General features: G+C 42.2%; 8 protein-coding genes and 1 non-coding gene across 18 annotated transcripts in view; 4 read left to right on the forward strand and 5 right to left on the reverse strand.

Annotated features, from left to right (window-relative positions):
- LOC112248975 (transcription factor E2F8) overlaps nucleotides 1-6,586 on the forward strand; it is a 10,388-nt gene extending 3,802 nt beyond the window's left edge. For both annotated transcript variants that reach the window (XM_024418473.2, XM_042320870.1), the window contains exons 8-14: nucleotides 143-337; nucleotides 435-522; nucleotides 841-1,348; nucleotides 1,534-1,809; nucleotides 5,160-5,286; nucleotides 5,474-5,826; nucleotides 6,104-6,586. In XM_024418473.2, the coding sequence (XP_024274241.1) occupies nucleotides 143-337; nucleotides 435-522; nucleotides 841-1,348; nucleotides 1,534-1,809; nucleotides 5,160-5,286; nucleotides 5,474-5,826; nucleotides 6,104-6,262 (1,706 nt within the window). In that variant the 3' untranslated portion in view covers nucleotides 6,263-6,586. The remainder of the gene's footprint in view (nucleotides 1-142; nucleotides 338-434; nucleotides 523-840; nucleotides 1,349-1,533; nucleotides 1,810-5,159; nucleotides 5,287-5,473; nucleotides 5,827-6,103) is intronic.
- A 20,698-nt stretch (nucleotides 6,587-27,284) lies between these two features.
- Nucleotides 27,285-46,731, reverse strand: LOC112248976 (putative palmitoyltransferase ZDHHC13). The gene is made up of 17 exons (XM_042320871.1): nucleotides 46,491-46,731; nucleotides 42,933-43,153; nucleotides 36,216-36,338; nucleotides 35,944-36,021; nucleotides 34,900-35,044; nucleotides 34,674-34,738; nucleotides 34,337-34,499; nucleotides 33,702-33,827; nucleotides 33,282-33,415; nucleotides 32,768-32,868; nucleotides 32,019-32,137; nucleotides 31,758-31,820; nucleotides 31,485-31,578; nucleotides 31,121-31,204; nucleotides 30,847-31,004; nucleotides 28,882-28,979; nucleotides 27,285-28,738 (listed from the first exon to the last, which is right to left on the reverse strand). The coding sequence occupies exons 1-17, from the start codon at nucleotides 46,635-46,637 to the stop codon at nucleotides 28,600-28,602; spliced, it is 2,058 nt and encodes a 685-aa protein (XP_042176805.1). The 5' UTR covers nucleotides 46,638-46,731; the 3' UTR covers nucleotides 27,285-28,599.
- Nucleotides 46,732-58,912: 12,181 nt separating this feature from the next.
- LOC112249735 lies at nucleotides 58,913-60,635 on the reverse strand. Its single transcript, XM_024419513.2, has 2 exons — nucleotides 60,298-60,635; nucleotides 58,913-59,564 (listed from the first exon to the last, which is right to left on the reverse strand). Exons 1-2 carry the CDS (start codon nucleotides 60,495-60,497, stop codon nucleotides 59,114-59,116), a joined length of 651 nt encoding a protein of 216 aa, XP_024275281.1. The 5' UTR covers nucleotides 60,498-60,635; the 3' UTR covers nucleotides 58,913-59,113.
- Nucleotides 60,636-64,548: 3,913 nt separating this feature from the next.
- On the forward strand, nucleotides 64,549-74,839 carry LOC112248978. Of its 3 annotated transcripts, none has more exons than XM_042320873.1 (5): nucleotides 64,549-68,500; nucleotides 68,612-68,755; nucleotides 71,624-71,785; nucleotides 72,165-72,244; nucleotides 74,111-74,839. In XM_042320873.1, exon 1 carries the CDS (start codon nucleotides 65,325-65,327, stop codon nucleotides 67,551-67,553), a length of 2,229 nt encoding a protein of 742 aa, XP_042176807.1. In that variant the 5' UTR covers nucleotides 64,549-65,324; the 3' UTR covers nucleotides 67,554-68,500; nucleotides 68,612-68,755; nucleotides 71,624-71,785; nucleotides 72,165-72,244; nucleotides 74,111-74,839. The 3 variants fall into 3 exon arrangements, with proteins under 3 accessions (XP_042176807.1, XP_042176806.1, XP_042176808.1); XM_042320872.1 differs by having other exon boundaries at nucleotides 72,165-72,239; XM_042320874.1 differs by having other exon boundaries at nucleotides 68,612-68,623; nucleotides 72,165-72,239.
- A 3,143-nt stretch (nucleotides 74,840-77,982) lies between these two features.
- Nucleotides 77,983-91,384, forward strand: LOC112248979. Of its 4 annotated transcripts, none has more exons than XR_006083248.1 (6): nucleotides 77,983-78,136; nucleotides 83,603-83,664; nucleotides 83,749-83,849; nucleotides 89,167-89,339; nucleotides 89,453-89,588; nucleotides 89,696-91,384. XR_006083248.1 is itself a non-coding variant. In XM_042320875.1 (6 exons), exon 1 carries the CDS (start codon nucleotides 79,364-79,366, stop codon nucleotides 81,206-81,208), a length of 1,845 nt encoding a protein of 614 aa, XP_042176809.1. In that variant the 5' UTR covers nucleotides 78,149-79,363; the 3' UTR covers nucleotides 81,209-83,497; nucleotides 83,603-83,664; nucleotides 83,749-83,849; nucleotides 89,167-89,339; nucleotides 89,453-89,588; nucleotides 89,696-91,384. The 4 variants fall into 4 exon arrangements, 2 of the variants coding, with proteins under 2 accessions (XP_042176809.1, XP_042176810.1); XM_042320875.1 differs by lacking the exon at nucleotides 77,983-78,136 and adding an exon at nucleotides 78,149-83,497; XR_006083249.1 differs by lacking the exon at nucleotides 83,749-83,849 and having other exon boundaries at nucleotides 77,984-78,136.
- Nucleotides 91,385-104,280: 12,896 nt separating this feature from the next.
- LOC112248980 (zinc finger protein 501) lies at nucleotides 104,281-115,261 on the reverse strand. Its single transcript, XM_024418475.2, has 2 exons — nucleotides 114,989-115,261; nucleotides 104,281-106,061 (listed from the first exon to the last, which is right to left on the reverse strand). Exons 1-2 carry the CDS (start codon nucleotides 115,179-115,181, stop codon nucleotides 104,917-104,919), a joined length of 1,338 nt encoding a protein of 445 aa, XP_024274243.2. The 5' UTR covers nucleotides 115,182-115,261; the 3' UTR covers nucleotides 104,281-104,916.
- A 6,226-nt stretch (nucleotides 115,262-121,487) lies between these two features.
- LOC112248981 (tetraspanin-4) lies at nucleotides 121,488-243,299 on the forward strand. Of its 3 annotated transcripts, XM_024418478.2 has the most exons (8): nucleotides 121,488-121,755; nucleotides 139,380-139,459; nucleotides 211,841-212,032; nucleotides 225,400-225,474; nucleotides 233,316-233,417; nucleotides 235,970-236,101; nucleotides 240,730-240,813; nucleotides 242,686-243,299. In XM_024418478.2, the coding sequence occupies exons 2-8, from the start codon at nucleotides 139,397-139,399 to the stop codon at nucleotides 242,752-242,754; spliced, it is 717 nt and encodes a 238-aa protein (XP_024274246.1). In that variant the 5' UTR covers nucleotides 121,488-121,755; nucleotides 139,380-139,396; the 3' UTR covers nucleotides 242,755-243,299. The 3 variants fall into 3 exon arrangements, with proteins under 3 accessions (XP_024274246.1, XP_042176811.1, XP_024274244.1); XM_024418476.2 differs by lacking the exon at nucleotides 121,488-121,755 and having other exon boundaries at nucleotides 137,777-139,459; XM_042320877.1 differs by lacking the exons at nucleotides 121,488-121,755; nucleotides 225,400-225,474 and having other exon boundaries at nucleotides 137,773-139,459.
- A 20,609-nt stretch (nucleotides 243,300-263,908) lies between these two features.
- Nucleotides 263,909-288,358, reverse strand: part of LOC112248982 (DNA damage-binding protein 1) — a 29,236-nt gene continuing 4,786 nt past the window's right edge. For both annotated transcript variants that reach the window (XM_042320878.1, XM_024418479.2), the window contains exons 8-27: nucleotides 285,455-285,538; nucleotides 284,935-285,154; nucleotides 280,252-280,327; nucleotides 276,978-277,086; nucleotides 275,573-275,751; nucleotides 273,485-273,645; nucleotides 272,482-272,589; nucleotides 271,495-271,702; nucleotides 271,106-271,201; nucleotides 270,785-270,896; nucleotides 270,158-270,281; nucleotides 269,807-269,971; nucleotides 269,203-269,297; nucleotides 268,368-268,538; nucleotides 267,815-267,924; nucleotides 267,011-267,180; nucleotides 265,962-266,064; nucleotides 264,654-264,777; nucleotides 264,362-264,474; nucleotides 263,909-264,220 (exon numbers count right to left, since the gene is read on the reverse strand). In XM_042320878.1, the coding sequence (XP_042176812.1) occupies nucleotides 264,391-264,474; nucleotides 264,654-264,777; nucleotides 265,962-266,064; nucleotides 267,011-267,180; nucleotides 267,815-267,924; nucleotides 268,368-268,538; nucleotides 269,203-269,297; nucleotides 269,807-269,971; nucleotides 270,158-270,281; nucleotides 270,785-270,896; nucleotides 271,106-271,201; nucleotides 271,495-271,702; nucleotides 272,482-272,589; nucleotides 273,485-273,645; nucleotides 275,573-275,751; nucleotides 276,978-277,086; nucleotides 280,252-280,327; nucleotides 284,935-285,154; nucleotides 285,455-285,538 (2,499 nt within the window). In that variant the 3' untranslated portion in view covers nucleotides 263,909-264,220; nucleotides 264,362-264,390. The remainder of the gene's footprint in view (nucleotides 264,221-264,361; nucleotides 264,475-264,653; nucleotides 264,778-265,961; nucleotides 266,065-267,010; nucleotides 267,181-267,814; nucleotides 267,925-268,367; nucleotides 268,539-269,202; nucleotides 269,298-269,806; nucleotides 269,972-270,157; nucleotides 270,282-270,784; nucleotides 270,897-271,105; nucleotides 271,202-271,494; nucleotides 271,703-272,481; nucleotides 272,590-273,484; nucleotides 273,646-275,572; nucleotides 275,752-276,977; nucleotides 277,087-280,251; nucleotides 280,328-284,934; nucleotides 285,155-285,454; nucleotides 285,539-288,358) is intronic.
- On the reverse strand, nucleotides 268,750-268,885 carry LOC112232512. The gene has a single exon (XR_002950663.1). It is a non-coding gene; the product is annotated as a small nucleolar RNA SNORA5 (small nucleolar RNA).

The following is a 288,358-nucleotide window of genomic DNA, read 5'->3' on the forward strand; positions in this document are numbered from 1 at the left end:
CTATGCTGAACTTTTGCTATACAAGTTAGTGGTTTATATGAACTTTGTGAGTCAGACACTATGTTACCATTTAACCTGTAATGGTGTCCAACCTGCCTCTCCCATTCACCAGACGAAATCTTGTGTTTCATTTCACACATAGAGACCACTGCCACTACAGCGACTGCCAAGAGAAAACTTGAGTCTCGTACCTCCGTAGACAACTGTGCCAAAAATCTCTTCTCCTCTCCGGGGAGTAAACGCAGCTTCACCCGCCACCCCTCCCTCATCAAACTGGCCAAGAGCATCCAGGAAGACCGGCGCAAGATCAACTCAGCCCCCACCAGCCCTGTCAAGAGTAAGTCCTGGGAGATATTTAGATAGAGTCTGGGATATTATTCAGATGTTTTTACTGAGAGTTGGGTGTGTAAATTAGCTTCTGTTTTTCTTTTCAGATGATTCCTCGAGCAGTGAGTTCTTTCCCACCAAAATGGCCCAACTAGCGGCCATCTGTAAGTTCCAGCTTGACCAGCAATCAAACAAGTAAGTGCTGCCTGATTCTCATTGGTGGCAGGGGTAGCCTAGTGGTTAGAGAGTTGGTCTAGTAACCGAAAGGTTGCAAGTTCAAATCCCCGAGCTGACAAGGTACAAATCTGTCGTTCTGCCCCTGAACAGGCAGTTCCTAGGCCGTCGTTGAAAATAAGAATTTGTTCTTAACTGACTTGCCTGGTTAAATTAAATAAGGGTTAAGATAAAAGATTGCGCTATCGTATCCTTTGTTCTTCTAAATTAACCAGAAATGTTGTACGTTTCCTTGTTAACCTCAACTCAGATGTTACAATGAGTCTTTTCCCATTCCAGGGTTGTTGACAGGACACCGAAGTCTGCCGTTACTGTGACTGAGGCACTGCCAGCTCATCAACAGAAAGCTGCTAAAAAGCCAGGAGCTCCACAGCCCCCAGTATTAACACCCACAGAAGCCCGTGCCAGCACTGTCCACCTCACCCCACGGGCACAGTTCACCCTCCAACCTACTGGGGCAATGTCCTTCCACCCTGCCCAGTGTTCACCCCTCATCCCTATGCTGCTGCCCCAACACCAGGAAGGCAGTCCCTATGCCATCTACATGCACCCCTCCTCCTTAAGGCCACACCCCCTAACCAGGCCTCAGCCAACCAGCCTCGCAGTGCGCTCTATGACCTTCGAGGATAAGACGGGGCGGAGCCCGAGTGATGTCACAGTGCAAGGCCACTCGTCTGCTACGAACAAGCTGCCAACCAGCAGCCCCTCGGCATTAAAACGTGTGTGTTCAGAGAGAACTTCAGAGGAAAGCCCCTCCAAGGCCAAGAGGATTGACCCTAGCACCCGGGTAAGACCTGTTCTTAACACGCTACTTCTGCCTCTACGCAGCTCAGTTGTACCTACTTTGACCAGAATGTGAGGTGACTTGTCACTAGTAGAGAACTTTGGCAATGACATACAAATAAAGAAGCCTGATAAATAGTTATAGCAACAGTCATACCAAGCTAACCCACCTCTCTTTCTCTCCTCCAGGACACGTCTCCTAAGCTGTGTGAGATCCTCCAGGCTCGTCTAAAGGCGCGTCGCGGGGGTCTCGTCTCCAGCCGTCCCTCACCCCGAGCCCTCCACCTGGACCCAGAGTTCGTCAACACCCCTGGGAGCTCAGTGGCCGTCGCAGCCAATCAGACACTGGAGCAGAACCTGGAGACCTTCCTGGAGAAGGAGGAGAAGGTCGCAACCTCAGACAGCGAGGCAGGGCTCACGCCGGTCAGAGCTGTTCCACTGAACCCTCAACACCTACACACAGAGGTAAACACACACACACACACACACACACACATATAGCTAAAATACCGATACTGGTAATAACAGAAAACACTTGGCTTTAGATGTTATGTGTGTACAATATCTTTGGATGATGTATAGGGATGTGCATCTTTCCCTTTCAACAATATTCGATACACGGGCTCCAATACGATACAGGAACAATACGTTTTCGTTTGAAACGATTAGAGAACGAATCAATGCGATACGATTCAATGCAAACATTTGTTGCATAAACACATTCATTAAAAAAAAAAGTTTGTCACCTGCTCCAAATACAACGGGTGTAGTCTTTACCGTGAAATGCTTGCTTACGAGCCCTTCCCAACAATGCTAAGTTTAAAAATAGTAACACAAGGAATAAAATACAGAAAAATGGGGCAATACAGAGAGTACCGGTACCAGATCAATATGCAGGGGTACGGGGTAGATATTTACATGAAGGCAGGGTAAAGTGACTCGGCGTCAGGATAGATAAGAGTCAAATAAGAATGGAGAATCAGCAGAATATAAACGCGTGTTTGTATTGTCGGTGTGCGCGTGTGTGTTATGTACAGTATGTGAATGTGTGTGGGCTTTGTGCGAGTGTCAGTGCAGTGTGAGTGTGTACCGTAATTTCCGGACTATAAGCCGCTACTTTATTCCCACACTTTGAACCTCGCGGTTTATACAATGACGCGGCTAATTTATGGATTTTTCCCGCTTTCACAAGATTCATGCCACCAAAAAACTGAGCACCGTCACATAATGTGCGCTCAAACCTCCCATCATTCTGATTACGGTAGTAATTTTGTCACCCTCATCATGGCAAAGACACGGAGAAATGCATATGATGCAGCTTTCAAGTTGAAGGCGATAAATCTGGCTGTTGGAAAAGGAAATAGAGCTGCTGTATGGGAGCTTGGCCTTAATGAGTCGATGATAAGACGTTGGAAATAGCAGCGTGAGGAACTGACTCAGTGCAGAAAGACAACAAAAGCTTTCAGAGGGAAGAAAAGCAGATGGCCCAAAGTATTTGCAGCCACTCGACATCAGTGTAAATCGTGCATTTAAGGTGGCGCTCCTTGTTCAGTGGGAGGCTTGGATGACAAGTGGGGAGAAATCCTTCACTAAAACGGGCCGCAGGCAAAGAGCATCTTATGGTCAAGTCTGCCAGTGGGTCCTGACAGCGTGGAGCATTGTCAAAAAATCCACTATCATCAACGGGTTTCGAAAGGCTGGACTGCTGCGTGTTGAAGGGGCAGCATGAGCTCAGCGGGGTATTTGCCTCCGGATGAAAGTGACGAGAGCAACAATGAAAACGATCCAACATCGGATGAAGCAATTCTGAGGCTATTCAACTCCGACACCGAAGGAGATAACTTCAGTGGTTTCCCCCCCCCCCACACACACACACTTTGGTTCTGAAATTACCATCACCCACTAATTCCCTTTTTGAACTAATTTATCAATATTTATTGTTTACAAATTAGCTAGGACATAGCCAATGAATATATTTCACAACTTTGGAATATATATCACCCGGCGCACAATTGGCCCAGCGTCGTTAGGGTTTGGCCGGGGTAGGCCGTCATTGTAAATAAGAATTTGTTCAACTGACTTGCCTAGTTAAATAAGGGTTAAATAAATACAAAACTTTAAGGACACCTGCTCTTTCCATGACATAGACTGATCAGGTGAAAGCTATGATCCCTTATTAATGTCACTTGTTAAATCCACTTCAATCAGTGTAGATGAACAGGAGGAGACAGGTTAAAGAAGGATATTGAAGCCTTGAGACATGGATTGTGTATGTGTGCCACTCAGAGGGTGAATGGGCAAGACAAAAGATTTAAGTGCCTTCGAACGGGTTATGGTAGTTAGGTGCCAAGCGCACCTGTTTGTGTCAAGAACTGCAATGCTGCTGAGTTTAAGCTCAACAGTCTCCCGTGTGTATCACCCAAAGGACATCCAGCCAACTTGACACAACTGTGGGATGCATTGGAGTCAACATGGGCCAGCATCCCTGTGGAATGCTTTCAACACCTTGTAGAGTCCATGCCCTGATGAATTGAGGCTGTTCAAATGGTGGAGGTGCAACTCTATTAGGAAGGGGTTCCTAATGTTTGGTATGCTGATCGTTTAAAGCAAAAAATATTGCTGATGGTGAACCTGAATAATCAAAATTATAAGCCCCTTCATCAGGTATAGCCAGATGAGTTGTTTCTGATAGCTTACTTTAATTCCGGTAAAACAGCATTTTCAACAGCGCATACAGTTGAAGTTGGAAGTTTACATTAGAGGTCGACCGATTAATTATGTGGATATATTGAAGCAACATCTCAAGACATCAGTCAGGAAGTTTAAGCTTGGTCGCAAATGGGTCTTCCAAATGGACAATGACCCCAAGCATACTTCCAAAGTTGTGGCAAAATGGCTTAAGGACAAAGTCATGGTATTGGAGTGGCCATCACAAAGCCCTGACCTCTTATAGAACAATTTGTGGGCAGAACTGAAAAAGTGTGTGCGAGCAAGGAGGCCTACAAACCTGACTCGGTTAAACCAGCTCTGTCAGGAGGAATGGGCCAAAATTCACCCAACTTATTGTGGAAGCTTGTGGAAAGCTACCTGACACGTTTGACCCAAGTTAAACAATTTAAAAGCAATACTACCGAATACTAATTGAGTGTATGTAAACTTCTGACCCACTGGGAATGTGATGAAATTAATAATAGCTGAAATAAATCCCTCAACTATTATTTTGACATTTCACATTCTTTAAGTAAAGTGGTGATCGTAACTGACCTGAGACAGGGAATTTTTACTAGGAAAAAACTGAGTTAAATGTATTTGGCCAAGATTTATGTAAACTTCCAACTTCAACTGTATATAACAAAAATCTAGCAAATCACAAAGGTTGTCACTATCTTAATATCATGCAAGCAATTTTAGTATTTGAATGCTGAATGTGCCACACAGATTTGCAAGACCAGCTCGCGTTGGTCAGCACGTGAAGCTGGGCACAGTGCGCAGTTTGACTAGGCTACTGATATTGCCTGGAGTTGTTCGGTATGCAAAATTACTTGTAGAGCAATGACTGTCAAAAGAGTTACGTGCAGTTCAACACAAAAGATAAGCTGTGTTTTCGGATGTAGAAAGAATGTATTAAACTTATGAACCAGTGACTCGTAACGTTTGAATCGATTTTCTGACAAATACATGCTACATTTGGTCTGAGTCTGAAGACCAACGCACTTGCATCTTCAACATTTGAATCTGGGACCGATGCGTATCGGTGAATCGTTGCGTCCATAATACTGTCTTAATGACTCTTTTCTCTGTCTGTCGGGTTCCAGACTCTGATCCCCACTGGCTACCTGATCCCCATCTCCCAGCAGTCACTCTTCAGCTACAAAGACCACAACACAGAGAGCAGCAAAGCCTTCACACCCACCTACAACATCTACCACACACCCACCGCAGGTATACACACCTTTAACATTTTTTCAGTCAGTACACACACGAATGCAAATTTGAACTGTCTTTTCGTTTATTTTTTTCTTGAGTAAAGCATACAAGCATTCGGTATCAGATGACTTAAACTCAATTCAAATTGGAAATCTGTATCTTATGACTGTAATTAACTATGTCTTCCCTCTCTCCTTCCCAGGCTCTAGACCTCCCCCGCTCCAGGATTTCACCCCCACTAGCCTCCCCCTCCACAGGCCTCCCCCCTCCTCGCCCTTCTCTGCCCAGGGACACCGCTTCCCCAGCCCTGCCATCCTCAACTTTACCCTGCAGAACCTGGGCCTCATCCCTGGGCCTGGCTCTGTGCCCACTTACAGCCCTGGCACTGGCCACACCCCGGAGCACCCCAGCTCTTTGCCCAGCCCCCTGCCTCCCCACCTGGGCCTGCATCAGAGGGGCGGCATGGTGTTCGTTAAGCCCATGTCCCCCGTGCCAGTCCAACATCAGATGACCGGCCCAGGCGGGCAACCACTCACGCTAATCAGCCTACAGCAGGTGAGATACATGCTTGCATACATACATCCACACAAACACTGTTACACACACAAACACTTGGTCACACATACAGACAGCATACTTACACACACAGCCTCACACCCCAATAATCTTGTCACACACACAAACAGTCAAAGGCAAACCCTTCCTCCCTAATTGCTAATGGTGTGCTGCTGGTTCAGTGCTTGTGTAACTAGCTTCACTGATTATATAAATGAGGTGTGATGTTGATTGTAAACAGCTAACTTCTGTGTCGTTTTCTTGCTCTCCTCTTCAGATGACCACGCCCAAAGGGACGGCCCTCCCCCAGCACAGTTTCTTCCACACCCCGCTGGCTACCGTGGTAACCACCAGCCATGGACACACGGCGCCGGCGGGCACCAAAACCGTTTACATCCCTCAGCGGAAGCTGGACGTCACCGCTGAGGACACCTAAAGACTATGCTGCTACACAAACTTTGTGTGTGTGTGCGCGCGCGCGCGTCAGCCCTTCAACATGTGTGTGTCTGTGCATGGCTTTCTATGGTCCGACTGTCGTATTTTTTAAGGCGTACTGTAGGTTGAGTGGTTTTGTGTTTTAGGGTATTTGATGTCGCCATATGAGTTCATCCAAAACTGGTCCATAGATTATTCCAGCGTTTCCCACACTTATTGCAAGTTTTTTTTTTTTTTTGTGCTACTACTACACAACTGATTCCAATTATTAAAGCTGGATGATTAGTTGATTATTTAAATCAGCTGTGTAGTGCTAGGGCAAAAACCAAAACGTGCAGCCCTTGGGGTCCTGAGGACTGAGTTTCGGGTTTCGGAAGCCCTGGTTTATTCCATTTCTACAGGGGAAGATAAAGTATGTCAACATGGTGTGGAAACTCCATACAGAAACAGCTGCGAGTCACCATCATCACAGCTAGCTCCAAATATAACTGATGGCGAGACCAGCCTTGGTAAATACTCTTAACCCTGGGGCTTGATACACGATATGCTGGATATTACTGTGTAATACTATAATACTACAACATACTTTTGATACTGGTGTATATGTATGGAAATATGATTAGGGCTCACCAGTAGGTATTAAACTGGCGAGGGGTGCTTTCTGTGTCTGAATACTAAATAGTGAAACGGTCTGTCTTTAGGTTTTAAGGGGTTGTTTGCCAAAATGTAATACGCTGGCTGAGTATTTCAACATTTCTCAACGAGAAGTTGTATTGAAGTCCCATTACATCATCAACGTGCCATAGAGAAGAACACCAACCTAACCCCAGTTCACTGGGAGGACATTAATACATGACAGCGGAACTTTAATGACTGAAATAGAAACATTTGATTGAAAAGTATTGTAGATGAACTGTTTTTGTATGTGTCAAATTGGTAAGACTACAATTTTGCACATTGTACATGCTAACTGTTACCCTTCAAAAGCTGAACTGTATGTGATTCAAATGGAAGGGGTGAATGTTTTTTGATGGGATTCCTACCTTAGGCTAATCAGGTAATTGAAATCAGATCTTAATGCATAAGGAATGGACTTTAAGCATCCTTGTATATAAAATGGTAAACTATTAATATTGTTAAGCCGGTGTCAGTCCTGTTCAGGTATGCTTTACTGTCTCCCTCGGTTGATGAATACATGGTCGATGATATGGTGGTGTCCTACAGCATTAGTCTAGATACGATAAAGGTGGTTTCATATCAACATAAGTCCTTCCCCTTGGCTACTGTCACCCAGAAGTTTCAGGAAATCTCTAGCAATCATGCTTGTGTAAGAAGACCAGGACAAATGGTTGGTGAAAGCTCCAGGTCCCAGCTTAGGGCCAGGGGTCTCTGTGGCTTGTGTTGTCAGAGGTGGGGGGCTACTGTAGGTCTTGAGTGTCAGAAGTTATTTTAGGAGTATGTTTTAATTTGAGCGTCACCATTAACTGGGTGATGAGAGAGATGGGCTGTATTTAAGGACTCCCCTCTGGGGTTTGGGGCGGTCGCACTCACTGATTTGAGACTGAACTGTGGGGGGAGAGAATGATACGGATTCGTCCACAGACCTGTGCAGGTACTGTAGTAAAACATTTGTGAGTGATATGTTTGATACATGTAAACGCACACTGATTCAATCAACGTTGTTTCCACATCATTTCAATGAAATTACATTGATCCAACACGGAATAGACGTTGAATTGACTGAGACCGGCTGTATTTTCAGTAAAACCGATATCATACTGGCCAGTGTCCAATCAGTGCCATATTTTTTTGAATATTTGGTCCAAGGGTCCATGGATCTGACTGATGATGAACTTGAGCTCTCTAATTAAGTTGGAATGCATGAACATAATTTGAATTGATCAATCATGAAATTTCCATGTGAGTTAAGTGTTATTGACCAGGCTGCTTCAAGCGGTCCAGGCTGAACCAATCCCAATGCATGCATAGCCATGGGAATTAGAGCTGCTGAGGGTTCTGCAGCACCTCCTGTTAAATCAGTATTGAAATAATGTAAAAAAATATATATATATATACAGTATCAGTTAAAGTTGACACCTACTCATTCGAGGGTTTTATTTATTTTTTCTACATTGTAGAATAGTAGTGAGGAGAGCAAAGCTATGACATAAGACATATGGAAACTGCAAAAAAAAAAGAAAGAAACGTCCCTTTTTCAGGACCCTGACTTTCAAAGATATTTGTAAAAATCCAAATAGCTTCACAGGTCTTCATTGTAAAGGGTTTAAACACTGTTTCCCATGTTTGTTCAATGAACCATAAACAATTAATGAACTTGCACATGTGGACCGGTCGTTAAGACACTAACAGCTTACAGACAGTAGGCAATTAAGGTCACAGTTATGAAAATTTAGGACACTAAAGAGGCCTTTCTACTGACTGAAAAACACCAAGAGAAAGATGCCCAGGGTCCCTGCTCATCTGCGTGAACGTGCCTTAGGCATGCTGCAAGGAGGCATGAGGCCTGCAGATGTGGCCAGGGCAATAAATTGGAATGTCTGTACTGTGAGAAGCCTAAGACAGCACTAAAGGGAGACAGGATGGACAGCTGATCATCCTCACAGTGGCAGACCACGTGTAACAACACCTACACAGGATCGGTACATCCGAACATCACACCTGTGATACAGGTACAGGATGGCAACAACAACTGCCCGAGTTACACCAGGAACGCACAAACCCTCCATCAGTGCTCAGACTGTCCGCAATAGGCTGAGAGAGGCTGGACTGAGGGGTTGTAGGCCTGTTGTAAGGCAGGTCCTCACCAGACATCACCGGCAACAACGTCGCCTATGGGCATAAACCCACCGTCGCTGGTCCAGACAGGACTGGCAAAAAGTGCTCTTCACTGACGAGTCGCGGTTTTGTCTCACCAAGGGTGATGGTCGGAATCACGTTTATTGACGAAGGAATGAGTGTTACACCGAGGCCTGTACTCTGAAGCGGGATCGATTTGGAGGTGGAGGGTCAGTCATGGTCTGGGGCGTGTGTCACAGCATCATCGGACTGAGCTTGTTGTCATTGCAGGTAATCTCAACGCTGTGCGTTACAGGGAAGACATCCTCCTCCCTCATGTGATACCCTTCCTGCAGGCTCATCCTGACATGACAATGCCACCAGCCATACTACTCGTTCTGTGCGGGATTTCCTGCAAGACAGGAATGTCAGTGTTCTGCAATGGCCAGCGAAGAGCCAGGATCTCAATCCCATTGAGCATGTCTGGGACCTGTTGGATTGGAGGGTGAGGGCTAGGGCCATTCCCCCCAGAAATGTCTGGGAACTTGCAGGTGCCTTGGTGGAAGAGTGGGGTAACATTTCACAGCAAGAACTGGCAAATCTGGTGCAGTCCATGCGGAGGAGATGCATTGCAGTAATTAACTTAGGGCTAGGCCCCTTTTTTCTCCACTCACTGTCTGAATGACGTGCCCAAAGTAAACTGCCTGTAGCTCAAGGCCCTGAAGACAGGATATGCATATAATTGGTACCATTGGAAAGAAAACACTTAGAATTTTGTAGAAATGTTAAAATAATGTAGAATATAACAATAGATCCAAAGAAAAACCAACCAGAATTTTTTTTGAGGGAGACCATCCTCTTAGAAATGCAAGAGAACGGTCATATTGAAAATTAGCTCCCTGGATGCAATTCCCATGTCTTCCATAGAGTGTCAGCAGTCTTTGTTCAAGGTTTCAGGCTTGTACATTCAAAAACGAATAATAAATATCAGTTTTAATAGAGGGACACAGTCTTGGAAATGTGTGTTTGTGCATGCTATGATGATATTACACACCTGCTAAAACCGGTTTTCCGATTGAACATACTTCTTTCCGAAAAAAATATAATAGTTTGATTACATTTTAGGGTATCTGAGGAGTAAACAGAAATGTATTTTGACTTGTTGAAACAAAGTTTAGGGGTAGATTTTTAGATTCCTTTCTCTGCAAATTGAAGTGGATTATTCAAATCGATGGCGCCAACTAAACTGACTTTTTGGGATATAAAGAAGGATATGATCTAACAAAAAGACACTACATGTTATAGCTGGGACCCTTTGGATGACAAATCAGAGGAAGATTTTCAAAAAGTGAATATTTGATCGTTATATGTGAATGTATGAAACCTGTGCTGGTGGAAAAATATTTTGATCTGGGGCGCCGTCCTCAAACAATCGCATGGCATGTTTTCCTTGTAATAGCTACTGTAAATCGGACAGTGCAGTTAGATTAACAAGAATTTAAGCTTTTAGTTGATATAAGACACTTATGTACATAAATGTTTAAAATCCTTAATATTTATGATTTTTTATTTGAATGGTGCGCCCTCCAGTTTCACTAGCGGGACACCTAGCCCTAAGTTAATGCAGCTGGTGGCCACACCAGATACTGACTGTTACCTTTGATTTTGACACCCCCTTTCTTCAGGGACACATTATTCCATTTCTGTTAGTCACATCTTTGGAACTTGTTCAGTTTATGTCTCGGTTGTTGGTTTTGTAGTTACCGTTAGACCACTCCTGGTGAACAAGCAAGCCATTAGGCTACATAACTTTTAATGTTATGGTCTCTAATGGTCTTCAATGGTAAAAGTCCAATAAACACACTGTATAGTGTTTGCAATTGTAATCGTATAGGTTTGGGTTTAATGATAAATATCACTAATCACAATACATTTTGAGCTGTTTCCTGATAATTGTACTGAAAAACATGCAATTCGTTTTTTTATTATGGTTGTTTTGGAAATATTGAAACAAATATTTCTCAGATACCGGAGCTTGTGAATTCAAATAGACTATTACAAAAAGTAATGAAGCCAAGCAATTCCATGGAACAACTAAATTCTCTTGCCATAGACCTCAGGCCTTATAGGTTTCCACCTTCAGATAACACAGTCACTCCCCTCTATGTAGATAATTAACACCCCTTGGCCTCTCGCCACCATTATCTTTCTGTCTCAATTCTGGCTTGTTTACAGATTCTATTGGTGGCATATCCATAGCAATGATACAAAAAAATAAGACGCACATAATGCAGGTGTCTGTCCAATGATACTCATAAGACTACACAATGGCTCTCCCCAAGCCTGTAATGGCACAGACATGCATATACAATACAACTACATGCCCTAAAACCAGTCACGGGACCAGGCAATGACTTCCTTCAGGCCTACAACAGCAAAAGCATACATACATAATGCAATTGCATGTCTCAATGCTAGTCACAGGACCAGGTAATGACTTCCCTCAAGCCTATAACAGTACAGGCATACATTTTCTGCTTACGTTCTGTTTTTACATGTCTAGTGATTAACTCCATGTTGACCCAGCTCTGTTCATTCATCTGAGCTCAGCCTTTATTCTGCTTGCACATGTCTATTAATTAACCTTATGTTGATACTGCTTACTACTTCTTAAGTGCATAATATATTTACTGGAAAATCACCCAGTCATGAATTTTCTCCTATATTGTCACAACATTTGAGATCCTAGCCCAAGTGGTGCAGCTGTCTAAGTCACTGCATCGCATTGCTTGGGGCGTCAATACAGACCCGGGTTGGATCCCAGGCTGTGTCATAACCGGCCGTGTGGTGGGCCAGGCAGACTTCGGTCATCAGTTGAATGGGCGTTTCCTCCGACACAGTGCAGCTGGCTTCCGGGTTAAGCAGGCGGGTGTTAAGGACATATGACTCAACCTTTGAATCTCCCGAGCCCGTTGGGGAGAAAAAGGGGGTAAAAAGCAAAAAGGTTAAAACCACACTATTAATTTTCCTAATGAGACAATGTTGGTAATGTTAATCACAGTTAACTTTTAAAAAGCTAGGGGCATGGATCAGAAAACCAGTCAGTATCTGGTGTGACCACCATTTACCTCATGCAGTGCGACGCATCTCCTTCCGCATAGAGTTGATCAGGCAGTTGATTGTGGCCTTGTCCCACTCCTCAATGGCTGTGCGAAGTTGCTGGATATTGGCAGGAACCAGAACACGCCGTCGTTGACGTTGGTCCAGAGCATCCCAAATATGCTCAATGGAGCATGCAGGCCATGGAAGAACTGGGACATTTTCAGCTTCCAGGAATTGTGTACATATCCTTGCGACATGGGCCCGTGCATTATCATGCTTAAACATGAGGTGATGGTAGCAGATGAATGGCACAACAATGGGTCTCAGGATCTCATAACGGTATCTCTGTGCATTCAAATTGACAAAATGCAAATTGTGTTCTTTGTCCGTAGGTTATGCCTGCCCATTTCATAACCAAACTGCCCCCATGGGGCACTCTGTTCACAACGTTGACAAGCTGGCTTCTGTTTACAGTTCTACAGTGGCCATTGAATATAAGAATCTTATTGAAGTTCAGAAGAATAGCCCTGTCCCAACCTTCTTTAACAGTCCAGTCACTCCATGACACTCAAACAGTAATCCTCTTATTTTGTTTGGCTTTGAGGTTGTCTGTTTTATTCTGCCTGGTCAACCAAACAACCAGCAAATCCTTCACTCCATAGGCAAAGGTCATTATGGCCAGCCAATCAGTGTTGGGGTGTTTTTAAGATACATTTTTATCCTTAGATTTGAGCCCTGAATCCAGCTGCCTCTTACACAGAGAACCTCTTAGCTTATGCCGGTTGTAGCTTAGTGGTCACTGGACCTTGAGAGATCACAGCAGCAGCAGAGAGGGGAGAGGTGGATCCCCTAAAATGTCCTTACTCCTCCTAATGCCAGTCTCAAATAATATGTTTCAATCTCACCTAATTACCCATGAATGGCTGGGGGCTGCCAATAGGTAGATAGTACCACTGGGAGCACTAAAAGGCCTTTGTAATTATCTGCATTGAGGTGGGATCTGCTTCTCCATCTGCTGGTGCTGGCAAATGGGAGAGTCTGTCCACTACAAGCCTTAGTCGTACACAGTGGTGGAAAAAGTACCCAATTGTCATACTTGAGTAAAAGTAAAGATACCTTAATAGAAAAAAGTCACCCAGTAAAATTCTACTTCAGAAAAGTTTAAAAGTAGTTGGTTTAAAATACACTTAAGTATTAAAAGTAAAGTAACATATACTTAAATATCAACAGTAAAAATAATTTCAAATTCCATATATTAGTGGTCTAAGGCACTGCATCTCAGTGCTAGAGGCATCACTAAATCAAATAAAATTGTATTGGTCACATGATTAGCAGCTGTTATTGTGTGTGTAGCAAAATGCTTGTGCTTCTAGTTCTGAAACTGCAGCAATATCTAACAAGTAATCTAACAATTCCACAACAACTACCTATACACACAAATATAAGTTAAAGAATGGAATAAGAATATACACAAATAAATAATATGGATGAGCAATGACAGAGGCATAAGCAAAATGCAATAGATGGTATAAAATACAGTATATACATATGTGATGAGTGATGTAAGATGTGTAAACATTATTAAAGTGGCATTATTAAAGTGACTAGTGTTCCATTTATTAAAGTGGCCCAATAATTACAAGTCTGTATGTTGGCAGCAGCCTCTCTGTGCTACTGATGGCTGTTTAACAGTCTGATGGCCTCTATCTCGAGGCTGTTTTTCAGTCTCTCGGTCCCAGCTTTGATGCACCTGTACTGACCTCACCTTCTGGATGGTAGCAAGGTGAACAGGCAGTGGCTCGGGTGGTTGTCCTTGATGATCTTTTTGGCCTTCCTGTGACATCAGGTGCTGTAGGTATTGTATCTGCCAAAGCAGCAGCTACTCTTCCTGGGGTCCAGCAAAATTAAGGCAGTTTGTACAATTTTAAAACATTACAATACATTCACAGATTTCACAACACACTGTGTGCCCTCAGGCCCCTACTCCACCACTACAACATATCTACAGAAGGAAATCCATGTGTATGTATAGTGTGTATGTTATCGGGTGTGTGTGCGAGCGTTCGTCTGTGCCAATGTTTGTGTTGCGTCACAGTCCCTACTGTTCCAAAAGGTGTTTTTATTATCGGTTTTAAAAAAATATGTAATTTTACTGCTTGCTTCAGTTACATGATGTGGAATAGAGTTCCATGTATGTCTCTTCGTAGTACTGTGTGCCTCCCATAGTCTGTTCTGGACTTGGGGACTGTGACGAGACCTCGTGGCATTTCTTGTGGGGTATGCATGGGTGTCTGAGCTGTGTGCCAGTAGTTCAGACAGACAGCTCGGTGCATTCAATATGTCAATACTTCTCATAAATAAAAGTAGTGATGAAGTCAATCTCTCCTACACTTTAAGCCAAGAGAGATTGACATGTATATGATTATTAGCTCTCTGTGTACATCCAAGGGCCAGCCGTCCTACCCTGTTCTGAGCCAATTGCAATTCCAATTGCAAAGTCCTTTTTTGTGGCACCTGACCACACGACTGAACAGTAGTCAAGGTGCGACAAAACTAGGGCTTGTAGGACCTTCCTTGTTAAGTGTTGTTAAGAAGGCAGAGCATCGCTTTATTATAGAAAGACTTCTCCCAATCTTAGCTACTACTGCATCAATATGTTTTGACCATGACAGTCTACAACCTACAATTTACATTGCTTTTAGTTTTAGAAATATTTAGGGCTCTTATTCCTTGCCACCCACTGAAACTAACTGCAGCTCTTTGTTGAGTGTTGCAGCTCTTTGTTGAGTGTTGCAGCTCTTTGTTGAGTGTTGCAGTCATTTCAGTTGCTGTAGTAGCTGACATGTATAGTGTTGAGTCATCCACATACATAGAAACTCTGGCTTTATTCAAATTCAGTGGCATGTTGTTAGTAAAACAAATAATAAAAGCAAGGGGCCTAAACAGCTACCCTGGGGAATTCCTGATTCTAACTGGATTATATTTGATAGGCTTCCATTAAAGAACACCCTCTGTGTTCTGCTACTTGTCTAACTCTTTATCCACATTATAGCAGGGAGTGTAAAGCCATAACACATACATGTTTCCAGCAGCAGACTATGATCAATAATGTCTAAAGCTGCACTGAAGTCTAACAAGCCAGCACCCAATAATTTTATCAATTTCTCTCAGCAATCAGTAATGTGTGTAAGTGCTGTGCTTGTTGAGTGTCCTTCCCTATAAGTATGCTGAAATTCTGTTGTCAATTTGTTTACTGTAAAGTGGCATTGTATCTGGTCAAACAATTTTTTCCAGAAGTTTACTAAGGGTTGGTAACAGGCTGATTGGTCAGCTATTTGAGCCAGTTAAGGGGGCTTTACCATTTTCTTTTTTCACCTTTATTTAACCAGGTAGGCTAGTTGAGAACAAGTTCTCATTTACAACTGCGACCTGGCCAAGATAAAGCATAGCAGTGTGAACAGACAACACAGAGTTACACAGTAAACAATTAACAAGTCAATAACACAGTAGGAAAAAAATAATTAGAGTCTATATACATTGTGTGCAAAAGGCATGAGGAGGTAGGCGAATAATTACAATTTAGCAGATTAACACTGGAGTGATAAATGATCAGATGGTCATGTGCAGGTAGAGATACTGGTGTGCAAAAGAGCAGAAAAGTAAATAAATAAAAACAGTATGGGAATGAGGTAGGTAAAATGGGTGGGCTATTTACCGATGGACTATGTACAGCTGCAGCGATCGGTTAGCTGCTCAGATAGCAGATGTTTAAAGTTGGTGAGGGAGGTAAGTCTCCAACTTCAGTGATTTTTGCAATTCGTTCCAGTCACAGGCAGCAGAGAACTGGAAGGAAAGGCAGCAAAATGAGGTGTTGGCTTTAGGGATGATCAGTGAGATACACCTGCTGGAGCGCGTGCTACGGGTGGGTGTTGCCATCGTGACCAGTGAACTGAGATAAGGCGGAGCTTTACATAGCATGGACTTGTAGATGACCTGGAGCCAGTGGGTTTGGCGACGAATATTTAGCGAGGGCCAGCCGACTAGAGCATACAGGTCGCAGTGGTGGGTGGTATAAGGTGTTTTAGTAACAAAACAGATGGCACTGTGATAAACTGCATCCAGTTTGCTGAGTAGAGTATTGGAAGCTATTTTGTAGATGACAGCGCCGAAGTCGTGGATCGGTAGGATAGTCAGTTTTACTAGGGTAAGTTTGGCATTGTGAGTGAAGGAGGCTATGTTGCGGAATAGAAAGCCGACTCTAGATTTGATTTTAGATTGGAGATGTTTGATATGAGTCTGGAAGGAGAGTTTACAGTCTAGCCGACACCTAGGTACTTATAGATGTCCACATATTCTACGTCGGAACCATCCAGGCTGGTGATGCTAGTTGGGCGTGCGGGTGCACGCGAACGGTTGAAAAGCATGCATTTGGTTTTACTAGCGTTTAAAAGCAGTTGGAGACCACGGAAGGAGTGTTGTATGGCATTGAAGCTCGTTTGGAGGTTAGATAGCACAGTGTCCAAGGAAGGACCAGAAGTATACAGAATGGAGTCGTCTGCGTAGGAGGTGGATCAGGGAATCGCCCGCAGCAAGAGCAACATCATTGATATATACAGAGAAAAGAGTCGGCCCGAGAATTGAACCCTGTGGCACCCCCATAGAGACTGCCAGAGGACCGGACAACATGCCCTCCGATTTGACACACTGAACTCTGTCTGCAAAGTAGTTGGTGAACCAGGCAAGGCAGTCATTAGAAAAACCGAGGCTACTGAGTCTGTCGATAAGAATATGGTGATTGACAGAGTCGAAAGCCTTGGCCAGGTCGATGAAGACGGCTGCACAGTACTGTCTTTTATCGATGGCGGTTATGATATCGTTTAGTACAATGAGCGTGGCTGAGGTGCACCCGTGACCGGCTCGGAAACCTAATTGCACAGTGGAGAAGGTACGGTGGGATTCGAGATGGTCAGTGATCTGTTTGTTGACTTGGCTTTCGAAGACCTTAGATAGGCAGGGCAGGATGGATATACAGTGGGGCAAAAAAGTATTTAGTCAGCCACCAATTGTGCAAGTTCTCCCACTTAAAAAGATGAGAGAGGCCTGTAATTTTCATCATAGGTACACTTCAACTATGACAGACAAAATTAGAAAGCAAATCCAGAAAATCACATGGGAGGATTTTTAATGAATTTATTTGCTAATTATGGTGTAAAATAAGTATTTGGTCAATAACAAAAGTTTATCTCAATACTTTGTTAAATACCCTTTGTTGGCAATGACAGAGGCCAAACGTTTTCTGTAAGTCTTCACAAGGTTTTCCACACACTGTTGCTGGTATTTTGGCCCATTCCTCCATGCAGATCTCCTCTAGAGCAGTGATGTTTTGGGGCTGTTGCTGGGCAACACGGACTTTCAACTTCCCCCAAAGATGTTCTATGGGGTTGAGATCTGGAGACTGGCTAGGCCACTCCAGGACCTTGAAATGCTTCTTACGAAGCCAGTCCTTCGTTGCCCGGGCGTTGTGTTTGGAATCATTGTCATGCTGAAAGACCCAGCCACGTTTCATCTTCAATGCCCTTGCTGATGGAAGGAGGTTTTCACTCAAAATCTCACGATACATGGCCCCATTCATTATTTACACGGATCAGTCGTCCTGGTCCCTTTGCAGAAAAACACCCCCAAAGCATGATGTTTCCACCACCATGCTTCACAGTAGGTATGGTGTTCTTGGGATGCAACTCAGCATTCTATTTTAGTTTCATCTGACCATGACATTCTCCCAATCTTCTTCTGGATCATCCAAATGCCATCTAGCAAACTTCAGACGGGCCTGGACATGTACTGGCTTAAGCAGGGGGACACGTCTGGCACTGCAGGATTTGAGTCCCTGGCGGCGTAGTGTGTTACTGATGGTAGGCTTTGTTACTTTGGTCCCAGCTCTCTGCAGGTCATTCACTAGGTCCCCCCGTGTGGTTCTGGGATTTTTGCTCACCGTTCTTGTGATCATTTTGACCCCACGGGGTGAGATCTTGCATGGATCCCCAGATCGAGGGAGATTATCAGTGGTCTTGCATGTCTTCCATTTCCTAATAATTGCTCCCACAGTTGATTTCTTCAAACCAAGCTGCTTACCTATTGCAGATTCAGTCTTCCCAGCCTGGTGCAGGTCTACAATTTTGTTTCTGGTGTCCTTTGACAGCTCTTTGGTCTTGGCCATAGTGGAGTTTGGAGTGTGACTGAGGTTGTGGACAGGTGTCTTTTATACTGATAACAAGTTCAAACAGGTGGCATTAATACAGGTAACGAGTGGAGGACAGAGGAGCCTCTTAAAGAAGAAGTTACAGGTCTGTGAGAGCCAGAAATCTTGCTTGTTTGTTGGTGACCAAATAGTCATTTTCCACCATAATTTGCAAATAAATTAATAAAAAATCCTACCATGTGATTTTCTGGATTTCTTTTCTCATTTTGTCTGTCATAGTTGAAGTGTACCTATGATGAAAATTACAGGCCTCTCTCAGCTTTTTAAGTGGGAGAACTTGCACAATTGGTGGCTGACTAAATACTTTTTTGCCCCACTGTAGGTCTGTAACAGTTTGGGTCCAGGGTGTCTCCCCCTTTGAAGAGGGGGGTGACTGTGGCAGCTTTCCAATCCTTGGGGATCTCAGACAATATGAAAGAGAGGTTGAACAGGCTGGTAATAGGGGTTGCGACAATGGCGGAGGATAGTTTCAGAAATAGAGGGTCCAGATTGTCAAGACCAGCTGATTTGTACGGGTCCAGGTTTTGCAGCTCTTTCAGAACATCTGCTATCTGGATTTGGGTAAAGGAGAAGCTGGGGAGGCTTGAGTGAGTAGCTGCGGGGGGGTGGGCGGAGCTGTTGGCCGAGGTTGGAGTAGCCAGGAGGAAGGCAATGCCAGCCGTTGAGAAATGCTTGTTGAAGTTTTCGATTATCATGGATTTATTGGTGGTGGCCGTGTTACCTAGCCTCAGTCGAGTGGGCAGCTGGGAGGAGGTGCTCTTGTTCTCCATGGACTTTACAGTGTCCCAGAACCTTTTTGAGTTTGTGCTACAGGCTGCAAATTTCTGCTTGAAAAAGCTGGCCTTTGCTCTACTGACTTCCCTGAACAGTTGCATATCGCGGGGACTATTTGATGCTATTGCAGTCCGCCACAGGATGTTTTTGTGCTGGTCGAGGGCAGTCAAGTGTGGAGTGAACCAAGGGCTATATCTGTTCTTAGTTCTGCATTTTTTGAACGGAGCACGCTTATCTAAGATGGTGAGGAAGTTACTTTTAAAGAATGACCAGGCATCCTCAACTGACGGGATGAGGTCAATATCCTTCCAGCATACCCGGGCCAGGTTGATTAGAAAGGCCTCCTCGCAGAAGTGTTTTAGGGAGCATTTGACAGTGATGAGGGGTGGTCGTTTGACTGCGGACCCGTAGCGGATACAGGCAATGAGGCAGTGATCGCTGAGATCCTGATTGAAGACAGCGGAGGTGTATTTGGAGGGCCAGTTTGTCAGGATAACGTCTATGAGGGTGCCCTCGTTTACAGATTTAGGGTTGTACCTGGTGGGTTCCTTGATGATTTGTGTGAGATTGAGGGCATCTAGCTTAGATGGTAGGACTGCCGGGGTGTTAAGCATATCCCAGTTTAGGTCACCTAACAGAACAAACTCTGAAATTAGATGGGGGGCGATCAATTCACAAATGATGTCCAGGGCACAGCTGGGAGCTGAGGGAGGGGGGGGCCGGTAAGCAGGCGGAAACAGTGAGACTTATTTCTGGAGAGTGTCATTTTTCAAATTAGTAGTTCGAACTGTTTGGATATGGACCTGGAAAGTATGACATTACTTTGCAGGCTACCTCTGCAGTAGACTGCAACTCCTCCCCCTTTGGCAGTTCTATCTTGACGGAAGATGTTATAGTTGGGTATGGAAATCTCTGAATTTTTGGTGGCCTTCCTGAGCCAGGATTCAGACACAGCAAGGACATCAGGGTTAGCAGAGTGTGCTAGAGCAGTGAGTAAAACAAACTTAGGGAGGAGGCTTCTGATGTTGACATGCATGAAACCAAGGCTTTTTCGATCACAGAAGTCAACAAATGAGGGTGCCTGGGGACATGCAGGGCCTGGGTTTACCTCCACATCACCTGCGGTACAAAGGAGGAGTAGTATGAGGGTGCGGCTAAAGGCTATCAAAACTGGTCGCCTAGAGCGTTGGGGACAAAGAATAAAAGTAGCAGATTTCTGGGCATGGTAGAATATATTCAGGGCATAATGCGCAGACAGGGGTATGGTGGGGTGCGGGTACAGCGGAAGTAAGCCCAGGCACTGGGTGATAAGAGAGGTTGTATCTCTGGACATGCTGGTTGTAATGGGTGAGGTTACCGCATGTGTGGGAGGTGGTACAAAGGAGGTATCAGAGGTATGAAGAGTGGAACTAGAGGCTCCATTGTAAACTAAAACAATGATAACTAACCGGAACAGTATACAAGGCATAAAGTAATCGCAGGTGTTGATTGGGAGAGCTAGCTAAAACAAGGTGAGACAACAACAGCTAATCAGCTAACACAACAACAGCAGGTAAAATGGCGATGACTAGGCAGAGAGGGTCGGATTAACTACACAGAATCTGAGTTTGCGGCTGGGGCCGACAGATTAAAAAAAATTATAAACAGAATGGAGTACCGTGATTAATGGACAGTCCAGCAGGCATCAGCTATGTAGCCAAGTGATCATAGTGTCCAGAGGGCAGCAGTAGATGGAACAGGGAAGCCGCCACTACGCTAGCACTCGGGTGACACAGCGTTTAAAGTTAGTAGCCCTCCGACAGAGGCCGGTTGAAGGCACAGCGGATGGAGTATTCGTCGGCAGACCAGTCGTGGTGGTGCGGTGGGGGGGCCGTGTCGACAGAGAATCCAAGCCAGATGGCGAAAGAGGTATTGTAGAATTTAGTTTGCTAGCCGGGAGATGCGCCTGGCTCACAGCTAACTGGTGCTAGCTTCGTGGCAGTGGGGTTAGCCACTATAGCCAATCGGTAGCAGCGGTGAACCGGTGCCAAGGTCCAGAGTTTACAGCAAGGATCCGGTGGAGTATTGGGCTCTATGAGTGGGGTTCGGGAGAACAGCTGAGTAGGCCGGGAGGTGGGCCTCAGGGATAGCTTCAGTACTGGATGACACGGTGAGTGAGCTAGCTAGCTGCAAGCTAGCTGTGAAGATCAGAAGTAGTGGTCCAGGGATTACGGCAGGAATCCGGCGTTGTTGTGGAGAGACAGTCCGATACTGGTAGACTGGCGAGTATTATCCAGGCTAAGAACAGGGCTGGTATCTGTGCAGAAGGTAAAAGCCGCTAGCAGTGGCTAACAATGACTAAATAAGCTTGTAGCTAATTAGCTGGTTAGCTTCTGGAGGTTCTTGAATGTGTTCTAAAATTAAAAAATTAAAAATAATTGCGATACCGTATCACATTGGGTGAAGCAGGTTACCGGAAGGTATAATCGAATTAAAAATCGAAAAGTGATTGAAAATAAAGTTGAAATATACATACAAAACATACGAAAAATACAAAAGTACACGAGACAAACAAAACACATCTTCACTGCTACGCCATCTTGGAATCTCTTGGGTAGCGGAATGACTTTAGCTTCCCTCCAGGCCTGAGGGCACACGCTCTCTAGTAGGCTTAAATTGAGAATATGACAAATAGGAGTGGCAATATCGTCTGCTATTATCCTCAGTAATTTTTCATCTAGATTGTCAGACCCCAGTGCTGTCATTGTTGATAGACAATTTTTTCACCTCTTCCACACTCACTTTACGGAATTCATAATTTGGATGTGTAGCGTCAGCGTTTGTTGCTGTCATCAGTAAGTTTTTAATGCTTTACCGGGAAGCTTAGAGGTAGAATTAATCATGTTATTTACATTGGAGCTGATAGTGCAGCTCAACCTGCACTAAGTGGTCTTCCTACTATTGCACACCACCTCAGTGCTAACAGTGTAACTCTGGTTTATAGACTCATGATTACTGCTTACAATAGCTGTAGGATAAACAGATGTATTCGGTGCAATTAGGGGTACATAAATTAAATTACTTACATTGTGTTTGCCAATGCCCCTAAGATAATGTACATTTGATGCATCCTTATGATGACTCATTGTCACAATGGTAGGAATTAACTGAGCTGGTCTTGGATCATTTACCAGTCATTGTTTCAACCCAGCCTTGAAATGCGTGGACAGAGTCCAGGAACCAAGATGATTTGGATGGACTCAGTCATTCCTGTAGAGCATCTTCTGTTTCCAAAAGGTGTCAAATGTATCAATAAAAGTGACTCCAGCAGAGCTACAGTAGTATTTTAGTCAGATGTGTAATGCCAGCAGTCTGCTGAATCTTTCACACCTGCGGCCCAACAATGGTACTGGACCTGAAATTATTGGCTGTTTTTTGGAGTCTTAATGCTAAAATCAGTTCTTTAAAATCCATTTTCAAATGTTCCAAGCTAGCCCTCCTGATGTCGTTTGACCCCACATGGACTACTACTAGTGTCAGCTCCCGGCATCTGTGGTAGAACAGTCGGAAGCAGCCTTGTTATGCCCTATGCTCCTGGGTAAGCACAGGGTTTTTGCCTTGGGGACCTAGATGTTTCTCACCATAGAGCTTCCTATGATGACAGCTGGTGATGTTGAATGGGCCGGTCTCTCAGGCATCCTCACGGACTGGTGAGGCTGGGAGCTCCGAGGATCTGAACCCGAGGTAGGTAGAAGCCACCGGAGAATGAGACCGAGCAGAGGATGAAGACGCAGGTACCTCCGGATCTGATCTTGATTGGGAAGCCACCACGGACGAAGGCGCTGGAACCTCTGGATCCAGGGCGACAAAGCTGTTTCTGGTCTGTTTCAGTTCCGGGCTCAACATCTCCATGGAGACCCCCATTGCCAGAGGACGCCTTCCCTGACTTCCACGGAGAGTGGACGTACCCCCATGGCTGGTTGGTTGGGTCGAGATCAGCTCCATTCTCCACGGAAGGGGGAGACCCCGTCGGGGATGGAACCCTGCCTAGCACCGGCCAGTGAGCTGTGGAGAGCCGACACAGCGGCAAAAGTTCCACCAGACCAGAGCCGCATCCGGCTACTGCGGTGGAAGAAAAATACAAAGTTTGCTACTTGCTTGCTAAGAGTAGCTACTTCACTCCTGTAGTCCTCCTCAAGCAAGCAATTGCAACACTGAAAGTCAACGCAGTCCACATTGTCCCGGAGCAAAGCAAAGTAAACGCAGCTTCTACAACATTGGAAACGTTCAATAGCTGCCTCCATTTGAGACCGCTGAGCCAGCTAGGCTATCTGGGCTTTCACATCTCTCCCCCTATACGGAATCTGGCAGGATCCCGAGACAGATAGTAGCGCTCACAGCAATTTAGCCCAACCAAGCCGTAGGATTCAAAATAAAAGTATATAAAAACACTGTCAGCTTTTAAACAGAGGTCTTTAGTTCAGGTTCCACTGTTCGACAGGGTTCAAACAAACATACGTCGCGCTCTGATGACATCAGTGTTGATGCAGCTCTGTAGGTGTCCTGGCGGGCAGGTAGTTTGCTTCCGGTGATACGTTGTGCAGATCACGCCACCCTCTGGGGAGCCTTGCAGTTGTGGGCGGTGCGGTGTAGTTGCCGTACCAGGCTGTGATATAGCACGACATGATGCTTTTATTTTTTTTATTTTGTTATTTTACCTTTATTTTACTAGGCAAGTCAGTTAAGAACAAATTCTTATTTTCAATGACGGCCTAGGAACAGTGGGTTAACTGCCTGTTCAGGGGCAGAACGACAGATTTGTACCTTGTCAGCTCTGGGATTTGAACTTGCAACCTTTCGGTTACTAGTACAACACTCTAACCACTAGGCTACCCTGCCGCTTTCAATTGTGCATCTGTAAAAGTTTGTGAGGGTTTTAGGTGAAGTTCGAATCCAGGCTGTATCACAACCGACCACGATTGGGAGTCCCATAGGGCAGCGCACAATTGGCCCAGAGTCGTCCGGGTTTGGCCGGTGTAGGCAGTCATTGTAAATAAGAATTTGTTCTTAACTGACTTGCCTAGTTAAATAAAGATTAAAATAAAAAATAAAATATATTGTTACAATTTAGAATGAGGCAAACCAGACAACATTTTCTTGTTTTTTTTTAATGTATGGATTAAGTGAGTCCACCAGATCAGAGGCAGTACGGATGACCAGTGATTTTCTGCCGATAAGTGTGATTTAGACAATTTATGTAAAAAGTATTTAAAAAATCTTTAGGAATGTAGTGGAGTAAAAGTAGTCAAAAATATAAATAGTAAAGTACAGATACCCCAAAAAACTACAAATAGTATTTTAAAGTGTTTTTACACCACTGGTCCTAAACAACCTCTCCAGACTGTAGTCTTCAGAAATAGACTGACCAGGGACAGCTGAAAGGCTACTACATGATACTCACATTTTCCCTATACCCATCATGAAGTTGTTATAACCTAGCCTTTGAATGAAAGGTTTGACAACTTAAAGAATTTTGAGTAATCAAGGTGACAGACAGTGACACATTCAATACTGCCTTGCATCTAGCTGATCTAGGGAGTAAACGTTAGTCCAACAGTTGCAAATGATAATTTCTATTGGACAAATTCAGGTATTTTCATCCATGTTTCGTTCCATTTACTTCCGTTTAAGAAACAGTCAGTGGAATGAATACACCCTGATCAAACGTAAACACAGCTCACTTTCATAGAAGCCACATACAAACAGCATGATCACTTTGCTTGTTGTAATTCCTTCTTGCATCTACGCGCTCTCCTCCTCTCACCTTTTCCCTTCGCTTGTGGACTTCAGTGCACAAACCATCAGTGACCATGCGAAAAAAAACTTTCCAAGCCACACCTTCATATGATAACCGCTAACCACAGCCTATATTGTTGTCGCCATATTAATGTCATAGTTCTAGTAGATATGTTGATTAACACATTAGTAAACCTGCTCCAATCATGCAGTACAGTGTACAGCAAGCCGTTAAGCAGTTACACCGGGGGAAATAAATTAAGCTTACCTTAACTTGGAAGAGTTCCAGTGTTGGATAGCCATAGCTAGGTAACTAACATAGCATCCCTCTGTTTGAGCCGGGTGTTTGAGTAGGCTAAAATAGCTAGCTGCATCCGCTAGCTAAGTGAAAAAAATACAACCAAATATAGCTCTCTCATGCTTCTTAATTTTTAAATACATTTGTTCAAAACTGTTCAACTATCGTCTTTCTCCGAGTAAACTACTCTGTAGCTTATGCTTTCAGTACTAGATTCATTCTCTGATCCTTTGACTGGGTGGACAACAAGTCAGTTCATGCTGCAAGAGCTCTGATAGGTTGGAGGACGTCCTCCAGAAGTTGTTATAATTACTGTGAATGTCCATGGAAGGGGTTGAGAACCATGAGCCTCCTTGGTTTTGTATTAAAGTCAATGTACCCAGAGGACGACGGGAACTAGCGGTCCTCCGGCTACACCACAGCGCTACCATACAGTGTGCTGTTGAGGTTACTGCAGCCCTTCCTTGCAATTAATCAATTATTTGGTGATGTGAATATATTTTAGTATAGATTTATCTAAAAATAACTTTGTTTCACTACTCACTGAGGATGATGGTCCCCCCCTTCCTACTCCGGGGAGCCTCCACTGCTAGAAAATCAATGACTCTCAGGCACTAGGAACTCAGTACTCTTTCGGTGTTTCATTATTTCTTAGTTGGTTTCTTCCCTCTTTCTTTGTCTTTGCTACGCCAAAAACTTTGGGCCGAAAGGAAAAGGGCTGGGGAACATGGGAATGGTGGAAGATGGCGAATGAATTCCTTGTAATGGTTTGCGTGCTAGATTTAAATAGAGATTCTTCAAATAGAGCATTTTGAGCACTTAGTAAAAATGTGTTTATTTTTTCACCATTAGCGTGTGTACTACATTTCTTAAAACCTTGCCTTACCATTGTCGAGTCTCAGCTGGATTTGTACCCATAGGATTTTGCGTCACAGCATTTACCAACACACCAAACAATGCCGAGAGAAGCGATGTCTAGCTTGTATAAACTGCACATTCCTTTCTTGTGTTCAAGGCAATGGAAGAAACAGCACTGCTGCATTTGCATAAAAATGACATTGTTGATCTAAGAGTCATCATATCAAAGCGAGCTGTACGTCAAATAACCTGGACCAGCAAACACACCTGGTTACAATACAGACGGTCACCTATGGACGGTGTATAGGATGGGTAGACCTCAAATGGCATGAATCAATTATAACCAGATGCTCTTCAAAATATATTGAAAGTGCAACACAATAGAGAATATAAGCACACCTCAAAAGAAATCGGAAACTTTCGAGGCAAAAACATAAAGCGCCAAACAAAAGCCAACAAGCCGTTTAGCTAATAATCTCTCTCCACATTAAAAACAAATTAACATGAAAACAAGAGAGAGAAGGAAACATAATTAAGCCATATTTCTGTTATGTGTTAATGTGCTGCCTGGTGAAGACAGCTACACTAATATGCCTCCAAGCTGTTTTTTTAATTCATTATTAATAGATTTCATCTGCGCTCATAAATATGCCTGTGTAATTTAAATAAACACGGCAACGCTAATTACCAAACACATTTGCGTTAATCTATCCAAATTTATGTCTGGGTGTCCACGCGCAAGCTGTTTCTAATTAAAAGTACATAAACTGCAGGAGGCTGATGAGGGTGTGTGTACATGGATAAAAAATAAAAGTTTACCTGCAATGAGATGGTGTGAAGTAAAATAATGACGTCTTTCTTTGGCTTCAATTAAAGATGTCTTGGTATGCATAATTCGTTTAATTAAAACGGTCTCCTGTGGTGTGGATAACATAAGCAAATTGTGAGCCTGACTTAGTAGGGGCGTAGCCAAATATGACAATTAATTGCAACATATCAATTATAAATAAAAATAAAAAAGGTAAATTAAAGTTTTACTTACCATGTCTTCACAAGATCGATTGGAACATGAAGATACCAAATCTCTCTATAAGCAGTCATGGGGACAGAAATCAAAGCTCACATACAGTATCGAACTCAAAAGGCTTTCTGACACCATAGTAAAAACCAACTTGCTATGCTTTATTCCAATATCCAGTGCAGCAGGTTACAATGGCACATTACTTCATGTGGTTATGCAGAAAAAAAAGCAACATAGCTTGGATGCTAATATTATCACATGACATTTCAGGTCAAACATAATTTTAAAAAACTGTCCAGTCTCATCAAAGCCACACCCTGTAAGACGTGCATACCATCAGTGTGACTTCAACACAAAAATGTAAACAGTGAATCAAATGTATCCCATGACATTTACACATGGAAATATCACTTGATTTCTATCTGTCGGAATGATATTCCACGAGAACATTTCTTAGCATGACTTGAAGCTATACATTAGCATATAAAGTCCTAATATGATAATAAAAACATAACTAATGGAGTAATGGGTCTTTCGTTTTGGTTACGATAACATAAGACAGTTTGTCATTAATCGAAATGACTGGAAATCTCAGACGGTTGCTTTAAGGCTGAAAGAGAAGAGCATAGTTCGTAGGATGGTGGTTGGATATTGGATTGTTGAGATATGGGTTGAGTTCTGATTCCTTGCCTTCTCCCAATAGTGGGCACTAGTTCACCCTTAATGGATGTAAAAGCACTGCCTGTAACAGTACACTGTCAACCATATTTCTTCCACCCGTTCATTCCTTCTAAACACACAAGGGGGAGTGAACGAGCACAAACACCTCTGGGAGAGGGAATCGGAAACAGCAATGGTTTGTGTGTCCACTGTCGAGAGATGCTGGATAGAAAATGAGCATACTTAGGAGGTACAGTACCAGTATTAGAAAAACTGCTCTAGAGAAACTGTATGCACTGCATGCTCCAATCAAAAGAGTTCAGTGACTGACAAAGCAATGCTTTGCTTAAACTGTCTACGGTGTTGGTCCTTCAATCTAAAAACACTCACAGCCTCTTGCGAACACTGTAAAACAGACATTTAAAAGATCATTCTTCATAAAAAACACATGGATCAAAATATAACTATATTTATATTCATAAAAACACTGACTAACTTAATATACAATTTAAGCCATATTAAGGCTAATTTGACTTCACACAAATTATATTTCAAATGTTTCTTTTTCCCCCTCATTAATATATACCAGCATAAGGCAGCAGTAGTCTGTACAAAAAGCAAACACAAAAAAAAATGTAAAAGTCAGTACAACTTCCTCCATGCTATTTCCCTTTATAGTGGTGTTTCTTCACAGGCTGTCCAAAATTTACAAAAGATTCAAAAATAAATAAGCTTAATCCGTTTGGTCCAGAACGACCGTGGACCCAGCCCTAGCTGCCCTCTGACCCTGTGGGGTCAGACGATGTCGGGGTGGCCGAACATCATGTGGTCTCGGCCAGGTGGGTATTGCTGGGTCCAGTCGACCATGGCGGGCTTGAACAGCCCACAGCAACGCAGCTGGAAGAATGACACCAGGTTACGCACCACACCCAAACTATGGAGGGAGAGGGAGAGAAAAGAGAAGAATGGAGAAAGTGAAAGTGGGCTACAAACCTAAATAGTGTGAGGGAACACTGCTTATTGCTTTCGTCACCAAGTAAACAGAATCGGCAGGTTAGCCTGATGAAGACCACTTACTTGTAAGGGTTCTGTCTGAGGGAGATGGATTGTGGGAGTTTCCTCTGGCGAAGCATCAGGTTTGCCCTCTCTGCGGTGGTCAGGCCGTAGAACGCAATCTATTCAGACAGACACACAGACACACGTCTAACTAAAATAGAAATGTTACTATGCCTCCAAATTGTTACTTCGGCTTACAAGTCGTAAAAAAATTATGACAAAACAACGATAAATAATGCAGTCGTTTAAATATTTTCTAAAAAAAGACTAAAGCAAATAGCAGTTCAGCGCTCCTCCCAGCCCGGCATCATTAAGGCAGTGAGAGACATCTCAGTGTGAGTGGGGCCCCAGCAGGGGGGACTGCCCTGGGGAAGGCGCAGCAGCAAGACGGCTTCAACACATCAATCATGAATAATACACGCAGCGTTTGATTCTGAGTAAATCAAAAGAAATACACAGGAAAAACAATGGCAGCTCGAGCAAAACGAGAGTGCACATAGTAATGCAGTAGTTCTTTAACAGCTCTGAGACAACAGCGTTTCAAGACGTTATTCAAATACAACATACTTACAGTTGTAGCAGTGGAGGTTTTATTGTAGCATCATTTAGCTACTACATACACACACACACTAGAGGTCGACCGATTACCTTGGCAAGGAGCCACAGTAAGGTGCTAGCTAGCATTAAACTTATCTTATAAAAAAACAATCTTAACATAATCACTAGTTAACTACAAATGGTTGATGATATGACTAGTTTAACTAGCTTGTCCTGCGTTGCATATAATCAATGCAGTGCCTGTTCATTTATCATCGAATCACAGCCTACTTCATCTTCGCCAAACGGGTGATTTAACAAAAGCGCATTCGTGAAAAAAGCACAATCATTACACCAGTGTACCTAACCATAAACATCAATGCCTTTCTTAAAATCAATACACAAGTATATATTTTTAAACCTGCATATTTAGTGAAAATAAATTAATGTTAGCAGGCAATATTACATACCCTGACTCTGTGCAAGCAGAGTCAGGGTATATGCAGCAGTTTGGGCTGCCTGGCTCATTGCAAACTGTGTGAAGACCATTCCTTCCTAACAAACACCGTAATTAATTTGCCAGAATTTTACATAATTATGACATAACATTGAAGGTTGTGCAATGTAACAGCAATATTTAGAATTAGGGATGCCACCCGTTCGATAAAATACGGAACGGTTCCATATTTCACTGAAAGAATAAACGTTTTGTTTTCGAAATTATAGTTCCCATATTTTTTACCATATTAATGACATAAGGCTCATATTTCTGTGTTTATATTATATTATATCATAATTAAGTCTATGATTTGATATTTGATAGAGCAGTCTAAGCAGTGGTAGGCAGCAGCAGGCTCGTAAGCATTCATTCAAACAGCAAGTTTCCTGCGTTTGCGAGCAGCTTTAAGCAATGCTTGAAGCACAGCCCTGTTCATGACTTCAAGCCTATCAACTCCCGAGATTAGGCTGGCAATACTATAGTGCCTATAAGAACATCCAATAGTCAAAAGGTATATGAAATACAAATAGTATAGAGAGAAATAGTCCTATAATTCCTATAACTACAACCTAAAACGTATTAACTGGGAACATTGAAGACTCATGTTAAAAGGACCCACCAGCTTTCATACATTCATGTTCTGAGCAAGGAACTTAAACGTTAGCTTTTTTTACATGGCACATATTGCACTTTTACTTTCTTCTCCAACACTGTGTTTTTACATTATGTCAACCAAATTGAACACGTTTCATTATTTATTTGAGACTAAATAGATTTTATTTATGTATTATATCAAGTTAAAATAAAAGTGTTCATTCAGTATTGTTGTAATTGTTATTATTACAAATAAATAAATATATATAAAAATTGGCAGATTAATCGGTATCGGCATTTTTTTGGTCCTCCAATAATCGCTATCGGTCGACCTCTAAAAACACACACACAGTTACCTGGTAGAGCTGTATGACCAGTAGTATGGAAGCCCAGGCGGTATGGAAGAAAGCTAGACAGAAGATGCCCAGTACCCAGGAAGAACAGCCCACCAGGGCAGAGATAACACCCCACACACCCTCCTCCTGGTAGTGCAGCGGACAGTGCTTTGACCAGTCTGGCAACACACACGAGAATGTCAGGCAAGAAGATAATGCATTTACTTAAGAATGTACACAAATAAAGTGCAATAAAGTACTATTGTCTACGTGACTAATTGAGACTGTCACTCACACATGAGACATCCGTAGAACATCCACGCTCCCATCAGGCAGAGAGAGAGCAGGAAGAGAACAAAGAAGTGGTGATTCCTGGCACCTGAAGGAAGTAAGGATGGGTGGAAAGAAGACCGAAACTTGGTCATTAAAACGTATAACTCTGGTGCTGACAAAGTGGCTAATGCTGGCTGTGTATTTGAGTCAGCTAATCTTAGAATACTATATTTCCAAGTGTTCAAATACTAGTTGATTGCCACTACAATGATTGTATTCCACTACACAAACCTATTAGTGCCTATTGAGGCTTAGGGTAGATTATCCTAAAAACTATATCTATAATATACGGTAGACAAATATATAAGCTCTGTGGTTTTAGTTACCTATGCAGCCATTGATCCAGATGGAGTGATGATCCTGTTTTGCCACGCAGGCGTCACAGGAGAAGCAGTGATTTGCCCTCATTGGCTTCTTCATCTGCATAACCGAAAAACAACAACCAATCAGCAGTTCTTCATATCACCACATTTCCTAACATGTGAAAGCTTCAGCAAAAACATATTTGTTAATTGGAAGTCTTCAGTATCCCGCTAATATCTATGGTTTGAGTAAATGTGTTGGAATGTGACCGGCCTACTTTGGTCCTTGTGGCTTACCATACAGGAAGTGCAGAAGATCCTGGGGTCTAAGCAGCCCGCCTCTGCCAGTAACACCACATTCTGTTGGAGACACGGAAGACCAACAAGATCAAAATCACATCCATGTCATTGAAGTAGATAGGCAGCTATGTCACATGCCAACTACCCCTCGAGCCTGACCCGGGTAAATGTTGTGACCTGTCCATAATGTTTTTCTAGCAGTCTTTTTTTTAAACAATAGTGATGGAACAACGCCTCTCCCGATGTCCTGCTCCTTACCATCTTTTTCTCTTCCTCGGTTGCCTTGACGATGCCGGGGTCAGTCCTACAGGAGCGGAGGTAGTAGTAGAGCAGAGCTGTGGCGTTGAAAGTGAACAACACCTGTACCGTGGCACAATGTAGGGAGACGGGTTAAGGACATAACGTCACACCAAATACAGTAGGTGTATTCCAACCTACCCTGGAAGTCATGTTCTACCTGATAATTCAATTGCACCCACCTAGTGTCCCAGGACTAAATAAGTCCCTGATTAGAAGGGAAGAACAAAGAAAACACAACTGACAGGTCCAGATTTGAATTTTATGGGTATGAAACACAGTATATTGCATTAACTACTTTAACACTTAAACCATGACACTGGACCGAGATGTACTTGGCGCAAAAGCGCAGCGATAGTGCTGCAGCCTCTCAAGCACATATTGCCCATAGCAGCATGGGTAGAAAATACCACCCGAACCCTATACTTTCATGCTGTCTCCCCTGTAAACACTGTACCCCGCCTACCTGCCATCTGATAAAATATGCAAGGAGGAAGGAGCTCCGGCTCTCCGTAAAGAGATGGGTTTGGTTAGGCTGGACTAGAATGGGCTGGATTGAACTAGACCGAGATGGACTAGGACAGTCAATGACAGGGGAGCTTTTTGAGTGTTTATTTAGTACAGTGTTACATCCCAGGCAAATACAGAATGTAGAGTGCTGTGCTGGGTTGGAGTGCGAGTGTCAGTAGAGGCCCTGTGTTAAAGGATATCAGGCAGGAACCACAGGCACCAGGTGACCAGCATCCAGAAGACTGACGCCATGAGAGCTGTAGCAGGAACCAGCGACTGCAGGGCCTGGCTCGCCAACTGCCTACAAGTGCACACACACACTTATTGTATACGTTATAACATTGTTTCAACTAATAGAAGTCTTGAGTGAAAATTAAAAATGAGTTGTGCCATAACTGCTCCTAGAGAGTACATTTTCTACTTAATGAGCAGTCGTGTCAGCAAACGACTGCCCAGGGAGATTTGACAGAACCAAGCACGGACAGTATGAATAAAAGCAGGCTACTACTAGTCAGCATGTGAGCGCCATCTTGCAGGAGGTCCCTAGTAATACCAGCAGAGCTCTCGACATGGGGTGCACTGCGGATCTCTCAATGCATCTCAGTTAACTAGCAGTTGAAGAACACTCATAACAGCTGATCAACCCTAACCGCTGTGATGGTGTGTGGTCTCGTCTACTGGATTGACCACGGGCAGACCAATGTGCGTTCTCACCGTTGGGCCAGGTTGACCACAGCCATCACACAGGCCAGCAGAACCCCTTTTAGCAGCCAGGATTCTGAGCTCAAGTCAGCGATCGCTCCCAAACTGCCCAGCACAGCAACGCTGAACATAAACTGAAGACACACCTAAACAGAGACCAGGACACAGAGAGATAATCACGTAAATTATCATTAAAAAGAGAAATATTAGTATTAATTTCAACCACAATGCGAGGAAAACTGCAGCGTTGGGATCTCTATTTTAAGCAAGAGGTTAATTACTGTTCTCCCGTATGCTGTCGCACACACAATACTGGAAATATGGGTTAACATCTCTCAGACATTTGTTGAGGATACAAAAGTGTAGTGCCCCACACACCATGTGTGTTGAAGTAACATAGGCAGAGGAAAAGTGTGTTTGTGGTGTCCATACCCTGTATCGGTTAACTAGGCGCAGGCAGCGGGAGCTGGAACGTATCCTCTCCTGCTTGATGTGGTTGAGCATGTGGATAAGCAGGGGGCTGTGCACCTGGTGGGCCAGGTCTATGGGAGTGTGACCCTGAGGAGACAAACGCAACACAGTCACACCGTCACACTCGCAATCCTTAGTTAACCTCACACACTATAGTCACTAGGGCCATCGCTCATCCATATATTTATATGTACATATTCTTATTCATCCCTTTACATTTGTGTGTATAAGGTAGTCATTGTGAATGTTAGATTACTTGTTAGATATTACTGCACTGTCGGAACTAGAAGCACAAGCATTTCTCTACACTCACATTAACATCTGCTAACCATGTGTATATGACCAATAAAATTGGATTTACGATAGCAAATAAATATGCACATGTTCAACTTTTAAAATAGGCCAACACATGTATCTCAGAGCCTTATATGTTAGTAACATCCTGAGTATGATGCATGTATCGATTTAGTCTACTAATTTATAACCCCCCCCCCCAACCAGAGGTGTGTAACTGTGTGTGAAGACAACCCATCGCTATATGGCAGCCAGTGTCCTCCAGTATGATAGGATTAATTAGTGTGTGATCAGGTTCTCACGTTGGCGTTCTCGGCATCCACGCTAGCCCCGGCCTCCAACAGGACGTGTGCAGCGTCCACGTTTCCCGCCAGCACGGCACAGTGCAGCGGAGAGTTCCTGTTCACTTTGTCCACCGCACTCACCGACGCATTGCATTTCATCAGGAAGTTAGTGGGCTCGGGCCTGCATTCAATTATTAGTTTATTGACTTCAGATATCCCCACCCCAACACTAACCATGACCTTTTTAAGTAGTACATTACCAAAACAGCCTAATAGGCCAGTTATTGAGGACATATGTTATTGTAAGAATACATGGAAAAGAAACAAATAATCATTGGGTTGCAGGGAAACGTACCCAATGATTTTCTGTGCTGCCAACATCAGGGGTGTCTGCCCATTTGAGTCAGGAAGGTCAACTTCCTACAACAGAAAAAATAGAAAATAAACTAATTGGAGAAAAAAAGGGCATGTTAGACTGAACGGAGAATAAAAGAGAAAGTAAGGATGAGAAAGCACAAGAATAAAAGTGAGAATGAGTGTGGCTGAGAGAGGAAAAGAGAGCAAGCGAGAAAGAGTCTCACCTGTCCCTTGGCCATGAGGTAGGCTGCTATGGGCATGTGTTGGAAGAGGATTGCCAGATGCAGGCTGCGGTAGCCCTCCCCGTCTGCCATAGATGGGTCTGCTCCGTACCGCAGCAGCTGGATCACCATGGAGAGGTGGCCCTGCCTGTCCACAGACAACCAAACATAAAATCACCAAACCATATTGATATGTACCCCATAACACAATTCATATCTCGGATCTCGTGCTTCTACACCTGCATTGCTTGGTGCTTACCCTGGCGTGACGTTTTGATAACCATGTAAATCCCTCTAGGATAAGGTGACTTATCAATATATTTTACCTTTATTTTACCCCCCCCTTCCAAAAAAATGAACCCCTAATTTGTTGCTAATGTGGCTACCATAAAGGACTATAAATGCAATGATCTGGACGAGACTGCCGAATTGAGGCAAAAGTAAGAATCTCTGGATTAACAATCTAATGTTAGCTAAATGTAGTAACGAATAAAATGGACAATTCTGTGAACTGTCTTGTGCAAGTTTTAAATTGACAATACCTGTTAGCAAAGGTGTCAGCTAGAGATGACGTGCAGGAGCTTGCACGGAATTGTAGTCTTGCATGAGGTCTACTTTGATGCTAATTAGCATTTTTGAATCAGAGTAAATATAATGATAAAAGTCCCCTTGTCCGAGAGAGATTTCCCTGGTTATCAAAACGTCACGCCAGGGTAAGCGTACACGAAACACAGCCCTTATTTTAAGCACTTCTTTTTTTTTTTTATCCCTTATGGAAAAAATGAGTGGAACCATTTCCCTGTTTGGCTCTATGACACAGTAAATAAGAACTTGCCTCCAACCAAATTCAATTGAATAATTTAGCCCAGGACATTTTTTTTTTAAGTGGATCAAACAAATACACTTGTGAACAATGCAAGTTTTCCAATGAAACTTATCTGAGAAGAAATAGTAAATCATGTAAGGGTGCCAATATATTTGACCGAAACTGTAAGGGTGGATAGAGAGGGAGAGAGGGGTGATCTTGCCTACCAGCAAAGCAATTACCTTATGGCCCAATGCAGGGGTGTGGAGTTCAGGTCACCACCTAGCTGGTCTATGGCGGCCCCTTTGGATATATAATACCTACGAAAGAGCATTGAACGGACATCTTAAAAATACACCTACCTATGTCTTTGCACAGGAATCTTCCGCTTAGCATGGGTTCCTCTTTGGGAATGACGTTGGCTTGTTGTTTGTAAGAAAAAAACTCCACATTCAAAATCTAAATGTAAAACTACATTCCTAAATCAGACACGTGTTTGATGTAGAGCCCTTACTTGACCACCTCTGCGCGGTTGTTAATGGCTGCCCAGTGTAAGAGGGAGACATTCTCCTTGTCAGGCTGCCTCACATCGTAACCAGCCTCCACCAGTTCCTTACATCGGTCCAGGATACCAAACCTAGAATCCAAACACAGGGGACAAGATATTGAAAATCGATCCACTCGCACATAGAATACAACTTTCTATCCATCGATCTATCCCTGGTAAAATATTGTGGAAGGTGTACTGGAATAAGCATGAATCAAAAGGAAAATCTGGTACACTAAATGAGGTTACCATTTTTACAACTAGTGGTAAGCTACAAGATTCTGTCATGTCATATCTATGTACTGACACTAGGGGTAAGTATTTAGTCATGTTCATGAATTAATGCCATGGCTTTTCTGCATTTGGTCAGAAAAGTTATGCTAGTTATTAGCATGCTTGACTACAATGACATTTACATGGTCTGGTTGGAGAACAGAAATGTTGAGTTTGAGAGAGAAGTTGACCGGAAGGATGCAGGATTTTCACAGGAACAAAACCAAACACATGGTCTCATGTGGGACCAGTGTGGGGAAATAAAAGTATGAAAATGTATGCAGTCACCCCTGTAAGTCGCTCTGGTTAAAAGCATCTAATAAATGACTAAAATGTTGGCACAAAACAGAATTTAAGGAACACCAGAAATATTGACAGATTTGATTCTGATATGTAGCTTAGAATTATATTAATAAGGCATATGCACATCACTGAGTAAGCTATCTATCAATTTCCCTGTGCCATCCAAATGTGTGCATAGCCAAGGTAACATGACTAAAGAAAGTAGTTTATCAAACCAGAAATTCGCAGCTCGCTAGTAGTTTAAAACGGCCCCGCAACATGGTTTATAAAATTATATCAAATGTGCACCAACTCGCATAGAAAGGGACGAAAGTACAGTAGCTCCGGTAATATAGAGCTTAACTTTTGAGTGGCTTGGGCTAGAAACGCACGGTTTTAAGTGATGTAAAAGCTCAAGCACGGCTGTCACGGTGCTCCGGTTTCCTCTTTGGCAGTGGAACTCAAGAGACAGCGTGAAAGCGAAGTCAGACTGGCCCGTTTGGTCTTACAAGCAAAATAAAAAGTATCCACTTTGCGCAACCGCTAAGAACTAAGAAAACCCATCACTCTCTGCACAGCTCACTCATCATCACAGCTAAATAACATTTTAAAAACTGATGGAGATGCGCAGAAACAACGGACGGATTAAAGCAGCTGAGTAGCCAGTGTGGTTAAGGGATGAATCTGGCTGCTCACAGCTGTCACCTGTGATAATTTATGGAAAACTCATTCTGAACGACATCACTCTGAACTCGGTTTGATATTCTATTTGTAGAACGCATAAGGTTGCATTCTGTGCTCAGTCATTAATTTTGATATGAGAAACACCATTATTTGTTGGTATCAAGGAGGGGATTTGTTAAAGCCGGCCCGGGCAGGCGTAGCGGGCAGCCTGCCATGAGCCAGGTGCCCTATTCTGGCTAACAGCAATGTCGGCTTAAAACAAAAGTGATGTAGGTTAAACACTAGTATTCGGTATTTTCACATGCAAAAGTGATACGTTTTTTAAATCAAAAGCAATCTGCCTTCCCAATAAAAACTATACTGAACATAAAGATAAATGCATCATGTAAAGTGTTGGTCCCATGTTTCAGGCATTGAAATAAAATATCTCAGAAATGTTCCAAATGTTCCATAAAACACACAAATCCCGGTTCGTGAGAATTTCTCCTTTGCCTAGATAATCCATTCACCTGACAAGTGTGGCATATCAAGAAGCTGCTTAAACAATGTGATTATTATACAGGTGCACCTTGTGCTGGGGACAAAAGGCCACTCTAAAATGTTCAGTTTTATCACACACAAAAGTTATGAGGGAGTGCGCAATGAGGGAGTGCGCAACTGGCATGCTGACTGCAGGAATGTCCACCAGAGCTGTTGCCAGATAATTTCATTTAATGTTAATTACTCTACCATAAGCCGCCGCCAACGACATTTTAGAGAATTTTGTAGTACGTCCAACCGGCCTCACAACCCGGCAACCACGTGTACCGTGTCTTGTGGGCGAGCGGTTTGCTGATGTCAATGTTGTGAACAGAGTGCCCCAAGGTGAAAGTGGCGTTTTATTTATGTTTAATACTGTTTATGCATCGAATAAGGTTACTCAGTACTCTCTCATCTGTGTCTGTGGGACTGAGTTGGGCCTCTGGGGCTTGGTGCTGGCAATTGATTTATGATGGCTTGGAGAGAAAACCTACAGCCTGCATTCCATAGAATGAGTTGGTGTTTGTATACTGTGACCTAGCAGGGAGGAAATGTCTCTGGTGTGGACGGCTGATGGGAGGAACCTCGTCTTAGGGGCCAAACCCTGGTTTCCACACAATTGGAAAAGTCTTCACAGTAAACGCCATCTGGCTGGGGGATACTCCTTTCTCACATACTAATCCTAACCTTTGACCTATTTCAGACATCTGCAGTTTGTCACGTATTCAGGAGGATGTCTCTTAACTATAAAATACTGTGGCTCAGTTCTGCTCGTTGGGCTCTCGGCAAACACTTAAACGTTGTCTATGACCAGCTTCATTATTGCAATAATTCAAAAGATATTTAAAAAATGATTGTTTGAAGAAATAAAGTCTCTCTCGCTTGGTTAGAATTTCCACCACAGGTTATGGTATGGGCAGGCATACTCTACGGACAACAAACGCAATTGCATTTTAAAAATTAATGGTCATTTGAATACACAGACAACGAGATCCTGAGGCCTGAGATCACTGTGACGAGATCCTGAGGCCTATTGTCGTGCCATTCACCAAAGATTAAGATAGGCAAAAGAACACAGATACAGATACTGGACAGAGGAACTCTGCCTAGAAGGCCAGCATCCCAGAGTCACCTCTTCACTGTTGACGTTGAGACTGGTGTGTTGCGGGTAATATTTAATGAAGCTTCCCAGTTGAGGACTTGTGAGGCATCAGTTTCTCAAACTAGACACTGTTAATGGGCCTCTGGAATATCTACGTACAGCCATCACGAGCACATTAGAGGCAGCTGCCTATAGACATAGATTAGGGATCACTAGCCACTTTAACAATGTTCAGTATCTAGCATTACCCGTCTCATATGTATAAACCACACTCCACACTATTCTACGGTATCCGTCACTTTTAAATTGTGTTTACATATTGCATCACCCATTTCATATGTATATACTGTATTGTATTCTCTACTACACGACTGAATGTTAAAACAGCCATCTCCAGCACAACAGAGGCTGCTGCCTATAGACAGATTAGGAATCACTAGGAAATGAAACACTAGCCACTTTAATAAATGTCTTCGTATCTTGCATTACTCTATACTATTCTACAGTATTGTAGTCACTTTAATTGTTTGTAAATATTACATCACCCATCTCATATGTAAACTCAGCAAAAAAAGAAACGTCCCCTTTTCAGGACCCTGTCTTTCAAAGATCATTCATGAAAATCCAAATAACTTCACATATCTTCATTGTAAAGAGTCTAAACACTGTTTCCCATGCTTGCTCAATGAACCATAAACAATGAACAGTCACCTTTGGAACAATCATTAAGACACAAACAGCTTACAGACGGTAGGCAATTGAGGTCACAGTTATGAAAACTTAGGACACTAAAGGGGCCTTTCTACTGACTCTGAAAAACACAAAAAGAAAGATGCCCAGGGTCCCTGCTCATCTGCGTGAATGTGACTTAGGCATGCTGCAAGGAGGCGTGAGGACTGCAGATGTGGCCAGGGCCAGAAATTACAATGTCAGTACTGTGAGACGCCTAAGACAGCGTTACAGGGAGACAGGACAGACAGCTGATTGTCCTCGCAGTGGCAGACCACGTGTAATAACACCTACACAGGATCGGTACATCCGAACATCACACCTGCGGGACAGGTACAGGACGGCAACAACTACTAACAAAGATTTACACCAGGAACGCACAATCCCTCCATCAGTGCTCAGACAGTCCGCAATAAGCAGAGAGAGGCTGGACTGGGGGCTTGTAGGCCTGTTGTAAGGCAGGTCCTCACCAGAAACAACGTCACCTATCGGCACAAACCCACCGTCGCTGGCCCAGACAGGACTGGCAAAAAGTGCTCTTCACTGACGAGTCTGGGTTTTGTCTCACCACGGGTGATGGTCGGAGTCACGTTTATTGACAAAGGAATGAGCGTTACACCGAGGCCTGTACTCTGGAGCGGGATCGTTTTGTGGGTGGAGGGTCCATCATGGCCTGGGGCGGTGTGTCACAGCATCATCGGACTGAGCTTGTCGTCATTGCAGGCAATCTCAACGCTGTGCGTTACAGGGAAGACATCCTTCTCCCTCATGTGGTACCCTTCCTGCAGGCTCATCCTGACATGACCCTCCAGCATGACAATGCCACCAGCCATACTGCTTGTTCTGTGCGTGATTTCCTGCAAGACAGGAATGTAAGTGTTCTGCCATGGCCAGGGAAGAGCCCGGATCTCAATCCCATTGAGCACGCCTGGGACCTGTTGGATCGAGGGTGAGGGCTACAGCCATTCCCCCTCAGAAATGGCACCTGCAAGTTCCTGGACTTGGTGGATTTGTGGGGTAACATCTCACGGCAAGAACTGGCAAATCTGGTGTAGTCCATTTAATCCACTCCAAAAATGTCTTGTTATCAAACTATAGTTTTGGCAAGTCGGTTAGGACATCTACTTTGTGTATGACAGAAATAATTTTTTCAACAATTGTTTACAGACAGATTATTTCACTGTGTCACAATTCCAGTGGGTACGAAGTTTACATACACTAAGTTGACTGTGCCTTTAAACAGCTTGGAAAATTGCAGAAGATTATAGAAGGCTTTAGAAGCTTCTGATAGGCTAACTGACATCATTTTAGTCAATTAGTGGTGTACCTGTGGATGTATTTCAAGGCCTACCTTCAAACTCAGTGCCTCCACTTGACCTCCTGGGAAAATCAAAAGAAATCAGCTAAGACCTCAGAAAAATGTGTAGACCTCGTTCATCCTTGGGAGCAATTTCCAAATGCCTGAAGGTACCACGTTCATCTGTACAAAAAAATAGTACTCAAGTATAAACACCATGGGACCACGCAGCTATCATACCACTCAGGAAGGAGACACGTTCTGTCTCCTAGAGATGAACGTACTTTGATGCAAAAAGTGCAAATCAAATCACAGAACAGCAAAGGACCTTGTGAAGATGCTGGAAGAAATAGGTACAAAAGTATAAATATCCACAGTAAAGCGAGTCCTATATCAACATAACCTGAAAGGCCGCTCAACAAGACAGACACCACCGCTCCAAAACCGCCATAAAAAGCCAGACTACGGTTTGCAACTGCACATGGGGACAAAGACTGTACTTTTTGGAGAAATGTCCTCTGGTCTGATGAAACAAAAATAGAACTGTTTGGCCATAACCACCATCGTTGTTTGGAGGAAAAAGGGGGAGGCTTGCAAGCCAAAGAACACCATCCCAACTTTGAAGCTCAGGCGTTGCAGCTTCATGTGGTGGGGGTGCTTTGCTGCAGGAGGGACTAGTGTACTTCACAAAATAGATGGCATCATGAGGTAGGAAAATTATGTAGTTATATTGAAGCGAACTCTCAAGACATCAGCTTGTAAGTAAGCATTTCACAGTAAGATCTACACTGGTTGTTTTCGGCGCATGTGACTAATAACATTTCATTTTATTTGTTAATAAGCACATATTTACTCCTGTGCTTAAGGTTGAATACTTATTGAAACAAGACATTTCAGATGTTCCTTTTTATTCTAAAAACATAATTCCACTTTGAAATGATAGGGTATTGTGTGTAGGCCAGTTACAAAAAAAATCTCAATGCAATCAAATTTTAGATTCAGGATGTAACCCAAAAACATGTGGAAAAAGTCCAGGGGTATGAATACTTTCTGAAGGCAATGTTGATGGGAGGGCATACAGGCTGTCGACTATTAACGTGTAATTTGTCTAAATGAGTAATGGAAACACTTCAAACACTACATTTTTATTCAACACTAGGTTTTGCAAAATAGTGTTTGAGCACTGCACAAGTTAATGGAAACCGCTAATGATTGAAATGACACCGACCCTGTATTCAAGAGCATGTGTCTCAAACAATAGCTAGCTAAAGTCAGCTGGCTTTAGTTAATAACTTCCGTGTGTAATCATTTGGGCTATAGAAAACATACAAGCAACTATAATTTGCATCTATCAACTATAATTACAGCACAATTTTAAATACAGATTGCACTCCAAAATTCCCAGTAAGGAAACAAGTTTGTTGCGTGGAGTGCATGCGGACAGTCTCCAGAGAAGGTAGTGATCACACAGGGAGAGGATCTGTTTGCGAGAGTCACCCGCAATGTTTTTTTTTTTTTTTTTTTTTACAGATCTACACGATTCACGTAGATGAATATCGCCAAAGAGTGACAAGTTTGCAATCCCTGAAAGCTATTCAGTCCTCAGTATTGCCATTTGGCAATTCTTACTGCTCTGATCACTACTGCTTTGTGGATCTCAAGGGATGATTTCAAATGACAATATATTACCCATATAGTGCACTACTTTTGACCTGAGCTATGGGGCTGGGATCAGAACAATTGCATTGAGTGGGCATTTATAAGGTTTAATATGAGACACAACAGTGGTGAATCTTACTGTGTTGCTTTGACAATGTCCCAGCTGCTGCTGTCATCCATATGCGACCGTTTCTTGGGCTGCTGAGTGGGGTCTATCATCTGGTCAGCTCGTGGGCCAAATTGGCCATGGAAAGCAGGCATGAACCCGTGCGCCAAACCACCGCCGTGACCCCCGAATCCATGCACCGCAGGCCCATGCGAGTGACCCCCGTGGCCTTGGCAACTGTCATGGTTGTGAACCTGTCAAATACACAAAAAGAGAGAATGGGTACATTATCAACTGTAGATGGAAATTCTCGATTTTGGTAAGTTTGCCTAACTTGCAAATAGATGGTACGCAGTGATTGACATTAAGGGTTGGCCTACTGCCTGGGGCATTTGAACGGAGCAGTCATGCAAGTTGAGCGTGCTCGGAGGTTGACCCATTGGGCAGGTGATAAAAAAAGACAAAATCATGAAAACAACCAAACTGCAAAGAATTCCAGTAGCCTGATCTTTCTGGTTCCTCCCCATTGTTTAAGAAAAAGACAGACAATTTATGGCATTTAGGCAATTCTATGGTAATGGAATTGCACTGAGACTCAAATGTATGCCAAACAAAAAAACATTGATTTCAAAGTTTAACAAACCATTAAAACTCCATGTACAAGGACTACTTTGAACAACTTACACTGAAGATTTTACAAAAAAAACATTTACTGCAAGAACTGTGCAGCTGCAAAATGTGCTAACAGAATTTCGGTAAAATCTCCCTCAGTTTAAAAAAAGAAAATCTGTCTAAGTTTTCCAAACATTCAGTTAAATCCCCGAATTAAGATTCAACAATGTTTGCAGAATGAAATGGGGCACCAGCTATGACTAATCTATTATTTTGGTTAACTACAGTAAGTGAAGTGGATTTACACCCAGTAACAGAATTGCGATAACAGAATTTAATCATGGGTCCCTGATCTGTACTCCACAGAAATGCATAATTATGGATATGAATGTCATTCTCTTCATGGTAATGCATCCTAAATAGGTATACAAAAGGTATAAATATGCAATATCCTCCTTTGCATATGTGGGTATTATTCTACACACTGGCAATTAGGTTAATGAGCTTTTCCCCCAAACAAGACCAAATAGGTTGGTCCAGCCAAATCTGAACCAATTATAGATGTTTATTTTTCACACGTTTGGACATCAAAGTACAGCACAGTTTAGCGCAGTACAGTAAAGCACACTATAGTTCAGTAGTAGAGTATAGTACATTAATTTACTCAACTCATGTGCTCTACTGTGTACTGTAGTATACTTTTCTTTAAAAAGGTGACTACGGGTCCTGGCAGCCAGTAAAAAGGCTATCACTAGGAAATGGCTACAAAAAGACCCTCCCACAGTGACAATGGATAGACATTGTAGAAGAAATACACCACATGGAGCATATGACCTTTGCTTTAAGAACTCAGCAGGAGAGAGGTCAAGAATACTGGGAAAAATGGGTTTTGTACTTGGAAAAGGTCTATTTCAAAGATGTCAATGTAACTAACATGATGATATGATGATGAAGGTATGAAGTGCACTGTAACTGACAGATCTTTATTTGTTGTTCTTTTATTTTACTTTATTTGTACTTTCTTTGTGTTCCTACAATAAAAAAGTATAAAAAAATCAATTTAAAAAAGGTGACTAAGAAGCACTCATCATTTTAAATATAACATGTCATATTATACAGCATATAAACACTAAATAGGTCAGGAACCAGATAGGTAGCCTAAGAATTACTAAGGCTATATTTTAAATTATTTCAAGGCTATAGCCTACAGAGTGCGACACACTAGGCTGGCAGGAACATGATATTTTGGTAGGCAATTTATTTTTGTAATCATTTACTTATTAAACTTGCATTTGGAATTTCTTGTAAAAAATAATTCTTACATAATCATAATATGTTGTAGACAAAATAATGAAAAGGGCTTTGTGGTAGCTTCAATAATGACACAGACTTGAAGTTGAACAAGTCATTGCATGAATAGATTTTTTTAATGCACGACTTGGCCTTAACTCGACCCATTCTTCCTGGGACTCGACTTGAGAGACGGACCTAGTGACTGGAAAAATAATTACAATGGCTGGGTATAATTTGTGTTGCGTTCCAACAGGAATTTGTTGCCAACAAACAATGGTTGCCAACAAACAATGTATAAAAGGTTGTATAGCAGCATAATAAAATACCAGGTAGGGAGTGGGCTATTTAATTACGTTTTTCACTCACCATGTTTACTCCGAAAAATGTCTGTCCTCACTCTGGTAGCCTATGGACAAACATGAACTTCTTTGGGATCAGTGTCATGTCCACAGGACGGTTAAGCTAACGTAGGCTAATGCGATTAGCATGAGGTTGTAAGTAACAAGAACATTTCCCAGGACATAGACATATCTGATATAGGCAGAAAGCTTAAATTATTGTTAATCTAACTGCACTGTCCAATTTACAGTAGCTATTACAGTGAAAGAATACCATGCTATTGTTTAAGGAGAGTGCACAATTTTGAACATGAAGTTATTAATAAACAAATTAGGCACATTTGGGCAGTCTTGATATATATAAATAAATGCAACAAATGTAATGGTTCATTGGATCAGCCTTTTAAAAAAAGTGTACATGCACTGCTGCCATCTAGTGGTCAAAACCGAAACGGCACCCAGCCTGGAATAATACATTATGGCCTTTCCTTGCATTTCAAAGATGGTACAAAAAAATACAACAGTTCTTTTTTCTTTGGATGATCCTTCACCAGATCTATTGTGTTATATTCTCCAACATTTCCACAAACTTTAAAGTGTTTCCTTTCAAATGGTACCAAGAAAATGCATATCATTGCTTCATGGCCTGAGATACAGGCAGTTAGATTTGGGTATGTCATTTTAGGTGATTTATTTTATTTTATTTGTTTAATGGAAGGATCCTTAAGAGGTTTTTACCAGCTACGTGGTGAGTTGATGCCTATTCGGCAGCTAGTTAACTAGGTGAATTGATCATGCTACTCTGTACTATATGCGTTGTTTGTTGGCAACCTTGTACTTTCCTACGTTTTTAGAAAAGATTCCCGTTTGAACGTTTCACAAATTATACCCATCCGTGACTTGATCCCATATCTGGGGAAACAGCCACCAGGTGATAGACGTAGTTAAGCTAGTTACTGCAGCTTTGTTAGAAAGTTAACTACCTAATACAGTTTCCCCAGTTCTACGATACACACATACAGCTACCTAATCAACCTGGCTACAGTAGCTATACTGAATAACGTCAGCTGCATAGACGATGAGTTGTCTGAAATGTTGTTGGTAATCTAACATTACATACCGACTGATCAGTGCTAGTTTAGTTATTAGCTATCCATCTGCCTTGACATGCTTGACTGCTACCTCTTCTCAATGGCATTTCCCCAAACTTGCTGCCAATTCATGAAGCGTCCAACCTTAGGCTAACTAGCTACCTAGCTAGATATGATGGCTATTTTTGCACCGCTCTAAATAGAAAGCAAGTATTCCCTTCCTCTTCAATCAAGAATCACTGTAAAGTTAAACTTACGCCGTTATCTCCCTTCCAATCCATTGTACAGCCAGAAATGTGACGAGAGGACAACGAAAATCGTTTAATTTTGCGCGAACTCCCTTCGGCCTCAACTTCCTTCTTCTTCTTCTTCCTCAGTGATTTTATATGGCGGTTGGCAACCATCTAAGGTGCATTACCTCCGCCAACTGGACTGGAGTGTGGCCAAGAGACAGTGAAGGTCATTGTGCGTTTCAATTGATATTGTTAATTCTGTCTATCTACTCCGATTTTAGAGCACTCTCAAACAGAGTAACTGATGAATTTACAATATACCCGGTGGCAAAAAAATACCTTTATTAAATTGTTGCCAGTTAGTCACCAACGTTATGGATAACATGAAAACAGCCTAACCAGCGCTACTAGGTCGAGTAAAATAGTCAAGAGTGGGAGTGTTCTCTCATTTGTGTTTGGAAGTAACTAGCCAACGTTAGCCAGTTAGCTTGAGTGCTTGACTACAGTTGAACGCTTGCCAGAGCGTCCAGTGTACGCTCCGAATGCTCCGAGAGCGAAACGCTCTGAATTTATGAACCTATGAATCAACAATCTGACTGACAACGCTCTGGATTTACGAACGCCCAGAGCGCACTCTGGCACTCCAGATTGAATTTATGAACACACCCGAAATCGTAAAAAGTCTAGCTAGTAATTTGTTATGCTAGCAAAACGTTGCATGGCACCAGCATCAACTTCCGGTATACAAGCAAAACTCTAGAACTCTCAACTGGAATGATTGTGAGAGTGGATCGTGTACAGTATACTACAATGAACGAGTATATAGTACATAGTCATTATGTAGTATGCAGTATGTTAATATGAGTATTCGAACACAGTTTGAAACACAAGGCTAAATAGTATTTTGAAAGTGGTGGGGAAACATCCGTCTGGCTGGGAGGTGTGATCTTTGGATACAGTGGAACATGTTCTATTTCAGTGCCAAAAATATGTTAGAGAAAGGGAGCGATTGTCAGTAGATTTGAGGAGTAATGGGGTTGAAGAGCCAGGATTAAGTGAACTCTTGGGGGAATCTTCAGGGGATGTAGTACTTAATTATGTATTTAGGGAGATGAGATTATTGGGTAGGATTTTGACCTTAAGAATTATGTGAATAATCAAGTCAATAAACATTGGGTAGTTAGATAGCAGATCGTTAATATACTGCCTGGCAAGTTTGATGTATTAGTAACCAACTAATACCGGTACATACTGCTGTAATGCTATGCGGTTCGTAAGGATAGCGTAGCTAACAAATTGTCAGCCATTACTTTATTACATTGCTCAACATTTTCTTAACATTTGTCTACGCTCTCGTTGGACTTCGACTCTATATTTTACACCATTTTGTCAAATTGGAAAACATTGTGAAGCCACACCCATTTTCAGAAGAATTGCATATTTATTTTGTATTTATTTTTACTTTTATTTAACTAGGCAAGCCAGTTAAGAACAAATTCTTATTTACAATGACGGGCTACATCGGCCAAACCCGGACGACGCTGGGACAATTGTGCACCGCCCTATGGGGCTCCCAATCACGGCCGAATGTGATACAGCCTGGATGTAGTGATACAGCCTTTCAGTGCTCCCAGTGGTGCTCTCTACATATCAGCAGCCCCCAAGGCCCAGGCCCAACCCCAGTAATTAGGGGGGTTGGGAAACACGCTATTTGTTCATAGATTGGTATTAGGAGGAGCAGGGACATTTTAGGAGGTCCATTTTGTGTGCTCTGATTTTGTGTGCTCTCTTTTTTGCTGCCATGATCACTCATGGTCCAGTTACCACTAAAATCAATCTGCATAAACTAAGAGGCATCTGGATTCAATTCTCAAATCTAAGGATAAAAAAAAATATTCAAAACACCACAACACTGATAGACTGGCTGGATATAATTACTGTTGGTTGACCAGGCAGAATTAAACAGAAAACCTCAAAGCCAAACAATAGAAGACGATTACTGTTTGAGATTTAATATGTGACTGGAGAGTTAATGAAGGGTGGGACACGGCTATTGTTCTGAACCGCAATAGGATGCTTATCTTCAATGTCCACTGTAGAACTTCTTCTACGTGCTTCTACACCTGCATTGCTTGCTGTTTGGGGTTTTAGGGTGGGTTTCTGTACAGCACTTTGATATATCAGCTGATGTAAGAAGGGCTATATAAATACATTTATTTTGATTTGATTTAGAACTGTAAACAGAAGCCAGCTTGTCCAATTCTTCTCAACTTCTTTTTATTCCTGTTTGCTCCTTTAAAATACTTTGAGCTAATTCCTTAATAAGAATATGATACAAGGCAATGAAGGCACATACTATACTGAACAAAAACATGTAAGGTGTTGGTCCCATGTTTCATGAGCTGAAATAAAATATCCTTGAATTCTTCCATACACACACAAAGCTTATTTCTCTAACATGTTGTGCACAGATTTGTTTACATCCCTGTTAGTGAGAATTTCTCCTTTGCCAAGATAATTAATCCGCCTGACAGGTGTGGCATATCAAGAAGTTGATTAAACAGCATGATCATTACACAGGTGCCCCTTGTGCTGGGGACACTCAAATGTGCAGTTCTGTCACACAACACAATGCCACAGATGTCTCAAGGTTTTAGGGTGTGTGCAATTGGCATGCTGACTGCAGGAATATCCACCAGAGCTGTTGCCAGATAATTTAATGTTCAGTTCTATACCTTAAGCCGCCTCCAATGTCATCTTAGAGAATTTGGCAGTACCCCCAGCAGGCCTCACAACCGCAGACCATGGGTAACCACGCCAGTGTAGCGTGGTTCGTTCTATGTTGTGTACTTTTAATTAGGACGCTGACACAACTGGAGGTCTGCTAGTTGAATTATTTTTATTTGCCACAGCAAAGAATAACATTAGCTATGCAGCTGTAATTAAATTTTTAAAAACACACTGAATTATTATAAAATTATTAACATCCCCTCTTGACCTGGCCTATTTGAATTGGTCCTTGTGTGCAACTTGGTGCATAATCTAAGGGAACAACATCACACTGCTACACCAGCCCAGGACCTCCACATACGGCTTCTTCACCTATGGGATTGTCTGAGACCAGCTACCAGGACAGCTGATGAAACTGTGTTTGCATAACGGAAGAATTTCAAATCAAATTGTATTTGTCACTTACACGTGTTTAGCAGATGTTATTGCGGATGTAGTGAAATGCTTGTGCTTCTAGTTCCGACAGTGCAGCAATATCAAACAAGTAATATCTAACAATTTCACAACATATATACCCAATACATACAAATCTAAGTAAGGAATGGAATTAAGAATAAATATATGGATGTCAGAGCGTCATAGACTAAGAAACAGTACAATAGTATAGAATACAGTATATACACATGAATAATGCAAGAAATGTAAACATTATTAAAGTGACATTATTAAAGTGACTAGTGTCCCATTTATTAAAGTGGCAATTGATTTAAAGTCTGTGTATGTAGGCAGTGCAGTTGTCGTACGAGGCAGTGATACAGCCTGACAGGATGCTCTCAATTGTGCATCTGTAAAAGTTTGTGAGGGTTTTAGGTGACAAGCCACATTTCTTCAGCCTCCTGAGGTTGAAGAGGCGCTGTTGCACCTTCTTCACCACACTGTCTGTGTAGGTGGACCGTTTCAGTTTGCCAGTGATGAACTTAAAACTTTCCACCGTCTCTACTGCTGTCCTGTTGATATGGATAGGGAGGTGCTCCCTCTGCTGTTTCCTGAAGTCCACAATCATCTCCTTTGTTTTGTTGACGTTGAGTGGGAGGTTATTTTCCTGACACCACACTCCCAGAGCCCTCACCTCCTCCCTGTAGGCTGTCTCATCGTTGTTGGTAATCAAGCCTACTACTGTTGTGTCATCTGCAAACTTGATGATTGAGTTGGAGGCGTGCTTGGCCATGCAGTCATGGGTGAACAGGGAGTACAGGAGGGAGCTGAGTACGCACGCTTGTGGGGCCCCAGTGTTGAGGATCGGCAAATTGGAGGTGTTGTTTCCTACCTTCACCACCTGGGGGTGGCCCGTCAGGAAGTCCAGGGACCAATTGCACAGGGCGGGGTTCAGACCCAGAGCCTCGAGCTTAATGATGAGCTTGGGAGGTAAAATGGTGTTGAATGCTGAGCTATAGTCAATGAACAGCATTCTTGCATAGGTATTCCTTTTGTCCAGATGGGATAGGGCAGTGGGATGGCGATTGCATCATCTTTGGACCTGTAGGGGCGGTAAGCAAATTGAAGTGGGTCTATGGTGACAGGTAAGATGAAGGTGATATGATCCTTCAAAGCACTTCATGATGACAGAGGTGAGTGCTACGGGGTGATAGTCCTTTAGTTGAGTTACCTTTGCATTATTGGGTACAGGAACAATGTTTGCCATCTTGAAGCTGTTGGGGACAACAGACTGGGATTAAGGAGAGATTGAATATGTCCATAAACACACCAGCCAGCTGGTCTGCGCATGCTCTGAGGATGCCGTCTGGGCCAGAAGCCTTGCGAGGTTTGACACGTTTAAAGGTCTTACTCATGTCCGTTACGGAGAAAGAGAGCCCATTTCTGCACAAACTCTCAGAAACCGTTTCAAGGAAGCCCATCTTCGTGCTCGTCATCCACACCAGGGGTCTTGACCTAACTCACCTTCGATGGCCACTGGTACACTGGAGAAGTGTGCTCTTCAACGAATGAATCCCGGTTTCAACTGTATCAGCAGATGCCGTTATGTGGATGAGCGGTTTGCTGATGTCAACGTTGTAAACACAGTGCCCCATGGTGGAGGTGGGGTTATGGTATGGTCAGGCATAAACTACAGACAGCAAACACAATATGATTTTACTGATGGCAATGTCAATGCACAGAGATACCGTGACGTGATTCTGAGGCCCATTGTCCTGCTATTCATCCACCTCCATCACCTCATGTTTCCGCATGGTAATGCACAGCCCCATGTCGCAAGGATCTGTACACAATTCCTGGAAGCTGAAAATGTCCCAGTTCTTCCATGGCCTGCATACTCAACAGACATGTCACCCATTGAGCATGTTCAGGATGCTCTGGATGGACGTGTTCCAGTTCCCGCCAATATCCAGCATCTTCGCGCAGCCATTGAAGAGGAGTGAGACAGCATTCCACAGACCACAATCAATAGCCTGACCAACTTTATGCAAAGGAAATGTCGCGCTGCATCAAGCAAATGAGGCAAATGGTGGTCACAACATATACTGACTGGTTTTCTGATCCATGCCCATACCTTTTTTTTAAATATATATCTGTGACAAACAGATGCATATATGTATTTGAAGTCATGTGAAATCTATAGATTAGAGCATAATGGATTTATTTCAAATGACTACCAAATGACTACCAATTTCAAATGACTACCTTATATGAACTGTAACTCAAATTGTTTCATGTTGCCTTTATATTTGTGTTCAGTGTAAATACTGCACTCTGACTCACAAAACTCATTTGCTAGATTCATAATAGTGTTGTTAGACAAAGCAAGGTAAGTGAACTTCAAAATGTGATGTAGTTTTATTGGAATTGGCAGCCATTGTTGGTAAGTAATGAATCTGCTAGCTTCTGACATGACTTACTGCATCTATAGTGCATTCTGAAAGTACTCAGACCACTTGACTTTTTCCACATTTTGTTACGTTACAGCTGTTAGAATATTTTCAGATAAATACACAACTCAGAGGACTTAAGGTCAAGAGGGAATTAATGATCAATGGAAATAGTTGTTTCATTGTAATGGGGAACTGAAGATTAATGGGTCAGGGACACGGGAGGAATTCTAGTCTGGGACTCATAGCTACATGTGGCATGTTCTCATTGGTCTGAGTTGTCTATACATTAAGCCTGAAACGGGATACTTATTATTTGGCCATTGGCCCAGGTTTACTGCAAGGAATTCTAATAGGTCAACCATAGGCTAGGCTTGGGTATACAGTGGGGCAAAAAAGTATTTAGTCAGCCACCAATCGTGCAAGTTCTCCCACTTAAAAAGATGAGAGAGGCCTGTATTTTTCATCATAGGTACACTTCAACCACGACAGACAAAATGAGAAAAAAAATCCTGAAAATCACATTGTTGTCACGCCTTGGTCTTAGTATTTTGTGTTTTCTTTAATTATTTGTTCAGGCCAGGGTGTGACATGGGTTTATTGTGTTGTCGTATTGGGGTTTTTGTAGGCATTGGGATTGTGGCTGATTAGGGGTGTGTCTAGCATAGGCTTGGCTGCCTGAGGCGGTTCTCAATCAGAGTCAGGTGATTCTCGTTGTCTGATTGGGAACCATATTTAGGTAGCCTGGGTTTCACTGTGTATTTTGTGGGTGATTGTTCCTGTCTCTGTGTAGTGTTCACCAGATAGGCTGTAATTAGGTTTTCACGTTTCGTTTGTTGTTTTTGTATTTATTTTAGTTATTTTATGTATCGCTATTTTTTCATTAAAGAACATGAGTAACCACCACGCTGCATTTTGGTCCGACTCTCCTTCAACAGACGAACGCCGTTACAATTGTAGGATTTTTTATGAATTTATTTGCAAATTATGGTGGAAAATAAGTATTTGGTCACCTACAAACTAGATTTCTGGCTCTCACAGACCTGTAACTTCTTCTTTAAGAGGCTCCTCTGTCCTCCACTCGTTACCTGTATTAATGGCACCTGTTTGAACTTGTTATCAGTATAAAAGACACCTGTCCACAACCTCAAACAGTCACACTCCAAACTCCACTATGGCCAAGACCAAAGAGCTGTCAAAGGACACCAGAAACAAAATTGTAGACCTGCACCAGGCTGGGAAGACTGAATCTGCAATAGGTAAAAAGCTTGGTTTGAAGAAATCAACTGTGGGAGCAATTATTAGGAAATGGAAGACATATAAGACCATATAAGACATATAAGACCATTGATAATCTCCCTCGATCTGGGGCTCCACACAAGATCTCACCCCGTGGGGTCAAAATGATCACAAGAACGGTGAGCAAAAATCCCAGAACCACACGGGGGGACCTAGTGAATGACCTGCAGAGAGCTGGGACCAAAGTAACAAAGCCTACCATCAGCAACACACTATGCCGCCATGGACTCAAATCCTGCAGTGCCAGACGTGTCCCCCTGCTTAAGCCAGTACATGTCCAGGCCCGTCTGAAATTTGCTAGCCTGTTGAGACTCTAGGGGCAGTATTTTCATTTTTGGAAAAAAAAGTTCCCGTTTTAAACAGGATATTTTGTCAGGACAAGATGCTAGAATATGCATATAATGATGACAGCTTTGGATAGAAAACACTCTAACGTTTCCAAAACTGTAAAGATATTGTCTGTGAGTATAACAGAACTGATGTTGCAGGCGAAAGCCTGAGAAAAATCCAATCCGGAAGTGCCCCAGGTTTTGAAAGCGCTGCGTGCCAATAAGTCCCCATTGACCTGTGAATGTGCTATGAACCAACATACGCTTTCTACATATTCCCCATGGTGTCTACAGCATTGTGAAGTAGTTTTACGCATTTATGTTGAAGAATGCCCATAGGGGGCTACATTGCGCAAGTGGTCACATGATGCTCCCGGAGAGAAAATCTCGCATAAAGTACAGAGGTAGCCATTATTCCAATCGCTTCTACTGAGAAACCAATTGTCCCGGTGGATATATTATCGAATAGATATTTGAAAAACACCTTGAGGCTTGATTCTAAACAACGTTTGCCATGTTTCTGTCGATATTATGGAGCTAATTTGGAATATTTTTCGGTGTTGTCGTGACCTCAAATTCCGGTCGATTTCTCAGCCAAACGTGAAGAACAAACGGAGCTATTTCCCCTACAAAAATAATATTTTGGGAAAAAATTTACTTTGGCTATTTACCTGGGAGTCTCGTGAGTGAAAACATCCGAAGTTCATCAAAGGTAAACGATTTCATTTGATTGCTTTTCTGATTTTCGTGACAAGGTTGCCTGCTGCTAGCAAGGCATAATGCTATGCTAGGCTATCGATAAATTTACACAAATGTTTGTCTAGCTTTGACTGTAAAGCATATTTTGAAAATCTGAGATGACAGGGTGATTAACAAAAGGCTAAGCTGTGTTCCAATATATTTCACTTGTGATTTTCATGAATAGGAATATTTTCCAGGAAGATTTATGTCCGTTGCTTTATGCTAATTAGTGTCAGATGATGACAACGGTCCCGTTCATGGGATGGGGTGTCACTAGAGGCAAGAGAGCATTTGGATGATCCAGAAGAAGATTGGGAGTATGTCATATGGTCAGATGAAACCAAAATATAACTTTTTGGTAAAAACTCAACTCGTCGTGTTTGGAGGACAAAGAATGCTGAGTTGCATCCAAAGAACCCCATGCCTACTGTGAAGCATTGGGGTGGAAATATCATGCTTTGGGGCTGTTTTTCTGCAAAGGGACCAGGACGACTAATCCGTGTAAAGGAAAGAATGAATGGGGCCATGTATCGTGAGATTTTGAGTGAAAACCTCCTTCCATCAGCAATGGCATTGAAGATGAAACGTGGCTGGGTCTTTCAGCATGACAATGATCCCAAACACACCGCCCGGGCAACGAAGGAGTGGCTTCGTAAGAAGCATTTCAAGGTCCTGGAGTGGCCTAGCCAGTCTCCAGATCTCAACCCCATAGAAAATCTTTGGGGGGAGTTGAAAGTCCATGTTGCCCAGCAACAGCCCCAAAACATCACTGCTCTAGAGGAGATCTGCATGGAGGAATGGGACAAAATACCAGCAACAGTGTGTGAAAACCTTGTGAAGACTTACAGAAAACGTTTGACCTCTGCCATTGCCAACAAAGGGTATATAACAAAGTATTGCGATAAACTTTTGTTATTGACCAAATACTTATTTTCCACCATAATTTGCAAATAAATTCATAAAAAATCCTACAATGTGATTTTCTGGATTTTTTTCTCATTTTGTCTGTCATAGTTGAAGTGTACCTATGATGAAAATTACAGGCCTCTCTCATCTTTTTTAAGTGGGAGAACTTGCATAATTGGTGGCTGACTAAATACTTTTTTGCCCCACTGTATATATATATATATATATATATATATATATATATAATATATATATATATATACATACATAGACCGGCACCCCTTGTCTTACCAGAGGCCGCTGTTCTATCCTACCGAAAAAGCATAAAACCCGCCAGATCTATGTTATTAATGTCCGTCATTCAGCCAAGACTCGGTGAAACACAAGATATTACCGTTTTTAATGTCCTGATGGTAGGATATACGTGATCATAGTTTGTCTATTTTATTATCGATTGATTGTATGTTGGCTAATAGGACCGATGGTAAAGGAAGAACGTGACGGATCGTTACAACCCACCGGACCTTCATCCTCGACCTCCGTCTCTTTTTCTTGCGAATAACAGGGATGAGGGCCTTGTCGGGCATATGAAGTAAATCCTTCCCGTCCGACTCGTTGCAGAAAAAGTATTCCTCCAGTACGGGGTGAGTAATCTCTGTCCTGATATCTAGAAGCTCTTTTTGGTCAATGGCAGAAACATTATGTACAAAATAAGTTGCGAAAAAAACATGCACAATTGGTTACGGGATCATAACGGCAGCCATCACATTCGGCACCATTCTGTTGTGTGGACCTCTATGAATCATTACTTAAATAGGAACAATTTACTGTAGCTAGGGACAGTTAGCTGCTTGCACATACAATAAATATTTGTACAACTTTCTACAAATTATTTTGCCACTGTAAATGCTCAAAAACATGATGGTTCTTATCACACTAAAAGCGATCTTGATGATTAAATTATTTGTGTTGCTCCTTCCTTCACAGGTCCTTGCGGACCTGCCCTGAGGATGTTATACACCACTGTTGCGCCTTCAGTCATGTTGATTTCCGACTGGTTGTCTTTGGACTACATGCCATGGGCTGACTGACCTGAACAGAAATACAATATTCATCACTTTCCTCATATTGGACTACTCTGATTAGTTATGAGGTCACAGGAAATAGACTCATTACTCATAAATCATTGCAGCTCACTTGACTGCATCTGACAGTGGATAGCAGAGCTCTCTGGTGTTTCACCATTTGAAATTAAACAACAAAAATGTAAATTACCATTGTTTTATGCTTCGAACACACCGACTGAGTCGTTGCATCCCTGCTGCATAACATTTTGCGCAGCTAGGCAATTATATTGATGCAGGTACCTTTTGCAAATGGTCGCATGCAGTTGGACACATGGAGGAGAGAATAATTTTCGCAGTATCCTCAAAACCGTGTCTTTTTGACACAACTGCTGACAGCTACAGGGACAAGTGTCCACGATAGTAGGATTGCCAGGTCAGTTTAGTAGTGAGCTTGTGCTAGTGAGGTGTGTGTGAAAGAAATAGTCAAATAAATTATGCTAGTTACTACCCCTGATAACTTTACCAAATAATCATGTTTGAAAGAGTGAGAGTGTGTATGCTATATAAATAGTAATAGAAATGGTAGATACTACTGTACCCCTGATAATTTGGTCAGATAACCGTGTGTGTGTGTACAGTAGGTGACATGTCCATGATAGCTATCTAATAACTATAGTTATGCTAGGTAATGGTTTGGCTTATCATGTTCATGTCTATTTAGAAGAAGACTGTAGGAGGAAGTGGAGAGGACTCAAGGACAGGTATCAGAGAGAGAGAAGGGCAGAGAAAGAGAAGAAGAGTTCTGGGTCAGCAGCTTCAGGCCAGCAGCCTTGGCGCCTCTGTCACATTCTTTCTTTTCTGGATCCATTTATTGTGCCTAGGGAAACGAGTGGCAATTTTACAGCCAGACCCTCTACTACGTCATCCACAAGTGTTGTTGCCACCGGTGCATCAAGACCCTCAACGTCACCTACAAATGCGACCATCACCTCCACCGGTGGAGTGAGACCCTTTACAACATCATCCACGAGTATGACCACTACCGGTGCAGCCATGGAAGATGATGAAATGGAGGAAGCACCTCTGGATCTAGGACCACCTGAGATTATTATGAACCTCCCGGAAGTGACCACCTAGTTGAACAGGATGTGGCCGTGGAGAGAAACAGAGAGAGAAACTAAGAGGAACAACGTCACACCAGGCGTCATCGGAGGTACCAGCCCCCAGATCCACTCAACTCATTTCAGCAGAGGCTCCTCCAAGCCGTCGAGAGGGATGCAGCCCAACCTGATGCTCACAGGAAGGAGGATGAAGAGACCCTCTTTGCCATGAGCCCGGTGCCAACACTGAAGAGGCTGCCTCAATAAAGAAAAGCAGCAATCAAGGTTAAAATGTATCAACTGCTTTTCGAAGCCGAGTTCAATGGTAAGTTTTTTTCTCTCTCCACATCACAGGTAGTGTCATAATTGTGCGACAGTGAAGTAAAGTAGGTCATTTTTATAGTATAGTCATGTAGGTTAATTGGTATTTCAGATCAAAGTATTAATACGAGGCAAATGTATAGCTGTTGTTTCTGGGTTATAAAATATCCTAAAACAGTTTGCTATCAAATATCTGCCTGTCATATTCATCTTTTGATCTGAAATACAAATTCCATGAGTAAACAGCAAGTATTACCAACTTTACCACACTGTTCCTATATTTATGCCATTAACTACACTATGCAAACAGTATTTAGTTAACATAAATCTCACCTTTTATGGTGTCATATTATGTCAAGCTTGTATGTGTTGTTTTTCTCTTCCCTTTCAGAAATGGAGTCAATTTAGCTGACCAGCTCACAGGAAGGACAGGAAGAGGAGAGGAGTTGTCTGGTTGTTGTTTTGACCTCCCTCATTGTACCTTCCTTTTCACACACGTCAGTTCCGTTTAAATTCAGTCAATTCATAAAGTAATTTGTTTATAAAGTCTTAGGGTAGCATTCATTATTAGTGTTACATAGATTTCTGAATTGAAACTCATACGGAGTTTTCACAGATGCTCTTGGTCTCTTACGAGACTAAAGGTCAATATATTTCTTTAATTTAAAACCACTTGAAAACCAGGGTGTTGAAACTTTTTGTGAAGTTATGTTCCATCGACTGGTCCGTGACATCCAGGGGCCATTTGTTTGTTTAGCTGTGTTATGGCTACATATTATTCCCTTTTTCTCAGAGACAGAGACACACACACACCTCTTCGTACCTCAGATCTCCAGTGCCCTGCCCTCTCTCTTTATGGCCATGTCTGAAGTTCCTCTACTACATCTAGGCTTTATGAGTAGTCCCTGTATCGGTATGCAGTTGTGCCAAAAATACATGCTCTTGCTGTTCTCTTACAGATTACAGGCTACACATTCATTAAAATAAATAAAAATATGCACGCACGCACACACCTCTTTCAATAGTTTTATTTTTAAAAACATTTTTACAACACACATACCTGTCATGTTCTTTCCTGTACTTGAATACTTAATACATTATAATGTTTTCATAGTCAGCTGTTTCAGTTGTTTATTAATATCTAATTTAGACCTTTGCTGATCTAAGACAAGATGAAAGTAAAAACATCCAGCGTAGGGCCTCATGAGGTTGGGTCTTAAAGGGAAGGCCTCATCGCCGACAAAGACGTGGGGAACAGGTCCCAGGTCTTCAGCCCCAGGGAGTGATGCAGGTGGTGGAATATCCAGGGTGCCATCCTGAAGTGCCTGGCCAAAGGCAGTCTCGGAGGGTCACGCCATCACTTCCCTTGCCGTAAGCACCAACATCGAAAACACGGAAACAGTAGATGGCATCTACTATAGCCAAGAGTACAACTGAATATGTATCCTTGTAGTTGTAGAATTGCGAACCTGAGCACGGTGGAGCCTGGATTACTACATGTTTCCCGTCAATGGAGCAAAGACAATTGGGGAAATTCCACCTCTCCAGGAACTCGGCAGCGATGGCCCTCCAGTCTTCCTCCTTGGGGACAGGCATGTTTTCACCAACCAGACAGTCCCAAATGGCGTGTGCCACAGAGGGGACAATGCCTGCCACCGTGTACCGTCCAACTCGGAAGGTGAATCCTATGGTCCTGTAGGAGTCCCCTGTCGCCAAGAATCTAAAATATAATTCAAAATAATGATCAATATTGTGTATAACTTGAATTCCACCCACATATTATATCTACTCATATAGCTACCTCATTACTGTTTATTATGCTTTACTAATTATATTGTAATACTCATCAACCATCATTAACAATGCCTTGAAACAGTACAATACAGTCTATGACTATATCAATAAACTGTAGTCCAGGCCAACTCTACTCTTAGAAAGAATGGTACTATCTACTTAAAAGGGTTCTCTGGCTGTCCCCATAGGAGATCCCTTTTAGGTTCCAGGTAGTACCCCTTTTGGTTCCAAGTAGAACCCTATTGGGTTCCATGTATTAAGTATTATACCTGGAACCAAAAATGGTTATCCTATGGGGAAAGCAGAAGGACACTTTTGGAACCTTTTTCTCTAAGAGTGTATGTGAGTCCAATAAGAATGTAATGAATGACTAACTGTCTTGAACAACAATGGGTCCTGGAGAAGACTAGCTTACCTTCATCAGGGCAGAAGGCACCTTTCTTTTCATTTGGTAACATTGCATAATTGAAAAAGGATTATAAACCAACTTTGGGAAAAGTTATAGTCCCAATGAACATTCTGTAAAAGTACATCTGATGTCAAATAGGGACTATTAACTAGAGCCCTTTAGCTAGCTAGGTTGCACATACAAACAATGTATCAAATATAAATCAATTATGATATCAAAGGCTTTAAAAATGTACTAGAATATACCTTACCGGAGACAAATCGCCAGGCGTTCAACTGGGCTGATGGACTCCCGGTAGTTGTTATCCATCCGGGTGATCCTGGCTCCAACCATCTGAAGCAGGTGATCGAACTGGCTTCGGTCCAGACAAAAGTAACTTCCTCTCAAAACAGTCGAAGCTCCTGAATTAGACAGTGGAACTCCCCTGCCTGCTTTCGGGACTTTAACCATCTCTGGACCCACACATACCTGCGCTTTCGGCGGGGATGGGCCCGGCCCAACAGTGCGATCAAGACCATCTTCCTCAACGTTGGTGTCACACACACATCAGGGTGTGATCTGAGTGGGCATTCTATGTTGGATGTCTTGTTTGTCTATTTCTATGTCTGGCCTGATATGGTTCTCAATCAGAGGCAGGTGTTAGTCATTGTCTCTGATTGGGAACCATATTTAGGTAGCCTGGGTTTCACTGTGTGTTTGTGGGTGATTGTTCCTGTCTCTGTGTTTTGCACCAGATAGGGCTGTTTTTGGTTTTCCACGTTTATTGTTTTGTAGTGTTTATCTTTTTGTTATTAAACATGAATCAAAGAAACCACGCTGCATTTTGGTCCGCCTCTACTTCACCACAAGAAGACCATTACAGTTGGTCTCATTGTTGAAAGAGCCTACTCTGCTATCTTGACTATTTATTATTGCATTGGAGGGAAATTATAGTATAGGCTCTCACAATTAATTTGTGGATGTCATCGAATAAATAATATACTTGGCAAATAAATTAATAAAAAATGTGAAAAAATTATGCAATCAAACTTTTTATGTAATCGCACATTTTTACTGAATATGTGTGCAAAAAAAAAAAAATCTACATTCATATTTTACTACTTTCTGTCAAGTCTACGCATACGTTCGATAAATCGAGCGTATGCTCCACACAGAACGCACTGCAACTGCCTCTGCAACGCAATGCTGCAAGGCAAAATGCAGCGTTCCATTGGAAATGAATGTACTTCTGGTGTATCGAAACGCAAAGCCACAGTCGGTGTGTTCGGAGCGTACACTTCCGACATATCGCAGCAAGAGTAGTATTCTACCCGACTCATAAACAACATCCTTGAGTGTTTCATTGATAAATGTACCTTTGTAAGATTGCAGGTTTTTTCAAGTAAAAAAAAAAAAAATACAGACATGCATGATCCTGTAAATATTTTCATGGAACATAAATCTCACTACTTGGTATTTTTATATGGTGATTGTGAAAGAGATATTTGTAATGTACTTTTGTGTGTTCATTGAAATCAAATTGGTTTACATTGGACTAGTCCATAAGATTTTAGTTGGGATTTTTGTGTCTTCACTTTTTTGTGTGCAATCACCTCCACGTAATACAGCCAGCTTTTCCATTCTTGGCTATCTACCTCTGCAGCCTTTGTCTAAACTTTCATTTTTTTAAATATTACTTTCAGTTATTTTTATTGCTACTCTCTTCACATGGAGATGTTAGTTATGGGATGATGATTTCAATTTGGCAACAGGTGCTTGAATAGTTGGGATTAAATAAGTATTGTTACGGTAATACAAAATGTAAATATCGGTCCCACATTAAACCAAGTACAATCACTACCAAGCACTACATTCAGAAATAATTTGTAGTGTACCGCATATGGTTCTAGACTATTTAGGAACTATTTATGTAGTGTTTATAAAGCCTTTGAATGCTATTAAAATTATAAATACTAGTATTATTAATAGACTATTATATTTGTTTGGGGTGTTAAGTGAGCTAGCAAGTGTATTATGGCATTTAGGTGTTATGGATAATAGCTCTGGAGAAGTCGAGCCACAACAAAGTAAACACTGTTGCCTCCAGTACGATTGCACTGTTTATATTGACTGCAAAACAAATAAACAGATGTAAGTAGATGCAAACGTCCAATCTGGAGTATCATGTGTCATCTGCTGCATACATGAGTTGCAGTCCAAACACTTAAAAGACACACCCTATCCCCTCAGCCCTCAAATTAAGTGGAGAATTCTGAAGACGTGTCATGATGTCTGACGAGTATACACTTGCAGGGCAAGGGGCGAGGGAGGAAGGAATGATTTTTAAATGGACCACCCTTGGCCGGAAATTCATCACTTGTTCATCCCGAGATTATTGTGTTTTCAGCAACCGGTAGCTTGTGGGTGCTTTATATGCGCTACAGTCAATTATGAGTGCATGTCTACTTATATTAAATGTATAATTATTAATAAATGCCTACTGTATGATAGCATTCTGGAAAATGTTTTATTTCTACAATTTCCAAAAGATAACCAAACAAACATATTTACTTTTTCGAGACGTGTTTGAGACGTCATGTGCATTAGTAACACTATTTGTAACTTATTTGCATTCATTTTAATGTTGTTTTTAAGTTTTTGCTGACTTTTCTTAGCGGATGTAGAATCGTCGCGAATTGAATTATGGGTAGTTTCAGGCCCCAGAGCGAACATAATTGTACACTCGCAAAGCCGACTGTAAACGAGGGCCGAGGAGCTTACGTTGTAAACTTCCCTTGCTTGGCTAATAATTTGGACCACCCTCCAAGATGGTGACGGGGATTCCCTCAAGGGCATAAGGCGAGGATAAGTTGACTGTGTCTTGTAAGTGTTTGGACCGCTACCATGGAGTGTGTCTGAAAGTGGATGTGTCAACAGAAGTGGGTGTATGGAAAGAGAATCAGCTAATTGGGCAGATTTGTTGCCACAAGACTGTTTTATGTGTCTGGGCTGCACGACAAGTACATTGTTGACAACTATAGCATTTTAGCTAAGCCTTTTCCTAACCTGAAGCTCATTCTCCTAACCTGCCACATTACTTATCCAAACATGCTACACATTTTAGCAAAGGTTAACCCCTTTCCAAACCGTAACCTCATTCTCCTAACCTGCCACGTTAATTCTCCTAACCTGCTATGTTAATTCTCCTAATCGGTTACATTCTTCTTTGAGATTTGGTTGGCGGATCGCATCAAACTTTTAGGTGCATACACCGCCACCTACTGTACTGGTGTGTGAGGCCATTCACAGCATAACTCCATTTTTTTTTTAAATATGGTAATACAAAATCGCCCATTCAACTATTAACCCTCTCAAAACAAATTCAACACCACCCCATTCCACTATTTAATTATATCTAGTCCTACTCCAGACCAACGGTCTGGGAGGACATAACACCACTAACACTACCCCCTGCAGCTGTTAAGAAGTAAATTTTAGCAATCCCAAGTACTTATTTGCCGCTGCCACCACAACCACTATTTTCTGTGACTTTTGATCCATTTCTGCAGTACAATTGACAACCATGGCTATAAATGCTAAAAAGCCCACCTTACTGAAGCACATATTCTTCCCATCAATCTCTTGGTCTCTGCCTACTCACAGGAATCCTCTCAGGATCCCTCACCCTGTACCCATCTTCCACTACCACTCTCTTCACTGCTTTGGCATACAACACTTTCTGTACTACTCTAGGCCGTTATTGTAAATAAGAATTTGTTCTTAACTGACTTGCCTAGTTAAATAAAAGCTAAATACATAACCCTGGCAACCTCAACCTGCCTTTCTCTCACCGGACACCTCCGATCTCCAGCCCCATGGGCAGTCCTACAACTAACATCCCTAACTTTTCCCAATACCACACATTCCATCATCTTATGCCCTCCTACACACTTTTCACATCTAGGCATCTCCCTCCTACACACTGCTGCAACATGCCCATAAACTTGACACCTAAAACACTACTATTTTCGGGAAACAAAAGCTCTCACGGTATAACTGACACTTCCTACCCTGACCTTATCTGGCAAAGACTCTACATAAACACTCAGCATGACAAAGTCTTCTGTTTCCCCACACTCTCCACCAGATCTACGTCTCACCTAACTGTATCTGTCAGACACCGGGAATATAAAACATGCGTTTAGAGGGACTGCCAGGGAGAATTTAGTTATTGCACATCAAGGCAGGTTTTCCCTAACGGAAGAATTCAAATAAATTATCGAAAGCGCAAATAGGATCTCACTATCTCGTGCTTGACTCTGCCCACCTCCTTGTTCTATGACTAATTTGATCCAATTGGAAACGACGGGCTCTATATTGGGTTAATTATACAAAAATATTTGCTCCAAATATGCAGTTACCCGTTATTTGAATCTGGAGCGAGAAAGGCGAACCCGGAATCATAACGCCTGAGTGGAGTTTCCACATCCGGTTTTCAGCGGAAAAGGAAGCTCGTTTGCGCGGAACCACAGCATGTCTACGTTTTTTTGTGACTAAGATTTTAGCCAAGTGTTTAGAATGATTTTCTAATGCCTCGATACGCAGCGTCGAACTCAAAGCATTCAGTTTACATTTTCGGAATAAGCTAACCAGTTACCCACCTGGAAGTACTTTGTCGTAGGAACAACTTTTTTTCTAATTCCAAACTGTCGTATGGAAGGTTTAGGGGTACCTGCAAAATCAAGGTAGCTACAGTAATTGCTAACTAACGTTAGCTAGCTGAGCTACTCTATTTGATCTGAGCCACTAGTCTATGACAAACAATAGGCTACTCCATGTACAGATAATTCATGTATTGCAATCAATGCGCCCTTGCAAGTGTCATATTTGCCGTCAATATAGACTTCAATACATAGCTAGTTAGCAAGATGATTTGGCTACTTGGTGGTACTCACTATTCGTTTATGTTATGTGTCAAGTCTCATTGGATCTAACATTACTGCAGTGAGATGCAAGTTAAGATTGTCAGGTAGCCTGAGGCTAGGGTGGACTCCCTTGGTCAGTTGGTATAGGCCTAACAATACACTTGGAATCAACTGTAGTTACACCACTATCTAATATTACAGAACGTATTTCCTCAGAATTTTCACTGTTGTAAAAAGGCTTTATAAAAATCAATTTGATTTATATGCTTAAGGAGATAGGCCTGGACAGCTACTTGGACATTACTAGGTCTAACCAAACTATATTTAAGTTGACCCTGGGTGTCACCCAGATAGCTAGTTTAGTTGGTGTGAGATGGATGTAGATATAAAGCCAGAGGAGGATGAGGTGGAGATATCCCCAGCTGTCATTTTGTCTGACACTTTTGATGCAAGTTATTCATATGCCGAAAATGGATATGACATAGCAAAACAACGGCTTATTTGTAATCTGTTAGAAGATACAAAATCAAGTGATGGGGAGATTAAAATGAATTCAACAAAAGTTGGTACTCCACTTCAAACAGCAGTAAATGTGGGTGGTAAAGGTGTTGTTCGTGTTCACACAGAACAGGATAGACCAAGCACCCCTGTAGGGAATTTAATCAAAGAGGAGTCATGTTTTTACATGTCACCCAGTGATATTCAGATTGGAAAAGTATGTACCTTGTCTCGGTCTGTCCTGGTCAGCAACATTAAACAGGCAAATGTGATGCCCTTTGCAGAGGAAGTGGTGAAAAACTGCTACCCCTTGTGCAAAGAAATAGGTGTGGAATTTGATGTGAGATCCAAACCGGCATCCAAAACAAAACTTGACTCACAGTTACTGACTAATGGCGTAATGTATGAGGTTCATAAGTTTGCAAAAAATACAAAAAGGAGTTATATGTATACCGTCTATAATATTCTGAAATATAATTTTGATGTACGTTTTCAAAATCAGAAACGCTGTCAAAATGCCATACATATTGCATCTAAACTCAAACGAATGGCCAAACGGAAACATGTCGCAGATAAAGACTTTTCAAAAGAAGTGTTTATAATACCGCTTGTGACTAGACAATACAAGAAAAAAGAGGCTAATCCACCTGCAAGATTGTCAAAAAGACAATTGGATTTGAAAGGGATACAAGAGGCAGACGATACAGAGGAGAAGATGAACTCCCAGAAGATGGTTAACAAGACCGGTTTGAAATATCTGATCGCTGATGCAAGGACTGCATGGTCTCTGCATGCTGAAGAGATCATCTCTATCGAAACAGATGAAACTGTCAAGCTTGGCCAAGATAATGGACCCACTGACTTCTGCTTAAAGGAGTCTGACGTTCACTCTGGGGTCACAGAGCAAACCCCATACCCAGAGAACTACCAAGTTGACATTTGCAGGAAAATGATCAATGAAATTGTTACGAGTGGTGAAATGCAACAGATGAGATGGATTTTTGTAACCTTTTCAAAGTGTTTTGGTGCTGGGACTGGTTCCGAAAAGAAATTTGAACAAATCCTCGCTGAATACAGATCAGACATCCTACCACTGATGGTTGAGAAACATTGTGGCTTTAGTTCCACTGAAAAGACAATGATGTGCCTTGTAAGTCAGCTCTTTTGTGGCTTACATTTGATTGATGGCTTTGCTCACCAGGCAAAAACAACTCTTCTACTTTGGGAAAATATGATTTTAGGAGATAAAGAAATAGAAGTCCATAGCTCCCCTAACATTAGGACAACGGAGTTGGAGTCTGGAACAGTGCATTTGGTGAGTTCTGTGAGTATTGCTGTGCAAGAGCTTGGATGGGCAGAGGACGGTCAGCTTGTTCCGTTCGAAACCTTTTTGACCAGCAAAAAAGAATTTGATGAAGTTCCTTTGTCTCTATCCATTGGACATAGAATTGATGGTCTGTTTCATAATTCTGCTGGGGTGTATAGCATCCATGATGATTTGGTTGAGTTTACCAGTACGTATGGAGCTGAGAGTAGTTTGCTTGCGGCTGTTGTTGCTGATTTGGAGGTTCAACAGTTCAAGGCCGGATGCAGAGCTCTGGGTCTGGTTTCCAAGCTTATCATTGATCCTCTCTGGAGAGCCTTAACTTTGAAGGGAAACGTGTTGGAGATGGAAGAAAGATACCAAACCCTTGTTACCAAACTCAAGGAATGGCAGGATGATGGGAGAGGCCTTGTTAAAGGAAATGCATGCTTGTTTGATGACATTGAGGTACCCAAGAACCTTGTGTTTGATAGGCTTACCATGTGGACCGACACAGACTCTTTTGAGTTGACTGTTCAGATTGTTGAGTTGATCCTAGCCAGTTTTCTGAAGGTATGTTCTATGATGCGTCCAGTCGATCCAGAGCTCCCGTCAAAGACAAATGATCGATTCAGAAAGGATTTGGCAATATTACATCAATTGCAAAAAGCTAAGTCAAATGCAGTCAGTATTGCCATTGAAGGCATGGAAATGTGCAAGAAGAATCACACTTGGGAATGGCTGTCCTTTTTGGATGAACCAAAAATAGTGTCAATGAGGAGAACATTCCAGACAGTGTAGGCAAAGGAAGAAGAAAAGCTCTCTGCCACACCTGCAGAAGAATGAAAATTGTAAAGTAATAGCCATGAAAGATATCTTTTTTTATTTTATTTTATTGGTTTGGTACTCATCTATTTACTAGTAAACCACAGTACAGAACCTTTTAATAGCATGGCATCTTTCAAAAAATGCATGAATGTGCTATTTTTCTAGTGCCTTAGCTTTTGTGTTCAAATAAACAGCAATGCAACCTCAGATGAGTTCAGACAAGTAGATTAAAAGTATAATATAGTTAGTTACATTGTATACCTATTTTGTACTATACTGTATAGCCTAAATATGTTCAAACGTGGTGTCAGTAAATGTTGAATGTCGAATAACGCTTATCAATTTGGTACCACATGTGAATGGTTCCACGTGCTTACCTGTTTTTATATTGTTTGAAATCCAATGTAGAGGTTTTTCACGAAGTGTGCTGTCAGGAAAGGTGTAGAGGCTTTGTCACAATAGTTGAATTTGCAGATTCCCTTGGCCTTCTATTCACTTTTGATGCCTTGTTTATGAAAAAAAGAACATGATCATTTTGAGAAGAGACCAGTTGTTATTTTAGTGTTATTAGCTTATTTCTGGACCATTTTTTTTGTTTGACCTTTGAATTGCCTACTTGAATGGTCAACTTAAATATAAACAAGATGGAGAGCAAGGCTCTGAAAGTTGTCTACTTTTCCATTGTCAAAACGAGTCATGCTTTGTTTTATTTTATTTTTAAATACATTTTTAAATCATATTTTGGTCATCTGTTTGAGAGCCTGTTTTATCTCTATATTTTTGTTGGAGATCAAGATGTTTTCATTAGGACAAATGCACTGCAGTGCTTTTCTATCTGCTGCAGCATTCAATGTTGCACATTTCTGTAGACTTCAGGAAGAACATGCTTTTATATATAAACATCAAATAATTTGCAAAAGGTGAGAGCTTCATTCACTTCGAAAACTATTCACTGTTTCAATTAAGTAGCTATTTAGTTTCTTCTGTTTTTTGTTTTGTTTACTATGACAATGCATTCTGTCTTTCTGCAGGCAGAGTTCCAGGTTTGTGATGTCCACCATGAGAGATTCTTATTGAAGTTGAGCCAGTGACTGTGTGTACCGGTGAAAAAAAAATATAAAAAAATAGCGGGGGTGGGGGGGGTTCTGGGGACCTCCCTGGAAAACAAAATATGTGTAAGTACTCTAAACCTTGGTTCTGGTGACTTAAAACTCAAAGGGAGAGGGACAAAGAGGATCTACATTTAAATGTTCTTACTCGTTTCATTGCAGAGAAGTCCCTCTCACAATTAACGGAAGACACTTGTATAATCAGTGTGATTGCTGCCAACTGTGAGGCCAGCTTTGTCATTGCCGTCAGCTTGTCCAACCCCTGAAATACATGAAAAACTAAAATATGTACAACATTAAACAAGAGCCAACAGAGTGGTAGTTCAACAGGAAAAAGTGTTGCGCAACACTGGCCTATAATGTTCTCATCAAAAGATTGTCACACTCATGCCATACCTTGAATGCTTCAACTAGCACATGTTGCTTATAAAAGAGGGCCACTCTTGCAGCACAGCAGCCCCTGGCTCTTGCAAGAACTGCCTGGAGATGAGGGTCAGGTTAAAGGTGTTTATTCTGCATTACGAAATCCTCGTTGACACACTGTGCTGTCAGACTCAGCATGCTCATGGGGCTGACATCGCTGGTCCAAATGTAATTCGTGAAGCTAATAGCAGTGACGCCCATAGCAAGTAGCTCATCGATGTGCATTTCAACAATACTGTGTAACTCCGGAAGGGCAACATCTGAAAAATAGTGCCTACTTGGTAGTATGTACCGGTGCTCGAACCAGTTCGGTGAAAGTCTACATCATCCATGACAGAGAACGGTTGATTGTCAAGGGCAATGAATTCCATTATCTTGGCGTTAATGGGTTTCGCCTTTGAGTTGTCTCGCTGAAATGTTCTTAGTCTTTCAAATGACTGCTTGACTTGAACATGTTTAGTTGTTGGAAGTGTGCGCTTAGTTTTGTTACGCTTTTCTTCTAAGTAGGGGGTTGATGCACTTTCAAATTAGTAATTCGGTTTGTGGTATTGAAAAATTTCACTTTCTCCCCCCCTCTGGAAATATATATATATATATATATATATATATATATATATAAAAAATTCACCTTTATTTAACCAGGTAGGCTAGTTGAGAACAACTTCTCATTTGCAACTGCGACCTGGCCAAGATAAAGCATAGCAGTGTGAACAGACAACACAGAGTTACACATGGAGTAAACAATAAACAAGTCAATAACAAAGTAGAAAAAAAATAATTATATACATTGTGTGCAAAAGGCATGAGGAGGTAGGCAATAAGTAGGCCATATGAGTGAATAATTACAATTTAGCAGATTAACACTGGAGTGATAAATGATCAGATGAACATGTGCAGGTAGAGATACTGGTGTGCAAAAGAGCAGAAAAGTAAATAAAATAAAAACAGTATGGGGATGAGGTAGGTAAATTGGGTGGGCTATATACCGATGGACTATGTACAGCTGCAGTGATCGGTTAGCTGCTCAGATAGCAGATGTTTAAAGTTGGTGAGGGAGATAAAAGTCTCTGTAAATAATAGCAGCACAAATGTTGCATATGGCCTTTTTGTTATCTTCCTTTGAAACTTCAAAATAGATCCACACAGCTGACATTGTGGGCTTGGCTAGGAATGCTGTGTTGCATGTGTAATGCTGTATTTTTTGTGGCGTCATTATGTCATCTACATACGTTATATAGGTACCCACGTCAGCTTTGACATCGGTTTTGCACATTGGCGTTATACTAGACATCGGGTTGATGTTGGCGTTTGTGGCTAATATTGGCCAATTCCGATATGCTTACAGATATACCGTGCATCCCTAGAAATAATAGAAAAGTGAAACATGTAATAATAGATACACAATGAGTAATGATAACATGGCTATATACAAGGGGTACCAGTACCGAGTTGATGTGCAGTGATATGAGGTAATTGAGGTATATACTGTATGTACATATAACTAGGAATAAAGTGACCGATAGTAAACAGTAGCAGCAGCGTATGTGATGAGTTTGTTCAGGTAACTATTTAACTAACTATTTAGCTTATGGCTTGGGGGTAGAAGCTGTTCAGGGTCCTGTTGGTTTCAGAATTAGTGCATCAGTACCGCTTGCCGTGCGGTAGCAGAGAGAACAGTCGATGGCTTGGGTGGTTGGAATCTTTCTCTGACACCACCTGGTATAGAGGTCCTGGTATGGAGCTCGGCCCCAGTGATGTACTGGGCCATCTGCACTACCCTAGCGGCTTGTAGTGCCGTACCAAGCGGTGACGCAGCCAGTCATGCTGTTCTCAATGATCCGTCAAGACTGCAGGCTGTATTTTTACTTCTACAGTGTAGAGTCAACCATGTGGTGAAATAAAACATTCCACATTGTTCCTCAGATTTATGCATCACTGGTGGGAAGCTAGTTTCTGGATCAAAATATATGCAAGTAATGCTGTGACTTGGGATTTGATATCTTTTTACAATGATTATCACTGTCACTAGGCCGGAATGAAGTGGATATTCATATCCTCCCATGAGGAGGTCAATGAGGTATTGAGGTTGCAAGTTCAAATCCCCGAGCTGACAAGGTACAAATCTGTCGTTCTGCCCCTGAACAGGCAGTTAACCCAATGTTCCTAGGCCGTCATTGAAAATAAGAATTTGTTCTTAACTGACTTGCCCAGTTAAATAAAGGTAAAATAAAAAAATCATTTTATTAATTTGCTTGATCTAATAATTTCATACATGTGTATTCACAGGTGATGTGTGTGTTTCTCTTTCAACTTGATGCATGCTATTTTAATCTGGGTGTACAACAGCTCTTTTCAGGGTCCAGTTTGTGATCCCCAAAAATGTATTTGTAGTGACTTTCTTCTTGTGAGTTTCACTTATTTTTTTGTGCTGTCTACTAACTTTCCTGACGGTTTGAATAGTCATGAAACATTATGATAATCTTTGGCTCTGCTCCTTATGTTTATTCACAGATCCTCTGCTTGAAACAATTACGGGATGTGAAGTCTGATTCTGTCCTCAACTTGTTGACCTGCTCTGAGGATGTTGGACACCACTGTTGCACCTTCAGCCATGACTTTTTTTCATGTCAGTCGATGGGCTGACTGACCTTAAGGCGCAGAAGGTGTTTTAAGGTTTGTCGTCGGACACAAACTATTCAGAGTCTGTTGTGAATGACAAAGATATCCAGTAATTTTGAATTATTTATAATGTATGACAATAGTAGTGAAACACTAGCACTACTCGAGAAATTATAAATGACATATTCTGTGGCGGTAGTCAGCCTAGAGGTTTGAGATGCGGATCAGTTACTGATGCGTGGCTTGTGTCATTTCCCAGCTGCCCTCTGTGTTGTGCCCTTTAGCTGGGCACATATTCCCCAAAATGTTCCATGGTGGTGTGCTGCGGCTGACCTGGTGCCACTGCACCTGTGTTTTGTGGGGTTGGGAAAGGCTAAAGACAAAGTTCAATTTCTGTGAAAAAAGGACAAAGCATTATCCTGTTGTATTTTAGGTATAGGAGGAGGTCTGGTGCAGTGGGGTGTTCCAGGTCCGCAACACTTGAGGAGAAAACGTCTTAATCATGATGGTAAGGTAAGCTTGTGACTGTACATGTCATATTCACTGTGTGGACCTCTATGAATCATTACTTAAATAGGAACAATTTACTGTAGCTAGGGACAGTTACAGTGCCTTGCGAAAGTATTCGGACCCCTTGAACTTTGCGACTTTTTGCCACATTTCAGGCTTCAAACATAAAGATATAAAACTGTATTTTTTTGTGAAGAATCAACAACAAGTGGGACACAATCATGAAGTGGAACAACATTTATTGGATATTTCAAACTTTTTTAACAAATCAAAAACTGAAAAATTGGGCGTGCAAAATTATTCAGCCCCTTTACTTTCAGTGCATCAAACTCTCTCCAGAAGTTCAGTGAGGATCTCTGAATGATCCAATGTTGACCTAAATGACTAATGATGATAAATACAATCCACCTGTGTGTAATCAAGTCTCCGTATAAATGCACCTGCACTGTGATAGTCTCAGAGGTCCGTTCAAAGCGCAGAGAGCATCATGAAGAGCAAGGAACACACCAGGCAGGTCCGAGATACTGTTGTGAAGAAGTTTAAAGCCGGATTTGGATACAAAAATATTTCCCAAGCTTTAAACATCCCAAGGAGCACTGTGCAAGCGATAATATTGAAATGGAAGGAGTATCAGACCACTGCAAATCTACCAAGACCTGGCTGTCCCTCTAAACTTTCAGCTCATACAAGGAGAAGACTGATCAGAGATGCAGCCAAGAGGCCCATGATCACTCTGGATGAACTGCAGAGATCTACAGCTGAGGTGGGAGACTCTGTCCATAGGACAACAATCAGTTGTATATTGCACAAATCTGGCCTTTATGGAAGAGTGGCAAGAAGAAAGCCATTTCTTAAAGATATCCATAAAAAGTGTCATTTAAAGTTTGCCACAAGCCACCTGGGAGACACACCAAACATGTGGAAGAAGGTGCTCTGGTCAGATGAAACCAAAATTGAACTTTTTGGCAACAATGCAAAACGTTATGTTTGGCGTAAAAGCAACACAGCTCATCACCATGAACACACCATCCCCACTGTCAAACATGGTGGTGGCAGCATCATGGTTTGGGCCTGCTTTTCTTCAGCAGGGACAGGGAAGATGGTTAAAATTGATGGGAAGATGGATGGAGCCAAATACAGGACCATTCTGGAAGAAAACCTGATGGAGTCTGCAAAAGACCTGAGACTGGGACGGAGATTTGTCTTCCAACAAGACAATGATCCAAAACATAAAGCAAAATCTACAATGGAATGGTTCAAAAATAAACATATCCAGGTGTTAGAATGGCCAAGTCAAAGTCCAGACCTGAATCCAATCGAGAATCTGTGGAAAGAACTGAAAACTGCTGTTCACAAATGCTCTCCATCCAACCTCACTGAGCTCGAGCTGTTTTGCAAGGAGGAATGGGAAAAAATGTCAGTCTCTCGATGTGCAAAACTGATAGAGACATACCCCAAGCGACTTACAGCTGTAATCGCAGCAAAAGGTGGTGCTACAAAGTATTAACTTAAGGGGGCTGAATAATTTTGCACGCCCAATTTTTCAGTTTTTGATTTGTTAAAAAAGTTTGAAATATCCAATAAATGTCGTTCCACTTCATGATTGTGTCCCACTTGTTGTTGATTCTTCACAAAAAAATACAGTTTTATATCTTTATGTTTGAAGCCTGAAATGTGACAAAAGGTCGCAAAGTTCAAGGGGGCCGAATACTTTCGCAAGGCACTGTAGCTGCTTGCACATACAATAAATATTTGTACAACTTTCTACAAATTATCTTGCCACAGTAAATGCTCAAAAACATGATGGTTCTTATCATACTAAAAGTGATCTTGATGATTCAATTATTTGTGTTGCTCCATCCTTCACAGGTCCTCTGTTTGCCATACTAGAGAGACACACTCTGTTTCCGTCCTCAACTTGCGGACCTGCCCTGAGGATGTTATACACCACTGTTGCGCCTTCAGTCATGTTGATTTCCGACTGGTTGTCTTTGGACTACATGCCATGGGCTGACTGACCTGAACCTTTACCAGGACAGAAATACAATGTTCATCACTTTCCTCATATTGGACTACTCTGATTAGTTATGAGGTCACAGGAAATAGACTCATTACTCATAAATCATTGCAGCTCACTTGACTGCATCTGACTGTGGATAGCAGAGCTCTCTGGTGTTTCACCATTTGAAATTAAACAACAAAAATGTAAATGACCATTGTTTTACACTTCCGACATATCGCAGCAGTAAGAGTAGTATTCTACCCGACTCATATAAACAACATCCTTGAGTGTTTCGTTGATTAATGTATCTTTATAAAATTGTATTCCTTTTTTCCTGTAAAAAACCTGTAGACATGCATGATCCTGTAAATATTTACAAGGAACATAAATCTCACTACTTGGTATTTTTATATGGGGATTGTGAAAAATATATTTAATGTAGTTTTGTATGGTAATTGTAAATCAAATTTGTTTTCATTGGACTAGTCCATAAGATTTTTGTTAGGATTTGTTTGTCTTCACCAACTGTTCTTAATTATGCAACCTTTTTTGTCCAATTATCTCCACGTAATACAGCCAGCTTTTCCATTCTTGGTTATCTGCCTCTGTAGCCTTTATCTAAAGTTTCATTTTTTGTATTACCTTGTTATTTGTATTGCTACTCTCTTCACATTGAGATGTTAGTTATGGGATGATGATTCCAATTTGGCAACAGGTGCTTGGATAGTTGGGATTAAATAAGTATTGTTACGGAAATACAAAATGTCAATATTGGTCCCACTTTAAACCAAGTACAAGTACTACATTCACAAATCATCTATAAGTGTTTGTCATACTCTATGAAGGGTTACATACCCATTTCCACTGTAGAGTGAATTGCCAACTGTGACAACTCAATATGTATGTTCACACACCATCTGTAGAGTATGACATGGTTATAGACTATTTGTGAAGTGTTTATGTAGTGTTTATGAAGCCTTGAATGCTATTTAATGCCTTTATAAGTTGTACCTAAAATTATAAATACTAGTATTAATAGACTATTATTATATTTGTTTGATGTATTAAGTGATCTAGCACGTGTATTATGGCATTTAGGTGTTATGGATAATAGCTCTGGAGGAGAAGTCGAGCCATAACAAAGTAAACACTGTTGCCTCCAGTATGATAGGTGGCGATATTGCACTGTTTATCTTGACTGCAAAATAAAGAAGCAGATGCAAAAGTCCAATCTGGAATATCATGGGTCATGTGCTGCATACGTGGAGTGTCTGAAAGTGGGCGTGTCAACAGAAGTGGGTGTATGGAAACCGAATCAGCTAATTGGGCAGATTTGTTGCCACTCGACCATTTTGTGTGTGGGCTGCACGACAAGTAGATTGTTGACAACCATAGCATTTTAGCATTTTAGCATTTTTTTATCCTTAATAACCTCATTCTCCTAACCTGCCACGTTAATTATCCAAACCTGCTACGCATTTTAGCTAAGCCTAACATCTTTCCTAACCTTAACCTCGTTCTACTAACATGCCACGTTAATTATCCTAACCTGCTACCTTCTTCTTTGGAATTTGTTTGGCAGATCGCATCCACCTTTTAAGTGCATACACCGCCAACTACTGTACTGGTGTGTGTGAGGCAATTTACAGTCTAACTACATTACATTCTTTGATATGGTAATACAAAATTGTGAAAAAGGAAAATTTCCCTCCCAACTATTAACCCTCTCAAAAAAATACAAAAATAAAACACCACACCATTCCACTATTTAATTATATCTAGTCCCACACCAGACCTAATCCTGCAGCTGTTACGCAGTAAATCCTCTCAATCCCAAGTACTTCTCTGCCGCTGCCACCACAACCACTATTTTCTGTGACTTTTGATCCATTTCTGCAGTACAATTGACAACCATGGCTATAAATGCTAAAAAGCCCACCTTACTGAAGCACATATTCTGGTCTCTGCCTACTTACAGGAATCCTCTCAGAATCCCTCACCCTGTTCCCATCTTCCACTACCACTCTCTTCACTGCTTCGGCATACAACACTTTCTGTACTACTCTAGGCCGTTATTGTAAATAAGAATTTGTTCTTAACTGACTTGCCTAGTGAAATAAAGGTTAAATACATAACCCTGGCAACCTCAACCTGCCTTTCTCTCACCGGACACCTCCGATCTCCAGCCCCATGGGCAGTCCTACAACTAACATCCATAACGTTTTCCACCAATACCACACATTCCATCATCTTATGCCCTCCTACACACTTTTCACATCTAGGCATCTCCCTCCTACACACTGCTGCAACATGCCCATAAACATGACACCTAAAACACTAGTATTTTTGGAAAACAAAAGCTTTCATGGGATAACTGACACTTCCTACCCTGACCTTATCTGGCAAAGACTCTACATAAACACTCAGCATGACAGACAAAGTCTTCTGTTTCCCCACACTCTCCACCAGATCTACGTCTCACCTAACTGTATCTGTCACAGACACCGGGAATCTTACATTTCAACTGCTCCTCCTTAACACTTAGTGCTGACCCGTTATCACTCCTTTCATCAGCGCCCTGCTCCGGAGAGCAAAGCAAGTCACAATGCTTGTCCCTAATTGCGTAATCCGGAGCACCCGCTCCCTCTGGGTGGAGGAAACACAAATCATATGGATCTGCCAAAATGCAATGATCCATTGTCTCTACAAATCTCACTCCCACTGGGCCATAATCATCCTTATCATCTTCGAGACGAGGCCCGAACTCGGCGGTCCTCATCACAGGCACTTCCATCCTCACTCTCGCCAGGTTCCATCTCTGAAATGCTTGGGCACGTATCCCTCTTTAGGCACTCGACACCAACCTTCCTCACCATACTGCTTCCCTCTACACTCAACTTCTTCGCAGCAGTCATCACTGCACCTGCCACAGTTAATTCATCATCACTCTCGTCATGTTCAATTTCCTCCTCAAGCTCTTCAAAAAGTTCTGAGATCCTCCATTCTATATTCACTCAAAATATATTACACTTTTCTCCTTTTTTTCTTGTCCACCATCATCTCCTTCACCAGATCTTCCAGAAGGCTTGTGCAATCCCCCATTCCATATTTATGCATAATATGTTCCACTTTTTTTCTTGTCCACCATTTGACTGCGTGTCCAATACTGAACTAACTCTTCTTCTTTGGCAGCTGCTATGTTAGTTCTCTTAACCTGCTATGTAAATATTAAACTGACCCCCGGTGCACCCTACGGCCGCAATAATAAGCAATAATGGAGCGCTGATGTTACACCCATCGCTGTTAATTCCCCCCTTCTTCCCCCCACACTCCGAGCACAAATAGAACAATGAGCCAGATATTTCACCAGATGTATAAATGTTAAGCATCCGGATGGCATTTCCACTCACTTCCAAATTGGGTGATGAGAGGAAGCCCAGTAGCCGACAAGTGGGAGAATGTGGACAGAGATTGATTTTGGCCTACATTCTGCAAATTTTCTAATTTAAGAAATATTTGGTCTACATACAGTTTTCTGTTTCCCAAATTATAATCTGTTACAAACAGAGTGGACTGCGTTTTGTAGACTTTACCCTTTGCCAAAGTTAAAAGTAAAAATAAAATTAAAAGAAGCGTTTTTTAGGACTGCGAGGGCGAATTGAGTTATTGCACAGGCGCATGTCAGGGTAGGCGTTCCCTAACGGAAAAATGCTAATAAATACTTTAACGGTCCAATAGAATCTCACTATCTCGGACTCAGAACATTCAGTTCACATTTCCGGAATAAGCTAACCGTTACCCACCTGGAAGATGAAGTACTTTACTGTAGCACCAACTTTTTTTCAAGTTCCAAACTGTTTTATTGAAGGCTAAGGGGGACCTGCAAAATCAAGGTAGCTACAGTAATAGCTAACTAACGTTAGCAAGCTTAGCGAGGCTATTTGATGTGAGCCACTAGTCTATGACAAACAATAGGCTACTCCATGTACTGATAATTCATGTTCTGCAATCAATGCGCCCTTGCAAGTGGCATATTTGCCGTCAATATAGACCTCAATACATAGTTAGCTAGATGAGTTGGCTGCTTGGTGGTACTCACAATATGCATTTGTTATGTGCCAAGACTCATTGGATTTAACGTTACTGCAGTGAGATGCAAGTTAGGCTTGTCAATTAGCCTGAGGTTAGTTTGATAAACTGTGTGGGGGTAATTCAGGACACAAAGCACCCATTAGGTGTTGTGGTGTAATAACCAGTCATTTTTACAAGCAGACAGAGAAGTTGAGTGGGTGGACTCCCTTGGTCAGTTGGTGTAGGCCAAACATTAAACTTGGAATCATCTGTAGTTACACCACTATATCTAATATTACATAACCTATTTCCTCAGACTCTCACCATTTTCACTGTTATAAAAAGGACTTTATAAAAATCTATTGGATTGATATGCTTAAGGAGATAGGCCTGGTCAGCTACTTGGACATTACTAGGTCTAACCAAACTATATTTAAGTTGACCCTGGGTGTCACCCAGATAGCTAGTTAAGTCGGTGTGAGATGGATGTAGATATAAAGCCAGAGGAGGATGAGATGGAGATATCCCCAGCTGTCATTTTGTCTGACTCTTTTAATGCAAGTTATTCATATGCCGAAAATTGGTATGACACAACAAAATAAAGCCTTATTTGTGTTCCGTTAGAAGATACAAAATCAAGAGATAGGGAGATTAAAATTAAATCAACAACAGTTGGTGCTCCAGCTGTAAATGTGGGTGGTAAAGGTGTTGTCCATGTTCACACAGAACAGGATAACCCAAGCACCCCTGTAGGGAATTTAATCAAAGATAAGCCATGTTTTTACATATCTCCCAATGATATTCAGATTGGAAAAGTATGTACCTGTTCTCAGTCGCAACATTTAGTTGCAGAAAGTGTTTCTTTGGGAGGACAAATCAACCCAACTGCACAGATATTTAGCAGCTTTCAAATACAGCCACTAAACAATGATCAAGTGCTGACTGATTATGTTAATCTCCCAAGTCAAAGTATTGCCAAACCGTTTCTGATAATTTCACCTGCAATAGCAAGTGACAGTAATTTAACTCCAGTGCTGCAACCATGTCATATGAGGACTCACAGGCCTATTCTTCCAGCCTATTGTACACCATTTACTTCTACCTCTGTTCAAGAGGAAGACTACGACGTTAAAATTAAAAAAAGAGGGAAGAAAATGGTCAAGGCACAAAAAGGGAGAAAAGATGGAGATATGTGGCGACATCGTGTTAATTACTCAAAACATATTTCGCAAAGGTCGTCAGCTGGAAAAAAGTTGAAGGATCCATACTCCAACTGCAAGAAAATTGGCTTGAATTTCAATGTTGGGTCTGGATCCAATCAGAAACTAGATGTGCAGTTGCTGACTAAAGGTGTGATGGTTGAGGTTTCTGATTTTGCTAAAGAAGTTAATAGAGCTCAGCAGCATGTTGTCTGTGACATTCTAGAGTACAACTTTGATCTTGGTTTGCAAAAGCATCAAAGGTATGATTTTGCGACACATACTATGCACAAATTAAGAGAATTGATGAGAAACCGAAAAACTGTTCTAGGAACACCTCCATTACCAATTCAGGTTTTTACCCTTCCTGATTCCAACACGATAAAAGGTTCAAAATATGCCCTTTCAACTGCAAAGAATTATAACCGTGTGTCAGAAAATCTTGAACCTGCTGACACGCTCTTAATGGACAAATCTCATCTGGACATCGTATCCAGACTTACTCAGCATTTCAAGACAGACAACCTGTTAACTGAGAAAGATGTAACGCAGTGTGCTGGTGGAACGGCGTACAGCCTTGCAAGGGACCAAAACGGGCATCTAATGGCGTCTACAATATCAAAAACAATGAAGGACCCCTATCCCCTCTGTAAGAAAATAGGATTAGAACTTGATGTGAAATCCAATTTTGGGGCAAAAGAGAAACGTAATGCGGAATTATTGACCAACGGTGTAATGATTGAACTTGGCAATTTTGCCAAAGATGTTTGTGGAACTTACAAGCAAATTGTCATTGATGTCCTAGAGCACAATTTTGATCTTGATTTGCCTATTGAGAAAACCAAGCTGTCTACCTATATTATTACAAAGTTGAGACGAGTTGTTAAGAAAATGACATGCATGGCACATAGAAGGAAACCTCCATATTTAAAGGAATCATTCTCACTGGGGGTTGGCACAAGAAAGAAACCTGCAGTGATTTCCAGTAAAATGCAGGTCATTAACTCAATTGACTCAATTGTGTGGAAATATCAAGGACCGAAAAAAGTAACAGAAAGAAAACGATTCGATTTGAGAAGGAAAAAGGGAGAAAGAGCCACTTGCAAAGTAAGAGACACGAAGGCAGAGAAATTTCATAGAGGTAGACGGGTCGGCCTAATTTCTCAGTCTGTGAAGAAACAGACCATCTCCAACGAGACTGGACTCACATTGTCAGCTGGAAAAACGAAGGTCCCTGTCAGCAAAATTAAAAAGGCAAACGTGATGCCTTTTGCAGAGAAAGTGGTGAAAAACTGCTACCCCTTGTGCAAAGAAGAAGGTGTGGAACTTGAATTGAGATCCAAACCACCATCCAAAACAAAACTTGACTCACAGTTACTGACTAATGGCGTAATGTATGAGGTTCATAAGTTTGCAAAAAATACAAAAAAGGCTTATATGTATACTGTCTATGATATACTGGAATATAATTTTGATCTAGATTTGCAAAATCAGAAACGCTGTCAATTTGCCATACATATTTCATCTAAACTGAAACGAATGGCTAAACGGAAACATGTCACAAATGAAGACTTTTCAAAAGAAGTGTTTATAATACCGCTTGTGACTAGACAATACAAGAAAAAAGAAGCTACTCCACCTGCAAGATTGTCAAAAAGACAATTGGATTTGAAAAGGATTACAAGAGGCAAATGATACAGAGGAGAAGATGAACTATCAGAAGATGGTTAACAAGAGCGGTTTGAAATATCTGGTCGCTGATGCAAGGACTGTATGGTCTCTGCATGCTGAAGAGATCATCTCTATCGAAACAGATGAAACTGTCAAGCTTGGCCAAGATAATGGACCCACTGACTTCTGCTTAAAGGAGTCTGACGTTCACTCTGGGGTCATAGAGCAAACCCCATACCCAGAGAACTACCAAGTTGACATTTGCAGGAAAATGATCAATGAAATTGTTACGAGTGGTGAAATGCAACAGATGAGATGGATTTTTGTAACCTTTTCAAAGTGTTTTGGTGCTGGGACTGGTTCCGAAAAGAAATTTGAACAAATCCTCGCTGAATACAGATCAGACATCCTACCACTGATGGTTGAGAAACATTGTGGCTTTAGTTCCACTGAAAAGACAATGATGTGCCTTGTAAGTCAGCTCTTCTGTGGCTTACATTTGATTGATGGCTTTGCTCACCAGGCAAAAACAAGTCTTCTACTTTGGGAAAATATGATTTTAGGAGATAAGGAAGTAGGAGTCCATAGCTCCCCTAACATTGGGACAACAGAGTTGGAGTCTGGAACAGTGCGTTTGGTGAGTTCTGTGAGTGATGCTGTGCAAGAGCTTGGATGGGCAGAGGACGGTCAGCTTGTTCCGTTCGAAACCTTTTTGACCAGCAAAAAATAATTTGATGAAGTTCCTTTGTCTCTATCCATTGGACATAGAATTGATGGTCTGTTTCATAATTCTGCTGGGGTGTATAGCATCCATGATGATTTGGTTGAGTTTACCAGTACGTACGGAGCTGAGAGTAGTTTGCTTGCCACAGTTGTTGCTGATTTGGAGGTTCAACAGTTCAAGGCCGGATGCAGAGCTCTGGGTCTGGTTTCCAAGCTTATCATTGATCCTCTCTGGAGAGCCTTAACTTTGAAGGGAAACGTGTTGGAGATGGAAGAAAGATACCAAACCCTTGTTACCAAACTCAAGGAATTGCAGGAAGATGGGAGAGACCTTGTTGAAGGAAATGCATGCTTGTTTGATGACATTGAGGTACCCAAGAACCTTGTGTTTGACAGGCTTACCATGTGGACCGACACAGACTTTTTTTGAGTTGACTGTTCAGATTGTTGAGTTGATCCTAGCCAGTTTTCTGAAGGTATGTTCTATGATGCGTCCAGTCGATTTAGAGCTCCTGTCACAAAAGAATGATCGATTCAGAAAGGATTTGGCAATATTAGATCAATTGCAAAAAGCTAAGTCAAATGCAGTCAGTATTGCCATTGAAGGCATGGACATGTGCAAGAAGAATCAGATTTGGGAATGGCTGTCCTTTTTGGATGAACCAAAAATAGTGTCAATGAGGAGAACATTCCAGACAGTGTAGGCAAAGGAAGAAGAAAAGCTCACTGCCACACCTGCAGAAGAATGAAAATGGTAAAGTAATAGACATGACAGACAGAGTGAGTGAGTCTTTTATTTGTTTATTTATTTACTAATGAACCACAGTAGGACTATACAGGACATAACCTTTTTTTATAACAGGTTTAACTTTGTCCCTTTCAAAAATGTTGCATGAACGTGATTTTCTTTCTAGCACCTTAACTTTTGTGTTCAGACTGGTGAAAGATAAACAGCAATGCAACCTCAGACAATAAGTAGATGCAAGTATAATATAGTTACACTATATACTTATTTTGTGATATATTGTATAGCCTAATGATGTTCAAACGCGGTGTCAGTGAATGTTGAACGTCAAATAACGCTTATCCATCATCCATGCTTCGTCTCAATGGTTGAATTTGCATATTTCCTTGGCCTTCTTTTGACGCCTGGTCTTGTTTTTGAAAAGACTAATTGAATGAAAAAAAATCTAATTTTGAAAGGAGACCAGTCATTATTTTAGTGTTATTAGCTTATTTCTGGACCATTTTTCCCCTCACTTTTTTGTATAACCATTGAATTGCCTACTTGAATGGTCATCTTAAATAGAAACAAGATGGAGAGCAAGGCTCTGAAAGTTGTCAACTTTTCCACTGTTCAAAATTAATCATGCTTTATTTTTTTTAATACCTTTTTTTAAAATCATATTTTGGTAATCTGTTTTTGAGAGACTGTTTTATCGCTATATTTTTGTTGGAGATCAAGATGTTTTCATTAGGACAAATGCACTGCAGTGCTTTTCTATCTGCTGCAACATTCAACGTTGCACATTTATGTAGACTTCAGGAAGAACATGCTTTTATATATAAACATCAGATAATTTGCAAAAGGTGAGAGCTTCATTCCCTCAAACTATTCACTATTTAATTTAAGTAGCTCTTTAGTTTATTCAATTGTTGTTTTTTACCATGACTATGCATTCTGTCTTTCTGCAGGCTGAGTTCCAGGTTTGTGATGTCCACCATGAGAGATTCTCATTAAAGTTGAACCAGTGACTGTGAGTACTGTATATTAGAGGTCTTCTCGGATCCTGAAATTTTGATCCAAACTGAATTGAATCTGTGAAATTCCCATCCGACAGGACCCGCAATTTGTTTGTGTGAAAATCAAAGCCTGATTCAGGTCCAAGGTGTACCAGATCCGACCCAAAATATATCCGAAATGAGGGAGAATCTGATCCAGGTCTGTATCGAACCCATATGTATCCGAAAAATAAATAAATAAATGCTGTGCTTTATTGCTACGCAAGCCAGCAGAATTGTTTTGACTTGTCTGTTAGGCAGTGAACTTTAACGTTTCACATGCATTTTCTGTTGTAGGCTAAACTAAAGTAATATAGCTTAATATTTTCATAAATGACATCCCTAATTTTAAAATGTCAACACAATATGAAGGGAAGAGGTATGTGTGGCGAAGACGCACTAGTCGGCTGTCTCTCTCCAGAATGCGCTCTGTCTCCCGCTTTTTCGTGCACATTCATTGTGAATTGTTTGCCCTTTGTTCATGTTTATTTGTATCTTTTTTTCTTGAGCACACATAAAGTACCTGGCCTGTACGCAAATGTAGGCCTATAAATATTCCCATATGGGGATGTCTGGTAGTAATTCTGATTGTCTTAACTGACCACCACTTATGAGCTGCGGCGCTTCTGTGTTTTTTTCCGTCACCTCACACAAAGTCAACAGAGTGTTTTACATCCATTGCGAATGACAATAGTTCCTCACTGTATTTAAAAAATCTTTCCAACACTCTCCTTCTCGATAGGCCTAAGTAACCACAGCACGTCCCAGTGTGAAATGGCAACAGATTGCTCATCCCAAATCTCCAGTAGAAATGTCATGAATTAGTCTACCTGAACACTTCTCCCTTGTGCAAATACAGCTGTGTCTGTTCGGAGCTCATTGGCGAGGGGAAACAGTGAGTTGAAACAATGTTTCCTGTAGCGAGTACTTAAGCCAGACAGAGTGAGAGGCAGACAAGTGGAGGAGAGAGATTAATGCAATTGACTGACCCGGGATCCGAGGGTCAACTACACAATAACGGGTCGGATCCTAGGTAATTGGTTCGGGTATATCCGTAAAGACCTCTGCTGTGCATCCCTGCCTCTTTTGGACAAAGCACCCCTTTTCAGACCTGTCTGAAGGTGATGGCCCTTACAAGTCTCCTGTGGCAACATAAACAATGGAGTAATATGTCCATAGCTTAGGGCATTATGTCCCTAGCTTTTTGGTTAAGAAAGTTTTTATTAATATTACGTTGATTCTTTGAAAATAAAAGGGTCGGGCTTTGTTTCATTAATAGGCTTTGTTTCAAAAATACTGGAATATCTTAGACTGTGGCTTTAGCATTAACCCTATAGTAAGATAAAATCTTATGAAGCTCATTTTGTCCTTTTGTCCTCTAACATAGTGTGCTGAGATGTCTCCTGTGTTCGATTGTAGGCTTTCTTAGTTGTTCTTACAGTTTTTACAAGTAACATGTTGATGGCGTTTGAATAAGTTTGCTGTTTGCTATATACAAGGGGTACCAGTATTGAGTAGATGTGCAGGAGTATGAGGTAATGGAGGTATATACTGTATGTAATTTTTATTTATTTATTTAACTAGGCAAGTCAGTCAAGAAAAAATTCTTATTTACAATGATGACGCTGGGCCAATTGTGCGCCGCCCTATGGGTTCCCAATCACGGCGGTTGTGATACAGCCTTGAATCAAACCAGGGTCTGTAATGACGTAATGGGTCCTGTTGGTTCCAGAATTAGTACATCAGTACCACTTGCCGTGCGGTAGCGGAGAGAACAGTTTATGACTTGGGTGGCTAGAGTCTTTGACCATTTTTAGGGCCTTTCTCTTACACAGCCTGGTACAGAGGTCCTGGTAGGGAGCTCGGCCCCAGTGATGAACTGGGCCGCCCGCCTGAACTACCCTAGTGTTTTGCGGTCGGATGCCAAGCAGTGCCGTTCCAAGCGGTGATGCAGCCAGTCAAGATGTTCTCAATGGTGCAGCTGTATAACTTTTTTAGGATCTGAGGTCCCATGCCAAATCTTTTCAGCCTCCTGAGTGGGAAGAAGTGTTGTAGTACCCTCTTCACGACTGTGTTGGTGTGTTTGAACCATGATAAATCCTTAGTAATGTGGACACCAAGGAACTTGAAGCTCTCGACCTGCTCAACTACAGCCCTGTCGATGTGAATGGGGGCGTGCTCGGCCCTCCGTTTCCTGGAGGCCATGATCATCTCCTTTGTCTTGCTGATGTTGAGGGAGAGGTTGTTGTCCTGGCACCACACTGCCAGGTCTCCTCCCTATAGGCTGTCTCATCATCGCCGGTGAGGCTTACCACCGCTGTGTCGTCGGCAATTTTAATGATGGTGTTGGAGACTTGCGCGGCCATGCAGTAGTGGGTGAACAGGGAGTACAGGAAAGACTAAGCATGCACCTCTGAGGGGCCCCTATGTTGATGGTCAGCGTGGCAGATGTGTTGTTGCCTTTTCTCACCACTAAGAGACTGAGGTAGGAGACAGACCATTGAGGGAGTGGCCTCCCATCCCGCATATTGTCAATCTAAGGTTATGTTATGTAGACACAGATAATGATTTGACAACTAGCCATAATTCTATCCGCCTGATTCCTGCTTACAAGCGAAAACTAAAGTAGAAAGCACCAATGACTCGTTCAATAAAACAGCGGTCAGATGAACAGATGCTAAGCTACAGGACTGTTTTGCTGGCACAGCCTGGAATAGGTTCCAGGATTCTTCCGATGGCATTGAGGAGTACACCACATCCGTCACTGGCTTCATCAATAAGTGCATCGATGACGTCGTCCCCACAGTGACTGTACGTACTTACCCCAACCAGAAGCCATGAATTGCAGACAACATCCGCACTGAGCTAAATGGTAGAGCTGCCGCTTTCATGGAGCGGGACTCTAACCAGGAAGTTTATAAGAAATCCCACTATGCCCTCCGACGCACCACCAAACAGGCAAAGCGTTAATGCAGGACTAAGATTGAATTGTACTACACCGGCACTGACGCTCATCGGATGTGGCAGGTCTTGCAAACTATTACAGACTACGAAGGGAATTATAGCCGTGAGCTACCCAGGGACACGAGCCTACCAGGCGAGCTAAATTACTTCTATGCTTGCTTCAATGCAAGTAACACTGAAACATGCCTGAGAGCATCAGCTGTTCCAGACAACTGTGTGATCACGCCCTCCGTAGCCGATATGAGTAAGATCTTTAAACAGGTGTTGTGGAAAAATCCTACGCAGGGACACTCGAAGTCAATCTTAAATTAATAATTGTTTATTGTCAGCGTGCTGGAGTGGTTCCAACGAACTCAATGCACCATAGTACACATGTCAATCAGGAGCTCTCCTTGGGCAGACCCAAAAGTTGTCTTATATACGGCAATAGACAGACAAGTTATATTTGCAGAATTTAGCATAATTCATTAATCATTACTATTTTGTTTCATTCATGTGACTGACCAATACTGTTTCACAACATGTGACAGACCAACACCTCACGATGCTTCTCCTCTCTAAGCTGAGACCTTTAAACTGAGATATCTTTTGTTCGTTCTCGAAACAACGTCTGGGCGTACTGCCAAATTGCATCTACTGATAGTGAGGATTTGTACAGTCAGACACTTGCATGAACACAGAAATGGATTTATAACTAATTTCTGTGTTTTATTCATGTGCCATTCTATAAGAAAAGCACAAACATTAACATTTCCATTACACAGGGCAAATTTACAAGGCCGCAGCGCCAGACGGATTACAAGGACATGTACTCGAAGCATGCGCTGACCAGCTGGCAAGTGTCTTCACTGACATTTTCAACCTGTCCCTGACTGAGTCTGTAATTCCAACATGTTTCAAGCACACCACCTGTGCCAAAGAACACTAAGGTAACCTGCCTAAATGACTACCGACCCGTAGCACTCACGTCTGTAACCATGAAGTGCTTTAAAAGGCTGCTCATGACTCACAACAATACCATTATCCCAGAAACTCTAGACAAACTCCAATTTGCATACCGCCCCAATATGCACAGATGATGCAATCTCTATTGCACTGAACACTGCCCTTTCCCACCCGGACAAAAGGAACACCTACATGAGAATGCTATTCATTGACTACAGCTCAGCGTTCAACACCATAGTGCCCGCAAAGCTCATCAATAAGCTAAGGACCCTGGGACTAAACACGTCCTTCTGGAACTGGATCATGGACTTCCTGACGGGCCGCCTCCATGTGTTAAGGGTAGATAACAACACATCCGCCACGCTGATTCTCAACACGGGGACCCCTCAGGGTTGTGTGCTCAATCCCCTCCTGTACTCCCTGTTCACTCATGACAGCATGGCCAGGCACAATTCCAACACCATCATTAAGTTTGCTGATTTCAACAGTGATTTCAACTGATCACCGACAACGATGAGAAAGCCTATAGGGAGGAGGTCAGACACCTAGCCGTGTGGTGCCAGGACAACAACCTCTCCCTCAATGTGATCAAGACAAAGGAGATGATTGTTGACTACAGGAAAAGGAGGACCGAGCACTCCTCCATTCTCATCAACGGGGCTGTAGTTGAGCAGGTTGAGAGCTTCAAGTTCCTTGGTGTCCACATCAACAACAAACTATCATGGACCAAACACACAGTCATAAAGAGGGCAAGACAAAGCCTATTCCCTCTCAGAAGACTGAAAAAAAATGTCTTGGGTCCTCAGATCCTCAAAAAGTTATACAGCTGCACCATCGAGAGCATCCTGACTGGTTGCATCACTGCCTGGTATGGCAACTGCTCGGCCACCGACCGCAAGGCACTACAGAGGGTAGTGTGTACGGCCCAGTGCATCACTGGGGCCAATCTTCCTGCCATCCAGGACCTCTATACCAGGTGGTGTCAGAGGAAGACTCCAGCCACACTAGTCATAGATTGTTCTCTCTGCTACCGCACGGCAAGTGTTACCAGAGCACCAAGTCTAGGTCCAAAAGGCTTCTCAATAGCTTCTACCCCCAAGCCATAAGACTCCTGAACAGTTAATCAAATGGCTACCCAGACTATTTGCATTGCTTGACCCCCCTCACGCTCTTTTATGCTGCTGCTACTCTGTTTATTATCTATGTATCGTCACTTTAACTACATGTACATATTACTTACATGTACATATTACCTCAATTACCTCAACTAACCGGTGCCCCCGCACATTGACTCTGTACCAGTACCCCCCATATATTTTACTGCTGCTCTTTATTATTTTTTACATGTATTTTTTACTTAGCTATTTTTTTTACTAAACACTTATTTTTCTTAACTGCATTGTTAGTTAAGGGCTTGTAAGTAAGCAGTTCACTAACGTTGTATTTGGCGCATGTGACAAATAAAATTAATTTGTGTGTGTATATATATATATATATACTGTGATGTTCTCTTGGTTTTATCTTCCCAGTTTCAGCAAAACTTTGATGTGTGCCGTGTCCCTGTGCAGAGTCTCAGATGGGGAGCTGGACCTCTTGAAGACCAAGCTAGACTGGCAGGCCTGTGGATCTCTTGTTCTGGGCTACTCAGAGGTGCTGCCAGAACTGGACCTCGGCACTATCAATTCACAGACCACCACCTACAGCCCCTCCATACAAACCTGCACATAGGACAAGTGCTGGGGTGAGTATGTTTTAGTTTGTGTTTGTGTGTGTCCATCGATCCATTTTGTGCAGGTAAGTATTGTCTGATCAGTTATTGACCACTCATTCTCTTCCTCTCTTCCTGTGTTGTAGCCTCAGTCACAACGTCATCACTGATGCTCTGACTGAAACTAGCCTACACCAACTGGTCTTTGCCAACTGTTCCACTAACCTACCGTATAGTGTGCATTGGAGTGCTTGCCTGTGATTGAGAAAGCGTGCGATGTAGGTAGGTAGTGAGTGAAGGCAGGGAGAGGGGCGGTCTCTTTTACTTGATGTAACTGTTGGAGGAGGGTGATCTGTTCGGTAATGATGAATAATATACTTTCTCTACAGCCTCTTCAACAACAGACTTGCAAACAGAACATCCTTCCTGACACACAAGACAAGAGTTCTGAGGTCTTGTAAAGAGGGATGAGAGGACTGCCAATAGATTATACTGATTCATTACTTTGATCAGTCCTACTTTCAACACTTCGTACTAAAAATGTACTCTGATTGCCCAATTAGGCTTGCATGGATTTCAGTGGAGTTAAACATGACACATGCAGTGTCACTGTTTCGGGGCTACGAGAAGGGGTCGAGAAGGGGCTACGAGAAGGGGTCAATTTGGAATTCAGCACTGTCCATGGGTTGACCGACCTGAACCTTTTTTTTTCTTAAATGTTTTTTTTTTTTTCACAGTATAGCTGGAAATGTAAAGATTGAAACATAGTAGGGGCATAGACCGAGGGTGGCCGAGGTGGGGCCCAATCCCTGTTGCCAGGGGGCCCAATCCCTGTTGCCAGGGGGCATATCTGGTACAGAGTCAGGGAGCTTAGACCACTACACTAGACTCCGTCACGACTGACCTGTACTTTTTACCAGAACAGAAATACTGTGTTCATCAGATTCTCCTCACTGTAAAACTCAGAATGGTTGTGAGGTCACAGGGAAAAGACTGATCTGAGGGACCACAGACTCACAAAACATTGTAGCTCACCTGACTGGAAAACACAGCTCTTGGTGGTGCCAATGTCTGACATGAAACAAAAATGAAAACATAACAGATAATTGCTCTCTACTTCCTACCACAATCTTATATATTACATACTTAGAATATGAATGTGATTATTCATACACTCATATTAGGCCTATTTCTCTTTGGTTGGGGTTATTCAATGGTTAAGTGGACTAGCTACCACTATGGCATTTTGATGTTATGGCGCCAGCGCTGGCTGGCTGAGAAGACAAGTAAATGGGCTAATAGTTGGCAGGGCGATTTGGGTTTTTCCAACTTTGTATTACCGTATCAAATAATTTAATGAAGGTAGAAAAATAACTTTATATCAGTGTTATGCATGTTGTTCAAGCGTGTAACTGCCCTCTCATTCGCTAGAATGGTCCCACCTGATCTCGCCTCCTCCCGACTTCCTTCCATCTTTGAAGACATGTATTTTCATTGTTAGAGTGGCCACTTGAGTATCTTATCTATATAATTGTCATGACTGTCACTCCTTGGTGAGGATCAAAGGTGCCGGATCAGCTAGGCCAATGGCTGACAGCCAAACTCTCTCTCTCCTGGGGGAGTTGGCCCGGTTTTATGATTTAACGACCAGATTGTAAATACCTGGCAGAAACTCTCCCTTTGGCTCTGCAGTATTGAATGTCTGAGTGTTACAGAGAGACTCTTGCTAAAAACTTTAACATCCAAAGATTTGACATTGGAACATTAGTTTTGAAATCCAAACGCTTGGAATGGTTGGTGGGTTTATTATTTTGATGGTGTAACATTGTAACTTTAAGAGCTTTCACAATGTATTGATCAGATTTGCATCTAAATGTTGTATAAAATAAATGATTAAGTATAAGAATACTGTTGTGAAGATAAAATATGATTTTAGCCTTCTAAATGAGAATTGTTTTTCATATAAACATTTACTAAGTCAGTAACCACGTCCACGTGAGCACAGACTTCGTGTCAGCATGATGGAACGCCCCTTTTTACCTAAGCATAAAAGGACTCGTAAGGAAATGTACATTAGACCAAAAATCAAATCAAATCAAATCAAATTTTATTTGTCACATACACATGGTTAGCAGATGTTAATGCGAGTGTAGCGAAATGCTTGTGCTTCTAGTTCCGACAATGCAGTAATAACGAGCAAGTAATCTAACTAACAATTCCAAAAAAACTACTGTCATACACAGTGTAAGGGGATAAAGAATATGTACATAAGGATATATGAATGAGTGATGGTACAGAGCAGCATAGGCAAGATACAGTAGATGATATCGAGTACAGTATATACATATGAGATAAGTATGTAAACCAAGTGGCATAGTTAAAGTGGCTAGTGATACATGTATTACATAAGGATGCAGTCGATGATATAGAGTACAGTATCAACATATGCATATGAGATGAACAATGTAGGGTAAGTAACATTATATAAGGTAGCATTGTTTAAAGTGGCTAGTGATATATTTACATCATTTCCCATCGATTCCCATGATTAAAGTGGCTGGAGTAGAGTCAGTGTCATTGACAGTGTGTTGGCAGTAGCCACTCAATGTTAGTGGTGGCTGTTTAACAGTCTGATGGCCTTGAGATAGAAGCTGTTTTTCAGTCTCTCTGTCCCAGCTTTGATGCACCTGTACTGGCCTCGCCTTCTGGATGGCAGCGGGGTGAACAGGCAGTGGCTCGGGTGGTTGATGTCCTTGATGATCTTTATGGCCTTCCTGTAGCATCGGGTGGTGTAGGTGTCCTGGAGGGCAGGTAGTTTGCCCCGGTGATGCGTTGTGCAGACCTCACTACCCTCTGGAGAGCCTTACGGTTGAGGGCGGTGCAGTTGCCATACCAGGCGGTGATACAGCCCGCCAGGATGCTCTCGATTGTGCATCTGTAGAAGTTTGTGAGTGCTTTTGGTGACAAGCCGAATTTCTTCAGCCTCCTGAGGTTGAAGAGGCGCTGCTGCGCCTTCCTCACGATGCTGTCTGTGTGAGTGGACCAATTCAGTTTGTCTGTGATGCCGGGTTGCTGCCGGTGTGTAAAGTGGTCCTAGCTGTACCCTGAATAATCAACCATTGAGACCAGTCTGCGTGCAGTGTGAGCTGAATACGTTACCAATGGTTAAATCTCTACAGTTGGGTAATTTAAAGTAGTCTATGTAGAACAAAAGAAGAACAGTTCCCTATCACCACTGTGATACACCTCTGATGGATCCATTCTAACGAACACTCCAGAAGAAAAGAAGCCTACAACTAGAAATTGTGACCTCTGGTGGGCCACCAGAGACTTACAGCGAGCCACCACATTGAACTATCGAGTTCAACAGAGAGACGACAGAGAAAGACATCTACGCGTAAATATGTATTGCATTCCTTTTCTGAATGAGTGGTTGTTAGGGTACTAAATAGCCATATTTACAGTGAGTGTGTTTTTCAACTGTATGTACGATAATTCCACTCTCTTTGTCTCTCCCGCTCCTTATCTTTCCCCACCCCCTTTCCATTGTGTAACAAGCTGTCATATCGGGTTAGTCCACTAGGGACTGTGTTTCATTGCATTATGTTAGTAATAAATAATCTACACTGTGTGTGTGTATTTCTGTGTGATTATTTAGTGAGTTAGTAAATAAATAAGCCAATTTGTGTATCGCTGAATCATCACTTAGGCTAGGGTTCGTGCAGATTTACGAGGTCAACGACATTCAGAAGGAGACAGGTAATAATACATGAATAAGTGACTGTTATAGGATATATTCATACCTATAGATTGAGATTAATTCAGGAGATAATAAATTGTTAAATAAGTTTTCCCGTGGTGCCCCAAGTTACTAATGAGTTGTTACATGATTAATTTAATCACATAATAATTAAACATAATTGATTTGATTAAAAACAGTCATCACATTAATGATAGTCACGTCACAACATAATAGATACTCCCAACTTCCCACTTGTTTTTTGTTTTCTTCTGTTGGCTAACATGCTGACTAGACTAGGCATGCGCGTGCCATCTTGCGCATGTTGATTTTGTCCCAACGCGTTCAGGACACGCAGGTTGAAATATCAAAACGAACTCTGAACCAACTGTATCAATTTGGGGACAGGTAAAAATGCATGAAACATTCATGGCCATTTAGCTAGCTAGCTAATTTGTCCTGGGATATAAACTTTGGGTTGTTATTTTATCTGAAATGCACAAGGTCCTCTACTCCGACAATTAATCCACAGATAAAAGGGTGAACCTAGTTGGTTTCTAGTAATCTCTCCCTTCAGTCTTCTTCTTTGTATTTTATATAGCGGTTTGCAACCAACTTTATGGTGCATTATCACCACCAACTGGACTGGAGTGTGGACCTCATTTCATCTTTCAATCACCCACATGGGGTATATGCTCCTAAAACCCAATGAGGAGGCGGGACTTGCAGCGACTCATGCGTCAAAAAATAGAACCAAGTTCTATTTTAGACCAGATGCTCATTGAAGCGAGCAAGCCGTTTGGATTAAATTATTGAATAACATGTATGTGTACATTTATTTTGCAACACTCGCGCACATAACTTTTAACAGGTGTGCCTTGTTAAAAGTTAATTTGTGGAATATTTTTTCTTCTTAATGCGTTTGAGGCAATCAGTTGTGTTGTGACAAGGTGGGGTTGGTACACAGAAGATAGACTATTTGGTAAAAGACCAAGTCTATATTATGGCAAGAACAGCTCAAATAAGCAAAGAGAAATGACAGTCCATCATTACTTTAAGACATGAAGGTCAGTCAATCTCCAGTCCACTTTGAAAGTTTCTTCAAGTGCAGTGGCAAAAACCATGAAGCGCCATGATGAAACTGGCTCTCATGAGGACCGCCACAGGAAAGGAAGACCCAGAGTTACTTCTGTTGCAGAGGATAGGTTCATTAGAGTTACCAGCCTCAGAAATTGCAGCCCAAATAAATGCTTCACTGGGTTCAAGTAACAGACACATTTCAAGATCAACTGTTCAGAGGAGACTGCGTGAATCAGGTCTTCATGGTCGAATTGCTGCAAAGAAACCACTACTAAAGGACACCAATAAGAATGTCATGACTCTCTCCTTGGAGAGGACCAAAAGGACTCATCGGCTAGGCAAATGTTAGAAGAAAGCCAGAACCCCCTCTCCTGGGGGAGTTGGGACGGTTTTATGACTTAACGACCAGTCATAAACTTTCTCTCTCTTGCCCCTGCAGTATGGAGAAATTAAAAATCCCTGTTACAACAGAGAGAGACTGCCAAAACTTCAAACAATCAACATTGGGACAATATATTTCAAAATCCAAATATTGGGAATGATGACAGATGGAATATAGAAAATTAATGTCTATTTTGTGATGTCATTAAAATTATCAGAAAGACGTTATGACGGAAACATTGTAACTTTAAAAGCTTTCACAATATATATATCAGATTTACATCTAAATGTTGTCAACTTATGATTTGATATGAAATTCTTTGTGAAAAGATAGAAATGTGATTTTAGCCTTCTAAATGAGAATTGTTTTTCTTGCAAAACTTGTGCCAGTCAGTAGCTATGCCCAAGTGAGCTCAGAGTTTGTGTCAACATGATGGAACCGCCTTTCAGGCTGGAGTGCTTTCAAGGACTCGTAACGAAATGTACATTAGACCAAGGAGGCGGATGGTTTAAGCCGGATGTCACAAAATGGTTAAAACTACAAGACCAGAAAATGGTAAGACCCTCTGAAACTCTCGACGAGTGAAGAAGTTGAAGACTAGACCAAAACATTCCCAGTCGGCAGTTAGTATGTAAAGTTTCTGGTCTTGTAGTCTTTGTCTCTCCCGCTCTTTGTCTTTCCCCACCTCTTTCCATTGTGTAACAAGCCGTCATATCGGGTTAGTCCACCAGGGACTTTTCATTGCATTATGTTAGCAATCAATATAACCTATACCGTGTGTGTGTATTTATGTAATTATGTGTGATTGTTTAGTTAGTAAATAAATAATTAAGCCAATTTGTGTATCGCTGATTCATCACTTAGGCTAGGGTTTGTGCAGATATCCAAGGATTATGCAACACTCAGAATGAGACTGATATGAGGAAATGATTGATTGATGACTGGTATGATATCCATATATTCTTGAGTTAATTCAGGAAACATAATTACTAATTAATTAATTGTTACATGATTAATTTAATTGAGTAATAAATAAACATAGGAGGTAATTATTCAATGAATAGCAGTCATCATATTAATGATAGTCACGTCACAACAAGAAGACTTGCTTGGTCCAAGAAACATAAGCAATGGACATTAGACCAGTGTTTATCTGTCCTTTGGTCTGATGAGTTCAAATTAGAGATGTTTGGTTCCAACTGCCATGTCCTTCTGAGATGCAGAGTAGGCGAACGGATGACCTCCGCATGTGTGGTTCCCACTGTGAAGCATGGAGGAGGAGGTGTGAGGGTGCTTTGCTGGTGACACTGTCATGATTTCTTTAGATTTCAAGGCACACTTAACCAGCACGACTACCACAGCATTCTGCAGCGATACGCCATCCCATCTTGTTTGCTGTTAGTAGGACGATCATTTGTTTTTCAACAGGACAATGACCCAACACACCTCCAGGCTGTGTACGGGCTATTTAACCAAGAAGGAGAGTGATGGAGTGCTGCATCAGATGACCGGGCCTCCATAATCACCCAACCTCAACCCAATTGAGATGGTTTGGGATGAGTTGGACCACAGAGTAAAGGAAAAGCATAAAACAAGTGCTCAGCATATGTGAGAACTCCTTCAAGACTGTTGGAAAAGCATTCCAGGTGAAGCTGATTGACAGAATGCCAAGAGTGCGCAAAGCTGTCATCAAGGTGGCACACAGACACTTGTCATATGAATAGAAATGATAGATAAAATGTATCAATGCTCATCGGCCATTGGACATAAACATTACACAAGTTGGAAATGTCAAATTCAACAATGAGTGGTTTGGAAGGAATCAGTGGCTCCTGCCTGCTATTCAGTGGAGGGGGTGCGTGGTCCAAGTCTGGGTTTCATTTTCCAAGCTTAAGATAAACATTAGGATAAACATTCACACGCAACACCATAGGCCAGAAAATGTTGAATACACTGGTCATGCTGTCAATCCAGCATGACTTCTGCCCCATTCAAAACAACTGGAAATCTCAGACTTCAGTGAGTTCAAGACAACTGGTGATTCAGAAAGCCACGAGCTCCGACTGGGAAAATAGGTTTTGAATGGTCATCCAACTCGGAATTTGCCCACAAGAAGGACCGCCGCACCATCTTTCTGTTCAAGTGAGCACAGCACAACAAGGTGACTCCAGAAATGTATTGTATGCCGCTGCATAAATAATGTAATATGACAAGGAGATATGTATACTGTAGCTAAGAAAGTAATACTTAGTGTGTGTAGTAAGCTGTTAGTAGCCCATGTGCCTCACCCTAATTGTGGTCCCTTTCCCCCTCATAACTTAGCCTAATGTTCTGACTTGGTGGTGTACATGCAGCCTATAGCCTGTTTTAGAGAATCGTCATCAAATATTGTAAGAGCTTTCATTGCCTGCTTATATGCCCTCTTTATTTATCCTACGGTTCTGACTTGGTGCACAGGGAAAATACTGTAAGAACGGCCAATGTTCGGAATTTTGTCGCTGTACATTTCAAAAGTGCTAAACAAATAGTTAAGTTGACTACGTCGTCCTAGCTCGCTCATGAATGTCTTTAGTGAAACTACGGATCGCCTCTTATCCGCTCATTGTTCCCTTATGCCATAGTTTGTACATCTCAATTGTCAGTAGAAACCACATTTATTTAAGCAAGTCAGTCATTTCAGCTAAGCTTTTTAAAAAGGCAGTAAATGAGGCTGAATTAACTCTTTCAGTGCCAGACAAGGCTCCACTGATGGCCAGGTGTAGCAGTGATAAGGATTCACTCCATGGTGCTGAAAAGAAAGCTCTGCTGTTGGGACAGCTTTATGTAGGCCCTAACAGTTTGTGGGAAGCGTTTCTCACCATTATAGTGCATTTAATCTATTGTTTAGTGTTGTGGCTTTACTGGCATACATCTAAACAAAAATTGGGAGTTTGTCCCCCAAGATTTACATGCTAAGATCGCCACTACAATTTATGTACTGTTTAGTGGCTTTGCTGGCATGCATCTAAAAAAATATATGTAGAGTTTGCCCCACCAAGATTTACATGCTAAAATCACCACTGCTGTACCAATAATTACAGATGGACAGCAATATGCTTGTTAAATTCAAGTGCCAGACTGATTGGCAGACAGATGTAAGCCTAAACAGTGCAATGTACACTCCTCGGGAGAGGCTATACAGACACAAAGGTGAACAAATCGATGACTTATGTGGCTCTGCTGAGAGACGAAAAGGAACCGAGCAATTAATAATGAGCCCTGCAACAAATATCCTTTGAGTGCAGATAGAAAAGTGGTCCCCAAAGGTGGAGAAACTCCCCCTTTACTCCCAAATCGACAGACAGTAAATCATAACAAAAAAATAATGACTGTTGATAAAGACTGTTGTCAGATGCCCTGAGTGATATATCATAGGAACTCATGGCTCTATTCAGTCCGTATCGCGGAAGTGCAGTGTTAGTGTGATTGAAATTTAAAGTCAATATCCCCATGTTAGCAGAGACTGCATGGCGGCTCAATCAGAAATTACCTTTACATTTCTATCACGCAATCTGTAAGTCTTCAGCGATACTGACTGAATAGAGCCCTAAGGGAGCTAGAAATGTATTGACCTGCTTTGTGCCATATAGCTGAGAAAAAGCAATGGGTTTTCGTGTTTACATTTTTTGGTTGACACCAAAAATTCCGTCTCCTCCCAAATCCTCAACTAGTAGTTGTCACAATGTGAGTTTTCCACATGTTCAGTTATATATACTGTAACTAGGGGGCATGTTCTCTTACTGTACATGTGTTAGAATACACCTCCATCTTTTGAATGACACATTTCAAACAATGGATTATTTTGTGCTCTCCAGAGATGTAGGCTAGTAAATGCATGTCAACACTTAAAACACAATTTTATTTTGTAAACAGTTTTTATTTCCCGAAAACACCCGTTTAAAAAAAAAGCAAGGTCCTGAGATCCCAGGTCACCTCACAGATAAAGTTATAATGGTTAACGTTTTTTAAAGTTTTATTTCACAATCATCTTGGGTTCATACACACACACACATTACACCAACCATACACTCAGTTCACAAGGTGTCCGCAGGTCCTAAGTCTTAAAAAATGCGACAGTGTTTCCGCAGCTGCTTAATGGTTGCCACCAAGGCAAAAATCTGTACAAAATGTCTTTACATCAAATGACAGCCTACTCCTACCGAGGCGCATTTTCAAGATGCTAGAGCGCTCCACATGTCGCTTACGACTCCGTGTGTGCATGTGTCACTGCAAGTCAGATGATGACAGATGAGCGAGCAGACAGTAAGGTAGGCTACAAAATAGATAGCCAATTCGAAACATTGCTTGTAGCTTGGCTATTTAGCGCACTCGTTTAGCTAGCTAGTCAACTATTTAGCTATTCAATTATTTGGTCAAACAGTAAAGCAAAAGATTCATAATTCCTCTAATGGAAGTGTCTGCCCTGCCCATTTCCTGTTTCACTTGGGCCTGCTGCAGTGATAATGAGCGAGCCACTTTTTGCACCCTTTCCCACTGCGCTCCTGTAGAAAACAAACGTGTTCTGATCCTAGCTTTAAGAAAAACACATATATCCTTTGTAATACTTGTCACAGCTGAAGAGAGTATGTTCTCACCTTTGTGCAGGTGTAATTTTTTTTTTCTTCTCAGCTGTCTATTTTACAACCGAGATATTGATATGGATTTGAGCATTGGCCATTTCAAGTGCGTCGGCCGCCTGATTACAACGGCCTCATTGGGTATTAGGCTATGGCAGCAACGTTATTTCAGGACATTAGTCATTACTTTACTGTTAGATTCAAACATTGCTACTGCAAGTGAAAATTATATTTAGGAGGTAGGGATCTAGCTAATGTGTTTTGAGTTTCCACTTCTCCAACTGGTGAATTAGCACCAAATATTAGTCTATGATATTAGTCAAAAGAACATAAATAGGACAGCACTCAGGTAAATAAACCTACATTTAAATGTTTATTGCTGCATGAACGTTCGGATATGAGCCCTTCTTCAGTGTGCAAGGCAATGGCAATCAATGTCACAACAAGAATACCAGTATTCGCCCAAATCAAGAGATCCCAGGAGAGGGAGTGGGGGGGAAACATGAAAATCAATTAAAAAGATATACACACAATACAAATACATGATTATGTCATTACCTAAATGTTTGGCCTACTTATAACCTACTACAAAAAATCTACTACAAAAAAACAAGACATTTCATCTGTAAGGCCTGCTGGGGCAAGAGTGCCCAAGCAGTCTATCCTTCGGAAAGTATTCAGACCCCTTGACTTTTTCAAAATAAGGTTACTTAACAGCCTTATTCTAAATTGGATTAAATAAAAACAAATCCTCAGCAATCTACACACAATACCCCATAATGACTAAGAAAAATGAAATACCTTATTTACATAAGTATTCAGACCCTTTGCTATGAGACTCGAAATTTAGCTCAGGTCCATCCTGTTTGCATTGATCATCTTTGAAATGTTTCTACAACTTCATTGAAGTCCACCTGTGGTAAATTCAATTGATTGGACATGATTTGGAAAGGCACACACTTGTCTAGATAAAGTTCCACAGCTGACAGTGCATTTCAGAGCAAAAACCGTAGAGCTCTGAGACAGGATTGTGTCGAGGCACAGATTTGGGAAAGGGTACCAAAAAATGTCTGCAGCATTGAAGGTCCCCAAGAACATAGTGGCCTCCATCATTCTTAAATGGAAGAAGTTCGGAACCTCCAAGACTCATCCTAGAGCTGGCCCAGCCAGAGCCTGAACTTGAACCCGATCAAACATCTCTGGAGAGACTTGAAAAGAGCTGTTTGTAACAGGGTTGGTTATGTTTCCACTTGCCTCTAAAGAAAGGTGTATTCAATGTTCAAGCATTCTTATTGGTTGGTTCAACTCTGATGACAAGGCGTGTTGTGAGTGGCCCCGCATGCAGATAGGGGGAGATCGCGAATGTTAGATCTCCCTAGTATGAAAATGTGATGCAAGGGGTAGATCACTTTCTGAATACTGTTTTCTATTTTACAATGTGTACAAGTTTGCTGTACATTACTGATTTATACATGTGTGGGTATATGGTACATGTTAGGGATTGAGGGTCTTTCTGGGATGTGCTTTGGCATATGATTGCTGTAAATAAGTGTGTTAGCTAGCATACACCGATGTAATGGTCACATATACCCACTGCTAACAGTTGTTTTCATGCTACAGTTTTTACCATCGACAGCCATCAACATCGTTAAGCCCTGCACAACTAACGTGCTGTTTCCTATTTAACAACAGAAATAAATAATGCTCAACTAGGACCACTGGCTGGGATGATTTATTTGGACAAAACACAACGCAAGGAGAGTACGATTAACATCTGTTACAAGTGCAGCAATGCTCCCCATCCATCCTGACAGAGCTTGAGAGGATATGCAGATAGGAATGGGAGAAACTCCCCAAATACAGGTGTGCCAAGCTTGTAGCGTCATACCCAAGAAGACTTGAGGCTGTAATCGCTGCCAAAGGTGCTTCGACAAGGCACAGAGTAAAGTTTGTGAAAAATGTATAAAAACCTGTGTTTGCTTTGTCATTATGGGGTATTGTGTATAGATTGATGAGGGGGAAACTACTATTTTATACATTTTAGAATAAGGCTGTAATGTAACAAAATGTGGAAAAAGTCAAGGGGTCTGAATACTTTCCGAATGTACCGTATCTCTTTGGAGAAGTCATTCATCCCCATATCCTCCCCTATATGGCGCCTTCACCAATTCAATACCCATATAAAGTAAGGCACTTAGTTCATGATTATGGCTCTTGAAATGCCTCGCAACAGGTGATTTTTCCTCATGGTTGTGAAAGGAGCTCTTATGCTCACATATCCTTGTCGTAACTCCACATTTGGTCTTATCCACATAATAAAAGTGACAGGAACACTTAAGGAGATATACAACATATTTTGTGTTACATGTTATTCTACCTCAAACCTTTATCCTCTCACCCGGTTGGGGATGGATAAGAAGGTTCCCTCTGATCACGGCATAACAGTGGACACAGTCGTGACAAGGGAAACTGCGATCAGGAACGATACACATAAAATGTGATGCTTTTATCCTTAGGCCAATATGAGTTAACTAAACAATCCCTTAAATTTGAGGGTCTCTTATAGCAAAACCTCAGAGGGGATACAGACGCTTTACCAAAGCTGGGGTTACTGTGTGATATGTGCCAATGTCAATTAACCACCTCCTTGATCAACCTTGAAATAGAACTGTTGGTGGACACCTGTCACGCCCTGAGCTTAGAGATCCTGTTTTTGTCTCTATTTTGGTTTGGTCAGGGTGTGAGTTGGGGTGGGTATTCTATATTCTATTATTTGTATTTCTATGTTTTGGCCGGGTAGGGTTCTCAATCAGGGACAGCGGTCTAGCGTTGTCTCTGATTGAGAACCATACTTAGGTAGCCCTTTTTCCCACCTGTCTTTGTGGGAAGTTGACTTTGTTTAGGGCACTTAGCCTTTAGCTTCACGGTTTGTTTTTGTAGTGTTTATTGTTTTGTTCGGCATCATTTTTATAATAAAAAGAAAATATACGCTCACCATGCTGCACCTTGGTCCTCTTCCTTCAACAGCCCTGACAACACCAAAGTTGCTGAGAGAGGAGAGGGATTCCTTTGATGTGGTTGCAATAATGCATTCCGCTTGTCTTACTCTCTAAAGGCAATTGTCCAATAATGACTCTTTATACCCTCTTGTTTAGAATCGTTGGGCACAATAATTGGGCACAACTGACAATCCCATAGCAGTTCCTTGAACCTGAAGATAATGGTCTTCAAACGTTTCTTCAGGTTCAAGGATCTGCTTAGAATAGGAGGATTGTCAGTTGTGCCCAATTATGCAAATGTTTCATGGGCTCGTTTCACCGAACATTTGTGCGGCAATACTAATGTAAGTTTATTTACCTATTTCTGATCTTTGTATTATACACACACACACACACACACACACACACACACACACACACACACACACACACACACACACACACACACACACACACACACACGAGGATCCAGCACCAGATTTAAGCTTAAGGTGGAGTCCAGCATGATGTTTGTTCTTTCTATATTAGGTGATTAGCCTACTCATTGGAATATCAGCAGGTTTGTGGGGCACGCAGACCTCAAAATTGGTATGAAATTTCATTTCAAGTGGCATGAAAAAGGTCTTATAAAATCAAAAATTATACTCAATGGAACCTGAAAATACAGAGATACAATCCATGCTGCTGGAGGTCCTCAAGATGGCCACCACCATTCCAACGCTTGTTCGTTGTCGGTAGTCATGCGCCGTCATCCATTGTGGGCTCCCAGCCCACGGAACCGCAGTGGTAGCCAGAGGGAGAGAAAAAGATGGATGAGGGAGGGATCCATTCTGATTAGAAGTATTTGACCTCACCCTCACATGCTTAGAGGGATCGATTGCCATTTATCTGTGTGGTAGAGAGCGTTGACGACTCTGGTCCCCCTCTGGCTCCTGGTATCTATGCTGACTGGGTGTCTTCTCCCTCCAGCAGCAGGCCTAGACTGGGGCTGAAAGCTCCTTTTTGTGGGAGCTCTTTAAATCAAATCAGGCCCAGTTGTGGCATGCCTGGGCCAACTCCCATCTCCAAGGAGCACAGCCAAGGGGGAGGAGTCTGCAATGAATCAATTAGAAAACACAAGGGAGAAACACAGCAAGCCATAGATCGTGTAAAATTAGAATGAGGTGAAAAATAAAAGCAAAATGGCGCACACTGCTGTTCATGCTCCCAGATGATTTTGAAGTTATAACATTTTGACCCTTAGGTCTCATCAGGAATCCATCCGTTGTAACAATAAAATCATCTGGGCGCATGAGGAAGTTCCCCTATAACTCCAGCACCTGCAAAAAAAACAGCATGTGATGTGTGTATTTTCTTCAGCTTTTGTACGAAAATTAAGGAATAGAAAATATATTAAATAAAAGGTCACTGCCAAAGAAATCATACAAAATTAGAATGAGGCACACAAAATATATTAAATAAAAAGGTCACTGCAACTCAAAACGCATATTAAAAAAAGAAAAAAGGTCTGGTCTCCAAATGGGGGAAAACCTATGGAAGGCAACTGTGTTTGCATAAGCATTTACAGTATAACTGGTGGTGAAGATCTAAGATTAATATTGTTAACAAGAAATTATGAAATAATATATTTTACAAAAATATAAACGCAACATGCAACAATTTTACAGTTCATATAAAGAATTCATTAGGCCCTAATCTATGGATTTCATATGAATGGGCAACCATGGTTGGGCAGGAGCATAGGCCCACCCATTTGGATTCCAGCCCCAGCCCCAGCCAATCAGAATTAGTTTTCCCCCACAAAAGGGCTTTATTACAGACTGAAATACTTCTGTTTCAACAGCTGTCTGGGTGGCTTTTCTCAGAAGATCCCGCAGGGGAAGAAGCCGGATGTGGAGGTCCTGGGCTGGCATAGTTACACGTGGTCTGTGGTTATGAGGCCGGTTGGACTTCCTGCTAAACTCTCAAAAATGACGTTGGAGGCAGCTTATAGGAGAAAAATAAACATTCAATACTCTGGCAACAACTCTGGTGGACATTCCTGCAGTCAGAATGCCAATTGTACGCTCCCTCAAAACTTGAGACATCTGCGGCATTGTGTTGTGTGACAAAACTGCACATTTTAGTGTGGCCTTTTGTCCCCAGCACAAGCTGCACACGTGTAATGACCATCCTGTTTAGTCAGCTTCTTGATATGCCACAACTATCAAGTGGAGGGACTACCTAGGCAAAGGAGAAATGCTCACTAACAGGGATGTAAATAAATGTGTGCACAGCATTTGAGAGAAATAAGCTTGGTGTGTGTATGGAAAAATTCAGGGATCTTTTTTCCAGCTCATGAAACATGTTGCGTTTATTTTTTTTGTCAGTATAAATCATTTAAAATCATAATAGCTACGAGGTCTACTCTTTATTTTCGACGTATACTGTTCATTTGCACCACACAAACCTCTTTCAAGATTGATCTTTTTGCACATACTGTGGTGTTGTGTTCTTCAAATGCATAAAAAATACACAGCAAATGTTTTTATTTAGTTTTTTTTCAAGCATGCCTTTTTATTAGGGCATTGACCAGAATCATTGCACCTATACAGTTTCTGTCCCGTTTAAAACCGCATGTCACAGTTCAAGGTACCCTTCTGACTGGATATGCGTATGTTTTTCAGCTTTTGTACCCTTCTGACTGAAACATTGTTCAAATTCAAATCTAAACAATATTGCTGAAACATGCAATGCACTGAGCAGTGAACAGATTTGTCCCTGTGTGTGTCCTCTTGAGTTCTCAAATCTTCTTTCATGGAGAAGTACTTGCCGCAGCAGAGTGCGTCATCATGTGTTTCTTCAGGGTTACATTAAGCCTAAAGCATTCACCACATTCATGACATCGATACGGTTTCTCTCCTGTGTGAGTCCTTAAGTGCTCTGTCAGTTTTTCCTTTCGGTTAAAGCACTTCCCACAATCTTGGCATTGATGCGGTTTCTCACCTGCATGAACTTGCATGTGGCGATTAAGATTTATAACACCTAGTCCACACACAGGGCACTTGCATGATTTCCCCCCTGTGTGACTCGCTATATGCGATCTCAGGTTTCCCTGCAGTTTGTAGCATTTGCCGCATTGCTTACAGCTGTATGGTTTTGTTCCAGTGTGGGATCTCATATGGTCTGTCAGGTGCTCTTTCCGTGTGTAGCATTTCCCACATACATTGCATTGAAATGGCCTCTCTCCTGTATGGAGCTTCTTGTGACGACTTAAGTGAGATAGAAATGTAAAGCATCTGGCACAGAAAGGGCACTTGTATGGTTTCTCCCCTGTGTGTATCCTCAGATGATCTATTAGTCTTGTGTTTAGAGCGAAGCATTTACCACAATAATGGCAGCAGTAAGGTTTCTCCCGTGTGTGTGTTAACATATGCACGTGCAGGCAATACTTGCGGTTAAAGCATTTACCACAGTCTTTGCACTCAAATGGTTTCTCACCTGTGTGAGTTCTCTTGTGCGTTTTCAAATGACATGGTCTGTCATAGGTTGCTGTGCATTCAGTACAACTGTAGGACCTCTTCCTTGTGTGATCCCTCAGTGGCTCAATCAGCTCACTGGTTGTCTTGACCTCAGCGCAGATGTAAGAGCTTTGTCCTTTCTTTAACTGTGTCCTCTTGATTTTTAGAGGCTTTAACTGTGTGAGGGGAGCATAACTGGTTGATTCTGATATTCCGTCATCCTCTTCATCAGGTTTTGTTTGGATCTGTTCAGCTGCAATTGTGGATAGGGAGTCCCTCTTGCTGTTTTTCCCAGTTTGGTGTGAGCCCTGATCACTGTCACTTTCCACACAGGGAATGAAGAACTCTGTGTCCTCTTGATCACTCCAAACCTGCTCAGAGTGCTGCTGGTCAGAGGGAACCTCGTCTTCAGAGACAGTGAGAGTGAGCTGCAGGGGGTCTGGAAGGAAAGACAGGAATTAACTTTCAAGACAAATCTACACATTTCAATAAATAATCTACCTCTGTGACTTGACTCTTAACATGATTTATTAGCTAATGTTAGCATCGCTCACATAGCATAGATATGACTGATGATGTAGGAGCCAAATAGTTAATTCAATCATTTTATGGTTCAAATCAATAATGAATTTCTGTTTTATGTTTAAATGCACAGTTAAACAGTTAAAAGGCCCATAGGCTCCAAGGCCAATTGGAAGTGACAGGAATGGCAGCCACACAGTCTTTTGACCACGAGTCCATGCAACCATGCCATCAAATCACATTTTTCAAATCAAATTGTATTTATCACATGCTTCGTAGACAACAGGTGTAGACTAGCAATGCTTACGGATCCATTTCCAACAATGCAGAGTTAAAGATTATATAATTTTTTTTTTTAAAAGATACACAGTTGAAGTCAGAAGTTTATATACACTCTGAATCGGAGGAGGATGGACAAAAATGTATGGCTTGTTTTCGGGTTTCAATCTTCAATAGTTTAAATCATTTAAATGATAGTAATAAATAAAAAAGACGTCAATTAATTCCAAATGGATATCTAAAACACAATCAAGACAATCAAATATATTTGGGACAGTATCAATGCGTGACATCACGTCTGTAACACAGCCTGCACCCACCCGCATTGTGTAAGATCGATTCAAATGTAAAAACTTTGCCGGCTTTAAATCTTCAATAGCTCGTCCACAAAGCGTGCCATGACAATGATATACTCTGAATCAAGGGAGGATGGACAACAACCCCCCCCCCCCTCCACCCAAAAGTGTGTTGTTGCCCCCTTTAAAAAAGTGCTTCTAATTTTCAATAGCTTATACAATTTAAATGAAAATAATAAATAAAAACATCAGTTAATTCTAAATGGATAGCAAAATTACACTCCAGACTAACATCAAACAAGTTTGAGTCAGTATCAATGCGTGACGTGATGTCCATAAGACAGCCTACACACGCGTTGTGTAAGAGCTATTGAAGATTGAAATCCCAAATTGTATTATGGTGTGGATTGTTCTCCATCAACTCTGTTTCAGAATATAGTCATGGCATACTTGGTTCAATAGCTATTGATGAGAGAACCGAATATCCAATATAAAACCAATTTTACCTCAGTCCCTTACACTCCTTAAGAGTACATTCTTGGGCTAACTTCCACCAGGGTTGCCATGTTCGCAGTTTTGCCCCCAGTAGCCCTTCACTTTATATGCCATTGTAGGCTACCATTTGATACAATACATATGTTGAAATCAAATCAAATTTTATTGGTAAAATTTACATACACATGGTTAGCAGATGTTAATGCGAGTGTAGCAAAATGCTTGTGCTTCTAGTTCCGACTATATGCAGTAATATCTAACAAGTAATCTAACAAATTCACAACTACCTTATACACACAAATACACACAAATGTAAAGAGATGAATAGAATATGTACAGTTGAAGTCGGAAGTTTACATACACTTAGGTTGGAGTCATTAAAACTTGTTTTTCAACCACTCCACAAACTTATTGTTAACAAACTATAGTCAGTTAGGACATCTACTTTGTGCATGACAAGTAATTTTTCAAACAATTGTTTACAGACAGATTATTTCACTTATAATTCACTGTATCACAATTACAGTGGGTCAGAAGTTTACATACACTAAGTTGACTGTGCCTTTAAACAGCTTGGAAAATTCCAGAAAATTATGTCATGGCTTTAGAAGCTTCTGATAGGCTAATTGACATCATTTGAGTCAATTGGAGGTGTACTTGTGGATGTATTTCAAGGCTTACCTTCAAAGATAGTGCCTCTTTACTTGACATCAAAAAAATTGTAGACCTCCACAAGACTGGTTCATCCTTGGGAGCAATTTCCAAACGCCTTAAGGTGCCACGTTCATCTGTACAAACAATAGTATGCAAGTATAAACACCATGGGACCACGCAGCCGTCATACCGCTCAGGAAGGAGACGCGTTCCTAGAGATGAACGGACAACAAGCAAAGGACCTTGTGAAGATGCTGGAGGAAACCGGTAGAAAATAATCAATATCCACAGTAAAACAAGTCCTATATCGACATAACCTGAAAAGCCACTGCTCCAAAACCACCATAAAAAAAGCCAGACTACGGTTTGCAACTGCACATGGGGACAAATATCATACTTTTTGGAGAAATGTCCTCTGGCCTGATGAAACAAAAATAGAACTGTTTGGCCATAATGTCCATCGTTATGTTTGAAGGAAAAAGGGGGAGGCTTGCAAACCGAAGAACACCATCCCAACCATGAAGCACGGGGGTGGCAGCATCATGTTGTGGGGGTGCTTTGCTGCTGTAGGGACTGGTGCCCTTCACAAAATATTTGGCATCATGAGGCAGGAAAACTATGTGGACATTTCAAGACATCAGTCAGGAAGTTAAAGCTTGGTCTCAAATGGGTCTTCCAAATGGACAATGACCCCAAGCATACTTCCAAAGTTGTGGCAAAATGGCTTAAGGACAAAAAAGTCAAGGTATTGGAGTGGCCATCACAAAGCCCTGACCTCAATCCTGTAGAACATTTAAAGGCAATGCTACCAAATACTAATTGAGTGTATGTAAACTTCTGACCCAATGGGAATGTGATGAAATAAATAAAAGCTAAAATAAATAAATCATTATCTTTACTATTATTCTGACATTTCACATTCTTAAAATAAAGTGGTGATCCTAACCACCCTAAAACAGGGAATTTTAACTAGGAATAAATGTCAGGAATTGTGCAAAACTGAGTTTAAATGTATTTGGCTAAGGTGTATGTAAATTTCCGACTTCAACCAATATAAATATATGGATGAGCAATGGCGTGCGGCATAGGCAAGATGCAGTAGATGGTATAGAATACAGTATATACAGTGGGGCAAAAACGTATTTCATCAGCCACCAATTGTGCAAGTTCTCCCACTTAAAAAGATGAGAGAGGCCAGTAATTTGCATCATAGGTACACTTCAACTATGACAGACAAATTGAGAAAAAAAATCCAGAAAATCACATTGTAGGATTTTTTATGAATTTATTTGCAAATGATGGTGGAAAATAAGTATTTGGTCACCTACAAACAAGTAAGATTTCTGGCTCTCACAGACCTGTAACTTCTTCTTTAAGAGGCTCCTCTGTCCTCCACTCGTTACCTGTATTAATGGCACCTGTTTGAACTTGCTACCAGTATAAAAGACACCTGTCCACAACCTCAAACAGTCACACTCCAAACTCCACTATGGCCAAGACCAAAGAGCTGTCAAAGGACACCAGAAACAAAATGGTAGACCTGCACCAGACTGGGAAGACTGAATCTGCAATAGGTAAGCAGCTTGGTTTGAAGAAATCAACTGTGGGAGAAATTATTAGGAAATGGAAGACATACAAGACCACTGATAATCTCCCTCGATCTGGGGCTCCACGCAAGATCTCACCCCGTGGAGTCAAAATGATCACAAGAACGGTGAGCAAAAATCCCAGAACCACACGGGGGGACCTAGTGAATGACCTGCAGAGAGCTGGGACCAAAGTAACAAAGCCTACCATCAGTAACACACTACGCTGCCAGGGACTCAAATCCTGCAGTGCCAGACGTGTCCCCCTGCTTAAGCCAGTACATGTCCAGGCCCGTCTGAAGTTTGACAACGGTCCCGTTCACGGGATGGGGTGTCACTAGAGGCAAGAGAGCATTTGGATGATCCAGAAGAAGATTGGTAGAATGTCATATGGTCAGATGAAACCAAAAAATAACTTTTTGGTGAAAACTCAACTTGTCGTGTTTGGAGGACAAAGAATGCTGAGTTGCATCCAAAGAACACCATACCTACTGTGAAGCATGGGGGTGGAAACATCATGCTTTGGGGCTGTTTTTCTGCAAAGGGACCAGGACGACTGATCCGTGTAAAGGAAAGAATGAATGGGGCCATGTATCGTGAGATTTTGAGTGAAAACCTCCTTCCATCAGCAAGGGCATTGAAGATGAAACGTGGCTGGGTCTTTCAGCATGACAATGATCCCAAACACACCACCCGGCAACGAAGGAGTGGTTTCGTAAGAAGAATTTCAAGGTCCTGAAGTGGCCTAGCCAGTCTCCAGATCTCAACCCCATAGAAAATCTTTGGAGGGAGTTGAAAGTCTGTGTTGCCCAGCAACAGCCCCAAAACATCACTGCTCTAGAGGAGATCTGCATGGAGGAATGGGCCAAAATACCAGCAACAGTGTGTGAAAACCTTGTGAAGACTTACAGAAAACGTTTGACCTCTGTCATTGCCAACAAAGGGTATATAACAAAGTATTGAGATAAACTTTTGTTATTGACCAAATACTTATTTTCCACCATCATTTGCAAATAAATTCATTAAAAATCCTACAATGTGATTTTCTGGATTTTTTCTTCTCATTTTGTCTGTCATAGTTGAAGTGTACCTATGATGAAAATTACAGGCCTCTCATCTTTTTAAGTGGGAGAACTTGCACAATTGGTGGCTGACTAAATACTGTTTCCCCCACTGTACATATGAGATGAGTAATGTAGGATATGTAAACATGATTAAAGTGGCATTATTTAAAGTGACTAGTGATACCTTTATTAATTCCCTTAATTTACGTGGCCAGAGATTTGAGTCTGTATGTAGGCAGCAGCCTCTCTGTGCTAGTGATGGCTGTTAAACAGTCTGATGGCCTTGAGATAGAAGCTGTTTTTCAGTCTCTTGTTCCCAGCTTTGATGCACCTGTACTGACCTCGCCTTCTGGATGATAGTGGGGTGAACAGGCAGTGGCTTGGGTGGTTGTTGTCCTTGATCTTTTTGGCCTTTCTGTGACATCGGGTGCTGTATGTGTCCTGGAGGGCAGGTAGTTTGCCCCGGCGATGCGTTGTGCAGACCACACCACTCTCTAGAGAGCCCTGCAGTGAAGAGCGGTGCAATTGCCGTACCAGGCGTTGATACAGCCCGACAGGATGCTTTCGATTGTGCATCTGTAAAAGTTTGTGTGTTTTAGATGTCAAGACACATTTCTTCAGCTACCTGAGGTTGAAGAGGCGCTGTTGCACCTTCTTCACCACGCTGTCTGTGTGGGTGAACCATTTCAGTTTGTGTATGCGTGATGTGTATGCCGAGGAACTTAAAACTTTCCACCTTCACCTACTGTCCCATCGATGTGGATAGGGGGGTGCTCCCTCTGCTGTTTCCTGTAGTCCACGATCATCTCTTTTGTTTTGTTGACGTTGAGTGGGAGGTTATTTTCCTGACACCACACTCCGAGGGCCCTCACCTCCTCCCTGTAGGCCGTCACGTCGTTGTTGGCAATCAGGCCTACCACCGTAGTGTCGTCTGCAAACTTGATGATTGAGTTGGAAGCGTGTATTACCAGGCAGTCGTAGTTGAACAGGGAGTACAGGAGATGGCTGAGAACGCACCCTTGTGGGGCCCCAGTGTTGAGGATCAGCGGGGTGGAGATGTTGTTTCCTACCTTCACCTCCATGGGGAGGCCCGTCAGAAACTCCAGGACCCAGTTGCATAGGGCGGGGTCGATACCCAGGGTCTCGAGCTTAATGACAAGTTTGGAGGGTACTACGGTGTTAAATGCTGAGCTGTAGCCAATGAACAGTATTCTTGCATAAGTATTCCTCTTGTCCAGATGGGATAGGGCAGTGTGCAGTGTGATTGCATCGTCAGTGGACCTATTGGGACGGTAGGCAAATTAGAGTGGGTCTAGGGTATCAGGTAGGGTGGTGGTGATATGATCCTTGACTAGTCCCTCAAAGCACTTCATGATGACAGAAGTGAGTGCAATGGGGCAATAGTAATTTAGTTCAGTTACCTTAGCTTTCTTGGGAACAGGAACAATGGTGGCCATCTTGAAGCATGTGGGGACAACAGACTGGGATAGGAATTGGTTGAACATGTCCGTAAACACACCAGCCAGCTGGTCTGAGCATGCTCTAAGGACGCGGCTAGGGATGCCGCCTGAGCCGGCAGCCTTGCGAGGGTTAACACGTTGAAATGTTTTACTCACGTTGGCCGCAGAGAAGGAGAGCCCATAGGCTTTGGTAGCAGGCCGTGTCAGTGGCACTGTATTGTCCTCAAAGAGAGCAAAGAAGTTGTTTAATTTGTCTGGGAGCAAGACATCGATGTCCCCGACGGGGCTGGTTTTCTTTTTGTAATCCGTGATTGACTGTAGACCCTGCCACATACATCTCGCGTTTGGGCTGTTGAATTGCGACTCTACTTTGTCTCTATACTGAAGCTTTTTTGATTGCCTTGTGGAGGGAATAGCTACACGGTTTGTATTCGGTCATGGTTCCGGTCACCATGCCATGATTAAATGCGGTGGCTAGCACTTTCAGTTTTGGGCGAATGCTGCCATTAATCCACGGTTTCTGGTTAGGGAAGGTTTTAATAGTCACAGCGGGTATGACATCTCCTATGCACTTGCTAATAAACTCGCTCAATCTTGAAGCGTGGAATCCGATTGGTCAGACCAGTGTTGTATTGATCTGAGCATGAGCATTTCCTGTTTAAGTTATAGGCTGGGAACAACAAAATATTCACAGCTGTGACTATAATTGAAGAGAATTCTCTTGGAAAATAATGCGGTCGGCATTTGATTGTAAGGAATTCTAGGTCAAGTGAACAAAAATTTACTTGAGTTCCTGTATGTTGTTGTGATTACACCATGAGTCGTTAATCATAAGGCATACACCCCCGCCCTTCTTTTTACTAGAGAGATGTTTGTTTCTGTCGGCGCGATGTGTGAAGAACTCGGGTGGCTGTACCGACTGACAATGTATCACAAGTGAGCCATGTTTCCGTGAAACAGAGAATGTTCCAATCTCTGATGTCTCTCTGGAAGGCAACTCGTGCCCTAACTTTGTCCACCTTGTTATCTAGAGCATTGACGAGTAATATGCTAGGAAGCGGTGGATGGTGTGCTCGCCTGAGTCTGACCAGTAGGCTGCTCCATCTGCGGCGAACACGCTGTTTTGGGTTGGTCTCTGGGATAAGATCACATGCCAGGGTGGAGATCCGAGCAAAGGATCCGCTTCGGGAAAGATATATTCCTGGTTGTAATTATGGTAAGTTGACATCGCTTTTATATCCAATAGTTCTTCCCGGCTGTATGTAATAACACTTGAGATTTTCTGGGATAACAATGTAAGAAATATTACCCAAAAAAAACAACTAGTAACTGCATAGTTTTGTAAGGACCTGAATGAAGCGAGGCGACCATCTCTGCCGGCGCCACCATCTCTAAAAATTACTGGAATCATTGCAAATCAATTTGTGCCACTTGCACAAATTGGAGCTGGCAAAAAATAGATTTAATACATAGCCGATAACTTCAGTGTATTGTTGTAACCTTGTGTTATTATGCAATTATTAATGGAAATGTTTAGTTAATTAAATTGGAAGTTATCAAAGCTCTATTGCAATTGCCGATCAGTTGTTAGAACGCATTAGAATGACAGTAACAGTCAGTCTGATTAGGCTAGAGGTAAAAAAAAATAAACACTGGCTGTTGTTGACAATCATATTCAGTTCATATACATATTATGAATATTTCATTTAGTGATTGAAATTACAACCCCGTCCTCAGTATCCTATTTCAGCAGGCTAGTGGGCTCCAGAAGCACTTCTTACCTCGAAATCGCCAAACTGTTCACGTTGAATAAATGAGTCTTAATTTGAATGCATCCAGCTGCTAAATTGTTCAGTTTCCATCTTGCCTTCCTTTTTCCTAGGCTACTGTAGACTATCTGAAATTAGATGTAGGCCTTTCATTGATTTTAGGCTACCTGCATCTAGCTAAGAAACCATGGAAATTTGAATTTCAATCATAAACCCAGACTTTAGTCTGTAGCCTATGCCTATTGAAATGACAAGTCCATCTCGCAAATGGTCCATTAATAACTGTTTGTAGTCTTAACATTTGGCACATAATGGCACAATTGCCAGAAACGGCACAATTGCCAGAAAATAGCCCACCAAAATGTTTTTGTTAAAAGAAATACATTTGTCCAAGTGTTTCTTGCTCAGAGATTGAGAACCCCTGTCCAACTTTCATCACTCAAACTCACCTGTCAGATTTATCTATAGTTATGCACATGCCAAAAGGCCTGAATGTTGATTGGTTGAAAGCCGTGGTATATCAGCCCATATACCTTGGGTATGACAAAAAATTACTTTTATGTTGGTAACCAGTTTATAATAACAATAAGGCATCATGGGGTTTGTGGTATATAACAAAAAATTACTTTTATGTTAGTAACCAGTTTATAATAACAATAAGGCACCCTGGGGTTTATGGTATATGGCTAATATACCACTGCTAACTGCTGTATCAAGGCACTCCGCATTGCCATAAGTCTTAGCAGTGGTATATTGGCCTTATACCATACCCCCTCGTGCCTTATTGCTTAATCATAGCAGACATCCATTGATGGAAAATTATCTGGCGAGTTTAATAAGGGCAAATTACATTTTATATAGCAATATATTCAAATTAGTTTATTACGTCATGTCAAGTAAGCAATAATCATTATTTTTGATGAAATTTAGCTTCTAAATTTAGCTTCTAACGTAGTTCCAAATTACGTCGATATTCCTTCTTAATTGGCTCAATAACATTATGGGGAAATGGTTTATTGTATAAATGTGGCAACTCTCTGTGGGGGGAAAAGGGGGCTAGTTTTCAGGCCTTTGGGGCAAGTTAAGTGGTCATTGGGCAATGTTTTTTTTAGCTGGACCTGGCAACCCTGACTTCCAACACTCTCCATTGTGCCTAAATCACTAAGAAGGAATGCTCTGGACAAGAGCGTCTGTTAAATGACGCATTTAAAAATGTAATGTAAACATATAAACTTGCCTACCTGCTTTATGTAATTTCAGATCGGGATTAAAAACCGAATCCAGCAGCCTCTGCAGGCGTTGATTCTCCTCCTTTGAACGTGACATCTCATCATGGTACTCTGCAAACGCCTTTTCCACTACCACGGATATCTCTACAGCCACTGTTGTTAATCGATCGGAGAGAAACGCTTGCAACAACTGTAATTTTGACATTTTGGTTGAAATGTCCGTCTACTTGTTCTATTTTTGTGATTCGGTTAATACGACACTTCATCAACGTCTCGTCAGCAACACTTAAATAAGTATTTCCGGGTCACGGAATATCGACATTTTTCAAAATATAGGTCCCGCACGTCATAGTAGAAAAGTATCAATAACCTGCATTGATTCATGATAAATGAAACATTATTCTGTAAACATTGATTCATATTTAAATGACATTTGCATTAAATGTGGGTTTTAAAACATGTTCCAAGTTCAAATAAATGCCCCAATGTGAATCACTGTATATGGAATACATATTGACTTAAAGTTCAAAAACTATTCTGGGTGGCACAGTAAAAGTATTGTAGGGAATACTCAGTAGGGTCTGTAGAATGCATATATGGTGCCATTTCATGGGGCTCTGAATAATACGAAGTGTTGTTGGCCTTTTACTCCACCCATTCCATTAGCCACATAAGATTCTTTGTGCTGATGTAAAAGTGGGTTGGGGAGTATTCTGTACGGTCTGTATAATCCATATATGGTGTAATTTCATGGGGCTCTGAATAATGCAGAGTATTGTTGGACATTTACTGTGGTCAAAGAGCAGAAATGGGGTGCCTGTGTAACGGATGTGAAACGGCTAGCTTAGTTAGCGGTGGTGCGCGCTAAATAGAGTTTCAATCGGTGACGTCACTTGCTCTGAGACCTTGAAGTAGTAGTTCCCCTTGCTCTGCAAGGGCCTTCGTGGGTGACTGTTGTTAATGTGTGCAGAGGGTCCCTGGTTCGCCCGAGGGGACGGTCTAAAGTTATACTGTTACGCCTGGACACTATACGGTTCAAGCTGAAGGCAAAACACCCCAAGAACAAGCAGGAACAAGCTAGCCTTAAAAATTGTCAAAGACTCCAGTCACCCTAGTCATAGACTGTTCTCTCTGCTACCGCACTGCAAGCGGTACCGGAGGGCCAAGTCTAGGTCCAAGCGGCTCCTAAATAGCTTCTACCCCCAAGCCATAAGACTCCTGAACAGCTAACTATTTACTGCTGCCCTTTGTATTTGTCACATGCGCCGAATACACCTTACAGTGAAATTACTTATAAGCCCTTAACCAACAATGCAGTTTTAAGAAAATACCTAAATAAAGTAAGAGATAAGAATAACAAATGATTAATTTGATTTAAACTGAAGACAGCCGCAGTAAATCACCAGGGAAGAAACCCAGCATCTGGTGATTCCTAGTTTGTTAATTTACTTTTGAGCCCCTAAAATTGGGGGGCTATGTATAAAAATGGTTGTAATTCCTACACGGTTCATACAATAATTTTGACAAAACCCTTAAATTAAAGATGAAAGTCTACACTTAAAGCACATCTTGATTGTTGACTTTCAAAACCATTGTGGTGGCGTACAGAGCCAAAATTATGCAAATTGTGTACAAATAGTTATGGACCTGACTGTATATCACTTTCCCAAGGCACATCAATGAACAGGTTATAGAGCAAACAACAACATTATCACAACACATAGGCTGTAATGTTGGAGGGGGGGGGGGGTGGCTTGACTTACCCAGTGATTTTACCCACGCACCGCCAAGACCAATAGGAACTCTCATTTGCAACTGTTGGACTAATGATTACACCCTAGATCAGCTAGATGCAGGCAAGAGTGTGCAACGCGGTATTGAATGTGTCACTGTCTGTCACCTTGATTACTCAAAATTCGCTCGGCCTGTGTACCTACATTGTAAACCTTCATTCATGGGCTGAATGAAAAATTAGGTTGTAGCAACCTCATGACGGGTACATGGAAAATGTAGTAGCCTAAACCTATCGATGTTACATTGAGCTGGGCAAATGAATGACAGTCATCCAATATGCTGTAATAGAAATAAGCCCAAGCTCATAAAAAAAAGTATCATCCTCCCTCATTTTAAATGGCACCGACCACCACTAAAGTGATTTGCATTGTGGCCAATGTAATGGGCATAGTAAAAGGCCAGCAACACTGTATTATTCAGAGCCCCATGAAGTGAAACCATATATAGATTCTACAAACCCTACTGAGTACTCCCCGTTTTTCCCGTACAGTGCTATATTTGTGCCATATTGTCACGCCCTGTGACATGGGTATTTATGTGGTGTGTTTTGTCTAGGGTTTTTTTGTAGGTTATGGGATTGTGGTTTAGTGAAGTAGTCTAGGTAAGTCCATGGTTGCCTAGAGTGGTTCTCAATCAGAGGCAGGTGTTTATCGTTGTCTCTGATTGGGAACCATATTTAGGCAGCCTTATTCTTTGAGTGTTTCGTGGGTGATTGTTCCGGTCTCTGTGTTTGTTGCACCAGATAGGGCTGTGTCGGTTTTTCACGTTATGTTTTTGTAATTGTTCGTTATCATCTTTATTAAAGATGTATAAAGATAACCATGCTGCATTTTGGTCCTCCTCTCTTTCACCGGAAGAAAACCGTAACAGAATCACCCACCACAACAGGACCAAGCAGCATGGTGACGGGCAGCGGCAGCAGGAGCAGCGAAATCCAGATTTCTGGACATGGGAGGAAATCTTGGACGGTAAAGGACCCTGGGCACAGCCAGGAGAATATCGCGGGAGGCGGCGAAGATTAGCACGGCGACGCGGATGGAAGCCCGAGAGTCAGCCCCAAAAATTTCTTGGGGGGTGGCACACAGGGAGTATGGCGACGCCAGGTAGGAGACCTGCGGCAACGTCCTGTGCTTACCGGGGGGCTAGAGAGACCGGGCAGGCACCGTGTTATGCTGTGGAGCGCATGGTGTCGCCAGTGCGGGTGCATAGCCTGGTGCGGTACCTACCAGCTCCTCGTATCGGCCGGGCTAGAGTGGGCATCGAGCCAAGTGTCATGAAGCCGGCTCTACGCATCTGGTCTCCAGTGCGTCTCCTTGGGCCGGCTTACATGGCACCAGCCTTGCGCACGGTGTCCCCGGTTCGCTTGCATAGCCCAATGCGGGCTATTCCACCTCGCCGCACTGGCAGGGCGACCGGGAGCATTCAACCAGGTAAAGTTGGGCAGGCTCGGTGCTCAAGAGCTCCAGTGCGCCTGCACGGTCCGGTCTATCCAGTACCACCTCCACGCACCAGCCCTCCGGTTGCAGCTCCCCGCACCAGGCTTCCTGTGTGTGTCCTCGGCCCAGTACCACCAGTGCCAGCACCACGCACCAGGCCTACAGTGCGCTCCGCCTGTCCAGCGCCGCCGGAGTCTCCTGCCTGTCCAGCGCCGCCAGAGCCTCCCTCTCCAGCGCCGCCGGAGCCTCCCTCCTCTCCAGCGCCGCCGGAGCCTCCCTCCTCTCCAGCGCCGCCGGAGCCTCCCTCCTCTCCGGCGCCGCCAGAGCCTCCCTCCTCTCCGGCGCCGCCGGAGTCTCCCGCCAGCATGGAGCAGCCGGAGTCGCTAGAGCCGCCAGTCAGCCAGGACCTTCCAGTCAGCCAGGATCTTCCATTCAGCCAGGATTCGCCATTCAGCCAGGATTCGCCATTCAGCCAGGATTCGCCATTCAGCCAGGATTCGCCATTCAGCCAGGATTCGCCAGTCAGCCAGGATCTGCCAGAGCCATCAACCTGCCTGAGCTTCCTCTCAGTCCCGAGCTACCCCTCAGTCCCGAGCTACCCCTCAGTCCCGTGCTACCCCTCAGTCCCGTGCTACCCCTCAGTCCCGTGCTATCCCTCAGGCAAGTGAGTTAAGAACAAATTCTTATTTTCTATGATGGCCTAGGAACAATGGGTTAACGGATTTTTAACCTGCCGCCCCAGGTAGCCTAGTGGTTAGAGACAAAGTGAAGTCGCAATTCAATGGCTCAGACACGAGACGTATGTGGCAGGGTCTACAGATAATCAGGACTACAAAAGGAAAACTAGCCACGTTTAAATGTCGGACTCATGTCGGCCACGGAGAAGGAGTGCCCACAGTCCTTGGTAGCGGGCCACGTCGGTGGCACTGTAGGATCCTTAAAGTGGGCAAAGAAGGTGTTTAGTTTATCTGGAAGCAAGACGTCAGTGTTAGTGTTCGGCCCAGACGGCATCCCTCAGAGTATGCGCACACCAGCTGGCTGATGTGTTTACGGACATATTCAATCTCTCCCTATCCCAGTCTGCTCTCCCCACATGCTCCAAAATGGCCACCATTGTTCCTGTACCCAGGAATGCAAAGGTAACTGAACTAAATGACTATCGCCCCGTAGCACTCACTTCTGTCATGAAGTGCTTTGAGAGACTAGTCAACATTCATCACCCCCTATACACATCGATGGACAGCAGTGGAGAAGGTGGAAAGTTCCTCGGCGTACACATCACTGACAAACTGAAATGGTCCTACCACACAGACAGTGTGGTGAAGAAGGTGCAACCTCAGGAGGCTGAAGAAATTTGGCTTGTCAACTAAAACCCTCACAAACTTTTACAGATGCACAATTGAGAGCATCCTGTCGGGCTGTATCCCGCCTGGTACGGCAACTGCACTGCCCACAACTGCAGGGCTCTCCAGAGGGTGGTGCGGTCTGCACAACGCATCACCGGGGGCAAACCTTCTGCCCTCCAGGACACTTACAGCACCCGATGTACCAAACGCGATCATGACAAGCAGTTTAAAATATCAAAACAAACTCTAAACCAATTACATTAATTTGGGGACAGGTCGAAAAGCATTAAACATTTATGGCAATTTAGCTAGCTAGCTTGCACTTGCTAGCTAATTTGCCCAATTTAGTGAGGTTGCTGTTGCTGGCTAATTTGTCCTGGGATATAAACATTGAGTTGTTATTTTGAGGTGGCAGGGTAGCCTAGTGGTTAGAGCGTTGGGCTAGTAACCAGAAGGTTGCAAGTTCAAACCCCTGAGCTGACATAGTACAAATCTGTCATTCTGTCCCTGAACAGGCAGTTAACCCACTGTTCCTAGGCCATCATTGAAAATAAGAATTTGTTCTTAACTGACTTGCCTGGTTAAATAAAGGTAAAATATTTATTTTTATTTTTAACCTGAAATGCACAAGGTCCTCTACTCCGACAATGAATCCACACATAAACTGGTCAACCCAATCATTTCTAGTCATCTATCCCCCTTCCAGGCTTTTTCTTCTTTGAACTTATATGGTTAATTACCACAACGACCGACAACACAGTTCATCTTTCATTCACCCACGTGGGTATAACCAATGAGGAGATGGCACGTGGATATCTGCTTCTATAAACCAATGGGAGATGGGAGAGGCAGGATTTGCAGTGGGATCTGCGTCACAAATAGAACGGACTTCTATTTTAGGCCTTGGCAACGCAGATGCTCGTTGACGCATGCGAGCAGTGTAGGTGCAATAATTGAATAATATAGATTTCTAAACTTATTTTGCAACGGTCGCACATGCGAGTGGTGTAGTCAGGGTATTAGCCTTTGCCACTCTGACATTGCTCATCCATAAATGTATATATTATTATTCCATTCCTTACTTAGATTTGTGTGTATTAGGTATTTGTTGTGGAATCGTTAGATATTACTTGTTAGATATTGCTGCACTGTCGGAAATGTCGCTACACTTGCAATAACATCTGCTAACCATGTGTATGTGACCAATAAAATTGTATTTAATTTAATTTGCTTCAACATTCACCTTCTGCTACCATTTCTGTCAAGCCGTCTACGCATACAGTTTGACGCATACGTTCGATCAATCCAATTTATGCACAACACCGGAACGCGCTGCAACGGAATGCTGCAAGGAAAATGCAGCTTTTCATTGGAAATGAATGTAATTCTGGCGTACTAAAATGAAAAACGCTGTCGATGTGTTCGAAGTAAGGGGGACACTGGTGTGTTCATGCAGGAACCAATGGGTGCTCGATGTGGGGCGTTAATGCAGGAACCAATGAGATGCTGTATCATAAACATAGCTTTTACAGCGGACTTTTATTTTAGAGGTTACATGCAAAAACCGGAAGTAAATGTTTTGTTTATATATTTTTATTTAAAATACCAGGTCAACAATTTACATTGTTACATCATTCAAAACAGAACGCAGGTATTAACAATAAAATACTAAAACATACAAAAAATATCAATGAAATAATAAAAAAATCAACTATTCTAGTGCAATTGTAATCACTCTGAAAAAGTCTTATTATAATGATTCAGGAAAATGTTATTCTTGCTGTTATTCACTAGGGTTAATGTTTTAATAAGATAGTTAAATTCAAATATGTGTAATTTTTGTATAGTATTTTGGAATTTTTGTTTATGTATAAAGTATTTGGGAACAAGAATAAAACAGGGAAACAGAAATGGTGTTATCGCCACCTTCTGTACTAGAGAAGGAGCGCATGTAAACTGATTGAAACGTGCCTATCATCACAATTGCGGAGCTCCATAAACGTGTTCGCCCGACGGGAATTCAAATGTGTAGGCTACTACAGTAAGGTTACTGATATATTTGAAAGCGGTTCTAGTTTTACAACGGGAACCTCAGGCACGAGAGAGACATAGAGAGAGCGAGAAAGAGTGTACTTTCAAAGTTGGCCTACTCACCGAGTATTCTACGGGGAGGTCCATTATTGACGAGAAAATATAAATAGAGGTAAGCCTACATTTCCCCTGGCAATGTTGCTATTTTCAGCCAATGTATAGATTACAGACCTAGCTAACATACTAATTGATGCTAATGTGCTGTGCAAACTATTTTAATTGTATATTTCCAGAACTATTTTCCGACACACACACAGAATCACCATTTATTATTATAACTGCAACTTGTAATACCATTTGGGAAGAGTTTTGAATACATGGTCATGGAAACAAGCAATTTCTTATCATCATGACAACATCTTCAAAATCACACCAACGTCCCTTAGGAGAGTTAGTATTATAGTGCTGTCTTTCCTTCACATAGGCTACTTAGGGTTACTAATTTACTAATTCAATATTTATCCAATTCCGTAGCAACCACGTGATGATTCAAATGTCTCTCCTCATGTTTTGTTTTTTTTCAAATCAAAATCAAATTTGATTTGTCACATACAACAAGTACAACAAGTGTAGCCCTTACCGTGAACTGCTTACTTACAAGCCCTTGACAAACAATGCAGTTTTATGAAACTAAAGTAAAACATAAAAAAAGTAACACAATAAAATAATGAAAATGAGGCTATATACAGGGGGTACCTGTGGAGTGAGGAACGAGAAAGGGTGTCAGAGAGAAACTTTCCCCTGGTTCCAGATAAAAGACAGAAATAAACTTTCCCTAGAGAATAACATTTCAGAATTCCAAGCATTCCTGGAGCTGTTCCCTCCCTTGTATTGACTTTCCTTCTTTTGGAAGAGGAACATTGAGCCCCACTGACTGCCCAACTCATACCCACAGATAAAGGCAGGCTGATCAGCCCTACAGTACAATTTCATCATAGGACAAGAATACTTTATGTGGTCTTATAGGCTGGTATAGGAATGTAGGATGTTTTCTATTACAAATGTGTTAACTTCCATCTCTACAGTGAATTCGGAAAGTATTCAGACCCCTTCACTTTTTCCACATTTTGTTACGTTACAGCCTTATTCTAAAACTGATTCAATGTTTCTCCCCCCCAAATCTACACACAATACCCCGTAATGATAAAGTGAACACAGTTTTTTAGACATTTTAGCAAATGTATTAAAAATTAAAAAACAAATACCTTATTTATGTAAGTATTCAGACCCTTTGCTATGAAACTCAAAATTGAGCTCAGGTGCATTCTGTTTCCATTGATCATCATTGAGATGTTTCTAAAACTTGATTGGATTCCACCTGTGGTAAATTAAATTGATTGGACATGATTTGGAAAGGCACACACCTGTCAGTAAAAGGCACATGACAGCCCGCTTGGAGTTTGCCAAAAGGCACCTAAAGACTCAGACCATGAGAAACAAGATTCTCTGGTCTGATGAAACCAAGATAGAACTCTTTGGCCTGATAGATAGAACTCTTTGGCCTGATAGATAGAACTCTTTGGCCTGATAGATAGAACTCTTTGGCCTGATAGATAGAACTCTTTGGCCTGATAGATAGAACTCTTTGGCCTGATAGATAGAACTCTTTGGCCTGATAGATAGAACTCTTTGGCCTGATAGATAGAACTCTTTGGCCTGATAGATAGAACTCTTTGGCCTGATAGATAGAACTCTTTGGCCTGATAGATAGAACTCTTTGGCCTGATAGATAGAACTCTTTGGCCTGATAGATAGAACTCTTTGGCCTGATAGATAGAACTCTTTGGCCTGATAGATAGAACTCTTTGGCCTGATAGATAGAACTCTTTGGCCTGATAGATAGAACTCTTTGGCCTGATAGATAGAACTCTTTGGCCTAGATAGAACTCTTTGGCCTGATAGATAGAACTCTTTGGCCTGATAGATAGAACTCTTTGGCCTGATAGATAGAACTCTTTGGCCTGATAGATAGAACTCTTTGGCCTAGATAGAACTCTTTGGCCTGATAGATAGAACTCTTTGGCCTGATAGATAGAACTCTTTGGCCTGATAGATAGAACTCTTTGGCCTGATAGATAGAACTCTTTGGCCTGATAGATAGAACTCTTTGGCCTGATAGATAGAACTCTTTGGCCTGATAGATAGAACTCTTTGGCCTGATAGATAGAACTCTTTGGCCAAGCGTCACATCTGGAGGAAACCTGGCACCATTCCTACGGTGAAGAATAGAGGTGGCAGCATCCTGCTGTGGGGATGTTTTTCAGCGGCAGTGATTGGGAGACTAGGCAGAATTGAGGGAAAGATGAACGGAGCAAAGTACAGAGAGATCCTTGATGAAAACCTGCTCCAGAGTGCTCAGGTCCTCAGACTGGGGCAAAGGTTCACCTTCCAACAGGACAACGACCCTAAGCACACGGTCAAGACAACACAACACAGGAGTGGCTTTGCAACAATGTCCTTGAGTGGCCCAGCCAGGACTTGAACCCGATCGAACATCTCTGGAGAGACCTGAAAATAGCTGTGCAGCAACGCTCCCCATGCAACCTGACAGAGCTTGAGAGGATCTGCAGAGAAGAATGGGAGAAACTCCCCAAATACAGGTGTGCCAAGCTTGTAGCGTCATACCCAAGAAGACTCAAGGCTGTAATCGCTGTCAAAGGTGCTTCAACAAAGTACAATTAAAACTTTTTTTTTTTAAATCATGTTTTTTTTACTTTGACATTGTGTGTAGGTTGAGGGGAAAAAACAATTGAATACATTTTTTAATAACCTTTTATTTAACTAGGCAAGTCAGTTAAGAACAAATTCTTATTTACAATGATGGCCTACCGGGGGAACAGTGGGTTCATTGTTCTGCCTTGTTCAGGGGTAGAACGACAGATTTTTACCTTGTCAGCTCGGGTTATTTGAGCCAGCAACCTTTCGGTTACTGGCCCAACCTTCTAACCACTGGGCTACCTGCCGCCCCGAAAAGTCAAGTGGTCTGAATACTTTCCAAATGCGTTGTATGTCATGACAACCAACTAAGGACCATCAAAGTGACTTATCATTCATATCGATATATTTCTTGTTGTTGTACATTGCAGCAATATGCTTACAGTACGTGAATGTGTTGGTGTTATGCCAATGCAGAGCTTAGTAAACATAGCGAGAGCACAGACACGGCCTCCTCCATATGCTCGCCCACACCTCAACAGTCCAATGCGGATGAACTGATGAACTCTAACTTCTCAGTTGCCTACTGTTTACATTGACTTGCACAAGCCGAGAGAAAATGGAACAGGCATACCCCAAGTTTGGGCTTTGATATTTGGCCATGTTTTTTCTGTTGTGTTCACTAACAAGGACAAGGTTTTAAAAAGTATTTGAAAAACAGTTTAAACAGGAATGATAAAAAAGGGGGGATGGAGAAGGCAGGGGGTGTGTTTTGGTTTTACTCCTGCCGCTGGTGTTTATTTCCCTGAGAGTTTTGTAGGCGACTTGTGGCTCCCTCTAGGTGTGGCAACATTCGGGTCGGGATAATTATCACAAACACTGGCTCCACTGAGAGTGGACATGCCAAACCAGCTCTGTGTTGTGTGTGTGTGTGTGTGTGTGTGTGTGTGTGTGTGTGTGTGTGTGGAAGAGGGAGAAAGAGAAATGGGTCATAATAAATAATACATATATTTTTATTGTCAGTTGCACACAAGGTCCAACCAAAACCTGACTTCTGCTTTTAACCCAACCTCTCTGAATTGGAGAGGTGCTGGGGGCTTCCACATTGGGTGCTCGTGGAGCTGTTGTTGTGGAGGGGTTAACTGCCTTGCTCAAGGGTAGAATGACAGATGTTTTCACCTTGGGGATTTAAACTAGCAACCTTTCAGTTACTGGCCCAATGCTCTAACCACTAGGCTAAAGATTGTAGAGCGTTTGTTTGTGTGGTAAAAGCATGTGTAGTGAGTATGTGTGTGTATTCCTGGACAATGCACAGAGAAGCCCTTTTAGGCACAAGTGGGAGGAAAGATTTGTTCATACAGGTGCTGCCTTCTAAAGGGCCTTCTAAAATATAAAGGGAGAGGGAAATGTACAACTAGCACTAGACAGGCTGTACTGTATACACACACTTCACAAAATGTACCATTGTGCCTCTTGTTAGGTTGGTTGTAAGATCAGATGCAGATGTGAACAAGGTCATGTTGGATCTATTTTGAAGTGTCTTTTGTTTGTTTACTATTGTGTGGGAGTGCTGAAGTTAAGTAAATGGAGTGAAAAACCAAATGCCTCAACCACACTCTTCCTCCCTCTCAGTCTCACCACACACCCTTTACACAACAATTAACATTTGGGCAACAATAACATCTGTCTCTTGTTCAGTCTCTCTTCTTTCTCTCTCTCTTCTCTGTCTCTGTTTCTGTCTCTCTCTCTCTCTCTCTCTCTCTCTCCCTCGTTTTCAATTTTTCTCTCCCCATTTATATTTATTTTGTATTTCAGTGAGACTACATTGATTTACTCTTTACTGCATTTCACACTCTGTTGTCCAGACTGTCATGAATGAATGATTGCTTGCCAATCATTCTGTGGGGAGTTCCCTAAAGATAAGTACACTGAAATAGAAGGCCCACACATATTTTGATGGTTTACATGGGGCTATTTCGACCTCTGGAGAGTGACCGGGTATCAAGAGCTAATCTTGATATCCTGTAATCTGGCATAGTAGTGAGATTGAGTGCTTGTAAAGATGGAGGCTTCATTCAGTCCACAACTCAATACTCCTGTGGTAAAACTCTGTCACACATGAACATGTAACTAGCTGACTGAGGAGCTTTCTTGTATATCTGATCGGTTTGATATGGTGTTATTGTGTATACTGTGATAATGGTCTTATGCTATGTTGTATAGGCCTTTAGTGCAGAAAAGGTGCTTTAGTACATGACATTAACTATTATAACACTGAAAAAGCCTAACACACTGTTGTGAATTTGGGGGATAGAGCCAGGCGCTGGACTTGAACCAGGGACCTCATGCATGTCAGCACAATCCACAACCACTTTGTTGAAGAGCCTGCTCTTGATAGTCAGCAGGCCGCATTGTGCTGTATTTTAGACATGGTTTCTCCATTATCTATTTATTTAATGTAAATCAGTCCTTTTTAAAGACTCATTTTCCACTCTGCTGTTCAGCTCATCCTCCCCGCTGCTCTCCTCCAGTTCGCAAATATTATAAATGCCGCTGAAATGTCACACTGCAGCTAATATGACACTTCGTCATTGAACAAATAACCATTTCAGTTCAGGGTGTTTTATGTAATTATATCCTCAATTAGTTCCCAGTGTCTGTCACACTTAGTTAGCGTATAAGCATATTATACTGAACAAAAATATAAACGCGACATGCAACAATTTCAAAGATTTTACTGAGTTACAGTTCATAGAGGGAAACCAGACAATTTAAATAAATAAATTAGGCCCTAATCTATGGATTTCACTTGACTGGGCAGGGGCGCAGCCAATTCGTTTGTTTGTAGAAGTACCATTTAGGCGATTACAGCTTTGAGTCATTTTGGGTATGTCTGTATCAGCTTTGCACATCTGGATTTGGGGATTTTCTTACATTTTTCCTTGCAGATTTTCTGAAGCTCTGTTAAATTAAGTGGGGAGCCATGCTCCCCATCCAACCTAACAGAGCTTGAGATGATCTGCAGAGAAGAATGGGAGAAACTCCCCAAATACAGGTGTGCCAAGCTTGTAGCGTCATACCCAAGAAGACTCGAGGCAGTAATCGCTGCCAAAGGTGCTTCAACCATGTACTGAGTAAAGGGTCTGAATGCTGATGTAAATGTGACTAATTGTTTTCAACAATTTCTACAAAGCTGTTTTCACTTTGTCATTATGAGGTATTGTGTGTAGATTGATGAGGGGAAAAAACGATTTAATCCATTTTAGAATAAGGCTTTAGTGTAGCAAAATGTGTAATAATCAAGGGGTCTGAATACTTTCCAAATGCACTGTAAATGCCTAGAATTATGTTTTGTTAATGTCAGTATTGTATGTAGCTTACAATTTATGCCTTGTATGTGAATCCATTCATTTTACAAAGGTGTTAAATAATACTTGCTTTGATATTAATTTCTCATGACCATTCCTTGATCTTAGTCAGCTAAACGCATAATACTAGATTGCATGTGTTTTTTCTAGAATGTTAACTGGAGTCTGCTATTCAGTTTAATAGACTTTGTTAACATGCACATTACATAGTCTTATCATGGGTTGCATGGAAGGTATACAGTGCCTTCAGAAAGTATTCATACCCCTTGACTTATTCAATATTTTGTTGTTACAGCCTGAATTCACAATTGATTAAATAGATTTTTTTCTCATCTATTTACACACAAAACCCCATAATGACAAAGTGAAAACATGTTTTTAGACATTTTTGCAAATGCATTGTAAATGAAATACAGAAATATATGCCAATTACCAGACACTTTTATCCAAATTACTTATAGCAGTGTGTGTCTACAGTACATTTTCATATGGGTGGCCCCAGTGGGAATCAAACCCACAATCATAACTCAGCAAGTACCATGCTTTTCCAAATGAGCCACACAGGACTCCATGGAGGCTACATGCAGATCACCAGTCATGGATTGGGGTTTCGTCTTGTGAAGTTGCTAGATGGTGATTTGCTGTCTTCAGAGAGGTAAATAGAGATCCATGGTTGAACAAATTAGCACACTAACGCAGCAAATCAATCAACCAATTGGAAACTTATGTAAATGGATTTGCTTCTATTAGCTTCACCCCTAACAAGGTCCTCCATTATATCATTAGCATGCATGGTCTGCCATGCCACAGTCCACAGTGACTCGCTCTCTCATTGAGAAGTTCACAAGGTACTGTTTTACTTGCTCGGCCGGGTTTAGTTGCCATGGCAACAAATCTGTCAGAAATCGGGAAGAATGTGTTGTCCAATCCTGAAGCCTCCCCTATCTCTGCTTTATTTCAAAAATACATTCTAGGGAAGTTTGCGACACAGTTCACACAGTCATAGATTTTCCTAGATCAAGTATTCCCTCTGTTTAAAAAAAAAAGAGTGAGCCTGATCAAAGCTGAAGTGAAGTCCCAGGGAACATCTCTCATTCCTCCCTGTTCTCTCTCCTACTCTGACTCTCTCTGTCTACCTTTCGCTCTCTCTACCTCTGTCTACCTGTCTCTCTCTGCTATGTGTATTACAGTATGTGTTCTCAATTGTTTTCCGAACATTTAATACCTTAGCCTGATTCAATATTGTTAACCTGCAGTAGTGGGTTGACTCATTGTTTTTGTACAGTTGAATTACACATCCTGATGTCTTTGGAGAGAGTGAAGATGCAGTTAGGGATAATGCATTGCCGGCTGTCAAGCGTTCCTATGCTGTGAGAGGGAGGCAGGGGACGTTTATTTATGAAACAGACACATATTTGGTGTTCACGCTGACATTGTCTACTTCCAGGGTGACAGTGGGGTTATGACTATTTGATTTAAAAGCTGATTGAGGCCACAAAGGACTTACTGCATCAGCAGGTTTGACACTGTTAAGATATAGTGTAACATTTCTGTGAACATGCAGTATTTAAATTGACCACCAGTGGGTAAGATAGTCAAACGAAAGTGTCTCAACTCGTCCAAATATGGGAAAGAAACATGGTAGCGTGTGTGAATGGACTAGACTGAGGGATTGTGTGTGTGTTTGGTAGTTATTTAGTGTTCTACCATTTTATCATTACATCAACTACTAGAGTTGGTTCCCTTATCCCCCAATTACCCTCTTATCTCATTCCCCAAACATAAATAGGTGTTCTACTTAACACTCCCCTTTTCTCACCTACTTTCATTTTTGCTCCAGTTTTCTTTCCTGCTATTTCTGTTCACCAGTCACCAGAACATTAGCAAGTCAGATTGAAAAAAAATAAAATAAATGGACCGACCTGAGACAAATAAGGCAATTGGGAAACCAAAATTCCGCATACAGTAATAATGCCCTCTGTAGTTTCTCATCATTCTTACATATGACTATCAACATTCTGTTGTAGCAAATTTTCTACTGATTTAAATAAGGTGCCAGCCTCCCCACCTCTCCCAGCCACCACTGTTGTGTAGGACTACTGTTTAACATCTTTGGTTTGGAGTCATGTTGGACAGCTTGTACCTTAATGCAACTCAGGTTGTAAAGATATTAGCTATCCCACAAGCTATAGACTTGCCGTGCAAAGAGGTAAGATCAATGTTGGACTCCCCACTTTTTTTGTATTATTTCAAAATAATAAAATATAATGTATACCATTTAGCAGATTATTTTATCCAAAGCGACATAGTCATGCGTAAACAAACAGTTACTCGTAAACAAATGTTTACGAGTAAAGACAACATGATTGAAATGGTAATATACGTTTGTTGGAAAAGGTGTGTAGAGGAATGGCCCACAATCTGTTGGAGTGCTTATCTCTCTATTTTACTTCTATCCTATTATTATTTTAGTATTTATCCTACGGTTCTGTGTAGGTCTACTAATTAGCATCCTCTCTCTCCATGCAAACAGTCCTCAACAGTAATTATGATTTGGGTAATTAGGTGTTCACAGACTTATGTACTTGAAAGAATTCTTAAGAATATACCACCACAGTTAAGCAGTTTCAATTTCTTTGCTACTTAGCAAACAACTTCGGTGTTGGTTTAATGAACATTTTAGTACATTAAATAAACATTCAACCCACTGGGCACAGACGTCAGTTCAATGTCTAGTTTTGATTTACATATGGTTGAGTTGTCTCGACTTCCGCCGAAGTTGGCTCTCCTGCCTGTTCGGGCGTTGCTCGGCGGTCGTCGTCTCCGGCCTACTAGCCGCCACCGATCCCTTTTTCGTTGTCCGTTTGTTTTGTCTCATTAGTTTCACCCGTGTCCTGTTGTATGTGCTTAATGGGCTTCCTTATTTAAAGTACGTGTAACCCCCCCTTGTTTTGTGCGGGATTGTATTTATGTTACGTGTGTGCGTTAGGTAGAGGTGTTCTTGTTTCTGGACCTGGCACCGTGCGTTTTGGGTGGTCCACATTACTGTCCGCGCCTTGTGTTTTGGGCTTGTTGTTTTGTGCCGCATTAAAGTGCACCTTTTCCCAGTGGAACTCTCTGCGCCTGATTCCTTCCTCATCCACCTAGTCCCGCGTGACATGAGTTGTCAACTAATGTGAAATCAACAAAACATTTCACTATGTCATTTGATTTAGGTAAAAAGTTGGGTGAAAAAAATATGAATTTCCCTTTTTTCAAATCCAATCGGTTTCCACATTGATTTAACATCACTCGCTAACTGAAGTGAACATAATTAGGGCTGGTTTCTATCAGGCCCCTACTGCGAAACAAACGTGTGTTTCGACCAGTCAGTCTGATAGGAAGTGTGGGGGAGCATATGCAGAGGACTCTCATATCATTTATTTATTTTCAAACATTAATTATTTACCAGCCGGTGTGTTTCAACTAGTAAACACAATTTCCCGGTTATGGCACCAGAACTCTTATGTTCCCACAGCGGGGATGTGAACCATAGAAATAGAATTACTAATTATATGTGTATGATTATTAATTCTATATGGTGAGAACCTCAGAGGAACTCTGCATTTCTCACTTAACCGTTTCAACTGTGTATGTGCAATGTCTCTAAGCTTGCACTGACTATGATGAGGCCAGCTTTACCACAGTTGAGCTTCACCTGCAGTGAGTTTGATTGGGGCTATCTACAACCTAAAATAGTTATTTGGCTGTCCCCATAGAAGAACCCTTTTGGGTTCCAGGTAGAACCCTTTTTGGTTTCATGTATAGTAGAACCCTTTCCACAGAGGAACCAAGATAACCCCCAGAAAATATTGTATATTCTAAGAGTGTAGACCTATGCCATTGGTCCTATTGTTTGGCCTTAGCTCAGAAGCAACACTGTGTGCTACAGGAGAGGCTTGCTCTAAGCTAGTAGCTACCGTAATCAAACAACAGCATATTGGTTCTCATTCTTTATGGTGCCAGGTTAAGTGGATGAATCGATGCCCTTGGGGACTGGGAAACCATTACCAGTGAATTCGAGAGAAATATGAGACAGTGTTGCATCTGCTGAACTATCTAGTGCAATCTAACGTGGGGAGGGTAATGAGTGATCCTTGGAAAAATAAACTGCTTTGGTTCTAATCAAAGACTAGGTCGGGCACGTGCCTGATATGCACGGTGAACACACACACACCGGTCCGCTGACCTGACCCGACTTGTGCCCCCAATACTCTCCGTATTTATCCGCATTTACCGCTCTCTTTTACCGCTCTGTCACTTTCCCTCTTAATCAAATTTCCTGGAGCTCGCCAACGCACAGCCAGCCACCTGTCTGAGAAATCTAGTGACGAGATTACTCATAATGCGAATGCAATCCCTTCACCGTTATTCACCCGCTATACTGTGTTAACGCCATGATGTACATACAGTAAGTGAGCCCAGTGGCTTGTGTGGGGCTGTGTGCATGCTTAGATGTGTGCTAGGTACCTTGTGATTTTTTTTTTTTTGCTTGCTGCATGTGTGTAATATCCCTTTCATACTACGGCATTTTTTTCGCCAACTTTACCATACCACAAACTTTTTTTCCCGATTTTTCCTTATAACTGAAATGTAATTGCAGGTGTTGTGCCGAAAATCTCCCCTTCGCGTGAACGCGCACGCACTCAATTCTTCATTGCTGCAAATTGCTTGTTAGTTCAGATTTCTGCTCTTCACTCCGTTGTCAGTTTAGCATACATTTTAATTTTAGTCGCAGAAAGCATTTTTTATTTGTGTCCTTTGATCGCGGGGCAGCCACTAGTAATGTCTGCAGTTTTCGGTTTGGCTATTTGTTTTAAGTGTATTAGTCTATAAATAAATCTCTTTGCCAAAATTCATCATCTCTCCCATATCTTATTGACTAGTAGTTGTTCTGAAATGTTTATTGCTTGCCTACATTTGACTCCCTCCTCTGTTTAATATAACACACATACATTCATTATTGATTTCTGTTGCCTATCCTGACATTAAGTTTGTTCTATTGAAAGTATTTGACTGACGTGTGCCATAGAAAGTATTTGACTAGTGACAAAATTAAGGAAATTAGAAGGGGGATCCGAAATTCTCCTCCCCCTTCTAATTTCCTTAATTTTGATGCTAGAGTCAAATATTTTCTATGACACACACTACTGGTCAACCTGAGTTTGAGCTACCAAAAATGATTCTGAAGTGTGCCAGGCCTTGCAGTCCCAAGATAGAAGAGAGGGAGATTTTCAGCAGGCAAGAAAATGGCCTTGCCGAACCCCCCCCCCTTCTAATTTCCTTAATTTGTCCCTAGTCAAATACTTTCTGTGGCACACATCAGAGTTAAATACTTTCTATAGAACAAACTTCACGTCATAGGCAACCAAAATGAATGTATGTGTGTTATATTTAACATAGAGGAGGGAGTAAAATGTAGGCAAGCAATAAACATTTCAGAACAACTACTAGTCGAATAGGGAATAGGAGCGATGACAAATTTTGGCAGAGATTTATTTATAGACTAATACAACACCTGTATCAAAGCCGAAACTGTAATTTCCACCTAATGATCTAGTACTCAATTCAGTAAACTTCTGCCTATGGTTTAAGGCATCCGGAATAGTTTGTGCATATATTATGAATACATTTTATGACTGTTTTGGTCATCGGCAAGGGTTTTCCGGCTGTTCGTGCACACAATGTTTTCTCAAGGCAAGCTGAATTCGGTAGATCAAGTCTATGCCCATTCGTCAGTGATTGGTCAACAGTAGGGATTATTCACCAAACGTTTTAGTTGGGTGTACAATTGCGCAACAAAAATCTCCTCAGCCAAAACGTAAAAATGAATGACAGATTTCTTGTGTTATTTTAGATGAATACTGACTTTTAGCTACGGTGTCTCAAGATAGACAAACAGAACTATTGCTGCTTTTTTTTCTCTCGTTTTTCAAGCAAAGGTCTTTTAAGGGAGTATGCGAGCACACTCGTTAGGCTAGAGGCCAGCCGAATCAAGGCATGCTGACACCTTTAGTATGAAACTTAGTTTAACGCACTACGCTCTTAATGAAACTCTTGATGGTTGCTAGGCAGCACAATATACCATCCTCCTGCCAGTTCTAAACTTTGCAAGGAATGTCACTCTTCTTCGCATACCCTACCACTAAGCATGCAATGTTTTCTTAACCACAACTGGATGGATCCATAAAGAATTACTGTGGGAATAAATATAACTGAATGAAGAACATATTGGAATAAAGTAGGCTATTTCAGTTGAAGGCATTTATTGAGACTCATCCAATCATTGTCATCCAATCATTGTAATACATTTGAAGCCATACCTGCGTGTGGTCAACTAGATGATAATTTCAGCACCGTTTTGATTGACTCCTTTGACTCCTCTTGATAAATCAATGTCAGATTTAGTTTTTTACTGAATCTCTGTTTTCGTATTGGTTAGGCAACAAATAGGCTGGGGAAATGTTATCTAAATTGAGGTGAGTGTTGCTCATGATCATCTTGTCTAGTTGGCTCATCTATTTTAACATTTTGCCTGCATGTTATGCAGTTTAACAAGTGGATTATGTTGCTCTTTACTTGCAGTCGCTTAGTAGCCTAGGTCTACGTTTGCCCAAAAGCCTGAGACGTCATTGACTTGTTTCAATCAATGTGATTTTGTTTCACTGAATCTGTCTGTATCGGCGATTTGGTTAATTGGTTTCTGGATGCGGAAATAAGTGGGGGTTGTATAGCTCATTTATTCGTTTGCCCAGCTATCACTGATCAGAAACATTCAGCATGCAATAATGTTGCCCAAATCAAATGTAGGCCTTTTATTTTGCTCAATCGCATGTATGCAACTACACAAGCTTCCTACGCGGAGGTTGTGAAATATTAACACGAGACTTGCATGCTTTTGAAAATAGGATTGCTATTATTTTCTATAAGTATCTTGATGAAGATCCGCTCAACGTAAGACCCTATGTCTGCACCCTAACAAAGTGGGTAAGAAAGAGATGAAACATGGATAGGGCTTGGGCTCTGTTTCAAAAATATCACTATCACCTTCCCGTGACACAAGTTGTGTGGGAAAAATATTTTTTATATTTTATTCTTACTACAACATATGTGTAGTTTTAAAAATACATTTTATTAGTCTTATAGTGTTTCTTAGGACTTGCCAAAACAAATTCATAATATATTTATTTTTGATGTATATTCAATGGTTTTATTCAAATAAATACCCACCCAAATCTGCACACCACTACTACCACTTGTCACAGGAATGTGGTAAAAATGGGCCTGTTTGGTAGGGGGTCATACAAACATTGTCAGTTTTTTCTTAAATCGTGTGGGGGGGGGTGTGTGTCTATGAGTGTGTGTGTATGTGCGATTGATGGATTATGTCCTGCAATCCTTACACCCTGTCCTCTAAGGGGATTTTCCCCACCAATCTCATCTAAATCCCCAGGAGACAATGGCTGCGGGATTAGACTTGCGATGAGCCAACACCTCCCCTAACCCCAGTTTTGTGTCTGTGTCAGTCTGACATACACCTTTTTCTCTGTCTCAACACCCATTCATTACAAACACACTAATTCTCAATCATGTTTGTAATCTGCATGTGCTGATGCATAAAGAAAGCATTCCTCGACTCTGCGTAGATATTGAGTGGAGAATATTATTATCCTGTAACGGGAGAAATCTGATATGTTAGTGAAGATAGATTATGCTCATAACATCACTGTGATTATGGCGGGTGAATAGGTTTTCACAGGGGCTGTTAGGTGTGACGAGTTCAGCATCAGGCTGGCATCTATTGACACTGTCCCCGGGCTGAAAATTGTAATGGATGGACGGCAGGTGCCTTCTCACATATCACTCTAGTTTATTTAGGGCTGAGACCGATGTTATGTTTTGATGTTTGTATCACTATAGCTGTAATTAAGATGAGATAATAGACAATGTGCTCACTTAAAAATGACTCTTTAAAGAAAGTTGGGTGCTGGATCCACGCTTTGTAAAAATCCATTTAGGGCAGTACAGGGTTTTCCTGCAGTGTGAGTTTGATTAAATGCCACCCAGTGTGGATATGTGTGGACTGTGTGGAACTGTGTTTAGATACACACTGCCCGGTATGACTGCAAATCAAATAAAAATGAATTATATGGAGGCTATGTGTGGAGGCTTTGCGGTAGATTTGATGAATTATTGAAGTTCCATTTCCTTTGTCGTTTCACACTAGGAGAGGTAATCTACCGTTGCTCTTCAGAGGGGCACACCATTGTTTTTCTCTTGGTTTCTTACTGGGATTGCACAGTGTTTGATATCTGGTAATTGTACTGATCCCCTCTGTGTGGAAAGTCCACATTTTCCCCTGCCTCCTTCCAAAATAAAACACAATACATATTTTCAATTTTTTTTGTGCAGCTGAAAAACCCAGGCAATGGAAATAGAAAATGTAGTAAAATAAATGAATCTTTGCTTGAAAATGTTGACATTTAAGGAATATTTTGGACCCACAGTTTGGAACCACTGATCTTACATCCTATTCAGACAGTCGTGCTCTCAATATTCAAACGTTGATCATTGACATTGATCTAGCATGCCATTGAATTGTTCTCGGCATGAAAGTATTGATGTCACTCCACAACCATTGTCATTAGTTCACTTGACAAAATATGAATGTCACGTCCCAGTGGTATGGACTCCTCCTCCTCTATTAAGAGTCCATGTCTTGGACGTAGGGGGTCTGCTAGCCTATGATGACTACATTAGAATGTAGCCTCCGTCTTCTCCCCTACTTTAAGACTATTGTATTTCTTGGTCACTTTGTCTGTTTATTGAAGGTGGCTTTGTACGTATAGTGCATTTCACAACCTGCTGAGCCTTGTGTCTGTGTGTATAGTATTTACATTAAATTATCCATATTGTTGTCTGAATATGTTTGATGTATTTTTCCCAAATTCACAAGAGGTCCGTTTCCTCCTTCCTACCTGGACCAGCCTCCACTGCTATTTTAATGAATCGTTAAATTGTCATATTGTAGTTTATCATTGCTTGTTTTTTTCTTTAAAATGGGGCTACCAGGCATGGTTCTCTGAGCCTGTAGAAGAGAGATTCTGCTGTAAGCCTGATGGACTGATACGCATATCTACAGGGAACTGTGCTACATTCCTTATTTTGTATGTTCAGCAATATGTGAGGTATATGGGGAAATTATTTTGAATAGGTATATTATACAGTATAGGATTTAATTTAATATCAATACAAATGCTGTTTTTAGATGGTCCACACAATTACCAAACATCAATTAGCAAGCAATAAACAATGATAGACTGCAAGGCATTGAGTTACCCATAAGCCTAACATGTACATGCATCTAAGAACAAACTGAAAGTGAAATATTCTGCTACTGGCATCTTGGCGAGGGGAAAAATACAAGTTCAATCATAGTTGACCTTTTTTGTTGTTCAAGCCTTGTTGTTGAAACCTTCGTCACCATTCATTGTTTTGAACCAGATGGTCACAGAGTTGCGGAGCGTGTTATTTTGTTTATAGCATATGTATATCTAGGGAGAGTTGCTTGCAGCATGGGATTCTAGCTGCAATGTGTGGGTATGTTTGTTCCTGTAGGGGGGATAGAGGTAGAAAAATGACTGTAGTCAAGCATCTATAGAGCGTAGGTTCGAGTGAGAGAACAACCTTAGAATGTGGAATGAGATGGCGAGAGAGGGAGGGAGAGAGAAAGGGAGATGGAGAACTAGCATCTTTCTGGTATGTTAACCAAGGAGCAGGTCCTCTTTTGTGTGGGGTTGATGCTCACGTGTTTGTGTATGTCAGAGAGAGAGAGCGAGGGAGAGGGAGGAACAGTGTGTGGTGCGAGGGAGGATGGGACGCAGGAAGCGGATTGGCTCAGCTCTGTAGTAGGGTGTGGCTATAGGCTGTGAATGACTGCTCCAACCCATCTCACTGTCAGGATTTGAGGACAGTTACCAAGGAGTAGAGGGGGGAGTGCTGAAATAGTGTGAGTGAATGAGAGACAGTAAGCGAGAGGGAGGGAGGGAGGGAGAGCGAGAGGGAGCTGGACGGTTGCTATAACACTGCAGTCTTTTTTTCTTCTTCCCTCATCCAAGGAAGGTGTCTCTCTCTCTTCTTCTGGAAATGACCCTGGCAGATACTTCACTCTAGTTACCCACCTAGAGAGGAAGAGGAGAAAACAAACAAAAGGGGTGCACAGAAGGGAGGGAGAGAAGAGGAGAGGGAACCTGAATGCAATGCTCTACTGGCTGGACTGTGAAACTGATATACAGAAAGGGAGGGAGACAGAGGTGAAGAAGGAGCGAGGGAGTGAGGCAAGTAGCAGGTAGACCTGCGAAACAGCAGCTGCGGGAAGGGGAACAGAGGAAAAGCAGAAAGGGGGAGTTAGAGAGGAGAAAGAGAGAACGAACCAGGACGAACAGGAAAACCAGGCAAGGAAAGTGGTAGAGCGCTCACCTAAAGGAAACCAATGAATTCTCTCCTCATTTCAGTTACCTATCCTTTTCTCACGTATCTTTTCCTTTCACTCATCCCCACGCATTCACCCTCAGTGTTGTCTCTTGGTCTGCACATCTTCTCTCCTTTTAACTTTTCTGCATGTGAGGGAAAGTGGAGCCAAGACAATGGACACTGCTGAACATTCAGAATCAATTCCAACTGGATGTAGTACTAGCGTGCGGTCTTAATGGAGAAGTGGTTCTGGTGTAAAAGAGACTGATTGGCTAAAACCCTGTTGTTGTTGTCAAGAATGACTGTTTTCTCTGCCAGAGCGCACCTGCTCCGGAATTTCTAATGGCACCAGGTGTGACGTATCACTCAGCCAACCGATCAGATGAGAGCAGTTCTGGAAGTGCCAAGCGCTCTTGCAATTATGTGTGTCCGATTCACCTGAGATTAGCAGGAATTGGAAAAGCTAGAGCTTCTTTGTGATAGACAAGTGTAGTTGTGGGATTCAGGAAAGGGACATATAATGAACAGGTGTTGTAGGATTAAGCAACGTTAAAACGGGAATATACAGGTGTAGGATTACGAATGAAGGCACTCTGGATAACCACAGATGACAAGACATCGTCCACAGACGAATTTGAGGTGATGTGTTTTAATCTTAGCTGGTCTATCACTGCAGGGGCACAGTTGGACTGCATGCCTAATCACGCTTCAGTTTCTGTGGTGAAAACACTGTAGGCTGGTTTGCTTAGAAACTATTGGGAACAGGTGCTATTCCACATTACTGGCACCACAACTATGCACATTTGTCCCCTGAGGACACGCTATTTGTACTTTGTGTCTCTGTTTAGGTCTTAAGTGACTTTTTTTGTGTGGGCTCTCAAAGACCTCTTGAAGCTCTTGAGGGGGTTGAAATAAAACTTTGGCTGTTGCTAGCGTCTCACCTCTGGTTGGTCCATGAGGCGCTCGAGCACGGACGAGACGCCTTACCGGCGCAGTCCCTCACTGGACAGCAAGCCCGAGACGCCACCCTTCAACTCGGGTTTCCACAGCTACAGTGGCGAGTACGAGTATAAACGTCCGCCCTTTGCATTCGGCTTCCACACGGCGCCGGGTCCGCAGGCGGCTAAAGGCCGCTACACCACCTCGCAGGGGAAGAAGTATGTGGTGTTTTACCTGGACCTCTCCTTCATCTTCCTCCTAGAGCTGCGGCGCTGCAGGATGGCTGAGGGCTGCATGAGGAGCCTGCGCTACGGTATGGTCTTCTTCAACCTCCTCTTCTGGGTGAGTCCAGCTTTTTGGCATTTGGAGTGTGTGTGTGTGGTGGGGATGTTTTGAGATGTGGCAAGTCTTGGTGAGGTCTGTCTGTCTGTCTTTGTCTCTGTCTGTCTGGGTGTTGTATGAGTGATTGTGTGGGTGTGCTTCATTAAGTTCAGTTTCTGTATTTCTATGTGGGTATATTTCTGCCTGTTTGTGTTCAGCCTATGCATGCGCAAACCTGTTTGTATCGCGGGTATCACTTTATTGAAATATTTGCACTCTAATTCATTATCACATCTATCTTACTCTTTTGCAAAAGTGGTTCTCTCTTACTCTTTTTACACTTGTGGGCTCTTGACTGTGTCTGTTTGATTATGTATGTCTCACGGTGATAGCATCCGTCCCCTCACCACTCTTTTGACGCCTGCACAGCTTGTCAAACGTGACCGTTAAGCTTGAAATTCACAGATGTCTCTCTCTTCTTTGGCATTCTATCTATACTCGCCCTTCATGACCTTCCTTTATCCTTTTCTCTGCATGCTTTGGGAATTGGGGTCTCTATAGTATCCTGATTCTATGGTCCCCTTTGACCAATTGAACACGCCTGTCCTCTTTTGTAATAAAATGAGGTCTTGTACATTGGAAAGCAATCACTGCCAAGGCCCACTCCTTCCTGGGAGCCAGTGACCTCCAGACCCTTTAAAAAAAAACAGCTATAACCTGCTGCCAGAAAGGGGTCAATGTATTTGTGATTAGCAGCTGTGTCTGTGTGTGGGAGAGGCGGGGAGGGGGGGGGGGGGTCATGGGCAATACATGCTTTTTACCTCTTCAGACAGCGTTAAGATATTTATGCTTCTAATAAGATGATACAGGCAGAGCTCTTCAATTGGAAATAGTTGCCCGTTTAAAAGTCTGGAGCTAAATGACAGGAATGTTTGGTGCACTTAATTTTATCTGCTCCTGTTAGTTACCCTGCATAAGAACGTCTGCTAAATTATCTAAATGTAAACATATGGTGCCATTATCAATACAGCTAATCAGCCTGTAATATTTTGTTGTATAGGCCTAGGCCCATTTATTTTCTGAAATTCACTGAAGAAAATGGTCCTCCCCTTCCTCCTCTGAGGAGCCTTCACAGATGCCTATCCATGTGGTAGGCCGACCATTTTGTTAAACAGACCGTTACATTTGTCTTTTTTTAGTCCGGATTCCTGTAACTAATCAATTTGGCTATTTAAGCTATGATCAGCTTGTCAAAAATGTACGGATACAAACTTGAAACCACTGATCATGACAATGGGATGAAACTCCTGGACAACACTTGTGATTGTCCATTCCGTATTGACCATTTTACTTTGATCTGTCCTGTTTTTAGGATAGGTTGTTTGCTAAGATGACGGCACAGTTTTTATTTGATTGGGTGTCATTTAGGTTTGGCTATTTGATCAGAAAAACCTGCATGATGTAAAAAGTGTCCATCTTACATTGTCATACATTTTATGTCCAGCCTGTAGGCTACAGAAAACTCACCTATCTTATATCTGCTACATGGTTTATTATTTAAAAAAATGTAATGTCCTCTCACTGTCAACTGCGTTTATTTTCAGCAAACTTAACGTGTAAATATTTGTATGAACATAAGATTCAACAACAGACAAACTGAACAAGTTCCACAGACGTGACTAACAAATGGAATAATGTGTCCCTGAATAAAGGGGATCAAAAGTAACAGTCAGTATCTGGTGTGGCCACCAGCTGCATTGCATCTCCTCCTCATGGATTGCACCAGATTTGCCAGTTCTTGCTGTAAGTTGTTACCCCACTCTTCCACCAAGGCACCTGCAATTTCCCAGACATTTCTGGGGGGAATGGCCCTAGCCCTCACCCTCCAATCCAACAGGTCCCAGATGTGCTCAATGGGATTGAGATTCGGGCTCTTCGCTGGCCATGGCAGAACACTGACATTCCTGTCTTGCAGGAAATCTGGCACAGAACTAGCAGTATGGCTGGTGGCATTGTCATGCTGGAGGGTCATGTCAGGATGAGCCTGCAGGAAGAGTACCACATGATGGAGGAGGATGTCTTCCCTGTAACGCACTGAGATTACCTGCAATGACAACAAGCTCAGTCCGATGATGCTGTGACACATGCCCCAGACCATGACGGACCCTCCACCTCCAAATCAATCCCGCTCCAGAGTACAGGCCTCGGTGTAACGCTCATTCCTTTGTCAATAAACGGGAATCCGACCATCACCCGTGGTGAGACATAACCGCGACTCGTCAGTGAAGAGCACTTTTTGACAGTTCTGCCTGGTCCAGCGATGGTGGGTTTGTGCCCATAGACGATGTTGTTGCCGTTGATGTCTGGTGAGGACCTGCCTTACAACAGGCCTACAAGCCCTCGGTCCAGCCTCTCTCAGCCTATTGCAGACAGTCTGAGCACTGATGGAGGGATTGTGCATTCCTGGTGTAACTCGGGCAGTTGTTGTTGCCATCCTGTACCTGTCCCGCAGGTGTGACGTTCGGGTGTACTGATCCTGTGCAGGTGTTGTTACATGTGGTCTGCCACTGCAGCTGTCCGTCCTGTAGCACTGTCTTGGGGGTCTCACAGTACAGACATTGCAATTTATTGCCCTGGCCACATCTGCAGTCCTCATGCCTCCTTGTAGCATGCCTAAGGCACGTTCACACATATGAGCAGGGACCCTGGGCATCTTTCTTTTGGTGTTTTTTATAGTCAATAGAAAGGCCTCTTTAGTGTCCTACATTTTCATAACTGTGACCATAATTGCCTACCGTCTGTAAGCTGTTAGTGTCTTAACTACCGTTCCACAGGTACATATTCATTAATTGTTTATGGTTCATTGAACAAGCATGGGAAACAGTGTTTAAACCCTTTACAATGAAGATCTGTGAAGCCATTTGGATTTTTACAAATTATCTTTGAAAGACAGGGTCCTGAAAAAGAGAAGTTTATTTTTTTGCTGAGTTTAGATATATTTTTTGGGCGGAACGTTGGTGGAGCGCCTCAGCGATTAATGTCTCCAACAGCACCCTGGAGGCGCGCTAGGAATGGACATGCTAAGTATTTTGCACCCCTGCCTTTGACAAAGTGGGCGCTGCTTATCACAGGGCAGCATCAGTGCTCACCTAAAAAGTCAATTTGCCACTGGTTGAGGGACATTTTCATTGTTTTAGGGCAAAATTATGTGTGGTTTTATGTGTTGGAGGTGTATTTTGGTCAGTTTAGCTCAGAAAATGCCCCCCTCGTCATTCTGCTAACCTAGGAAGATTGACAGGATAGGCAGTAGGATAGGATAACATAACGCCAAGGACTGGGTAGAGAAGAGTGTCTGAACAGAAGGCATTCAACTTTAGAACCTGATTGGTCCAACAGGCTGTCAAGCGCCGGGAAGATAAACGGATCATATACAAAGACCCAGACTTCAAAGTTGACACACCAGACCTACCTCCCAACATCGCCCCGGTTGAAAAACCAACCAAGGAGGAGCTGGTGGCAAAACCTTTCACCCTAACTTTGCAACTAACTTTAGCTAGCCGAATGATGGCAGTGTGATGTTGTGGAATGCCATCAGTAACATGTCATGCAATAATTGGTGACTGCATGCATTGTGACTGCTATGTAGACCACCTGGAACAGCACCATTCTCCACTTCACAGGTGTATTCATTCCGGTGTCTCATAGGCATAGAAACCAGAATGAATAAAACAGGCTTGGAACCTCTAACTCTGGCAAATTGACTGGTCAACTCATGGGCACATTTGCAATGGCTGCCTGGTGTTGTTGTCATTAAATTTGATTTGTCACATGCTTTGTAAACAACAGGTGGAGATTACCAGTAAAATGCTTACATACAGGCTCTTCCCAAAAATGCAGAGAGAGAAAATAGAGAAATAATAGAAAAGTAAAAACACATAATAATAAATACACAATGAGTGATGATAACTTGCCTATGTACAAGGGGTACCAGTATCGAGTTGATGTGCAGGGGTCTGAGGTAATTAAGGCATACAGTTGAAGTCGGACATTTACATACACCTTAGCCAAACACATTTAAACTCAGTTTTTCACAATTCCTGACATTTAATCATAGTAAAAATTCCCTGTCTTAGGTCAGTTAGGATCACCACTTTATTTTAAGAATGTGAAATGGCAGAGTAATAGTAGTGATTTATTTCAGCATTTCTTTCTTTCATCACATTCCCAGTGGGTCAGAAGTTTATATACACTCAATTAGTATTTGGTAGCATTGCCTTTAAATTGTTCTGGGACCAGTTGGATCGGAGGGTGAGGGCTAGGTCCATTCCCCCAGACCAAGTTTATACTTCCTGATTGATGTCTTGAGATGTTGCTTCAATATATCCACAAAATTCTGCTTCCCATTGATTCCATCCATTTTGTGAAGTGCACCAGTCCCTCCTGCAGCAAAGCACCCCCACAACATGAAAAGGGGCAGACGTAGCGGTCTTCTGATCAGGCTCCGGAGATGGGCACATCGCGCACCACTCCCGAGCATACTACTCGCCAATGTCCAGTCTCTTGACAACAAGGTTGATGAAATCTGAGCAAGGTTAGCATTCCAGAGAGACATCAGAGACTAACGTTCTTTGCTTCACTGAAACATGGCTCACTCGAGACATGCTATCGGAGTCGGTACAGCCAACTGGTTTCTTCACGAATCGCGATGACAGAAACAGCATCTTTCTGGTAAGAAGAGGCCGGGGGGGTATGCCTTATGATTAACGAGACGTGGTGTGATCATAACAACATACAGGAACTCAAGTCCTTCTGTTCACCTGACTTAGAATTCCTCACAATCAAATGTCGACTGCATTATCTACCAAGAGAATTCTCTTAGATTATAATCACAGCCGCATATATTCACCCCCAAGCAGACACCTCGATGGCCCTGAACAAAATTTATTTGACTCTATGTAAACTGGAAACCACATCCTGAGGCTGCATTCATTGTAGCTGGGGATTTTAACAAGGCTAATCTGAAAACAAGACTCTAAATTCTATCAGCATATCGATTGTGCAACCAGGGCTGGTAAAACCCTGAACCATTGTTATTCTAACTCTAACTTCCTAACAACAACATTGATAAATACGCTGATTTGGTGAGCGAGTTTATTAGCAAGTGCTTCGGTGATGTCGTACCCACAGCAACTATTAAAACATTCCCAAACCAGAAACCGTGGATTGATGGCAGCATTCGTGCGAAACTGAAAGTACAAACCACTGCTTTTAATCAGGGCAAGGTGACCGGAAATATGACCGAATACAGTGTAGCTATTCCCTCCACAAGGCAATCAAACAAGCTAAGCATCAGTATAGAGACAAAGGAGAGTCGCAATTCAACGGCTCAGTATATGGCAGGGTCTACAGTCAATCACTGATTACAAAAAGAAAACCAGCCCCGTCGCGGACCAGGATGTCTTGCTCCCAGACAGACTAAACAACTTCTTTGCTCGCTTTGAGGACAATACAGTGCCACTGACACGGCCCGCTACCAAAACCTGCGGACTCTCCTTCCCTGCGGCCGACGTGAGTAACACATTTAAACATGTTAACCCTCGCAAGGCTGCAGGCCCAGACGGCATTCCCAGCCGCGCCTTCAGAGCATGCGCAGACCAGCTGGCTGGTGTGTTTATGGACATATTCTATCAATCCTTATCCCAGGCTGCTGTTCCCACATGCTTCAAGAGGGCCACCATTGTTCCTGTTCCCAAGAAAGCTAAGGTAACTGAGCTAAACGACTACCTCCCCATAGCACTCACTTCCGTCATCATGAAGTGCTTTAAGAGACTAGTCAAGGACCATATCACCTCCACCCTACCTGACACCCTAGACCCACTCCAATTTGCTTACCACCCCAATAGGTCCACAGACGACGCAACCACACTGCACACTGCCCTAACCCATCTGGACAAGAGGAATACCTATGTGAGAATGCTGTTCATCGACTACAGCTCAGAATTTAACACCATAGTACCCTCCAAACTCATCATCAAGCTCACCCGCCCTGTGCAACTGGGTACTGGACTTCCTGACGGGCCGCCTCCAGGTGGTGAGTGTAGGTAACATCTCCACCCTGCTGATCCCCACAAGGGTTTGTTCTGAGCCCTCTCCTGTACTCCCTGTTCACCCACGACTGCGTGGTCATGCACGCCTCCAACTCAATCATCAAGTTTGCAGACGACACTACAGTGGTAGGCCTGATTACAAACAATGATGAGACGGCCTACAGGGAGTAGGTGAGGGCCCTCGGAGTGTGGTGTCAGGAAAATAACCTCACACTCAACGTCAACAAAACAAAGGACATGATTGTGGACTTCAGGCAACAGCAGAGGGAGCCATCCCCCTATTCCAATCGATGGGACAGTAGTGGAGAGGGTAGTAAGTTTTAAGTTCCTCGGCGTACACATCACGGACAAACTGAATTGGTCCACCCACACAGACAGCGTGGTGAAGAAGGCGCAGTGGCGCCTCTTCAACCTCATGAGGCTGAAGAAATTTGGCTTGTCACCAAAAGCACTCAACTTCTACAGATGCACAATCAAGAGCATCCTGTCGGGCTGTATCACCGCTTGGTACGTCAACTGCTCCGCCCACAACCGTAAGGCTCTCCAGAGGGTAGTGAGTTCTACACAACGCATCACCGGGGGCAAACTACCTGCCATCCAGGACACCTACACCACCCGATGTCACAGGAAGGCCATAAAGATCATCAAGGACAACAACCACCCAAGCCACTGCCTGTTCTCCCCTCTATCATCCAGAAGGTGAGGTCAGTACAGGTGCATCAAAGCAGGGACCAAGAGACAGAAGCTGTTTTTCAATCTCAAGGCCATCAGACTGTTAAACAGCCATCACTAACATTGAGTGGCTGCTGCAAACATACTGACTCAACTCCAGCCACTTTAATAATTGAAAAATATATGTAAAACATTTATCACTAGCCACTTTAAATGCCAATTAAACCTCTTGATATTCCCAAAACCGCATGCGGGAGCGTAATCATCGCCTGACAATAATTAGCATAACGCAACGGACATAAATATCCCTAGAAAATATTCCTATTCATGAAAATCACAAATTAAATATATTGGAACACAGCTTAGCCTTTTGTTAATCACCCTGTCATCTCAGATTTTCAAAATATGCTTTACAGCCAACGCTAGACAAGCATTTGTGTAAGTTTATCATAGGCTAGCATAGCATTATGCCTTGCTAGCAGCAGGCAACCTTGTCATGGAAATCAGAAAAGCAATCAAATTAAATCGTTTACCTTTGAACTTCGGATGTTTTCACTCACGAGACTCCCAGGTAGATGGCCAAAGTTAATTTTTTTCCCCAAAATATTATTTTTATAGACGAAACAGCTCCATTTGTTCTTCACGTTTGGCTGAGAAATCGCCCGGAAATTGCGGTCATCACAACGCCGAAAAATATTCCAAATTAGCTCCATAATATCAACAGAAACATGGCAAACGTTGTTTAGAATCCATCCTCAAGGTGTTTTTCTAATATCTATTTGATAATATATCCGTCGGGACAATTAGTTTTTCGGTACGACCGATTGGAGTAATGGCTACCTCTGTATTTTACGCGAGAATCTCTCTCGGAGCCACCATGTGACCACTTACTCAATGTGGCCGCCTACGGCTATTCTTCAACAGAAATGCGTAAAACAATGCCACAATGCTGTAGACACCTTGGGGAATACGTAGAAAGCGTAAGCTCGTTGATGGTACATTCACAGCCAAATAGGGAGTCATTGGAACGCAGCGCTTTCAAAACCTGGGGCACTTCCGGATTGGATTTTTCTCAGGCTTTCGCCTGCAACATCAGTTCTGTTATACTCAGCCAAAATGTCAAAACTTCACAGTTTTGGAAACGTTAGAGTGTTTTCTATCGAAAGCTGTCAATTATATGCATATTCTAGCATCTTTTCCTGACAAAATATCCCGTTTTAAAACGGGAACGTTTTTTTCCCAAAAAGGAAAATACTGCCCCCTAGCACTAAGAGGTTAATATAATGTTTACATACCCTACATTACTCATCTCATATGTATATACTGTGCTTGATACCATCTACTGCATTTTGCCTATGCCGTTCTGTACCATCACTCATTCATTTATCTTTATGTACATATTCTTCATCCCTTTACACTTGTGTATAAGGTAGTTGTTGTGAAATTGTTAGGTCAGACTACTCGTTGGTAATTACTGCATTGTCGGAACTAGAAGCACAAGCATTTCGCTATGCTCGCATGAACATCTGCTAACCATGTGTATGTGACAAATAAAATTTGATTTGATGATGCTGCCACCCCCGTCCTTCACGGTTGGGATGGTGTTCTTCGGCTTGCAAGCCTCCCCCTTTTTCCTCCAAACATAACGATGGTCATTATGGCCAAACAGTTCTATTTTTGTTTCATCAGACCAGAGGACATTTCTCCAAAAAGTATCATCTTCGTCCCCATGTGTAGTTGCAAACCGTAGTCTGGCTTTTTATGGCGGTTTTGGAGCAGTGGCTTCTTCCTTGCTGAGTGGCCTTTCAGGTTATGTCAATATAGAACTTGTTTTACTGTGGATATAGACGGTACGTTTGTACCGGTTTCCTCCAGCATCTTCACAAGGCCCTTTGCTGTTGTTCTGGGATTGATTTTCACCTTTCGCACCAAAGTACGTTCATCTCTAGGAGACAGAACACGTCTCCTTCCTGAGCGGTATGACGGCTGAGGCCCCATGGTGTTTATACTTGCGTACTATTGTTTGTACAGATGAACGTGGTACCTTCAGGTGTTTGGAAATTGCTCCCAAGGATGAACCAGACTTGTGGAGGTCTACATTTTTTCTGAGGTCTTGGCTGATTTCTTGTAGGTGTTCATTTTGTCCAGGTGGAAAAGGTAAGTGTGGAGTGCGATTGCGTCATCTGTGGTTCTGTTGGGGCGGTATGAGAAGTGGAGTGGGTCTAGGGTATCCGGGAGGATGCTGTTGATGTGAGTCCTGACCAGCCTTTCAAAGCACTTTATGGCTACCGATTAGATGTTGACCGATTATGATTTTGCAACACCGATACCGATTATTGGAGGACCCAAAAAAGCGATACCGATTTAAATCGGACAATTTTTATTACATTTGTTTTGTAATAATGACAATTACAACAATTCTGAATGAACACTTATTTTAACTTAATATAATACATCAACAAAATCAATTTCGCCTCAAATAAATAATGAAACATGTTCAATTTGGTTTAAATAATGCAAAAACAAATTGTTGGACAAGAATGTAAAAGTTCAATATGTGCCATGTAAAAGCGAATGTTTAAGTTCCTTGCTCAGAACATGAGAACATATGAAAGCCTGTGGTTCCTTTTTTGTAACAGTATTTTTATTGGAATTTCACAATTTTCACCCATATTAAGAGATACAACAACAGAGACAAAGCACACAGAACAAAAACAAGAAAAACAGCACCCACTTACACATATCTACGTGCATATACAGTGCCTTGCGAAAGTATTCGGCCCCCTTGAACTTTGCGACCTTTTGCCACATTTCAGGCTTCAAACATAAAGATATAAAACTGTATTTTTTTGTGAAGAATCAACAACAAGTGGGACACAATCATGAAGTGGAACGACATTTATTGAATATTTCAAACTTTTAACAAATCAAAAACTGAAAAAATTGGGCGTGCAAAATTATTCAGCCCCTTTACTTTCAGTGCAGCAAACTCTCTCCAGAAGTTCAGTGAGGATCTCTGAATGATCCAATGTTGACCTAAATGACTAATGATGATAAATACAATCCACCTGTGTGTAATCAAGTCTCCATATAAATGCACCTGCACTGTGATAGACTCAGAGGTCCGTTAAAAGCGCAGAGAGCATCATGAAGAACAAGGAACACACCAGGCAGGTCCGAGATACTGTTGTGAAGAAGTTTAAAGCCGGATTTGGATACAAAAAGATTTCCCAAGCTTTAAACATCCCAAGGAGCACTGTGCAAGCGATAATATTGAAATGGAAGGAGTATCAGACCACTGCAAATCTACCAAGACCTGGCCGTCCCTCTAAACTTTCAGCTCATACAAGGAGAAGACTGATCAGAGATGCAGCCAAGAGGCCCATGATCACTCTGGATGAACTGCAGAGATCTACAGCTGAGGTGGGAGACTCTGTCCATAGGGCAACAATCAGTCGTATATTGCACAAATCTGGCCTTTATGGAAGAGTGGCAAGAAGAAAGCCATTTCTTAAAGATATCCATAAAAGTGTCATTTAAAGTTTGCCACAAGCCACCTGGGAGACACACCAAACATGTGGAAGAAGGTGCTCTGGTCAGATGAAACCAAAATTGAACTTTTTGGCAACAATGCAAAATGTTATGTTTGGTGTAAAAGCAACACAGCTCATCACCCTGAACACACCATCCCCACTGTCAAACATGGTGGTGGCAGCATCATGGTTTGGGCCTGCTTTTCTTCAGCAGGGTCAGGGAAGATGGTTAAAATTGATGGGAAGATGGATGGAGCCAAATACAGGACCATTCTGGAAGAAAACCTGATGGAGTCTGCAAAAGACCTGAGACTGGGACGGAGATTTGTCTTCCAACAAGACAATGATCCAAAACATAAAGCAAAATCTACAATGGAATGGTTCAAAAATAAACATATCCAGGTGTTAGAATGGCCAAGTCAAAGTCCAGACCTGAATCCAATCGAGAATCTGTGGAAAGAACTGAAAACTGCTGTTCACAAATGCTCTCCATCCAACCTCACTGAGCTCGAGCTGTTTTGCAAGGAGGAATGGGAAAAAAAGTCAGTCTCTCGATGTGCAAAACTGATAGAGACATACCCCAAGCGACTTACAGCTGTAATCGCAGCAAAAGGTGGTGCTACAAAGTATTAACTTAAGGGGGCTGAATAATTTTGCACACCCAATTTTTCAGTTTTTGATTTGTTAAAAAAGTTTGAAATATCCAATAAATGTCGTTCCACTTCATGATTGTGTCCCACTTGTTGTTGATTCTTCACAAAAAAATACAGTTTATCTTTATGTTTGAAGCCTGAAATGTGACAAAAGGTCGCAAAGTTCAAGGGGGCCGAATACTTTCGCAAGGCACTGTATATACACATGCATACACATACATATACCCATGCATATACACACACATACATACACGCACGCACACACACACACACACATATACACACCCATACATACGTACACCATTTTCCTCTTCCCACTCGGTGCTTCTCTCACCCCATCACCATCATTGCGTCTCTCAATACATACATTTTAAACAAACTTAAACAAAAAAGCTCAGTTTAAACCAAGAGGTTAGGTTCCACACATGGAACGTACAGTGTAGTTCTGAAGTACATAGATCCCTGCCATTCTAAGAGAATCCTTGCAGCATAATAGCTGATACCTCAGGTTCTAGTTAATTTAGATAAGGTTCCCATACTTTGTAGAACTGGTCTGTTTTAGAATGCAATGTACATGTCAGATATTCCAGAGGCACCCATTCAAATAGTATCTTATTCCAATCTTTAATAGAAGGAACCTTATCACTAATCCACTGTAAAAGGATGTTTTTCCTCGCTGCGAAGGTAAGGATGTTGTAAAGCCTCCTTTTACAGACAGAAGTAACATGCCTACTAGGGAGACCTAACAGTAAAGAAACTGGGTCCAATTCTAGATCAACCCCTAGGATCTTTTCAATTTCTTGCAGAACACCAGACCAGTATCTTTGTATTTTGTACATGACCATAAACAATGTGTTAGGGTGCCTGTATCAGTTTTGCATTTAAGACACTGAAGGGAAGAGGAAGTGGGGCTAAAAGCATGTCTGCGATTTGGGGATATATGCAATCTGTGTATTATTCTTAATTGGATTGCTCTAGTACGGTTACATATAGATATTGTTTTTGCATATCTCCAAATGTCCTCCCACATCTCTTCGTCAATAGTAACAGACAATTCTTTCTCCCACACTTGTTTCACCCTCTGTGTGTTGACAGCAGAAAAGGACCTTAAAGTATCATAAAACAGACTTACAGACATTTTCCTTTGTGGGAAAATAAAGCATTCTTTCAATGACAGACACATCAGGGTTACCAATTAAGGTGGTGCTCTTCAGAATATGTCTTACTTGTAGGAAGCGGAAAAAGTCCTGCTTTGGGAGTCGATATTTCTCGACCATCTGCTCAAATGACAACAAAATCTTATCAGCAAATAAGTCATTTAGCCTGCGTATGCCCTTATTAAGCCATAAGTTAAAGCCAGCATCCAGCAATCCTGGACTGAAATCTGGGTTGTTAAGAATTGGGGTAAGAGCAGAGGTTAGTTTGAACCTTCCCAGGAAGCGTTGAACTGACCTCCATACTTTGAGTGTGTTAAGTGTAACGGGATTATTGCAGTGATCTTCTACAGACTTGAAACTTCTAAAAAATAAAAGATCCTGTAAGGGGTATTTTGAAAGAGAAGTCTCAATGTCGAACCAAATAGAGGAGTCATCATTTGTGATCCAGTCAGAAATATAACAAAAGGTGGGCACATCATTGATAGAACCTGATATTGGGCAGGTCCAAGCCGCCCATAGAACTTGGCAGCTGCAATATTGCCATCTTAAGTCTTGGCTTGCGTTTACTCCATATAAAGGAACTTAGCCATCCATTTACATCCTTTATTACCTTATTGGAGAGTAATACTGGGATCATTTGGATTGGGTAAAGTAGTCTAGGTAAAACATTAATTTTCAAGAGGGATATTCTGCCCAACCAAGAAAACGGGAGAGTTCCAGCGCTCCAGATCCTGTCTTATTGTATCAAACAAGGGAACAAAATTGGCTTTGTACATTAGCTGGAATTTAGGAGTTACAAATATACCCAGATACATGAAACCTGAGGGAGACCATTTAAAAGGAAAGGGGGGAGAAGTATTAGGTACAGAGTGTAGGCTACCAAGTGGCATAGCCTCTGACTTAGTAAGGTTAATCTTGTAGCCTGAGAATTCGCTGAATAATTCAATAATATTAATAAGAGATGTAATTGAAGTCTCGGGACTAGAGATGAATATCAGGACATCATCAGCATACAAGCTTATTTTATGGTGAACATCACCAATGAGCAGCCCCTGTATAGCAGGTGTTACCCTGATGGCCTCGGCCAGTGGTTCCATAACGAGTGCAAAGAGGAGGGGGGATAAAGGACAGCCCTGTCTGGTACCTCTGTGTATAGAGAAGCTATTTGACCGTAGCCCATTAGTAAGGACAGCAGCCTGAGGATCATCATATAAAACTTTCACCCATTTTATAAAGTTGTCCCCCAGACCAAATTTATTTAGAGCAAATAATAGGTAAGACCACTCCACACGATCAAATACTTTCTCAGCATCTAGGGAGAGCACAAGACCATCCACAGCACTTTGTTGGTAGGCTTGAATTACATTAAGAAGCCGCCTGACGTTGTTGCATGACTTACGGCCCCTAATGAAGCCAGTTTGGTCTCCTTTCACAATTAGTGGCAGTGAGTCCTCTAATCTTGTGGCTAGAATTTTAGAAAGCAATTGTCTATCCACATTCAGAAGGGAAATTGGTCTGTACGAGGAACAAGACTCTGGACATTTTCCCTTTTTGAGAATAAGTGAAATGTTGGCTTCTCTCAGCGTTTGAGGGAGTTGGTCATTTGAAAATGAGTGGTTAAACATATCACGCAATGGCTCAAGGATCAGGCCATGGAACTCTTTATAGAACTCACTACAAAACCCGTCTGGTCCTGGGGCCTTACCATTTTGCAGATTATTAATTGCGAACATTATCTCTTCCTTGGTAATAGGGGCATTTAAGGAGGGACCTCTGCTCTTCGGAGATAGTAGGGAGCTCAATCTTACAAAAGAAGTTCTCCATTAATTTGGGTGCATCCTTTGGCAGTTCTGAGGCATAAAGTTTTGTATAAAATTTCTTAAATGAGTCACTTATCAATTTATTTTCATATCAATGATTACCATCAGAATCAGTAATAGTAGCAATTGACTGAGAGTCAGCCCTCTTTTTAGCTAGGTATGCCAAGTACTTTCCTGGCTTATCGCCATGTTCATATAGCTTTTGCCTGACAAATCTCATTTTCTTTTCAGCGTCCTGTATTAGGAGAGAGTCTAACGTTGATCTAATGACTGATATTTCCTTTAATAGGGCAGGAGTGGGCGTTTTAATGTAGTCCTTCTCTTTAGTTCCTAATTCACCCTCTACTCATTTTTTGCTTTTCCCGCTTTTTCCGTCTCTTAGTAGCTGTGTATGACATAATCAGACCCCTGGCATACGCTTTACAGGTCTCCCAAAGGAGCGAGGGGTTATCTGTTGATTGAGAGTTAGAGAAAAATGCTTTAAACTCTGTTATAAAATATGATGTGAATGTATGGTCTTTTAAGAATGGTTGTGTTCAACCTCTAATGTCTTGACCGATTGAATGCCCCGTTGAGTTTTATGTACAGGATCACCTCAGCATGATCAGATATGACTGTTTTATCCGCTAGGATAGGAAGCATAGACTGCAAAGACGTCTTGGGCATAAAAAAATAATCTATTCTAGTCTGACATCCATGAGGTGCAGAGAAAAAAGTGAACTCTGTTGGAGGGATGGAAAGCTCTCCAGACATCCGCATACCCCAGATCATCACATAACTTTAAGTGACTTAGCTTGAGGAGAGAGTGAAGCTATACCACTGGGAAACTTATCAATAAGGGGGTTCAACAAACAGTTAAAATCTCCTCCAACCACTGCAGTGTCTGAGTTTAATTCTGAAAAGTCTAGAAATACCTTAGTGAGGAAATCAGGGGGTGAGCAGGGGGGGAAGTAAATATTCATTATGGAAATGTTCTGCCCTTGTAAAGTACCATTAATTATAACAAAGCGACCAAATTTATCTTTCACACAATTCAAGACTTTAAGTGGTAAGTTCTTTTTCACCAGAATTGCTACACCTCTACTTCTGGATGTAAATGATGAGAAAAACACTTGACCAAACACTCCTTGTTGTAATTTCAGGTGCTCCTTATCATCCAAATGAGTTTCTTGCAACAGGGCAATATCAATATTTTCTTTTTTCAAAAAAGACAGTACTTTCTTCCTTTTAATGGGGTTATGGCTCCCTCTAATGTTCCACGTACATACACGCAGTCTGTTATCTGCCATTGTATCTTCACCATTCAATATCCAGACTGGATCCTACTGTAAAAGTGGGGTGGTACCTTTTTCCATGTGTTGAACTCTCCTCTATCTCACTGAGCATAAACAAAAAATATGAACCCTGAACTCAAACTATACTAAACCCAAAAATTAAACATGTAAAAATCCAAAAGGGGGTTTTCCCACTAGCTAACATGCAGGGGATTTCAACTCTCCAATGTAGACTCTTCAAATCAAATCAAATTTTATTTGTCACATACACATGGTTAGCAGATGTTAATGCGAGTGTAGCGAAATGCTTGTGCTTCTAGTTCCAACAATGCAGTAATAACGAGCAAGTAATCTAACAATTCCAAAAAAACTACTGTCTTATACACAGTGTAAGGGGATAAAGAATATGTACATAAGGATATATGAATGAGTGATGGTACAGAGCAGCATAGGCAAGATACAGTAGATGATATTGAGTACAGTATATACATATGAGATAAGTATGTAAACCAAGTGGCATAGTTAAAGTGGCTAGTGATACATGTATTACATAAGGATGCAGTCGATGATATAGAGTACAGTATCAACGTATGCATATGAGATGAACAATGTAGGGTAAGTAACATTATATAAGGTAGCATTGTTTAAAGTGGCTAGTGATATATTTACATCATTTCCCATCAATTCCCATGATTAAAGTGGCTGGAGTAGAGTCAGTGTCATTGACAGTGTGTTGGCAGTAGCCACTCAATGTTAGTGGTGGCTGTTTAACAGTCTGATGGCCTTGAGATAGAAGCTGTTTTTCAGTCTCTCGGTCCCAGCTTTGATGCACCTGTACTGACCTCGCCTTCTGGATGACAGCGGGGTGAACAGGCAGTGGCTCGGGTGGTTGATGCCCTTGATGATCTTTATGGCCTTCCTGTAGCATCGGGTGGTGTAGGTGTCCTGGAGGGCAGGTAGTTTGCATTAAGTCCGCATTGCCGCTCAATAGCCTCATCCTTTATATATATGGAAAAGAAAATCAATAGAAGAAGATTGAGGCTCTTCCATCTAAAACCAAGCCTGAGCACCAATATGGATTCACACATCTCAGCCTGAGCTATAGCGACTATTACTTTAGCAAGAAAAATAATAAAGATACGAATATTACTGAGCCGGAGTACGTGAGGACTCACACCACTGTTTCATGATCAGATTCAACCAAAAATAAACAAAGTTATTCAATGCTGTGGAGGTGCAGCTTAAAGTTATTTACCCGAGAGAGTCAATAAATGCAGCAGCCTCTTCAGGTGTGTAGAGCTTTTTAGGTGATCCGTTGACCATAATCTTCAATGTGGCCGGGTACAACAGTGCGTAGTCCATCTTCATTCTCCTGAGTCGAGCCTTCGCCTCATCAAACGCTTTGCGTCTTCGTACAACCGCTGTGGAATAATCATTGAAGAATGAGACCTTTGGACCTTTATGTTGACTACCATCAGAGCCGATGTTTCTAGCCGCATCCATGACGCGCTGCTTGTCGGTGAAGTTGTGGAACTTTATAACCACCGGCCGTGGGCGCTGATTGGGACCGGGTATCGTTGCTTGAGAGCGATGGGCTCTGTCCAGCTTCACACGACCAGCCTTAGTGTCCATTTGTAGGTAGCCAGGGATCCATTCCTCAAAGAATTTTACTGAACGTGTCCCTTCAGAATTTTCCAGGAGTCCCACAACACGAATATTGCATCTGCGTCCTCGATTATCCAAGTCGTCAATGTGCTCCGCCATTTCGCGCACCTGTTTCTCAAGTGCTTTTATCTTAGCGTCCATAGATGTAGTTGAAGTTTCCACTGCAGCAATTCTTCCTTCCGCCTCAACAACACGTTTCACAACGCTCTGTATTTCAGCTGAATGGCCTGCTATTGCTTCCAAGACCGTTCTTATCTTAGCATCGATCACTTTAGTAATGTTATCAGTCATCTTTTGAATCATCAGGTCCATTGTGCTTGGATCCGCAATGGTGTTAGCTTCGCTAACGTTAGCTAGCTCCTCATGCACATCCACAGGGGTGGTGGTTTTAGTCGACTTCTTAGTAGTTCTATTGGGCATGTTGTCGGAGATTTTTGCGAAATAGTCGTCAAGACTCATTATATGGTAACTTATTTAGCCAATTCTACCACTTTTTCAAGCTAGGAGATTAATGTAAGAATGTAAATTTACGAATGCCACGAGAGCTCGCTGAAACACCGTGTTCTCTCTACGGCGCCATTTTGTCCCCCCTGTGGTTCCTTTTAACATGAGTCTTCAATATTCCCAGGTAAGAAGTTTTAGGTTGTAATTATTATAGGAATTAAAGGACTATTTCTCTCTATACCAGTTTCATATACCTTGACTATTTGATGTTCTTATAGGCACTTTAGTATAGCCAGTGTAACAGTATAGCTTCCGTCCCTCTCCTCGCCCCTACCTGGGCTCGAACCAGGAACATACAGACAACAGATACCCTCGAAGCATTGTTACCCATCACTCTACAAAAGCAGTGGCCCTTGCAGAGCAAGGGGAACCACTACTCCAAGTCTCAGAGCGAGTGACGTCACCGATTGAAACACTATTAGCGTGCACCCCGCTAACTAGGTAGCCATTTCACATCGGTTACACCATCCTAATCTCAGGAGTTGATAGGCTTGAAGTCATAAACAGCTCAATGCTTGAAGCATTGTGAAGAGCTGCTGGCAAATGCACTAAAGTGCTCAGTCAGACTGCTCTATCAAATCATAGACTTAATTATAACATAACAACACACAGAAATATGTGCCTTATGTCATTAATATGGTCAAATCCGGAAACTATCATTTCGAAAACAAAACGTTTATTCTTTCAGTGAAATACGGAACCGTTCCGTATTTTATCCAACAGGTGGCACCCGTAAGTCTAAATATTGCTGTTACATTGTACAACCTTCAATGTTATGTCATAATTATGTACAATTCTGGCAAATTAATTAGTCTTTGTTAGGAATAAATGGACTTCACCCAGTTTGCAACGAGCCAGATGGCCCAAACTGCTGCATATACCCTGATTGCTTGCACGGAACGCAAGAGAAGTGACACAATTTCCCAAATTATAAGAAATTCATGTTAGCAGGCAATATTAACTAAATATGCAGGTTTAGAAATATAAACTTATGTATTGATTTTAAAGAAAGGCATTGTTTATGGTTAGGTGCAACAACAGTGCTAATCATCACCCGTTTGGTGAAGTAGGCTGTGATTCGATGAGAAATTAACAGGCACCGCAACGATTATATGCAACGCAGGACACCCTAGATAAACTAGTAATATCATCAACCATGTGTCGTTAACCCAGTGATAATGTGAATTTAAAAAATTGTATTCAAATGTTTAAATTTTACCCCTTTTTCGCCCCAATTTCGTGGTATCCAATTGTTAGTAGCTACTATCTTGGCTCATCGCTACAACTCCCGTACGGGCTCGGTAGAGACTAAGGTTGAAAGTTATGCGTCCTCCGATACACAACCCAACCAAGCCGCACTGCTTCTTAACACAGCGCAAATCCAACCCGGAAGCCAGCCGCACTAATGTGTCGGAGGAAACCCCGTGCACCTGGCAACATTGGTTAGCGTGCACTGCGCCCGACCCGCCACAGGAGTCGCTGGTGCGCGATCAGACAAGGATATCCCTACCGGCCAAACCCTCCCTAACCGGACGATGCTAGGCCAATTGTGCATCGCCCCACGGACCTCCCGGTCGCGGCCGGTAACGACAGCCTGGGCGCAAACCCAGAGTATCTTTTTGAAAAACAATCAATCTTCACATTATCGGGGCCTCCCGGGTGGCGCAGTGGTTAAGGGTGCAGTACAGCGCCCTTAACAACTGCGCCACCCGGGATGCCCCGATAATGTGAGGATTGATTGTTTTTCAAAAAAGTTTCATGCTAGCTAGCAACTTACCTTGGCTTCTTGCTGCCCTCGCGTAACAGGTAGTCAGCCTGCCACGCAGGCTCCTTGTGGAGTGCAATGTAAGGCAGGTGGTTAGAGTGTTGGACTAGTAACCGGAAGGTTGCAAAAACGAATCCCCGAGCTGACAAGGTAAAAATGTCATTCTGCTCCTGAACAAGGCAGTTAACCCACCGTTCCTAGGCCGTCTGTCACGCCCTGTCCTTTTTATGTCTCTATTTTGGTTTGGTCAGGGTGTGATTTGGCTGGGCATTCTATGTTCTTTTTCTATGTTTTTGTATTTCTTTGTATGGTTCTCAATTAGGGACAGCTGTCTATTGTTGTCTCTGATTTGGAACCATACTTAGGTAGCTTTTCCCCACATGGTTTTTGTGGGTAGTTATTTTCTGTTTAGTGTTTTCTGCACCTGACAGGACTGTTTCGGTTTTGTTAATTCTCTTTTGTTATTTTGTTATAGTGTTCAGTTTAATAAAAAGCATGAACACTTACCACGCTGCGCTTTGGTCCGATTATTCCTCATCCGATGACGACACCCTTTACACCGTCATTGAAAATAAGTTCTTAACTGATGTGCCTAGTTAAATAAAGGTATAAAAAAAATCTAATCGGCCAAATCAGTGTCCAAAAATACCGATTTCCGATTGTTATGAAAACTTGACATCGGCCCTAATTAATTGGCCATTCCGATTAATCGGTCTACCTCTACTACAGATGTAGCTACGGGGCGGTAATCATTTAGGCAGGTTTCCTTCGCTTCCTTGGGCACAGGGACTATGCTGGTCTTCTTGAAACATGTAGGTATTACAGACTCGGTCAGGGACAGGTTGAAAAGGTCAGTGAAGATACTTGCCAGTTGGTCCGCGCATGCTTTGAGTACACGTCCTGGTAATCCGTCTGGCCCTGCAGCTTTGTGAATGTTGACCTGTTAAAGGTCTTGCTCACATCGGCTACCGAGAGCGTTATCACACAGTCATCCAGAACAGCTGGTGTTCTCATGCATGCTTCAGTGTTTGCCTCGAAGCGATTAGATCGTCTGGTAAGCTTGCGTCACTGGGCAGCTAGTGGCTGGGTTTCCGTTTGGAGTCTGTAATAGTTTTCAAGCCCTGCCACATCTGACGAGCGTCGGAGCAGTAAGGATTCAATCTTAATCTTGTATTGACGCTTTGCTTGTTTGATGGTTCATCTGAGGGCATAGCAGGATTTCTTATAAGCGTCTGGATTAGTGTCCTGCTCCTTGAAAAAGCAGCAGCTTTAGCCTTTAGTTTGATGCGGATGTGTCCTGTAATCCATGGCTTCTGGCTGGGATATGTACGTACGGTCACTGGAAGGCAAAGTGTTCCCAATTTGAACCATTTCATGTGTCTGAAAGAAGTACTCTGCCTACCCGGCAGGCCCAGAGAGCAAATCAAGTGCACCTATAGGCCTGCTGCTGGCCAATCAGATAACTGTGCAGACATGAGCTTTCTTGAGCCATAGACTGCAAAAAGAAACCTCAAAAACGTTGATGCTGTATAATTTCTAAACTTTTGAAACCATGACTAGAGAGAGCGGATGTTTAACGTGTAAGTTCATTTTTAAGTTGTTATTCAGCACTGTCAACACTTTGTTCAATACCTTTTATAAGCTGTAAAATGCGTGTTCTTCCACACACTAAAACCAGCACTGCAGTGGCAATGACTGAGTATAGCAAAGTGTTCCGATAAGCTTGCGTTGTTTATTAGCGGCTTGTGTCTTTTTTAATATCAAGGAATGTTTCACTTTCTCTGGCCATAGGAGTAACATGAATTGGTGCATGAGGCATAAATAATGCAGTGCAACTTGAGTTTCGCCATCAGCTGGAAGACTGTCCCTTTAAAAAAATGTATTATGCTCACTTAGCTGTGTCTCACAAGTAATTAAACAAATGAACTATTATCAGTGTGATTATATCCCATTGAAAAATATGTATAATTTCAAAATGGCCTGAGAATAACATTGGCAGGCAAATTCAAGCATAGAGAATATGTAGTGATAATGTATTGGGCCTACTGCACAAACCTCATTGCTACAGAATGGTTTTAATTGGTTAATGTTGCATAGGCTTACATTTTTTAAAGTCATGTTTTTAAGAAATCTGAACGGTGGATCTCTGCTTGCATTTTGACTCAGTGATCTTGACTCAAGTTTTTTTTTGCTCCTTCGGTCTCCCATCGATGTTTTTAACCAACCCCAGCCTTGCTTAGGCTTGATATTTCTCACTGACTATAACCAATGTGCTATTGTGAGAATTATTGTTGAAATCTCCATTTAATAAGTTCACTGTTGCTATCGAAGTCATTCCAAACTGTAGGTTCAACAGAGCAAATTAAATGTAACCATACTTCATCAATCATATATCATCAATGATGGATTATATAGAATTTGGAAAGTCGTCAACAGATAGTTTAAATTCAGCTGTGAGGACAGAGGAACTGATTTGATATGCTAACTTACTGTCTAGACACGATTCTACTGTCAGAATGCCAGGTAAATGGGCAGAATATGGGTAAAAATAATGCAAAGACTGAAAGAGAATGGGGTATAATGGAATGGATTCAGACCATCCCAGGAGATGACAGATAAGCTTAATCTAGGTATTGCAAATCAGAAAGGTGTGGTGGGCTCACATATCTTATGTCATGCACAAATGGAGTAACAAGAGAAATGCTGTTCCATTTTCTAATGCAAGAGCATTTTTTGACACAGGCACTACATTTGCAAGAGGGAATAACCAACTTTGCAACTGAAGATCACCTGGGATGTATTGTTGAAGTTATTGCAAAGAAAGGAATCAATATTCACAGAACAAAATTTACAGAGCTCATGAATGCTGTTAGAGTGCATTCGGAAAGTATTTATCACCCTTGACTTTTTCCACATTTTGTTAATTGTTTTTCCCTCATCAATCTACACACAATAGCCCATAATGACAGCAATAACAGGTTTTTCGAAATTTTTGCAACTGTATTAAAAATAGAAATACCTTATTTACATAATTATTCAACTGTTCGCTATGAGACTCGAAATTGAGCTCAGGTGCATCCTGTTTCCATTGATCTTCCATAAGATGTATCTACAACTTGATTGGAGTCCACCTGTGGTAAATTCAATTGATTGGACATGATTTGGAAAGGCACGCACCTGTCTATATTAGGGATGCACAATATATTGGTGAACATATCGGAATCGGAAGATAATAGCTAAAAATGGCAACATCGGTATCGGCCCGATGTCTAGTTTAACGCCGATGTTAAAAACCGATGTCAAAGCTACCCTGCATACAGTTGAAGTCGGAAGTTTACATACACTTGGGTTGGAGTCATTAAAACTCGTTTTTCAACCACTCCACACATTTCTTGTTAACAATCTATAGTTTTGGCAAGTCGGTTAGGACATCTACTTTGTGCATGACACAAGTAATTTTTCCAACAAATGTTTTCAGACAGATTTTCAGTTATAATTCACTGTATCACAATTCTAGTGGGTCAGAAGTTTACATACACTAAGTTGACTGTGCCTTTAAACAGCTTGGAAAATTCCAGAAAATGATGTCATGGCTTTAGAAGCTTCTGATAGGCTAATTGACATCATTTAAGTCAATTGGAGGTGTACCTGTAGATGTATTTCAAGGCCTACCTTCAAACCCAGTGCCTCGTTGCTTGACATCATGGGAAAATCAAAAGAAATCAGCCAAGACCTCAGCAAAAAATTGTAGACCTCCACAGGTATGGTTCATCCTTGGGAGCAATTTCCAAGCGCCTGAAGGTGCCTCGTTCATCTGTACAAACAATAGTACACAAGCATAAACACCATGGGACCACGCAGCCATCATACCGCTGAGGAGGGAGACGCATTCTGTCTCCTAGAGATGAACGTACTTTGGTGCGAAAAGTCCAAATCAATCCCAGAATAACGGCAAAGGACCTTGTGAAGATGCTGGAGGAAACAGGTACAAAAGTAACTAAATATACAGTAAAACGAGTCCGAAATCGACAACCTGAAAGTCTGCTCAGCAAGGAAGAAGCCACTGCTCCAAAACCACCATTAATTTTAAGGATTATGCAAAATACTGTTCCCACGAAGGAACAGCACTCAGCGGATTTCAGAGCGCCACCTATAGTTTTTGATAAAACTCATAATTTCATGAAACTTTCATTAAAATACACATTCAAGGTAGTGAATTAAAGCTACACTCGTTGTGAATCTAGCCACCAAGTCAGATTTGTAAAATGCTTTTCGGCGAAAGCATGAGAAGCTATTATCTGATAGCATGTACCCCCAAAATACTGCAACGTCACCTAAACAGACAGATTTTGCGGTAGACGGCGCTACCCAAAACGCATAAATAAAATATAAAACATTCATTACCTTTGACCATCTTCTTTGTTGGCACTCCTTGATGTCCCATAATCAATATTGGGTCTTTTTTTCGATTAAATCGGTCCATATATAGCCTAGATATCGATCTATGAAGACTGTGTGATAAACGGGAAAAAATAGCGTTTCATAACGTAACGTCATTTTTTAAAATTAAAAAAGTCGACGATAAACTTTCACAAAACACTTCGAAATACTTTTGTAATGCAACTTTAGGTATTAGTACACGTTAATAAGCGATAAAATTCATCAGGAGGCGATGTAAATGCTATAGGCAATCGTCTGGAAAAAATGACCGGAAAAACCTCGACCAAAACATCCTGTTTCAGGTCGGAGGGAATCGGTTCCCTTGGGTCGGTTCGACCAAGAATCAAATCCGAATCAAATGAGAAGACTCTATACATCCTGTGGAAGCTGTAGGTACTGCAACCTCGGCCTCATTTAATACGGTTCACCTTTAACAATTCCTGGAAGTGGCGCATGGATATTTATTTCCACTTTCAGTGATCAGATTTTCCTGCGCTTTTCGATGAAACAGACGTTCTGTTATAGTCACAGCCGTGATTTAACCAGTTTTAGAAACGTCTGAGTGTTTTCTATCCACACATACTAATCATATGCATATACTATATTCCTGACATGAGTAGCAGGGCGCTGAAATGTTGCGCGATTTTTAACAAAAAGCTGCGAAAATTCGCAGCCTCCTTAAGAGGTTTTAAGAGCCAGACTACGGTTTGCAACTGTACATGGGGACAAAGATCGTACTTTTTGGAGAAATGTCCTCTGGTCTGAGGAAACAAAAATAGAACTGTTTGCCCAAAATTGTAACGGCGTTTGTCTGTTGAAGGAGAGTCGGACCAAAATGCAGCGTGGTGGTTACTCATGTTCTTTAATGAAAAAATAGCGATACATGAAATAACTAAATAAATACAAAAACAACAAACAAAACGTGAAAACCAAATTACAGCCTATCTGGTGAACACTACACAGAGACAGGAACAATCACCCACAAAATACACAGTAAAACCCAGGCTACCTAAATATGGTTCCCAATCAGAGACTTCGAGAATCACCTGACTCTGATTGAGAACCGCCTCAGGCAGCCAAGCCTATGCTAGACACACCCCTAATCAGCCACAATCCCAATGCCTACAAAAACCCCAATACGACAACACAATAAACCCATGTCACACCCTGGCCTGAACAAATAATTAAAGAAAACACAAAATACTAAGACCAAGGCGTGACAAAAATGACCATCATAATATTTGGAGGAAAAAGGGGGAGGCTTGCAAGCCGAAGAACACCATCCGTGAACTGTGAAGCACAGGGGTGGCAGCACCATGTTGTGGGGGTGCTTTGCGGCAGGAGGGACTGGTGCACTTCACAAAATAGATGGCAGGAAAATGAGGTGGATATATCGAAGCAACATCTCAAGACATCATTCAGGACGTTAAAGCAGGAAGTTAAATGGGTCTTTCAAATGGACAATGACATACTTCAAAAGTTGTGGCAAAATGGCTTAAGGACAACAAAGTCAAGGTACTGGAGTTGCCATCACAAAGCCCTGACCTCAATCCTATAGAACATTTTTGGGCAGAACTGAAAAACCGTGTGCAAGCAAGGAGGCCTACAAATCTGACTCAGTTACACCAGCTTTATCAGGAGGAATGGGCCAAAATTCACCCAACTTATTGTGGGAAGCTACCCAAAAACGTTTGACTCAAGTTAAACAATTTAAAGGCAATGCTACCAAATACTGAGTGTATGTAAACGTCTGACCCACTGGGAATGTGATGATGAAGAAATAAATCTGAAATAAATCCTTCTCTACTATTAATCTGCCATTTCACATTCTTAAAATAAAGTGGTGATCCTAACTGACAAGGAATTTTTACTAAGATTAAATGTCAGGAATTGTGAAAAACTGAGTTTAAATGTATTTGGCTAAGGTGTATGTAAACTTCTGACTTCAACTGTACCTACATAACGTAGGTATGACTTAGTAACGCCGCACAAAATTTTGCGCTACACGTGCAACACAGCATCCCTAACATAGCAGACATTGTGTGGGCTCTGTGGATCGAGCAGTCATTTGAAAGAGTAAGACATTTTCAGCGAGACAACTCAAAGGCGAAATCCATTAAGCCAAGAAACAGTTTCTTGCAAAAGTATTCACACCCTTGCCGTTTATCCTATTTTTTTTGCATTACAACCTGTAATTTAAATGAATTTTTATTATTTTTATTTCATGTAATGGACATGTGTAATGGACAAAATAGTCCAAATTGTCCAAATCACCAGCATGTACCTCCTTGGTGTCACGTCCTGACCAAAGACAGCCTTTATTTTCTATGGTAGAGTAGGTCAGGGCATACCTAGGGGTTTAGTCTAGTTTATATAGTCTATGTGGGGTTCTAGTTAGTTTTTTCTATGTTGGTATTTTTTTTTTTTCTTTGCTAAGTTTCACTTTATTCATTAAAATTATGTGGAACTCAACATACGCTGCGCCATATCACGTCCGCACTGCTGAAGGAGCGGTGTACCACCGCAATACATATGCTGCTTTGATTGTGCCTGGCTACAAAGTTTTCAGGAGAGACAGGATGGAAGGAAGAGGAGGGGGTGTGATGATTTACATTAAAAAACATATCCGATGTAAACAAATTGAGTGGTCATGTGATAATGAACTAGAATGTATTGGCCTGAACGTTACACTGTCTCCCTAAATGTCTTTTACCCTTATTGGAATGTATAGGCCACCTTCCACCAAAAGTGTGTTTTTTTATCAGTTTAATAACATGCTTAGGGAATGAGACTTTGGGAAAGAGGTAATCTTAATGGGAGATTTTAACATGAATTATGAAGACAAGTTTTGTAGGAAAACCCTCAAACGGATCACTAATACTTTTGACCTTACACAGCTCGTTAAAGGGCCAATCAGGGCGACTTGTTGCTCTAAAACACAGATTGATTTGGTGTTCAGTAATAAACCGGAGAGAGTGACTAAATCATTCAATATGGTTACTGGGCTATCTGATCATAATCTGACACTTATAGCCAGAAAGCTGTCTAAGAGCAGGTTTAACCTGTCTACTGTTAGAAAGCTGGATCAACTAAGAATACCTAAGAGTGAATTAAGCTATTTTGAAAACGCAATTAAGGGAATTAACTGGAATGATCTCTTGTCCTATACAGACGTGGAAGGTGATAGTCAAGTTTTCTATCCACAATCCAGACTACAATAAATGGTTTCCTAAAGAAAATCAAATCCAAACCTGGCCAAAAGAGCACTCTTCCTTGGCTAAATTGAGAAATCTGGAAATTGATGAAAGAATGAGATGATGCTCTAAAAATAGCCCTAAGATCCAAATTAAAGCATGACAGACGTAGGTTTGCCATGTTGAGAAATAAGGTGATGAAAGAAATCGGAAAAGCCAAGGCAAACTTTTTTTATTAACATAATTGGTGAAGCAAAGGGAAATTCTAAATTGATCTGGGAGAATCTAAAAAGGTTAACAGGGAAAGACCATAGTAACCCTGCAAAAAGACTAGAAATCATGGTGAATAACAATCTAACACAGGATGCAGTCGAAATAGCAATAGCCTTCAATTCCTACTTTATTGACTCTCAGTGTACTGACACAGAACCCCTCCACTGGTTTCTTGGGCTCAGTGCTAGTAAATGATGCTCAACCTGTCTTGGTCATAAGGGAGGTTTCTGAGTCAAAGGTGAACAAGGTGATTAGCTCACTAAAGAACTCTAAAGCCAAAGATGTGTTAGGGCTGGACTCTACCTTTCTTAAAAACTACAAAGAGTCACTCATTGGCCCATTACGAAGGTCACCAACGCATCTATTGGTCTCGGGATGTTTCCAAGGGTATGGAAGTCGGCTATAATAATAACGGCCATCTTTAAATAAGGCGACCCTGCTGACGTGAGTAACTACAGGCCCATTAGTATACTACCTGTGGTGTCAAAGGTTGTTGAAAAGTGTGTAGCAGAACAACTGATTGCCCACCTCAACAACAGCCCCTTCACATTACATTCCATGCAGTTTGGGTTCAGAGCAAAACACTCCACAGAAACGGCCAACTGCTTTCTTCTGGAAAATGTGAAGTCCGAGATTGACAAAGGGGGTGTTGTTGGGGCTGTGTTTCTGGACCTAAGGAAGGCTTTTGATACTGTTAACCATGAGATTCTTATCACAAAAGTGTCCAAGTTAAACTTTTCGCCTGATGCCTTAAGATGGATGAAATCATACCTTGAAGGCAGAACTCAGTGTGTTAGAGTGAGCAATTAGCTGTCGCCCACTCTTAGCTATGATGTGGGCGTGCCCCAAGGGTCAATACTGGGGCCCCTCCTGTTCAGCCTGTACATTAATGATCTTCCTTCTGTCTGTACTGGGTCTGAAGTTCAAATGTATGCAGATGATACAGTGATATATGTGCATGGAAAGAGCAAACAACAAGCACAAGAACTCACTACTGTAATGGTCCAGTTTAGAAAGTGTCTCAGTGACTCGTGTTTGCATCTCAATGTCAAAAAAACTGTTTGCATGTTCTTCGCAAAGAGGGCAACAGATGCTACTCAGCCAGATGTCTACGTGTCAGGGGAGAAGCTCCAGGTGGTATCTGATTTTAAGAACCTTGGCATCATACTTGATTCCAACCTCTCTTTTAAAAAGCATGTGAAAAAGGTAATTCAAATAACCAAATTCAACCTAGCTAATTTCCGATTTAAACGAAATTGTTTGACAACAGAGGTAGCAAAACTGTACTTCAAGTCTATGATACTCCCGCACTTAACATACTGCTTGACTAGTTGGGCCCAAGCTTGTGTACATCATTAAGACCTATTCAATCTGTCTACAAACAGGCTCTCAAAGTGCTTGATAGGAAGCCCAATAGCCATCATCACTGTTACATCCTCAGAAAGCATGAGCTCCTGAGTTGGGAATATCTTGTGCAATACACCGATGCATGTCTTGTATTCCAGATCCTAAATGGCCTGGCTCCCCCTCCACTCAGTATTTTTGTTAAACAGAAAACCCAAACATATGGCAGCAGATCCACAAGGTCTGCCATGAGGTGACTGTATAGTTCCCTTAAGGAAAAGCACCTTTAGTAAATCTGTTTTCTCTGTGAGAGCTTCCCATGTCTGGACTACACTGCCATCAGACGCACATAACTGCACCACATATCACACTTTCACAAAATGCTTGAAGACATGGCTAAAGGTCAATCAGATTTGTGAACATGGTCCCTAGCTTTGTGAACATGGTCCCTAGCTCCATGTCTGTTGTCTGTAACCTGTGAGGTGTGGAAACACTTTGTTGCTGTTATGAATTTTGTCTTGCTGCTCTTTGTTCTATGTTGCTCTGGTTGTATGCTACGTCTTGCTTGTCCTATGTTGCTATTGTCTATATTGTCATTAAAAACAATTACCTGCCCAGGGACTGCGGTTGAAAATTAGCCGGCTGGCTAAAACCGACACTTTTACCGAAACGTTGATTAATGTGCACTGTCCCTGTAAAAATAAAATAAACTCAATTGTCGTCGTCTTCTGAACACAAAAGAACAATACACTGATGAGATTAATTGTTCCCCTAAAAGAGAATGTGATGGACTAAAAAAAAACACACACACACACACATAGCACAACATCCACCATACTTACCTGCAACACCACAATAACGGTTGACTGACACAGAAGCATGCTCAGCATCATATCACACAAGGTCAAGAAGAGAGGTCAAGCCCAGAGCTGTCCTAGACCTGTGAAATGTAAAAGGATGTAGGTAGATCGCTGCCCTAAAAGAGTTCCAGACTGTAAACTTGTTATTGAAAAGTTTATTTGAAGTGCTTTGGTATTGTATTTGTTTGAAATGTGGAGATGTCATTGCTACAGTGAAAGCTGAGTTGCTGGGAATCCTTTGTTCTAAAAGTAACAGTATGCTGAATCATTGTTTGAGTCTTATGTTGATTCAGTTGTTGCAGTATAAATGGTTACATACCTGGAGTTCAAACGACAGCTCATGTATTCAAAAGAAATGCTTAGAATATGTATAAAACATTTTTTTAAAGAAGGGGGAGGTAATATTCATATGTGTAAACATACTGAATTGTAATTCGATGCATTTTACTGCCATATCAAACTGCGCTATGATTGGTAAAGACCACCCAGGTGGTGAGGTCATGGTCAGTTGATCATGGTATGAGACACATGAACATGCCAGTTATAAACTTTTTCAGGACACTGTCTTTCAAATATAATTCGTACAAATCCAAATAACTTCACAGATCTTCATTATAAAGGGTTTAAACACTGTTTCCCATGCTTGTTCAATGAACCATAAACAATTAATGAACATGCACCTGTGGAACGGTCATTAAGACACTAACAGCTTATAGACGGTAGGCAATTAAGGTCCCAGTTATGAAATCGTAGGACACTAAAGAGGCCTTTCTACTGACTCTGAAAAACACCAAAAGAAAGATGCCCAGGGACCTTGCTCATCTGCGTGAACGTGCCTTAGGCATGGTGCAAGGAGGCATGAGGACTGCAAATGTGGCCAGGGCAATAAATTACGATGTCCGTACTGTGAGACGCATAAGACAACGCTACAGGGAGACTGAACAGACAGCTGATTGTCCTCGCAGTGGCAGACCATGTGTAACAACATCTACACAGGATCGGTACATCCGAGCATCATACCTGCGAAAAAGGTACAGGATAGCAACAACAACTCTCCGAGTTACACCAGGAACACACAATCCCTCCATCAGTGTTCAGTTTGTCCGCAATAGACTGAGAGAGGCTGGACTGAGGGCTTGTAGGCCTGTTGTAAGGCAGGTCCTCACCAGACATCAATGGCAACAACGTCGCCTATGGGCACAAACCCACCGTCGCTGTACCAGACAGGACTGGCCCAAAGAGCTCTTCACTGATGAGTCGCGGTTTTGTCTCACCAGGGGTGATGGTCGGATTCGCGTTTATCGTCGAAGGAGTGAGCATTACACCGAGACCTGTACTCTGGAGCCGGTATCGATTTAGAGGTGGATCATCGGACTGAGCTTGTTGTCATTGCAGGCAATCTCAACACTGTGCATTACAGGGAAGACATCCTCCTCCCTCATGTGGTACCCTTCCTGCAGGGTCATCCAGACATGACCCTCCAGCATGACAATGTCACCAGCCATACTGCTCGTTCTGTGCCAGATTTCCTAAACGCGAATCAGTGTTCTGTCATGGCCAGCGAAGAGCCCAGATCTCAGTCCTATTGAGCACGTCTGGGACCTGCATGGATTGGAGGGTGAGGGCTAGGGCCATTCCCCTCAGAAATGTCCGGGAACATGCAGGTGCCTTGGTGGAAGAGTGGGGTAACATTTCACAGCAAGAACTGGAAAATCTGGCGCAGTCCACGAGAAGGAGATGCACTGATGTACTTAATGCAGCTGGTGGCCACACCAGGTACTGACTGTTACTTTTGATTTTGACCCCCCCTTTGTGCAGGGATACATTATTCCATTTCTGTTATTCACATGTCTGTGGAACCTGTTCAGTTTATGTCTGTTGTTGAATCTTATGATCATAGAAATATTTACACGTAACGTTTGCTGAAAATAAACGCAGTTGACAGTGAGAGTACGTTTCTTTTTTTGCTGAGAGTACTTATTTTCTTTAGCCTACTGGACGTGAGACGCACGCTTGCTTGCTGAATGTAAAATAGGCTACAGCATTAAGAACGAGTTGGAAGTTGGATTGGAGAAGCCCATATTTGTTTTTTTTTGTAAGCCAATCTTAACACTGGGCTATATACATCCTGACAAGATGACTGATCTGCTAATGTACCTTTCTGGACCTTCTAAGCTGTTGAGAATAGACCCAAACGGATCCAAATGGTTGCATAATCAGCCTAGGCCAGTTATTTTGACATGAAACAAAACGTTCAAACGGTTATTCAAATCAGTCTACATCACTGCAGTTTACAGCTTATTTACAATAATTGTGTACTCACAGTATAACAATAATACATTCCTTGTTGCATTGTGATGTTGTAGCCCAGGTATAATGCACTACAGATCTGCCATTTCATAAACTTGAACTCTTGTACTTTGACAGGTAAATAATTATCTTATAGCCCTAATATTTTGCTAATGAATGGCCTAATATCTAGCCAATATTTAGCTATTTAGGCATGTTCAAATTAACAGGGACCCTGTTTATCTTTCTTTTGGTGTTTTTCAGAGTCAGTAGAAAGGCCTCTTTAGTGTCCTAAGTTTTCATAACTGTGACCTTAATTGCATACCGTCTGTAAGCTGTTAGTGTCTTAACGACCAATGTTCATTGTTTATGGTTCATTGAACAAACATGGGAAACAGTATTTAAAGCCTTTACAATGAAGATCTGTGCAGTTATTTGGATTTTTATGAATGATCTTTTAAAGACAGGGCCCTGAAAAAGGGACGTTTAGAAATACAATGGCGTGCTAAAGTATTCACTCCCCTTGGCATTTTTTCCTATTTTGTTGCATTAACAGTCTGGAATTAAAATATTATTTATTTACATGACATGCCTACCACTTTGAAGATGCAAAATATATTTTATTGTGAAACAAACAAGAAGTAACACAAAAAACAGAACTTGATCGTGTATTACTATTCACCCCTCCCCCAAAGTCAATACATTGTAGAGCCACCTTTTGCAATTACAGCTGCAAGTCTCTTGGGGTATGTCTCTATAAGCTTGGCACATCTAACCACTGGGATTTTTGCTCATTCTTCAAGGCAAAACTGCTCCAGCTCCTTCAAGTTGGGTGGGTTCCGCTGGTGTACAGCAATCTTTAAATCATTCCACAGATTCTCAATTGGATTGAGGTCTGGGATTTTACTAGGCCATTCTAAGACATGTAAATGTTACACCTTAAACCACTTGAGTGTTGCTTTAGCATTATGCTTAGGGTCATTGTCCTGCTGGAAGGTGAACCTCCGTCCCAGTCTTAAATTTCTGGAAGACTGAAACCCGTTTCCCTCAAGAATGTCCCTGTATCTAGTGCCATCCATCATTCCTTCAGTTCTGACCAGTTTCCCAGTCCCTGCCGATGGAAAAACATGCCCACAGCATGATGCTGCCACCACCATGCTTCACTGTGGGGATGGGATTCTTGGGGTGATGAGGTGTTGGGTTTGTGCCAGACATAGCGTTTTCCTTGATGGCCAAAAAGCTACATTTTAATCTCATCTGACCAGAGTACCTTCTTTCATATGTTTGAGGAGTCTCCCACATGCATTTAGGCAAACACCAAACTTGTTTGCTTGTTTTTTTCTTTAAGAAATTTCTTTTTTCTGGCCAATCTTCCGTAAAGCCCAGCTCTGTGGAGTGTACGGCTTAAAGTGGTCCTATGGACAGATACTCCAATCTCCGCTGTGGAGCTTTGCAGCTCCTTCAGGGTTATCATTGGTCTCTTTGCTGCCTCTCTGATTAATACCGTCCTTGCTTAGTCCATGAGTTTTGGTGGGCGGCCCTCTTAGCAGGTTTGTTGTGGTGCCATATTCTTTCAATTTTTTAATAATGAATTTGATGGTGCTCCGTGGGATGTTCAAAGTTTCTGATATTTTTTTATAACTCAATCCTGATCTGTAATTCTCCACAACTTTGTCCCTGACCTGTTTGGAGAGCTCCTTGGTCTTCATGCTGCCGATTGCTTGGTGGTGCCCCTTTCTGAGTGGTGTTGCAGACTCTGGGGCCTTTCAGAACAGGTGTATATATACTGAGATCATGTGACAGATCATGTGGCACTTAGATTGCACACAGGGTTACTTTATTTAGTTATGTGACTTCTGAAGGTAATTGGGTTGCACCATATCTTAATTAGGGGCTTCATAGCAAAGGGGATGAATACATATGCACTCACCACTTTACTGTTTAAAAAAAAAAAAGTTTTTTAAACAAGTCATTTTTTTCATTTCACTTCACCAATTTGGACTATTTTGTGTATGTCCATTAGATGAAATCATGAAATCCAAATGAAAATCCATTTAATTTACAGGGTGTAATGCAACAACATAGGAAAAACGCCAAGGGGGTGAATACTTTTGCAAGGCACTGGACACATGCTTGTCAGAGCTTCTCAAAGACTATATTCAATATAGAATCAGTTTGACATTGTTTTACTATTGTAACTTGCAGTACTGAAAATTCTATTGACCCCGTCAGGAGCCCAGACGTTTGCCATAGATGGTAGAGTTTTCATCTTTGGACTACATGATCTTAAGATTGCATTCGGCTAAGGCACTTCTCTCTATATCGGTTGGCTACATTGGTGACCATGGTGGGATCCTTTTGATACACCTTTAGGGCCTTGGCACATGAATGCTCCTAGAGAGAAGCGGGAAGGAATACTGAAACATGCGTTGATGACAGTTCTACGGTCTCCATCAGAGGCTCAGCCTTTTGTCGTAGATGGTAAAGCTTTAATTTCTGCACAGCAACATTGTAAGATTGTGCCCCCCACGGCACTTCTCTCTCAACATTGATTGGTAGGTTACACTATATTTAGGCACTTCAAATAAGGCACCTTTGCTATTTCTCTCCACATCCCTAAATGTGATTTTATTCTTTGTTCTAATGCATATGCATGAAACGTACATTTTGGAAAACATGCCTCACTCAGTCATAGTAGCAGGGGTTGGAATCCAATCGTTTCATTCTGAACAGAACCACTATTTATTTTTTCATTCCACTGTTCCAACCAGCAAAATAAAGTTTGGAACCAGTTTGAATTAAAGAAAAGTACCGGTTTATATTGTTCCTTTCTATTGCTTTTTTAATCTGTGAAATGAAGTTTTTTACATTAAGCTCAGTAAATTACTTCACCAGTCAGTGTGGATAGCAATTACGGCTATGAGTCTTTCTAAGTGTTTTCCACAGCTGGATTGTGCGACATTTTCCCATTATTCTTCTCAAGATTCTCTGTCAAATTGGTTGTTAATCATTGCTAGACAACCATTTCCAGGTCTTGCCATAGATGTTCAAGTAGATTTAAGTCAAAACTAACTCGGCGACTCACAGTCTTCTTGGTAAGCAACTCCAGTGTAGATTTGGCCTTGTGTTTTAGCTTATTGTCCTGCTGAAAGGTGAATTCATCTCCTAGTATCTGGTGGAAAGCAGACTGATCCAGGTTTTTCTCTAGGAGTTTGCCTGTGCTTAGCACCATTTACATTAATTTTTTATCCTGAAAAACTCCCCAGTTCTTAATGATTACAAGCATACCCATAACATGATGCAGCCACCACTATTCTTGAAAATATGGAGAGTGGTACAAATATGTTTGGGGCAAACCCAATACACAACAATTTGTATTCAGGACAAAAAGTGAATTGCTTTGCCACATTTTTTGCAGTATTACTTTAGTGCCTCCCTGGTCTTTGTGGTTGAATCTGTGCTTGAAATTCACTGCCTGACTGATGGACCTTACAGTTACTATAAGGACGCTAATAAGAAATCCCGCTATGCCTTCTGACGAACTATCAAACAGGCAAAGCGACAATACAGGACTAAGATTGAATTGTACTACACCGGCTCCGACGCTCGTCGGATGTGGCAGGGCTTGCAAACTATTACGGACTACAAAGGGAAGCACAGCCGCAAGCTGCTCAGTGACACAAGCCTACCAGACGAGCTAAATTACTTCTATGCTCGCTTCGAGGCAAGCAACACTGAAGCATGCATAAGAGCATCAGCCGTTCCGGACGACTGTGTGATCATACTCTCCGTAGCCGATGTCAGTAAGACCTTTTAAACAGGTCAACATTCACAAGGCCGCAGGGCCAGACATTTTGATAAACATAATTTCACTATGACATGATGGGTTATTGTGTTTAGGCCAGTGATTAAAACATCTACATGTAATCCATTTTAAATGCAGGCTGTAACACAACACAATGTGGAAAAAGTCAAGGGGTGTGAAGGCACTGTATTACCAGGTCAAAACATAATAAAACGATTTAATTCACTGACAGAGATCGTTAATGAAACAATATCTTCCTTAGCAGGCTATTTTACATTCACAGTAGCTGGCTAGGCTAGATAAACTATTACATTGTCTAGCTTTCAATAAATTGGCTATGTGGTCAACAGAGTTACCTCTGGATACGATCAAGACAATTCACATTGAATGCTGTATTTTTCAAGTGCACTCAAAAATTTATATTTATCTTATTTCAGTCTTCATCACCATCAGTTAACAGCTCAAGTTTTCACGTGAGGCTGTGTTAGATAGAAGCAGGCCATTGGCTGCCTTCATCACGAGGGGTATGTACAGGAGTTCTGATTGGGTCCACATTTAGCAATTCTACACATTTGCCTGAGCAGACAGAGCACTGAAATATACTTTTTATGAGAAAATGTGCAAGGAATGAAATTGCCAACAAATGTTATAGTCATAAGAACATTTTACTGTCATATACAAAAAGATCTGCTCCTCTCTTGACAGGGATCGAGTCAAAACTTCATGACCTTTGATTAAATTAGTTTTGTTCATGCAGTCGACATGAGGTGCAAGTTGGATAATTTGTATCCCCATCATGCAACACACTTTGAAAGGCGGTCACCAATTTGACGAAAGTAATCTGCATGAACGTGCCCAATCTCAATGTGACCCACCAGATTCAGAAGCTTGAAAACCCCATTAAACACCGTTAGATTTTTGTCCCCCGCAAAACTAAAACTGAACATAATTCATTGTTTTTATTTATTTTTAGTTAGTTTTGGAGTAAAAAATAATCGTTTTAGTATAGTTTCAAACAGGATTGTTAATTATTTTTAGTTTTTTCAGGATTAGTTTTCGTTTTATTTTCAGTTTTATTTTACTTTAATAAACTTGCAGCAAAGCTTTTAGTCCTTTTGATGTTGAATGCATGTTGAAAAGCTTATTGTGTCAGGTGTGTGTCAAAGTGGAAGTGTATAAGAGAGACGTTGTGTGTGTGGCCTTTCTGGTACTAAGACACTCACTTAATTCAAATTGAAATCCAATAAGCATTCACTTATTCCGGTGCTAAATTCAGTTATCCTAATGTTCATTTTCTCCATTACCTTAACTGAGTGAAATAGCTTAATACATTCTCACTCTACCCTGGAGTATTATTGTCTGCTGAACGGCAGTGAGGTGCAACGGGCATATCAGTCCTTCCCAGACAAACTGTAGAAAAGACAGAAATTACAGAAAAAAGGGATCCCTTCTCCCAGGGCATACAGCGACAAGCCCCTAAATGTTGCCAAAATTGCTTCACAGAAGAATTAATATAACAGTGGGCCTCCCAAAATACGCCAGGATGCACGGTGCTAAACATATAGCTTTCAGCAGCCTCAGCTCCCACTTGAGCCGCAAAGGGCTCCACACACACAAACACACAGTACAGTAGCAGCAAAGTCCCCAATAAGTCACTTAATTAGCGCCCTATGTAGTTAATCTCGTTAGTACTGACTTGGTGTACTCACACTGCGGGGACCCGCGGGTGAGACACATACGGAGATAAAAACAGAAAGAGAAATGGAGAAGGGAGAGAGGGAAAGAGGGAAAAGGAGAAAGAGAGAGGGATTGAAGTTGCTAGTCCTCAAAAGTTTTTTTTTTGTTGCCTGTGTTATGTAGGTCAGAACCCAGCAGTCTACAGGATCTATAGACTCCCAATTCCTGGAGTTCTGATAGTTCAACATGCACATTCACATGGTTTACCAGGTGTGGTTCCCTAGTGCATGATAACTGTAAATAACAGGGTATATGCACATTCTACATGACATTAAATGCTAGATTGTTTACAGCAGAAAATAATGTATTTGACTCGTGCACCAATACAGTTGATACTATGGTCTTGGATACTGGACTACCAATATCAAGTGCCAGAATTAATTCGGACCAGGATTCATCTGGTTTTTGCACAGATCAGAGTACCAAATGTTACTACACAGAAAAAAATAAACATAACATGCAACAATTTCTAAGATTTTACTGAACTGAATTACAGTTCATATAAGGAAATCAGTCAGTCAAAATAAATGTATGAGGCCCTAATATATGGATTTCACATGACTGGGAATACAGATATGAGTCTGTTGGTCACGCCTTAAAAAAAAAGTAGGGGCATGGATCAGAAAACCAGTCAGTATCTGGTGTGACCATCATTTGCCTCATGCAGCGCGTCACATCTCCTTCGCATAGAGTTGATCAGGTTGTTGATTGTGGACTGTGGTATGTTGTCCCACTCCTATTCAATGGCTGTGCGAAGTTGCAGGATATTGGCGAGAACTGGAACTCGCTGTCGTACAATGCCAATCCAGAGCATCCCAAACATGCTCAATGGGTGTTATGTTTAGTGAGTATGCAGGCCACATTTTCAGCTTCCATGAATTGTGTAAAGATCCTGGCGTCATGGGGCCGTGCATTATCATGCTGAAACATGAGATGATGGATGAGTGGTGGATAAATGGCACGACAACTGGCCTCAGGATCTCGTCAAGGTATCTCTGTGCATTAAAATTGCCATCAATTGCCATCAAATGCTCATCGAAGGTGAGCATTTGCCCACTGAAGTCGGTTTACGACACCGACCTGCAGTCATGTCAAGACCCTGGTGAGGATAACGAGCACACAGGTGAGCTTCCTTGAGGCAGTTTCTGACAGTTTTTGCAGAAATTCTTCGGTTGTACAAACCCACAGTTTCATCAGCTGTCCAGGTGGCTGGTCGTATAGACGATCCCACAGGTGAAGAAGCCGGATATGGAGGTCCTGAACTGGCATGGTTACACGTGGTCTGCGGTTGTGAGGCCGGTTGGACGTACTGCCAAATTCTCTAAAATGTTTTTGGGTGGCGGCTTATGGTAGAGAAATGAACATTAAATTCTCTATCAACATCTCCGGTGGACATTCCTGCAGTCAGCATGCCAATTGCATGCTCCCTCAACTTGAGACATCTGTGGCATTGTGTTGTGTGACAGAACTACACATTTTAGAGTGGACTTTTATTGTCCCCAGCACAAGGTGCACATGTATAATGATCATGCTGTTTAATCAGCTTCTTGAAATACCACACCTGTCAGGTGGATGGATTATCTTGGCAAATGAGAAATGCTCACTAACAGGGATGTAAACACATTTGTGCACAACATTTGAGAGAAATAAGCTTTTTGTGTGTATGGAACATTTCTGGGGTCTTTTATTTCAGCTCATGAAACATGGGACCGACACTTTACATGTTGCGTTTATATTTTTGTTCAGTATAGATTGGAATCAGATGGGATATGTACAGTGCTGTGAAAAAGTATTTGCCTCCTGATTTCTTATTTTTTTGCACATTTATCACACTTAAAATGTTTCAGATCAAACTAATTTTAATATTACACAAAGATAACCCAAGTAAACACAAAATGCCGTTTTTAAGTGATTATTTTATTTATTAAGGGAAAAAGCTATCCGAACCTTCATGGCCCTATGTGACAAAGTAATTGCCCCCTAAACCTAATAACTGGTTGTGCCACCCTCAGCAGCAGCAACAACAGCAATTAAGTGTTTGCGATAACTGGCAATAAGTCTTTCACATCGCTGTGGAGGAATTTTGGCCCACTCCACGCACCGTACAAATCTCTGGATGTCCAAACGAACAAGCCATGGAGTAAACGCTATGTCAATTTGAAGAGAAATGAGGCAGCTGTTCCAGCACACTCATTCATCTTTGGACGCGTAAAGGCAGACTCGCTTTATATTGACGTTTCTCACCCCTTGCCGCTATCCATTACTGCTGTAGAGAAATTTGTGTCTCCCATTCTTTTTTCTTTTTTTTAGATCAATTGGTTTATATGTTCAAGCAATAGGCAAAATAAACATAATTGGACAAATATCAATTGGCTTGTCAGCGAACGTCCAACGCATAATCACATCATAATCAATCATGCGGAATATTCATAGTTCACGCAGAGATTTACCATGAACAGACCTACCACTCTTGGTGAGCGAGAGGGTTTATTCAACCCCAAATCTGTCCACGTTAAGCAGATCATTCATTATTAAGCAAGTGAGGAGTTTTTCAATGGGGCGCAATGAGTGTGTCGAATTTAGTCAAGATAAAAATGTTTTGCGGATTATTGAAGATTATTTGATCTAATAGAAGTGTATTAATTCTTAGGTTGTTACGGGTGTATTGATACATTACAGAACACCTTCCTAATATTGTATATTAGGGACACCCCCCTTTCTTTGCCCTCAGAACAGCCTAAATTTGTCAGGGCATGGACTCTACAAGTTGTCGAAAGCGTTACACAGGGATGCTGGCCCATGTTGACTCCAATGCTTCCCACACTTGTGGGAAGTTGGCTGGATGTCCTTTGGGTGGTGGACCATTCTTGATACACACAGGAAACTGTTGAGCATGAAAAACCCAGCAGTGTTGCAGTTCTTGACACAAAGTGCACCTGGCACTTACATTTTTTTGTCTTTTCCATTAACCCTCAGAATGGCACACACGCACAATCAATGTCTCAATTGTTTCAAGGCTTAAAAATCCTTTAACCTATCTCCTCCCCTTTATCTACACTGATTGAAGTGAATGTATTAAGTGACATCAATAAGGGATCATAGCATTCACCTGGACAGTCTATGACATGGAAAGAGCAGGTGTTCTTAATGTTTTGTATACTCAATGTAAGTGATGCATGTGACATCCCGGCAACTTTGAGAAAAAACTAAATGTCATATCGGAGTTGTCGCAGTTGAAATTCGGCACAGTCTACACTCTTAGAAAAAAGTTGTTATCTATAACCTAAAAGGGTTCTTTGGCTGTCCCCATAGGATAACCCTTTGAACAAAAACGTTTTGGTTTCAATTAGAACCATTTGGGGTTCCATTTAAAACCCTTTGCACAGAGTGTTCTACCTGGAACCAAAAAGTGTTCTCCAAGCCGAAGAACGAAACATCACCAGGGTTTACAGTAAGATGGGGGACCCTTGACCCGACAAATATCTCTCTATCATTTGAGGGAACAGATGGATGGAGGGAGTGAGAACACTCACTCCCCTGCACTCCTTCCTTCCCCTCCCTGACGCTCAGACGAAAAAGAGCTCGATACAACCTAATTGACAATACCTTGTCGCCAAAGGAACCGAGTTTAAGGAGCAATGGAGTCCCACTTGGAATGAATAAGCCGGCGAGTGACATTGATCCAAGCTGAGTGGATCTCCTGGTTCACCGTGGGATACGCTCTGGAGGGAATCAAAGCCTGTGAAAGTGCCTGGTTTCTTGCGGCAAATAAGAAAATAATCAACATTAATTAGTGTAGAGGTAGGCTCTCAGGGCTGGGCAAAGCAGTCACAGAGGCACCATGGGAAAGCACTGTTGTTTTTCTGGAACAATTCAAAAGAAACGTAAAGGATTTGTTTATATAGAACACACTATACTAAACAGGAGCAAGAGCGAACGTGCGAGTAAAAAGAGATGTAGATGGAAGGGTGACTGATTGTACTGCACCGTACAAATCTCTAGATGTCCAAATGAACAAGCCATGGAGTAAAAGCAATGTCAATTTGAAGATAAATGGATTCTCTTTGATAAATGGGACGGCTGTTTCAACACACTCGTTCATCTCTGGACGTGTAAAGACAGACACATTTTATATTGACATTTCTCGTCCCTTGTCGGTTGCCATTACTGCTGTAGAGAAATTGAGTCTCCCATTCCTTTTTAGGGGGGAGATCAATTGTTCTATTATATGTTCAAGCATAAGGCAGAATAAATAACAATTGGATTGTCAGCGCATGTCCAACACATAATCACATGATTATCAATAATACGGTATATTCATAGTACATGCACAGATCTACTATGCACATAACTTGGTCAGTCTCCCATTCTAAATACATCTGGACTCTGGAAGTGGTGTTTTATGGCTTATTCAGTGGGACTGAAACATTTAGAAGGTTTCAATGTTTCACACAGAAAGGTAAATGGATAGAGTGGATACAAATCTCCATTCTACACAACAGAGAATCATGGCTGGTCTACACAATACAGCTCTATCTGAACTTTCTATAACGTTCCACTCTGCGGAATAAGTACTATGGTTTGCTAATGCTAATCACACATTTACAACCTGAGAAAGGTTCTTTGTCACCGGCAGTTTCTGACAAACCTTCACCGTTGTCAAGAACATACAGTGGGGCAAAAAAGTATTTAGTCAGCCACCAATTGTGCAGGTTCTCCCACTTAAAAAGATGAGAGAGGCCTGTAATTGTCATCATAGGTACACTTCAACTATGACAGACAAAATTAGAAAAAAAATCCAGAAAATCACATTGTAGGATTTTTAATGAATTTATTTGCAAATTATGGTGAAAATAATTGTACCTTTTTAAGGCCCTATAGAGAGAACATTTTTTTATATAACGATTACCCATCAAGAATGATTACCTCCCCCCCAAAAAAGTCTGGCTTTCAACTTACTCTTGGAAGTTGTAACAGTAGAAATTGGGTAGTGATCGTCAGTTTCCGTCTTGTCACGCCAGTCATTGCATTCCTTAGAGAGCTATTTTTTAGCCCATAGATTTTGTTTTAATGTTTGAGTCACTCAAATATCACATTAAACATGGTAAAATGTATAAAATTGCAAGACAATTAGCTTTAAAGTGCAACATTTTCTCTGCGCTCCATGACAAAATGTGTAGAATTGGAAGAAACGTGCAAAAAAGTCTCCGCAAACAAGAGCGGTGTGAACAGTTTGTGTCATGAACAGTCTTGTGCCCATAGAAATAGATGTGGTGTGGGATGTTCTCCAATGCTGTAAGGGGGGCCTGAGTGATAAAACACTAACTTAATGGGTAGCCATTTGGAGTGCAATGTGGTTTGTAGATCAGCTAATCTGCCAAGTGCCTTGCTCAAGCATACCCTCTTGAACACGATTGATTACCTTACTGGGTTTAACAGATGTCAACCAGGTGATGACATGTTGAGCATGAGGCAAAGACTGCTAGAGGTACAGTACTTGGTTTGGTATCTTAGAGTTGTCCGAGCGTAGTGAAGAATCAGGCTTCTAATGAAACAGGGAGTAGGATTGACTGCTGAACTTTGGAACATAGATAATTGTGTATCGTGCCTTCCTTTTCCCCTCTTGCTTTTTTTTCTCCCTCGTTTTCTCAAAACTCGCGTGCACACACACGCACACACACAGTCTTTCTCACACACATATACATACACACACACACACACACACACACACACAAACACACTGGCAGAAGACATGGCCCCTACTCCCCTGCCAGGCTATAAAAATAGAGGGTTTATTAACACAGATTAACATTCCATCTTCTTATCGACAAGGGAAATTGAGGAGGGTGGGAGGGCTTTTAGATTGAGAGTGTTGCTGGAAAGAAATAAGAGGAGGAGGGAGAGGGGAAATCAGTGCGAGGAAGCTGGTGGAAGGAGACGGGAAGCAAGTAGGCATTAAAGTATTAACCCAAGCAGGGGGGAAATTATTTAAAAAAGAGCAGGGGATCAGGGAAGTGGCTCGGCCTGGAGTGGGCTTTAAGCTCTGATTCTCATTAAAGTATTAACCCAAGCAGGGGGGAAATTATTTAAAAGAGCAGGGGATCAGGGAAGTGGCTCGGCCTGGAGTGGGCTTTAAGCTCTGATTCTCCTCTCTCTCTCTCTCTCCCTCTCTCTCTCCCTCTCCCTCTCTCTCTCTCTCTCTCTCTCTCTCTCTAGAGAGAGAGAGAGAGAGAGAGACGAAGCCTGGTTTTCATCCCTATTACCGTTGTTCAGTAATTGAGCCAGCCTGGTTCTGCAGAGCAGAATTCAACAGAAAGCTGCTGTGCCTTACTGCCTGAGCAGTGAACACTGAGACGACCAGCGAAGAAAGGTGACTCGTATTAGAATGACAAACACTAAGCACACAGTGGCAAAAATGAATTAGGACGACCCTAGTTATATAATGATAATGCGTTAGGCACAGCAGGGAGTCCGAATGGCATCGATATAGAAAGAACAAATCTGTTAACACTGCGGGACCTGTGAGCGGAATACAGCACCGGCAGCCTCAGGAAGAAGGGAAAGAAGAGTGAGGCGAGAGGGATGAGAGAAGGATGCAGGTATGCATATTGGGAGGTTGAGGGAACAGGTGGAGCAACAGCAGGCGGCGTAGAGGGAGGGGAAAATTATGGAAAGGGCCAGGCCAACTGATTCATAAACCACCTTGATGATTATGTAAGGACCGGAATGAGATTGTTCATTGAAAATGAACTCCATGCTGTAATAAATGGAAGCAGACTCAATATGGAAACAGACATGGTTTTGATTTTTGTAGGAGTTCGCACAAGCCCATCCTAATAGCCGAAGGGCTGTATTATTCATAATCAGTTGATGCATCTATTATAAGGGCACAAGGCGAGACCCAAATGCAGACACAGGAGGCAGATGGTAGAGCTCTGATATTTATTATAACAAAGGGAGTAGGCAAAGGCGGGTCGGGGACAGGCGAGAGTTCATAAACCAGGTCCGAGTCCAAACAGTACAAGGGGATTGGCAGGCTGGTAGTCAGAACAGGCAGAGTGGTCAGGCAGTCGGGTACGGAGTCAGGACAGGCAAGGGTCGAAACCAGGAGGACTCAAAACAAACAGAGACTGGGGGAAAATCGGAGCAAGAAAATAAACGCTGTTTGACTTGGCAAACAAGATGAACTGGCACAGAGAGACAGGAAACACAGGGATATATGCACCGGGGATAATAAGCGACACCTGGAGGGTGTGGAGACAATCACAAGGACAGGTGAAACAGATCAGGGAGTGAAATCTATTGATCAGTATATCTAGTAGCGCATTAGTGGGTATGAATAATAGTTAAACAAGCATTTTGGTCAGATGTATTATTTATTAAAAACCCATGATATATTGATGCAATTATACTTTTTGGGGTTATACACGCATAACAGCATGTGGTAAACACTTATCACGACCTTGATGGCTGCCACACAGGGAAGGTTTCTAATATTTAATGGTCACCTCCTGAGGTATGCGCTGTATCTTTCTACTCATCGGGAAGCCTCCCTTTCTCTCAATCTGTCTGATTCTGCTTACAATGACGGGGCTCTGTCTGGCCTTCCAATAATGTGCTTCAAAGCAGGAGATAAAGAAACACATTTTTCAAGGAGACTGGTCGATTTAACAATACATTTTCTTTTGAGGTCCTATAATGCTTTCAGGATGCTTCAGTCACATAACTCAAAATACACCTCCTTTGTGGTTATCACAGTCATATTTTTGTTGAGGAACATAAAGAAGAATATTACTGCTCATTTTCCAAGAGTCTGCACAAGCGAGAGGTAATTACAGGGGCAGCCACGGTGCAGCAGCTTTGGATCAATGTAGGTGTTAGCCTAAGTCGTTTAGGTGTTAAGTGCCAAATGGCAACATGGCTGTAGACGGTAGGCTTTCTAAGATTCTGATTCTGATAGTTGTAGTCTTTTGCTTTTTCCCAACCCCAGTCCGGGCTAGAAAAACACCCATGTATTAGTTGATAACATGTATTAGTGCTGAACCCCATTTAGGTGTTCATTGCCTTGCCTAAGGGGCAACAGATGTACATGGTATCAAATCTAATTTTATTTGTCACGTGCCGAATACAACTGGGGTAGACCTTAGAATAAAAAATCCAAGATGGCGTAGCAGTCAGACGTCTTTGTCCTGTCGTGTCCCTTGTATGTAGTGAGGGGGAAAGTATTTGATCCCCTGCTGATTTTGTACGTTTGCCCACTGACAAAGAAATGATCAGTCTATAATTTTAATGGTAGGTTTATTTGAACAGTGAGAGACAGAACAACAACAAAAGAACCCAGAAAAACGCATGTCAAAAATGTTATAAATTGATTGGTGTGGCTGGCTTCCGGGTTGGATGCGCACTGTGGTAAGAAGCAGGGTGGCTTGGTTGGTTGGGTTGTGTATCGGAGGACGCATGACTTTCGACCTTCGTCTCTGCCGTGCCCGTATGGGAGTTGTAGCGATGAGACAAGATAGTAGCTACTAACAATTGGATACCACGAAAAAGGGGGTAAAAAATAAACATTTTTTATTTATTTTTTAAAGTGCCTTCCTCACCATCTTAAATAAGCATGCCCCGTTCAAAAAATGTAGAACTAGGAATAGATATAATCCTTGGTTCACTCCAGACCTGTCTGCCCTTAACCAGCACAAAAACATCCCGTGGCGTTCTGCATTAGCATCGAATAGCCCCCGTGATATGAAACTTTTCAGGGAAGTTAGGAACAAATATACACAGGCAGTTAGGAAAGCTAAGGCTAGCTTTTTCAAAAATAAATTTGTGTCCTGTAGTACAAACTCAAAAAAGTTCTGGGACACTGTAAAGACAGATTACCGACCATTTCGAATCCCACCATACCTTCTCCGATATGCAATCTGGTTTCAGAGCTGGTCTGTGCAGCCGTATTCATCGACCTGGCCAAGGCTTTCGACTCTGTCAATCGGCAAATTCTTATTGGCAGCCTCAACAGCCTTGGTTTCTCAAATTATTGCCTCGCCTGGTTCACCAACTACTTCTTTGATATAGTTCAGTGTGTCAAATCGGAGGGCCTGGTGTCCGGTCCTCTGGCAGTCTCTATGGGGGTGCCACAGGGTTCAATTCTCGGGCCGACTCTCTTCTCTGTATACATCAATGATGTCGCTCTTGCTGCTGGTGATTCTCTGATCCACCTCTATGCAGATGATACCATTCTGTATACTTCTGGCCCCTCTTTTGACTTTGTTAACTAACTTCCATACAAGCTTCAATGCCATACAACTCCTTCCGTGGCCTCCAACTGCTCTTAAATGCAAGTAAAACTAAATGCATGCTATTCAATCGATCACTGCACACACCTGCCCGTCCGTCCAGCTCTGACTTAGAATACGTGGACAACTACAAAAACCTAGGTGTCTGGTTAAACTGTAAACTCTCCTTCCAGACTCACATTAACTTGTTGAATCTAGGGGTCTTTTTAAAAAGATTTTAAATAACCAGAAAATAGAATATGCTTATAATTGACAGTTTAGGATAGAAAACACTCTAACGTTTCCAAAACTGTAAAGATATTGTCTGTGAGTATAACAGAACTGATATTGCAGGCAAAAGAATGAGAAAAATCCAACGCAGCGGTTTCTAAATAAGAGTCCCTTCCTATGCTTCCCTATTGAGCAGTGAATGGGATATCAACGAGATTCCTTTTTCTATGGCTTCCTTAATGTGTCTAGTATCACAAGACATAGTTTCAGGCTTTTATTTTGAAAAATGAGCCTGAACGACAACATTGCGTCAGTGTCCACCTGATGGCTCTTTGTGTATTTCTCGCGCAAAAGACAGAGGTAGCCATTATTCCACCCGGTCTTACTGAAAAAAGCTCTGTCCCGGTTGATATATTATCAAATAGATATTTGAAAAACACCTTGAGGATTGATTATAAACAACGTTTGCCATGTTTCTGTCGATATTATGGAGCTAATTTGGAATATTTTTCAGCGTTGTCGTGACCGCAATTGCCGGTCGTTTTCTCAGCCAAACGTGAAGAACTAACGGAGCTATTTTTGGCTACAAAAATTTGTTTTCTGGAAAAAAGGAACATTTGCTATCTAACTGGGAGTCTCGTGAGTGAAAACATCCGAAGCTTATCAAAGGTAAACAATTTAATTTGATTGCTTTTTTGATTTTCGTGACCAGATTGCCTGCTGCTAGCTAGGCATAATGCTATGCTAGACTATCGATAAATGTACACAAATGCTTGTCTTGCTTTGGCTGTAAAGCATATTTTCAAAATCTGAGATGACAGGGTGATTTAACAAAAGGCTAAGCTGTGTTTGAATATATTTCACTTGTGATTTCATGAATATGAATATTTTCTAGTAAGATTTTTTTGTCCTTTGCGTTATGCTACTTAGTGTCAGTTGATGCCAATTCTCCCGGATCCGGGATGGGTAGTTCCAAGAGGTTGTTAACCTGTTGCGACGAGCAATCCCGTATCCGGGAGCGTAATTATAGCCTCAAGCTCATTACCATAACGCAACGTTAACTATTCATGAAAATCGCAAATTAAATGAAATAAATATATTGGCTCACAAGCTTAGCCTTTTGTTAACAACACTGTCATCTCAGATTTTCAAAAAATGCTTTTCAACCACAGCTACACAAGCATTTGTGTAAGAGTATTGATAGCTAGCATAGCATTAAGCCTAGCATTCAGCAGGCAACATTTTCACAAAAACAAGAAAAGCATTCAAATAAAATAATTTACCTTTGAAGAACTTCGGATGTTTTCAATGAGGAGACTCTCAGTTAGATAGCAAATGTTCCGTTTTTCCAAAAATATTATTTGTGTAGGAGAAATCGCTCCGTTTTGTTCATCACGTTTGGCTAAGAAAACCCCCCGAAAATTCAATCATTACAACGGCAAACTTTTTTCCAAATTAACTCCATAATATCGACAGAAACATGGCAAACGTTGTTTAGAATCAATCCTCAAGGTGTTTTTCCCATATCTATTCGATGATAAGTCACTCGTGGCAGTTTGGTTTCTCCTCTGAACAAAATGGAAAAATGCACGCACCTGGAGATTACGCAATAGTTTCAACGGAGGACACCGAGCGGACACCTGGTAAATGTAGTCTCTTATGGTCAATTTTCCAATGATATGCCTACAAATATTTCACAATGCTGCAGACACCTTGGGGAAATGACAGAAAGTGTAGGCTCATTCCATGCGCATTCACAGCCATATAAGGAGACATTGGAACACAGCGCATTCAAAATCTGGCTCACTTTCTGTATGAAATCTTGGTTTCGCCTGTAGCATTAGTTCTGTGGCACTCACAGACAATATCTTTGCAGTTTTGGAAACGTCAGAGTGTTTTCTTTCCAAAGCTGTCAATTATATGCATAGTCGAGCATCTTTTCGTGACAAATGTTCCCGTTTTAAACAAGATATTTTTTCATCCAAAAATGAAATACTGCCCCCAGCGGTTCAAGAGGTTAAGCATCTCCAATCCAAAATTAAATCTTGAATCAGCTTCCTATATCGCAACAAAGCATCCTTCACTCATGCTGCCAAATATACCCTCGTAAAACTGACCATCCTACCGATCCTCGACTTCGGCGATGTCAACTATAAAATAGCCTCCAACACTCTACTCAACAAATTGGATGAAGTCTATCACAGTGCCATCCGTTTTGTCACCAAAGCCCCTACGCTACCCACCACTGCGACCTGTACGCTCTCGTTGGTTAGCCCTCGCTTCATACTCGTCACCAAACCCACTGGCTACAGGTTATCTACAAGTCTCTGCTAGGTAAAGCCCCGCCTTATCTCAGCTCAATTGGTCACCATAGCAGCACCCACCCGTAGCACGCGCTCCAGCAGGTACAGTGCCTTGCAAAAGTATTCGGCCCCCTTGAACTTTGCGACCTTTTGCCACATTTCAGGCTTCAAACATAAAGATATAAAACTGTATTTTTTTGTGAAGAATCAACAACAAGTGGGACACAATCATGAAGTGGAACGACATTTATTGGATATTTCAAACTTTTTTAACAAATCAAAAACTGAAAAATTGGGCGTGCAAAATTATTAGCACCAGCTATCAGAGCAGCTCACAGATCACTGCACCTGTACATAGCCCATCTGTAAACAGCCCATCTATCTCCCTCATCCCCGTACTATATTTATTTATTTATCTTGCTCCTTGCTCCTTTGCACCCCAGTATCTCTACTTGCACATTCATCTTCTGCACATCTACCATTCCAGTGTTTAATTGCTATATTGTAATTATTTCGCCACCATGGCCTATTTATTGCCTTAACTCCCTTATTTTACCTCATTTGCACTCACTGTATATAGACTTTTTCATTTTCTTTTTTCTACTGTATTATTGACTGTATGTTTTGTTTATTCCATGTGTAACTCTGTATTGTCGTATGTGTTGAATTGCTATGCCTTATCTTGGCCAGGTCGCAGTTGCAAATGAGAACTTGTTCTCAACTAGCCTACCTGGTTAAATAAAGGTGAAATAAATCAAATAAATAAAAGAGTGAAATGCTGACTTACAAGCCCTTAACCAACAATGCAGTTTTAAGAAAAATAAGTGTTAAGTAAAAAAATAGATAAGTAAAAATAAAATGTTCAAGTAATTAAAGAGCAGCGGTAAAATAACAACAGCGAGGCTATGTACAGGGGGTACCCGTACAGAGTCAATGTGTGGGTGCACCGGTTAGTCGAAGTAATTGAGGGAATATGTACTTTTTCTTTTTTTCTACTGTATTATTGACTGTAGGTAGAGTTATTAAGTGTATTAGTCTATAAATAAATCTCTTTGCCAAAATTCGTCATCTCTCGCATATCTTATTGACTAGTAGTTGTTCTGAAATGTTAATTGCTTGCCGACATTTTACTCCCTCCTCTATGTTTAATATAACACACATACATTCATTATTGATTTCTGTTGCCTATCCTGACGTTAAGTTTGTTCTATTGAAAGTATTTGACTCTGACGTGTGCCATAGAAAGTATTTGACTCTAGTGACAAAATTAAGGAAATTAGAAGGGGGGGGGGGGTTCTGAAATTCTCCTCCCCCTTCTAATTTCCTTAATTTGTGGCTAGAGTCAAATATTTTCTGTGACACACACTACTGGTCAACATGAGTTTGAGCTACCAAAAATGATTCAGAAGTGTGCCAGGCCTTGCAGTCCCAAGATAGAAGGGAGGGGAGATTTTTGGCTTCTAATTTCCTTAATTTTGTCACTAGTCAGGAGGGAGTAAAATGTAGGCAAGCAATTAACATTTCAGAACAACTACTAGTCGAATAGGAAATGGGAGAGATGACACATTTTGGCAGAGATTTATTTATAGACTAATACAACACCTGTATCAAAGCCGAAACTTTAATTTCCACCTAATGATCTAGTAATCAATTCAGTAAACTCCTGCCTATGGTTTAAGGCATCCGCATACTTCCCATCCGGAATAGTTTGTGCATATATTATGAATACATTTTATGACTGTTTTGGTCTTCGGCAAGGGTTTTCCAGCTGTTTTCTTGAGGCAAGCTGAATTCGGTAGATCAAGTCTATGCCCATTCGTCAGTGATTGGTCAACAGTAGGGATTATTCACCAAAGATTTTAGTTGGGTGTACAATTGCGCAACAAAAATCTCCTCGGCCAAAACGTAAAAATGAATGACAGATTTCTTGAGTTATTTTAGATGAATACTGACTTTGGAGTCGTGCCTAGCCATGTGGTCATGAGTAAACAGGGGGTACAGGAGGGGCCCCCGTGTTGAGGATCAGCGTGGTAGATGTGTTGTTACCTACCCTTACCACCTGGGTGCGGCCCGTCAGGAAGTCCGGTATCCAGTTGCAGAGGGAGGAGTTTTGTCCCAGGGTCCTTAGCTTAGTGATGAGCTTTGAGGGCACTATGGTGTTGAACGCTAACCTGTAGTCAATGAATAGCATTCTCACGTAGGTGTTCCTTTTGTCCAGGTGGGAAAGGGCAGTGTGGAGTGCAATAGAGATTGCATCATCTGTGGATCTATTGAGGCGGTATGCAAATTGGAGTGGGTCTAGGGTTTCTGGGACAATGGTGTTGATGTGAACCATGACCGGCCTTTCAAAGCATTTCATGGCTACAGATGTGAGTACTACGGGTTGGTAGTCATTTAGGAATTTAACTTTAGTGTTCTTGTGCACAGGGACTATGGTGGTCTACTTAAAACATGTTGGTATTACAGAGTCAGTCAGGGACATGTTGAAAATGTCAGTGAAGACACTTGCCAGTTGATCAGCGCATGCTCGGAGTACACGTCCTGGTAATCCCTCTGGCCTTGTGAATGTTGACCTGTTAAAGGTCTTACTCACATCGGCTACGGAGAGCATGATCAAGCAGTCGTCCGGAACAGCTGATGCGCTCATGCATATTTCAGTGTTACTTGCCTCAAAGCGAGCATAGAAGTAATTTAGCTCATCTGGTAGGCTCGTGTCAGTTTGCAGCTCACGGCTATGCTTCCCTTTGTAGTCTGTAATAGTTTGCAAGCCCTGCCACATCCGACGAGCGTCGGAGCCGGTGTAGTACGATTCAATCTTAGTTCTGTATTATCGCTTTGCCTGTTTGAAGGTTTGTCGGAGGGCATAGCGGGATATCTTATAAGCTTCCAGGTTAGAGTCCCACTCCTTGAAAGCGGCAGCTCTACCCTTTAGCTCAGTGCGGATGTGTCATGTAATCCATGGCTTCTGGTTGGGGTATGTACATACAGTCACTGTGGGGATGACGTCATCGATGCACTTATTGATGAAGCCAGCGACTGATGTGGTGTACTCAATGCCAGCAACCCTCAGCTTGCCAGTTCATGTCTCATTCCCACTGTTGCCAGGCCTGAGATTCAACTGGCAACCCTCCGACTCTGGTTCATATGTCTAACCTCTAGCCTAGGCCTTGTTTTTGTGTGTTTTTAAATGGGGAATAAATACAGGATAGTTCAATGTTGAAAGGCCACACCATCTACCAATGTAGAGTAGTCACTAGTGGCTTCCTTTTCTCCCTTCAAAATATTTGCTAGCAGTGACATGGCTAATGCTGTTTGGCTTGTGAGTCAATGACATACACTAGCAGAGAGGATACTGCCAAGTAGATTCCCTCAGCCTGGACTGCCAGTCAAATGAACTGGGCTCCCCTGCGGCTAGCTAGCTAGATGCAGCAGCTGGTGATAGGACTGTTAATTATGTATGGCTTTTCTAAATGCTTAGCAAAGTAAGCAGTCTATGGCACGAAGCTATTGTAAGTCAGATTCCAGCAGCGCATGTTCCCTATGCAGTCTCTACTCATCCACGGGGTAGCCAATGATGTGTCATTGTTACATCCTTAAACTGTGATTGTGGCAATGTTGATTGTTTTGTGCTGTTTAGATCAGCTCATAAATTATGCTAAGCTCATTCAGTCAAATTCAGTCATTACAGTTCAACCTAGGCCTAGAAGACGCCACATCAAATAAACACGTAATACAGTGGTGTTGCAGCACAAGCTATAGCTGCAGTGTCTTGCTCAGATCCACCAAGAGCCATATACTGCTTGTGTGTATGTATATTCACTGACAGAGAGGAGTGGAGTGGGTTTGATCAAGTCACATCTTCCAATGCACTAGTTTTGTTCCATAGCAGATACAACGTTGTTTGTTACAATGGAATACAACCCCTCCCTTGCCATTTTGCTCCCACCTCATTCCGTTTGATGCTGAACCCTATTGAAATATTCAACACTAACTAACCTCCAACTAGCCTGAAGCCCTTTCTATAGTAATCCTCAAATTTACTCTTCCCATGCCACTCTCTTCAGAGCAGCATTGGCTGGTTGAGCTGCCCCTGCGACTTTATTAGCTATTCACCCAAGGCAGATTTGTCATTTGAAAAAAAAGATGTGTGAACATGAGTTGATTAAGGCTGGCAGTGGGAAAGATGGACTACCGTAGGGTGGAAGAGGGAAAGGAATGAAGGTAGGGATGGAGGGAGAGAGGGAGCGGGAGGGAGGGAAAGAGAGAGTGGAATGGAGAAAAATAGAGAGAGCGGAACAGAAGGAGGGAGGGACAAGGGAATTATGGCCGTTCTCACTCAAATTGAGCGTTAACACACACGCTCCGAGATTGATGGAATATTAGCTGTTTGCACGCACAGAAACGGACACACACACAGTGAGGCGTAGCGGTGGGGGTGTTTTGTTCGCTAGCTTATGAGTTGGAACACATTTTGATATAGGATTTTATTAGGCGCAGAGATTTAGTGCCTCCGTGGTAGGGGCCCTTGGGGGAGTGCATCCGTTAACTGTAAATGTAGGGAAATTGACCCATTTCGGGATAGTCACCAGCCTAATGAAACTTAATGTGTGCTCTTCAGATTCACTGAGTCCATTTTTCCTCCTACTCGCTCTCTAGCTTCCTCTTATAACCTATTTTTCGTCCCCGTTCATTCTGTTGCACCTGCTCTCTCTTCATCTTCTTCCTCCCTCCTTCCATTCCTCTCACAGATTTGTTATGCTGCTAAAGCCAGTCTGTTGTATAGTTCTCCTGGGTCACCGTTTGCTTCTATGTCTCTTTTTCTCTCTCTTGCTCTCTTCTTTCTCCCTCCATTATTCATTTGTTATGCTACTGCTATTCTGCAGCACACTTCTCAAATTGGCCCTTTCCTAAATTAGCCATCAATGGAGATAGAGATTTGGACCTGTGGATTTACTTAATTCTCCATACTAGCCAAAGATTATAACGGCGATTCTGATACAACCATAAATTCATACATTGGGCCCCCGGCCTGAGAGGATGTAAGTTCAATATATAGCTAGATGTAGGCTACCATGGGCAGCCACATCATATTTAGCTTACATTGATTGGACTAAATAGTTTTTGGTATCTTTTAGTTGTCACTGTATTAGACTAAGCATAGGTCATTTGATAATGTTGAAATCTTGACATTTAAATGATGCTGGAATAGTGGAGGCAGCTCCTGTTTTCTTTGCGACTTGCGGTATGCTAACTCTGTGGTTCTAAATCAATAGTTGTTTAGTAGTCTGAAAATGTTGGCAAGATGAACTTGCTTGACCATGCTGTAGGTCATACAACTGTTTGTTACATGCACTATGCTTTGTGGACTTCAACGGACAGATGTTGCTCTCCGGTTTTATAATGAAACAAAGGTGTGGTTGAATTTATTCAGCCACCGTGTCTTCTTATTGTTTCAGCCTTAGGCCTATATGCAGGGGTGACAATAGAATACATTTCTTCCCGGTGTGGGACCTCCCCAAAATGTTTATGGGCCAATCATAGAATTACATATAGAATCCCTATTAATGGGGCCAGCAGGGTAGCCTAGTGGTTAGTGCGTTGGACTAGTAACCGGAAGGTTGCAAGTTCAAACCCCCGAGCTGACAAGGTACAAATCTGTCATTCTGCCCTTGAACAGGCAGTTAACCCACTGTTCCTAGGCTGTCATTGAAAATAAGAATTTGTTCTTAACTGACTTGCCTAGTTAAATAAAGGTAAAATAAAATTTAAAAAAAGATTTCTGTAGGCCTGATTGTAATGATTTGTTATTCAAGGTTTAAAATGTATGACCTTTTATTGTGCCATAAAAACAACCATCATGATATTTTCATCTGATTGTCAAACAATGACTTCAAAGGGATCCTTTACTAGGCTGCCCGTGCACATTCATCCACTCGCAACATATATCCAGTCTCCAAACAGTCTGTTACACAAAACACCAAAAAGTGTAGTCATTAGGCCAGAATTGATGCGTTCACTGTTGTCTGTGCACGTCTCGGTGTCAGCCACTTGTTTAGGGTTCGTTTCCTTATCAATCAGTTACTCATTGGTGAAATTAGCATTATGACAACATCTTTAATTAAATCATTAAAAAACCTTTATTAATACAATTGCAGACAGAAGTTGAAAAAACAGGAGTAAGTTCTGCACCAAACAAAAGGTCTTCAGTTGTTTTCTTAAACCCTAAGTCGCGCCCTGGCGATGTCACTGACTACGTCATCATTCTCTACTCCTGGGACCAAAACCATGCCTACAAAGCTGTATTAACAGGGCCTTTATTGTTAGCTAAACACTTAGCAGTAAATGTCCCCTCCCCCCAAAGTTGATTTATTGTGGAATGTTTGCCTAGTCTTATCTCCTTCACTCCCCTGCAGAGTTCTGTCTAAGTCACACATTTCTAAGAGGGGCCTCTTTATAATGAGGCAGAGAGAGAGAAAGAGACAACTAAAATACAACTGTAGAACAATACTAAACTTCTACAATGAATATATATATATTGTTAATCCGTAGGGGTCTTATAACCCCTCCCCTTCTATTAATAAAACATAAGCATAATCAATTATTCTAATACATCAAACATTTTAGTACAACCCTTTTCGTGACTCCTAGGTGAACCCGACACACTCCTCTCTGCCTTTTTCTGTGTTCTCGTCGAACCACATCACATTTTGAAGCGTAGGCTATACCACACGTTTTGAAGTTCATTCGCACATTTTTCATGCCACTGACATGCGGTAATGATAAAAAGTGGTATAATAGCCTATAGTTTAATTGACATTTTGTTTTAATTATTGTGATAGGCTCACCGCCTTACTTTCACCCCTGCCTACAGTATATATCATGATGACAAGGCATATGAACTAACAGGTAATAGGGAAAACAATTATTAAAACACATACAGTTGAAGTCAGAAGTTTACGTACACCTTAGCCAAATACATTTAAACTTAGTTTTTCACAATTCCTGACATTTAATCTTTGTAAAAATTCTCTGACTTAGGTCAGTTAGGATCACCACTTTTATTTTAAGAATGTGAAATGTCAGAAAAGTAGTAGAGAGAATGATTTATTTCAACTTTTATTTCTTTCTTCACATTCCCAGTGGGTCAGAAGTTTACATACATTCAATTAGTATTTGGTAGCATTGCCTTTACATTTTTTTAAAACTTGGGTCAAATGTTTCGCGTAGCCTTCCACAAGCGTCCCACAATAAGTTGGGCAAATTTTGGCCCATTCCTCCTAACAATGCTGGTGTAACTGAGTCAAGTTTGTAGGCCTCCTTGCTCGCACACGCTTTTTCAGTTATGCCCACAAATGTTCTATAGGATTGAGGTCAGGGCTTTGTGATGGACACTCCAATACCTTGACTTTGTTGTCCTTAAGCCATTTTGCTACAACTTTGGAAGTATGCTTGGGGTCATTGTCCATTTGGAAGACTCATTTGCAACCAAGCTTTAACTTCCTGACTGATGTCTTGAGATGTTGCTTCAATTTATCCACATCATTTTCCTACCTCATGATGCCATCTATTTTGTGAAGTGCACCAGTCCCTCCTGCAGCAAAGCACCCCCAAAACATGATGCTGCCAACCCCTGTGCTTCACAGTTGGGATGGTGTTCTTTGGCTTGCAAGCCTCCCCCTTTTTCCTTCAAACATAACAATGGTCATTATGGCCAAAAAGTTATATTTTTGTTTCATCAGACCAGAGGACATTTCTTCAAAAAGTATGATATTTGTCCCCATGTGCAGTGGCAAACCGTTGTCTGGATTTTTATGGCGGTTTTGGAGCAGTGACTTCTTCCTTGCTGAGCAGCCTTTCAGATTATGTCAAATAGGACTTGTTTAACTGTGGATATAGATACTTTTGTACCTGTTTCCTCCAGCATCTTCACAAGGTCCTTTGCTGTTGTTCTGGGATTGATTTGCACTTTTCGCACCAAAGTAAGTTCATCTCTAGGAGACAGAATGCTTCTCCTTCCTGAGTGGTATGACAGCTGTGTGGTCCCATGGTGTTTATACTTGTGTACTATTGTTTGTACAGATGAACGTGGTACCTTCAGGTGTTTGGAAATTGCTCCCAAGGATGAACCAGACCTGTGGAAGTCTACAAAAAAAATTGGGAGGTCTTGGCTGATTTCTTTTGATTTTCCCATGATGTCAAGCAAAGAGGCTCTGAGTTTGAAGGTAGGCCTTGAAATAGTCAGTCAACTTAGTGTATGTAAACTTCTGACCCACTGGAATTGTGATACAGTGAATTATAAGTGAAATAATCTGGCTGTAAACAATTGTTGGAAATATTACTTGTGTCATGCACAAAGTAGATTTCCTAACCGACTTGCCAAAACTATAGTTTGTTAACAAGAAATTTGTGGAGTGGTTGAAAAACGAGTTTTATTGACTCCAAACTAAGTGTATGTAAACTTCAGACTTCAACTGTAGGTTGTAATCAGTGGTGTAAAGTACTTAAGTAAAAATACTTTAAAGTACTACTTAAGTCGTTTTTTGTGGTATCTGTACTTTACTTTACTTTACTATTTATATTTTTGACTACTTTTACATTCACTTCACTACGAAACTATGTACTTTTTACTCCATACATTTTCCCTGACACCCAAAAGTACACGTTACATTTTCAATGCTGAGCGGTACAGGAAAATGGTCAAATTCACACACTTATCAAGATAACATATCTGGTCATGCCTTCTGCCTCTGATCTGGTGGATTAATTAAACACACATGCTTCATTTGTAAATTATGTGTTGGAATGTGCCCCTGGCTATCTGAAAATAAAACATTGAAATAAAATTATGCCGTCTTGTTTGCTTAAGATAAACAATTTGAAATTATTTATAATTTTGATACTTAAGTATTTTTAGCAATTACATTTACTTTTGATACTTAAGTATATTTAAAACCAAATACTTTTAGACTTTTACTCAAGCAGTATTGTCCTGGGTGACTCACTTTTACTCTAGTCATTTTCTATTAAGGTATCTTTACTTTTACTCAAGTATGGGAATTGGATACTTTTTGTAATATGGATATTTCTTCCTGGTTTGGCTATCCGAGTGATTTTGCCCACGCACCATTACTGCTCAGTGGTCACTTACCAAATATTTGTATAACTAACCCAAGATAGACAACAGCCTGTCGTTTCCAATGGGAGCAAATTCATCATAGTGTGTAGGCAGAGCAAAGCTAGCAAGAGCTTATTGGCGCGTTCTAGCATGTTTTTGCATATTACCGTTGGGGAGCGCCTATTCTGTGAAGTTGCGCAATAACTAAATTTACTCTTGCACTCCTTCTAAATAATGCAATTTTTAAAAATTGGGAAAAGGGTAAAGTCTACAAAACTTTATCCACTCTGTTCGGAACAGATTCCGGTTTTGGAAACCGTTCCATCGATGAGAAAATGTGCAGAATGTCAGCCAAAATCCATCTTGTTCTATCATCTCCCACTGCCGGACACTGGGCTTCCTCTCAAGACCATATTTGCTAGTGAGTGGAAACGCCAACCGGATGACTCACATTTACACATCCAGTGAAATATGTGTCTCTTTCTTTCTTTCCCACCTTCCCTACTCCTCTATTTCCTGCCTCCTTCTTCCTCTCCCCCCTCTATATTCCCTCCCTTCCCCTCCTGTTTGATCTCATACTCTCATTGTCGGCTCAACCCTGAGAAAATCTCATCCCCCATCATGTCACTGATGTGTGTCATCCATGATGCCTTTATCTCTCAAGCACACAGAGAGTACGTCTGAGTCTGGGCTATATGGAACCAGCTGTGGAGGCCACCACAATCCTCTTCCATCTATCTTCATTTAATGGAGTCCTTTAGCTGCACTATTGTGGAAGGATGTTCTGCAATGCTATTAGTGCTGCCTGAATGCACAGAAAGGCTGAGTGAGGAGGGCCATTATCGAAGAAGAAGAAAGAAATATGGAAAGGAAGAGTTTCACAAGGTCATTTGTGCTACAAATGTGATTGGCAAGTACAGTAAATAGCTTCTGATGTTACTTTGGTTTCCTGTTTTATTCAGTGTTATTGTGTTTTTTTGTATGCTTTTTTTTAAAGGTTGTGTGGTAGACTATTGTAGACAATCTTACATTCTTGGTGGGAGAAGATAATACTTAACGTCTTAACCTTGACATTGCAGACTACTGTAAAGTGAACTGTGACACTATATACCAACGGTTTCCCAGGCATTCATGATACATACCTAAGCGCTACTCAAACATGAAATAACAGCTCTGCGACAAGTTGTCGTATTGCTCTAGCCTAGCATGCCTATGAAAAATATTTTTCATAACATGTTCGACATTGGGTAAAGGGTAACGGCTGCTGAGTTGTTGTGTATAGTCTACCGTTCAAAAGTTTGGGGTCACTTAGAAATGTCCTTGTTTTTGAAAGAAAATTCATTTTTTTGTCCATTAAAATAACATCAGATTGATCAGAAATACAGTGAAGCCATTGTTAATGTTGTAAATTACAATTGTAGCTGGAAACGGCTGATTTTTAATGGAATATCTACATAGGCGTACAGAAGCCCATTATCAGCAACCATCACTCCTGTGTTCCAATGGCACATTGTGTTAGCTAATCCAAGTTTATAATTTTAAAAGGCTAATTGATCATTTGAAAACCCTTTTGCTATTATGTTAGCACAGCTGAAAACCTTTGTGCTGATTAAAGAAGCAATAAAACTGTCCTTCTTTAGACTAGTTGAGTATCTGGAACATCAGCATTTGTGGGTTCGATTACAGGCACAAAAAACTTTCTGAAACTCGTCAGTCTATTCTTGTTCTGAGAAATGAAAGCTATTCCTTGTGAGAGATTGCCAAGAAATTGAAGATCTCATACAACGCTGTGTACTACTCCCTTCACAGAACAATCTAAACTGGCTCCAACCAGAATAGAAAAGGGAGTGGGAGACCCTGGTGCACAACTGAGCAAGAGGACAAGTACATTAGAGTGTCTAGTTGGAGAAACAGACGCCTCACAAGTCCTCAACTGGCAGCTTCATTAAATAGTACCCACAAAACACCAGTCTCTACATCAACATCAGCAACTCCGGGAAGCTGGCCTTCTAGCCAGAGTTGCAAAGAGAAAGCCATCTCTCAGACTGGCCAATAAAAAAGAAAAGATTAAGATGGGCAAAAGAACACAGACACTGGACAGAGGAAGATTGGGAAAAAAAAGTCTAAGCTTGTGTCTCAGCTTGTGTTCGGATCACAAAGAAGAACATTCGTGAGAGGCAGAAAAGATGCTGGAGGAGTGCTTGATGCCATCTGTCAAGCATGGTGGAGGCAATGTGATGGTCTGGGGGCGCTTTGGTGGTGGTAAAGTGGGAGATTTGTACAGGGTAAAAGGGATCTTGAAGAAGGAAGGCTACCACTCCATTTTCCAACGCCATGTCATACCCTGTGGACGGCATCCAATTTCCTCCTACAACAGGACAATGATCCAAAGCACAGCTCCAAACTATGCAAGAACTATTTAGGGAAGAAGTAGGGGGTGCTTCAGGAAGCATGGGGTGAAAGCTCTTCAGATTACCTCAACAAATTGACAACTAGAATGCCAAAGATCTGCAAGGCTGTAATTGCTGCAAATGGAGGACACAATTATTATTTAAATGAAAAATCGTTATTTATAACCTTGTCAACATCTTGCCTATATTTGCTATTCATTTTGCAACTCATTTCATGTATGTTTTCATGGAAAACAAGGACATTTCTAAGTGACCCCAAACTTTTGAATGGTAGTGTATGTAGCGCGTCTGTACAGTATACGGAACAAAATTATGAACGCAACATGTAAAGTGTTGGTCCCATGTTTCATGGGCTTAAATAAAAGACCCAACAAATGTTCCATACGTACAAAAAGCTTATTTCTCTCAAATTTTGTGCACAAATTTGTTTACTTCACTGTAGTGAACATTTCAACTTTTCAACTGCCAAGATAATCCATCCACCTGACAGGTTTGGTATATCAAGAAGTTGATTAAACAGCATGATCATTACACATGTGCACCTTATGCTGGGGACAATGAAAGGCCACTATAATATGTGGAGTTTTGTCACACAACACAATGCCACACTGCTCTATCAAGCAAAACGGCAGTAACTGCTCATAGCGTGGAACTGAGAAAAATGTATTTTATTTACTGTGGTTTCACAGTAACTTTATGCAGTTGCTGCTAACATGACCCACATTTTCTCTAAAACACAAAACAATAGAGGCAGGATACCTGTCCACATGATTAAGCATGTATCAATGTAGCAGTAATGACATTAACTAATTTTCGACCAAATGAGCAGTTACTAACTTTTTACTTGGTAGGGAAGCACTGATGTCTCAAGTTTTGAGGGAGCGTGCAATTGGCATGCTGACAGCAGGAATTCTACCAGACCAGTTGCCAGAGAATTGATTGTTCATTTCTCTACCATAAGCACATAAGCAACGTCGTTTTAGAGAATTTGGCAGTACGTCCAACCGGCCTCACAACTGCAGACCACGTGTAACCACGCTAGCCCAGGACCTCCACCGCCGGCTTTTTCACCTGCGGGATGGTCTGAGACAAGCCACCCGGACAGCTGATAATTTTGTGGGTTTGCACAACCGAATAATATCTGCTCAAACTTGTCAGAAACCGTGTCAGGGAAGCTCACCTGCTTGCTTGCCCAGGGTCTTGACTTGACTGCAGTTCGGCGTTATAACCGACTTCAGTGGGCAAATGCTATCCTTTGATGGCCACTGGCACGCTGGAGACGTGTGCTCTTCACAGATTAATCCCGGTTTCAACTGTACCAGGCTGTCACATCCTGAGCGTAGTTCCTTTTTTATGTCTCTGTTTTAGTTTGGTCAGGGCGTGAGTTGGGGTGGGCATTCAATGTTGTGTATTCTATGTTTTGTATTTCTGTGTTTGGCCTGATATGGTTCCCAATCAGAGGCATCTGTCGATCGTTGTCTCTGATTGAGAACCATACTTAGGCAGCCTGTTTTCCCACTATGGGTTGTGGGTAGTTATTTTCTGTTATTTTCTGTAGTGTTTTTGTTGCACCTTACAGAACTGTTTGTTTGTCGGTTGGTTGTTTTTGTTCAGTATTCATCTTTATTAAAATTATTATGAATACGTACCACGCTGCACTTTGGTCTTCTTCTCCTTCTCCCGATGACAATCGTTACACAGGCAGATGGCAGACAGCGTGTATGGCGTCGGGTGGGCGTGCGGTTTGCTGATGTCAACGTTGTAAACAGAATGCCCCATTTTATTGTTTTAAATTTCACCTTTATTTAGCCAGGTAGGCTTGTTGAGAACAAGTTCTCATTTACAACTGCGACCTGGCCAAGATAAAGCACAGCAGTTCGACACATACATCAACACAGTTACACATGGAATAAACAAACATACAGTAGAAAAAAGAAAGCTCTATATACAGTGAGTGCAAATGAGGTAAGATAAGGGCAATAAATAGGCCATGGTGGCGAAGTAATTACAATATAGCAATTAGACACTGGAATGGTAGATGTGCAGAAGATGAATGTGCAAGTAGAGATACTGGGGTGCAAAGGAGCAAGATAAATAAATACAGTATGGGGATGAGGTAGTTGGATGGGCTATGTACAGGTGCAGTGCTCTGTGAGCTGCCCTGACAGCTGGTGCTTAAAGCTAGTGAGTTAGATATGGGTCTCCAGCTTCAGTGATTTTTGCAGTTCGTTCCAGTCATTGGCAGCAGAGAACGGGAAAGGAAACGCGGCCAAAGGAGGAATTGGCTTTGGGGATGACCAGTGAGATATACCTGCTGGAGCGCGTGCTATGGGTGGGTGCTGCTATGGTGACCAGTGAGCTGAGATAAGGCAGGGCTTTACCTAGCAGAGACTTGTAGATGACCTGGAGCCAGTGGGTTTGGCTACAAGTATGAAGCGATGGCCAGCCAACGAGAGCGTACAGGTCGCAGTGGTGGGTAATATATGGGGCTTTGGTGACAAAACGGATGGCACTGTGATAAACTGCATCCAATTTGTTGAGTAGAGTGTTGGAGGCTATTTAATAGATGACATCGCCGAAGTCAAGGATCGGTAGGATGGTCAGTTTTACGAGGGTATGTTTGGCAGCATGAGTAAAGGATGCTTTGTTGCGAAATAGGATGCCGATTCTAGATTTAATTTGGATTGGAGATGCTTGGTGTGAGTTTGGAAGGAGATTTTACAGTCTAGCCAGACACCTAGGTATTTGTAGTTGTCCACATATTCTAAGTCAGAACCCATGGTGGTGGTGGGGTTGTGGTATGGGCAGGCATAAGCTATGGACAGCGAATACAATTGCAATTTATCAATTGCAATTTGAATGCACAGAGATACCTTGACAAGATCCTGAGGCCCATTGTCGTGCCATTCATCCTCCACCACCACCTCATATTTCAGCATGATAATGCACGGTCTCATATCACATATATTCCAGTTCTTCCATGGCCTGCATACTCACCAGACATGTGTACGACAGCGTGTTCCAGTTTCTGCCAATATCCAGCAACTTCACACAGCAATTGAAGAGGAGTAGAACAACATTCCACAGGCCACAATCAACAGCCTGATCAAGTATATGCGAAGGAGATGTGTCGTGAGGCATGAGGCAAATGGCCCTACCTTTTTTGTTGTTGTTGGTATCTGTGACCAACAAATGCATATTTGTATTCCCAGTTGTGAGAAATCCATAGATTAGGATCCTAATGAATGTATTTCAGTTAACTGATTTCATTATATGAGCTATAACACAGTACAATCTTTGAAATTGTTGCATTTTGCATTTATATCTTGTTCAGTGTACTTCAAATGGTTTAGCTTAAACACAACATTAGCTAAATATACCTAGCATATTAATCCCGCAGACCCGGGCCCTTGCTGAGTGACATGGCTGTGGACAGAGATAATTGCTGTCACAAGGGAGTGTCGACAAGGTCTGACAAACTGGAAAGCTACCACAGCAAATCACTGTTCTCTCCAAGCATAGTCGATATAATGAGCCTAGACCCTGGGGTACCTGTGTGTGGGCCACGTGGTGTGTTTGCTGTGTGTACAGTACATGCTTTTGTGTGTGTGGGTGTGAGCCATGTGTGTTTGTGTGTGGCACATGCTATTGGAATAAGGGAGGAGGAGTAGGAAGACGAGGAGGAGGAACCAGGGAGAATCCCCTAGAGAACATTATTGATTACCATTCGCATGCTTCTCTCTCTCTTTCTCTCCCTCCCCTCTCTCTCTTTCCTTCTTTCCCTCCCTCGCTCTCTTTCCTTGTCTTCCTATCTCTCTCTCCATCTTTCTTCCTCGCTACCTCTTTCTAACAGCTACAGTTTATTTATATGGTTTTGCAGGGGCTGTGTTGTTTTGTTTGGTGCTGTGCTGTACTCCAGAGAGACAATCGTACTCCGCCTTCTGTAAACCATGCTTGCTGGAGCTCTTCCCATGTGCGTCAATGCAAGCAGCTGTAGCATTCGGTGGAATTTCCAAAGGCACCAGAGGCTTGACACATTCCATTATGCACCACCGCTGTATACTTGTGTTCGAGAAGCTGAAATGGTCTAACCACACGGACACCGTAGTGAAGAAGGCACGACAGTGACTCTTCAACTTCAGGATGCTGAGGACATTTGGCCTGTCCCCCGAGGGCTCTCACAGTGTTCTACAGGAGCACCATCAAGAGCATACTGTCAGGCTGCATCACAGCCTGGTACGGCACCTCCACCCCCGCGGACCGCAAGGCCCTTCACAGGGCGATACATGCAGTCGAACGCACCATTGGGCACACGGTGCCTGCCCAACAGGACACCTACAACACCAGGTGTTGCATGAAGGCCAAGAAGATCATCAGGGACCCCAGTCCCCTAAGCCACGCCCTGTTCTCCCCGCTTCAATCACTCAGACGCAGGCAGTACAGGAGCATCATGGCGGGAAAAAAAAAGACTGGCCAATAGTTTCCACCCTCAGACCATCAGGCTGCTGAATAGCCACCTCTAGTCAGATACCTGCTCCCCTCCCCCTGCTCCTCCCCCTATGGACACCCTCAACTCTCACTTATCTTACCTGCTACTCCCCCTATGGACACCCTCAACTCTCACCTATCTTACCTGCTACTCCCCCTATGGACACCCTCAACTCTCACTTATCTTACCTGCTACTCCCCCTATGGACATTCTTTCTCCTCTCCGCCCCAACGGACATTACTCTGCCCCCACCCCAACGACATTCATCACTGTTGCTGTTGTTAATATTTATATTATTACTTTTTGGTTTGATTTCACTCAATGATCATGCTTCTGCTCCCCCTATGGTCATTCTACCTCACCCCCTCAACAGTCTTTACTCTGCCTCCACCCCAATGGACATTTATTTATTCATCTCTGCCTCAGTTGTTATTATGAATATAGTGCTAGTTTTTTCTTATTACCATTTTCATTATTTTATTTCACTAGTTCCTCATGTTGGAACTCGAAGCATATGAGTTTCACTGTACGCTGCAACCACACCTGCAACCCTGTGACTATTAAACAATCTGAATCAGTTTCAAACCGCCACTTGGCTATACTCTGAAAAAAGCTATGGTCTCAAGATGCAATGGTCTCAAGATGATGCAATGCATCCTTCTTTCCCTGGATTGCGTTCTTGTTAATGACAAGCGTTTAGATTTAGATTGAATTGGGACCTCTGTCTTGAATGAACCGCCGCCTGAGTGATAAATTGCATTTTATGGTCTCAAAACACTTTGCATTGTATATTAGGTAAATTACCCCATCCACCACCAATGTGTAGCACCTGCCGGAATACTCGCAGCACGTGGGCTTTCACGGTGGAGAACGAGGAGTAATGGTGTCTGTTTGGAAGCTAAGGATGATAACATGGCCATGGTGGTGAAGAGGTTAGCTGCTAGCCGGGAGCTCTCTATTCACCATGAAGGGGAAACATTATAGTATTGGGGATGAGAGCATCTTAATATTCAAGGCCCTTTAGCCTTTCAAGACAGTAGTAGGGGGATGTAGGATGTAGCTTTCTAGCACTACCAGGATATATTCAAGAGCTCCACTGGTCCTCAGGCTGTGTATCAGATGCTCTCCTGTGTGCCTCCATTTTTTGTTTTGGGGGGGGGGTGATACAAATGCATGACTGATAGTTTGCCTCTAAGAGTATTATTATTTATGAACCCTGGCTCTACTCTAGAAGGAGATACTGTATATTACTCTGCAGTTGTTGCAGAGTTGTTCTGTATAGTCATCGTTTTTTTGTCTATTCAAACGCTGAGAAAGCATTACTGGCTTTGCTGCTTTCTTCTGTCATAAATTACCACCACACTTTTTTGTATGATGACACCAAATCACATCCTGAAACATGTGCTCCTTTGATGCTTTCTTACATTGCTTGGGAATAGGAGTGTCTAAGTTCCAATATCTGAGACCTGGATATAAATGCCAGATTTACCCACTAGCACAACAAACTATAAATGCATACCCGAAAGCATTTTCCCTTTATCTATTCTAACTCCCACATATACAAACAGATTGTGGGAGATGTGACAGAGCGGAGGGACACATTTGGCAGATAATACATACAGCATTACTGTGGGGACTCCTGGATAGTGATCTATAACATCTGGAGTATAGAGATGATGTTCTGAATACTGATATGTAAGAAGATACAAATCAGTAGCCTGGTCCCAGATCTGATTGTGCCGTCTTGCCAACTCCTATGGTCATTGTCATATAGGAGTTGGCAAGACCAAACAGATTATGGTAACAGGGTAAAAAAAACTGTTGTTTGGCACCAGTTTTATCTATAGACACCAGAAGGCCTCAGGGGCGATTCAGCTCCCTCTTTCAACCCACTTAACAAAGAATGAACAATCTGCTTAGACTCACTAATTGTATTTAGCCTTTATTTAACTAGGCAAGTCAGTTAAGAACAAATTCTTATTTACAATGACGGCCTACTCCAGCCAAACCCCGACGACGCTGTGCCAATAGTGCGCCGCCCCTATGGGACTCCCAATCACAGCCGGATGTGATACAGCCTGGATTCGAAGCTGGCATTATAGTGACACCTTTAGCACTGAGATGTAGTGTCTTAGACCGCTGCGCCACTCGGGAGCCCAATCATTTGTCTTAGTTTGGTGTTGAACCAACTCGCTGCTAGTGAGAGATTCAAAAGGACGAGTCCTTTACTGAGTTGATGAATTAGTCCAATTAATCACTGGTAATTATGCAGAAGCATGATTACTGAACACCATTGCAATATTTTCCATGCCGAAAGTGGAATAAACAATTGGTTTTAATACACATCTACATCTGATTACAAATGTACTGGGTTTCTCTTAACGTTACAGAACTGCTGAGATGTAGCCTATAGTCTTTAAGTATGGTGAATTGTTCTTAGCTGCTTGCAAGGAACGACTTGCGGTGATCAACAACTTCAACGTTTCATCAAATTCAGATTGAACCTGATCATGTGGGACCCAACCTGTCCCTAATTGAATAGTCAATAAAAATCTTGATGTTATTTTTGGGGGGGGGGTAAATGCTCTGTTTTTACCACTGCTAGAAATCATCTCGCATTGTGCTGTAAAACGGGCTATCATCCAATTCATAACACTGCATGATGCATAATACCCCCTCTGCCAAAATACAGATTGGTTAGAAATAAATAGGGCTACATTTCAGTGCTGAGACCCTTTTGATATGCAGCTCGTCCACTAGCCACAACGCCTCTGTGGTGTCATGTAAACAACGAACTCCTTACTGAAATTGAACTGAAAATACACCCGTATTTCTTAGTGATGGGCATTCCGACTCTTTTCGAATGAGCATCATCATTTGGCTCCGTTCACGTAAAAGAGACGCATCATTAGGCTCCCAACCGGTTCTTAATTCAAAATGCTTGAAAATCACTCATGTAAAGCACAAAAAGTAGGCTACCATTATGTCAGATCGTGATATGCACGTTCAAGTACTTTTTTATCTGGACAAATTATTCCATTTTTTAAATTGTTTTTACACATAAGCGTGGACCAGAATGACGTGTTCTCCCCACTATTTATGGTTCTGCAGTGAGAATTTACCATCTTCAGATAATGATTTTGTAACTTATTTGCAGATAATCGTTGTTTGAAGCTCAAAAAGCAGTAGTAGCAGTATGTTAATCAGGGAGCCACATGAACAGCTCTTTCAACGATGCGATTTACTTCCCAAAGTTCTTCAAAAAGAGCTGTTAGCTGGCAAACGACCCATTACTAGTATTTCTCCCCTCAAATGTTTTTGTCATGCGAATGTGAGTAGAAAAGTGGGGCAGTGTTTTAATCGTGCCGTATTTATGCAAATGTCTGGAATTAAGTTGTCTTGCCAATTGGGATGTTTAATTACATACATTTCCCCCGGGATATGATCTAGTTAATTGCCGATAAAGAGAGCGAGATTCCTAAGTTTAAGGTGAAATTTAGTACACCATGAGGAAAGGAAGGAGACATGTTGGTGCTGAAATTTTTTCAACTCTGGAATCTATGGATTTCACATGACTGGGCAGGGGTGCAGCCATGGGTGGCCCTGAGGGGTCATAGGCCTACCCACTGGGGAGGCAGGCCCAGCCAATCAGAATGAGTTTTTCCAGCTGTCGAGGTGACTGGTCTCAGACGATCCCTGTAGGTGAAGATGCCGGATGTGGAGGTCCTGGGCTGGCGTGGTTACACGTGGTCTGCGGTTTTGAGGCTGGTTGGACATACTGCCAAACAATGTTTGACGTTACATTTGGTGGAGAAATTAATATTTAATTCTCTGGCAACAGCTCTTGTGGACATTCCTGCAGTCAGCATGCCAATTGTACGCTCCCTCAACACTTGAGACATCTGTGGCATTGTGTTGTGTGACAAAACTGCAAATTTGTGCACAACATTTTAGAGAAATAAGCTTTTTGTGCATATGGAAAAATTCTGGGATCTTTTATTTCAGTCCATGAAACATGGGGCCAACACTTTATATGTTGCGTTTATATTTTTGTTCAGTATACATTTGTATCCAATTGTGTGCCGAGTTTGCCTTGCAGCATTGCACAGGCAGTTGCTGTGTGTTCTGTATACGTTGGACTTGACGGAAATAGTTGGTCAAAAACTGTGAATGTACATTTTTGTTACACATATATCCAGTAAAAATGTTGGATTATATAATTTAAAAATTTTGACTGCAGAATTCATGACGCATCATTGATGCAATGACACTTTTGGTCTGATTGAGGCTTAAGGGTCAAAGCGAAAATCGTCAGTAGAAACAAAAACAAAACGACTCCACACCCATTTTGGTAAAAATATAAGGGACGGTGCTGGAGAAATGTAACCACTCTCAAATTCATAGACATAGCTATGGATGCAAGGACTGACCATCCGTGATATCAAAATTATAGTTTTAAGCATGTTTTGAGGCTATATTGTGTTTGCTTACATTTACTTTGTTGACAAACATTGGAGTAAAACTAGTTTATATTTTGGGTTATGATGGGGTAAGACAATTGAACTAAGCTCATGAGATGTTTATAAGTTATTTTCTCAAACAATCAGTAGGTACATATCATTAACTGTGACTGGCCACCTCTATTTGGTCTTATGTTGCAAAATTCTAAATAGTGTTTTTTACATTGGATAAAAGTAGAGACGTAGAACTACAAAATGTGACCCGTTTCAGGAAGCTACTGTAGGTGTATGTCGCACGTCACTACTTCACAGTTTCTTTTATACATTTTTTGTTGTTGTCAGAAATGCCTTATGGAACGTGAACTTTCATGTGCCTTAATAATAAAATTGTATGCCTTCTGTTGATATGAATAAAATTGTTAAATTATGAGCCTAGTTAGTTTGAGCCACAGAAGAAGACAGGAACGTTCCCGCTAGCCATGATTGGCTAAGATAATGGATGGGCTGGACATGCCGAGAGATGAGTTCGGATTGGTCTTCCGTGTAGCCATCGTCTGTCTATAACATGAGCTGCTCCGTATGTGTAGATGATCCCTGCTACTGCAGCTTTTTTGAAAGATATGTTAGCCATGGAGATCTGCAAAAGTGTTGCTACTGGTCTTAACAACATTGCTATTAATAAAGGTCAGTGTGGAAAAGTTGTGATGGACTACTTTCTGCAATTACGTTCAAATGCCTCTCTTGTGAAGTAGTGACGTGCGACATACGCCTAGCTTCCTGAAACGGGTCACAATTTCTAAGTCAACAAAATGGATGTAGCAACTGCTGATTTCCCCTTTAAGATTGGGGTTAGGGCAGAGAGGAAGAGGTGAAGCAAGAGGGTTTATTCCGCACAAAATCTATGTTTAAGCAGATCATAGATTATTAGTAAGTGAGGAATTTTTGTATGAGGGGCTGGGAATAAAAACCAGTTGCAATTTTGATACGAGGCTTATTTGATCTAATAGAAGTTTCGTAACGTCTATTTTCGACAGACCAGATGTGCCATCTTTCCATATTTCTACACCTCTAAAAACATAGACATCAGATTATATTCCAAGCAATGAAACACCAGTTGAAAGTGATTTTATGGTATGTTCATGATGCCATGCCCTTATCAAAGCTTGTGTTGGCACAGCTCATCTGCCGGCTGAGATATGTCATAATGAAGGTTTCGTTGTTATACTTTCTCTCAAGCATGTGCTTTTCAATTTATAAGATTGTAGACTACATTGACATGGTTTGGAAATAGCTATAGAACTGCCGTTGTTTACTTTTGATAGTTACTTTTTTGTTGTTGCTTTTATTAGTTTTCATTTTACCACAAGGACATCTATAGCATAACACCATCAGCATTTTATTTCACCTTTATTTAACCAGGTTTGGCAAGTTGAGAACAAGTTCTCATTTACAATTGCGACCTGGCCAAGATAAAGCAAAGCCGTTCAACACATACAACAACACAGAGTTACACATGGAGTAAAACAAACATACAGTCAATAATACAGTAGAAAAAATAAGTCTATATACGATGTGAGCAAATGAGGTGAGATAAGGGAGGTAAAGGCAAAAAAAGGCAATGGTGGTGAAGTAAATACAATATAGCAAGTAAAACACTGGAATGGTAGATTTGCAGTGGAAGAATGTGCAAAGTAAAGATAGAAATAATGGGGAGCAAAATAAATAAATAAATACAGTAGGGGAAGAGGTAGTTGTTTGGGCTAAATTATAGATGGGCTATGTACAGGTGCAGTTTAATTTAACAAAAGTAAGTGCTCGAGTATAACCAACACACTGAATAACTAATTGATTGAAAGGGACGGCATTCTGGCCTCACAATGAATAGCCTTTGAGAGTTTTCTTTTTCTCAGCAAATTAACTCTTAAAAGTACATCGAGTGTACATCCCAAATGGCACCATATTCCCTATGTAGTGCACTACTTTTGACCTGGTCACATAAAGCTCTGGTCAAAAGTTGTGTACTATATAGGGAATAGGGTGCCATTTGGGACGCAAGCAGAGTCTCACATAGAACACCATGGATTCATGAACCATGAAAAGAGGAGTGTAGTCTCATAAGGAGGGCAGACGGGAGCCTTCACAGAACTCCTGAGATCATTTTCCTATCATCCCTCTAGCGCTGTCAGGCGGTCTGATCTGTACATCTCTCTCCATCACATTTTCAGGGTTAGAGGGCAGTCCACATACTGTGGCTGTCAGTATGAGGCCCTCTCAGCAGCAGTATGTTATGGAGATGTTGTACTAACAGAGGCACAGAGCATGTGATATTTAAGTATGACATTGTACCAACTGAGGCACAGAGCATGTAAAGCGCTACTGTATGTGTCGATAACATAGGGCCTTGGAGCATGTCTGTTTTAACTTGTCATTGTTATTTCATGTACATTAATGCAGTACCCTGTCTGTCTCTGTCTACCAAATGCTCGGTCTTTTCCCTCTCTTCTTTCCTCTCTCTCTCCTTTCCTATCGCTCTCCCTCTCTCTGACTATGATGCCCTTCTGACTTCTCTCTCAGGGGTATGAGGAGAGACAGCGGTATAATCATCTTCTAATTCCCAGCTGTTCTAATATTCTGATCATGGTGGATGGTGATGGATGACTTGCACCAACCTGTCTTAAGTGATTGGAGCGGCAGCACACAACGCTTCAGAGCAGTTTTATTCATGACCTGCCCTACTTTGAGCTCAAGAGCTGATTAAAAAGATCTGCTGTTGTGCTACAGTTGGGAATAGAAGTGCGGGAGAAAAACAATAATCACATATTTAGCCATGCAAATCGAGTCTTCTAGTCTTGGTTGAGCATGCCGGGCAATGCATTTCCTGGCATCGCCTTGGGATTGTGTGTGTTGTGTTTAAATGTATATGTGTGCACCAAATAATCCTGTTGTGTTTTTTTTGTTTATGCTACTCACTTTCTCAATTTTTTCTTTCTTTCTTCCTTTGTCTTTCTCTCTCTTCCTTCTTTCTCTGACAGTTGGGGGGTTGTGGAATACTGGGCGTGGGGGTATGGCTGTCAGTGACCCAGGGCAACTTTGCCACACTCTCCTCATCCCTCCCATCCCTATCAGCAGCCAATCTACTCATTGCGGTCGGGACCATCATCATGGTGATTGGTTGCCTCGGCTGTGTCGGAGCTGTCAAAGAAAGTCGTCCGCTATTGCTGAGTGTGAGTATCTAACAAAGAGTATCTGCCACTCTTGTTGACAAAAATAACCGTGATAATTAGTTTTTATACACATTCACATTTCTGCAGTAAGCATCATGTTATATTCGCATTTTTTAAATTGTAATTTAGTAGATGCTTTTATCCAAAGCAACATACAGATGTCAACATCAACAGACAGTGACATATTATGTAGTTTCAGTATATGCGGCCCATGCGGGAACATTAGACCAGCATTCATAACTCCAAGCACCATGAAGATCTTTCCATTAAAAACACTATTTCAAGTCATAATTGTCTCTGGTTGCCAAGAACAAGTCTCGCATCGTATAACAAACCATATAGTTTGATTTACTTCGAATGACTAAAAGTCTGTTAACTTAGCCTTTAAACCTAGCAATTAAATAAAGTTTGACAGCAGCGCAGCAGGTGGCTCAATTACTGGCCCCATGGGACCGACCATCAAACATATCGTAGTGCTAAAGCCCATCATTAGTATCAGCCTTGACATTCTCCCAGAATGCCTAGCCGGTTGGACCGCTGTGTCGATTTGATAGGAAGACGATGTTCGCAAAGGCTTTTTTGCAGCGACTGATGAATCATCTTGAGCCTTCACATCGATTTCGAAATAGACAGTTCTAACCCTCTGCTTTCATTAAAAGAGCAATTAGAGATTTGATAACTGAACTGATCATTGAGGGGAAATAGATTAAGTGCTAATTGTTGAAGTGCTGTGGTGCTTCGTGCCTGATATGTATCGAGATTAAAAGTAATACGGTTGAGTGGTAATTTGTAACATGGCAATAACTTGTTGTGGGCGGCATTTTACAACAGTTGTGTACTGAACGTCTTGTCAGTCTATTAGTGAGGATATGTTTTCATGTTTTATTCCATTATCTCCATGAGATTCATTGGAGAATACAAAGCTTTTTTCTAATATCCACACTAGTAGATCACTTAGAATGCATGCCAATTACATTGATTCATTCTAAGTGATACAGAATGTGATTATGGACATGTAGCCTTGCCAGTGGCGATTTTAGCATGTAAATCTTGCTGGGGCAAAAAAACAAACATGTTTTTAGATGCATGCCAGCAAACCCACTACACAACACTAAACAATACATTAATTGCACTATAACGGTGACAAACGGTGCCCACACACTTTTAGGGCCTACATAAAGCTGTCCCAACACCTTACCACTGCTACACCTGGCTTTCAGGGAAGCCGTGTCTGGCAGCAAAATAGTTCATTCTGTCACACCTTCTCCCACTCTCCTTCTCTGGCGCTTGAGGGCGCCAGGCTGCCCTTAATTTCGCACACCTGTCACCATCATTAAGCGCAGCAGCGCAATATTAGACTCACCTGGACTCCATTACTTTGTTGATTACCCCCTCTATATCTGTCTGCTCCTCAGTTTGTTCCCTGTGTCAGCATTGATGTTATGTTTCCCCTTTCTAGACTCGGTTCCTGTTCTGTCTCATGTCCATTGTTTATTAAATGTTCTCCCTGTACCCTCGTCTCCAGCTTCGATCCTCACACATTCAGCCTCATTTACTGCTTTTGAAAAAAACATAGCTGATATCAAATCAAATGTATTTATATAGCCCTTCGTACATCAGCTGATATCTCAAAGTGCTGTACAGCCTAAAACCCCAAACAGCAAGCAATGCAGGTGTAGAAGCACGGTGGCTAGGGCAAACTCCCTAGAAAGGCCAAAACCTAGGAAGAAACCTAGAGAGGAACCAGGCTATGAGGGGTGGCCAGTCCTCTTCTGGCTGTGCCGGGTGGAGATTATAACAGAACATGGCCAAGATGTTCAAATGTTCATGAATGACCAGCATGGTCAAATAATAATAATTACAGGCAGAACAGTTGAAACTGGAGCAGCAGCACGGCCAGGTGGACTGGGGACAGCAAGGAGTCATCATGTCAGGTAGTCCTGAGGCATGGTCCTAGGGCTCAGGTCCTCCGAGAGAGAGAAAGAAAGAGAGAATTAGAGAGGGCATACTTAAATTCACACAGGACACCGGATAGGACAGAAGAAGTACTCCAGATATAACAAACTGACCCTAGCCCCCCCGACACATAAACTACTGCAGCATAAATACTGGAGGCTGAGACAGGAGGGGTCAGGAGACACTGTGGCCCCATCCGAGGACACCCCCGGACAGGGCCAAACAGGAAGGATATAACCCCACCCACTTTGCCAAAGCACAGCCCCCACACCACTAGAGGGATATCTTCAACCACCAACTTACCATCCTGAGACAAGGCCGAGTATAGCCCACAAAGATCTCCGCCACGGCACAACCCAAGGGGGTTGATATGGCTGACTTGCTTAAAACGTGTTAACGGTACAGGTTCCCCAGAGGGTACCACACCCCCTCGCTCAATTCAAACGGTGGCGCACAGAATGCAAAAATATTCTTAGAAATATTTAACCTCCACACATTAACAAGTCCAATAGCTCAAATGAAAGATAAACACCTTGTTCATCTACCCAGCATGTCAGATTTCTAAAATGTTTTACGGCGAAAACATAGCACATATTTATGTCAAACCACCACAAAGACACAAACGATATATACAGCCATTTTGTCGAACAAAAGATGCAATCACAAACGCAGTATTAAAAGAAAAATAATTCACTAACCTTTTGAAAATCTTCATCAGATGACAGTAATAGGACATGTTACACAGTACATTTATGTTTTTTTCAATAATATGCCATTTATATCCATAAATCTCCGTTTACATTGACGCCATGTTCAGAAAATGCTCAAAAATGTCCGGAGAAATTATAGATAGCTCCGCCAGATAACAGAAATACACATCATAAACTTTGACTAAATATACATGCTCTACATATAGTTAGAAAGATACACTGCTTCTTAATGCAACCACTGTGTCACATTTATTTTTAACGTTACAGAATTAGTTCACTATGCAATAATCTGAGACGGCGCTCAGACATAAGCAATATTTCTCCGCTATGTTGGAGTCAACAGAAATACAAAATTACAACATAAATATTCCCTTACCTTTGATGGTCTTCGATCAGAATGTAGTGGAAGGAGTCATACTTACCCAATACATCGTTTTGTTTCAGTTCGTGTGTCCTTATAGTAGCATCTGCTACCACTTTCAGCTGAAATGCACCCAAAATGACTTCTGGTCCCGAACAGTTGCGCATCAAAACTTTACATATTATATGTCGACTAAACTGGTCAACTAAGTGCAGAATCAAGCTTTAGGATGTTATAAACGTACAAAACAATTCGCAATTCAACCGGACAATCGTACTTCTTCTCAGGCAAGCTGGAACAGAGGAAGGTCTGTGTCCAATTCGCGCCCTAACGCACATGTATTTTCTCGCGACACCCACTCTTTTGCCTCCCAAAGGGTCAAAGCTCGCGGGATTTGCACAATTAAACGCTCTACTGAATGAGGACATCTAGTGGAAGACATAGAGTGTCTCCAAGTGTCTCCAGATCCATAGCTGGTTGGGAAGGGTGGGGGCGATGACGTCAAAGTTGCCCCAGCTTTCAGGATTCCAAAACTAGTTTGGGAGATTGCCTGCCCTGTGAGTTCTGCTATACTTACAGACATAATTCAAACGGTTTTAGAAGCTTTAGAGTGTTTTCTATCCAATAATTATTATTATATGCATATATTAGCAATTTTGGACAGATTTTTTTTCAGTTTACTAAGGGCACGCAATTCATCCAAAGGGGGCAGTATTATGCCTAGCCTTAACAAATGTGGTTTCTACTGACAATTGAGACATACAAACTATGGCATAGTACACAGAGTCAAAACCGTTGGATAAATAAAGGGGGCATATGAGCAGACAATGAAAGCTCTTACAATATTCATTGATTATATTTATCTAAAACAGGCTATACATGTGCACCACCAAGTCAGGACTGTAGGCAAAATTTGGAGGGGAAAAGGGACCAAATTATTAGGGTGAGGCACATGTGCTACTAACAGTTTACTGCACAACATACACTTAGTATTACTTTATTACTGTAGCTACAGTATACATATCTCCCTGGATTATTACATCATTTATGCAGCAGCGTACAATACATTTTTGGACTCAACTTGTTGTGCTGTGCCCACTTGAACAGGAAGGCGGTTTTATTTTTTTAAACCTTTATTTAACTAGGTAAGTCAGTTAAGAACAAATTCTTATTTTCAATGACTGCCTAGGAACAGTGGGTTAACTGCCTGTTCAGGGGCAGAACGGCAAATTTGTACCATGTCAGCTCGGGGGTTTGAACTTGCAAACTTCCGGTCCAACGCTCTAACCACTAGGCTACCCTGCTGCCCCATTGCGAAGAGCTGCTGGCAAACGCAGGAAAGGGCTGTTTGAATGAATGCTTACAAGCCTGCTGCTGCCTACCACCGCTCAGTCAGACTGCTCTATCAAATATCAAATCATAGACTTAATTATAATATAATAAACACACAGAAATACAAGCCTTAGGTCATTAATATGGTCAAATCCGGAAACTATCATTTCGAAAACAAAACGTTTATTCTTTCAGTGAAATACAGAACCGTTCCATATTTTATCGAACGGGTGGCATCCCTAAGTCTAAATATTGCTGTCACATTGCACAACCTTCAATGTTATGTCATAATTATGTAAAATTCTGGAAAATGTATTTTTTTGGAAGGAATGGTCTTCACACAGTTCGCAATGAGCCAGGCTGCCCAAACTGCTGCATATACCCTGACTCTGCTTGCACAGAACGCAAGAGAAGTGACACAATTTCCCTAGTTAGTATTGCTTGCTAACATGAATTTCTTTTCACTAAATATGCAGGTTTAAAAAAATATACTTGTGTATTGATTTTAAGAAAGGCATTGATGTTGATGGTTAGGTACGTTGGTGCAACAACAGTGCTTTTATCGCGAATGCGCTTACAAACTATGGCATAGTACACAGAGTCAGAACCGTTGGATAAATAAAGGGGGCATATGAGCAGACAATGAAAGCTCTTACAATATTCATTGATTATATTTATCTAAAACAGGCTATACATGTGCACCACCAAGTCAGGACTGTAGGCAAAATTTGGAGGGGAAAAGGGACCAAATTATTAGGGTGAGGCACATGTGCTACTAACAGTTTACTGCACAACATACACTTAGTATTACTTTATTACTGTAGCTACAGTATACATATCTCCCTGGATTATTACATCATTTATGCAGCAGCGTACAATACATTTTTGGACTCAACTTGTTGTGCTGTGCCCACTTGAACAGGAAGGCGGTTTTATTTTTTTAAACCTTTATTTAACTAGGTAAGTCAGTTAAGAACAAATTCTTATTTTCAATGACTGCCTAGGAACAGTGGGTTAACTGCCTGTTCAGGGGCAGAACGGCAAATTTGTACCATGTCAGCTCGGGGGTTTGAACTTGCAAACTTCCGGTCCAACGCTCTAACCACTAGGCTACCCTGCTGCCCCATTGCGAAGAGCTGCTGGCAAACGCAGGAAAGGGCTGTTTGAATGAATGCTTACAAGCCTGCTGCTGCCTACCACCGCTCAGTCAGACTGCTCTATCAAATATCAAATCATAGACTTAATTATAATATAATAAACACACAGAAATACAAGCCTTAGGTCATTAATATGGTCAAATCCGGAAACTATCATTTCGAAAACAAAACGTTTATTCTTTCAGTGAAATACAGAACCGTTCCATATTTTATCGAACGGGTGGCATCCCTAAGTCTAAATATTGCTGTCACATTGCACAACCTTCAATGTTATGTCATAATTATGTAAAATTCTGGAAAATGTATTTTTTTGGAAGGAATGGTCTTCACACAGTTCGCAATGAGCCAGGCTGCCCAAACTGCTGCATATACCCTGACTCTGCTTGCACAGAACGCAAGAGAAGTGACACAATTTCCCTAGTTAGTATTGCTTGCTAACATGAATTTCTTTTCACTAAATATGCAGGTTTAAAAAAATATACTTGTGTATTGATTTTAAGAAAGGCATTGATGTTGATGGTTAGGTACGTTGGTGCAACAACAGTGCTTTTATCGCGAATGCGCTTCTTAAATCATCACCTGTTTGGCGAAGTAGGCTGTGATTCGATGATAAATTAACAGGCACCGCATTGATTATTTGCAACGCAGGACAAGCTAGATAAACTAGTAATATCATCAACCATGTGTAGTTAACTAGTGATTATGTTAAGATTGATTGTTTTTTATAAGATATGTTTAATGCTAGCTAGCAACTTGCTCATTGCTGCACTCGCGTAACAGGTGGTCAGCCTGCCACGCAGTCTCCTCGTGGAGTGCAATGTAATTGGCCATAATCGGCGTCCAAAAAATGCAGATGACCAATTGTTATGAAAACTTGAAATCGGCCCTACTTTCAAGACAACTGGGATCTTGGAAAAAAACAACCCCTACGCTCTGTATTTTCCACTGCCTGCCCCACCACCACAGAAAGCACTGAGCTAAGCTGAAACACCCGCATTTTGGAGCTGCCTTACTCAAGAAAGCAAAAAAGAGACCATGTTTGTATTAACTACTAGCAGCTTTATTAACTAGAATTATATATTTTTTTACATTGTTTGCAAGCTGATAATATGACATATTTATGCCGAAATAACGTGCAAACAGGCTAGAAAGATGGGGCTCAAAACGGGCTCTGCCCCACCTGCCCTGAATGACAGGTCGCCACTGAGCCTTGCCCTTGTGCACACATTTCAAGTGGTTTGCTAGTACGCATATTGGAACAAAGCTTTGGGCACACATTCTAAGTAGTTTACTAATATGGAACAGAGCTTATTAATAGCCATTTTGGTGGACTGCCATGCTTTTACACTGTATACTGCTACTTCTAGTCTGACCGCTCTGAAGTGGTCTTGTAGGGACACATTTCAGATCCGTTAACACATTTCAGTCAATTTGAACCAGGTCGCTGTAAACTGGGTTGTCAAGCAAAATGGTCAACATTCCATTATGGTTAACCTGAAGCCGGGGCTCTAAATTATATTTTCATTTGTAGCACCAGAAAATGAGATTTTTTGATTGATTGAGATACAGCCTATATGAATTCTAGCTAAATTCAGCACATGTTGTGCCCTAGAAAGAAGAAACTATCCACTGGGCACACTGGTTGAATCAACTTTGTTTCCACGTAATTTAAATGAAATTACGTTGAACCAATGTGTAATAGACATTCAATTGTGTTCTGTTCCCAGTGGGTATTATGTGACTAAAGGCATTTGTTTATTATAAAAGCTAAAATGTTGATACGAATACCTGTCTGATATTACATAGTCGTTTGTGGAATATTAGTTTTCTACATTGTGTAAATGTAACGGCTTTCTTGTGGTGAAGTAGAGGCGGACCAAAACGCAGCGTAGACAAACAAGACATCCAACATAGAATGCCCACTCAGATCACACCCTGACCAACCAAAACATAGAAACATATTCGAACGATGGTCAGAACGTGACAGAACCTCCCCCCAAGGTGCGGACTCCGAACGCACAACCTAAACCTATAGGGGAGGGTCTGGGTGGGCATCTGTCCGCGGTGGCGGCTCTGGCGCTGGACCCCACTCCATAATTGTCTTAGTCCACCTCCTTAGCGTCCCTTGAGTGGCGACCCTCGCCGCTAACCTTGGCCTAGGAAACCTAACAACGGGCCCCACTGGACTGAGGGGCAGCTCCAAACTGAGGTAGCTCGGGACTGAGGGGAAGCTCGGCACTGAGGGGAAGCTCGGCACTGAGGGGAAGCTCAGGCAGGTAGCAGGCTCTGGCAGATCCTGGCTGGCTGGTGGCTCTGGCAGATCCTCGCTGACTGGCGGTTCCGGCAGATCCTGGCTGACTGGCGGATCCAGGCTGAATGGCGGATCCTGGCTGAATGGCGGATCTGGAAGATCCTGGCTGCTCCATGCTGACTGGCAGCTCTGGCTGCTCCATGCAGACTGGCAGCTCTGGCTGCTCCATGCTGACTGGCTGCTCCATGCTGACTGGCCGCTCCATGCTGACTGGCGGCTCTGGCCGCTCCATGCTGACTGGCGCCTCTGGCCACTCCATGCTGACTGGCGGCTCTGGCCACTCCATGCTGACTGGCGGCTCTGGCCACTCCATGCTGACTGGCGGCTCTGGCCGCTCCATACGGACTGGCAGCTCTGGCGGCTCCTTGCAGACTGGCAGCTCTGGCGGCTCCTTGCAGACTGGCAGCTCTGACAGCTCCTTGCAGACTGGCAGCTCCTTGCAGACTGGCAGCTCCTTGCAGACTGGCAGCTCTGAACAGGCGGGAGACTCCGGCAGCGCTGGAGAGGAGGAAGGCTCTGGCAGCGCTAGATAGGCGGGAGACTCCGGCAGCGCTGGAGAGGAGGAAGGCTCTGGCAGCGCTGGACAGGCGAGGCGCACTGTAGGCCTGATGCGTGGTGCTGGCACTGGTGGTACTGGGCCGAGAACACGCACAGGAAGCCTGGTGCGGGGAGCTGCCACCAGAGGGCTGATGCGTGGAGGTGGTACTGGATAGACCGGACCGTGCAGGCGCAATGGAGCTCTTGAGCACCGAGCCTGCCCAACCTTACCCAGTTGAATGGTCCCGGTCACCCTGCCAGTGCGGCGAGGTGGAATAGCCCGCACTGGGCTATGCAGGCGAACCGGGGACACCGTGTGCAAGGCTGGTGCCATGTAAGCCGGCCCAAGGAGACGCACTGGGGACCAGATGCGTAGAGCCGGCTTCATGGCACTTGGCTCGACGCTCACTCTAGCCCGGCCGATACGCGGAGCTAGAATGTACCGCACCGGGCTATGCACCCGCACTGGGGACACCGTGCGCTCCAAAGCATAACACGGTGCCTGCCCGGTCTCACTAGCCCCCCGGTAAGCACAGGGAGTTTGCGCAGGTCTCCTACCTGGCGTAGCCATACTCCCTGTGAGCCCCCCCCCAATAAATTTTTGGGGCTAACTCTCGGGCTTCCGTCCGCGCCGCCGTGCTTGCTTCGCCAACTCCATTCTCCGATAACCTTCCGCGCACTGCTCCATTGAATCCCAGGCGGGCTCCGGCACTCTCCCTGGGTCGACCGCCCACCTGTCTATCTCCTCCCAAGAAGTATAGTCCATACTCTTGCAGTCCAAACCGTACTCCCATGTCCATTCCTCTTTTCGCTACTGTTGCTGCCTTTCACCACGCCGCTTGGTCTTGTTGTGGTGGGTGATTCTGTAACGGCTTTCTTGTGGTGAAGGTAGAGGCGGACCAAAACGCAGCGTGGTGATGATTCATGTTTGTTTAATAAAGGAAAACTATACATGAATAAACTACAAAACAATGAAATGTGAAAACCCAAAACAGCCCTATCTGGTGCAAAACACAGAGACAGGAACAATCACCCACAAACACACAGTGAAACCCAGGCTACCTAAATATGGTTCCCAATCAGAGACAATGACTAACACCTGCCTCTGATTGAGAACCATATCAGGCCAGACATAGAAATAGGCAAACAAGACATCCAACATAGAATGCCCACTCAGATCACACCCTGACCAACCAAAACATAGAAACATATACGAACGATGGTCAGAACGTGACAGTAAAAGCACAGTTTCCCTATTGAGATGCATAACATTGTACACTGTCTTTTGAAAAAACGTCAGGTTGGTTATGAAAACATGCAAGAGATCTGTCATTTATTCATTGCTATGAGCTTTTCCCTTTCTTTTTTTAAACCAGTGGTGGAAAAAGTGCTCAATTGTCATACTTGAGTAAAAGTAAAAATACCTTAATAGAAAATGACTCAAGTAAAAGTGAGTCACCCAGTAAAAAACTACTTGAGTAAAAGTCTAAAAGTATTTGGTTTTAAATATACTTCAGTTTCAAAAGAAAATGGAATTGCTAAAATGTACTTAAGTCTCAAAAGTAAAAGTATAAATCATTTAAAATTCCTTAAATTAAGCAAACTAGACAACACAATTTTCTTGTGTTTTTTATTGACGGATAGCAAGGTGCACACTCCAACACTCAGACATCATTTACAAACAAAGCATTTGTGTTTAGTGAGTCCGCCAGATCAGAGACAGTAGTAATGACCTGGGATGTTCTCTTGATAAGTGTGTGAATTGGACCACTTTCCTGTCAAAATGTAAACAAGTACTTTTGGGCGTCAGGGAAAATGTATGGAGTAAAAAGCACATTATTTTCTTCAGGAATGTAGTGAAGTAAAAGTTGCCAAAAATAAATAGTAAAGTACAGATGCCCCCAAAAAACGACTTAAGTAGTGCTTCAAAGTATTTTTTACTTATGTACTTTACAACACTGGTGTAAACAAATGTTTAACGACGTGTGAGTAGTTTTAGAATGGCTCAAGACATGGCTTATAGATGTCAAATGTGGTCCCTGCGATCCACTATAGGTATGCAAAAATGAGGTGCCGGTAATATGGGTCAGGTCATTTGACCTGGTTGGGCTATAAGCAAGCCGTTTCCGCTGTAGTAATGGTGCAACCATGACGCCTTCGAATCTGCACTCGCCTTATCATTACAACAATTATTATCTGAGAGATTTTTTCCAAGTCGCACAGTGCTCCCAAAATAACACTCCTGGTCGCATACGAACCAATTGGTTGCACTTTAGAGCCCTGTCTGCGGCTAATAACAGCCTCTCTGGAAGCTTCTACCTCCACCACAGACTCACTGCATTAAGTCACAGTCCAGGAGTTAAATCTCTACTAAATCTCTATGGGTGTGAAATGAGACGTGCAAGACTAGCCCCAGGTCAAAGGTGATGAGTGGAAGGTTGGGTTTTAGTTAGTGGGCCGGAATCTGACATTGGTGCAATCTTTAAAAACACCACAGCATTGCTTTCGCGTAGCCCATCCTTTCAGATCAGTGGCTACACAACAAAGCAAAAGGGCCGCCAGTCGAGAGTAATTTGGGACCTGGCAGAGTTGTAACCTTCCCACCACCCTAAGTTAGTTATCGGTCCGACATAGCTGGATTCCTAAAGGTATTGATTTGGGAGGCACCGTCTCACAGTGGCATGCCTTCAGTTTCTCCCTCTTCCGTCTATCAACAAAGACCCTCGGTAGCTTTCATGCTGAATGGGAATCACAGAGAGTCGATAAACCGCCCGAGATCAATGGTCGACCAGCAGTTTCATTATAGTTCTCCTCATCGCTCTCACTGCCAAGGCATTGATCTCCACTAAACTAGGATATCATCAAAGCCTGACGAGAGGAGAAACAAGTCATAGCATAAATAACATGGCTGGTTTGGCTACTGTAGTGGGGGCTACCCTCACAGCCACATACTTTTGTTGTTTTCACATGTACATAAAGTCACCAGCAGTTGTGAGGCATTACAAAGGCTTTGCAATACCTAGTCAGTTGCACACCTGAATGCGTCTTCCACGTTTAACCCAACCCCTCTGAATCAGAGAGGTACGGGTGGCTGCCTTAATTGACATCCATGTTATCCACACCCAGGGAGCAGTTGTTGTTGGTCAACTGCCATGCTCAAGGGCAGAACAGCCCATTTTTCCACCTTGGGGATTTGAACCAGGAACCTTTAGGTTACTGGCCCACCGCTCTTAATCGCTAGGCTACCTGCCGCCCTAACATTGGCTAAGCTCAATGTTGCTTGTTGGTTCACTCAGCTGCATGTGGTTCTCATTCGAACTGCGGCATGGGAATGAGTCAACTATCAACTTGATTGATGGATTGCCTGCTATCACATTACAACCAATATCATGCCAGACTGAGACGTTTTAGAGGGAAGGAGGTTTTGGCAGTAGATATGATTGCCGTTCAATTACCGACTCCCTACCTGACATCCTCTCTAACTGACAGCCAATTGGTTTTCTAACTTCCATCTTAATTGAAGCAACTCATTCTGTTTTTCTGTTTCTAATTTCCTTAATTGTTGAATTGTATTTGGTTTCGACTTCGGTATATTGCAAGAGTACTTTTTTGTCTGATGCCGGCTACAAATTCCATTTGGTTTGTATGAGTTCAGGAGGAGAGAGGGAGGGAGAGCGAGAGAGAGGGAGTCAGCGAGAGAGAGAGATGAAGTGCACTAGGGCAGAAACCTTTTGGCTGGTGAGAAAATAAAATAAATCACGCAATGACTACGTCGAGCTTGTGACTCGACAAATTTGTTGGATGCATTTGCTGTTTGTTTTGGTTGTGATTCAGATTATTTTGTGCCCAATAGAAATGAATGGTAAATAATGTATTGTGTCATTTTGGAGTCCCTTTTATTGTAAATTGTAAATAAGAATAGAATATGTTTCTAACCACTTCTACATTAATGTGGGCGCTAACATGATTATGGATCATCCTAAATGAATCGTGAATAATGATGAGTGGGAAAGTTTCAGATGCAAATAATACCCCAAAGACATGTTAACCTCTCACCATTACAATAACAGGGGGTGTGATATTTGTAGAGTCACATGATGTAATCATTGCGTGTTATGAATATGGGACCAAATACTTAACTTTTTAGTACTTTAATAGACATAAGTGAATTCCTCCCAATACTTTTGGTCCCCTAAAATGGGGGTACTATGTACAAAAAGTGCTTTAATTTCTAAACGGTTCAAAACGATAATGGATAACAATGCCCTCAAATGAAAGCTAACAGTCTGCACTTTAACCTCTTAGTCATTGTATCAATTTAAATCCAAAGTGCTGGAGTACAGAGCCAAATACATGTGTCACTGTCCCAATACTTTTGCAGCTCACTGTATCACGGCCCAACCTGTCTCTCTGAGTATTACTGTCCCACTCCTCCACTTCTTCTCGTCAGTCTTAAATACATATAAGGCAGAATGATCTAAAGGCGTTCGATCTCCCATGTCTCCTCAACTCACTCTTCCTGACAGTTCGTCTGTCCTGCTCTCCTGTCTCCCCGCTCTTCCTTTCTCAAGTTAAATCTCATATTGCACAGGCATGTAATATGTCTCTGGCGAGCGTTTCCTGGGCCTGATGGGTCAACTCATAAAAATCTCTCCTCTCTCTCTCTCTCTCCCCGCTTTCTCCCTCTCTCTCCTCTCCCTCTCTCTCCACTCTCTCCTGTCCCTCTCTCTCCTGTCCCTCTCTCTCCTGTCCCTCTCTCTCCTGTCCCTCTCTCTCCCTCCCTCTCTCCTGTCCCTCTCTCTCCTGTCCGTCTCTCTCTCTCTCCCTCTCTCTCTCTCCCTCTCTCTCCTCTCCCTCTCTCTCCTCTCCCTCTCTCTCCTGTCCCTCTCTCTCCTGTCCCTCTCTCTCCCTCTCTCTCCCCTCTCTCCTGTCCCTCTCTCTCCTGTCCCTCTCTCTCCTCTCCCTCTCTCTCCTCTCCCTCTCTCTCCTCTCCCTCTCCACAGTTCTTCATCCTCCTTCTGCTGATCTTCTTCTTGGAGATTCTGTCCATCATGCTCTTCTTTGTTTACCAAGACCAGGTAAGGCGACATCTCACTGCTATTTATTTATTTATTTTTTATTGTGGTTGATTCCAGTACCGTTTAAGTCTCACAGAATGTAATAATATAAACTCAGCAAAAAAAGAAAAGTCCCTTTTTCAGGACCCTGTCTTTAAAAGATCATTCGTAAAAACCCAAATAACTTCACAGATCTTCATTGTAAAGGGTTTAAACACTGTTTCCCATGCTTGTTCAATGAACCATAAACAATTAATGAACATGCACCTGTGGAACGGTCGTTAAGTCACAAACAGCTTAGGCAATTAAGGTCACAGTTATGAAAACTTAGGACACCAAAGAGGAATTTCTACTGTCTCTGAAAAACACCAAAAGAAAGATGCCCAGGGTCCCTGCTCATCTGCGTGAATGTGCATGCTGCATGGAGGCATGAGGACTGCAGATGTGGCCAGGGCAATACATTGCAATGTCCGTACTGTGAGACACCTAAGACAGCGCTACAGGGAGACAAGACGGACATCTGATCGTCCTCGCAGTGGCAGACCAGGTGTAATAACACCTCCACAGGATCAGTACATCCGAACAACACGGGACAGGTACAGGATGGCAACAACAACTGCCCGAGTTACACCAGGAACGCACAATCATTCCATCAGTGCTCAGACTGTCCGCAATAGACTGAGAGAGGCTGGACTGGGGGCTTGTAGGCCTGTTGTAAGGCAGGTCCTCACCAGACATCACCGGCAACAACGTCGCCTATGGGCACAAACCCACCTTTGCTGGACAGGACAGGACTGGCAAAAAGTGCTCTTCACTGACGAGTCTCGGTTTTGAATCACCAGGGGTGATGGTCGGATTCGCATTTATCGTCGAAGGAATGAGCGTTACACCGAGGCCTGTACTCTGGAGCGGGATCGATTTGGAGGTGGAGGGTCTGTCATGGTGTGTCACAGCATCATCGAACTGAGCTTGTTGTCATTGCAGGCAATCTCAACGCTGTGCGTTACAGGGAATACATCCTCCTCCCTCATGTGGTACCCTTCCTGCAGGCTCATCCTGACATGACCCTCCAGCATGACAATGCCACCAGCCATACTGCTCGTTCTGTGCGTGATTTCCTGCAAGACAGGAATGTCAGTGTTCTGCCATGGCCAGCGAAGAGCCCGGATCTCAATCCTATTGAGCACGACTGGGACCTGTTGGATCGGAGGGTGAGGGCTAGGGCCATTCCCCCAGAAATGTCCGGGAACTTGCAGGTGCCTTGGTGGAAGAGTGGGGTAACATCTCACAGCAAGAACTGGCAAATCTGGTGCAGTCCATGAGGAGGAGATGCACTGCAGTTCTTAATGCAGCTGGTGGCCACACCAGATAATGACTGTTACTTTTGATTTGAACCCCCCCTTTGTTCAGGGACACATTATTCAATTTATGTTAGTCACATGTCTGTGGAACTGGATTGAAAAGTAGAGGAGCATTGGCTTTTCAACATAAATACATCTCTACACATCAGAGCATTTCCAACTTGGGAAGGGATTAATAATAAAATTCGCACACACACACACATACAACCTGCTCCTACATACACACCAGTACACTGGCATGCACAGACCCAATAGTACAATTCACAGCATTTCAAATTCAATCCATCTAAACAAGCGGTGCGCCAATAACGGGACGCCCTCCAATCTATCGGCCACGGCTAATCCATTATGCATGACTTGTGGCATCCTCGCTACCCCGAGGGCCAGGGCCAAGGCCGTTGGTGTCTACAGTCTCCGCCTGTACCTTTTAGTAAATAATGATCCTACCCTTTGATATTTTTCTCCTCCCTCTTTATTTCCTTTGAGTGTATTTGATTTTTCCCACTCTCGTACTGTGTATAGCTTTTTATCTGTGGTTATGTAATAAAACCCATACAGGCTCTGTTAAATCTGAATCCTCTGCCCCACAGCCATTATAATCCTTTGGTTTGTCTCACTTGGTGTGTAATTCTAGAAGAGTTCCTGGATTGGTAGCATCTTCCTGGGCTTTCAGCCATTTATATCCCTTCCGCTATGGATGTCAGTCCCCACCCTAGTCCCTATGTCTGATCCCCTATCCTCCATTCCGGATCTGAATGATTCAGTTTAATTTCTTAACTGTTCTACACAAAGCAGTGCAATGAGAAACTGGGTAAAAGACCGGAGCCCTGTAAAAGCCAGGCGTACCGTAGATGTACTGTAGGACTTAAGAAAGGAATGAAGAAAGAAAGGGAATGGTCCTCCAGCGGCTAGTTTAAATGGACTCTACGATGTTCTTCAACCGCAGGGCCATTCCATATGTACATAAGAGAGTTACATGTTAATGTTATTGTTGGGAAGGCTATGTTCTTTTTTTTTAAACATTGTTTTCCATTACGGGCACTGGAAGGCAGATGTGTGTGCTGGCTTTTATTTCAGCCCAGCACTAAACACACGATTCAGCAAGGTCATAGTGGTCAAATGAGTTGGCGCATGACGTTAATGGTTATGTCAACTTGCGTTATCGCAAAATGTATCAGTTACCGCTGGAAATCTGAGTTACAAAAACAGTGTACAGTCTGTTGCTGCCCTATTTCAGAAATATTCAACCTACCAGTCACGTTGATTCAACATAAATGAGAAAGTACGAAATAATGAGGAAACTTTACCCAGAGAGCTGATTTCTGATCCTTCATCAGTATTCTGTTGCCGGGTCTCATTCCCACAACACCGCTACTCCACTGATGGCCTTGAACATTCCCATCTGTTCCTTCAACACATCAGCGCGTGCCACCTAATGCCAGCCTACAGCTGACAACCTTGCCATCTTTGACTGACTTCAATAACTAAACTAAAATGTGCTCCCCTCGGGTTCCCCAAGACCAGGATTGGGAAACGCTGACCTAGTCTCATCACCACCTAATCAAATAGGGTCATTAAAAAAGTTACAGCAGCCAGGCGGGGGTTCCTTTCCAACTAGGAAACCGTGTCGGTCAAACCAATTACTGTAGGAAAATGGTGATCCGTACGTTGTCCATATTAGGACAGACTCACATGTCCATGGAAGTTGTCAGAGTCACCTGGAGTTGGTGTCAGTCACTTTCAGTTGGTATACACATTATATAATGTGTTTTTTAAAATAATTTATTAGTTTACAATATGATTAATTCATTAATATTTGTAAAAGCGTCAATGATGAAAGCATTAGAATGTGACTCAAATGAAAGACAGTAACATTTTCTCCAATGTGTGGCACAACTCAGTTTGTTGTATATAATAGTAAGGATCATATTTCTTACATAAACAAGGTGCACATTTCAACCTCACTAGCATGGGACTGAGGTTCAATGTAGCAATTTGAAATTGAGTCATGTAACCAGTTCCTGAATACATTTCAAGCATGGAGAAGTTTCATTTCGTGCTGAGAGAAACGTTTGATTGGTAAAACACACTACTAATCATAGTGATTCACCCATTAAATTAATGGCGACATGAAATGACTAATTCATTGGACTACCTACAAAACATAAAATGTTCTGTTCTTTGTGTGAAAAGGAGAAACACATTGTTGAAATCCTGTCGGGGTGTTGAGAGTAAAAAATAAAATAAAAACACCTGGGTTCAAATAGTATTTGTTTTGCTTCAAACACTTTAGCTGGACTTCTGGCACTCCAGGCAGGATCAACTGGCACTCAGGCAGTGTCACGCCCTGACCGTAGATTGTTTCTATTTTTAGTTTGGTCAGGGTGTGATGTGGGTGGGTATTCTATGTTTTGTTCTATGTTTGTATTTCTATGTGTTTGGCCTGGTATGGTTCCCAATCAGAGGCAGCTGTCAATTGTTGTCTCTGATTGAGAACCATACTTAGGCAGACTGGTTTTGCCCTTGAGTCGTGGGTAGTTGTTTTCTGTTTCGTATCTGTACCAGGCAGAACTTTTTTGTGTTGGTCTATTTTTGTTATTTTGGTCTTAGTGTTCTGAGTTTAAATAAATATGAACATGGACACATGTTGGTTCGATCCTTCTTACTCCTCCTCAGACGAAGAGGACAGCCGTTACAGGCAGGCTCAACCAATCGCTCAAAGTACAAATACTAAACTATTTGAACCCACGTCTGGTAAAAGTATCTGTTGATTTAAACTTCATAGAATTCAATATTGCAATCAGGTTGAGATAAAACCATAATACAATAAGTAGAATTGGAGCAAAGCAGCATTGAGGAAAATAGACTGTGGAAAACAAAACGTGAACAGCTCCTGTCAATGTTTCCCTATGAATAAATATGAATACATATGAATGCATTTGAATAAACATACGACATTAAAGGGAATACCTCCAGAGAGAATAGAACCACAAAAAGACCCCATTTTGACAGTATTCTATCCTTGCTGGGAGCTATCACATAGATAAACAGTTTGCCATTTTACCACTTGGGGCTCCCGAGCGGGTGGTCTAAGGCACTGCATCTAGCTAGAGGTGTCACTACAGACCCTGGTTCAAATCCAAGCTGTATCACAACCGGCCGTGATTGAGAGTCCCATAGGGTGGCGCACAATTGGCCCAGCGTCGTGCGGGTTAGGGTTTGGCCGAGGTAGGCCGTCATTGTAAATAAGAATTTGTTCTTAACTGACTTGCCTAGTTAATGGGACGATTTTGGACGATGCATAGAGCCTTCGCCTTCTCTTCACATTTCCTGATTCCTCGTCCCAATAAACATTTAACACAGTGCAATGTCAAAAATACAGAAAGTACAGACCCACAGATTTTCCCAAAATTTGTTACATTCCAGCCTTATTCTGAAATGGATTAAATTGTCCCCCCCATCAATCTACCCACAATATCACATAATGACGAAGCGAAAACAGGTTTTTAGAAATACCTTATTTACATAAGTATTCAGACCCTTTGCTATGAGACTCAAAATTGAGCTCAAGTGCATCCTGTTTCCATTGATCATCCTTGAGATGTTTCTACAACTTGGAGTTGTAGAAAAAATTCCATTGATTGGACATGATTTGGAAAGACACACACCTGTCTATAAGGTCCCAACGTTGACAGTGCATGTCAGAGCGAAAACCAAGCCATGAGGTCGAAGGAATTGTCTGTAGAGCTCCAAGACAGAATTGTGTCGAGGCACAGATCTTGGGAAGGGTACCAAAAAATGTCTGCAGCATTGAAGGGCCCAAGGAACACAATGGACTCCATCCTTCTGAAATAGAAGATGTTTGGAACCACCAAGACTCTTTCTAGACCTGGCCGCCCAGCCAAACTGAGCAATTGGGGGAGAAGGGCCTTGATTAGTGAAGTACGATCTCTACTGTACTTCACTAATCAAGCGTTTATGGTAGAGTGGCCAGACGGAAGCCACCTTTCAGTAAAAGGCACATGACAGACCGCTTGGAGTTTACTAAAAGGAACCATGAGAAACAAGATTCTCTGGTCTGATGAAACCAAGATTGAACTCTTTGGCCTGAATGCCAAGCGTCATGTCTGGTGGAAACCTGGCATCCCTTTGGTGAAGCATGGTGGTGGTAGCATCATGCTGTGGGGATGTTTCTCCGCGGCAGGGACTGGGAGACTAGTCAGGATCGAGGGAAAGATGAATGGAGCAAAGTACAGAGAGATCCTTGATGAAAATCCAGACCGCTTAGGACCTCAGACTGGGGCAAAGGTTCACCTTCCAACAGGACAACGACCCTAAGCACACAGCCAAGACGCAGGAGTGGCTTCGGGACAAGTCTCTGAATGTCCTTGAGTGGCCCAGCCAGAGCTCAGACTTGAACCCGATCGAACATCTCCAGAGAGACCTGAAAATAGCTGTGCAGCGAAGCTCCCCATCCAACCTGACAGAGCTTGAGAGGATCTGCAGAGAAGAATGGGAGAAATTTCCCAAATACAGGTGTGCGAAGCGTGTAATATTTACGTGTTTTATTTTTTATTTCTAACAAGCTGTTTTTGCTTTGTCATTATGGGGTGTTGTGTGTAGATTGATTAGGGGGAAAAACTATTTAATCCATTTTAGAATAAGGCTGTAACGTAACAAAATGTTGAAAAAGTCAAGGGGTCTGTATACTTTGCAAATGCACTCTATGTACACTGTCTGAAATGAAATGTTGTTCTCTCCTCTCCCTTCACTGCACTGACAGGAAAAGATTTGAAAGGGGAAAAAAATATGCTGGAAGCTCATCATTAGCCTGGCTTTCAGCTGGTACATTCTTTAAGATCAGTACAGATGAAGGAGCAGAGGAGAGGACAGAGGAGAGAACATATTTTTTAGACAATGAGAAAGAGCAAGGGATGGATTCAGACCTGGGACACCAGGTGAGCGGACTCTAGTTTAGCCTTAATCCATAAATGAACTACCAGGAAGAAAATAAACATGAAAAAACAGCAAACCTTGAGGCCTAGAGAAAGATTTTAATAGCTCTACTGCTATATAATGAGCTGCTTTGGGAAGAGAGAGTGTTTGGTGAGTTTTCACACTTTTCTAAATTGTACATTTGATGACAACATGATTCAGGCTAATCCATAACAGTGTGTATAAAACAACAGTAGCTTCTGTAAGCAGCGTCAAGTTGATTAGAATCACTCAAAGCAATGACTTTAAAGACTGTGAGGCCACAGCAATTGCCATTTGCTGAAAAATGTGGCAAAATCCTTCTTTGAATCTCTAATCTAATATGGCAGGTTTAGCTGTCTTGTGGTGATCTGGCATAATATGAGTCAGTGTGTTCCAAGGCGATACACGGGATATGCTTTTTAAAATTATTATTATTATTAGAAAATTTTTTGAAAGTATATTATTATTTATTTTTTATTGAATATTTAAAACATACAATATACTTGCAGTGAAGCCGCTCAACAACTACATCACATTGGTCATCTAACGGACTCCCATTCAGATCGACACATAGAAGCAACCAGGGTCAACGCCCTGCTCAAGGGCACGTCGACAGATCTCCCACAAGGTCAAAAACGGGGACCCGAACCAGCGATCCATCAGCCACCGGCCCAAGCTCCTAATCGCCAGGCCTCCAAGATCCCCCTCACATTTCCCCACAAAAATGATCAGAGTGGATTGATCTTTATGCAGACAGATTTGATCATGCATTTTTTAAAGTTACAGCAGTGTCAGCAAAGTTATGATTGGAAGTATGAGCCAGTATCTGCTGGAAAGATACAAGGAGAAATATTTCCTAAGGGCCGTATTCTGACTTGAGATAGCACTAAACTCGAATTTGTCTCCCATTGACGTCAATGAATGACACGAAAGTCAGAGTTAAGCGTGCATCTCAAGTCAGAATAAGGCCCATTGTGCTTTCAGGAGAGCAAATTTTGCTCCTGTTATTTTCAGAAGGGAATACAAGACAACAACAAAGCTAAAATCATGAAATTGTATTTTAGTAACACTTCCCCTGAAGGCCTTATTCATGCTCTTTTATCCTTTGTGTTACCTTTTTGTTCTACATTGTACCCGTATATTATTTTGCTCAGACAAATATCAGGTATAGAGTCTATTAGTCATGCTACATTGCGGCTGTGTTGAAACGGCTGTAAACAAATGTGATTTTAGCAAAGTTGGGAGAGCCCTTTTGACAGCGGGTTGAACAGACCACTGATGGTGTCAGCCTGTTGCCCTCTACACAAACATGCCAAAAGACTGCATTACCCTACTGGCACAGTTTTTGAGAGAGCAAAGGCTCTGGATCAATGGCAATATATCAGATTGATGTATTGTTTGTTGACTGTCTGAATGTGTAAATAAGTTGTGTGTTTCGGAGACAGAGAGACAGAGAGTGTTTGTGTGTGTGTGTTTTGCATGAGTAAGGATGTCCATGTCTTCACCTTGATGTCTTGTATCCAGATTGATCACTATGCCCAGAGGGATTTGAAGAGGGGACTCCAGCTCTTTGGCACCGAAGGCAACGTAGGCTTGACCAACGCCTGGATGATCGTACAAACTGATGTAAGTCCATACGCAAGGCACTTAATCCTACTTGCAAGTCGCTCTGGATAAGAGCGTATGCTAAGTGACTAAAATGTAAATGTAAAATGTAAGTCAATGTGTCCTGCTTAGACTGCCCCCTGGTGGTCAGCAGTAGAACAGTACACTTGTTTTAAATTGGCCTGGTCCCAGATCTGTTTATACCAATGCATGACAATGACCATAGGAGTTAGCGAGACAGCACAATCAGATCTGGGACCAGGATAGTGTTAAAAGAGGCCAAGTTTTTAGAAATACAGTACCGCAGGCTAATTACATGATCATAGGGACACTTCATAGGGACAAGGGATTACGCAATCAAACCTGATTCCAACCAATAAGAATATCCTTGGATTCTTTAAATAGGCTGCCAAACAGTAAGAGAAATGCAAATTGGACCGCACGGCTCCCCGAAGAACAACACTGTTTGTTTCCACACTCACTTTGATGTGCTTGGCTTTGTATTATTCATGACTAAAATCCACAGCTCAAATCATGGGCAAAAGAAAAGTAGGAAACACACAGTGAGGAAAGATAGTAGAGAAAAGATTGAATAAAAGGAGCTGATAAAAATGCAGCAGGCACTGCTGGTGAAAGCTGCAGAGAGATGTCAAAAGATACCAGATACAAGATATCACTTTGGGCTATTTGATCACAGAATGACCCTTTTTACATTATAAAGTCCAGTTTCATTGTTTGTAGTGTGCATTAGTGAATAGTGTGCATTAGTGAATAGTGTGCATTAGTGAATAGTGTGCGTTAGTGAAGTTGTGTGACTGACTGCACATCGTGAGTGAGTGAGTGAGTGAGTGAGTGAGTGAGTGAGTGAGTGAGTGAGACCATGTGTTCAATATTAAATTCTAGATTGAGTCACATGTCAAAACCGCAGCAAGTGTTCTCATTCCATAAGACTAAGTTAACCCTCTCCACCCTTCCCCATTGAATACATTACCACACTGCAAAATGCACACAGGCAAAGTTCATCTAGTTTAAATTCAGTAATGACCATTTTGGAGTGATGAGGGAGAACTATCCAAGTAAAAGATGTGACAGAGATATGTTTAACATACAGTACTTATTCAAGGGTTTTTCTTTATTTTTACTATTTTCTACATTGTAGAATAATAGTGAAGGCATCAAAACTATGAAATGACACTTATGGAATCATGTATTAACCCAAAAAGTTATAGATATAAGATATATTTTATATTTCAGATTCTTCAAAGTAGCCACACTTTGCTTTGATGGCAGCTTTTCACATTCTTGGCGTTCTCTCAACCAGCTTCATGAGGTAGTCACCTGGAATGCATTTCAATTAACAGGTGTGCCATGTTAAAAGTACATTTGTGGAATTTCTTTCCTTAATGCGTTTGAGCCAATCAGTTGTGTTGTGACAAGGTAGGGGTGGATACAGAAGATAGCCCTATTTGGTAAAAGACCAGGTCCATATTATGGCAAGAACAGCTCAAATAAACAAAGAGAAATGACAGTCCATCATTACTTTAAGACATGAAGGTCAGTCAATACAGACAATTTCAAGAACTTTGAAAGTTTCTTCAAGTGCAGTCACAAAAACCATCAAGCGCTATGATGAAACTGGCTCTCATGAGGACTGCCACAGGAAAGGAAGACCTAGAGTTCATTAGAGTTATCAGCCTCAGAAATTGCAGTCCACATAAATGTTTCAAAGAGTTCAAGTAACAGACACATCTCAACACCAACTGTTCAGAGGAGACTGCGTGAATCAGGCCTTCATGGTCGAATTGCTGCAAAGAAACCACTACAAAAGGACACCAATAAGAAGAAGAGACTGGTAACGCTGTCTGTGATTTATTTAGAATTCAAGGCCACTTAACCAGCATGGCTACCACAGCATTCTGCAGCGATACGCCATCGCATCTGGTTTGTGCTTAGTGGGATTATCATTTGTTTTTCAACAGGACAATGACCCAACACACCTCTAGGCTGTGAAAGGGCTAATTGACCAAGAAGGAGAGTGATGGAGTGCTGCATCAGATGACCTGGCCTTCACAATCACCCGACCTCAACCCAATTGAGATGGTTTGGGATGAGTTCGACCGCAGAGAGGAAAAGCAGCCAACAAGTGCTCAGCATATGTGGGAACTTCTTCAAGACTGTTGGAAAAGCATTACATGTGAAGCTGGTTGATGGATGAGAGATGCCAAGAGTGTGCAAAGCTGTCATCAAGGTAAAGGGTGGCTACTTTGAAGAATATAAAATATATTTCGATTTGTTGAACATTTTTTTGGTTACTACTATCATTTACATGATTCCATATGTTTTAGTTCATAGTTGTGATGTCTTCATTATTATTCTACAATGTAGAAAATAGTATAAATAAAGAAAAACCCTTGAATGAGTAGGTGTGTCCAAACTTTTGACTGGTACCGTACGTATGGAAGTGCCAGAGAACGATCTCTGTTCATGAATCATGCAGAATTGTTTTAGTGTGTAGCATTTTTGGTGTTCCTCTCTGTTCGGTCATTAACGTTCAGTGTCCTTGTCTGGTGTAGTTCCGCTGCTGTGGCGTGACCAACCATACGGACTGGTTTGAGGTGTACAATGCCAGCCGCGTGCCAGATTCCTGCTGTCTGGAGTACAGCGACAACTGTGGCCTCGTGAACCCAGGGACCTGGTGGACCGCCGTAAGATGCACAGAATCACACATACACGAACAAACACACATGTACCCACACATACACTCTCCCTCTCTCTGACACACATACGCATACGCGGTTGTTTTTGTTGCCCAAATGTAATTGTTTGGTCCAAAAACCTTCCTTGTGACCAACCAGGTAAACAAAACATTACAGTATACTGTGATAAATCTCAGACAATCCACCCACAGTCCACTGAGCTTTTGCTAAAACCCAACCCACCATTTGGGAAACACTGCTCTGCTGTGGATAACTACCTGTTCTCATATGCCTTATATTTGGGGTATAAGGCATATTCAAATATAAGGGGTATTTAACCCTATGGGCTATAGCCCATAGAAACCCAGTGAATAACACATTCTTAAATGGCAAAACAGATGTATCATAAGGAATAAGGTTTTTAAGTATCTATCCTATATCTAGGAGATATAAGAAAGCTCAGGAATCACTTAAATAACACAATGTAACTCCAAGTCAATCACACTTCTGTGAAATCAAACTGTCTACTTAGCAAGCAACACTGATTGACAATAAATTTCACATGCTGTTGTGCAAATGGAATAGACAACAGGTGGAAATTATAGGCAATTAGCAAGATACCCCCAATAAAGGAGTGGTTCTGCAGGTGGGGACCACAGACCACTTCTCAGTTCCTATGCTTCCTGGCTGATGTTTTGGTCACTTTTGAATGCTGGCGGTGCTTTCACTCTAGTGGTAGCATGAGACGGAGTCTACAACCCACACAAGTGGCTCAGGTAGGGCAGCTCATCCAGGATGGCACATCAATGCGAGCTGTGGCAAGAAGGTTTGCTGTGTCTGTCAGCGTAGTGTCCAGAGCATGGAGACGCTACCAGGAGACAGGCCAGTGCATCAGGAGACGTGGAGGAGGCCGTAGGAGGGCAACAACCCAGCAGCAGGACCGCTACCTCCGCCTTTGTGCAAGGAGGAGCACTGCCAGAGCCCTGCAAAATGACCTCCAGCAGGCCACAAATGTGCATGTGCCTGCTCAAACGGTCAGAAACAGACTCCATGAGGGTGGTATGAAGGCCCGACGTCCACAGGTGGGGGTTGTGCTTACAGCCCAACACCGTGCAGGACGTTTTTCATTTGCCAGAGAACACCAAGATTGGCAAATTTGCCACTGGCGCCCTGTGCTCTTTACAGATGAAAGCAGGTTCACACTGAGCACATGTGACAGACGTGACAGAGTCTGGAGGCGCTATGGAGAACGTTCTGCTGCCTGCAACATCCTCCAGCATGACAGGTTTGGCGGTGGTTCAGTCATGGTGTGGAATTTCTTTGGGGGGCCGCACAGCCCTCCATGTGCTCGCCAGAGGTAGCCTGACTGCCATTAGGTACCGAGATGAGATCCTCAGACCCCTTGTGAGACCATATGCTGGTGCCGTTGGCCCTGGGTTCCTCCTAATGCAAGACAATGCTAGACCTCATGTGGCTGGAGTGTGTCAGCAGTTCCTGCAAGAGGAAGGCATTGATGCTATGGACTGGCCCGCCCGTTCCCCAGACCTGAATCCAATTGAGCACATCTGGGACATCATGTCTCGCTCCATCCACCAACACCACGTTGCCCCACAGACTGTCCAGGAGTTGGCGGATGCTTTAGTCCAGGTCTGTGAGGAGATCCATCAGGAGACCATCCGCCACCTCATCAGAAGCATGCCCATGCGTTGTAGGGAGGTCATACAGGCACGTGGAGGCCACACACACTACTGAGCCTCATTTTGACTTGTTTTAAGGACATTACATCAAAGTTGGATCAGCCTGTAGTGTTGTTTTGATTTTGTTGTCAGCACACTCAACTATGTAAAGAAAAAAGTATTTAATAAGAATATTTAATTCATTCAGATCTAGGATGTGTTATTTTAGTGTTCCCTTTATTTTTTTGAGCAGTGTATATATGTCTCAGAATGAAATAATATAAACTCAGTAACAAAAAAAAAGAAACATCCCTTTTTCAGGACCCTGTCTTTCAAAGATAATTCGTAAAAATCCAAATAACTTCACATATCTTCATTGTAAAGGGTTTAAACACTGTTTCCCATATTGTTCAATGAACCATAAACAATTAATGAACATGCACCTGTGGAACGGTCGTTATGACACTAACAGTTTACAGACGGTAGGCAATTAAGGTCACAGTTATGAAAACTTAGGACACTAAAGAGGCCTTTCTACTGACTCTGAAAAACACCAAAAGAAAGATGCCCAGGGTCCCTGCTCATCTGCGTGAATGTGCCCTAGGCATGCTGCAAGGAGGTATGAGGACTGCAGATGTGGCCAGGGCAATAAATTGTAATGTCCGTACTGTGAGACGCCTAAGACAGCGCTACAGGGAGACGGGACGGACATCGGATCGTCCTTGCAGTGGCAGACCACGTGTAACAACACCTGCACATGATTGGTACATCCGAACATCACACCTGCGGGACAGGTACAGGACAACAACTTCCCAAGTTAAACCAGGAACGCACAATCCCTCCATCAGTGCTCAGACTGTCCGCAATAGGCTGAGAGAGGCTGGACTGGGGGCTTGTAGGCCTGTTGTAAGGCAGGTCCTCACAAGACATCACCGGCAACAACGTCGCCTATGGGTACAAAACCACCGTTGCTGGACCAGACAGGACTGGCAAAAAGTGCTCTTCACTGACGAGTCGCGGTTTTGTCTCACCAGGGGTGATGGTCGGATTCGCGTTTATCGTCGAAGGAATGAGCGTTACACCGAAGCCTGTACTCTGAAGCGGGATCAATTTGGAGGTGAAGGGTCTGTCATGGTCTGTGGCGGTGTGTCACAGCATCATCGGACTGAGCTTGTTGTCATTGCAGGCAATCTCAACGCTGTGCGTTACAGGGAATACATCCTTATCCCTCATGTGGTACCCTTCCTTCAGGCTCATCCAGACATGACCCTCCAGCATGACAATGCCACCAGCCATATTGCTCGTTCTGTGCGCGATTTCCTGCAAGACCGGAATGACAGTGTTTTGTGGCCACACCAGATACTGACTGTTACTTTTGATTTTGAAACCCCTTTGTTCAGGGACACATTATTCCATTTCTGTTAGTCACATGTCTGTGGAACTTGTTCAGTTTATGTCTCAGTTGTTGAAATATTTACACGTTAAGTTGATACGATGCCCATCCAACCCGGAAGCCAGCCGCACCAATGTGTCAGAGGAGACACCATCCACCTGGCGACCGTGTCAGCGTGCACTGCGCCCGGCCCACCACAGAAGTCGCTAGTGCGCGAGTTTGCTGAAAGTTTGCTGAAAATAAACGCAGTTGACAGTGAAAGGATGTTGATTTTTTTTGCTGAGTTGATATATTATTTTACACATTTTACCCCTTTTTTGGGGCACGTTTAGACGAGTCCTGTGACACTTGTGGGGGTCGTAGAACAAAACGGAGAACACCGTTCATGAGAGTCTCTGCTTCCGATACTGGGGTCATAGTTTGTTGCCCAAACAATTTCCAAAAATCGGTCTTCTCAAGAAAACCTCTGTAGTGTTACACGTCGGTCTGACAAACAGCTCTGTATCCCTGTCACTTTTCACCGCAAATGCGGAAGGCCAACACGGGCGTATGTGGTGGATTGAGCCCATACAGAACAAAAAAACATATCTCTAGCTTAGACAGATTTTGATGGGGATTTTTTTATTATGTTAATCAACTCTATGGGGTTTTTAAATCTGTGCCTTGAGGTCTGCAGCAGCATTGCTGATTTTCTTTATTTTGCCCCTGGTAGTTAATTAATATATAATTACTTGATTAATACCCTTGTTTGGTGAAATAATCCACTCAACTGGTGTCACAGGTCTAAATCCCTGATTATAAGGGAAGACTGAAAACCAGCAGTGCTAAAGACTGGGAGGCATAAATTATTTCTGCTGTATACCATGCCAGGCTCATGTACTCTGTGCCAGTCCCATCGCTGTCTGACGTTGTCTATGCCACTATCTTTCATTATTACAACAACCACTTTAGCTGCTTTAAGGATATATAAACTATTCACAATTCTATACGTGAAGACTTGTATTTGTCTCGTGGTACATCATCCTTTTCATTGACACTGTGTTTCATGTAATGTCTCTTGAATGTTCAAAAGGGAGAGTTGGAGAAACTTTAGGCGTTGTCGCCTAAGTGTATAACCTGCTTGTGTTGGCCATGAAAAATTCAGCTTGTTCGCTCGTCTAAATGTTGTCCCAGCACAGAGCAATGGTACCATCTGCAAGTTACTCCCAACCTTCCGCCCCTAGTGATAGATAGGGATGGTAGCTATCCCAGGGAACATTTATTCAACAGAGAAGAGGGGGGTTTGAAGGCATCCATATGGGACCCACTTAGCTAACATGACAAGGAGATGATTTGCAGAGTAAAAGGCATGTATGGGAGGATGTGTCACTTAGTGTTGGGCGGTGTAGAGAAGGGCCTGTGGGCCCGATACTCTTGTAAGTCTACCAAGACTAGCACCAGAAGGAAAATTAAATGTACCCCAACCCTGCTGTAGGCTACACTTAGGCACCCATGCTATAAATTAATGTGATGTTTTTTTGTATAATGTGCTGTAAAACTTTTGTTTCCATTCCTGTGTGTCTCCACAGCCATGTTACGAGCGGGTGAAGGATTGGATACAACAGAATCTGGTGGCCCTGTGGATATTTGCCTTGTGTACGGCACTCACACAGGTACAGACACTGGTGACACAATTGTACTCTTCAGTGCACGTTGAAAGTGTTTTGAATGCTTATGCTACAGTGGGTAGCATTTTATAGTGATGTCTATTGACAGGGAACCATAACATCTTAGCTTGGCACCAGTAGATCGGTATCTGCTTTTCCAACTTTGCTATACAGACTCCATTCTAAATATCTGTGCATATGAACGTTTACTGTAGCTTGCATTGGGTGTCAGACTGAATGGCAGGACAACAAAAGTCAGAGGAGTTGGTTAAAGCACATATTGAACAGATCTGGAACCAGGCTAATATCCCTAATAATTGATAAGAAATTAGATGATTTGAAAGTAGGCCTCAATTAACAATTACAGTGAAATCCAATTCAAATTCATGAGGTTGTTCCTTTTATTCTCAATGGAGACACTGGTCTTGTCCAAATACACATACTAGCTTACTACACACTTAAAATGCATACTATTTAGCACATAAAAAGTATACAGTATGCCACGACTGCAACCTGCTTTGTGATAATTTCGTTGTTTGCTCTATAACCTGTTTATTCATGTGCCTTGCAACCGTGATATACAGGGCTAAACAATCAAAATAAATTCAACCACACCTTTGTTTTATCACAAAATATAGCAACCTCTGTCCAGTGAAGTCCACAAAGCATATTGCATGTACAGTTAGTTACATGACCTACAGCATGGTAAAACAAGTTCATGTTTCAGACATTTTTGGACCACTTAACAACTGTCGCAAAGAAAACAGGATCTGCCTGCACTGTTCCAGCACCACTTTAACTTCAACATTTTAACATCAACACCACCTATGCTTAGTCTAATAGTGACAACGAAAAGATGCCAAAAACAATTTAGTCCAATCAACGTAAGCTAAATATGATGTGGCTGTCCATGGTTCTGATTTCTGTGTGTGTGTGTGTGTGTGTGTGTGTGTGTGTGTGTGTGTGTGTAGAAAAACCTGTTTACTCACCCTACTTGTAGAGAAACACTAATGCCATCCTCCTCTCTTTCATGTTGACAAAACGTTCTATCACTCTGTCATACAGTACACATTTTTATTTTTTGTTGTCCTCAGCTACCTGGCTAAAATGCTTGCTTGCTAGCCTAACGTCCGTTCATGGGCAACGTTAGCTAGTTAACATTAGACTTCTACATCTAGCTACATATTGAACTTTCATCCTTTCAGGCCAGGGGAACAACAATGTATAAATTAATGGTTGGATCAGAATCGCAGTTATAATCATTGGCCAGTACAGATAATTAAGTTAAACCACAAATCCAAATCACTATCTCCATCCATGGCCAATTTAGACGTTGCTTACAATGCAATACTCGTGAGAATTTTAAGGAGAACAAAAACCACTTAGCCTACATTTGAACACCACCGCAGAAGCTTCGCTATTCGGCATCTTCCCAATTAAGTACCCTAGTTTTGTCGTTTGGCTACTTGAAGAGAACTGGGGCCAATCACTCACAGCCCACCTCTTCCCAACTTTGTGGAAAAGTGTGCATTGAATTCTACTGGATGAAGAGCCGAAATGAGTATAACATCCTGGCATTTAAACCATACTAGATTGAAAAAAATCACATACTAGAAAACGTTATATTTTCTCATACTGAGAATGCATCTTGCACGATTGCGTTATTGGTTAATTTTGGTAGCAAATCCCCATATCCGATTATCAACTGTTGTCAAAGCCGACATTACTATGAAATACGGGCTATTAAAGTATACTCGATTTTCTAAATGTCCCATACTATATTTAGGACACAAGTATGGGTATTCAGACACGACCACTTTATTGATGATGTAGTTGTGTCACATTGGTTTTGGTTGTGTATGTGTTCCCTTTGTTTAGATTCTGGGTTTGGTCTTCTCTATGACGATGTTCTGCCAAGCAGTCAAAGTGGAGACCTTCTACGCCTAGCAGCGTCCCCTCTTTGCCCCAAAGGACTCTGTGAATGAGTGAGGCACACACCTCTCTCTCTCTCTCTCTCTCTACTCTGTGACGGACCTTTCTCACCAACGACTCGCCGACCAATCCTCATGTAACATCTTCACAACGACCTGTACTGTAAAACAAGCACAATGTACTATCGGGAGCCAATGGATGTTTTTTTGCTGAATTAAATGTTATTCGCTCATTTTGTGGTCAACATATATATGTAATATATAGGAGTAATCCTTTTTTAAAGATTTGTTTTAAATGATTTTGAATCATTCTATAATCTTAAGTGTTTTTGAAACGAGAGGAGAGCTAAGGAATGCAGGTCAAGAGTGCATTTATTAAGACAGGCCATATGAGTAGTAAAGTGCATGGCTCTTATAATGGTGTTAGTAAATGTTTGGCTCATCCAAATCAACTTTTCCTTGAGTTTTTTTTTATTCCAACGTCAAGAAATACTGTAAATTATAGTGCATTGTAACAGTGAATTCATAATAATACTTATTTAATAAACAAGTTAATCTGTAGGGATTTACTATGTATACAATATAATAATATAAATCAGTATGGCAACTTCAATACTAAGAATGTCTGGATGTTCACAAAATATCCTGAAAATAGAAGATGGTCCCTAGGCCCCATCTCGAGTTGCACAGATCAACAAAACCAACATGAGTCATCCTAGGCTACTAAATGTCTCTTGAGATCTGACTGTCACAGAATCTGTCAAGATCCTCGACAACGTCTCCCTGCTGTGGCCTAGGGGCATTTCTTTCCCACAGTTCTCATCAATATTATTTCATTCACATTGAGCCAACTTCTGTGTAACCCCATGAAAAACCATTCCCTGTGTCCCAGCTAGGTAGAACACACAGTCTTCCATACCAAATGCATGAGAACATCAGAAAACTCTGCAAAACAACCTTTGATTAGAAATGTTTTTGTGGGTTCACAATCTCTCTTGGTAGCTTGACATGTACTTTGATTGTCAGTGTCAGTGGAGTCTTGGTAGCAGCTGTGCATTTCTGTTTACACAATTAACTCTGGGAAAATATATATATTTACAAAAAATATATATGGGGGATTGGAAATGATAAAGACAATTACATTGATGGAAGCTATAATCTATCTGCAATATTAAAGCTGATCTACCCCCTTACAAAAACACTGGGAAAACCGCCTACATCTTCAGATGCTACAGTTAAACACTAGCCAGTGAGTGGTAGGTAACAGGTGTATTTCCTGTACACCACAACATCTATGACTGGACAGGCGTGCAAGTAACACACACACACACACACACACACACACACCCCCACACGCAGTCACACCGAGGTAGGGGAGACCAGGGTGGGGTACAAAGTAAGATTCATATTTTTTACATCACCATATATATCTACGTTTCTAGGACTTAACAGGCTGTGGGGTTAACTATTACACAGTCTTCAATAGTAAGACTTTGTGGTAATAAAACAAAAATGATTTGAAACTGATACTTGGTTGAAAATACACCAAATTGACAAATATGTAATATTGATCAAAAACGCAAAATAGACAAATTCATTTAGCCTATTTTCTATTAGCATTTAAGTATGAATTTGACTTTTTTCTCTTCGTTTTTCTACGGTATTTATTTATTTAACATTTTGCGGGATGAAATCTCTTGAGATGCACCATCTTGTTTTCAAGTGTCCAAATGAGAAAAACAAAAAACAAACAATACTTAATAACAATAATAATATGGCAACTACTGGTTAATAATAATGAAATAATAATAAAAACTTACCTTAACAGCATAAAAATATTTTGTACAACTACTAATAGGCCTAAAATGAATAAAAACTACAAACTATTAAACATAAGTACCTATAATACATAGCCTACATGCATACATATTTACAAATATCTTATCATTTAGGGTGTATTGGGTTAAAACACGCTTTGGTGTTTACATTTCACTTCCTTAAGTTAGACTATATTTTTGGATGGCACGACAATGGGCCTCAGGATCTCGTTACGGTATCTCTGTGCATAGAAATTAGCATTGCTTATGAAACCAACACTTTACATTTTGCTTAAATTTTGTTCAGTATATATTTACTTTAGGGCCTCAAAACCCATTGCATGACCACCAAACCTCCCCCAGTCACTACAGGCACCCTAAAGGTTATACTAAAATGTTTCACATATCAAAGGGCTATATGTTATTTCCTTTGAGCATTGAACAACTGTCCGCACATGCTTTTCTCCCCCCTACTCTCGCCGCCACCTTGTTGAGACCTCTGCAATTGTGCCTCGAGTTCATCATAGGCCTACTTTCTGCATGCCTCTCCCTCCACTCAGCGGAGCCATACTTCATACAGAGGATCGCTTGCTTACTCCCTTCCCGCGCTTGATCAATAAAACATGCGCTCGCGGTCACTCTCTTTCACCTCTCCACTCCCTCGTCTCTCTGAAGCCGCTGACTGAGTTGATGAAACAGCAAAGACAGAGAGCTGACAGAGAGCTGCAAACATGACAATGGTTGAACTGGAGATATTTCACAGTCTGCTTGTCCTAGGAGTACAGTCGTGGCCAAAAGTTTTGAGAATGACACAAATATACATTTTCACAAAGTCTGCTGCCTCAGTTTGTATGATGGCAATTTGCATATACTCCAGAATGTTGTGAAGAGTGATCAGATGAATTGCAATTAATTGCAAAGTCCCTCTTTGCCATGCAAATTAACTGAATCCCCAAAAAACATTTCCACTGCATTTCAGCCTTGCCACAAAAGGACCAGCTGACATGTCAGTGATTCTCTCGTTAACACAGGTGTGAGTGTTGACTAGGACAAGGCTGGAGATCAATCTGTCATGCTGATTGAGTTCGAATAACAGACTGCAAGCTTCAAAAGGTGGGTGGTGCTTGGAATCATTGTTCTTCCTCTGTCAACCATGGTTACCTGCAAGGAAACACGTGCCATCATCATTGCTTTGCACAAAAAGGGCTTCACAGGCAAGGATATTGCTGCCAGTAAGACTGCACCTAAAGCAACCATTTATCAGATCATCAAGAACATCAAGAAGGAGAGCGGTTCAACTGTTGTGAAGAAGGTTTCAGGGCGCCCAAGAAAGTTCAGCAAGCGCCAGGACCATCTCCTAAAGTTGATTCAGCTGCGGGATCGGGGCACCACCAGTACAGAGCTTGCTCAGGAATGGCAACAGGCAGGTTGCATCTGCACGTACAGTGAGGCGAAGACTTTTGGAGGATGGCCTGGTGTCAAGAAGGGCAGCAAAGAAGCCACTTCTCTCCAGGAAAAACATCAGGGACCGACTGATATTTTGCAAGAGGTACGGGGATTGGACTGCTGAGGACTGGGGTAAAGTCATTTTCTCTGATCCCCTTTCCGATTGTTTGGGGCATCCGGAAAAAAGCTTGTACGGAGAAGACAAGGTGAGCGCTATCATCAGTCCTGTGTCATGCCAACAGTAAAGCATCCTGAGACCATTCATGTGCGGGGTTGCTTCTCAGCCAAGGGAGTGGGCTCACTCACAATTTTGCCTAAGAACCCACCCATGAATAAAGAATAGTACCAACACATCCTCCGAGAGCAACTTCTCCCAACCATCCAGGAACAGTTTGGTGACGAACAAAGCCTTTTCCAGCATGATGGAGCACCTTGCCACAAGGCAAAAGTGATAACTAAGTGGCTCGGGGAACAAAACATCGATATTTTAGGTCCATGGCCAGGAAACTCCCCAGACCTTAATCCCATTGAGAACTTGTGGTCAATCCTCAAGAGAGGGGTGGACAAGGAAAAACCCACAAATTCTGACAAACTCCAAACATTGATTATGCAAGAATGGGCTGCCATCAGTCAGCATGTGGCCCAGAAGTTAATTGACAGCATGCCAGGGCGGATTCAGAGGTCTTGAAAAAGAAGGGTCAACACTTCAAATATTGACTCTTTGCATCAATTTCATGTAATTGTCAATAAAAGCCTTTGACACTTATGAAATGCTTGTAATTATACTTCAATAGTCCATAGTAGCATCTGACAAAAATATCTAAAGACACTGAGGCAGCAGACCTTGTGAAAATTAATATTTGCGTCATTCTCAAAAATGTTGGCCACTACTGTACATCCCCTGTATTGTCCTGGAGTCTGAAGTCTTCTAATATATTTTATATTAAATAAAATGTCAGTGTTTGTTCATTACAACCACTTAATTTGTAAAAAGGTGTCTAAAGGTAGGTATAGCCCAAGGCTACATTGTGCACAGCTCTGTTCCTTGAGTGCTGCATGCAGATTTTCATTGTCGCTTTCTTATTGGGACTTTGAAACAGGTGTGCACACTCTCCAGCCAGTCACAATAAAGTACCAGGTAGAAACTAGAATCAGTTGCGCGTTCAGCAGGACTCGTGATTTTGGAAAATGGAAATATGTTATGTAGAACAAGGAATCATGTTGGCTCTATGGCTTTCTGCAACGTTTGTCAACGTTTGGCAACTGAACGTGGTGCAGCCCTTGTGGACTTGAGGGCCTGAGTTGTGCACCCCTGCTATAGAATGATAACATTTCCAACTGAAGGCAAAATGGTTTTGACTGAAAATGGTACCTACGTCAGAAGTATTTTACCTCAACAAATATCCCACTTGCTTTAACCGGCATAATATCTTATTGTCAAAATTAATATATTACCACGGCTGAATTTCTGTAGTTCAATGCTTCCATTGTCTCCCCCCTTCTGGCTATTGGGCTAAAAATCCATATTGCGGTCTAAAAATAAATATGGCAAGGTAAGCGAGCCCAGATAAAATTAACAAACTTACAAAGAGGCAAAGACGTAGGACTATTCATAGCAAACGTTAAATTGTATTACCAGGTACTAGCATTTCATACATTTGTTTAGACAATATTCTTCCACCTCCACTGGCTAAGTATGGAGATACATATGGTGTCTCTCCTATTGCACGGGAAGGGGTGGTCTTCACTGATATATCCTTTGAACAATGTTAAACTACACTTTGGTCCTATTATTGCTCACACAATTTCTATTTGGCACAATATAGAATAAGTATGTTAACTGGGAATCGAAATTACATGCCATACACAATAATGCTTTACGATCTGTAGGGCAGCCTTTTGCATCCCCCCCAAAGGTTCAAATGTGGAATCCGTACCCTTGCCGATATCATGGACAGTAATGGTTTGAGAACATTAAAGATTTCAAAGACACACATTACCAGGTAACTCCGTCCCCCCCCCATATTTACAATTTACGTCAGCTTTGCTGGCCTGTGGCGTCCCTTGGGAAACCCAACTACCGAACCATCCAATGATGGAATTTATGAATCATTTAAAATGGGCTCCCGAAAGGACTGATCACTATAATATATATATGAAAACCTTTATATATGCTGAGCTAGCCATTAGTATGGTCCACAGATCTACTGTAACTGACCCGGAAAAATATGACCATGGCATCCCGTAATCTGAACCATCAACCTTATACATTTCAAATTTGTTCACAGGTTGTATTTACCACCAAGAAAAAGTTTTAGCATGAAAATGGCCCCAACTGTTCACTGTGTCCCCTAAATCAGGTAGGCACATGCCTTCATATGGTGTGAGAATGCCCTGCAGTTAAATGCTTCTGGGACAAAGTTATAAAAATCATTTTGAAGTAGATGTATGTAAATATTCAATGCTTTGCATCTGATGTGTTAGTTAATAAGAGGATAGCTCCCTGAATCTCTTAATCAGAGACGATTACTACCGACAGGCAGCACTGCCGCAAAAAATATATGTTGGCTCTTAGATGGCAATCAACCCACTTTCTTCCAATTCACCAGTGGATAGAGTTCATTTTTGAAAAATCTCAAATATAAAATATATTTCGATTTTTTAACACTTTTTTGGTTACTACATGATTCCATATGTGTTATTTCATAGTTTTGATGGATTCACTATTATTCTACAATGTAGAAAATAGTAAAATATAAAGAAAAACCCTTGAATGAGTAGGTGTGTCCAAACTTTTGACTGGTACTGTATACAGTTCAAGTCAGAAGTTTACATACACTTATGTAGGAGTCATTAAAACCAATTTTTCAACCACTCCACAAATTTCTTGTTAACAAACTATAGTTTTGGCAAGTCGGTTAGGACATCTACTTTGTAAATGACACAAGTAATTTTTCCAACAATTGTTTACAGACAGATTATTCCACTTAAAATTCACTGTATCACAATTCCAGTAGGTCAGAAGTTTACATACACTAAGTTGACTGTGCCATTAAACAGCTTGGATGAGCTTTATAAGCTTCTGATAGGCTAATTGACAACATTTGAGTCAATTGGAGGTGTACCTGTGGATGTATTTCAAGGCCTACCTTCAAACTCAGAACCTCTTTTCTTGACATCATGCGAAAATCAGAAGAAATCAGCCAAGACCTCAGAAAAAAATTGTAGACCTCCACAAGTCTGGTTCATCCTTGGGAGCAATTTCCAAATGCCTGAAGGTACCATCTGTACAAACAATAGTACGCAAGTATAAACACCATGGGACCACACAGCCATCATACCGCTCAGGAAGGAGATGCGTTCTGGTTCCTAGAGATGAACGTACTTTGGTATGAAAAGTGCAAATCAATCCCAGAACAACAGCAAAGGATCTTTTGAAGATGCTGGAAGAAACAGGTACAAAAGTATCTATATCCACAGTAAAACTAATCCTATATCGACATAACCTGAAATGCTGCTCAGCAAGGAAGAAGCCACTGCTCCAAAACCGCCATAAAAAAGCCAGACTACGGTTTGCAACTGCACATTGGAACAAAGATTGTACTTTTTGAAGAAATGTCCTCTGGTCTGATAAAACAAAAATAGAACTGTTTGGCCATAATGACCATCGTTATGTTTGGAGTAAAAAGGGGAAGGATTGCAAGCCGAAGAACACCATCCCAACTGTGAAGCACGGGTGTGGCAGCATCATGTTGTGGGGGTGCTTTGCTGCAGGAGGGACTGGAGCACTCCACAAAATAGATGGCAACATGAGAAAGGAAAATGATGTGGATATATTGAAGCAACATCTCAAGACATCTGTCAGCAAGTTCAAGCTTGGTCGTAAATTAGTCTTCCAAATGGACAATGACCCCAAGCATACTTCCAAAGTTGTGGCAAAATGGCTTAAGGACAACAAAGTCAAGGTATTGGAGTGGCCATCACAAAGCCCTGACCTCAATCCTATAGAAAATATGTGGGCAGAACTGAAAAAGTGTGTGTGAGCAAGGAGGCCTACAAACCTGACTCAGTTACACCAGCTCTGTCAGGAGGAATGGGCCAAAATTCACCCAACTTATTGTTGGAAGCTTGTGGAAGGCTACCCGAAACGTTTGACCCAAGTTAAACAATTTAAAGGCAATGCTACTAAATACTAATTGAGTGAATGTAAACTTCTGACCCACTGGGAATATGATGAAAGAAATAAAAGCTGAAATAAATAATTTTCTCTACTATTATTCTGCCATTTCACATTCTTAAAATAAAGTGATCCTAACAGACCTAAGACAGGGCATTTTTACTATGATTAAATGTCAGGAATTGTGAAAAACTGAGTTTAAATGTATTTGGCTAAGGTGTATGTAAATCTCTGACTTCAACTGTATATACACTACCATTCAAAAGTTTGGTGTCACTTAGAAATGTCCTTGTTTTTGAAAGAAAAGCTATTTTTTCAACCATCACTCCTGTGTTCCAATGGCACATTGTGATTTTTAAATGCTAATTGATTAGAAAACCCTTTGCAATTATGTTAGCACAGCTAAAAACTGTTGTCCTGATTAAAGAAGCAATAAAACTGTCCAACGCTGGTCCGACCAAGCTGACTCCACACTCCAAGACTGCTTCCATCACGTGGACTGGGATATGTTTCGTATTGCGTCAGATAACAATATTGACGAATACGCTGATTCGGTGTGCGAGTTCATTAGAACGTGCGTTGAAGATGTCGTTCCCATAGCGACGATTAAAACATTCCCTAACCAGAAACCGTGGATTGATGGCAGCATTCGCGTGAAACTGAAAGCGCGAACCACTGCTTTTAATCAGGGCAAGGTGACTGGTAACATGACCGAATACAAACAGTGCAGCTATTCCCTCCGCAAGGCTATCAAACAAGCTAAGCGTCAGTACAGAGACAAAGTAGAATCTCAATTCAACGGCTCAGACACAAGAGGCATGTGGCAGGGTCTACAGTCAATCACGGACTACAAGAAGAAATCCAGCCCAGTCACGGACCAGGATGTCTTGCTCCCAGACAGAATAAATAACTTTTTTGCCCGCTTTGAGGACAATACAGTGCCACTGACACGGCCTGCAACGAAAACATGCGGACTCTCCTTCACTGCAGCCGAGGTGAGTAAGACATTTAAACGTGTTAACCCTCGCAAGGCTGCAGGCCCAGACGGCATCCCCAGCCGCGCCCTCAGAGCATGCGCAGACCAGCTGGCCGGTGTGTTTACGGACATATTCAATCAATCCCTATACCAGTCTGCTGTTCCCACATGCTTCAAGAGGGCCACCATTGTTCCTGTTCCCAAGAAAGCTAAGGTAACTGAGCTAAACGACTACCGCCCCGTAGCACTCACTTCCGTCATCATGAAGTGCTTTGAGAGACTAGTCAAGGACCATATCACCTCCACCCTACCTGACACCCTAGACCCACTCCAATTTGCTTACCACCCAAATAGGTCCACAGACGATGCAATCTCAACCACACTGCACACTGCCCTAACCCATCTGGACAAGAGGAATACCTATGTGAGAATGCTGTTCATTGACTACAGCTCGGCATTCAACACCATAAGCTCGTCATCAAGCTCGAGACCCTGGGTCTCGACCCCGCCCTGTGCAACTGGGTACTGGACTTCCTGACGGGCCGCCCCCAGGTGGTGAGGGTAGGCAACAACATCTCCACCCCGCTGATCCTCAACACTGGGGCCCCACAAGGGTGCGTTCTGAGCCCTCTCCTGTACTCCCTGTTCACCCACGACTGCGTGGCCACGCATGCCTCCAACTCAATCATCAAGTTTGCGGACGACACAACAGTGGTAGGCTTGATTACCAACAACGACGAGACGGCCTACAGGGAGGAGGTGAGGGCCCTCGGAGTGTGGTGTCAGGAAAATAACCTCACACTCAACGTCAACAAAACTAAGGAGATGATTGTGGACTTCAGGAAACAGCAGAGGGAACACCCCCTATCCACATCGATGGAACAGTAGTGGAGAGGGTAGCAAGTTTTAAGTTCCTCGGCATACACATCACAGACAAACTGAATTGGTCCACTCACATAGACAGCATCGTGAAGAAGGCGCAGCAGCACCTCTTCAACCTCAGGAGGCTGAAGAAATTCGGCTTGTCACCAAAAGCACTCACAAACTTCTACAGATTCACAATCGAGAGCATCCTGGCGGGCTGTATCACCGCCTGGTACGGCAACTGCTCCGCCCACAACTGTAAGGCTCTCCAGAGGGTAGTGAGGTCTGCACAACGCATCACCGGGGGCAAACTACCTGCCCTCCAGGACACCTACACCATCCGATGTTACAGGAAGGCCATGAAGATCATCAAGGACATCAACCACCCGAGCCACTGCCTGTTCACCCCGCTATCATCCAGAAGGCGAGGTCAGTACAGGTGCATCAAAGCTGGGACCGAGAGACTGAAAAACAGCTTCTATCTCAAGGCCATCAGACTGTTAAACAGCCACCACTAACATTGAGTGGCTGCTGCCAACACACTGACACTGACACTGACTCAACTCCAGCCACTTTAATAATGGGAATTGATGGGAAATGATGTAAATATATCACTAGCCACTTTAAACAATGCTACCTTATATAATGTTACTTACCCTACATTATTCATCTCATATGCATACGTATATACTGTACTCTATATCATTGACTGCATCCTTATGTAATACATGTATCACTAGCCACTTTAACTATGCCACTTTGTTTACATACTCATCTCATATGTATATATTGTACTCGATACCATCTACTGTATCTTGCCTATGCTGCTCTGTACCATCACTCATTCATATATCCTTATGTACATATTCTTTAACCCCTTACACTGTGTATAAGACAGTAGTTTTGGAATTGTTAGTTAGATTACTTGTTGGTTATTACTGCATTGTCGGAACTAGAAGCACAAGCATTTCGCTACACTCGCATTAACATCTGCTAACCATGTGTATGTGACAAATAAAATTTGATTTGATTTGAGTTCCTTTGTCCAGTGTTATTTTGCCCATTTAAATCTTTTCCGATTATTGGCCATTCTGAGATAAGGCTTTTTCTTTGCAACACTGCCCAGAAGGCCAGCATCCCGGAGTCGCCTCGTCACTGTTGACGTTGAGACTGGTGTTTCACCTTCCAGCAGTGTCTTTTTTTCTGGCCACTCTTCATAAAGCCCAGCTCTGTGGAGTGTACGGCTTAAAGTGGTCCTATTGACAGATACTCCAATCTCTGCTGTGGAGCTTTTGCAGCTCCTTCAGGGTTATCTTTGGTCTCTTTGTTGCCTCTCTGATTAATGCTCTCCTTACCTAGTCTGTGAGTTTTGGTGGGCGGCCCTCTCTTGGCAGGTTTGTTGTGGTGCCGTATTCTTTCTGTTTTAATAATAGATTTAATGGGGCTCTGTGGGATGTTCAAAGTTTCGGATATGTTTTTATAATCCAACCCTGATCTGTACTTCTCCACAACTTTGTCCCTGACCTGTTTGGAGAGCTCCTTGGTCTTCATAGTGCCGCTTGCTTGGTTGTGCCGCTTGCTTGGTTGTGCCTCTTGCTTAGTGGTGTTTGCTGACTCTGGGGCCTTTCAGAACAGGTGCATATATGCTGAGATCATGTGACAGGTCATGTGACACTTAGATTGCTCACAGTTGAACTTTTTTAAACAAATTATGTGACTTCTGAAGGTAATTGGTTGCACCAGATATTATTTTGGGGAGTCATTACTTTTTGAAATATTTGTATTTCTTTTTTTCACTTCACTAATTTTTACCATTTTATGTCCATTCCATGATATCCAAATAAAAATGTATTAAATTACAGGTTGTAATGGAACAAAATAGGAAGAACGCCAAGGGGGTGAATACTTTCGCAAGGCACTGTATTTGCATGATTTAGCATAATTAATTAATCATTACCGTTTTGTTTCATCCATGTGACAGGCCAATACGGGTTCATAACATGTGACAGACCAATACATCACGAGGCTTCTTTCTCTCTAAACTTAGACCTTGAAACTGAGATATCTTTAGTTCATTCTCAAAACGCGGTCTGGGCGTACTGCCAAATTGCAGCTACTGATAGTGAGGATTTGTGCATGAACACAGAAATTGGTTATTAGAACAGCACATTAATAGAAGACAGAAATTAATTAGAAGAAAAGCACAAACATTAAAATTCCCATTACAGTTTCTTCAAGTGCAGTCACAAAAACCATCAAGCGCTATGATGAAACTAGCTCTCATGAGGACCGCCACAGGAAAGCAATACACAGAGTTACCTCTGCCACAGAGGATAACTTCCAGCCTCAGAAATTGCAGCCCAAATAAAGGCTTCACAGAGTTCAATTAAAAGACACATCTCAAAATCAACTGTTCAGAGGAGATTGCGTGAATCAGGCCTTCATGGTCGAATTGCTACAAAGAAACCACTACTAAAGGACACCAATAATAATAAGAAACTTGCTTGGGTCAAGACACACGAGCAATGGACATTAGACCGGTGGAAATCTGTCCTTTGCCCTGATGAGTCCCAAATGTGAGATTTTTGGTTCCAACTGCCGTGTCTTTGTGAGATGCATAGTTGGTGAAGGGATTTTCTCCGCATGTGTGGTTCCCCCCGTGAAAACACTGCTCAAAAAATAAAGGGAACACTAAAATAACACATCCTAGATCTGAATGAATGAAATATTCTTATTAAATACTTTTTTCTTTACATAGTTGAATGTGCTGACAACAAAATCACACAAAAATTATCAATGGAAATCAAATTTATCAACCCATGGAGTTCTGGATTTGGAGTCACACTCAAAATTAAAGTGGAAAACCACACTACAGGCTGATCCAACTTTGATGTAATGTCCTTAAAACAAGTCAAAATGAGGCTCAGTAGTGTGTGTGGCCTCCACGTGCCTGTATGACCTCCCTACAACAACTTGGCATGCTCCTGATGAGGTGGCGGATGGTCTCCTAAGGGATCTCCTCCCAGACCTGGACTAAAGCATCTGCCAACTCCTGGACAGTCTGTGGTGCAACGTGGCGTTGGTGGATGGAGCGAGACATGATGTCCCAGATGTGCTCAATTGGATTCAGGTCTGGGGAACGGGCGGGCCAGTCCATAGCATCAATGGCTTCCTCTTGCAGGAACTGCTGACACACTCCAGCCACATGAGGTCTAGCATTGTCTTGCATTAGGAGGAACCCAGGGCCAACCACACCAGCATATGGTCTCACAAGGGTTCTGAGGATCTCTGGCAAATGCCAAACGTCCTGCACGGTGTTGGGCTGTAAGCACAACCCCCACCTGTGGACGTCGGGCCCTCATACCACCCTCATGGAGTCTGTTTCTGACCGTTTGAGCAGACACATACACATTTGTGGCCTGCTGGAGGTCATTTTGCAGGGCTCTGGCAGTGCTCCTCATGCTCCTCCTTGCACAAAGGCGGAGGTAGCGGTCCTGCTGCTGGGTTGTTGCCCTCCTACGGCCTCCTCCACGTCTCCTGATGTACTGGCCTGTCTCCTGGTAGCGCCTCCATGCTCTGGACACTACGCTGACAGACACAGCAAACCTTCTTGCCACAGCTCGCATTGATGTTCCATCCTGGATGAGCTGCACTACCTGAGCCACTTGTGTGGGTTGTAGACTCCGTCTCATGCTACCACTAGAGTGAAAGCACCGCCAGCATTCAAAAGTGACCAAAACATCAGCCAGGAAGCAAAGGAACTGAGAAGTGTTCTGTGGTCACCACCTGTAGAACCACGCCTTTATTGGGGGTGTCTTGCTAATTGCCTATAATTTCCACCTGTTGTCTATTCCATTTGCACAAGAGCATGTGACATTTATTGTCAATCAGTGTTGCTTCCTAAGTGGACAGTTTGATTTCACAGAAGTGTGATTGACTTGGAGTTACATTGTGTTGTTTAAGTGTTCCCTTTATGTGCGTTTCTATCTCAGTGTATTACATAGAACAGTAATTAGCGAGTGCATTAGCATGTATTATGCAGCATTATCATAGTTATGCTTCAAAGTTATCAAGGTTACATTTCCATCCACGTTTTGTTATATGATCATGTGTAATAACTGTCAGACCATATAACTCAACCTGACTATTAGGACAAGCTTATTCCATCAGTAGTTCTCACTCACGCGGGTGATGTGGAGGTAAAACCAGCTCCTGCATGTCCCCAGGCACCCTCATTTGTTGACTTCTGTGATCGAAAAAGCCTTGGTTTCATGCATGTCAACATCAGAAGCCTCCTCCCTAAGTTAGTTTTACTCACTGCTTTAGCACACTCTGCCAACCCTGATGTCCTTGCCGTGTCTGAATCCTGGCTTAGGAAGGCCACCAAAAATGCTGAGATTTCCATACCCAACTATAACATTTTCCGTCAAGATAGAACTGCCAAAGGGGGCGGAGTTGCAATCTACTGCAGAGATAGCCTGCAAAGTAATGTCATACTTTCCAGGTCCATACCCAAACAGTTAGAACTACTCATTTTAAAAATGACTCTCCAGAAATAAGTCTCTCACTGTTGCCGCCTGCTACCGACCCCCCTCAGCTCCCAGCTGTGCCCTGGACACCATTTGTGAATTGATCGACCCCCCCATCTAGCTTCAGAGTTTGTTCTGTTAGGTGACCTAAACTGGGATATGCTTAACACCCCGGCAGTCCTACAATCTAAGCTAGATGCCCTCAATCTCACACAAATCATCAAGGAACCCACCAGGTACAACCCTATATCTGTAAACAAGGGCACCCTCATAGACGTTATCCTGACCAACTGGCCCTCCAAATACACCTCCGCTATCTTCAATCAGGATCTCAGCGATCACTGCCTCATTGCCTGTATCCGCTACGGGTCCGCAGTCAAACGACCACCCCTCATCACTGTCAAACGCTCCCTAAAACACTTCTGCGAGCAGGCCTTTCTAATTGACCTGGCCCGGGTATCCTGGAAGGATATTGACCTCATCCCATCAGTTGAGGATGCCTGGTCATTCTTTAAAAGTAACTTCCTCACCATCTTAGATAAGCATGCGCCGTTCAAAAAATGCAGAACTAAGAACAGATATAGCCCTTGGTTCACTCCACACCTGACTGCCCTCGACTAGCACAAAAACATCCTGTGGCGGACTGCAATAGCATCGAATAGTCCCCGCGATATGCAACTGTTCAGGGAAGTCAGGAACCAATACACGCAGTCAGGAAAGCAAAGACCAGCTTTTTCAATCAGAAATTTGCATCCTGTAGCTCTAACTCCAAAAAGTTCTGGGGCACTGTAAAGTCCATGGAGAACAAGAGCACCCCCTCCCAGCTGCCCACTGCACTGAGGCCAGGTAACATGGTCACCACCGATAAATCCATGATAATCAAAAACTTCAACAAGCATTTCTCAACGGCTGGCCATGCCTTCCTCCTGGCTTCTCCAACTTCGGCCAACAGATCCACCCCCCCAGCAGCTACTCGCCCAAGCCTCCACAGCTTCTCCTTTACCCAAATCCAGATAGCAGATGTTCTGAAAGAGCTGCAAAACCTGGACCCGTACAAATCAGCTGGTCTTGACAATATGGACCCTCTATTTCTGAAACTATCCGCCGCCATTGTCGCAACCCCTATTACCAGCCTGTTCAACCTCTCTTTCATATCGTCTGAGATCACCAAGGATTGGAAAGCTGCCGCAGTCATCCCCCTCTTCAAAGGGGGAGACACCCTGGACCCAAACTGTTACAGACCTATATCCATCCTGCCCTGCCTATCTAAGGTCTTCGAAAGCCTAGTCAACAAACAGATCACTGACCATGTCAAATCCCACCGTACCTTCTCCGCTGTGCAATCTGGTTTCCGAGCCGGTCACGGGTGCACCTCAGCCACGCTCAAGGTACTAATCGATATCATAACCGCCATCGATAAAAGACAGTACTGTGCAGCCGTCTTCATCGACCTGGCCAAGGCTTTCGACTCTGTCAATCACCATATTCTTATTGACAGACTCAGTAGCCTTGGTTTTTCTAATGACTGCCTTGCCTGGTTCACCAACTACTTTGCAGACAGAGTTCAGTGTGTCAAATCGGAGGGCATGTTGCTGGCAGTCTCTATGGGGGTGCCACAGGGTTCAATTCTCGGGCCGACTCTTTTCTCTGTATATATTAATGATGTTGCTCTTGCTGCGGACGATTCCCTGATCCACCTCTACGCAGACGACTCCATTCTGTATACTTCTGGCCCTTCCTTGGACACTGTGCTATCTAACCTCCAAACGAACTTCAATGCCATACAACACTCCTTCCGTGGCCTCCAACTGCTCTTAAACGCTAGTAAAACCAAATGCATGCTTTTCAACCGTTCGCTGCTGCACCCGCACGCCCGACTAACATCACCACCCTGGATGGTTCCGACCTAGAATATGTGGACATCTATAAGTACCTAGGTGTCTGGCTAGATTGTAAACTCTCCTTCCAGACTCATATCAAGCATCTCCAATCTAAAATCAAATCTAGAGTCGGCTTTCTATTCCGCAACAAAGCCTCCTTCACTCACGCCGCCAAACTTACCCTAGTAAAACTGACTATCCTACCGATCCTCGTCTTCGGCAATGTCATCTACAAAATAGCTTCCCATACTCTACTCAGCAAACAGGATGCAGTTTATCACAGTGCCATCCGTTTTGTTACTAAAGCACCTTATACCACCCTCGCTACATATTCGTCGCCAGACCCACTGGCTCCAGGTCATCTACAAGTCCATGCTAGGTAAAGCTCCGCCTTATCTCAGTTCACTGGTCACGATGGCAACACCCACCGGTAGCATGCGCTCCAGCAGGTGTATCTCACTGATCATCCCTAAAGCCAACACCTCATTTGGCCGCCTTTCCTTCCAGTTCTCTGCTGACTGTGACTAGAAGGAATTGCAAAAATCGCTGAAGTTGGAGACTTTTATCTCCCTCACCAACTTTAAACATCTGCTATCTGAGCAGCTAACCGATCGCTGCAGCTGTACATAGTCCATCGGTAAATAGCCCACCCAATTGACCTACCTCATCCCCATACTGTTTTTATTTATTTACTTTTCTGCTCTTTTGCACACCAGTATTTCTACCTGCACATGACCATCTGATCATTTATCACTCCAGTGTTAATCTGCTAAATTGTAATTATTCGCCTACCTCCTCATGCCTTTTGCACACAATGTATATATATACTCTTTTAAAAAAAAATTCTACTGTGTAATTGACTTGTTTATTGTTTACTCCATGTGTAACTCTGTGTTGTTGTCTGTTCACACTGCTATGCTTTATCCTGGCCAGGTCGTAGTTGTAAATGAGAACTTGTTCTCAACTAGCCTACCTGGTTAAATAAAGGTGAAATAAAATAAAAATGCCACCAAATGTAATATTTACAGCAAATGACAAAATAGGCCACTGTCACTGAATATTTTATGTGGATATTCACAAAACATCCAAGCTAATTATGACAATGACTTGTCGTCACATTCGATATTTGCTGTGTGCAACTCAACTCTCAGAACAGTGCGTGTAGCATTTGCAAACATCAACCGTTAGTCTAACATCTACTGGCAGCTGAACAATACAACACAGCCCTAATTAACATTGAGTTCATTTCTTAGAACTAAAGACCTCAACACAGCTCACATTGTTCAATATAAGGTCACATTTGTATTGTGAATTATCTCCAGGTAATGGCTGAAGTTGATAATTTTGTTATGAGCTGCATGTTCTCTCGTTATATTATTCTTAAACATTCTTAGATAAAAAAAAAAATAATAATTCTAACCAGCCCCAAGGGAATCTTCCAGACTCCAAATGAGATGGATCATCATCGTGCATCACAGTCACGTCCCAACCTTCTCTGCCTTTCTGGGATTGCACCAGAATTCCCATAATAGTATTTCTCAAATCTCTAAAGCATTATGGATAGTCTGATGTTGGGTGGGTTGAAAAAACGTACGCACAAAGCTGAAAAAACCCTACATACGTCAAATAGATGAGATATATCTTAATCAAACTAGAATTGTGGATGTCATTGAGAATGTTTTGAATTTTTTTGTTGTTGATAAAACCATGGTAAATTATGAAAATATGCCTAAAAATAGGTCCAAAAGTATTTAAAATGACAACATTTTCATCGATATCGGGTGAACCTTTTGGAAATTACAGAACTTTTTGGACATTTTGGGGAATCCAAAGTATTTGGACAAATTCACTTATGTTTAAAATAAATAAATAAATATTTCACCTTTATTTAACCAGGTAGGCTAGTTGAGAACAGGTTCTCACTTACAACTGCGACCTGGCCAAGATAAAGCATAGCAGTGTGAACAGACAACAACACAGAGTTACACATAGAGTAGACAATAAACAAGTCAATAACACAGTAGAAAACAAAGAAAAAAAGAGTATATATACATTGTGTGCAAAAGGCATGAGGAGGTAGGCGAATAATTACAATTTATCAGATTAACACTGGAGTGATAAATGATCAGATGGTCATATGCAGGTAGAGATACTGGTGTGCAAAAGAGCAAAAAAGTAAATAAATAAAAACAGTATGGGGATGAGGTAGGTCAATTGGGTGGGCTATTTACCGATGGACTATGTACAGCTGCAGCGATCGGTTAGCTGCTCAGATAGCAGATGTTTAAAGTTGGTGAGGGAGATAAAAGTCTCCAACTTCAGCGATTTTTGCAATTGGTTCCAGTCACAGGCAGCAGAGAACTGGAAGGAAAGCATCCAACAAGTGTATTAAAGTAGTCAAACGTTTAGTATTTGGTCCCATATTCCTCACACGCAATGACTACAACATGCCTGTGACTCTACCAACTTGTTGGATGCATTTGCTGTTTGTTTTGGTTGTGTTTCAGATTATTGTCTGCTACCAAGATTACAAATAAACAAGAATTGTGAATATTTGTATTTTTGTATTTATTAAGGATCCGCATTAGCTGCTGCCAAACATTGCACTCAAAACAAAAGATAAAAACACTACATCATATTGCATTATTATGCCACTAAATATCGACAGTACAATACAATACCACCATACAACAATATTACAATGAACGTGTGTGTAGAGTGTGTGTGCTAGCGTTTGTGTGAGTATGCGTGCGTCTGTTCTTGTGTGTGTGCATCTCTTCACAGTCCCCGCTGTTCCATAAGGTGTATTTTTATACATTTAAAAAAATCTGATTCTACTGCTTGCATCAGTTACCTGATGATGTAGTCATGGCTCTATGCAGTCATGGCTTTATGTAGTCATGGCTCTATGTAGTCTGTTCTTGACTTGGGGATTGTGAAGAGACCTCTGGTAGGGTATACATGGGTGTCCGAGCTGTGTACTAGTAGTTTAAACAGACACCTCAGATGCGTTCAGCATGTCAACACTTCTTACAAAAACAAGTAGTGATGAAGTCAAACTCTGCTCAACTTTGAGCCATGAGAGATGTACATGCATATTATTCATGTTAGCTCGCCGTGTACATTTAAGGGCCGTGCTGCCCTGTTCTAAGCCAATTGTAATTTTCCGTGGTCCCTCTTTGTGGCACCTGACCACACGGCTGAACAGTAGTCCAGGTGCGACAAAACTAGGGACTGTACGACCTGCCTTGTTGATAGTGTCAGAGAAACGGTTTATTATGGACAGACTTCTCCCTATCTTAGCTCCTGTTGTGTCAACCTGTTTTGACCATGACAGTTTACAATCCAGGGTTACTCCAAGCAGTTCATTGAATCAGAGCCAGGAGAATGGTACCTACCCCAATGCAACTGTAGTTTGGTGAAGGAAGAATAATGGTCTGGGGCTGTTTTTTTATTATATTCTTATTTGCAATTAAAGTGATGACAAAATGACACGATACTTTATTTGCCATTAATTTATATTGAGTACAAAATAATCTGAAACAAACTAAACAAACTGCAAATGCATCCAACAAGCTTGTAGACTCAAGCTTGATGTAGTTTATTTAACCTTTATTTAACCAGGAAGTGCTCATTGAGATTAAAATCTCTTTTTCAAGATACGTAGCACCAAGTCATTACAAAAACATTACAGACAACATGAAAAACCACAAGTAATCTAGTAAATACCATTGAATTACCAAGAGTATAAAACAGCAAATTAAAAACATTGACAGGTCAAGGAATCAGCCTCAAAATCCTTCATCAGTCATTTCAAAACACCAATCAGGACAAGTTCTTCCAGTTTAAAAGTATTTGGTAAGGTGTTCCAAGACGATGGAGGAGAGTACATAAAGTAGTCATTGCGTGCTAGGGATATGGGACCAAATCAACTTCATACTACATTAATACACATAAATGAATTTGTCCAAATACTTTTAGCCCCCTTATTTTACGGAATCATGTACAAAAGGTGCTGTAATTTCTAAAAATGTTTATTTAGCAGACATGCTTATCCGGAGCGATTTACAGGAGCAATTAGGGTTAAGTGCCTTGCTCAAAGGCATGTCGACAGATGTCACCTAGTCAGTTTGGGTATTCGAACATTTCAGTTACTGGCCCAATGCTCTTAACCTCTAGGCTACCTGCCACCAGATATGGATGAAAATACCCTCAAATTAAAGATGGCATTTTAACCTCATAGTCACTGTATAATTTAAAATCCAAAGTGCTGCAATACCTCAATCAAAATGGATCAGTCCCCATTGCTTTCCTTAGATGATTGACACAAGGCCAGGATCATCCCCCCCAAGCTGCTGTAACGCAGCACTTTGGCTCCATGTTCGTCATCAAAAACAAAGCACTGCCAAACAAGGGAGAACCTGCCAAGGGAGACAATATATGAGGAAAGCTGTTTGATCTAACAAAGAGGTCTGGTCCTGGCAGAGGATATTATAGGCGTTCTGGTGTACAGCTGACGTCGGCAGATAATGCCTCTCTGGGTTGTCCCAAGAGCCTGTGTAACGACATTTAAACTTAAGCGCCTCTGTTCAGCTACAGTGGACACGTGGTCCAGTTTCCTCTCGTGTCGGCAGTAGTGCGTCTCTGTTCTATGGCATCAGTTGGTTGAAGCAAGTTCAGTTGGCAGCTTGGCAACACCGTCTTTGCAGATGTCATTCCAGCAATGTTCTAGTCTACATCAGGGACCATATGCATCAAGCATCTCAAGAGTAGGAGTGCCGATTTAGGGTTAGTTTTATTTTCTACCTCGTAAGAGGATGCTATATGAATACGGGTACAGGGCTATTCAATTCCAACCTTTTCCCTGACAGTTAATAATTGATTGATCAGTTCCCCCACCTGGTAGCCAAGAAACTGTCTGCAGATAAGTCATAATAATAATTATAGCCAAGTACTTCTCATAGCCCGAACACAGCTTATTATGGTTCCGTTGGAACCCTGAGGTCTCCTCACATCACAATATGCACATTGACTACAAATACTCTCGGACTTTGCTAATAAATCCTTCACCCCTTTATTATGCCTTGAAACAAACGTGTCCCCATAGTCAAAAGTGAGTTAAGAGAAGAATTCGACTCCAGGAGACAATGCAGAAGTTAATATAGTACATTTTAGTGGTAATTTAGCACAAATGACCATTACTGCCCTCAGTGACATTAAGTCACTGAAAATGATTCATTTTTACATTTGTCATTTAGCAGATGCTGTTATCCAGAGCGACTTACATTAAGTAGTGAGTGCATACATTTCTTAATAGAATGTAATTGTTGAAATATACATTTATTTTGAAATTACACTGTGGTGTAAGACTTGACATGCTTTGAAACCCCAAAACCAACTGAATTGAATGAATATCACTCAGTGGAAAGACAAGAGACCTCTGTATTTCATCAATGGTGCACAAAGACCCGAACGCAGAGGTACACAGTACTAAAGCAAACTTTATTTGGAGAAACGGCAGACAAAACAGCTAATGTATCATTTTCCACCCATTCCTTCCTTCTCTTTTACTCATGTTCTCTCCAGACTTCAATCATTCCTACTTTAGTGGATCCCTGTCAAATCCACAAGTCATCTCTCCCCGTCCTTGCACTGCAGTGATCTGGCCTCCCCCCTCCTCCCTCTCTTCCATAACTTATGGCTTTCTGACCAGTCCCTTTGCTCGTCATCTTCGTTATGGTTGACAGGCCATTTTGTTTATCCAAGCACCTGTGAAGAATTGAGGTGGCCCGCCTGGGATCAGATTTTAAAAAAACAACAAAAAAACTGTCAACTCATTTGAAGTCTGAAGGACAGTCATGCAAACACCTTTTTATTTATAAGTATTTACAGAGCCCTAGCCACCCCTCCCCCAGTTCCCTCCCTCCACCCCACCGTAATGGCCGGGTTCTGGGTGGGAGGGGCTAGTGGATCCTTGTCAGCTCCTCCACAATCTTTATGACCTCGTCCACGGTGGCCTCGCGCTTCATGCCGCTGCCGTCGTCAATCTGAAACGCAGAAGGGGGTGTTATGTCAGCTCACTGTTCCAGCAGTTTGGATTGGCCCGCACAGCTGTGGTACCTTTATTAAGTGTCACTGCAGTCCAAAAAAGTGTGAGCAAGCTAGTGTGTGAGAGCGAGTGAATGAGTGTGTGTAGCGGTGTGAGAGCGTGCATGTGTGTTGGTACCTGTAGCGTGCTGACCACCTCCTGCATCTTGGCGCGGCCCAGGTCCAGGAAGCTCTCGATGAGGTCCCCGTCGATGAAGCCCGTGGCCTGCTCAGTCTTACGCTCTGTATGGAAGGACCTCCAGGTGCCACCAAGTCAAGGAAGACAAACACACACCTACACACATACCCCTACAGCAAAGTCACTCCTCTTACAGGGAACTCTGTCCTTTTGAGGACTGGAAGCTGCATTTACTCAGAATGTTCACTAAAATATGAGCACATGCACTGCTATCGAGATCAGATGAGTTCAGGGTGGAATGGCCACAAGCTTATTTTTTTACCCCATTTTCTCTCCAAATTACAATCTTTGGCTCATCGGTGCAACTCCCAAATGGGCTCGGGAGAGGTGAATGTTGAGTCATGCGTCCTCCAAAACATGACCTGCCTGGCTGTGCCACTTATCACACTGCTCTCTTAAACCGTAAGTCAGCTGCACCAATGGGTCGGAGGAAACACTGTTCGACTGGTGACCGAAGTCTGCTTGCATGTGCCGGCCCTGCCACAAGGAGTCACTACAGCGCGACGAGTCATGGAAAGCCCCCCTGCCAACCCCCCCTCCCACGGACATCTCTGAGCCAATGGCTCCCGGTCAAGGCCGGCTGTGACACAGCCTGGGATCGAACCTTTTGACCACTGCGCCACTCAGGACTGCCTGGTATTGTGACGCAATCATTTCCATGGTAATGTAGATTCAATTTATGTTAACCGATGTGGTTCATGCAATTGGAATGTATTTTTTCTAATGTCAGTTGAATCAGCAAATCACAGCACATATTGATGGGTAGACTTCCTGCTTTGCGCCTTGCAATGGACCCAAATCCACCCATTATGCCATCATTGACTTGTATTGGGACACCTGTTCTAGTCATTCTATTTTTATGGCAGCACATGCAGTCAGGAGTGGAGGAGGTTATTACAGTGACCGCAGTCATTTGGCTGGCCAATTACCGTTATCCAAAATTCCATGACAGTCACAACAGTATTGATTCTTCCCTGTGACTCCCCCTGTAATCAATCACTGTCTCATCTTATATGGGCGACAGGCAGACAGGCACTACGTGTCAACTTCATTCACACGTCATGGTAAAACACAGCGTCATTCATTCATATACGGGCTAGGCATGTTATGACAACCATTACCCTTCTTACAGCCACGTCAAGGTTGTACCAAGTTTTGCCACCCAAGTTGTGACAGTGATGCTCACCAGTTCTGAAAAGGCACTTTCAATGTGATACACAAGGGGCAGGCACCAAAAGGAAAGGATATAAGCTGTGCTCGATCTTGCCCACGCTCTTGATGACCTTGTTGAGTCGGTTCTGCAGGTCCAGCAGCAGGCTATACCAGCCCTCGGACAGAGAGGTCACAAGACCTAGAGACATAAGACAGATGGCTTGTCATTTATGGGAGAAGAGAAAAAGGAAAACCGAAATGGATGAGGTATGCAGAGCAGTATGCTCGCCACTCATATCTAGTGAAGGAGAAAAGATGAAAGCTGAGAGGGAATTTGAGTGTGGTTTGTCTGAGGGAAGGTGAAACAATTTTCTCTCTCCAATTTGTGCCTTCCGAACATGATGTCACAAATGTGTTGTGCAGCTTTTTGCAGGGGACTAATACATTTTCACTACTTTAAAAAGAGCCTGTATATATTTTTGCTTCATTGCTCATTAGCAGTCAACCTGGGAATGACCAGAGGTGCTTACTTAGAGAAAAGGTTCTCTTACCAGGAAAAGCTTTCAGCAGAATTGTAGAGGTGCCTCAGTGAAATAATAGTAATGGCAGAATTCACTGAACATTCAAAGCATCATTCCCCTTTCTTTATTAACACAGCTACGAAAGAAATGGAGAAAGGAACGTGACTTTGATTTTGGACGGTCACTTGGAAATTACTTTCATCCCCTCCCCACCTCTCATCCTTAAAATGGGTGCTTATGTAGTTAAGGTAAAATATGTAGAGCAGACCGCTACACTAACAGTACATAGCCTAAAAAAAAAAGACACGAGGGCATTCGGGACCTTGAAACCAGCATCAGTACTAGTTCAGTAGGCACCAGAAAAACAACATTTTGAAACCCAAGTGCTGCTACAGAAACAAGAACACAGATCTCTCTTTTGCGGTCATAAAATGTTTTGTGCTACTGCATGCTCTACGACCCTGGCGTGTATTCATTACCGCAAACAAACCATAGAAAAAACATTTTGCAACAGAAAAAAAATAAAGTTTCTTATTTTGACAAATTCAGGTTAGGCCTTCCCTGTTTCGTCTCATTTGGTTTCTAGTGAATACACCCCTGGCGTGTGGCAGTGGGGGCCATTACCGATCATGCCGTTGACAGTGCCAAAGAGGACGGAGCCCTGCGTGGGGGTGGAGCTCTCGCCCAGGTTCTGCAGCACCAGTGACCCATGGGAGAAGACATTGACAAACTCCCCCAGGTGGAACACGCCCACCTCCTGCAGGTGTTGTCGCTCCTCGTCTGTAGTGGCCGCGCTGCCAAGGGAGAGAGGAAGGGAGAGAGCTCAACTTCTATTTTGGTCCAAATTATTTCATGCTTTGGCAATGTGTACCCATTTATTTAGTTCTAAAAAAGGCTACATTTCCAAGATGGCACAAAAAGTTTATTTTTGATTCTAATCATTGTACCTATCTATTTATACATTTCTGCTTTGGAAATGTGTGCCCATTTATTATAATTGAGAGAAAGTGGCAGGGATAAAGCGCACGATTAGAGGCAGGCAGAAAAATATAACTGGGAAAAGCAATAGATGTAGATGACAGGTAATGAGTAAGAAAAAACAAGCGCGTGGGGGAAGAGTTAGTGAGAAATAAGAAAGGTACAGTGATAGAATGCACATTTGATGACTGAAGACAAAAGAGCACAGGAGGAAGGACGAGAAGAGAGAAACGGTGGCATCAACAAACATCAGAGAGAAGGATAAAGGTCAACGGGAATTCAGTGATCATGGATGATTAAGTCTACGGCTTATGGAGGACGGCGGGCAGAGTGCGAGGACATGTCTGGGCCGGGCTCCATCTCATTTAGTCCTTCAGCGATTCTATGCATACTATTTATTTCCCTCCTTCCAAGGTGAGAGGATTCTAGAGAGGTCAGATGCCACCTCACCTGTCTTTTTGACAAACAAAGAGGTTGAAGGCATTCTCCGCCCCCAGGAAGTTGTCATCGTCCAGGATCTCCACAGCACTCATCCAGTTGGGATTGAAGTCACGGGCGATCTGAGAAGAGTGACAGGGGAAAAGCAGGCGTATCACCAGTGGCTCAAATCCATTCAATAAACTTTATTAAGCCAAGAGGTGCAATTATTGATAAACAATGGTTCCAACTCATCACTCAAGTTTTTATTAATTAGAAGTGTTTGGTGTTGAATCCTCCTCGATTATAGCCCATGAGAAATGAGTGCGACAAAATAAAAGCATTCAAATCTATATTTTGGAGAATGCTGTATTCCAAGGAGGAACCACCCATGATGAAAAAAAACTGGATATGAGCAGAACACCAAAACAAATCGTCATTTAGACCTTAAAGTCTGTACCCAGTCTGGGTTCCAATTCTACACCCTCCTCCTTGAAGTGTGGCACTCAGCACATCCCCATCCTCTTAGGGGAAAAGGGTGGAGAATTGGAACACTGGCAGGGCCTCTCTTAGTATCGTTCCTTACCTCCTCAAAGTTGCCCTCCATGGGTTTATAGGCCAGCAGCAGTACAGACCTCATCAGGTCTCCCACCAGGATGAAGTCTCCTTTGGTCTTTAGGTAGAGTGCCATGATGTTGTTGTAGTGGTTACACTCTGTCCTCAGCTCCTTCTCGGCGGTCCACTCGTACAGACGCACCTGGGGCGGGCGCACATTGATGATGCGTTGATATTGACATACTCCAAAGCTCCTCAACAATTGTGTAACAAGGACTCGAAAGCACCCAGGTTGTTTTTTTTTGTATGAGACATGTTTATCACGCAATTACAATAAATACTCCCGTCAATGTTCCTTCCGATTCCAACGTTCCATTTGAAAGAACACTACTGGATAAAGTTAAAATCAACTAAATTCTCTGTAGTTCAAGTTTATCCCTAACACTCATTCCGTATGGTTGTGAGTCCGATAACTACAGTTTCACTGTGGCAGTCATTATGGCCAGTACGGTCCATTGTAGAGGAAGCACTGACTTTGACAAGGCAGCAACACAAAGTTTTTTTAATTTTTTGCAAACAAATTTTAAAGTCAGGATTGAGAAATAAGACTCAGCCTGCGGAATGTCTTTCATTTTTTAAAATTTTTATGCCAAGTACCAAGGGGCGAAAGTACCCGACTCTCTTAAATCAAATATTCCCTTAGGTGATGCATTAACTGCAACGGAGAGACAAAAGTGAAAGTTTTAATTTAAGTGGATGTAAAAATGTCCCTCCTTGTGAGTATCTACAACTATCGCTTGTAAAAATAGGAGCTGGCTTTAATTAGTATTTTTTTTAAATCTACTTTTTAAACCAAAAGTACTCACTGTGCTGTTGATGCTGGCCAGTAGTTTGCCATTGAACTCCACCATGGAGTAGACGGCTCCCTTCACCTCCTTCTCTGCAACCGTCTGCAGCTTACCTACACAGAATAAGAGAAATAACACCGCCTGGGTCAGGGCTGGTGTTACAGTAGCCTGAAATCCAAACTGATATGTTTAACTTAACCGTTTGTTTCACTGTGAAAGAATGGTGAAACCCAGATCAAATGGTTTGGATTCCAGGCAGTTCTTTTAAACAAATGGTGAATTGCAGCACACCAGTTTGGTTTTCAGGCTAGTGTTATAGCTCCCTGATACAGTATTCACAGCATCTGTTCACTCGGGAGTCATTCATCTTCACGACTGAGATGATTATCGATAGGAAGGTGCTATCAGGCACTGTCAAGGGAGGAAGAAGCATGGAAAGGTGAGCGAGAAAGAGATACAAAGATGACGGGAAGAAAGAGACAGTAGAAGGTGTGAGAAAGAGTGCGAGCAAAAAAACAGGAGGATATGAAAGAGGGGGGTGGGGGAAAAAAACAGGAGAAGAATGAAGGGAAAGAGTGAGCGAGAACAATGAGAATGGAAGAAAGGAAACGTTTGTCCTAACCATCAGTGTAGTGGAAGACGATGATGCGGCCTTGCTTGGGCTCCGCCTCCTCTGGGTAGACCATCGCTGTGCCAACGATAAAGTAGACCGCGGGGTCCCTGCCCAGGCGGCAGGACACCATGCTGAGGGCGTACTCACTCTGGAGGAACTGGTGGGCGTGGAGCACTGTGAGGATGAACACACGTGAAAAATCACGGTATTGAGGACAAATCACCACAAAAAGGTATGATTTTTGTGTACTCCTCAAGAGTACAACCATCAGCTTACCAATCACCAGTAACAGATCACATTAATTCACTTCAAATTGACAAATATTCTCCTTAATCAAGACTGTTTTAAGGGGGAACTTACCTTCGAAGGTGTGTTGGTCGACCACCAGGAGGCTGTGCACCTCCACCTCCTCCCCGAAGGAGGTCTCGTGTGGGGAGGTGCTGCTGGGGAACAGCTTACTGGAGCTCACACTGCTAGACAGAGCCTGGGGAGAGGTAGGGAGAGGGGGAGATATGGAAACCCAGACTATGAACCACCACAAGGCTAGGGGAAAAGTGTTCTTGTAAATAATATTATTTTTCTCCTTTCTTATCTTTAGTCATTATGTGCATTAAACCTAGACTAAACTAAGTCATCTGGACACCTTGTCAGCCAAGCGATGTGCATCACTAGCATTCAAACCACCCCCCCCCAGAAAACATAATTGCACTAAACGTGCTAAATAAAATACAGTAACTCTAGATGCTGATGCTTTAGCTCATATAGAGCGAAGTTTACAGATATTTCCGGACTGTTCTTTCACAAAACACACAGTTGCACTTAAGTCACGATGCATCATGAAAACCGTTGAATACGGGAAACAAGGCTCGGGGCCCATATTCAAAAGGTCTTGATCAGCACTCCTATTCTGAGAATACTTATGAATACGGGCACAGAATAGGAGATCCTGGCAGTGGTACAGTGAAATACCAGATGGTGTACAGCTACCTGAGTGCTCGCGCTGGGGCGCACCGCTGCAGTGGTCCCACTGGCGTCCTGCATCTCCACGCGGCTGGACAGCACCCCGAAACACTGAGACACTTCCTGGTAACAGATTCTCCTGAGAGGGAGAGGAAGCGAGAAGGGAGAATAAAGTGGAGAGATTGAAGGGGGGAGTGAGTGAGAGAGTGAGAAAGAGGAAAGAGTAAAAAGAAACAAATAAATGTAAATAAATAAATGTGTCGCTCTTGATTTACCTGAGGGTAAATCCATTGGGTAAATACACTTCTACTCTGTTGAACTATTTCTACTGGTGTTGTTCCCTCTTACCTGGGAGACTCGTAGAGGGGAACCGTGCGAATGTGGAGCTTCTGGATCTCGTCGATGGTCCCGATGGTGAGAGTGCTGTTGTTGGCCAGAGCCAAACTGTCAAAGACACAGAAACACAGGTTACAACCACACCAACAACAGATAAGTTGCATATTATTTTGAGCTTTGCAATCATTCATGTCCTTTCTTCAGAGTCCTTATATGAGGACAAATAACCACAACGGACTTCTTAGTCTCCTCTTGCACTGGTCTGAAAACACAGGACAGGTGACGGGGGGGTTTAAAAGGTTTCCGTTTAAACCTGTTCAAATCGTCTCACATCAGTCCAAATGGAGAAGACGTGCTAAGGATGCCACTTTGGACTATTGAGACGCGCGTGACTGACTAACCTGTCGGGGTAGCCCTCGGAGTTGAGCGGACACATGTAGTTGACCTCCTTGAGGTTGACATTGGAGAAGACCAGCTTGTGGTTGGAGGAGTAGATGACGGTGGGCCGGTCGGAGCAGGCAAACACGTTGGAGGTGGACAGGGAGCGGAAGGTCCTCAGCACCGTGGGCTGGGTGCCCAAAGTCACCTTCTTACGCTCGCTCAGCACGCCTGTTGGCAACACAACAGGGTCAATGCAAAACAGTTTAACAATAAGTTTGCCAACTTGACAGGATTAAACGCACCTTCAATTCAGTCTATTCAGGAGATAAGCGGCAATTCCAATCCAAAACCTTTTCCATTTTCAATATACATTGAGTGTCAATATCATTAGGAACACCTGCTCTTTCCATGACATACACTGACCAGGTGAATCCCTTACTGTTAAATCAGTGTACATGAAGGGGATTGTGTATTTGTGCCATTCAGATGGTGAATGGGGCCGACAAAATATTTCAGTGCCTTTGAATGGGGTATGGCAGTAGGTGCCAGGCACACCGGTTTGAGTGTGTCACGAACAGAAACACTGCCGAGTTTTTCACACTCAACAGTTTCCTGTGTGTATCAAGAATGGACATCCAGCCAACTTGACAACTGTGGGAAGCATTTGAGTCAACCTGGGCGGGCATCCCTAAGGAACGCTTTCTACACCTTGTAATCCCGACCAATTGAGGCTGTTCTGAGGGCATAAGGGGCTGCAACTCAATATTAGGGAGGTGTTCCTCATGTTTTGTACACTCATTGTATTTCCAATGAAGAGTTTGACATGTGGGTTGAAACAGAATCGAACTGCAGCTGTTAAGACAATGAACAGGCCCATTTGACATATCTTAACCTAATTTGTTCTATCAATAAATGACATGATGGTGCAGTTAAACCGTCTGGAATGTTTATTCAAATGTGACTCAATCAAAAGGCAACAGCAGTATGTGTTGCTCCAGCAGCCTGACCTGTAGTCAGGTCCAGGCCGAAGTAGAAGAGTGCTCCATCTCCCAGGGCACACAGCAGGTAGTAGCCGCCTTCGAACGTCGTCATCAGGATGGAGCGCGGGATAATTTCTACACACACACACAGACACACACACACAAACACGTCAAATGTGTGAAAAGCTTTGGAATAGCAGCAGAATTCCACTGTCAAAACAACTATTATTCATCCCCCGAGGTGCAATTAAGAAAAGTATTGACAGCTAGGTCACATAACAGCTTCCACATGGTTGTGCAACATTGCAAATGGATCTAGGATGTGTGGAAGCAGCAAGAGTGCTTCTGTCCCTTAGGATTCCCTCCACTTTCATGGACAAGTTACACAGGCTTTGAATAGGAGGGGTTTATAAACACATCCAAAAATAATGATAACAGGAGGACACAAAGAGAATGTCCAATACAGAGAAAAAAAAGGGATTTGTGTGCCGATTTTTTTGCAGCTTCCAATCATATTTTTTTTTAAATAAAATGTTCGATTTTACAGAAGCTTTACTAAAAGAACACGTTGGGAGCAACAAAACAGTGGGCGGACATTAGGGATGGGCATTTGAAAGTATGTCTATGTTCGAGTACACTGGAAAATAATGTAGCATACTCGAGTACTCGCATGTTAGCGTGAAATGGGGGCTGCGATAACAGTTGCTCCAATTACGGTTTGTTCTGATACTCAACTAAAAACTAAACTAATATTTTCACTGACAGACTCCAAACAAACACTTTGTCAGTGCTTGTATACATTTTACCTGCTAAATAGTTGCATTTATAAAAATGTTGCCGATTAATAGTCACCGTATACAAAACCTTGAATCGAGTACTCGTGCCCATCCCCAGCGGAAATGAGCTTTTTCTCAAAGTTACAAAGACTTACCTGGCTACACAAAGGTTCAAATCAGTTGCTCCATCTATCCATCCAGCCATCCCACCTGGACTATCCCTTTAGTACACTTGAATCTCCACCCCCTCTCACCTCCTCCGAGCATCTCCTTGTGCAGGGCGGTGAAGCAGGGCAGCTTGAGGACCCGTGCTGATATGTCCGTCCACAGGCCCACGGCGCAGAGGGGCGACTCTCCACCCTCCCCCAGGGGCGTGATGTCTAGGCAGGCCACCTCATGCTCCATTTCCACCGTGCTGAGGGGGGACAGACAGAACAGCATGAGATTGGATAAATGTTTTATTAAATTATATATAAAACTTTCTTCTTTTTTTTAAATAGTAAAAACTATAGAACACATTTGATACATATGTATTGCGTTTTTACTCCTAATATGAACAAAAACAGACGCACACAATGACTACACCTCACCTGCCCAGACTGGCATGCTCACACCCCCATCCCTAGTGTCTGCATTATTGTTTGCCACAGCGCCTTAAATTCTCCCAATTTGTTTTACCTTGGTCGCCCATGCCATTTCAATAACAAATCATTGGATACTTCCATTGTGTTAATGATGACGGACTGATTTACATGTGTTTAGTATAGGTATTTTTCAAGATGAGTGAAGAGAATCCTCCAAACCATTGGGTATGTCACTACACCCCAATATGGGAATTGGATTTATAAAGTGCATTTAAAAGGTGCTCAAAGCACTTTATGTTGTGTAGCCAAGATTTACTTAATTGATATATGTTTTGCCCCAGTGTGTGTTGGTACAGCCCACTCTCAAAAAGGCACAGCTTTTGCTACGGCTGAGCATCAACAGTCACTTAAACAGTGTTTACTGAACTAGACCACATTAGTAGAGCGTTCCTTGAAGAGCAGTGTAAGACAAGCTCAGGCATGGTGATGGCCTGTAAAGCTGACTCCAACTGGGTTCAAAGTGGTGTGTGTATGTGTGCATTCGGAAAGTATTCAGACCCCTTCACTTTTCCCACATCATGCTACATTACAACCTTATTCTAAAATGGATCAAATGGTTTGTTTCCCATCAACCAATCTACAAATAATACCCTATAATAACAAAGCAAAAACAGTTTTTTAGAAATGTTGGCAAATGTATAATTTAAAAAAAAAACTGAAATATCACATTTACATAAGTATTCAGACCCTTTACTCAGTACTTTGTTGAAGCACCTTTGGCAGGGATTACAGTCTCAAGTCTTCTTGGGTATGACACCACAAGCTTGGCACATGTGTATTTGGGGAGTTCCTCCCATTCTTCTCAGCACATCCTCTCAAGCCCTGTCAAGTTGGGTGGGGAGCGTCGCTGCACAGCTATTTTCAGGCCTCTCCAGAGATGTTCGATCTGGTTCAAGTCTAGGCTCTGGCAAGGCCACTCAAGGACATTGAGACTTGTCCTGAAGCCACTCCTGTGTTGTCTTGGCTGTGCGCTTAGGATCGTTGTCCTGTTGGAAGGTGAACATTCGCCCCAGCCTAAGGTCCTGAGCACTCTGGAGCAGGTTTTAATCAAGGATCTCTGTACTTTGCATCGTTCCCTCGACCCTGACTAGCCTCCCAGTCCCTGCCGCTGAAAAAAATACCCACAGCATATGCTGCCATGTGTGAATGTTCCTGAGTGGCCAAGTTAGTTGACTTAAATTCACTTAATTTATGGCAAGACCTGAACATTTTTGTCTAACAACCAATCTGACAGATCTTGAATAATTTAGAAAATATTAAAAATGGGTAGATGTTTCTCAATCCAGGCATGCAAAGCTCTTAGAGTCTTACCCAGACAAACTCACAGCTATAATCATTGCCAAAAGGTGCTTCTACAAACTATCGACTCAGGGGTGTAAATTACTTTTACTTACTTATAGTTCATTTTCAATCAATTATACAAAAATGTTTTTACTGTCATTATGGGTATTGTGTGTCAATTTACACACAATATCCCATAAATTGTATCCATTTTCAATTGTGGCTGTAACAACAAAATGTGGAATAAGTCAAGTGGTATGAATACTTTCTGAAGGAACTGTGTTTGTCATTTCTTCTGTTGATTTAACTTTTATTCATACTTAAAGCTACAATTCAGTTGGCCTGGGGCTCACCACGTCTCAGGTGGTGTTTAACAACACTGTAAATAAAGTTGAACTGGATTTGAGTTGTGTGTACCTGATCTGTTTGAGTTCCCCAGAGAGGATCTGGAGATAGTAGAGGGCGCGGCCCACGGCCAGCACCACCTGGGAGGAGTTACATGCGGCCACGCTGATGTTCCGGCCCAGCGGCTCCTTCCACTCAGACACCAGGGCCTTGCTGTCCTGCATTACCAGACGCACACCGCCCGACGTGATCTGAATCACACACACAGTACATAAATATATTGGCACCGTTGCACGATTCACTGTTTGAACACTTTTAGTGTTCACATGTGTATTGGTTTGATTCACAACAGCACCTACAAATAAATTTAGTTTAAGGCAAGTGATTCTTGTTCATGTGCAATTTCTCTCACCTGTTGTGCCAGGTGCCCACCGGATAAAAACAACCATTAAACATCAGTTTTGCAGAGGAAAATATATTCTGCTCCATTGACAAAGTGCAAGCGTGTGTGTGGCACAGGTGTGTGTGTCCGCGTGGCAGACGCACATGATGGCGCAGTGACTGTCTGATGAGGAACAGGCCGTAGTGAGATAGGTTATAGGCCTACATCACGGCCTGGATAGAAGCAGTCTACAGTCTTCAGAACGGGATAACAATTGCTTTATTTGCCTCAAAATAGAACAATAAAAAATATTTGTCACCTCTCATAAAGCTGTGATTGAGAATAGCTGAGGCTGTAGACTTTCATTCTTGAAAGCCACTAACTTTAGGACAACACCTTCGTAGGCTTGAATATTTGGGAAATAAGCTCCTGTTCATCACTAACCATATCTTAAAGCTATTACGGTAGGCCTAGTAGGAGGATAGGTTTTTGGCCATTTGGTTTTCAACCTCGCATGGAGGGATTTTTACAGCCAGCATGGATCCCCAAATCCAGATGTGCAAAGCTGATAGACATACCCAAGATGCTTTAAATCGCAGCCAAAGGTGCTTCTATGAAGTAATGACTCAGGAGGGTGAATACTTACAGAAATATCGAATTTACATATCGAATTTTCAATAAATTTGCCCCAAAAATGTAAGATATGTTTTCACTGTGATTATGGGGTATTGTCTGTAGCTGGTTGAGAAAAACAATCCATTTTGAATTCAGGCTCTAACAACAAAATGTGGAATAAGTATAAATATTTTCTGAAGGCACTGTATATGTATTGCGATTCAATACAGATTTTATTGCGATTCGATGTTCCAAACATATTGCTCATCATATGTCTACCGCAGAGGGATAAGAGAGCCATGAGAAACATTTTAATCAGTCATGGAAATAAATTAGTTTTGGTGCAGGTACAGCCAATTAGCACAAAAATATTGCAATAGTCAAAACTATACCACATAACGTGAAAAATAATATCCCTATATGCAACAATAGATTTTTTTCCCCCTCATCACTAGTGTGTGCGCGCGTATTTGTGTATACCTGGATGAGCTGCTGGTGGGCAACGTTGCCACAGTAGAAGGTCTGCAGGTTGTCCACAAAGCCAGGCAACTCAGTCTCCTCCACCTCCTCCCCACTTAGCATCAGCACCCTGAGGAAACACGGAACGACTTATATACTTAAAAATATAAACACAACATGTAAAAAGTGTTGGTACCATGTTTCATGAGGTGAAATAAAAGATCCCAGAAATGTTTAATATGCACAAAAAGCTTATTTTGCCCAAATGTGCACAAATTTGGAGCGTTCACCAGAGCTACTGGCAGATAATTTTGTTAATTTCTCTACCATAAGCCACCTCCGTAATTTTAGCGAAGGTCCAACAGGCCTCACAACTGCAGACTACGTGTAATGACACCAGCCCAGGATCTGCACATCAGGCTTCTTCACTGGCGGGTTAGTCTGAGAGGAGCAACCTTGACAGCTGATGAACCTGTGGGTTTGCGCAACCGAACAATTTCTGCACAATCTGTCAGAAACCGTCTTAGGGAAGCTGATCTGCGTGTTTGTCATCCTCACCAGGGTCTTGACCTGACTGCAGTTGGGTGTCGTAACAGACTTCAGTGGGCAATGCTCACCTTCGATGGCCACTGGCTTGCTGGAGACGTGAGCTCTTCACGGATTAATCTTGGTTTCAACTGTACCGGGCAGATGGCAGACAGCGTGTATGGCAACGTGTTGGAAAGCGGTTTGCTGATGTCAACTTTATGAAGAGTGCCCCATGGTGGCGGTGGGATTATGATATGGACATGCATAAGCTACAGACAAGGAACACAATTGCATTTTATCGATGGCAATTTGAATGCACAGAGATACCTTGACAAGATCCTGAGGCCCATTGTCATGCCAATCCAGGGCTTGACATTAACTTTTTTTTGTCACTTGTCCTTTGGATAAGTAGGACACATTTTTTACTTGTTGAAAAGCTGAAGTCACAAAAAAAGGCTCAGAATACCATCGGTCAAAAGGGTGGCTGAAAATAAGTGAAGTACATAGGAGGGATCTGACATAATTTTCTGCACTTGCCCATTGACAATGTTATCCTTCCCTAGCAGCCATCCAAAATAAAATAAAAAAGTACAATACAAAAATGACTGCTACGCATTTGGCTGGCATGCTACAGGAGGGACGAGAAGAATCATGACATTGATCGCTATACAACGCTGTAGTATATTTAGTGGCCTCAAATCTTTTCGAAAAGCTTATTCCACTCTGGGGGAGCTGTGGCACGAAAGAGACGTGTAATTAGCTTAGGCCGGTCTGTGCCCGAAGCTCACAGATGGCACAAGTCAAAGTGCATCGCTGGCTGTGCGGTTTTGTGCCGAGTTGTAAATCATCACGGGCTGCAGAGCAACTCTGCTGTCCTCAACTTGATAATTATAAACTTATTCCCATTTTTCCCCTTATCCTTCTCTCTTATTAGGCCTAAGCTACTATACGTGTTGTAGTAGGTTGCACATTGCTAGAATAAGTTGGAAAAGGGCATCGGCCAACTAGCCATTTCTTTCATTAACATTCCTCAGCTGTAGCCTATGTTCTTTGAGTCCTCATTTTATTTCTCCATCTTGTATTGTTTGTTCAATGTCACTTCTTGTGGCCTAAAATACATAATTCAAAATAAATCTGTGAATGAGAATAGCATAGACTCCAACTTTGATAATTATGTCACCCAGACATGTCACCCATTGAGCTTGTTCGGGATGATCTGAATTGACGTGCATGACAGCATGTTCCAGTTCCCACCAATATCCAGCAACTTTGCACAGCCATTGAAGAGTGGGATAACATTCCACAGGCCATTATCAACAGCCTGATCAACTCTATGCAAAGGAGATGTGTTGCACTGCATGAGGCAAATGGTGGTCACACCAGATACTGACTAATCTTCTGATCCACGTTGCTACTTTTTTTAAGGCATCTGTGACCAAAAGATGCACATCTTTATTCCCAGTCATGTGAAATCCAAGGCCTAAAATATTTATCTCAATTGACTCATTAACCTATATCAACTGTAACTCAGTAAAATCTTAGAAATTGTTGCATGTTGCATTTATATTTTTGTTCAGTGAAAATAGGCCACGTACATTGTAAAAACAAGGCTGGCCCTCCCAAATGATTGACATGCCTGAAAGCCAATCAGATTGACTTTCCCAACCAATAAGGATGCTTGGATGCAATGTAGGGCACTGCCCGACACCTCAAGTTATTAAGTGTTTACATGCTGTTGCAAGAAGGAAGTGCTGAGCAACTGTTCACATGCTGTTTCCTAACTAAGTGTTGTGTATGTCCATTGCAATAAGTGCAGTATCGTTATTATTATTGTTACAAGTGTGTTTATTGAGTGCGTCTAGCATACTCAATATTGTATTAGCATTGTTTATATTATATACATGCTATAGCTGCAATATGTTTATATCTGCAATGTGTATAGCCTTGTGTTGTGTAGTAGCTAGTACCATTCTACAGATTCTAGAAGTTCCCAGAATGTTCCAGCTCTTTCTGTGCACCAGCACAGGCGCAGTAGCCCTAAATTAAGATCTCAGCCAGCTATAAGGCTCCATGGCCTTAGGCCTTCTACATATATCTCTCTGGCAGTGTATATTCTTTAATGATGTCTAGATGCTATACTATGGGATTCATTCATATGTTTATATTATACCACAGTTTGCTCATCTGCTTATTGTTATATTACATATGTACAGTTATCTTAGTAAATTCAAATGATTGTATTGTTTCCCCTTTTAGAACCACACAAAAAATATAAAGGAACTTTAAAAATCAAATCATCTATGCCCATGTTTGCGTGTGTTGGTGACCAAGTGTTGAGTATGGGCCTCAGCATCATGTTCTGACCAGACAGCACTGTAGTGGGCATATCTTAGTGAATTCATTTACGTGTAATAGCAGGTGAAGAGAGCCAGCTGGTTGTTTTTTCATGGTCCTAGTTTTCACTGGATTTAGTGACCAACAGTTTTTTCATGCATTTGATCATTTCAACCTTTGTAAAATTGTCTCGTTACAATTAGTGTAAAAATCTATCCATGTCAACAATGTCTGACTCTGAAATTAAATAAATATTTTGTTTTATCTGTCTATTCTCCCTTTTGTTATAATATGTGTCAAATCAATAACTCATCATATAAACAAGGTACTGTGTGAGGCATTAGGCAAGGCTTCACCAGACTGAACAGGGAGCGATTGTATTGTGGTCAACACGTGCAGAACCTTTCTATAAGGCCACCACTGGTTGTCTCACCTTGTCTGGCCCACGAAAGACAGGACCAGCATATCGTCCGTCTCTCTCCCAGCCTCTGAGCGAAGGGGCCACAAACCTTGGAGGACAACAAAAAATATGGAGGAAAATAAAACATCCAAGTGTTCAACAGAACTAGAAAACAAGCAGCATTATTAGCTAGGTGGTGTTTCATTAGGACAAACGGAAAATGTTTCAAAGTGTTTTGCTACAGAAAACAAAAGTGAGCTTCTGATTTGGACAACTATTGGATTAAGAGTGCAGGTAGTCCCTCCCGGTTTTAGTCTGTTTTCTTCCATTTCAGTGCCTAGTGAACAGGAACCTGAACTAGAAAGGAGTCAACGCTGTAGCTTGATTGATCCGTGCCCACAGTCCTGGTGGGCCAGGGCAGTTTCTCAAGGTTTTCGTTCTCTATCTGGGCCTCATTGATTGGCCAAGTAAACAATTTGCTTCTCATCAACGTGTTCATGAGTATGTGGCCGATGCCAGAGACCATAAACAATTTTTTTTAAACTACAATCAAAAAAACAGCAATAATTAGACAGATGCAAACAATATGGAAAAAATCCCACTGAAGCCCCATTTCCATTGGCACTTTGAAGTCCACCCAGGTTGGGCTGGCCTTGGTGGGTTAGCTCAAATTGCATTTCCACTGCCTTCAGAAATGAGAAATGACGACATGTTGCTAGGCAGCCAATATGTGACTGCAGCTGGCATCGCTAATATTGCTAGCTAGCAAGATGTTGAAGAATTTAATTCACCCTCACCATGTTGTAACTAACATCCCATACACCCGCCAGTGCCAGCCAGACTCAGAGCCAAGTATTTAGCTTGCTGAAGTTAGCTAGGTAGCTAAACAGGCTAGCCTCTTAGAATGTAGATGTCTACCTAATTAGACACCCAAAAGTAACTGCTATTCATGTGTAATTACATGATTCTGACAAGCCAAAACATGATATACTTGGACAGATGACATCTGGGATAGTATGAGGAAATTATCAGAACATTCAAACAAAAACATGTATTTTGTGTGTGCTTGTAAGTAATATTTAATTGACAAGCTAACAAGATAATTATTGATGTGTACCTAAACCTCTCCAAAGTGGCATATATCTGTAAATTAGGTCATTCCAATGCTATTACATATTTTCAATTCCTAAAATTGGTATTTGTAAAGTATAAAAGCATTTTTTTTACCATATCAATCTCACTCAAACATTGTGCTGGTGTTATGGGGTATCCAGGGTACATTCAAGTGTCCTTTCAACTCCTCCAAGGTGTTTGAATGTGGTAATTGCACTGTTTTTGCACACCGGATGTGACTAAAAGTTATTGTTCCCTATAAAAACGAAATATCTATAACACCAATCTTTCTCAAACATTCTGGTGGTGTTGGGGGGGGACATCCAAAGTAGAGGTCAACCGATTAATCGGAATGGCCGATTAATTACGGCTGATTTCAAGTTTTCAAAACAATAGGAAATCGGTATTTTTGGGCGCCGATTTCCGATTATTTTCTCAATTTAAATTTTATATATTTTATTTAACTAGACAAGTCAGTTAAGAACACATTCTTATTTTCAATGACTGCCTAGGAACTGTGGGTTAACTGCCTTGTTCAGGGGCAGAACGACAGATTTTGACCTTGTCAGCTCAGGGGTTCCAATTTTGCAACCGCAGTTAACTAGTCCAACGCTCTAACCATTGCACTCCACAAGTAATCTGCCTGTTACGCAAATGCAGTAGAAGCCAAGGAAAATTGCTAGCTAGCATTAAACTTATTTTATAAAAAACAATCAATCATAATCACTAGTTATAACTACTAATCCAGTTTAGCAGGCAATATTAACCAGGTGAAATTGTGTCATTTCGCTTGCGTTCATGTCAGGGAATATGCAAGTTTGGGCTGCCTGGCTCATTATGATCTAATTTGCCAGAATTTTACACAATTATGACATAGATTGAAGGTTGTGCAATGTAACAACAATATTTAGACTTAGGGATGCCACCCGTTAGATAAAATACCGAACGGTTCCGTATTTCACTGAAATAATAAACGTTTTGTTTTCGAAATTATAGTTTCCGGATTCGATCATATTAATGACCAAAGGCTCGTCTTTCTGTGTGTTATTATGTTATAATTAAGTCTGGGCCTGCTGCTGACTGAGCAGCAGCAGGCCCGTAATCATTCATTCAAACAGCACTTTCGTGCGTTTTGCCAGCAGCTCTTCGCAAGCACAGCGCTGTTCAAGCCTATCAGCCTAATGGCTGGTGTAACCAATGTGAAATGGCTAGCTAGTTAGCTGGGTGTGCGCTAATACTGTTTCAAACATCACTCGCTTTTAGATTTGGAGTAGGTATTCCCCTTGCGCTGCAAGGGCCGCGGCTTTTGTGGAGCGATGGGTAACGATGCTTCGAGTGTGGCTGTTGTCGATGTGTTCCTGGTTCGAGCCCAGGTAGAGGCGAGGAGGGGGACGGAAGCTATACTGTTACACTGGCAATACTATAGTGCCTATAAGAACATCCAATAGTCAAAGGTATATGAAATACAAATGGTATAGAGAGAAATAGTCCTATAAATACTATATTAACTACAACCTAAAACCTCTTACCTTGGAATATTGAAGTCTCATGTTAAAAGGAACCACCAACTTTCATATGTTCTCATGTTCTGAGCAAGGAACTTAAACGTTCACTTTTTTACATGGCACATATTCTACATGGCACATATTACTTTCTTCTCCAACACTTTGTTTTTGCATTATTTAAACCAAATTGAACATGTTTCATTATTTATTTGAGGCTAAATTGATTTTATTGATGTTTTATATTAAAGTTAAAATAAGTGTTAATTCAGTATTGTGTAATTGTCATTATTACAATTTTTTTTAAATAAAAATTAATAAGTTGTTTATTTAAAAAAAAAAAAAGATTTTATTTAAATCGACCGATTAATTGGCATCGACTTTTTTGGTCCTCCAATAATCGGTATCGGCGTTGATTAATCATAATCGGTCGACCTCTAATCCAAAGGTTTATCATGTTTTTCAAGCGCAAAGATAGTCACTCGGGGGACATTCGACGTTGCCATTATGTCATACATCATCAGATAACATTGGCAACAGGCTAGATTTGTTCCTCCCAACCTAAGAATTAACGTAGCTATAGCTCAAAAACAGACCAAATCGAAGCTTACCTTGTAAAAATGATTGCAAAACGTTGTGTATTTTATTTTATTTTTTAAAGTGTGACTCTGGGCTGGTGATCAATAACAGAAGGTCACATGCAGACAAATAAGACATCCTCATGATCTGTGGAGGCCCAGCTTTTGGTGTGAATTAAAGTATTCCGTGTTAATTTTGCTTACGCTTCACAACGCTAACCCGAACATAGGTAGCAGCCATCTTGAAATCAGGTCATCGGCTCAGTCTGCCCTTATACATCCGTATGCCCATATATGGTAGTAAATCACACCCAATATTTTAAGAAACAGATCAATAGCCAAGATATTCAGCTTTGGCCTCCCGGGTGGCGCAGTGGTTAAGGGCGCTGTACTGCAGCGCCAGCTGTGCCACCAGAATCTGGGTTCGCCCCCAGGCTCTGTCGTATCCGGCCGCGACCGGGAGGTCCGTGGGGCGACGCACAATTGGCCTAGCGTCGCCCGGGTTAGGGAGGGTATGGCCGGTAGGGATATCCTTGTTTCATCAGGTGCACAGTGTTTCCTCCGACACATTGGTGCGGCTGGCTTCCGGGTTGGATGCGCGCTGTGTTAAGAAGCAGTGCGGCTTGGTTGGGTTGTGTATCGGAGGATGCATGACCTTCGTCTCTCCCGAGCCTGTACGGGAGTTGTAGCGATGAGACAAGATAGTAGCTACTAAAAAAACAATTGGATACCATGAAATTGGGGAGAAAAAGGGGGTAAAATTACATTTAAAAAAGATGTACAGCTTTCTGCAGACACCCTGTCTTTGCAGATAGGGGCTGCTGTTCTCATACCAGACTGAATTGAATAAAAAAATATAATATGGGAACGTTACATTTAAGAGGCTAGCTAGCTAGCTTAATTCCTACCTTGCTTGCCATGGCATTGGATATTAGCTAGCAAACCAGACAGGTTTGATATGATGTAGCTAACGAGCATTCAATACAACCTGGTCAGCAAAAATTACTGCTAGCTGATGTTAGCTAGTTAGTTTCAACTGATTTGCAAGCAAATCTAGCTAGCATTCTATGGCTGAGTGTTCTTCCAAAAGTTTGTGTAGTACAAAAATGGATGAAGGATCCAGGTATTGTGGTAACTCGTGTCATGTCTGACTACTGCAGTACTGCTTGTCCATGGGCAAGCTAACAGCAACAAGCCCATACAAGCTAGCTAAATGTTGTGTCAGCATCCAGCAGTGATCAGCTTGGCGGTTGTATAGTAATGGTGTCAACATCCTGGAGTCTAATTGAGCCGGCACCAGTTGTGAAACTGGGCTGCGCTGGCCTGGGTTTCCCTCCACCCAGCTCGAATTTGAGAATTTCATTCAAGGCAGCTTGAATTTGGCCCTAGTGTATCAGAGGTAGAGAGACTACCATATATTCAGATCTGTCTAGGGGGATAAGAGCTAGGGGTCAATTTGGGTATTGGTCCAGAGAGAGCAGCATCTTCCTTTTTTCCAAGGGCCCAGAAGCCCTCCTACTTACCTTTGATCCCTGGCAGGTCGATGCTGGCGTGTTCGTGGATCCCAATGCCATTCCGAATTATCCTGAGGGAGCCCTCCTTAAATGCTCCGGAACAGGTGACCAGCTGGCCCTGTCCCTGTCTCTCCAGGTCCACTACACACATGTCCACGATTGGCCCCAGGTTGGTGAAGGTCTCCATCACCGCCACGTACGACCCTGAGTCGTTACTGTCCACATTGAGCTGGAAAAGGGGGTGACAACTCTAGATAAACAACAAGTGGACTATTGATGTCCACCGCCCAGCACAGAAAAAATTGTGAGGCATGCTTATCCTTTCTTAAACGCTTCAATTTCAAAGCTGGAGTGATGGCAATCTTCCCCTTGGTTGCCTACAAGTGCTATAAAACTATACCATGCTCAAAAAGCACCGTATAAAACCAGTTTTCTGTTGTTTTTTTCTCATTTGTCTTTGTTAAAAATCAACACTTTTCCAGGGGTTACATTCATCGAGGTATTTTCTGTGTGACCGGTCCAAACTTACCTTGACCAACTGGGAGTCGCCCAGTCTGGAACCAACAAACACCACACCGTTGTCTAGGTAGGTCAAGCACTCTGCAATGGACGTCTGCAAGGGAGGGAGGGAGGGTCGCACACAGACATTACTCTTCAGTAGTGTTGTAAAGGGATGTTTTGTTAATTAGTAAATAGTACCCTACAGCAAAGTATGTTTAAATAATTTCTAACTTGTTAACAATCTCTGCTAGTTAGTTTTTGCTACCATGTGGGTTTTAGCCTGCTTGAGCCTGCTAACTGAGTGTTAATTCACCTCTATCCACACGTTTCATTTTAAAACATTTCTTACAAAGGAGTTGTTTAATCTAACTGCTTAACTCAGCCAAAAAAAAAACAGTCCTCTCACTGTCAACTGCGTTTACTTTCAGCAAACTTAACAGGCCTACAAGCCCTCAGTCCAGCCTCTCTCAGCCTATTGTAGACAGTCTGAGTACTGATGGAGGGATTGTGCGTTCCTGGGTTAACTCGGGCAGTTGTTGTTGCCATCCTGTACCGCAGGTGTGATGTTTGGCTGTACCGATCCTGTGCAGCAGGTGTTGTTACACGTGGTCTGCCACTGCGAGGACGATCAGCTGTCCGTCCCGTCTCTCTGTCTTAGGCGTCTCACAGTACGGACATTGCAATTTATTTCCCTGGCCACATCTGCAGTCCTCATGCCTCCTTGCAGCATGCCTAAGGCACATTAATGCAGATGAGCAGGGACCCTGGGCATCTTTCTTTTGGTGTTTTTCAAAGTCAGCAGGAAGGCCTCTTTAGTGTCCTAAGTTTTCATAACTGACCTTAATTGCCTACTGTCTGTTACTGTCTCAATGACTGTTACACAGGTGGATGTCCATTAATTGTTTATGGTTCATTGAACAAGCATAAACAAATTTTCTTTCAAATCTTTACAGGAAAATGCCACGGGCACTATCTGATGTGTGGAGACATTTCACTACAGCTAATGTAGAAGGAAAAGCAGTGTACATTTGCAAATACTGTGCCAAATCAAATGTGAAGAATGCAAAAAAATGCAGAATCATCTGGCCAAGTGCATAAAGTTCCCTCAGTGCTCACAACAAGCAACCTCTGACAAAAGTCCTTCCACTTCTATTCGAGTTAAAAATGATGAACAAGACACCTTATTGATAGCAACAACTCACAGTCCTCCTGGAATCAGAAGATTTTTTTGCCTCAATGGATGAACAGTCAGAGAAATGCTGATGAATGTCTTGCTCGAGCTGTGTACGCAACTGGTTCACCTCTGATGCTCACAGGAAATGTGTATTGGAAGAGATTTCTGAATGTTCTTTGCCCAGCATACACCCCTCCAACCAGACATGCTTTATCTACTCATTTTCTGGATGCAGAGTTCAACAGAGTTAAAGTGAAGGTCAAGCAAATCAGAGAAGGCAGACTGTATTGCAATCATCTCTGATAGGTGGTCGAAAGTTCATGGGCAAGGAATAATTAACTACATCATCTCCACCCCTCAACCAGTGTTCTACAAGAGCAGACAAGGGACAACAGACACACCGGTCTCTACATTGCAGGTAAGCTGAAGGCAGTTATCAACGACCTTGGACCACAGAAGGTACTTGCACTGGTGACAGACAATTCTGCGAACATGAAGGCTGCTTGGTCTAAAGTGGAGGAGTCGTACCCTCACATCACGCCCATTGGCTGTGCTGCTCATGCATTGAATCTGCTCCTCAAGGACATCATGGCACTGAAAACAATGGATACACTCTACAAGAGAGCCAAGGAAATGGTTAGGTACGGGAAGGGTAACCAAGTTATAGCAGCAATCTACCTCACCAAGCAAAGCGAGAAGAATAAAAGCACCACATTGAAGCTGCCCAGCAACACCCGTTGGGGTGGTGTTGTCATCATGTTTGACAGTCTACTGGAAGGGAAGGAGTCTCTCCAAGAAATTGCCATATCACAGTCTGCCGATATGGACAGCCCCATCAAGAGGATGCTCCTGTATGATCTATTTTGGGAGAGAGTGGTAAGCAGCTGGAAACTCCTGAAACCTAGAGCAGTAGCCATTGCACGGATTGAGGGAGACAATGCCATCCTGTCTGATGTTCAGACTCTTCTTGCAGATGTAAGAGAAGGAATCTGTACTGCCCTGCCCACTTCACTGTTGCTCCAAGAAGAGGAAACTGCAGTTGTGAAATACATCAAAAAGCGTGAAGACTTCTGCCTGAAGCCCATATATGCCGCAGCATACGTTGCTGGCAAGAACATCCTGTCTGGTGCAGAGATCAACAAGGCCTATGGTGTCATCACTACCACATCTTACCACCTTGGCCTGGATGAGGGCAAGGTTCTTGGCAGTCTGGCAAAGTACACTTCCAAGCAAGGGCTTTGAAATGAAGATGCAATATGGCAGTCATGCCAACATATCTCATCAACCACCTGGTGGAAGGGACTTTGTGGATCTGAGGCTCTTTCCCATTGCCTGCATCCGCCTCTAAATCCCACCAACATCAGCCGCCTTAGAGCGCAACTGTCCTTGTTTGGGAACACACACACAACATGCTGACCAATACAAGTGTTAAAAAATTGGTGGCCATCCGGGCAAATTTGAGGCTTTTTGAGCCTGACAACGAGCCATCCTGAGGCCTCAGAGTCTGATGTTCAAGAGGAGACATGGAAGCCTGAGAGGAAGACAACCAAAGCTTTAGTTTTTAGACTATAATTTTACAGATGTATGTTGAAAACGTTTTTGGGAGATGCGATGGATCATCGGGGATCATTCCCTTTCTTTTGTTGTTCAATAAAATCATCCCATGTGAAAAGTCAATTAATTTAATTAAAAAGTTAAATTCGTAACTAAATGGTTTTGTTAATATTGGAAGGATTTAATCATTTGCAATTATGTCTT

The sequence above is a fragment of the Oncorhynchus tshawytscha genome, linkage group LG04 (assembly GCF_018296145.1).
Source record: "Oncorhynchus tshawytscha isolate Ot180627B linkage group LG04, Otsh_v2.0, whole genome shotgun sequence".
Classification (NCBI taxonomy): Eukaryota; Metazoa; Chordata; class Actinopteri; order Salmoniformes; family Salmonidae; genus Oncorhynchus; species Oncorhynchus tshawytscha.

Coding starts and splice junctions, on each gene's coding strand:
- LOC112248980 (XM_024418475.2), bottom strand. CDS start 115,181: ATGTCAAAATTACAGTTGTTGCAAGCGTTTCTCTCCGATCGATTAACA. Junction 106,062..114,988: donor TCTGAAATTACATAAAGCAG/GTAGGCAAGTTT, acceptor CTTTCCTTCCAG/ACCCCCTGCAGCTCACTCTC.
- LOC112248981 (XM_024418476.2), top strand. CDS start 139,133: ATGAGGCGCTCGAGCACGGACGAGACGCCTTACCGGCGCAGTCCCTCA. Junction 139,460..211,840: donor TCTTCAACCTCCTCTTCTGG/GTGAGTCCAGCT, acceptor TTTCTCTGACAG/TTGGGGGGTTGTGGAATACT. Junction 212,033..225,399: donor GTCGTCCGCTATTGCTGAGT/GTGAGTATCTAA, acceptor CCCTCTCCACAG/TTCTTCATCCTCCTTCTGCT.
- LOC112248976 (XM_042320871.1), bottom strand. CDS start 46,637: ATGGTTGCCAACCGCCATATAAAATCACTGAGGAAGAAGAAGAAGAAG. Junction 31,579..31,757: donor TCTTCTGCACTTCCTGTATG/GTAAGCCACAAG, acceptor TCGGTTATGCAG/ATGAAGAAGCCAATGAGGGC. Junction 31,205..31,484: donor CTGGATCAATGGCTGCATAG/GTAACTAAAACC, acceptor TACTTCCTTCAG/GTGCCAGGAATCACCACTTC.
- LOC112248979 (XM_042320875.1), top strand. CDS start 79,364: ATGAGGACTCACAGGCCTATTCTTCCAGCCTATTGTACACCATTTACT.
- LOC112248978 (XM_042320873.1), top strand. CDS start 65,325: ATGGATGTAGATATAAAGCCAGAGGAGGATGAGGTGGAGATATCCCCA.
- LOC112249735 (XM_024419513.2), bottom strand. CDS start 60,497: ATGGTTAAAGTCCCGAAAGCAGGCAGGGGAGTTCCACTGTCTAATTCA. Junction 59,565..60,297: donor CGCCTGGCGATTTGTCTCCG/GTAAGGTATATT, acceptor ATTATATTTTAG/ATTCTTGGCGACAGGGGACT.